The sequence below is a fragment of the Danio aesculapii genome, chromosome 1 (assembly GCF_903798145.1).
Source record: "Danio aesculapii chromosome 1, fDanAes4.1, whole genome shotgun sequence".
Taxonomy (NCBI): Eukaryota; Metazoa; Chordata; class Actinopteri; order Cypriniformes; family Danionidae; genus Danio; species Danio aesculapii.
Genome location: NC_079435.1, coordinates 21013684 through 21302041, shown reverse-complemented (window position 1 = coordinate 21302041; position 288358 = coordinate 21013684). Strand labels below are relative to the sequence as shown.

Genomic DNA, 288358 nt, shown 5'->3' with positions numbered 1-288358 from the left:
GAGTCGCCAATGATGGCAACATCGCGACCCGTCTCGCGGAGAGGGGCGAAGCGGTTCTCCGTGGGGATCTCGAACACCGGAGGAGGAGACGTTCTGCCCCGGGACCGGGTAAGCACCTTACGCGGCTGCAACCACGGGCCCTGGTAGCCGGGTGTCGGCGTGAACGACGCCTGGGCGAACCGCGTCCTCGGTGCGCTGGGCCTGGACAGAGAAGCACACGGGGTTGATGAAACTGGGAGATTGTCGTTGTATCGAGCACTTACCTCAGACGAGCGAGTACAGGTTAAGAGCAGAGCCCTGATGCCCTCTCGCTTCGTCTCCAGCGAGCGAATCTGGGACTCCACCGCTTCCAGCTCCAGCTCCAGCGCCTCCATCGATGCCTCTCCTGCACTCAAGGACAGACACGCAAGCGACATTGTACAAGGTGAAGAGCAAAGCCAGAAAGTGAGAAAATAAGTGAGTGAAAGAGGTTGGTAGCTTTAGCTGACCAGCGGTGCTAGCAGGCTAAAGCTACAAACACCAAGTGGATGCTCGAGAGACAGAACGTTTAAAAGTAGATTTGTTTGTAAGAGTGTGTTAGGGGATTGTTCACCCCAGGTAGGAGAGATAAATATTTAGCGAATGAGGAGGTATTTAAGATAAAAATGTAAATTACGAATCTAAACTCCAAACAAACGCAGCGAACTCCAAACAAACGCAGCGAGGCTACCGTCCGGTGACAGTGACGTCACTCGAGCATGCGCAAAGAGCCGAGACCAATTACTATTTTATTTGGCAAGTTAAACTTGTCTGGCGCCCGAAGTTTTATTCAAATACCTATAACTAAATGTTTTTTCCTTTGTTTAAGATCCGCTGGGAGTGGAATTGGGTGCCGTGGAAAAGCTGGTGCACACAGTATTCATGTGGACCAGCGGTTGAGCGATGGACTGCGGCGCTAGCGATCCGTGTTCGAATCCCGCCAGAAAAAAAAAAGTTTTTTTCTTCTTTCAAATTATATATAACACTTATTTAATACAACACAACCACCGTTACATAATTGGCGCCCGAGCAGCGACTGAAATGAACTTGAAACATACACTTTAAACATTAATTTGACACACACAGACTTTGCCACAAACACACAGTTGTGAACTTTGATATAACATTTGAAAGTGTGAACTACATCATATTACAAGTACAAAACTAATGTTATTTTTCATGTATATAATGTAATACTGATTGCTATATGTATGCTTTTCAGTTAAATGACCTTTGAGTGTAATATCTATTTTGACTAGTTCACCCTTTCAAAACTGAAATTGTTTTTTTGTACCAGTGTGCTATAATAACTTTTTTCTCTCTTTTGTCCTCTTTCATTCTGAACATACAAAACATACATCATTACATTGTACTGATATTTTGCATACATCTTTATTTAGAAATTACACTCATTGAGATACATATTACATACCTAAAGACCCAAACAAGATGTCCACTGCTTCACCCTCACATTCTATCTGTGTCGATATGGACATTCCAGATGTACAGACTCCTTTATGGCCAATAACAACCTCTGCCACCTCATATTCCAGTACCCACAGCATTGCTCAGCCTATACACACCAGGACCAATGTGCAGTTAAACTCCTCTATTCTTTGTGTTTGTGTGTGTGTATATTTATAGAATGTACCATGAATCATGTGTATGTATGGAGAACATCATGTGTGTATATTTATTATGTGTGCAAATGTATGGAGTATGTGTACATGTATCACGTGTGCAAATGTATGGAGTATGTGTATAGGTACGGAGGTGAGTTGTTTGTGTTCACCAGTGGCTTAGAGGTAATGTGACTCAACTTTCACGCCGGAGACCCGGGTTCTATCCCAGACCCTGACATCGACTGTATATCATGTATAGAATGTATCAGCAACTGTATGTCTGGAGTGTATCATGTATATATGTATAGAACACATCATGTATGTATAGAGTGTGTCATCAATTGTATGTTTCATGTGTGCTGTGTATATGTATGGAATGTATCATGTGTGGCTATGGATGTATGTATAGAATGTATCATCAACTGTGTGTGTGTGTGTGTATATGTATCATGTATGTAAAGAATGTATCATCAACTCTGTATGGGTATGTATAGAGTGTGTCATCAACTGTATGTTTCATGTGTGCATATGTAAAGAGTATATCATATGTATAGAACGGATCATGTGTGGCTATGTATGGATAGAGTGTATCATCAACTGTATGTATCATGAGTGCAATTGTAAAGAGTATATCATATGTATAGAACGGATCATGTGTGGCTATGTATGTATAGAGTGTGTCATCAACTGTATGTATCATGAGTGCAATTGTAAAGAGTATATCATATGTATAGAACGGATCATGTGTGGCTATGTATGTATAGAGTGTATCATCAACTGTATGTATCATGAGTGCAATTGTAAAGAGTATATCATATGTATAGAACGGATCATGTGTGGCTATGTATGTATAGAGTGTGTCATCAACTGTATGGGTATGTATAGACTGTGTGCAAATGTAAAGAGTGTATCATGTGTGTATATGTATGGAAGCAAGTTGTAACACCAGTGACTCATGTATAGGGTGTATATGTATGGAAGCAAGTTGTATGTGTTTACCAGTGGCTCAGAGGTAATGTGTATATTTATCATTTGTGTATATGTATGGAAGCAAGTTGTATGTGTTCACCAGTGGCTCAGAGGTAATGTGTCTCAACTTTTTTATTGTGTGTATGGTGGTAGAGTGCTTGCCGCGGCTATCCAGGTTTTACTATTTTATTTGGCAAGTTAAACTTGTCTAGAGTGTGTCATCAACTGTGTGTATATGTATAGAATGTATAGAGTGTGTCATCATGTGTGCATATGTAAAGAGTGTATCATGTGTGTATATTTATCATGTGTGTATATGTATGGAAGCAAGTTGTAACACCAGTGGCTCATGTATAGAGTGTAACATGTGTGTATATGTATGGAAGCAAGTTGTATGTGTTCACCAGTGGCTCAGAGGTAATGTGTATATTTATCATTTGTGTATATGTATGGAAGCAAGTTGTATCACCAATGGCTCATGTATAGAGTGTATATGTATGGAAGCAAGTTGTATGTGTTCACCAGTGGCTCAGAGGTAATGTGTCTCAACTTTTTTATTGTGTGTATGGTGGTTGAGTGCTTGCCGCGGCTATCCAGGTTTTACTATTTTATTTGGCAAGTTAAACTTGTCTGGCGCCCGAAGTTTTATTCAAATACCTATAACTAAATGTTTTTTTCCTTTGTTTAAGATCCGCTGGGAGTGGAATTGGGTGCCGTGGAAAAGCTGGTGCACACAGTATTCATGTGGACCAGCGGTTGAGCGATGGACTGCGGCGCTAGCGATCCGTGTTCGAATCCCGCCAGAAAAAAAAAAGTTTTTTTCTTCTTTCAAATTATATATAACACTTATTTAATACAACACAACCACCGTTACATAATTGGCGCCCGAGCAGCGACTGAAATGAACTTGAAACATACACTTTAAACATTAATTTGACACACACAGACTTTGCCACAAACACACAGTTGTGAACTTTGATATAACATTTGAAAGTGTGAACTACATCATATTACAAGTACAAAACTAATGTTATTTTTCATGTATATAATATAATACTGATTGCTATATGTATGCTTTTCAGTTAAATGACCTTTGAGTGTAATATCTATTTTGACTAGTTCACCCTTTCAAAACTGAAATAGTTTTTTTGTACCAGTGTGCTATAATAACTTTTTTCTCTCTTTTGTCCTCTTTCATTCTGAACATACAAAACATACATCATTACATTGTACTGATATTTTGCATACATCTTTATTTAGAAATTACACTCATTGAGATACATATTACATACCTAAAGACCCAAACAAGATGTCCACTGCTTCACCCTCACATTCTATCTGTGTCGATATGGACATTCCAGATGTACAGACTCCTTTATGGCCAATAACAACCTCTGCCACCTCATACTCCAGTACCCACAGCATTGCTCAGCCTATACACACCAGGACCAATGTGCAGTTAAACTCCTCTATTCTTTGTGTTTGTGTGTGTGTATATTTATAGAATGTACCATGAATCATGTGTATGTATGGAGAACATCATGTGTGTATATTTATTATGTGTGCAAATGTATGGAGTATGTGTACATGTATCACGTGTGCAAATGTATGGAGTATGTGTATAGGTACGGAGGTGAGTTGTATGTGTTCACCAGTGGCTCAGAGGTAATGTGTATATTTATCATTTGTGTATATGTATGGAAGCAAGTTGTATCACCAATGGCTCATGTATAGAGTGTATATGTATGGAAGCAAGTTGTATGTGTTCACCAGTGGTTTAGAGGTAATGTGTCTCAACTTTTTTATTGTGTGTATGGTGGTTGAGTGCTTGCCGCGGCTATCCAGGTTTTACTATTTTATTTGGCAAGTTAAACTTGTCTGGCGCCCGAAGTTTTATTCAAATACCTATAACTAAATGTTTTTTCCTTTGTTTAAGATCCGCTGGGAGTGGAATTGGGTGCCGTGGAAAAGCTGGTGCACACAGTATTCATGTGGACCAGCGGTTGAGCGATGGACTGCGGCGCTAGCGATCCGTGTTCGAATCCCGCCAGAAAAAAAAAAGTTTTTTTCTTCTTTCAAATTATATATAACACTTATTTAATACAACACAACCACCGTTACATAATTGGCGCCCGAGCAGCGACTGAAATGATCTTGAAACATACACTTTAAACATTAATTTGACACACACAGACTTTGCCACAAACAAACAGTTGTGAACTTTGATATTACATTTGAAAGTGTGAACTACATCATATTACAAGTACAAAACTAATGTTATTTCTCATGTATATAATGTAATACGGATTGCTATATGTATGCTTTTCAGTTAAATGACCTTTGCATATGTAAAGAGTGTATATGTATAGAACGGATCATGTGTGGCTATGTATGCATAGAGTGTGTCATCAACTGTGTGTATATGTATAGATTGTATAGAGTGTGTCATCATGTGTGCATATGTAAAGAGTGTATCATGTGTGTATATTTATCATGTGTGTATATGTATGGAAGCAAGTTGTAACACCAGTGGCTCATGTATAGAGTGTAACATGTGTGTATATGTATGGAAGCAAGTTGTATGTGTTCACCAGTGGCTCAGAGGTAATGTGTATATTTATCATTTGTGTATATGTATGGAAGCAAGTTGTATCACCAATGGCTCATGTATAGAGTGTATATGTATGGAAGCAAGTTGTATGTGTTCACCAGTGGCTCAGAGGTAATGTGTCTCAACTTTTTATTGTGTGTATGGTGGTTGAGTGCTTGCCGCGGCTATCCAGGTTTTACTATTTTATTTGGCAAGTTAAACTTGTCTGGCGCCCGAAGTTTTATTCAAATACCTATAACTAAATGTTTTGTCATTTGTTTAAGGTCCGCTGGGAGTGGGATTGGGAGTGGGATTGGGGGCCGTGGAAAAGCTGGTTCACACAGTACTCACGTGGACCAGCGGTTGAGCGATGGACTGCGGCGCTAGCGGCCCGTGTTCGAACCCCGCCAGGTTCGAACCCCACCCCGTGTTCTTTCAAATTATATATAACACTTATTTAATACAATACAACCACCGTTACATAAGTGGCGCCCGAGCAGCGACTGAAATGAACTTGAAACATACACTTTAAACATTAATTTGACACACACAGACTTTGCCACAAACACATAGTTGTGAACTTTGATATTACATTTCAAAGTGTGAACTACATCATATTACAAGTACAAAACTAATGTTATTTTTCATGTATATAATGTAATACTGATTGCTATATGTATGCTTTTCAGTTAAATGACCTTTGCATATGTAAAGAGTGTATATGTATAGAACGGATCATGTGTGGCTATGTATGCATAGAGTGTGTCATCAACTGTGTGTATATGTATAGAATGTATAGAGTGTGTCATCATGTGTGCATATGTAAAGAGTGTATCATGTGTGTATATTTATCATGTGTGTATATGTATGGAAGCAAGTTGTAACACCAGTGGCTCATGTATAGAGTGTAACATGTGTGTATATGTATAGAATGTATCATCAACTGTGTATGGATGTATGTATAAAATGTATCATCAACTGTGTGTATATGTATCATGTATGTATAAAATGTATCATCAACTGTGTGTATATGTATTGCTATATGTATATATGTACACTTTAAACATTAATTTGACACACACAGACTTTGCCACAAACAAACAGTTGTGAACTTTGATATTACATTTGAAAGTGTGAACTACATCATATTACAAGTACAAAACTAATGTTATTTCTCATGTATATAATGTAATACGGTTTGCTATATGTATGCTTTTGAGTTAAATGACATTTGCATATGTAAAGAGTGTATATGTATAGAACGGATCATGTGTGGCTATGTATGCATAGAGTGTGTCATCAACTGTGTGTATATGTATAGAATGTATAGAGTGTGTCATCATGTGTGCATATGTAAAGAGTGTATCATGTGTGTATATTTATCATGTGTGTATATGTATGGAAGCAAGTTGTAACACCAGTGGCTCATGTATAGAGTGTAACATGTGTGTATATGTATGGAAGCAAGTTGTATGTGTTCACCAGTGGCTCAGAGGTAATGTGTATATTTATCATTTGTGTATATGTATGGAAGCAAGTTGTATCACCAATGGCTCATGTATAGAGTGTATATGTATGGAAGCAAGTTGTATGTGTTCAACAGTGGCTCAGAGGTAATGTGTCTCAACTTTTTTATTGTGTGTATGGTGGTTGAGTGCTTGCCGCGGCTATCCAGGTTTTACTATTTTATTTGGCAAGTTAAACTTGTCTGGCGCCCGAAGTTTTATTCAAATACCTATAACTAAATGTTTTTTTCCTTTGTTTAAGATCCGCTGGGAGTGGAATTGGGTGCCGTGGAAAAGCTGGTGCACACAGTATTCATGTGGACCAGCGGTTGAGCGATGGACTGCGGCGCTAGCGATCCGTGTTCGAATCCCGCCAGAAAAAAAAAAGTTTTTTTCTTCTTTCAAATTATATATAACACTTATTTAATACAACACAACCACCGTTGCATAATTGGCGCCCGAGCAGCGACTGAAATGAACTTGAAACATACACTTTAAACATTAATTTGACACACACAGACTTTGCCACAAACACACAGTTGTGAACTTTGATATAACATTTGAAAGTGTGAACTACATCATATTACAAGTACAAAACTAATGTTATTTTTCATGTATATAATATAATACTGATTGCTATATGTATGCTTTTCAGTTAAATGACCTTTGAGTGTAATATCTATTTTGACTAGTTCACCCTTTCAAAACTGAAATTGTTTTTTTGTACCAGTGTGCTATAATAACTTTTTTCTCTCTTTTGTCCTCTTTCATTCTGAACATACAAAACATACATCATTACATTGTACTGATATTTTGCATACATCTTTATTTAGAAATTACACTCATTGAGATACATATTACATACCTAAAGACCCAAACAAGATGTCCACTGCTTCACCCTCACATTCTATCTGTGTCGATATGGACATTCCAGATGTACAGACTCCTTTATGGCCAATAACAACCTCTGCCACCTCATACTCCAGTACCCACAGCATTGCTCAGCCTATACACACCAGGACCAATGTGCAGTTAAACTCCTCTATTCTTTGTGTTTGTGTGTGTGTATATTTATAGAATGTACCATGAATCATGTGTATGTATGGAGAACATCATGTGTGTATATTTATTATGTGTGCAAATGTATGGAGTATGTGTACATGTATCACGTGTGCAAATATATGGAGTATGTGTATAGGTACGGAGGTGAGTTGTTTGTGTTCACCAGTGGCTTAGAGGTAATGTGACTCAACTTTCACGCCGGAGACCTGGGTTCTATCCCAGACCCTGACATCGACTGTATATCATGTATGCATATGTATAGAATGTATCAGCAACTGTATGTCTGGAGTGTATCATGTATATATGTATAGAACACATCATGTATGTATAGAGTGTGTCATCAATTGTATGTTTCATGTGTGCTGTGTATATGTATGGAATGTATCATGTGTGGTGATGTATGTATAGAATGTATCATCAACTGTGTGTGTATATGTATCATGTATGTAAAGAATGTATCATCAACTCTGTATGGGTATGTATAGAGTGTGTCATCAACTGTATGTTTCATGTGTGCATATGTAAATAGTGTATCATATGTATAGAACGTATCTTGTGTGGCTATGTATGTATAGAGTGTATCATCAACTGTATGTATCATGAGCGCAATTGTAAAGAGTATATCATATGTATAGAACGGATCATGTGTGGCTATGTATGTATAGAGTGTATCATCAACTGTATGTATCATGAGTGCAATTGTAAAGAGTATATCATATGTATAGAACGGATCATGTGTGGCTATGTATATATAGAGTGTGTCATCAACTGTATGTATCATGAGTGCAATTGTAAAGAGTATATCATATGTATAGAACGGATCATGTGTGGCTATGTATGTGTAGAGTGTATCATGAGTGCAATTGTAAAGAGTATATCATATGTATAGAACGGATCATGTGTGGCTATGTATGTATAGAGTGTGTCATCAACTGTATGGGTATGTATAGACTGTGTGCAAATGTAAAGAGTGTATCATGTATGGAAGCAAGTTGTAACACCAGTGACTCATGTATAGAGTGTATATGTATGGAAGCAAGTTGTATGTGTTTACCAGTGGCTCAGAGGTAATGTGTCTCAACTTTTTTATTGTGTGTATGGTGGTTGAGTGCTTTCCGCGGCTATCCAGGTTTTACTATTTTATTTGGCAAGTTAAACTTGTCTAGAGTGTGTCATCAACTGTGTGTATATGTATAGAATGTATAGAGTGTGTCATCATGTGTGCATATGTAAAGAGTGTATCATGTGTGTATATTTATCATGTGTGTATATGTATGGAAGCAAGTTGTAACACCAGTGGCTCATGTATAGAGTGTAACATGTGTGTATATGTATGGAAGCAAGTTGTATGTGTTCACCAGTGGCTCAGAGGTAATGTGTATATTTATCATTTGTGTATATGTATGGAAGCAAGTTGTATCACCAATGGCTCATGTATAGAGTGTATATGTATGGAAGCAAGTTGTATGTGTTCACCAGTGGTTTAGAGGTAATGTGTCTCAACTTTTTTATTGTGTGTATGGTGGTTGAGTGCTTGCCGCGGCTATCCAGGTTTTACTATTTTATTTGGCAAGTTAAACTTGTCTGGCGCCCGAAGTTTTATTCAAATACCTATAACTAAATGTTTTTTCCTTTGTTTAAGATCCGCTGGGAGTGGAATTGGGTGCCGTGGAAAAGCTGGTGCACACAGTATTCATGTGGACCAGCGGTTGAGCGATGGACTGCGGCGCTAGCGATCCGTGTTCGAATCCCGCCAGAAAAAAAAAAAGTTTTTTTCTTCTTTCAAATTATATATAACACTTATTTAATACAACACAACCACCGTTACATAATTGGCGCCCGAGCAGCGACTGAAATGATCTTGAAACATACATTTTAAACATTAATTTGACACACACAGACTTTGCCACAAACAAACAGTTGTGAACTTTGATATTACATTTGAAAGTGTGAACTACATCATATTACAAGTACAAAACTAATGTTATTTCTCATGTATATAATGTAATACGGATTGCTATATGTATGCTTTTCAGTTAAATGACCTTTGCATATGTAAAGAGTGTATATGTATAGAACGGATCATGTGTGGCTATGTATGCATAGAGTGTGTCATCAACTGTGTGTATATGTATAGATTGTATAGAGTGTGTCATCATGTGTGCATATGTAAAGAGTGTATCATGTGTGTATATTTATCATGTGTGTATATGTATGGAAGCAAGTTGTAACACCAGTGGCTCATGTATAGAGTGTAACATGTGTGTATATGTATGGAAGCAAGTTGTATGTGTTCACCAGTGGCTCAGAGGTAATGTGTATATTTATCATTTGTGTATATGTATGGAAGCAAGTTGTATCACCAATGGCTCATGTATAGAGTGTATATGTATGGAAGCAAGTTGTATGTGTTCACCAGTGGCTCAGAGGTAATGTGTCTCAACTTTTTTATTGTGTGTATGGTGGTTGAGTGCTTGCCGCGGCTATCCAGGTTTTACTATTTTATTTGGCAAGTTAAACTTGTCTGGCGCCCGAAGTTTTATTCAAATACCTATAACTAAATGTTTTTTTCCTTTGTTTAAGATCCGCTGGGAGTGGAATTGGGTGCCGTGGAAAAGCTGGTGCACACAGTATTCATGTGGACCAGCGGTTGAGCGATGGACTGCGGCGCTAGCGATCCGTGTTCGAATCCCGCCAGAAAAAAAAAAGTTTTTTTCTTCTTTCAAATTATATATAACACTTATTTAATACAACACAACCACCGTTACATAATTGGCGCCCGAGCAGCGACTGAAATGAACTTGAAACATACACTTTAAACATTAATTTGACACACACAGACTTTGCCACAAACACACAGTTGTGAACTTTGATATTACATTTGAAAGTGTGAACTACATCATATTACAAGTACAAAACTAATGTTATTTCTCATGTATATAATGTAATACGGATTGCTATATGTATGCTTTTCAGTTAAATGACCTTTGCATATGTAAAGAGTGTATATGTATAGAACGGATCATGTGTGGCTATGTATGCATAGAGTGTGTCATCAACTGTGTGTATATGTATAGATTGTATAGAGTGTGTCATCATGTGTGCATATGTAAAGAGTGTATCATGTGTGTATATTTATCATGTGTGTATATGTATGGAAGCAAGTTGTAACACCAGTGGCTCATGTATAGAGTGTAACATGTGTGTATATGTATGGAAGCAAGTTGTATGTGTTCACCAGTGGCTCAGAGGTAATGTGTATATTTATCATTTGTGTATATGTATGGAAGCAAGTTGTATCACCAATGGCTCATGTATAGAGTGTATATGTATGGAAGCAAGTTGTATGTGTTCACCAGTGGCTCAGAGGTAATGTGTCTCAACTTTTTTATTGTGTGTATGGTGGTTGAGTGCTTGCCGCGGCTATCCAGGTTTTACTATTTTATTTGGCAAGTTAAACTTGTCTGGCGCCCGAAGTTTTATTCAAATACCTATAACTAAATGTTTTTTTCCTTTGTTTAAGATCCGCTGGGAGTGGAATTGGGTGCCGTGGAAAAGCTGGTGCACACAGTATTCATGTGGACCAGCGGTTGAGCGATGGACTGCGGCGCTAGCGATCCGTGTTCGAATCCCGCCAGAAAAAAAAAAGTTTTTTTCTTCTTTCAAATTATATATAACACTTATTTAATACAACACAACCACCGTTACATAATTGGCGCCCGAGCAGCGACTGAAATGAACTTGAAACATACACTTTAAACATTAATTTGACACACACAGACTTTGCCACAAACACACAGTTGTGAACTTTGATATAACATTTGAAAGTGTGAACTACATCATATTACAAGTACAAAACTAATGTTATTTTTCATGTATATAATATAATACTGATTGCTATATGTATGCTTTTCAGTTAAATGACCTTTGAGTGTAATATCTATTTTGACTAGTTCACCCTTTCAAAACTGAAATAGTTTTTTTGTACCAGTGTGCTATAATAACTTTTTTCTCTCTTTTGTCCTCTTTCATTCTGAACATACAAAACATACATCATTACATTGTACTGATATTTTGCATACATCTTTATTTAGAAATTACACTCATTGAGATACATATTACATACCTAAAGACCCAAACAAGATGTCCACTGCTTCACCCTCACATTCTATCTGTGTCGATATGGACATTCCAGATGTACAGACTCCTTTATGGCCAATAACAACCTCTGCCACCTCATACTCCAGTACCCACAGCATTGCTCAGCCTATACACACCAGGACCAATGTGCAGTTAAACTCCTCTATTCTTTGTGTTTGTGTGTGTGTATATTTATAGAATGTACCATGAATCATGTGTATGTATGGAGAACATCATGTGTGTATATTTATTATGTGTGCAAATGTATGGAGTATGTGTACATGTATCACGTGTGCAAATGTATGGAGTATGTGTATAGGTACGGAGGTGAGTTGTATGTGTTCACCAGTGGCTCAGAGGTAATGTGTATATTTATCATTTGTGTATATGTATGGAAGCAAGTTGTATCACCAATGGCTCATGTATAGAGTGTATATGTATGGAAGCAAGTTGTATGTGTTCACCAGTGGTTTAGAGGTAATGTGTCTCAACTTTTTTATTGTGTGTATGGTGGTTGAGTGCTTGCCGCGGCTATCCAGGTTTTACTATTTTATTTGGCAAGTTAAACTTGTCTGGCGCCCGAAGTTTTATTCAAATACCTATAACTAAATGTTTTTTCCTTTGTTTAAGATCCGCTAGGAGTGGAATTGGGTGCCGTGGAAAAGCTGGTGCACACAGTATTCATGTGGACCAGCGGTTGAGCGATGGACTGCGGCGCTAGCGATCCGTGTTCGAATCCCGCCAGAAAAAAAAAAAGTTTTTTTCTTCTTTCAAATTATATATAACACTTATTTAATACAACACAACCACCGTTACATAATTGGCGCCCGAGCAGCGACTGAAATGATCTTGAAACATACATTTTAAACATTAATTTGACACACACAGACTTTGCCACAAACAAACAGTTGTGAACTTTGATATTACATTTGAAAGTGTGAACTACATCATATTACAAGTACAAAACTAATGTTATTTCTCATGTATATAATGTAATACGGATTGCTATATGTATGCTTTTCAGTTAAATGACCTTTGCATATGTAAAGAGTGTATATGTATAGAACGGATCATGTGTGGCTATGTATGCATAGAGTGTGTCATCAACTGTGTGTATATGTATAGATTGTATAGAGTGTGTCATCATGTGTGCATATGTAAAGAGTGTATCATGTGTGTATATTTATCATGTGTGTATATGTATGGAAGCAAGTTGTAACACCAGTGGCTCATGTATAGAGTGTAACATGTGTGTATATGTATGGAAGCAAGTTGTATGTGTTCACCAGTGGCTCAGAGGTAATGTGTATATTTATCATTTGTGTATATGTATGGAAGCAAGTTGTATCACCAATGGCTCATGTATAGAGTGTATATGTATGGAAGCAAGTTGTATGTGTTCACCAGTGGCTCAGAGGTAATGTGTCTCAACTTTTTTATTGTGTGTATGGTGGTTGAGTGCTTGCCGCGGCTATCCAGGTTTTACTATTTTATTTGGCAAGTTAAACTTGTCTGGCGCCCGAAGTTTTATTCAAATACCTATAACTAAATGTTTTGTCATTTGTTTAAGGTCCGCTGGGAGTGGGATTGGGGGCCGTGGAAAAGCTGGTTCACACAGTACTCACGTGGACCAGCGGTTGAGCGATGGACTGCGGCGCTAGCGGCCCGTGTTCGAACCCCGCCAGAAAAAAACAAGTTTTTTTTCTTCTTTCAAATTATATATAACACTTATTTAATACAATACAACCACCGTTACATAAGTGGCGCCCGAGCAGCGACTGAAATGAACTTGAAACATACACTTTAAACATTAATTTGACACACACAGACTTTGCCACAAACACATAGTTGTGAACTTTGATATTACATTTCAAAGTGTGAACTACATCATATTACAAGTACAAAACTAATGTTATTTTTCATGTATATAATGTAATACTGATTGCTATATGTATGCTTTTCAGTTAAATGACCTTTGCATATGTAAAGAGTGTATATGTATAGAACGGATCATGTGTGGCTATGTATGCATAGAGTGTGTCATCAACTGTGTGTATATGTATAGAATGTATAGAGTGTGTCATCATGTGTGCATATGTAAAGAGTGTATCATGTGTGTATATTTATCATGTGTGTATATGTATGGAAGCAAGTTGTAACACCAGTGGCTCATGTATAGAGTGTAACATGTGTGTATATGTATAGAATGTATCATCAACTGTGTATGGATGTATGTATAAAATGTATCATCAACTGTGTGTATATGTATCATGTATGTATAAAATGTATCATCAACTGTGTGTATATGTATTGCTATATGTATATATGTACACTTTAAACATTAATTTGACACACACAGACTTTGCCACAAACAAACAGTTGTGAACTTTGATATTACATTTGAAAGTGTGAACTACATCATATTACAAGTACAAAACTAATGTTATTTCTCATGTATATAATGTAATACGGTTTGCTATATGTATGCTTTTGAGTTAAATGACATTTGCATATGTAAAGAGTGTATATGTATAGAACGGATCATTTGTGGCTATGTATGCATAGAGTGTGTCATCAACTGTGTGTATATGTATAGAATGTATAGAGTGTGTCATCATGTGTGCATATGTAAAGAGTGTATCATGTGTGTATATTTATCATGTGTGTATATGTATGGAAGCAAGTTGTAACACCAGTGGCTCATGTATAGAGTGTAACATGTGTGTATATGTATGGAAGCAAGTTGTATGTGTTCACCAGTGGCTCAGAGGTAATGTGTATATTTATCATTTGTGTATATGTATGGAAGCAAGTTGTATCACCAATGGCTCATGTATAGAGTGTATATGTATGGAAGCAAGTTGTATGTGTTCACCAGAGGCTCAGAGGTAATGTGTCTCAACTTTTTTATTGTGTGTATGGTGGTTGAGTGCTTGCCGCGGCTATCCAGGTTTTACTATTTTATTTGGCAAGTTAAACTTGTCTGGCGCCCGAAGTTTTATTCAAATACCTATAACTAAATGTTTTTTTCCTTTGTTTAAGATCCGCTGGGAGTGGAATTGGGTGCCGTGGAAAAGCTGGTGCACACAGTATTCATGTGGACCAGCGGTTGAGCGATGGACTGCGGCGCTAGCGATCCGTGTTCGAATCCCGCCAGAAAAAAAAAAGTTTTTTTCTTCTTTCAAATTATATATAACACTTATTTAATACAACACAACCACCGTTACATAATTGGCGCCCGAGCAGCGACTGAAATGAACTTGAAACATACACTTTAAACATTAATTTGACACACACAGACTTTGCCACAAACACACAGTTGTGAACTTTGATATAACATTTGAAAGTGTGAACTACATCATATTACAAGTACAAAACTAATGTTATTTTTCATGTATATAATATAATACTGATTGCTATATGTATGCTTTTCAGTTAAATGACCTTTGAGTGTAATATCTATTTTGACTAGTTCACCCTTTCAAAACTGAAATTGTTTTTTTGTACCAGTGTGCTATAATAACTTTTTTCTCTCTTTTGTCCTCTTTCATTCTGAACATACAAAACATACATCATTACATTGTACTGATATTTTGCATACATCTTTATTTAGAAATTACACTCATTGAGATACATATTACATACCTAAAGACCCAAACAAGATGTCCACTGCTTCACCCTCACATTCTATCTGTGTCGATATGGACATTCCAGATGTACAGACTCCTTTATGGCCAATAACAACCTCTGCCACCTCATACTCCAGTACCCACAGCATTGCTCAGCCTATACACACCAGGACCAATGTGCAGTTAAACTCCTCTATTCTTTGTGTTTGTGTGTGTGTGTATATTTATAGAATGTACCATGAATCATGTGTATGTATGGAGAACATCATGTGTGTATATTTATTATGTGTGCAAATGTATGGAGTATGTGTACATGTATCACGTGTGCAAATGTATGGAGTATGTGTATAGGTACGGAAGTGAGTTGTTTGTGTTCACCAGTGGCTTAGAGGTAATGTGACTCAACTTTCACGCCGGAGACCCGGGTTCTATCCCAGACCCTGACATCGACTGTATATCATGTATGCATATGTATAGAACACATCATGTATGTATAGAGTGTGTCATCAACTGTATGTTTCATGTGTGCATATGTAAATAGTGTATCATATGTATAAAACGTATCTTGTGTGGCTATGTATGTATAGAGTGTATCATCAACTGTATGTATCATGAGCGCAATTGTAAAGAGTATATCATATGTATAGAACGGATCATGTGTGGCTATGTATGTATAGAGTGTGTCATCAACTGTATGTATCATGAGTGCAATTGTAAAGAGTATATCATATGTATAGAACGGATCATGTGTGGCTATGTATGTATAGAGTGTATCATCAACTGTATGTATCATGAGTGCAATTGTAAAGAGTATATCATATGTATAGAACGGATCATGTGTGGCTATGTATGTATAGAGTGTGTCATCAACTGTATGGGTATGTATAGACTGTGTGCAAATGTAAAGAGTGTATCATGTGTGTATATTTATGGAAGCAAGTTGTAACACCAGTGACTCATGTATAGAGTGTATATGTATGGAAGCAAGTTGTATGTGTTCACCAGTGGCTCAGAGGTAATGTGTCTCAACTTTTTTATTGTGTGTATGGTGGTTGAGTGCTTTCCGCGGCTATCCAGGTTTTACTATTTTATTTGGCAAGTTAAACTTGTCTAGAGTGTGTCATCAACTGTGTGTATATGTATAGAATGTATCGAGTGTGTCATCATGTGTGCATATGTAAAGAGTGTATCATGTGTGTATATTTATCATGTGTGTATATGTATGGAAGCAAGTTGTAACACCAGTGGCTCATGTATAGAGTGTAACATGTGTGTATATGTATGGAAGCAAGTTGTATGTGTTCACCAGTGGCTCAGAGGTAATGTGTATATTTATCATTTGTGTATATGTATGGAAGCAAGTTGTATCACCAATGGCTCATGTATAGAGTGTATATGTATGGAAGCAAGTTGTATGTGTTCACCAGTGGTTTAGAGGTAATGTGTCTCAACTTTTTTATTGTGTGTATGGTGGTTGAGTGCTTGCCACGGCTATCCAGGTTTTACTATTTTATTTGGCAAGTTAAACTTGTCTGGCGCCCGAAGTTTTATTCAAATACCTATAACTAAATGTTTTGTCATTTATTTAAGGTCCGCTGGGAGTGGGATTGGGGGCCGTGGAAAAGCTGGTTCACACAGTACTCACGTGGACCAGCGGTTGAGCGATGGACTGCGGCGCTAGCGGCCCGTGTTCGAACCCCGCCAGAAAAAAGCTTTTTTTTTTTCTTCTTTCAAATTATATATAACACTTATTTAATACAACACAACCACCGTTACATAATTGGCGCCCGAGCAGCGACTGAAATGATCTTGAAACATACATTTTAAACATTAATTTGACACACACAGACTTTGCCACAAACAAACAGTTGTGAACTTTGATATTACATTTGAAAGTGTGAACTACATCATATTACAAGTACAAAACTAATGTTATTTCTCATGTATATAATGTAATACGGATTGCTATATGTATGCTTTTGAGTTAAATGACCTTTGCATATGTAAAGAGTGTATATGTATAGAACGGATCATGTGTGGCTATGTATGCATAGAGTGTGTCATCAACTGTGTGTATATGTATAGATTGTATAGAGTGTGTCATCATGTGTGCATATGTAAAGAGTGTATCATGTGTGTATATTTATCATGTGTGTATATGTATGGAAGCAAGTTGTAACACCAGTGGCTCATGTATAGAGTGTAACATGTGTGTATATGTATAGAATGTATCATCAACTGTGTATGGATGTATGTATAAAATGTATCATCAACTGTGTGTATATGTATCATGTATGTATAAAATGTATCATCAACTGTGTGTATATGTATTGCTATATGTATATATGTACACTTTAAACATTAATTTGACACACACAGACTTTGCCACAAACAAACAGTTGTGAACTTTGATATTACATTTGAAAGTGTGAACTACATCATATTACAAGTACAAAACTAATGTTATTTCTCATGTATATAATGTAATACGGTTTGCTATATGTATGCTTTTGAGTTAAATGACATTTGCATATGTAAAGAGTGTATATGTATAGAACGGATCATGTGTGGCTATGTATGCATAGAGTGTGTCATCAACTGTGTGTATATGTATAGAATGTATAGAGTGTGTCATCATGTGTGCATATGTAAAGAGTGTATCATGTGTGTATATTTATCATGTGTGTATATGTATGGAAGCAAGTTGTAACACCAGTGGCTCATGTATAGAGTGTAACATGTGTGTATATGTATGGAAGCAAGTTGTATGTGTTCACCAGTGGCTCAGAGGTAATGTGTATATTTATCATTTGTGTATATGTATGGAAGCAAGTTGTATCACCAATGGCTCATGTATAGAGTGTATATGTATGGAAGCAAGTTGTATGTGTTCACCAGAGGCTCAGAGGTAATGTGTCTCAACTTTTTTATTGTGTGTATGGTGGTTGAGTGCTTGCCGCGGCTATCCAGGTTTTACTATTTTATTTGGCAAGTTAAACTTGTCTGGCGCCCGAAGTTTTATTCAAATACCTATAACTAAATGTTTTGTCATTTATTTAAGGTCCGCTGGGAGTGGGATTGGGGGCCGTGGAAAAGCTGGTTCACACAGTACTCACGTGGACCAGCGGTTGAGCGATGGACTGCGGCGCTAGCGATCCGTGTTCGAATCCCGCCAGAAAAAAAAAAGTTTTTTTCTTCTTTCAAATTATATATAACACTTATTTAATACAACACAACCACCGTTACATAATTGGCGCCCGAGCAGCGACTGAAATGAACTTGAAACATACACTTTAAACATTAATTTGACACACACAGACTTTGCCACAAACACACAGTTGTGAACTTTGATATAACATTTGAAAGTGTGAACTACATCATATTACAAGTACAAAACTAATGTTATTTTTCATGTATATAATATAATACTGATTGCTATATGTATGCTTTTCAGTTAAATGACCTTTGAGTGTAATATCTTTTTTGACTAGTTCACCCTTTCAAAACTGAAATTGTTTTTTTGTACCAGTGTGCTATAATAACTTTTTTCTCTCTTTTGTCCTCTTTCATTCTGAACATACAAAACATACATCATTACATTGTACTGATATTTTGCATACATCTTTATTTAGAAATTACACTCATTGAGATACATATTACATACCTAAAGACCCAAACAAGATGTCCACTGCTTCACCCTCACATTCTATCTGTGTCGATATGGACATTCCAGATGTACAGACTCCTTTATGGCCAATAACAACCTCTGCCACCTCATACTCCAGTACCCACAGCATTGCTCAGCCTATACACACCAGGACCAATGTGCAGTTAAACTCCTCTATTCTTTGTGTTTGTGTGTGTGTATATTTATAGAATGTACCATGAATCATGTGTATGTATGGAGAACATCATGTGTGTATATTTATTATGTGTGCAAATGTATGGAGTATGTGTACATGTATCACGTGTGCAAATATATGGAGTATGTGTATGGGTACGGAGGTGAGTTGTTTGTGTTCACCAGTGGCTTAGAGGTAATGTGACTCAACTTTCACGCCGGAGACCTGGGTTCTATCCCAGACCCTGACATCGACTGTATATCATGTATGCATATGTATAGAATGTATCAGCAACTGTATGTCTGGAGTGTATCATGTATATATGTATAGAACACATCATGTATGTATAGAGTGTGTCATCAATTGTATGTTTCATGTGTGCTGTGTATATGTATGGAATGTATCATGTGTGGCGATGTATGTATAGAATGTATCATCAACTGTGTGTGTATATGTATCATGTATGTAAAGAATGTATCATCAACTCTGTATGGGTATGTATAGAGTGTGTCATCAACTGTATGTTTCATGTGTGCATATGTAAATAGTGTATCATATGTATAGAACGTATCTTGTGTGGCTATGTATGTATAGAGTGTATCATCAACTGTATGTATCATGAGTGCAATTGTAAAGAGTATATCATATGTATAGAACGGATCATGTGTGGCTATGTATGTATAGAGTGTGTCATCAACTGTATGTATCATGAGTGCAATTGTAAAGAATATATCATATGTATAGAACGGATCATGTGTGGCTATGTATGTGTAGAGTGTATCATGAGTGCAATTGTAAAGAGTATATCATATGTATAGAACGGATCATGTGTGGCTATGTATGTATAGAGTGTGTCATCAACTGTATGGGTATGTATAGACTGTGTGCAAATGTAAAGAGTGTATCATGTGTGTATATGTATGGAAGCAAGTTGTAACACCAGTGACTCATGTATAGAGTGTATATGTATGGAAGCAAGTTGTATGTGTTTACCAGTGGCTCAGAGGTAATGTGTCTCAACTTTTTTATTGTGTGTATGGTGGTTGAGTGCTTTCCGCGGCTATCCAGGTTTTACTATTTTATTTGGCAAGTTAAACTTGTCTAGAGTGTGTCATCAACTGTGTGTATATGTATAGAATGTATAGAGTGTGTCATCATGTGTGCATATGTAAAGAGTGTATCATGTGTGTATATTTATCATGTGTGTATATGTATGGAAGCAAGTTGTAACACCAGTGGCTCATGTATAGAGTGTAACATGTGTGTATATGTATGGAAGCAAGTTGTATGTGTTCACCAGTGGCTCAGAGGTAATGTGTATATTTATCATTTGTGTATATGTATGGAAGCAAGTTGTATCACCAATGGCTCATGTATAGAGTGTATATGTATGGAAGCAAGTTGTATGTGTTCACCAGAGGCTCAGAGGTAATGTGTCTCAACTTTTTTATTGTGTGTATGGTGGTTGAGTGCTTGCCGCGGCTATCCAGGTTTTACTATTTTATTTGGCAAGTTAAACTTGTCTGGCGCCCGAAGTTTTATTCAAATACCTATAACTAAATGTTTTTTTCCTTTGTTTAAGATCCGCTGGGAGTGGAATTGGGTGCCGTGGAAAAGCTGGTGCACACAGTATTCATGTGGACCAGCGGTTGAGCGATGGACTGGGGCGCTAGCGATCCGTGTTCGAATCCCGCCAGAAAAAAAAAAGTTTTTTTCTTCTTTCAAATTATATATAACACTTATTTAATACAACACAACCACCGTTACATAATTGGCGCCCGAGCAGCGACTGAAATGAACTTGAAACATACACTTTAAACATTAATTTGACACACACAGACTTTGCCACAAACACACAGTTGTGAACTTTGATATAACATTTGAAAGTGTGAACTACATCATATTACAAGTACAAAACTAATGTTATTTTTCATGTATATAATATAATACTGATTGCTATATGTATGCTTTTCAGTTAAATGACCTTTGAGTGTAATATCTTTTTTGACTAGTTCACCCTTTCAAAACTGAAATTGTTTTTTTGTACCAGTGTGCTATAATAACTTTTTTCTCTCTTTTGTCCTCTTTCATTCTGAACATACAAAACATACATCATTACATTGTACTGATATTTTGCATACATCTTTATTTAGAAATTACACTCATTGAGATACATATTACATACCTAAAGACCCAAACAAGATGTCCACTGCTTCACCCTCACATTCTATCTGTGTCGATATGGACATTCCAGATGTACAGACTCCTTTATGGCCAATAACAACCTCTGCCACCTCATACTCCAGTACCCACAGCATTGCTCAGCCTATACACACCAGGACCAATGTGCAGTTAAACTCCTCTATTCTTTGTGTTTGTGTGTGTGTATATTTATAGAATGTACCATGAATCATGTGTATGTATGGAGAACATCATGTGTGTATATTTATTATGTGTGCAAATGTATGGAGTATGTGTACATGTATCACGTGTGCAAATGTATGGAGTATGTGTATAGGTACGGAGGTGAGTTGTTTGTGTTCACCAGTGGCTTAGAGGTAATGTGACTCAACTTTCATGCCGGAGACCCGGGTTCTATCCCAGACCCTGACATCGACTGTATATCATGTATGCATATGTATAGAATGTATCAGCAACTGTATGTCTGGGGTGTATCATGTATATATGTATAGAACACATCATGTATGTATAGAGTGTGTCATCAACTGTATGTTTCATGTGTGCATATGTAAATAGTGTATCATATGTATAGAACGTATCTTGTGTGGCTATGTATGTATAGAGTGTATCATCAACTGTATGTATCATGAGCGCAATTGTAAAGAGTATATCATATGTATAGAACGGATCATGTGTGGCTATGTATGTATAGAGTGTGTCATCAACAGTATGTATCATGAGTGCAATTGTAAAGAGTATATCATATGTATAGAACGGATCATGTGTGGCTATGTATGTATAGAGTGTATCATCAACTGTATGTATCATGAGTGCAATTGTAAAGAGTATATCATATGTATAGAACGGATCATGTGTGGCTATGTATGTATAGAGTGTGTCATCAACTGTATGGGTATGTATAGACTGTGTGCAAATGTAAAGAGTGTATCATGTGTGTATATGTATGGAAGCAAGTTGTAACACCAGTGACTCATGTATAGAGTGTATATGTATGGAAGCAAGTTGTATGTGTTCACCAGTGGCTCAGAGGTAATGTGTCTCAACTTTTTTATTGTGTGTATGGTGGTTGAGTGCTTTCCGCGGCTATCCAGGTTTTACTATTTTATTTGGCAAGTTAAACTTGTCTAGAGTGTGTCATCAACTGTGTGTATATGTATAGAATGTATCGAGTGTGTCATCATGTGTGCATATGTAAAGAGTGTATCATGTGTGTATATTTATCATGTGTGTATATGTATGGAAGCAAGTTGTAACACCAGTGGCTCATGTATAGAGTGTAACATGTGTGTATATGTATGGAAGCAAGTTGTATGTGTTCACCAGTGGCTCAGAGGTAATGTGTATATTTATCATTTGTGTATATGTATGGAAGCAAGTTGTATCACCAATGGCTCATGTATAGAGTGTATATGTATGGAAGCAAGTTGTATGTGTTCACCAGTGGTTTAGAGGTAATGTGTCTCAACTTTTTATTGTGTGTATGGTGGTTGAGTGCTTGCCGCGGCTATCCAGGTTTTACTATTTTATTTGGCAAGTTAAACTTGTCTGGCGCCCGAAGTTTTATTCAAATACCTATAACTAAATGTTTTGTCATTTATTTAAGGTCCGCTGGGAGTGGGATTGGGGGCCGTGGAAAAGCTGGTTCACACAGTACTCACGTGGACCAGCGGTTGAGCGATGGACTGCGGCGCTAGCGGCCCGTGTTCGAACCCCGCCAGAAAAAAACTTTTTTTTTTCTTCTTTCAAATTATATATAACACTTATTTAATACAACACAACCACCGTTACATAATTGGCGCCCGAGCAGCGACTGAAATGATCTTGAAACATACATTTTAAACATTAATTTGACACACACAGACTTTGCCACAAACAAACAGTTGTGAACTTTGATATTACATTTGAAAGTGTGAACTACATCATATTACAAGTACAAAACTAATGTTATTTCTCATGTATATAATGTAATACGGATTGCTATATGTATGCTTTTGAGTTAAATGACCTTTGCATATGTAAAGAGTGTATATGTATAGAACGGATCATGTGTGGCTATGTATGCATAGAGTGTGTCATCAACTGTGTGTATATGTATAGAATGTATCGAGTGTGTCATCATGTGTGCATATGTAAAGAGTGTATCATGTGTGTATATTTATCATGTGTGTATATGTATGGAAGCAAGTTGTAACACCAGTGGCTCATGTATAGAGTGTAACATGTGTGTATATGTATGGAAGCAAGTTGTATGTGTTCACCAGTGGCTCAGAGGTAATGTGTATATTTATCATTTGTGTATATGTATGGAAGCAAGTTGTATCACCAATGGCTCATGTATAGAGTGTATATGTATGGAAGCAAGTTGTATGTGTTCAACAGTGGCTCAGAGGTAATGTGTCTCAACTTTTTTATTGTGTGTATGGTGGTTGAGTGCTTGCCGCGGCTATCCAGGTTTTACTATTTTATTTGGCAAGTTAAACTTGTCTGGCGCCCGAAGTTTTATTCAAATACCTATAACTAAATGTTTTGTCATTTGTTTAAGGTCCGCTGGGAGTGGGATTGGGGGCCGTGGAAAAGCTGGTTCACACAGTACTCACGTGGACCAGCGGTTGAGCGATGGACTGCGGCGCTAGCGGCCCGTGTTCGAACCCCGCCAGAAAAAAACAAGTTTTTTTTCTTCTTTCAAATTATATATAACACTTATTTAATACAATACAACCACCGTTACATAAGTGGCGCCCGAGCAGCGACTGAAATGAACTTGAAACATACACTTTAAACATTAATTTGACACACACAGACTTTGCCACAAACACATAGTTGTGAACTTTGATATTACATTTCAAAGTGTGAACTACATCATATTACAAGTACAAAACTAATGTTATTTTTCATGTATATAATGTAATACTGATTGCTATATGTATGCTTTTCAGTTAAATGACCTTTGCATATGTAAAGAGTGTATATGTATAGAACGGATCATGTGTGGCTATGTATGCATAGAGTGTGTCATCAACTGTGTGTATATGTATAGAATGTATAGAGTGTGTCATCATGTGTGCATATGTAAAGAGTGTATCATGTGTGTTTATTTATCATGTGTGTATATGTATGGAAGCAAGTTGTAACACCAGTGGCTCATGTATAGAGTGTAACATGTGTGTATATGTATAGAATGTATCATCAACTGTGTATGGATGTATGTATAAAATGTATCATCAACTGTGTGTATATGTATCATGTATGTATAAAATGTATCATCAACTGTGTGTATATGTATTGCTATATGTATATATGTACACTTTAAACATTAATTTGACACACACAGACTTTGCCACAAACAAACAGTTGTGAACTTTGATATTACATTTGAAAGTGTGAACTACATCATATTACAAGTACAAAACTAATGTTATTGCTCATGTATATAATGTAATACGGTTTGCTATATGTATGCTTTTGAGTTAAATGACATTTGCATATGTAAAGAGTGTATATGTATAGAACGGATCATGTGTGGCTATGTATGCATAGAGTGTGTCATCAACTGTGTGTATATGTATAGAATGTATAGAGTGTGTCATCATGTGTGCATATGTAAAGAGTGTATCATGTGTGTATATTTATCATGTGTGTATATGTATGGAAGCAAGTTGTAACACCAGTGGCTCATGTATAGAGTGTAACATGTGTGTATATGTATGGAAGCAAGTTGTATGTGTTCACCAGTGGCTCAGAGGTAATGTGTATATTTATCATTTGTGTATATGTATGGAAGCAAGTTGTATCACCAATGGCTCATGTATAGAGTGTATATGTATGGAAGCAAGTTGTATGTGTTCACCAGTGGCTCAGAGGTAATGTGTATATTTATCATTTGTGTATATGTATGGAAGCAAGTTGTATCACCAATGGCTCATGTATAGAGTGTATATGTATGGAAGCAAGTTGTATGTGTTCACCAGAGGCTCAGAGGTAATGTGTCTCAACTTTTTATTGTGTGTATGGTGGTTGAGTGCTTGCCGCGGCTATTCAGGTTTTACTATTTTATTTGGCAAGTTAAACTTGTCTGGCGCCCGAAGTTTTATTCAAATACCTATAACTAAATGTTTTTTTCCTTTGTTTAAGATCCGCTGGGAGTGGAATTGGGTGCCGTGGAAAAGCTGGTGCACACAGTATTCATGTGGACCAGCGGTTGAGCGATGGACTGCGGCGCTAGCGATCCGTGTTCGAATCCCGCCAGAAAAAAAAAAGTTTTTTTCTTCTTTCAAATTATATATAACACTTATTTAATACAACACAACCACCGTTACATAATTGGCGCCCGAGCAGCGACTGAAATGAACTTGAAACATACACTTTAAACATTAATTTGACACACACAGACTTTGCCACAAACACACAGTTGTGAACTTTGATATAACATTTGAAAGTGTGAACTACATCATATTACAAGTACAAAACTAATGTTATTTTTCATGTATATAATATAATACTGATTGCTATATGTATGCTTTTCAGTTAAATGACCTTTGAGTGTAATATCTATTTTGACTAGTTCACCCTTTCAAAACTGAAATTGTTTTTTTGTACCAGTGTGCTATAATAACTTTTTTCTCTCTTTTGTCCTCTTTCATTCTGAACATACAAAACATACATCATTACATTGTACTGATATTTTGCATACATCTTTATTTAGAAATTACACTCATTGAGATACATATTACATACCTAAAGACCCAAACAAGATGTCCACTGCTTCACCCTCACATTCTATCTGTGTCGATATGGACATTCCAGATGTACAGACTCCTTTATGGCCAATAACAACCTCTGCCACCTCATACTCCAGTACCCACAGCATTGCTCAGCCTATACACACCAGGACCAATGTGCAGTTAAACTCCTCTATTCTTTGTGTTTGTGTGTGTGTATATTTATAGAATGTACCATGAATCATGTGTATGTATGGAGAACATCATGTGTGTATATTTATTATGTGTGCAAATGTATGGAGTATGTGTACATGTATCACGTGTGCAAATGTATGGAGTATGTGTATAGGTACGGAGGTGAGTTGTTTGTGTTCACCAGTGGCTTAGAGGTAATGTGACTCAACTTTCATGCCGGAGACCCGGGTTCTATCCCAGACCCTGACATCGACTGTATATCATGTATGCATATGTATAGAATGTATCAGCAACTGTATGTCTGGGGTGTATCATGTATATATGTATAGAACACATCATGTATGTATAGAGTGTGTCATCAACTGTATGTTTCATGTGTGCATATGTAAATAGTGTATCATATGTATAGAACGTATCTTGTGTGGCTATGTATGTATAGAGTGTATCATCAACTGTATGTATCATGAGCGCAATTGTAAAGAGTATATCATATGTATAGAATGGATCATGTGTGGCTATGTATGTATAGAGTGTGTCATCAACTGTATGTATCATGAGTGCAATTGTAAAGAGTATATCATATGTATAGAACGGATCATGTGTGGCTATGTATGTATAGAGTGTATCATCAACTGTATGTATCATGAGTGCAATTGTAAAGAGTATATCATATGTATAGAACGGATCATGTGTGGCTATGTATGTATAGAGTGTGTCATCAACTGTATGGGTATGTATAGACTGTGTGCAAATGTAAAGAGTGTATCATGTGTGTATATGTATGGAAGCAAGTTGTAACACCAGTGACTCATGTATAGAGTGTATATGTATGGAAGCAAATTGTATGTGTTCACCAGTGGCTCAGAGGTAATGTGTCTCAACTTTTTTATTGTGTGTATGGTGGTTGAGTGCTTTCCCGCGGCTATCCAGGTTTTACTATTTTATTTGGCAAGTTAAACTTGTCTAGAGTGTGTCATCAACTGTGTGTATATGTATAGAATGTATCGAGTGTGTCATCATGTGTGCATATGTAAAGAGTGTATCATGTGTGTATATTTATCATGTGTGTATATGTATGGAAGCAAGTTGTAACACCAGTGGCTCATGTATAGAGTGTAACATGTGTGTATATGTATGGAAGCAAGTTGTATGTGTTCACCAGTGGCTCAGAGGTAATGTGTATATTTATCATTTGTGTATATGTATGGAAGCAAGTTGTATCACCAATGGCTCATGTATAGAGTGTATATGTATGGAAGCAAGTTGTATGTGTTCACCAGTGGTTTAGAGGTAATGTGTCTCAACTTTTTTATTGTGTGTATGGTGGTTGAGTGCTTGCCGCGGCTATCCAGGTTTACTATTTTATTTGGCAAGTTAAACTTGTCTGGCGCCCGAAGTTTTATTCAAATACCTATAACTAAATGTTTTGTCATTTATTTAAGGTCCGCTGGGAGTGGGATTGGGGGCCGTGGAAAAGCTGGTTCACACAGTACTCACGTGGACCAGCGGTTGAGCGATGGACTGCGGCGCTAGCGGCCCGTGTTCGAACCCCGCCAGAAAAAAAACTTTTTTTTTTTTCTTCTTTCAAATTATATATAACACTTATTTAATACAACACAACCACCGTTACATAATTGGCGCCCGAGCAGCGACTGAAATGATCTTGAAACATACATTTTAAACATTAATTTGACACACACAGACTTTGCCACAAACAAACAGTTGTGAACTTTGATATTACATTTGAAAGTGTGAACTACATCATATTACAAGTACAAAACTAATGTTATTTTTCATGTATATAATTTAATACTGATTGCTATATGACTGCTTTTCAGTTAAATGACCTTTGAGTGTAATATCTATTTGACTAGTTCACCCTTTCAAAGCTGAAATTGTTTTTTTGTACCAGTGTGCTATAATAACTTTTTCTCTCTTTTGTCCTCTTTCATTCTGAACATACAAACATACATCATTACATTGTACTGATATTTTGCATACATCTTTATTTAGAAATTACACTCATTGAGATACATATTACATACCTAAAGACCCAAACAAGATGTCCACTGCTTCACCCTCACATTCTATCTGTGTCGATATGGACATTCCAGATGTACAGACTCCTTTATGGCCAATAACAACCTCTGCCACCTCATACTCCAGTACCCACAGCATTGCTCAGCCTATACACACCAGGACCAATGTGCAGTTAAACTCCTCCATTCTTTGTGTTTGTGTGTGTGTATATTTATAGAATGTACCATGAATGTATCATGTGTATGTATGGAGAACATCATGTGTGTATATTTATTATGTGTGCAAATGTATGGAGTATGTGTACATGTATCACGTGTGCAAATGTATGGAGTATGTGTATAGGTACGGAGGTCAGTTGTTTGTGTTCACCAGTGGCTTAGAGGTAATGTGACTCAACTTTCACGCCGGAAACCCGGGTTCTATCCCAGACCCTGACATCGAATGTATATCATGTATGCATAGTATAGAATGTATCAGCAACTGTATGTCTGGAGTGTATCATGTATATATGTATAGAACACATCATGTAGTATAGAATGTATCATGTATGTATAGAGTGTGTCATCAACTGTATGTTTCATGTGTGCTGTGTATATGTATAGAATGTATCATAACTGTGTATGGATGTATGCATAAAATGTATCATCAACTGTGTGTTATATGTATCATGTATGTATAAAATGTATCATCAACTGTGTGTATATGTATAGAATGTATCATGTATGGGTATGTATAGAGTGTGTCATCAACTGTATGTTTCATGTGTGCATATGTAAATAGTGTATCATATGTATAGAACGTATCTTGTGTGGCTATGTATGTATAGAGTGTGTCATCAACTGTATGTATCATGAGTGCAATTGTAAATAGTGTATCATATGTATAGAACAGATCATGTGTGGCTATGTATGTATAGAGTGTGTCATCAACTGTATGGGTATGTATAGACTGTGTAATCATGTGTGCGTATGTAAAGAGTGTATCATGTGTGTATATGTATGGAAGCAAGTTGTAACACCAGTGGCTCGTGTATATGTATGAAAGCAAGTTGTATGTGTTCACCAGTGGCTCAGAGGTAATGTGTATATTTATCATGTGTGTATATGTATGGAGCAAGTTGTATGTGTTCACCAGTGGCTCAGAGGTAATGTGTGGTTGAGTGGCTTGCCGCGGCTATCCAGGTTTTACTATTTTATTTGGCAAGTTAAACTAGTCTGGCGCCCGAAGTTTTATTCAAATACCTATAACTAAATGTTTTTTCATTGTTTAAGGTCCGCTGGGAGTGGGATTGGGGGCCGTGGAAAAGCTGGTTCACACAGTACTCACGTGGACCAGCGGTTGAGCGATGGACTGCGGCGCTAGCGGCCTCAGTGTTCGAATTCCGCCAAAAAAACAGTTTTTTTTCTTCTTTCAAATTATATATAACACTTATTTAATACAACACAACCCACCTTTACATAATTAGCACCCGAGCAGCGACTGAAAATGAACTTGAAACATACACTTTAAACATTAATTGACACACACAGACTTTGCCACAAACAAACAGTTGTGAACTTTGATATTACATTTGAAAGTGTGAACTACATCATATTACAAGTACAAAACTAATGTTATTTCTCATGTATATAATGTAATACGGATTGCTATATGTATGCTTTTGAGTTTAAATGACCTTTGCATATGTTAAGAGTGTATATGTATAGAACGGATCAGTGTGGCTATGTATGCATAGAGTGTGTCATCAACTGTGTGTATATGTATAGGAATGTATAGAGTTGTGTCATCACTGTGGCATATGTAGAGTGTATCATGTGTGAATATTTATCATGTGTGTATATGTATGGAAGCAAGTTGTAACACAGTGGCTCATGTATAGAGTGTAACATGTGTGTATATGTATGGAAGCAAGTTGTATGTGTTCACCAGTGGCTCAGAGGTAATGTGTATATTTATCATTTGGGTATATGTATGGAAGCAAGTTGTATCACCAATGGCTCATGTATAGAGTGTATATGTATGGAAGCAAGTTGTATGTGTTCACCAGTGGCTCAGAGGTAATGTGTCTCAACTTTTTTATTGTGTGTATGGTGGTTGAGTGCTTGCCGCGGCTATCCAGGTTTTACTATTTTATTTGGCAAGTTAAACTTGTCTGGCGCCCGAAGTTTTATTCAAATTCAAATTCAATGTGTTGGGAGAACCATGTGTTTGTAACCATGTGTCATGCTGAGCTGTTTAGCTCTGAAGCTAATAAATCTTGATCTTGAAATCTTCTTGACTCCTCATGCTTGAGCAACTATTACAAAATTGGCAACGATGATTTTACTAATGTGAAACTTTTTGACGCTGAAATGGCTGCAGTTGCTTTATTTTCTACATTGTTCCTGTCATGTCCTGATGAGCCTTCAATACCTTTTGAGTGTTTAGCTGAAGATGTTCAAGAATTACTTACTGGTTGTGAATGCATCTGGAGATGTATGGCCTGCTGAAGGAAGAGAGCTTTATTTCTGCACTGTTTGGGACAGAAGGTCAGAGATTATTTTAAACTTTACCAAATCTATGGAGACTATGGAAGAAGCTATTGAGGCTGTAGAAGTTTACTTTGTTCCTCGAAGGAATGTAATTGCAGAATGGCATACTTTCAGAAAACGAACTCAAACATCTGGTGAAACAGTTTTACAGTGTGTAACTTCACTTCGAGATTTAGCAACCACATGTGAGTTTGGATCTAATCTTGATGAAATGCTACGTGATCAATTAGTGGAAAATGTGGCCAGCAATCGAATTAGAGAGAGACTTTTGTTGGAGACTGAATTGACTCTCAGTAAAGCCATCACAATTTCTACTCAAATTGAAGCGGCTGGTGAGCAAGTTAAAACCATTTCAGACCAAAGTTTAGTGCCTGTCCAAGCAATTCAAGGGAAGTCTATAGCTGTTGGTCAGTATAAAACAAAATTCTCTGCATCCACTAAGCCTTTTAGGTCTTCAAAAACATTTACAACTTCTAAAACTGCTAAGATGTCTTCATTAGTTCGTGCATGTTATCGCTATGGATCTACAAAACATCTTGCAAATGATCCTAAATGCCCAGCTACTGCAGAAAAGTGCCATAGTTGTCAAAATATGGGACATTTTTCAAGAGTGTGCCGCTCTCAACAAACACATTCTGTTCATGAAATTGAGTTGCCTGTAGTTCAGATTTTGTACATGCAAAATGTGCTAACTGATAAGATAAAGTGTACTGCTACAATTAAAACTGCTTCTGCTTCGGTACTTGTGGAGTTGATAGTGGATTCTGGGTCTTCTGTTTCCATTCTGCCAAAGTCTGTGTATGAGACACATTTTAAAAAAGACTCTTTGCTGCCTCACTCTGTTAAATTGGTGACGTATTCCCGTGATCCAATACCAGTGCTTGGTTGTTTACCTGTTACTGTCACCAAGAATGATGTTAATTGCAAGACATCAATATTTATAGTTGAATTTCTTGTAATGGATTTAATTAATGGCCTGCATCTTCACTTTGGAGGTTCTTCTGTTTTGACAGAATCTGCTCAATCTTGAGCACCAGTGATGGACCTTTCTGCTTCAGCACCTGTGGATGAACTGGGATGTGCAAAAGGGTTCCTGCATAAGGTAAAGATTTCTCCTAATGTTGTCCCAGTACGCCAAAAACTCAGGCGGTTGCCTTTATCTGTCCAAAGTGCTGTTTCTGAAGAAATTCAATGTCTACTTCATTGGGAGTTATTGAGAAAGTTGATGCATCACCTTGGATTTCACCAATTGTAGTGGTGAAGAAGAAATAAACAGACATTTGCATGTGTGTAGATCTACGAGAAGCAAATAAAGCTGGGATAATTGACAATTATCCTCTTCCTCATATCGATGAGTTGTTGTCCAAGTTATGTGGAGCTACTGTCTTTACTAAAATTGACTTGGAGAATGCTTACTATCAACTTCCACTACATGAAGAGAGCCGTGATTTAACTGCCTTTATCACGCACGATGGCCTATTTAGGTTTTGCCGAGTACCCTTTGGCCTAGCTTCAGCACCTTCAGCATTCCAGAAAATGCTATCTACTGTACTGCAAGGATTGCCAAATGTAGCTCACTATCTAGATGATATCGTTGTTTGGGGTCATACACAGACTGAATATGATGACATGTTTAACTAAGTTGTCCAGGTCTTGCAGAGTGCAGGACTTCAATTTAACACTTTGAAATGCCAGTTCAGCAAGACAAGTTTAAGCTTCTTGGGCCAGACTGTGTCTGCACAAGGTGTTCATCCAAATGAAGATCATCTTAATGCCATGCTTTATGCACCAATTCCTACAGATGCACACCAGCTTCTGTGTTTTCTTGGACTAATTTCATGGTACAATAAGTTTATTACAAGTTTTGCCACTGTAGTAGAGCCATTGCGTGCTTGTATTAGAAAAGGAGTTGATTTTAGTTGGTCAGCAGAAGCACAGAAAAGTTTTGACACTGTGAAGGAGTTGCTGATCAAAAGTCCTGCATTGGACTTATTTGATCCTAATTTACAGATTGTGGTTTCAACTGATACATCATGCTATGGAGTAGGAGCTGTACTGGCTCAAATTCATGAAGATAAATCTGAACGCATTGTTGCCTTTGCTTCGAGAACACTATCTCTATTGGTAAGCCCGGTATGGATTCTTTGGTCAGTCAGATGATTAAAAACTGTCAAGTTTGTGCTTCCTCCGATAAGACGGCTGTGTTTTCTGCTGCACCTCTTCAACCTGTACCTTACCCCTCTGGGCCTTGGGAAAAAGTGGCTGTTGATATTGTAGGCCCATTTGAAACTGCTACTTGGGATTGTTGGTATATGATAACTATGATTGACTACCATAGTAAGTGGCCTGACGTTCCATTACTTCCTCGATCACAACTCAAAATGTGATAAAGTTCTTAACATCTGTTTTCAGTCGATTTGGAAATCCTCAGTACCTAGTATCTGACAGGATGGTCAATTCGGTCAATGGAGTTGTTACTTTTCTGAAAAGAGAGGTATTACATCAGTTATCATTCAGCTGCAAATGGTGCCCTGAGAGATTTCATCGTGTGCTCAAGAGCTGTATTCAGTATGCTATTGTGTCTAGGAAAGCATGGAATCACAGATTCTTCAAGTTTATCGTGTTACTTCACATTCTGTAACTAGACTCTCTGCATTTGACTTGCTGTGTGGCAGAAAGATGCAGGCTTGTTTGAACATTCTTCCTCCTCTGCAACTAGTGAAAGTGTTGTGAGTCAGAAAGTGTCATTGTCACAGAAGAAAATTAAATGTACACAGACTCTAGATTGAAAGCTCGTACCACTAACTTTAAATAGGGAGACTGGGTACATGTAAGACGTCCAGTTCATGTTCCAAAGGGACACCCAAAGTTCTCAAGACCTATGCAAATTACTCGTCAAATTGGTCCATGTACTTACCAGTTGTTTGATGGAAAAAAAAGTGGCATGCATCTCATCTGTCTTCTACTCTGGCACCTATAGAATATTCCACTAAAAATCAACTTGTGGCTTTGCCCATTCAGACTGCTTCCTCTTCTGCTGCTGGAGTGTCGCTTAAAAATGAACTGAAAATGAAATGAATTTGAACCTATTCAAATTTCTCCTCCTGATCCTCCATCTGCTTCATAAAGAGTTTTAGCACGTGTAAAACGACCTCCACGTTGGCTGCAAGATTACGTACTTAGTATTTAAGTAACTGGTATTAAAGTAATGCATGGTTTTGAGTATATTAATGATCAGTTATGCTGTATTGTTAAATTGATGATGATACACTTTAAATGTTTAATGTGACACCATTGTATTAACTTTTTTACAATTTTGGGATTAGAGACAAAGGTATGTTTTTAGTAAAGGGGTTTATGTTCTTGTATTGAGTCATTGAATCACATGGGTGGTTACTTCTGGGTTCTATAAAAGGGGTAGAAGAAGAATGTGTTGGGAGAACCATTGTGTTGTAACCATGTGGCATGCTGATCTGTTTAGCTATGAAGTTAATAAATCTTGATCTTGAAATCTGCTTGACTCCTCATGCTTAAGCAACCATTACACATATGTATGCAGTGTATCATGTGTGGGTGTGTATGGAGTATATCGTATATGTATAGAATGTATCATGTGTGCATATGTATAGAGTGTATCATGTGTGCGTGTGTATGGAGTATATCATGTGTCCATAGGTATGGAGTGTGATATGTATAGAGTGTATCATCAACTGTATATCTGGAGTGTGTCATGTGTATAAAGTGTGTATGTGTATAGAATGTATAGAGTGTATATATATAGAATGTATCAGTGCGCATATGTATGGAATATATCATGTTTACATCTGTATGGAGTGTATCGTGTGTAGAGAGTATCATGTGTGCACATGTATGAAGTATATTATGTGTGCAAAAGTATGGAGTGTGTATATGTATAGAATGTATCATGTTTGCATATGTATGGAGTGTTAATTCTGTATATGTATAGTGATATATCATCTGTGGGCATATGTATAAGAGTTGTATCATGTGTGCATATGTATGGAGTGTGTCATGTGTGCATATGTATGGAGTGTATAAGTATAGTGTATCATGTGTGCATATGTGTTAAGTATATCTTGTGTGCATATTATAGAGTGTATACATGAGTGTATCATGTGCAGATGTTGGAGTGTAACGTGTGCATATGTAGGGAGTATATCGTGTGCATACGTATGGAGTTTATATGTATAGAATGTATCTGGTGTGCATATGTATGGAGTGTGTCATGTGTGGCATATGTATGGAGTGTGTCATGTGTGTGCATATGTATGGAGTTTATATGTAAAGAGTGTATCATGTGTGTATATGTACAGTATAGAGTGTATCATGTGTGCAACAGTTGCCTTTCATTGTATGTTTTTATCAACTCCCAGTAGCTCACGTAACTCACCTCTTACGCCAGAGATCCGGGTTCTATCCCAGACCCCGACCCTGACTTGTGTGTACATGTATAGTGTATCATGTGTGCATATGTAATTAGTGTATATGTATATCATTTGAGCATGTGTATAGAGACTGTATATGTATATAGTGTATCGTGTGCATATGTACAAAGAGTTTACATGCATGTAGTGTATGGGTATTGGGTTGTATGGTTTCATCAACTTCCAGTAGCTCAACGATACGTCACTTACCTCTCACGCCAGAGAGCTGGGTTCTATCCCAAACCCCTGCATGTGTGTATATGTATGAAGTGTATCATGTGGGCATGTGTATATGTGTGCATGCAAGTTGCCTTATATCTTTATTGCCTTTTATTATATATACTCTATATGTATAATGTGTATCATCAACTTTATGTATGAAGTGTATCTTCTCTGCATTTTCTATAGAGTGTATCATGTGTGCATATGTATGGAGTGTATCATGTGTGCATCTGTATGGAGTGTATCATGTCTATATATATGGAGTGTATCATGTGTGCATATGTATAGAGTGTATCATGTTTATGGAGTGTATCATGTGTGCGAGCAAGTTGCCTTACGTTGTATGTTTTCATCAACTCCCAGTAACTCAGTGGTTACGTGACTCTCACGCCAGAGACCCGGGTTCTATCCCAGACCCTCACGTGTGTATATGTATAGTGTATCATGTGTATGGAGTGTATCATGTGTGCAAGTACATTACGCAAATAACATTTTGGTGCTTTAGCTGATGTCTACTGTATGCTTATGACAAGAGTTATTGCCTATTTCTGCTTTTTATGTACCATATATTGAGAGGTATAGTATCCTTGCTATCTGTAGTAAATCAGTCTGGCCTTTAACCATTTAATGGAATCTTCTAGAAATACTTATTTCTGCTTTGCGTTACTGTGCGTTCTGGTTCTGTAAGTGTAATTCGCAGATGATCCCTAAAACTCTGCGAGTGCGATTGTCCGGCGAATATAAAACCTAAAACCAACTTTAGGTGATTAGTTTTCTAAAGTATTTCTCAGTTCACGCTCGAGGGCGTGTGCAGCTTCATGAAGCAGCTGAAGAACCGACTTCATCATGTTTATGCTGCCAAATGTCCCAAATAGTCCTCGCTGCAGCCTTGATAACATAATCTAATACCCGTCTTGCAGCAATGACCGCCTTATGTGGGCGTGGCCAGCCCAGAATACATTTTCAATTTGACATCGGCTTTCATTCGTCGTGATGTATTAAATGAAAATGGATTCTCTTTTTTTCATTTTCATTTTGCAGCAAACATTGCACATGTCTTGGAAAATTCCTACTGAAATACAGAAACACATTGGCATTAACTTATTGCATATTGGTTTTGTGTATTACATTTCAAAATGAATTTTGCTACAAACACCCCACAGTGTTATGCTGAAAATGCAATCCTGCATTTCCTAGACGTGAGTGAAAAGGCATTTCGGACAAATAACATTTAAATGATCATTTTGCTACAGTTTCTGCTTGTACTTTATACACATCAAATTCAGTTTGTGTATTGCATTTTCAATGTAATTTTGCAACTTATAAAGCATTAAAATGTGGATCCAATTTACTTATTAAACCGTGTTTAAAATGAGAAATGCAAACGATGGGATTTAATTTTCATTTCATTTCTGCACCAAACATTGCACATATGTCTTGGAAAATGCAAATTGAAATACAGAAATACATTGCCATTTAACATATTGCATTGCCATTTTGCATATTACATTTCGAAACGAATTATGCTACTCATATGCTTCCATACTAACAGGCCCAAGGTGTGCCAAGAAAATACACCCCACACCATTACACCACCAACACCAGCCTAAACCAATGAGGATGGATCCCATCATGTTGCTGATGCCAAGTTCTGACACTACTATCTGAATGTCGCAGCAGAAATGGAGACTCATCAGACCAGGTGACGTTTTTCCAATCTTCTATTGTCCAATTTTGGTGAGCTTCACTTTTCTGTTCTTAGCTGACAGAAGTGGTACCCGGTGTGGTCTTCTGCTGCTGTAGCCCATCAGCCTCAAGGTTAGATGTGTTGTGTGTTCAGAGACGCTCTTCTGCATACCTCGGTTATAACAAGTGATTATTTGAGTTACTGTTGCCTTTCTATCTGCTCAAACCAGTCTGGCCATTCTACTCTGACCTCTGGCATGGACAAGGCATTCGTGCCCACAGAACTGCCGCTCACTGGATATTTTCTCTTTTTCTGACCATTCTCTGTAAACCCCAGAGATGGTTGTGCGTGAAAATCCCAGTAAATCAGCAGTTTCTGAAATGCTCTGACCAGCCCATCTGGCACCAACAACCATCCCACATTCAGTCACTTAAATCACCTTTCTTGCCCATTCTGATGATCGATTTGAACTGCAGCAGATCATCTTAACCAAGTATACATTCCTAAATGCATTAAGTTGTTGCCATGTGATTGGCTGATTAGAAATGTGCGTGCAGTTGGACAGGTGTACCTAATAAAGTCCAGTCAGTGTATTTATAATATTTTTGTTTTGATATAAAGTGGATTTATTGTTGTTTGTATTGTTGTTTGTTCCTAAAGCAGATCACTTTATTTAGCTAAATAAGGACCAGAGCATTGAAAGATGGAATCAAAAAATGACATTAACACAAAATGCACAATTACTTTGTCTTTTAACTGCCTCAGAAAGCTCACCAGAGTTTCATCAAGTATTTTTGGAATGACTTGAGTGGATCACAGGTCATCAACAATGTGACAGAGCTTTAAATATTCTTCAGTGTATGCAAAATGAGGTTAAAGTACCATTAAAAATAGATTTTTCATCAAGTATTTGGTTAGAGGTCATTTTTTAACTGTTACTTATTTTTTAAAGTCCTACTAAGTAAAAACTTTAAAGTTTTTAAGTTTTGTTGAAAGATACACCAACATGTTATGCTTATGTGTGGATATTTTATGATTTTTTTGTCAGCTCTCAGACTGCCACTGTCAAACAAAAGTCTAATAAAACAAAACAATGGACGGTGTTGGTGACTTTCAGAATGTACAGCCAGAGTTGCTGTGTCTTCTCACAGTTTGCACTGGAACAAAGTAAAAGTATCATATTGTGACCAGTTTGACGTGCCTTTTACCTGTTTGGTTTCCTGAGTATTTCACCTGTGAAGAGGGCCGCTGTGCTTTGGTCGGTGTTCTCTTAGACGCTGCTGTCTGTCTGGCTGGCTGTCAGTGCGCTGTGTTCCAGAGAATGACTGCACTTGGTTCTCAGACAGACTATGCTGCAGCACTCCATCAGCTACACCATCTGACACATGAACAGGTTTTCATCTGCTTGCTGTAAACTTTCTTTGAGGCATTTTATAACCTCTTTTGCTGCTCACACAGCATACTTTTCATTCCTGCAAAGGACCAACTGCAGAATTATTTTTAGCGGCACCTCCAGACCCATCACCCAGTCAAATCATCAAACAGAAAACAGTCATGCACATAAAATCCACCCAGAATAATAAGTCTGATCGCCTCCCTGCATTATGCGATTTGCATACATCAACCAGCTTGTCTCTTTTTTAAGGCTTTGGGGTATTTGTGAGCTTTACCATTATATTAGCAACATGCCGTTTAGATAAAAGAATGAAGAATAAAACATTTTCTCTTCATTCTTCGAAATTTAGCAATGATGAAACTTCCATCACTTGATGTGTAATGTTGCAATACATCATCAAACCCGAAGTTGTAAATATTACTACAACATCTACAGTACATGAAGGAAAAAATTTCGGAATAGCATCAAACTAATTGTCTGTGAGGTGACATGGTGGCTCAGTGGTTAGCACTGTCACCTCACAGCAAGAAGGTTGCTGGTTCGAGCTCCGGCTGGATCAGTTGGCATTTCTTTATATATATATATATATATATATATATATATATATATATATATATATATATATATATATATATTATATTTTAGGGTTTTTTTTACCTTTAACAACAGGACAGTGGAGATTAACAGACAGGAAAGTGGGGGGAGCAGAGAGAGGGTAAGGATCAGCAAGGACCTCAAGCTGGGAATCGAACTCAGGTCGCCACGAGCACCTGGGTGCTATATGTCAACACACTAACTACTAGGCTATTGGCGCAGACTAGTTGGCATTTCTGTGTGGAGTTTGCATGTAATCCCCAAGTTGGTGATTCTTTTCGCTATGGTGACCCCTGATGAATAAAGGGACTAAGCCGAAGGACAATCAATGGATCAATGAATTAATTAAAGAATGAATTAATAATTATCCACAAAATATGGTCTCAAAACCACACTGTAAAAATGGCAGTGATTTCAATGGTAATAAAAAACTGAAACATGCTACAGTAAAAATCTGCAATCTGTTTACCAGTACGCTTGCTTAATATATATGATCAATAACTGTAAATGGACTTTGCCAGAAATCAGTTGTGTACTTTAGTTTTGTTGCATCTTATGTTGAAAATATTTATTGCATCATTTTAATTTTATGTGTGTTACCATGATGGTGATTAGTAGTTATGTGAATGACACTTGTGAATGAGTGCCTTCTATATATTAGTGTGTTTTTTGCCTGTGTGAAAAGCTGTTTGTGTTGAGTATTAGTTCATCATGTAATTTTTTCATCAATACCTGCTTATGGTTGTTGCTGTTTTTTTTTTTTTTTTTTGTAATGTATAAGTACACCCCTTACAAATCTATCTTTTTTTAAAATTCATATTTTTAATAGGAAGCTATACAATATTATATTTGCGCATATACGTTAGATTAGTCCGTACTGAAGCCAAATCTGGAGCTTATCTAACAAAATAACTTACGATAATGGTCCAAAAACTAGTACACCCAAATTTATGTATTATAGAAAAATATTAAACACACATTTAAAAAAGAGGAAAAATCAAGAGAAGCAAAAATTAAAAGTTTTGTTGAAATTTTGTAGGTTTAATTGTTTTTGCAATATTTTGTTTGTATTTAATTGTATTATCTTTCAATTTCTTATATTTCTTATGTTTCTTATGTTTGGTGACTAAAATATTATTTTAATAAATATATCTCTTTAATAAATTTGTTTTGTTTAAATGCACCAAAATACATTGCCTATATTCACTGAGAAATGGATAAAAATATTCATTTTTAAAATGGGGTGTACTCAATTATCCTGAGCCCTGTATGATGTGCACATGTTAATATTTCAAAACATTGGTGTGTAATGCTATTTAATAACTTTACTGTAAACTTTCATTTTACAGTTTCTGCTGCATTTACAAAAATTCTAGCTTCTATTTTTTTACTGTAAATTGTATGGATTTTTTTAGGGAAAAACACGCAATATGTACAGACTTTGGTCACTGCAAAGAGTTAAAAAAAATGTTTGTGACCTGGACAACAAAACCAGGTCTTATGTTGCATGGGTATTTATTTGGCAGTACCCAAAAATGCATTGAATGGGTAAAAATGACAGATTTTTCTTTTATGCCAAAATCATTAGACTCTTAGGTAAAGGTAATATTTTTTGCAAATGTCCTTAAAATATATAAAACAAAATTTTTGATCAGTAATATGCAAAGAACTTATTTTGCACCACTTTAAAGATCACATATTTACCCATTTTTCAAGATTTAATACAAGTCTTTAGTGTTTCCAGAATGTTTTACAAACATGCACTGTTTTAAAAACATTTTAAACATATACATCTCCATTTTATTTGGCAAGTTAAACTTGTCTGGCGCCCGAAGTTTTATTCAAATACCTATAACTAAATGTTTTTTCCTTTGTTTAAGATCCGCTGGGAGTGGAATTGGGTGCCGTGGAAAAGCTGGTGCACACAGTATTCATGTGGACCAGCGGTTGAGCGATGGACTGCGGCGCTAGCGATCCGTGTTCGAATCCCGCCAGAAAAAAAAAAGTTTTTTTCTTCTTTCAAATTATATATAACACTTATTTAATACAACACAACCACCGTTACATAATTGGCGCCCGAGCAGCGACTGAAATGATCTTGAAACATACATTTTAAACATTAATTTGACACACACAGACTTTGCCACAAACAAACAGTTGTGAACTTTGATATTACATTTGAAAGTGTGAACTACATCATATTACAAGTACAAAACTAATGTTATTTCTCATGTATATAATGTAATACGGATTGCTATATGTATGCTTTTCAGTTAAATGACCTTTGCATATGTAAAGAGTGTATATGTATAGAACGGATCATGTGTGGCTATGTATGCATAGAGTGTGTCATCAACTGTGTGTATATGTATAGATTGTATAGAGTGTGTCATCATGTGTGCATATGTAAAGAGTGTATCATGTGTGTATATTTATCATGTGTGTATATGTATGGAAGCAAGTTGTAACACCAGTGGCTCATGTATAGAGTGTAACATGTGTGTATATGTATGGAAGCAAGTTGTATGTGTTCACCAGTGGCTCAGAGGTAATGTGTATATTTATCATTTGTGTATATGTATGGAAGCAAGTTGTATCACCAATGGCTCATGTATAGAGTGTATATGTATGGAAGCAAGTTGTATGTGTTCACCAGTGGCTCAGAGGTAATGTGTCTCAACTTTTTTTGTGTGTATGGTGGTTGAGTGCTTGCCGCGGCTATCCAGGTTTTACTATTTTATTTGGCAAGTTAAACTTGTCTGGCGCCCGAAGTTTTATTCAAATACCTATAACTAAATGTTTTTTTCCTTTGTTTAAGATCCGCTGGGAGTGGAATTGGGTGCCGTGGAAAAGCTGGTGCACACAGTATTCATGTGGACCAGCGGTTGAGCGATGGACTGCGGCGCTAGCGATCCGTGTTCGAATCCCGCCAGAAAAAAAAAAGTTTTTTTCTTCTTTCAAATTATATATAACACTTATTTAATACACACAACCACCGTTACATAATTGGCGCCCGAGCAGCGACTGAAATGAACTTGAAACATACACTTTAAACATTAATTTGACACACACAGACTTTGCCACAAACACACAGTTGTGAACTTTGATATTACATTTGAAAGTGTGAACTACATCATATTACAAGTACAAACTAATGTTATTTCTCATGTATATAATGTAATACGGATTGCTATATGTATGCTTTTCAGTTAAATGACCTTTGCATATGTAAAGAGTGTATATGTATAGAACGGATCATGTGTGGCTATGTATGCATAGAGTGTGTCATCAACTGTGTGTATATTATTTGTATAGAGTGTGTCATCATGTGTGCATATGTAAAGAGTGTATCATGTGTGTATATTTATCATGTGTGTATATGTATGGAAGCAAGTTGTAACACCAGTGGCTCATGTATAGAGTGTAACATGTGTGTATATGTATGGAAGCAAGTTGTATGTGTTCACCAGTGGCTCAGAGGTAATGTGTATATTTATCATTTGTGTATATGTATGGAAGCAAGTTGTATCACCAATGGCTCATGTATAGAGTGTATATGTATGGAAGCAAGTTGTATGTGTTCACCAGTGGCTCAGAGGTAATGTGTCTCAACTTTTTTATTGTGTGTATGGTGGTTGAGTGCTTGCCGCGGCTATCCAGGTTTTACTATTTTATTTGGCAAGTTAAACTTGTCTGGCGCCCGAAGTTTTATTCAAATACCTATAACTAAATGTTTTTTTCCTTGTTTAAGATCCGCTGGGAGTGGAATTGGGTGCCGTGGAAAAGCTGGTGCACACAGTATTCATGTGGACCAGCGGTTGAGCGATGGACTGCGGCGCTAGCGATCCGTGTTCGAATCCCGCCAGAAAAAAAAAGTTTTTTTCTTCTTTCAAATTATATATAACACTTATTTAATACAACACAACCACCGTTACATAATTGGCGCCCGAGCAGCGACTGAAATGAACTTGAAACATACACTTTAAACATTAATTTGACACACACAGACTTTGCCACAAACACACAGTTGTGAACTTTGATATAACATTTGAAAGTGTGAACTACATCATATTACAAGTACAAAACTAATGTTATTTTTCATGTATATAATATAATACTGATTGCTATATGTATGCTTTTCAGTTAAATGACCTTTGAGTGTAATATCTATTTTGACTAGTTCACCCTTTCAAAACTGAAATAGTTTTTTTGTACCAGTGTGCTATAACTTTTTTCTCTCTTTTGTCCTCTTTCATTCTGAACATACAAAACATACATCATTACATTGTACTGATATTTTGCATACATCTTTATTTAGAAATTACACTCATTGAGATACATATTACATACCTAAAGACCCAAACAAGATGTCCACTGCTTCACCCTCACATTCTATCTGTGTCGATATGGACATTCCAGATGTACAGACTCCTTTATGGCCAATAACAACCTCTGCCACCTCATACTCCAGTACCCACAGCATTGCTCAGCCTATACACACCAGGACCAATGTGCAGTTAAACTCCTCTATTCTTTGTGTTTGTGTGTGTGTATATTTATAGAATGTACCATGAATCATGTGTATGTATGGAGAACATCATGTGTGTATATTTATTATGTGTGCAAATGTATGGAGTATGTGTACATGTATCACGTGTGCAAATGTATGGAGTATGTGTATAGGTACGGAGGTGAGTTGTATGTGTTCACCAGTGGCTCAGAGGTAATGTGTATATTTATCATTTGTGTATATGTATGGAAGCAAGTTGTATCACCAATGGCTCATGTATAGAGTGTATATGTATGGAAGCAAGTTGTATGTGTTCACCAGTGGTTTAGAGGTAATGTGTCTCAACTTTTTATTGTGTGTATGGTGGTTGAGTGCTTGCCGCGGCTATCCAGGTTTTACTATTTTATTTGGCAAGTTAAACTTGTCTGGCGCCCGAAGTTTTATTCAAATACCTATAACTAAATGTTTTTTCCTTTGTTTAAGATCCGCTAGGAGTGGAATTGGGTGCCGTGGAAAAGCTGGTGCACACAGTATTCATGTGGACCAGCGGTTGAGCGATGGACTGCGGCGCTAGCGATCCGTGTTCGAATCCCGCCAGAAAAAAAAAAAGTTTTTTTCTTCTTTCAAATTATATTAACACTTATTTAATACAACACAACCACCGTTACATAATTGGCGCCCGAGCAGCGACTGAAATGATCTTGAAACATACATTTTAAACATTAATTTGACACACACAGACTTTGCCACAAACAAACAGTTGTGAACTTTGATATACATTTGAAAGTGTGAACTACATCATATTACAAGTACAAAACTAATGTTATTTCTCATGTATATAATGTAATACGGATTGCTATATGTATGCTTTTCAGTTAAATGACCTTTGCATATGTAAAGAGTGTATATGTATAGAACGGATCATGTGTGGCTATGTATGCATAGAGTGTGTCATCAACTGTGTATATGTATAGATTGTATAGAGTGTGTCATCATGTGTGCATATGTAAAGAGTGTATCATGTGTGTATTTATCATGTGTGTATGTATGGAAGCAAGTTGTAACACCAGTGGCTCATGTATAGAGTGTAACATGTGTGTATATGTATGGAAGCAAGTTGTATGTGTTCACCAGTGGCTCAGAGGTAATGTGTATATTTATCATTTGTGTATATGTATGGAAGCAAGTTGTATCACCAATGGCTCATGTATAGAGTGTATATGTATGGAAGCAAGTTGTATGTGTTCACCAGTGGCTCAGAGGTAATGTGTCTCAACTTTTTTATTGTGTGTATGGTGGTTGAGTGCTTGCCGCGGCTATCCAGGTTTTACTATTTTATTTGGCAAGTTAAACTTGTCTGGCGCCCGAAGTTTTATTCAAATACCTATAACTAAATGTTTTGTCATTTGTTTAAGGTCCGCTGGGAGTGGGATTGGGGGCCGTGGAAAAGCTGGTTCACACAGTACTCACGTGGACCAGCGGTTGAGCGATGGACTGCGGCGCTAGCGGCCCGTGTTCGAACCCCGCCAGAAAAAACAAGTTTTTTTTCTTCTTTCAAATTATATATAACACTTATTTAATACAATACAACCACCGTTACATAAGTGGCGCCCGAGCAGCGACTGAAATGAACTTGAAACATACACTTTAAACATTAATTTGACACACACAGACTTTGCCACAAACACATAGTTGTGAACTTTGATATTACATTTCAAAGTGTGAACTACATCATATTACAAGTACAAAACTAATGTTATTTTTCATGTATAATGTAATACTGATTGCTATATGTATGCTTTTCAGTTAAATGACCTTTGCATATGTAAGAGTGTATATGTATAGAACGGATCATGTGTGGCTATGTATGCATAGAGTGTGTCATCAACTGTGTGTATATGTATATGTATAGAGTGTGTCATCATGTTGCATATGTAAAGAGTGTATCATGTGTGTATATTTATCATGTGTGTATATGTATGGAAGCAGTTGTAACACCAGTGGCTCATGTATAGAGTGTAACATGTGTGTATATGTATAGAATGTATCATCAACTGTGTATGGATGTATGTATAAAATGTATCATCAACTGTGTGTATATGTATCATGTATGTATAAAATGTATCATCAACTGTGTGTATATGTATTGCTATATGTATATATGTACACTTTAAACATTAATTTGACACACACAGACTTTGCCACAAACAAACAGTTGTGAACTTTGATATTACATTTGAAAGTGTGAACTACATCATATTACAAGTACAAAACTAATGTTATTTCTCATGTATATGTAATACGGTTTGCTATAGTATGCTTTTGAGTTAAATGACATTTGCATATGTAAAGAGTGTATATGTATAGAACGGATCATTTGGCTATGTATGCATAGAGTGTGTCATCAACTGTGTGTATATGTATAGAATGTATAGAGTGTGTCATCATGTGTGCATATGTAAAGAGTGTATCATGTGTGATATTTATCATGTGTGTATATGTATGGAAGCAAGTTGTAACACCAGTGGCTCATGTATAGAGTGTAACATGTGTGTATATGTGGAAGCAAGTTGTATGTGTTCACCAGTGGCTCAGAGGTAATGTGTATATTTATCATTTGTGTATGTATGGAAGCAAGTTGTAGCACCAATGGCTCATGTATAGAGTGTATATGTATGGAAGCAAGTTGTATGTGTTCACCAGAGGCTCAGAGGTAATGTGTCTCAACTTTTTTATTGTGTGTATGGTGGTTGAGTGCTTGCCGCGGCTATCCAGGTTTTACTATTTTATTTGGCAAGTTAAACTTGTCTGGCGCCCGAAGTTTTATTCAAATACCTATAACTAAATGTTTTTTTCCTTTGTTTAAGATCCGCTGGGAGTGGAATTGGGTGCCGTGGAAAAGCTGGTGCACACAGTATTCATGTGGACCAGCGGTTGAGCGATGGACTGCGGCGCTAGCGATCCGTGTTCGAATCCCGCCAGAAAAAAAAAGTTTTTTTCTTCTTTCAAATTATATATAACACTTATTTAATACAACACAACCACCGTTACATAATTGGCGCCCGAGCAGCGACTGAAATGAACTTGAAACATACACTTTAAACATTAATTTGACACACACAGACTTTGCCACAAACACACAGTTGTGAACTTTGATATAACATTTGAAAGTGTGAACTACATCATATTACAAGTACAAAACTAATGTTATTTTTCATGTATATAATAAATACTGATTGCTATATGTATGCTTTTCAGTTAAATGACCTTTGAGTGTAATATCTATTTTGACTAGTTCACCCTTTCAAAACTGAAATTGTTTTTTGTACCAGTGTGCTATAATAACTTTTTTCTCTCTTTTGTCCTCTTTCATTCTGAACATACAAAACATACATCATTACATTGTACTGATATTTTGCATACATCTTTATTTAGAAATTACACTCATTGAGATAATATTACATACCTAAAGACCCAAACAAGATGTCCACTGCTTCACCCTCACATTCTATCTGTGTCGATATGGACATTCCAGATGTACAGACTCCTTATGGCCAATAACAACCTCTGCCACCTCATACTCCAGTACCCACAGCATTGCTCAGCCTATACACACCAGGACCAATGTGCAGTTAAACTCCTCTATTCTTTGTGTTTGTGTGTGTGTGTATATTTATAGAATGTACCATGAATCATGTGTATGTATGGAGAACATCATGTGTGTATATTTATTATGTGTGCAATGTATGGAGTATGTGTTACATGTATCACGTGTGCAAATGTATGGAGTATGTGTATAGGTACGGAAGTGAAGTTGTTTGTGTTCACCAGTGGCTTAGAGGTAAGTGACTCAACTTTCACGCGGAGACCCGGGTTCTATCCCAGACCCTGACATCGACTGTATATCATGTATGCATATGTATAGAACACATCATGTATGTATAGAGTGTGTCATCAACTGTATGTTTCATGTGTGCATATGTAAATAGTGTATCATATGTATAAACGTATCTTGTGTGGCCTATGTATGTATAGAGTGTATCATCAACTGTATGTATCATGAGCGCAATGTAAGAGTATATCATATGTATAGAACGGATCATGTTGTGGCTATGTATGTATAGAGTGTGTCATCAACTGTATGTATCATGAGTGCAATTGTAAAGAGTATATCATATGTATAGAACGGATCATGTGTGGCTATGTATGTATAGAGTGTATCATCAACTGTATGTATCATGAGTGCAATTGTAAAGAGTATATCATATGTATAGAACGGATCATGTGTGGCTATGTATGTATAGAGTGTGTCATCAACTGTATGGGTAGGTATAGACTGTGTGCAATGTAAAGAGTGTATCATGTGTGTATATTTATGGAAGCAAGTTGTAACACCCAGTGACTCATGTATAGAGTGTATATGTATGGAAGCAAGTTGTATGTGTTCACCAGGGCTCAGAGGTAATGTGTCTCAACTTTTTTATTGTGTGTATGGTGGTTGAGTGCTTTCCGCGGCTATCCAGGTTTTACTATTTTATTTGGCAAGTTAAACTTGTCTAGAGTGTGTCATCAACTGTGTGTATATGTATAGAATGTATCGAGTGTGTCATCATGTGTGCATATGTAAAGAGTGTATCATGTGTGTATATTTATCATGTGTGTATATGTATGGAAGCAAGTTGTAACACCAGTGGCTCATGTATAGAGTGTAACATGTGTGTATATGTATGGAAGCAAGTTGTATGTGTTCACCAGTGGCTCAGAGGTAATGTGTATATTTATCATTTGTGTATATGTATGGAAGCAAGTTGTATCACCAATGGCTCATGTATAGAGTGTATATGTATGGAAGCAAGTTGTATGTGTCACCAGTGGTTTAGAGGTAATGTGTCTCAACTTTTTTATGTGTGTATGGTGGTTGAGTGCTTGCCACGGCTATCCAGGTTTTACTATTTTATTTGGCAAGTTAAACTTGTCTGGCGCCCGAAGTTTTATTCAAATACCTATAACTAAATGTTTTGTCATTTATTTAAGGTCCGCTGGGAGTGGGATTGGGGGCCGTGGAAAAGCTGGTTCACACAGTACTCACGTGGACCAGCGGTTGAGCGATGGACTGCGGCGCTAGCGGCCCGTGTTCGAACCCCGCCAGAAAAAGCTTTTTTTTTTTCTTCTTTCAAATTATATATAACACTTATTTAATACAACACAACCACCGTTACATAATTGGCGCCCGAGCAGCGACTGAAATGATCTTGAAACATACATTTTAAACATTAATTTGACACACACAGACTTTGCCACAAACAAACAGTTGTGAACTTTGATATTACATTTGAAAGTGTGAACTACATCATATTACAAGTACAAAACTAATGTTATTTCTCATGTATATAATGTAATACGGATTGCTATATGTATGCTTTTGAGTTAAATGACCTTTGCATATGTAAAGAGTGTATATGTATAGAACGGATCATGTGTGGCTATGTATGCATAGAGTGTGTCATCAACTGTGTGTATATGTATAGATTGTATAGAGTGTGTCATCATGTGTGCATATGTAAAGAGTGTATCATGTGTGTATATTTATCATGTGTGTATATGTATGGAAGCAAGTTGTAACACCAGTGGCTCATGTATAGAGTGTAACATGTGTGTATATGTATAGAATGTATCATCAACTGTGTATGGATGTATGTATAAAATGTATCATCAACTGTGTGTATATGTATCATGTATGTATAAAATGTATCATCAACTGTGTGTATATGTATTGCTATATGTATATATGTACACTTTAAACATTAATTTGACACACACAGACTTTGCCACAAACAAACAGTTGTGAACTTTGATATTACATTTGAAAGTGTGAACTACATCATATTACAAGTACAAAACTAATGTTATTTCTCATGTATATAATGTAATACGGTTTGCTATATGTATGCTTTTGAGTTAAATGACATTTGCATATGTAAAGAGTGTATATGTATAGAACGGATCATGTGTGGCTATGTATGCATAGAGTGTGTCATCAACTGTGTGTATATGTATAGAATGTATAGAGTGTGTCATCATGTGTGCATATGTAAAGAGTGTATCATGTGTGTATATTTATCATGTGTGTATATGTATGGAAGCAAGTTGTAACACCAGTGGCTCATGTATAGAGTGTAACATGTGTGTATATGTATGGAAGCAAGTTGTATGTGTTCACCAGTGGCTCAGAGGTAATGTGTATATTTATCATTTGTGTATATGTATGGAAGCAAGTTGTATCACCAATGGCTCATGTATAGAGTGTATATGTATGGAAGCAAGTTGTATGTGTTCACCAGAGGCTCAGAGGTAATGTGTCCTCAACTTTTTATTGTGTGTATGGTGGTTGAGTGCTTGCCGCGGCTATCCAGGTTTTACTATTTTATTTGGCAAGTTAAACTTGTCTGGCGCCCGAAGTTTTATTCAAATACCTATAACTAAATGTTTTGTCATTTATTTAAGGTCCGCTGGGAGTGGGATTGGGGGCCGTGGAAAAGCTGGTTCACACAGTACTCACGTGGACCAGCGGTTGAGCGATGGACTGCGGCGCTAGCGATCCGTGTTCGAATCCCGCCAGAAAAAAAAAGTTTTTTTCTTCTTTCAAATTATATATAACACTTATTTAATACAACACAACCACCGTTACATAATTGGCGCCCGAGCAGCGACTGAAATGAACTTGAAACATACACTTTAAACATTAATTTGACACACACAGACTTTGCCACAAACACACAGTTGTGAACTTTGATATAACATTTGAAAGTGTGAACTACATCATATTACAAGTACAAAACTAATGTTATTTTCATGTATATAATATAATACTGATTGCTATATGTATGCTTTCAGTTAAATGACCTTTGAGTGTAATATCTTTTTTGACTAGTTCACCCTTTCAAAACTGAAATTGTTTTTTTGTACCAGTGTGCTATAATAACTTTTTTTCTCTCTTTTGTCCTCTTTCATTCTGAACATACAAAACATACATCATTACATTGTACTGATATTTTGCATACATCTTTATTTAGAAATTACACTCATTGAGATACATATTACATACCTAAAGACCCAAACAAGATGTCCACTGCTTCACCCTCACATTCTATCTGTGTCGATATGGACATTCCAGATGTACAGACTCCTTTATGGCCAATAACAACCTCTGCCACCTCATACTCCAGTACCCACAGCATTGCTCAGCCTATACACACCAGGACCAATGTGCAGTTAAACTCCTCTATTCTTTGTGTTTGTGTGTGTGTATATTTATAGAATGTACCATGAATCATGTGTATGTATGGAGAACATCATGTGTGTATATTTATTATGTGTGCAAATGTATGGAGTATGTGTACATGTATCACGTGTGCAAATATATGGAGTATGTGTATAGGTACGGAGGTGAGTTGTTTGTGTTCACCAGTGGCTTAGAGGTAATGTGACTCAACTTTCACGCCGGAGACCTGGGTTCTATCCCAGACCCTGACATCGACTGTATATCATGTATGCATATGTATAGAATGTATCAGCAACTGTATGTCTGGAGTGTATCATGTATATATGTATAGAACACATCATGTATGTATAGAGTGTGTCATCAATTGTATGTTTCATGTGTGCTGTGTATATGTATGGAATGTATCATGTGTGGCGATGTATGTATAGAATGTATCATCAACTGTGTGTGTATATGTATCATGTATGTAAAGAATGTATCATCAACTCTGTATGGGTATGTATAGAGTGTGTCATCAACTGTATGTTTCATGTGTGCATATGTAAATAGTGTATCATATGTATAGAACGTATCTTGTGTGGCTATGTATGTATAGAGTGTATCATCAACTGTATGTATCATGAGTGCAATTGTAAAGAGTATATCATATGTATAGAACGGATCATGTGTGGCTATGTATGTATAGAGTGTGTCATCAACTGTATGTATCATGAGTGCAATTGTAAAGAATATATCATATGTATAGAACGGATCATGTGTGGCTATGTATGTGTAGAGTGTATCATGAGTGCAATTGTAAAGAGTATATCATATGTATAGAACGGATCATGTGTGGCTATGTATGTATAGAGTGTGTCATCAACTGTATGGGTATGTATAGACTGTGTGCAAATGTAAAGAGTGTATCATGTGTGTATATGTATGGAAGCAAGTTGTAACACCAGTGACTCATGTATAGAGTGTATATGTATGGAAGCAAGTTGTATGTGTTTACCAGTGGCTCAGAGGTAATGTGTCTCAACTTTTTTATTGTGTGTATGGTGGTTGAGTGCTTTCCGCGGCTATCCAGGTTTTACTATTTTATTTGGCAAGTTAAACTTGTCTAGAGTGTGTCATCAACTGTGTGTATATGTATAGAATGTATAGAGTGTGTCATCATGTGTGCATATGTAAAGAGTGTATCATGTGTGTATATTTATCATGTGTGTATATGTATGGAAGCAAGTTGTAACACCAGTGGCTCATGTATAGAGTGTAACATGTGTGTATATGTATGGAAGCAAGTTGTATGTGTTCACCAGTGGCTCAGAGGTAATGTGTATATTTATCATTTGTGTATATGTATGGAAGCAAGTTGTATCACCAATGGCTCATGTATAGAGTGTATATGTATGGAAGCAAGTTGTATGTGTTCACCAGAGGCTCAGAGGTAATGTGTCTCAACTTTTTTATTGTGTGTATGGTGGTTGAGTGCTTGCCGCGGCTATCCAGGTTTTACTATTTTATTTGGCAAGTTAAACTTGTCTGGCGCCCGAAGTTTTATTCAAATACCTATAACTAAATGTTTTTTTCCTTTGTTTAAGATCCGCTGGGAGTGGAATTGGGTGCCGTGGAAAAGCTGGTGCACACAGTATTCATGTGGACCAGCGGTTGAGCGATGGACTGGGGCGCTAGCGATCCGTGTTCGAATCCCGCCAGAAAAAAAAAAGTTTTTTTCTTCTTTCAAATTATATATAACACTTATTTAATACAACACAACCACCGTTACATAATTGGCGCCCGAGCAGCGACTGAAATGAACTTGAAACATACACTTTAAACATTAATTTGACACACACAGACTTTGCCACAAACACACAGTTGTGAACTTTGATATAACATTTGAAAGTGTGAACTACATCATATTACAAGTACAAAACTAATGTTATTTTTCATGTATATAATATAATACTGATTGCTATATGTATGCTTTTCAGTTAAATGACCTTTGAGTGTAATATCTTTTTTGACTAGTTCACCCTTTCAAAACTGAAATTGTTTTTTTGTACCAGTGTGCTATAATAACTTTTTTCTCTCTTTTGTCCTCTTTCATTCTGAACATACAAAACATACATCATTACATTGTACTGATATTTTGCATACATCTTTATTTAGAAATTACACTCATTGAGATACATATTACATACCTAAAGACCCAAACAAGATGTCCACTGCTTCACCCTCACATTCTATCTGTGTCGATATGGACATTCCAGATGTACAGACTCCTTTATGGCCAATAACAACCTCTGCCACCTCATACTCCAGTACCCACAGCATTGCTCAGCCTATACACACCAGGACCAATGTGCAGTTAAACTCCTCTATTCTTTGTGTTTGTGTGTGTGTATATTTATAGAATGTACCATGAATCATGTGTATGTATGGAGAACATCATGTGTGTATATTTATTATGTGTGCAAATGTATGGAGTATGTGTACATGTATCACGTGTGCAAATGTATGGAGTATGTGTATAGGTACGGAGGTGAGTTGTTTGTGTTCACCAGTGGCTTAGAGGTAATGTGACTCAACTTTCATGCCGGAGACCCGGGTTCTATCCCAGACCCTGACATCGACTGTATATCATGTATGCATATGTATAGAATGTATCAGCAACTGTATGTCTGGGGTGTATCATGTATATATGTATAGAACACATCATGTATGTATAGAGTGTGTCATCAACTGTATGTTTCATGTGTGCATATGTAAATAGTGTATCATATGTATAGAACGTATCTTGTGTGGCTATGTATGTATAGAGTGTATCATCAACTGTATGTATCATGAGCGCAATTGTAAAGAGTATATCATATGTATAGAACGGATCATGTGTGGCTATGTATGTATAGAGTGTGTCATCAACAGTATGTATCATGAGTGCAATTGTAAAGAGTATATCATATGTATAGAACGGATCATGTGTGGCTATGTATGTATAGAGTGTATCATCAACTGTATGTATCATGAGTGCAATTGTAAAGAGTATATCATATGTATAGAACGGATCATGTGTGGCTATGTATGTATAGAGTGTGTCATCAACTGTATGGGTATGTATAGACTGTGTGCAAATGTAAAGAGTGTATCATGTGTGTATATGTATGGAAGCAAGTTGTAACACCAGTGACTCATGTATAGAGTGTATATGTATGGAAGCAAGTTGTATGTGTTCACCAGTGGCTCAGAGGTAATGTGTCTCAACTTTTTTATTGTGTGTATGGTGGTTGAGTGCTTTCCGCGGCTATCCAGGTTTTACTATTTTATTTGGCAAGTTAAACTTGTCTAGAGTGTGTCATCAACTGTGTGTATATGTATAGAATGTATCGAGTGTGTCATCATGTGTGCATATGTAAAGAGTGTATCATGTGTGTATATTTATCATGTGTGTATATGTATGGAAGCAAGTTGTAACACCAGTGGCTCATGTATAGAGTGTAACATGTGTGTATATGTATGGAAGCAAGTTGTATGTGTTCACCAGTGGCTCAGAGGTAATGTGTATATTTATCATTTGTGTATATGTATGGAAGCAAGTTGTATCACCAATGGCTCATGTATAGAGTGTATATGTATGGAAGCAAGTTGTATGTGTTCACCAGTGGTTTAGAGGTAATGTGTCTCAACTTTTTTATTGTGTGTATGGTGGTTGAGTGCTTGCCGCGGCTATCCAGGTTTTACTATTTTATTTGGCAAGTTAAACTTGTCTGGCGCCCGAAGTTTTATTCAAATACCTATAACTAAATGTTTTGTCATTTATTTAAGGTCCGCTGGGAGTGGGATTGGGGGCCGTGGAAAAGCTGGTTCACACAGTACTCACGTGGACCAGCGGTTGAGCGATGGACTGCGGCGCTAGCGGCCCGTGTTCGAACCCCGCCAGAAAAAAACTTTTTTTTTTCTTCTTTCAAATTATATATAACACTTATTTAATACAACACAACCACCGTTACATAATTGGCGCCCGAGCAGCGACTGAAATGATCTTGAAACATACATTTTAAACATTAATTTGACACACACAGACTTTGCCACAAACAAACAGTTGTGAACTTTGATATTACATTTGAAAGTGTGAACTACATCATATTACAAGTACAAAACTAATGTTATTTCTCATGTATATAATGTAATACGGATTGCTATATGTATGCTTTTGAGTTAAATGACCTTTGCATATGTAAAGAGTGTATATGTATAGAACGGATCATGTGTGGCTATGTATGCATAGAGTGTGTCATCAACTGTGTGTATATGTATAGAATGTATCGAGTGTGTCATCATGTGTGCATATGTAAAGAGTGTATCATGTGTGTATATTTATCATGTGTGTATATGTATGGAAGCAAGTTGTAACACCAGTGGCTCATGTATAGAGTGTAACATGTGTGTATATGTATGGAAGCAAGTTGTATGTGTTCACCAGTGGCTCAGAGGTAATGTGTATATTTATCATTTGTGTATATGTATGGAAGCAAGTTGTATCACCAATGGCTCATGTATAGAGTGTATATGTATGGAAGCAAGTTGTATGTGTTCAACAGTGGCTCAGAGGTAATGTGTCTCAACTTTTTATTGTGTGTATGGTGGTTGAGTGCTTGCCGCGGCTATCCAGGTTTTACTATTTTATTTGGCAAGTTAAACTTGTCTGGCGCCCGAAGTTTTATTCAAATACCTATAACTAAATGTTTTGTCATTTGTTTAAGGTCCGCTGGGAGTGGGATTGGGGGCCGTGGAAAAGCTGGTTCACACAGTACTCACGTGGACCAGCGGTTGAGCGATGGACTGCGGCGCTAGCGGCCCGTGTTCGAACCCCGCCAGAAAAAAACAAGTTTTTTTTCTTCTTTCAAATTATATATAACACTTATTTAATACAATACAACCACCGTTACATAAGTGGCGCCCGAGCAGCGACTGAAATGAACTTGAAACATACACTTTAAACATTAATTTGACACACACAGACTTTGCCACAAACACATAGTTGTGAACTTTGATATTACATTTCAAAGTGTGAACTACATCATATTACAAGTACAAAACTAATGTTATTTTTCATGTATATAATGTAATACTGATTGCTATATGTATGCTTTTCAGTTAAATGACCTTTGCATATGTAAAGAGTGTATATGTATAGAACGGATCATGTGTGGCTATGTATGCATAGAGTGTGTCATCAACTGTGTGTATATGTATAGAATGTATAGAGTGTGTCATCATGTGTGCATATGTAAAGAGTGTATCATGTGTGTTTATTTATCATGTGTGTATATGTATGGAAGCAAGTTGTAACACCAGTGGCTCATGTATAGAGTGTAACATGTGTGTATATGTATAGAATGTATCATCAACTGTGTATGGATGTATGTATAAAATGTATCATCAACTGTGTGTATATGTATCATGTATGTATAAAATGTATCATCAACTGTGTGTATATGTATTGCTATATGTATATATGTACACTTTAAACATTAATTTGACACACACAGACTTTGCCACAAACAAACAGTTGTGAACTTTGATATTACATTTGAAAGTGTGAACTACATCATATTACAAGTACAAAACTAATGTTATTGCTCATGTATATAATGTAATACGGTTTGCTATATGTATGCTTTTGAGTTAAATGACATTTGCATATGTAAAGAGTGTATATGTATAGAACGGATCATGTGTGGCTATGTATGCATAGAGTGTGTCATCAACTGTGTGTATATGTATAGAATGTATAGAGTGTGTCATCATGTGTGCATATGTAAAGAGTGTATCATGTGTGTATATTTATCATGTGTGTATATGTATGGAAGCAAGTTGTAACACCAGTGGCTCATGTATAGAGTGTAACATGTGTGTATATGTATGGAAGCAAGTTGTATGTGTTCACCAGTGGCTCAGAGGTAATGTGTATATTTATCATTTGTGTATATGTATGGAAGCAAGTTGTATCACCAATGGCTCATGTATAGAGTGTATATGTATGGAAGCAAGTTGTATGTGTTCACCAGTGGCTCAGAGGTAATGTGTATATTTATCATTTGTGTATATGTATGGAAGCAAGTTGTATCACCAATGGCTCATGTATAGAGTGTATATGTATGGAAGCAAGTTGTATGTGTTCACCAGAGGCTCAGAGGTAATGTGTCTCAACTTTTTTATTGTGTGTATGGTGGTTGAGTGCTTGCCGCGGCTATTCAGGTTTTACTATTTTATTTGGCAAGTTAAACTTGTCTGGCGCCCGAAGTTTTATTCAAATACCTATAACTAAATGTTTTTTTTCCTTTGTTTAAGATCCGCTGGGAGTGGAATTGGGTGCCGTGGAAAAGCTGGTGCACACAGTATTCATGTGGACCAGCGGTTGAGCGATGGACTGCGGCGCTAGCGATCCGTGTTCGAATCCCGCCAGAAAAAAAAAAGTTTTTTTCTTCTTTCAAATTATATATAACACTTATTTAATACAACACAACCACCGTTACATAATTGGCGCCCGAGCAGCGACTGAAATGAACTTGAAACATACACTTTAAACATTAATTTGACACACACAGACTTTGCCACAAACACACAGTTGTGAACTTTGATATAACATTTGAAAGTGTGAACTACATCATATTACAAGTACAAAACTAATGTTATTTTTCATGTATATAATATAATACTGATTGCTATATGTATGCTTTTCAGTTAAATGACCTTTGAGTGTAATATCTATTTTGACTAGTTCACCCTTTCAAAACTGAAATTGTTTTTTTGTACCAGTGTGCTATAATAACTTTTTTCTCTCTTTTGTCCTCTTTCATTCTGAACATACAAAACATACATCATTACATTGTACTGATATTTTGCATACATCTTTATTTAGAAATTACACTCATTGAGATACATATTACATACCTAAAGACCCAAACAAGATGTCCACTGCTTCACCCTCACATTCTATCTGTGTCGATATGGACATTCCAGATGTACAGACTCCTTTATGGCCAATAACAACCTCTGCCACCTCATACTCCAGTACCCACAGCATTGCTCAGCCTATACACACCAGGACCAATGTGCAGTTAAACTCCTCTATTCTTTGTGTTTGTGTGTGTGTATATTTATAGAATGTACCATGAATCATGTGTATGTATGGAGAACATCATGTGTGTATATTTATTATGTGTGCAAATGTATGGAGTATGTGTACATGTATCACGTGTGCAAATGTATGGAGTATGTGTATAGGTACGGAGGTGAGTTGTTTGTGTTCACCAGTGGCTTAGAGGTAATGTGACTCAACTTTCATGCCGGAGACCCGGGTTCTATCCCAGACCCTGACATCGACTGTATATCATGTATGCATATGTATAGAATGTATCAGCAACTGTATGTCTGGGGTGTATCATGTATATATGTATAGAACACATCATGTATGTATAGAGTGTGTCATCAACTGTATGTTTCATGTGTGCATATGTAAATAGTGTATCATATGTATAGAACGTATCTTGTGTGGCTATGTATGTATAGAGTGTATCATCAACTGTATGTATCATGAGCGCAATTGTAAAGAGTATATCATATGTATAGAATGGATCATGTGTGGCTATGTATGTATAGAGTGTGTCATCAACTGTATGTATCATGAGTGCAATTGTAAAGAGTATATCATATGTATAGAACGGATCATGTGTGGCTATGTATGTATAGAGTGTATCATCAACTGTATGTATCATGAGTGCAATTGTAAAGAGTATATCATATGTATAGAACGGATCATGTGTGGCTATGTATGTATAGAGTGTGTCATCAACTGTATGGGTATGTATAGACTGTGTGCAAATGTAAAGAGTGTATCATGTGTGTATATGTATGGAAGCAAGTTGTAACACCAGTGACTCATGTATAGAGTGTATATGTATGGAAGCAAATTGTATGTGTTCACCAGTGGCTCAGAGGTAATGTGTCTCAACTTTTTTATTGTGTGTATGGTGGTTGAGTGCTTTCCGCGGCTATCCAGGTTTTACTATTTTATTTGGCAAGTTAAACTTGTCTAGAGTGTGTCATCAACTGTGTGTATATGTATAGAATGTATCGAGTGTGTCATCATGTGTGCATATGTAAAGAGTGTATCATGTGTGTATATTTATCATGTGTGTATATGTATGGAAGCAAGTTGTAACACCAGTGGCTCATGTATAGAGTGTAACATGTGTGTATATGTATGGAAGCAAGTTGTATGTGTTCACCAGTGGCTCAGAGGTAATGTGTATATTTATCATTTGTGTATATGTATGGAAGCAAGTTGTATCACCAATGGCTCATGTATAGAGTGTATATGTATGGAAGCAAGTTGTATGTGTTCACCAGTGGTTTAGAGGTAATGTGTCTCAACTTTTTTATTGTGTGTATGGTGGTTGAGTGCTTGCCGCGGCTATCCAGGTTTTACTATTTTATTTGGCAAGTTAAACTTGTCTGGCGCCCGAAGTTTTATTCAAATACCTATAACTAAATGTTTGTCATTTATTTAAGGTCCGCTGGGAGTGGGATTGGGGGCCGTGGAAAAGCTGGTTCACACAGTACTCACGTGGACCAGCGGTTGAGCGATGGACTGCGGCGCTAGCGGCCCGTGTTCGAACCCCGCCAGAAAAAAACTTTTTTTTTTTCTTCTTTCAAATTATATATAACACTTATTTAATACAACACAACCACCGTTACATAATTGGCGCCCGAGCAGCGACTGAAATGATCTTGAAACATACATTTTAAACATTAATTTGACACACACAGACTTTGCCACAAACAAACAGTTGTGAACTTTGATATTACATTTGAAAGTGTGAACTACATCATATTACAAGTACAAAACTAATGTTATTTTTCATGTATATAATTTAATACTGATTGCTATATGACTGCTTTTCAGTTAAATGACCTTTGAGTGTAATATCTATTTTGACTAGTTCACCCTTTCAAAGCTGAAATTGTTTTTTTGTACCAGTGTGCTATAATAACTTTTTTCTCTCTTTTGTCCTCTTTCATTCTGAACATACAAAACATACATCATTACATTGTACTGATATTTTGCATACATCTTTATTTAGAAATTACACTCATTGAGATACATATTACATACCTAAAGACCCAAACAAGATGTCCACTGCTTCACCCTCACATTCTATCTGTGTCGATATGGACATTCCAGATGTACAGACTCCTTTATGGCCAATAACAACCTCTGCCACCTCATACTCCAGTACCCACAGCATTGCTCAGCCTATACACACCAGGACCAATGTGCAGTTAAACTCCTCCATTCTTTGTGTTTGTGTGTGTGTATATTTATAGAATGTACCATGAATGTATCATGTGTATGTATGGAGAACATCATGTGTGTATATTTATTATGTGTGCAAATGTATGGAGTATGTGTACATGTATCACGTGTGCAAATGTATGGAGTATGTGTATAGGTACGGAGGTCAGTTGTTTGTGTTCACCAGTGGCTTAGAGGTAATGTGACTCAACTTTCACGCCGGAAACCCGGGTTCTATCCCAGACCCTGACATCGAATGTATATCATGTATGCATATGTATAGAATGTATCAGCAACTGTATGTCTGGAGTGTATCATGTATATATGTATAGAACACATCATGTATGTATAGAATGTATCATGTATGTATAGAGTGTGTCATCAACTGTATGTTTCATGTGTGCTGTGTATATGTATAGAATGTATCATAAACTGTGTATGGATGTATGCATAAAATGTATCATCAACTGTGTGTATATGTATCATGTATGTATAAAATGTATCATCAACTGTGTGTATATGTATAGAATGTATCATGTATGGGTATGTATAGAGTGTGTCATCAACTGTATGTTTCATGTGTGCATATGTAAATAGTGTATCATATGTATAGAACGTATCTTGTGTGGCTATGTATGTATAGAGTGTGTCATCAACTGTATGTATCATGAGTGCAATTGTAAATAGTGTATCATATGTATAGAACAGATCATGTGTGGCTATGTATGTATAGAGTGTGTCATCAACTGTATGGGTATGTATAGACTGTGTAATCATGTGTGCGTATGTAAAGAGTGTATCATGTGTGTATATGTATGGAAGCAAGTTGTAACACCAGTGGCTCGTGTATATGTATGAAAGCAAGTTGTATGTGTTCACCAGTGGCTCAGAGGTAATGTGTATATTTATCATGTGTGTATATGTATGGAAGCAAGTTGTATGTGTTCACCAGTGGCTCAGAGGTAATGTGTGGTTGAGTGCTTGCCGCGGCTATCCAGGTTTTACTATTTTATTTGGCAAGTTAAACTAGTCTGGCGCCCGAAGTTTTATTCAAATACCTATAACTAAATGTTTTTTCATTTGTTTAAGGTCCGCTGGGAGTGGGATTGGGGGCCGTGGAAAAGCTGGTTCACACAGTACTCACGTGGACCAGCGGTTGAGCGATGGACTGCGGCGCTAGCGGCCTGTGTTCGAATTCCGCCAAAAAAAACAGTTTTTTTTCTTCTTTCAAATTATATATAACACTTATTTAATACAACACAACCACCGTTACATAATTAGCACCCGAGCAGCGACTGAAATGAACTTGAAACATACACTTTAAACATTAATTTGACACACACAGACTTTGCCACAAACAAACAGTTGTGAACTTTGATATTACATTTGAAAGTGTGAACTACATCATATTACAAGTACAAAACTAATGTTATTTCTCATGTATATAATGTAATACGGATTGCTATATGTATGCTTTTGAGTTAAATGACCTTTGCATATGTAAAGAGTGTATATGTATAGAACGGATCATGTGTGGCTATGTATGCATAGAGTGTGTCATCAACTGTGTGTATATGTATAGAATGTATAGAGTGTGTCATCATGTGTGCATATGTAGAGTGTATCATGTGTGTATATTTATCATGTGTGTATATGTATGGAAGCAAGTTGTAACACCAGTGGCTCATGTATAGAGTGTAACATGTGTGTATATGTATGGAAGCAAGTTGTATGTGTTCACCAGTGGCTCAGAGGTAATGTGTATATTTATCATTTGTGTATATGTATGGAAGCAAGTTGTATCACCAATGGCTCATGTATAGAGTGTATATGTATGGAAGCAAGTTGTATGTGTTCACCAGTGGCTCAGAGGTAATGTGTCTCAACTTTTTTATTGTGTGTATGGTGGTTGAGTGCTTGCCGCGGCTATCCAGGTTTTACTATTTTATTTGGCAAGTTAAACTTGTCTGGCGCCCGAAGTTTTATTCAAATTCAAATTCAATGTGTTGGGAGAACCATGTGTTTGTAACCATGTGTCATGCTGAGCTGTTTAGCTCTGAAGCTAATAAATCTTGATCTTGAAATCTTCTTGACTCCTCATGCTTGAGCAACTATTACAAAATTGGCAACGATGATTTTACTAAATGTGAACTTTTTTGAGCTGAAAATGGCTGCAGTTGCTTTATTTTCTACATTGTTCCTGTCATGTCCTGATGAGCCTTCAATACCTTTTGATGTTTAGCTGAAGATGTTCAAGAATTACTTACTGGTTGTGAATGCATCTGGAGATGTATGGCCTGCTGAAAGGAAGAGAGCTTTATTTCTGCACTGTTTGGGGACAGAAGGTCAGAGATTATTTTACACTTTACCAAATCTATGGAGACTATGGAAGAAGCTATTGAGGCTGTAGAAGTTTACTTTGTTCCTCGAAGGAATGTAATTGCAGAATGGCATACTTTCAGAAAACGAACTCAAACATCTGGTGAAACAGTTTTACAGTGTGTAACTTCACTTCGAGATTTAGCAACCACATGTGAGTTTGGATCTAATCTTGATGAAATGCTACGTGATCAATTAGTGGAAAATGTGGCCAGCAATCGAATTAGAGAGAGACTTTTGTTGGAGACTGAATTGACTCTCAGTAAAGCCATCACAATTTCTACTCAAATTGAAGCGGCTGGTGAGCAAGTTAAAACCATTTCAGACCAAAGTTTAGTGCCTGTCCAAGCAATTCAAGGGAAGTCTATAGCTGTTGGTCAGTATAAAACAAAATTCTCTGCATCCACTAAGCCTTTTAGGTCTTCAAAAACATTTACAACTTCTAAAACTGCTAAGATGTCTTCATTAGTTCGTGCATGTTATCGCTATGGATCTACAAAACATCTTGCAAATGATCCTAAATGCCCAGCTACTGCAGAAAAGTGCCATAGTTGTCAAAATATGGGACATTTTTCAAGAGTGTGCCGCTCTCAACAAACACATTCTGTTCATGAAATTGAGTTGCCTGTAGTTCAGATTTGTACATGCAAAATGTGCTAACTGATAAGATAAAGTGTACTGCTACAATTAAAACTGCTTCTGCTTCGGTACTTGTGGAGTTGATAGTGGATTCTGGGTCTTCTGTTTCCATTCTGCCAAAGTCTGTGTATGAGACACATTTTAAAAAAGACTCTTTGCTGCCTCACTCTGTTAAATTGGTGACGTATTCCCGTGATCCAATACCAGTGCTTGGTTGTTTACCTGTTACTGTCACCAAGAATGATGTTAATTGCAAGACATCAATATTTATAGTTGAATTTCTTGTAATGGATTTAATTAATGGCCTGCATCTTCACTTTGGAGGTTCTTCTGTTTTGACAGAATCTGCTCAATCTTGAGCACCAGTGATGGACCTTTCTGCTTCAGCACCTGTGGATGAACTGGGATGTGCAAAAGGGTTCCTGCATAAGGTAAAGATTTCTCCTAATGTTGTCCCAGTACGCCAAAAACTCAGGCGGTTGCCTTTATCTGTCCAAAGTGCTGTTTCTGAAGAAATTCAATGTCTACTTCATTGGGAGTTATTGAGAAAGTTGATGCATCACCTTGGATTTCACCAATTGTAGTGGTGAAGAAGAAATAAACAGACATTTGCATGTGTGTAGATCTACGAGAAGCAAATAAAGCTGGGATAATTGACAATTATCCTCTTCCTCATATCGATGAGTTGTTGTCCAAGTTATGTGGAGCTACTGTCTTTACTAAAATTGACTTGGAGAATGCTTACTATCAACTTCCACTACATGAAGAGAGCCGTGATTTAACTGCCTTTATCACGCACGATGGCCTATTTAGGTTTTGCCGAGTACCCTTTGGCCTAGCTTCAGCACCTTCAGCATTCCAGAAAATGCTATCTACTGTACTGCAAGGATTGCCAAATGTAGCTCACTATCTAGATGATATCGTTGTTTGGGGTCATACACAGACTGAATATGATGACATGTTTAACTAAGTTGTCCAGGTCTTGCAGAGTGCAGGACTTCAATTTAACACTTTGAAATGCCAGTTCAGCAAGACAAGTTTAAGCTTCTTGGGCCAGACTGTGTCTGCACAAGGTGTTCATCCAAATGAAGATCATCTTAATGCCATGCTTTATGCACCAATTCCTACAGATGCACACCAGCTTCTGTGTTTTCTTGGACTAATTTCATGGTACAATAAGTTTATTACAAGTTTTGCCACTGTAGTAGAGCCATTGCGTGCTTGTATTAGAAAAGGAGTTGATTTTAGTTGGTCAGCAGAAGCACAGAAAAGTTTTGACACTGTGAAGGAGTTGCTGATCAAAAGTCCTGCATTGGACTTATTTGATCCTAATTTACAGATTGTGGTTTCAACTGATACATCATGCTATGGAGTAGGAGCTGTACTGGCTCAAATTCATGAAGATAAATCTGAACGCATTGTTGCCTTTGCTTCGAGAACACTATCTCTATTGGTAAGCCCGGTATGGATTCTTTGGTCAGTCAGATGATTAAAAACTGTCAAGTTTGTGCTTCCTCCGATAAGACGGCTGTTGTTTCTGCTGCACCTCTTCAACCTGTACCTTACCCCTCTGGGCCTTGGGAAAAAGTGGCTGTTGATATTGTAGGCCCATTTGAAACTGCTACTTGGGATTGTTGGTATATGATAACTATGATTGACTACCATAGTAAGTGGCCTGAAGTTCCATTTACTTCCTCGATCACAACTCAAAATGTGATAAAGTTCTTAACATCTGTTTTCAGTCGATTTGGAAATCCTCAGTACCTAGTATCTGACAATGGATGTCAATTCCGGTCAATGGAGTTTGTTACTTTTCTGAAAAAGAGAGGTATTTACATCAGTTTATCATTCAGCTGCAAATGGTGCCCTTGAGAGATTTCATCGTGTGCTCAAGAGCTGTATTCAGTATGCTATTGTGTCTAGGAAAGCATGGAATCACAGATTCTTCAAGTTTATCGTGTTACTTCACATTCTGTAACTAGACTCTCTGCATTTGACTTGCTGTGTGGCAGAAAGATGCAGGCTTGTTTGAACATTCTTCCTCCTCCTGCAACTAGTGAAAGTGTTGTGAGTCAGAAAGTGTCATTGTCACAGAAGAAAATTAAAATGTACACAGACTCTAGATTGAAAGCTCGTACCACTAACTTTAAATAGGGAGACTGGGTACATGTAAGACGTCCAGTTCATGTTCCAAAGGGACACCCAAAGTTCTCAAGACCTATGCAAATTACTCGTCAAATTGGTCCATGTACTTACCAGTTGTTTGATGGAAAAAAAAGTGGCATGCATCTCATCTGTCTTCTACTCTGGCACCTATAGAATATTCCACTAAAAATCAACTTGTGGCTTTGCCCATTCAGACTGCTTCCTCTTCTGCTGCTGGAGTGTCGCTTAAAAATGAACTGAAAATGAAATGAATTTGAACCTATTCAAATTTCTCCTCCTGATCCTCCATCTGCTTCATAAAGAGTTTTAGCACGTGTAAAACGACCTCCACGTTGGCTGCAAGATTACGTTACTTAGTATTTAAGTAACTGGTATTAAAGTAATGCATGGTTTTGAGTATATTAATGATCAGTTATGCTGTATTGTTAAATTGATGATGATACACTTTAATGTTTAATGTGACACCATTGTATTAACTTTTTACAATTTTGGGATTAGAGACAAAGGTATGTTTTTAGTAAAGGGGTTTATGTTCTTGTATTGAGTCATTGAATCACATGGGTGGTTACTCTGGGTTCTATAAAAGGGTAGAAGAAGAATGTGTTGGGAGAACCATGTGTTTGTAACCATGTGGCATGCTGATCTGTTTAGCTATGAAGTTAATAAATCTTGATCTTGAAATCTTCTTGACTCCTCATGCTTAAGCAACCATTACACATATGTATGCAGTGTATCATGTGTGGGTGTGTATGGAGTATATCGTATATGTATAGAATGTATCATGTGTGCATATGTATAGAGTGTATCATGTGTGCGTGTGTATGGAGTATATCATGTGTCCATAGGTATGGAGTGTATATGTATAGAGTGTATCATCAACTGTATATCTGGAGTGTATCATGTGTATAAAGTGTGTATGTGTATAGAATGTATAGAGTGTATATATATAGAATGTATCATGTGCGCATATGTATGGAATATATCATGTTTACATCTGTATGGAGTGTATCGTGTGTAGAGAGTATCATGTGTGCACATGTATGAAGTATATTATGTGTGCAAAAGTATGGAGTGTGTATATGTATAGAATGTATCATGTTTGCATATGTATGGAGTGTATAATGTCTGTATATGTATTGAGTATATCATCTGTGCATATGTATAGAGTGTATCATGTGTGCATATGTATGGAGTGTGTCATGTGTGCATATGTATGGAGTGTATAAGTATAGTGTATCATGTGTGCATATGTGTTAAGTATATCTTGTGTGCATATGTATAGAGTGTATACATGAGTGTATCATGTGCATATGTATGGAGTGTAACGTGTGCATATGTATGGAGTATATCGTGTGCATACGTATGGAGTTTATATGTATAGAATGTATCTTGTGTGCATATGTATGGAGTGTGTCATGTGTGCATATGTATGGAGTGTGTCATGTGTGCATATGTATGGAGTTTATATGTAAAGAGTGTATCATGTGTGTATATGTACAGTATAGAGTGTATCATGTGTGCAACAAGTTGCCTTTCATTGTATGTTTTTATCAACTCCCAGTAGCTCACGTAACTCACCTCTTACGCCAGAGATCCGGGTTCTATCCCAGACCCCGACCCTGACTTGTGTGTACATGTATAGTGTATCATGTGTGCATATGTAATTAGTGTATATGTATATCATTTGAGCATGTGTATAGAGACTGTATATGTATATAGTGTATCGTGTGCATATGTACAAAGAGTTTACATGCATGTAGTGTATGGGTATGGGTTGTATGGTTTCATCAACTTCCAGTAGCTCAACGATACGTCACTTACCTCTCACGCCAGAGAGCTGGGTTCTATCCCAAACCCCTGCATGTGTGTATATGTATGAAGTGTATCATGTGGGCATGTGTATATGTGTGCATGCAAGTTGCCTTATATCTTTATTGCCTTTTATTATATATACTCTATATGTATAATGTGTATCATCAACTTTATGTATGAAGTGTATCTTCTCTGCATTTTCTATAGAGTGTATCATGTGTGCATATGTATGGAGTGTATCATGTGTGCATCTGTATGGAGTGTATCATGTCTATATATATATGGAGTGTATCATGTGTGCATATGTATAGAGTGTATCATGTTTATGGAGTGTATCATGTGTGCGAGCAAGTTGCCTTACGTTGTATGTTTTCATCAACTCCCAGTAACTCAGTGGTTACGTGACTCTCACGCCAGAGACCCGGGTTCTATCCCAGACCCTCACGTGTGTATATGTATAGTGTATCATGTGTATGGAGTGTATCATGTGTGCAAGTACATTACGCAAATAACATTTTGGTGCTTTAGCTGATGTCTACTGTATGCTTATGACAAGAGTTATTGCCTATTTCTGCTTTTTATGTACCATATATTGAGAGGTATAGTATCCTTGCTATCTGTAGTAAATCAGTCTGGCCTTTAACCATTTAATGGAATCTTCTAGAAATACTTATTTCTGCTTTGCGTTACTGTGCGTTCTGGTTCTGTAAGTGTAATTCGCAGATGATCCCTAAAACTGCGAGTGCGATTGTCCGGCGAATATAAAACCTAAAACCAACTTTAGGTGATTAGTTTTCTAAAGTATTTCTCAGTTCACGCTCGAGGGCGTGTGCAGCTTCATGAAGCAGCTGAAGAACCGACTTCATCATGTTTATGCTGCCAAATGTCCCAAATAGTCCTCGCTGCAGCCTTGATAACATAATCTAATACCCGTCTTGCAGCAATGACCGCCTTATGTGGGCGTGGCCAGCCCAGAATACATTTTCAATTTGACATCGGCTTTCATTCGTCGTGATGTATTAAATGAAAATGGATTCTCTTTTTTTCATTTTCATTTTGCAGCAAACATTGCACATGTCTTGGAAAATTCCTACTGAAATACAGAAACACATTGGCATTAACTTATTGCATATTGGTTTTGTGTATTACATTTCAAAATGAATTTTGCTACAAACACCCCACAGTGTTATGCTGAAAATGCAATCCTGCATTTCCTAGACGTGAGTGAAAAGGCATTTCGGACAAATAACATTTAAATGATCATTTTGCTACAGTTTCTGCTTGTACTTTATACACATCAAATTCAGTTTGTGTATTGCATTTTCAATGTAATTTTGCAACTTATAAAGCATTAAAATGTGGATCCAATTTACTTATTAAACCGTGTTTAAAATGAGAAATGCAAACGATGGGATTTAATTTTCATTTCATTTCTGCACCAAACATTGCACATATGTCTTGGAAAATGCAAATTGAAATACAGAAATACATTGCCATTTAACATATTGCATTGCCATTTTGCATATTACATTTCGAAACGAATTATGCTACTCATATGCTTCCATACTAACAGGCCCAAGGTGTGCCAAGAAAATACACCCCACACCATTACACCACCAACACCAGCCTAAACCAATGAGGATGGATCCCATCATGTTGCTGATGCCAAGTTCTGACACTACTATCTGAATGTCGCAGCAGAAATGGAGACTCATCAGACCAGGTGACGTTTTTCCAATCTTCTATTGTCCAATTTTGGTGAGCTTCACTTTTCTGTTCTTAGCTGACAGAAGTGGTACCCGGTGTGGTCTTCTGCTGCTGTAGCCCATCAGCCTCAAGGTTAGATGTGTTGTGTGTTCAGAGACGCTCTTCTGCATACCTCGGTTATAACAAGTGATTATTTGAGTTACTGTTGCCTTTCTATCTGCTCAAACCAGTCTGGCCATTCTACTCTGACCTCTGGCATGGACAAGGCATTCGTGCCCACAGAACTGCCGCTCACTGGATATTTTCTCTTTTTCTGACCATTCTCTGTAAACCCCAGAGATGGTTGTGCGTGAAAATCCCAGTAAATCAGCAGTTTCTGAAATGCTCTGACCAGCCCATCTGGCACCAACAACCATCCCACATTCAGTCACTTAAATCACCTTTCTTGCCCATTCTGATGATCGATTTGAACTGCAGCAGATCATCTTAACCAAGTATACATTCCTAAATGCATTAAGTTGTTGCCATGTGATTGGCTGATTAGAAATGTGCGTGCAGTTGGACAGGTGTACCTAATAAAATGTCCAGTCAGTGTATTTATAATATATTTTTGTTTTGATATAAAGTGGATTTATTGTTGTTTGTATTGTTGTTTGTTCCTAAAGCAGATCACTTTATTTAGCTAAATAAGGACCAGAGCATTGAAAGATGGAATCAAAAAAATGACATTAACACAAAATGCACAATTACTTTGTCTTTTAACTGCCTCAGAAAGCTCACCAGAGTTTCATCAAGTATTTTTGGAATGACTTGAGTGGATCACAGGTCATCAACAATGTGACAGAGCTTTAAATATTCTTCAGTGTATGCAAAATGAGGTTAAAGTACCATTAAAAATAGATTTTTCATCAAGTATTTGGTTAGAGGTCATTTTTTAACTGTTACTTATTTTTATTTAAGTCCTACTAAGTAAAAACTTTAAAGTTTTTAAGTTTTGTTGAAAGATACACCAACATGTTATGCTTATGTGTGGATATTTTATGATTTTTTTGTCAGCTCTCAGACTGCCACTGTCAAACAAAAGTCTAATAAAAACAAAACAATGGACGGTGTTGGTGACTTTCAGAATGTACAGCCAGAGTTGCTGTGTCTTCTCACAGTTTGCACTGGAACAAAGTAAAAGTATCATATTGTGACCAGTTTGACGTGCCTTTTACCTGTTTGGTTTCCTGAGTATTTCACCTGTGAAGAGGGCCGCTGTGCTTTGGTCGGTGTTCTCTTAGACGCTGCTGTCTGTCTGGCTGGCTGTCAGTGCGCTGTGTTCCAGAGAATGACTGCACTTGGTTCTCAGACAGACTATGCTGCAGCACTCCATCAGCTACACCATCTGACACATGAACAGGTTTTCATCTGCTTGCTGTAAACTTTCTTTGAGGCATTTTATAACCTCTTTTGCTGCTCACACAGCATACTTTTCATTCCTGCAAAGGACCAACTGCAGAATTATTTTTAGCGGCACCTCCAGACCCATCACCCAGTCAAATCATCAAACAGAAAACAGTCATGCACATAAAATCCACCCAGAATAATAAGTCTGATCGCCTCCCTGCATTATGCGATTTGCATACATCAACCAGCTTGTCTCTTTTTTAAGGCTTTGGGGTATTTGTGAGCTTTACCATTATATTAGCAACATGCCGTTTAGATAAAAGAATGAAGAATAAAACATTTTTCTCTTCATTTTCGAAATTTAGCAATGATGAAACTTCCATCACTTGATGTGTAATGTTGCAATACATCATCAAACCCGAAGTTGTAAATATTACTACAACATCTACAGTACATGAAGGAAAAAATTTCGGAATAGCATCAAACTAATTGTCTGTGGGGTGACATGGTGGCTCAGTGGTTAGCACTGTCACCTCACAGCAAGAAGGTTGCTGGTTCGAGCTCCGGCTGGATCAGTTGGCATTTCTTTATATATATATATATATATATATATATATATATATATATATATATATATATATATATATATATATATAATTATATTTTAGGGTTTTTTTTACCTTTAACAACAGGACAGTGGAGATTAACAGACAGGAAAGTGGGGGGAGCAGAGAGAGGGTAAGGATCAGCAAAGGACCTCAAGCTGGGAATCGAACTCAGGTCGCCACGAGCACCTGGGTGCTATATGTCAACACACTAACTACTAGGCTATTGGCGCAGACTAGTTGGCATTTCTGTGTGGAGTTTGCATGTAATCCCCAAGTTGGTGATTCTTTTCGCTATGGTGACCCCTGATGAATAAAGGGACTAAGCCGAAGGACAATCAATGGATCAATGAATTAATTAAAGAATGAATTAATAATTATCCACAAAATATGGTCTCAAAAACCACACTGTAAAAATGGCAGTGATTTCAATGGTAATAAAAAACTGAAAACATGCTACAGTAAAAATCTGCAATCTGTTTACCAGTACGCTTGCTTAATATATATGATCAATAACTGTAAATGGACTTTGCCAGAAATCAGTTGTGTACTTTAGTTTTGTTGCATCTTATGTTGAAAATATTTATTGCATCATTTTAATTTTATGTGTGTTACCATGATGGTGATTAGTAGTTATGTGAATGACACTTGTGAATGAGTGCCTTCTATATATTAGTGTGTTTCTTTGCCTGTGTGAAAAGCTGTTTGTGTTGAGTATTAGTTCATCATGTAATTTTTTCATCAATACCTGCTTATGGTTGTTGCTGTTTTTTTTTTTTTTTTTTTTTGTAATGTATAAGTACACCCCTTACAAATCTATCTTTTTTTAAAATTCATATTTTTAATAGGAAGCTATACAATATTATATTTGCGCATATACGTTAGATTAGTCCGTACTGAAGCCAAATCTGGAGCTTATCTAACAAAATAACTTACGATAATGGTCCAAAAACTAGTACACCCAAATTTATGTATTATAGAAAAATATTAAACACACATTTAAAAAAGAGGAAAAATCAAGAGAAGCAAAAAATTAAAAAGTTTTGTTGAAATTTTGTAGGTTTTAATTGTTTTTGCAATATTTTGTTTGTATTTAATTGTATTATCTTTCAATTTCTTATATTTCTTATGTTTCTTATGTTTGGTGACTAAAATATTATTTTAATAAATATATCTCTTTAATAAATTTGTTTTGTTTAAATGCACCAAAATACATTGCCTATATTCACTGAGAAATGGATAAAAATATTCATTTTTAAAATGGGGTGTACTCAATTATCCTGAGCCCTGTATGATGTGCACATGTTAATATTTCAAAACATTGGTGTGTAATGCTATTTAATAACTTTACTGTAAACTTTCATTTTACAGTTTCTGCTGCATTTACAAAAATTCTAGCTTCTATTTTTTTACTGTAAATTGTATGGATTTTTTTAGGGAAAAACACGCAATATGTACAGACTTTGGTCACTGCAAAGAGTTAAAAAAAATGTTTGTGACCTGGACAACAAAACCAGGTCTTATGTTGCATGGGTATTTATTTTGGCAGTACCCAAAAATGCATTGAATGGGTAAAAATGACAGATTTTTCTTTTATGCCAAAATCATTAGACTCTTAGGTAAAGGTAATATTTTTTGCAAATGTCCTTAAATAAATATATAAAAACAAAATTTTTGATCAGTAATATGCAAAGAACTTATTTTGCACCACTTTAAAGATCACATATTTTACCCATTTTTCAAGATTTAATACAAGTCTTTAGTGTTTCCAGAATGTTTTACAAACATGCACTGTTTTAAAAACATTTTAAACATATACATCTCCATCTTAAGGTGCAGATGATCACAGAGCGCTGAACAGATCTTTTAATACCAGTTGCTTTGCTCAAGTCCGGTCTTGCTGATATGATTATACGTTTTACTACGGAGACATGTTAATATGCGGCTGTCAATCAATTCAGTGGGTGGGGAAAACCACATTCCTATGTCGTGTTGCGGTCGGCCTCAAAATGGGAGGGATTTGGATTCTGTGTAACGTAAGAAATCTTTAAAAAAAAAAGATTTATTGTCTTTATATTACTCCAATATGACAGTGGACACACTATACCTACACAAAGTTTTGTCCAAACAGCTTCTAAAAGTTGACGTTCATAATAGGTGCCCTTTAAAGTTGATTTTCTCAATATCGATTTTTTCAACTCTCAGATTTTTCAATATTTGTATCTCTGCCTATCCTAAAAAAAAAAACATAAATTAATGTAAAGATTATTTATTCATAAAATTGACACGTTCCAATCAAGGGTCACTCTGCAGGTACCAAGTTGAAGCCGCTTCTGCTTTTAGATTTAACAGTGTGCTGGAAACATTCCTATATTCAAAGGATAGCATCGCACAGTTGCTGCAAATTTGTCTGATATGAATGACTTGGATCTCTTGTTCCTCCATATCCCAAAGGGGAATCTATCTAGTGAGTGGAGGCCATTTGAGTATAGCGAACTCATTCTAATTTTCAAGAAACCAGTCTAAGATGCTTTGAGCTTCTTGAGCTGGCATATAATCCTGCTGAATATGATGTACCTGTATGCACTGGTCTGAAAAGGTATGGACATAGTTAGCAACAATAGATTGTTTCTAAAATTTTTGAGATGATACAAAGATTGCCAAGGATCAGCAGGCTGAACTGTAGATACAAAGCAAGAGGGATTGGTGCTTTTTGTTTATGCTCTAACTTCTGACCCTACCACATTCAGACCAGCCTGTCTGGCACAGCAACCATGCCACTTTCAATGTCAGTTATATTAACTCCCTTCCCCACAATGCTCAGTTTAAAGTTCAGCATATTGTCTTGACCACATCTACATGTCTAAATGCACAGGGTAACACTTTATAATAACTACACACTATGAATCATTTATTAAGCATTAGCAAATGGTTAATTTATTAATTGTTAAGCATTTACTCTACATTAATAGACGTTAGTAAGCAGTTTATTGATGCTTATTGTGCTTATTGATTGTATTTTCATACTTTGTTAATGATTACTTTTTCATTACTTAAGCATTGCATTATTTACAAACCAGTTATTTAAGATAGCTGGTAGGTTTTTTTAAGATCATTCAGAATCTGTAAGTAAATGATTAATAAACTATTTAAATTAACATTCATATATCTTATTAATCAGGCATATAGTAATTGTATGTTAACAAATGCTGTAAGACAACTTCAGGTTTTGTGACATAAAGTGAGGACTATTTATGATTTATTAATCCCTTATAAATGACAATTAAAGGCTGTTATATTTCAAAGAGGAACATATTGTGCTTGTGCTTAAGCTTGTGCTTCATCCCACTCCATTTCAACCATGTTGAAATGTATTTTGTTTAAAGAATTGTTTTGTGTATGATTTTTATATTTAAAATAAAATAAATCAAATCAAATCAGAGGAAAATCTGAAAATAAATGACTTCAGTTGAAGATACACAAATGAAATGTATCAAACTCTATCAAATGAAAAATAAATCTGAAATGTTGTATTATAATGTTAAGTTTTTATATTGTTGTTGTTTTATCCAATTTTATTTAATTGTATTTATTTATAATGGTATTTTGACCCTCCTGCTATTCAGAAATGTTTAAAGTTTACAGTAATTTAATTTGTTTTTTATAAAATTGCAAAGATGTATTTTTTTTTAATAAAATTGCAAACAATACGTTCATTTGATACTAAGCCTTTGTCTTTATAAGGCATTTACAAAGCATAAACAGTCCTCACTTTAGATTAGGTCAAAAAACTGCATGAAGTTCATAAAGCATTATGAACATACATAGTAACCATTACTATATGCCTGAATAATAAAACATATAATGTTGATTTGAATAGTTTATTAATCCTTTACTAACTCATTCTGAAGGATCTTAAAAACCACCAACTACTCTTAAATACAAATGCTTTGTAAATAATGCAATACTGCATTTAGTAATGAACATTTAATAAATAACAAAGTATGAAAATACAATTATTTAGGACATTATACATGTTCTGTTAAGTCAAGAATACAGAATTTGTAGCTGTATTCATAAACTGCTTACTAACGTCTATTAACGTAGAGCTAATGCTTAACAAATAATTAACCATTTGCTATTGCTTAATAGATTATTTAATGTGTAGTTATTTTACATTGTTACTGTTTATGATTAGATTTGTACTAGTGATTAATGTGTTCTGACCATCTTATACATATATGTGTTGCACTTCAAAATTTGTAGCCTAAAATTAGCCTATTGTCATTTTGTTCGAATAAATTATGTAATTGCTAAAATTAATATCTAAAAAAATACATGATCAGTTTATAAAATAATACACATATTGATGCTAAACAAGTACTTATTAATAAAATAAATATTCAAAATACACAAAACCTGTAATAACTTTGAAGTGCTTTCTTATTTTGTCCTGAGTAAAATAAACAAAACAATTTTCATTGTGACTAAATATCCATGTTCTTTCAGAAAAGACTTTGATCAGAAATGGACCCTTCTGTTAAAAGAAAGGAATGCACTAAAAACAGTAGAAGAAACACAAAATTGTGTGCTTTTACTGAGTAGCTCTTAATGAATGACCTCCGCAACCTTTTGGACATGACATTTGTTCTTCTTTTCATAAAACAAGCACAACCAGCAAATGTAATGCCACTTCAGACAAGGACCACTTCAAGAGCTGCTTTGAAGAGAATGACTTCTTTATGGTCACTGAGAAAACAAATTAAGATCCAACATTTAATCCTCTAACATTTGACATTAAAATCATTTAAGGGTTTTCAAATCTCAACTGCCTGTGAACAATTTTTGTAATTTTGTCAAACCATTTACAGCTCAGTTTATGGTGCCGTTAGACAGACCTTCCTCAGTAATGGCAGTGACTTTCTACGCTACTCTAAGTGAATGTTTAAATCCTCCAGGCATTCTTATCTAATCTAATATGATCTAATCAGCTTAATGCCTATAATAAGTATGAAACTCATATTGCTGATTCAACCCTCTTCATTTTAAAGGAAATTTAAACCCGATATTCTGTCATTTCACTCTCTGCCTGTTTTCTTCCGGTACCACAAAACTATATGCCTACATAACAGAATTTCTTATTTTACAGTATACCTTAAATTTATCACTGCAACAGAGAGCTGATACCGTGATACTCTTATCTATTTTTTAAAAAGCTTAGTATTAATATTCAGCATCTCATGATAACATCCCAGTAGGAATAAGCAGTACTAACCAAATTATGATCAGAGAAAAGCTATTTTATAAGCAAATACATAAGCATATAAAACAAGGACATAACATTTACTTGAAGGGGTGGCCATAAAACAAAACCTTTATAAGGTTTTACTTGAAGGGGTGGTTATAACCTTTATAATCATGACTACATGTCATGAATGTGATTTTATGCATGCTTATGACAACTGTTATTAAGTGTCATTTTCAGTGCTCAGTTATGTCATTTTAATTTATAAAGACGGCATTGTTTACGACAACTTGACATAAATAAATAAATAAATAAATAAACCAATCCTGATCTTTGTTATCACAACTTGTCATAAATCTGTCATAAACATGATTGTCATAAGGCCATTATGAAATTTTAATGACATAATCAGTGTGTACCACTATAGTTGAGGCCCAAAAAATATTAATGATGTTGTTATAAACTTCACATCATATTTAAACTCACCAGCCACTTAACTAGGTGTACCTAACTAGTACAGGGTTGGACCCTCTTTTGCCTTCAGAACTGCTTCAATCCTTCATGTTATAGATTCAACAAGGTACTAGAAATATTCCTCAGAGATTTGAGTCCATATTGACATGATAGCATCACGCAGTTGCTGCAGATTTGTCGGATGCACATTTATGATGCAAATCTCCCGTTCCACCACATCCAAAAAGTGCTCAAATGGATTGAGATCTGGTGACTGGAGAGGCCATTTGAATACAGTGAACTCATTGTCATGTTCAAGAAATCAGTCTGAGATGATTCGCACTTTATGAAATTGAGCGTTATGCTGCTGGAAGGGGCCATGAGAAGATGGGTAACACTGTGGTCATAAAGGAATGAACATGGTGAGCAACAATACTCAGGTTGTGGCGTTGACAAGATGCTCTGTTAGTACTAATGGGCCCAAAGTGTGCCAAGAAAATATCCCCCACACTATTACACCATTATTACACCACCTGCAGCCTGAACCGTTGATACAAGGCAGTATGGATCCATGCTTTCATGTTGTTGATGCCAAATTCTGACCTTACCATCCGAATGTCACAGCAGAAATCGAGACTCATCAGACCAGGCAACGTTTTTCCAATCTTCTATTGTCCAATTTTGGTGAGCCTGTGCAAATTGTAGCCTCAGTTTCCTGTTCTTAGCTGACAGTAGTGGCACCCGGTGTGGTCTTCTGCTGCTGTAGCCCATCCGTCTCAAGGTTGGAGGTGCGTTCAGAGATGCTCTTCTGTATACCTCGGTTAAACCAGTTATTATTTGAGTTACTATTGCCTTTCTATCTGCTCAAACCAGTCTGGCCATTCTCCTCTCACCTCTGGCATCAACAAGGCATTTGCGCCCATAGAACTGCCGCTCACTGGATATTTTCTCTTTTATTCGAACCATTTTCTGTAAAACCTAGAGATGGTTGTGCGTGAAAATCCCAGTAAATGAGCAGTTTCTGAAATGCTCTGACCAGCCCATCTGGCACTAACAACCATGCCACGTTCAAAGCCACTTAAATCACCTTTCTTCCCCATTCTGATGCTCGGTTTGAACAGCAGCAGATCGTCTTGACCATGTCTACATGCCTAAATGCATTGAGTTGCTCTCATGTGATTGGCTGATTAGAAATTTGCATTAACGAGCAGTTAGACAGGTGTACCTAATAAAAAGGCAGTTGAGTGTATAATGGCTTCATGTCAATTAGCCTATATTTATGATGATTTATGCAAAGTTTTGTTGTCTTGGTATTGTCATGACAAAGACAAAAACAGAATGGGATGTATTTTTATGTCAAGTTGTCATAAAATGTCATCTCTGCACTTAAAATGTCAAAACTGAACAAATCACAGTAACAGTTGTTGTAAGCATGCATAAAATCTCATAGACACTTCAGGACATGCATCATGTTATGATTATAAAGGTTTCATGACAGTCTTATGAACACTCCTTCAAGTAAAGTGTTACCCAGATTTCCAACATTATATAGCTTATAACAGTAATGAGGCAACGCAGTGGCGCAGTAGGTAGTGCTGTCGCCTCACAGCAAGAAGGTTGCTGGTTCAAGCCTCGACTGCGTCAGTTGGCGTATCTGTGTGGAGTTTGCATGTTCTCCTTGCGTTTGTGTAGGTTTCCTCCGGGTGCTCCAGTTTCCCCAACAGGTCCAAAGACATGTGGTACAGGTGAATTGGGTAAGCTAAATTGTCCATAGGGTATGATTGTGAATGGATGTTTCCCTGTGATGGGTTGTGGCTGGAAGGGGATCCACCGCGTAAAAACGTGCTGGATAAGTTGACGGTTCACTCCGCTGTGGCGACTCCAGATTAATAAAGGGACTACGCCATAAAGAAAGCGAATGAATGAATGAATAACAGTAATGAATTTTGCAGAAAATGTCAGTTTGACATTTCTCCATCTTCATGTGGTTAGTCAGGTCTACAATTAACAGAAGCTTAAACTGGGAGAAACTGGAGCTTGTGTTGGGATACTTTAAATTCAATTTCATTAACAAAAACAAAACCAGCTATACAAATTAGCCGTTGAAAAGCCTAATCTTTAATACAGTTGTAGAAAACAAATTTATAGTATAAATAGCCAGTGTTTTCTGTGATGTTTATGAAAACCGTAGCCTTGTGACATTCAGCATAAACAAATTTACTAAAAAAAAAAAGCAGCACATTTCTGCCACAATATTGAGTTCATGTTGGTGTTACCACAGTAAAACAATGATCAATGCTGGACATTGTTACACAATGTTTCTGCTGTCTTCCAGATCAGTGCTCATGAGAATGACAGCTTGGATTCATTTGGCTTTAAAATGGTTTCAAATCCCTAAGACTTTTGTGGTTGTAGAAATAATGCCCTTCTCACAGATCTCACAGCACTGTTTAGTGCCTAATATGAGAAATAATAACTTGCAAAAGCACCAGAAGCGGGAATTAAATAGTGCTGCTCTTTTGAACTGTGCCACGCTAAGTGATCGCAACTGGTCAGTGTAGAAAGTGCTTTTCTTTCTTTTTTTAATGAACATAATGGTCAGTGCAGCACATTCCAATTGAGAAGTGCATTCTTTCCTCCATTCACACGTTCGCCATTTAAAACGTCTCACATGGAAAAGATTGGCAAGGTAAATTGGTAGCAGCATCATCGTGACCTCTAGTCGCACTGAAAGGATAATAGGTTGCAATATGTGGCCTTTTTGTTGCAGTCTGGAGCTCTGCTGTCCCACGTGTGCGTGGTGAGAAATGGTTTCTTGCTTTGTTCTTGCAAAAGTTGCTTTGAATATAAACCTGTCATCTAGATCTACTTTTAATCGGTAAAGCTATAAACAGCAATCATCTCTGACATCTGGGAAAATTGCCTGTTGTCAAAAGCAAGAAACTCTTACTTAGCAAAACCCGCAGACAAACAGAGAAAGCGTCAGAGCCCCTGAGAAAACGAGAGTAAATATCGATATGCCTTTTGATAGATGGCAGAGAGCTGAAGGGATTAAAGCCTGATGTAGAGATGTTTTTTTTTCTGTCCTAGCTGAACAGGTAGGATATTAAAGTGGCTCAATAGGTAGCCAGCTAACATTGCCAAACTTGTTTTCTTTATTTAAGTTTTCTTTGTTGTTGTTTTCTCATGTTTATGGCAAGTTAAATTGCACTTACTTCGTGCTATATCTATATGAGAACAGCAATTCCACTCTGTGATCTGATCTGACTGAGCAATTGATGAATCTACTTGCCAGTAATAAATTCTTTGAAAAACATTCATTTTCATTTGGTCTGAGCAAATGCGGAGGTTTTAAAAATAAGTTTTAAAAAAACTATATAAATTATATATTCGACAATGAAGGCCCCGTACTCTTGCCCACCGTAAGACTTTAAGGACAAAATTAAACCTAATACACTTCATCACTTGGGGCCTTCAGTCCCTGAACATCTTTTAAGTGTTGTGAAAAGCAATGGCAACATTACAGAGTGGTAAACTCTTCTTTTTTTTTTTTTAAATGTGCTGCAAGAAACAAAATTTCTTTTTTAATTGGTTTTTAATCAACTCAACTAATCAAAGTAAATTTAGAAATCAATACTTTCTTTTCATATTTGCATTTTCCATACTGTCCCAACATTTGTTGATGATTAATACTTAATGTAGTAGTTGGGTTTAGGTATTAAGGATTAAGGATTAGAGATCCTAAAGAGTTTTAGAGACATACTTAATTATAAATAAACAGGCAAGGCAATAAGCCACTATTTGATAGTGGCAATTGGTACTTAAACTAAAGCATAACAAGTTCTGCAACTCAAAGGAATTCTCAATGAACTTTTGACCTGTAACAAAAAAATGTGATGATAAAAAGTTCAGTAATGTATTCATGAAATACAACAGCAACTCTGCGGACAGCTTTGATTTATTTAGTCCTGTGTAATGAAAAAACATAATTCTGACTCTCACAGGATGCCTATGAACCAAAAAGAATGAGTCATTTTATTTTCTCTTTTTTTTATTGTTTTCTGAGTGTGATCATAGTATGATATGTAACAGTCACAAACAGTTCTTTCCAAACATAAGTCTCTTTTTTATTAAATCATGAAGTTGTGGGTTCTAACCTGCAGAGACTCAATATGCACAAAAACATTGTGGATTTGACAGAACATGAGGTTTATCTGCTACAGCACTTAAGAAAAAAACATGGACATGAGAAATGCAGTCATGAACATTTGATAGTTACAGTGAGAATACAAATAGATACAAAAAGGAAAAAGGTAAACCATTTTATTTAGTTAATGTTGGCATCCAACTTGATTTTGCCAGCTCACTTATCATAAATGAAACTCTAAAAGAATCAATTTTTAAAAACGCATCAAGAATCAGCCAAGGTCACTCAGCAGCTGCTGTTTTGCATGCAAATTGATAATGGTATTACAGCCAGAGTAGGGTAAAGTTTTTTTTTTTTTAAAGCAATAAATTACAATTTTATGCCTATCTTGATCTAAAAGAAATGCAAAAATAGCACATGTTTTCACATTACACCCCTTACAAAGTAACTTTTTTATAAAGTGACTCAGGATTGTAATATTCGTTCGAAAAATAACTTTACCCAACACATAACAGCACATACATAAACACATTCAAAAGGTCAACAATGGCTAATTTCAGCAACTTACAAGATCAGAAGAAACAGAGATTTGAAACAAAAAGTGCATAACAACCCCAAAAGCCAGATGGAAAAATAAAACAATGTTTTATTCATTCTGAGTGTCATAATCAAAGTTCTTCATTCTATGGTGACTGCACATTCGCAAAACCATTGGAGCTTTTCAAGTCAGAGTGGTTGATTGAATTAAAATCAATGACAATACGGCCTTGCTTTGGCTTGAATTGCCTGAAAGACAGAAAAAAAAACACATTACTGACTCATAAATAGATTGACACTCTAGTCAAACTAAGACCATGGGTTCTATTTTAATGATCTAGTCGCAAAGTCTAAGGCTCATGATGCAAAAGCATTAAGGGTGTGTCCGAATCCACTTTTGCTATTTTAAGGACAAAAAAAAATTTCCTTGTCCTTGTGCTTGTGCTTATTCTTTAATGAGTTATGGGTGTGTTTTGAGCATAGTGTGCATTAAACCAATTAGTGCATCATCTCCCATTCCCTTTGTGAAGTTTATTTATAAAGTAATTTTGAGAGGATCACATGCTTGTGATTGTTCTGAGCTGCTCCCGCATCAGCTCATGATTGATTCTCCAATCAGATGATTCCTAATTCACTATAAATAACCAGAGTTTTCTCATCTCATTATCTTTGTCTTGAAGAATTACCCACCCCTACTCCCCCTCCTTTCCAGATGGGCGGCACGGAGGCCCAGTGATTACCACTGTTGCCTCACAGCAAGAATGTCTCTGGTTAAAGTCCCTACTAAACCAGATGACATTTCTGTGCGTAGTTTGCTCATTCTCCCCGAGCTCGCGGGGGTTTTCACTGGGTTCTCCGGTTTCCTCACACAATCCAAAATACACACAACCTAAGTAAATTGAACATACCAAAATTGAAATCATAACCAAGCTCTTAGCAAAAACACCTTTCCTCAGCCATCCATATCTGTCATTAGCCAGAAATAAGCTGGGGGAGTTAATCGAGATCTACCTGAGCTCAAACTCCCCTCTCGCTCTGCAAACTGGAGGGAGCCCAGGGCTCGAGGATCTCATAAGCTCAGGGCTCTCTCCCAGGACAGCATGCCAAACAGGCTTTATTATCAATCATCAGCTAAGTGTTAACACTTAAAAAACGGTGAGTTGTGTCAAGCCAAGGCGCATTTGCTATTTACATGACGAACTTTGTAAGTGGAAAAACTGAACACTTCACTAGCGAGAAAAGTTAAACTGACCATCTGCAGCAGGCCTCTTTACTTTTACTCTTTACTTTCGTGGATAAGGAAACAGTGTTGTACGCACTCCACTAAAGACATCCATTAGCATACATTTTTCATTTTATTTGTTAAGTGCAAAGATTTGATTCACAACTATTTCTAAATTCAGCTCTAATTTCCAGCAAATGAATAAATGAACAATAATAACGAAGTGTGGACAAAAAAACTGAGTTATATCCAAACACACATCTCATTCTTATGTCTCATATAGTGACGCAAACATCTCCAAAACCCGACAGGTGGACAAATCTAAACTTGTTTTTATTAAAACAAATATAAACATGCATATAATAAATAATACTGCTAATAACAGTATAACATTATACAAATGCAAATTGTTATGAACAAACTGAAAAAAGCCCTTCTGAGATGAAGGCATGGAGGCATTGTTTTTTATTTTCATGTTGAAAATAATAATTTTTGTAACGTTTCAATCCTTCAATTGTTTTTACATGTAAAGATATTTGTGTATTTTTGTATATCCTGTGTGTAAGTGTTTGAACCCACATAAGCGCATAACTAGCATGCTCTGTGCCTGACTTCAGACCTGCTTTCAGATGGTCAATGTCGCAATCTATTTCAGTTCTTCAAAATAACAACGCACCAACAATGTGCCCTAACACACCTCTATTTTAGACTAGCACACCCATGAGTCCACAAAGTGATGCAAATGTATTTGCCATTTAAACAACGTGGTGCAAAACAGGAAAATTACAGTTGCACTGGTCTGACAATAGCAACAAATCGCACCCAACACAACTTGCACCTTATTGCGCCGAGTGTATGATAGGGCCCCTTATTTTATAAACCACCTTAATAAAATGGGAAAAAATTCACTTGTTCTCATTGTCACACCGGTTGAGGAAACCAATTACACACTAAAGCTCATGAGAAAACACAAGCGGAAACCTCTTCATAAGGCATTGCCAGCAGGGACCAAGCACCCCAACATCCCACAGGAAAATACCCTGCCAACATGAACTAAACCAGCAGGTGGTAAACTACTTATTTTTCCCACTTTTAGCCTCGCCTTCTGCGACTGCTTCACAAACCCTGCTTTCATTTCTTTTATTATGTTCAGTTCACCTTCTACCCAACTCTTTTTTTTTTTTTTTTACTCTTCATTGTTGCATTAACCCGTTCCTCTCAGCATGAGATGAGTTGTATGTGGCAAAAATCTATTCCTCATCATCAAACCGCTAAAGCAACAAAGGCCAGTACAGATAGAATATCTCTAGTCTATTGACAGCAGAAGTATTCAAAGACTAAGTCCATGAACGACCACAAAGCTTTGTCTCTTGCTATCCAATGTTCTTTAATGCTAAGCCACCCTCAGTTGATGCGAGTAAATAGATTCATCTTCTTATTCAGAATTCAGAATGCAGAATTCTGCAGCGCATTGGTGATGTTTTAATAACACCTTCGTGCATCCTTCATTCCGGTTCATCTGCTACTGGAAACATGGCCTATTAATGCAGTTCATTGGTAGTCAAAGTCAAGTCTAAACCTTTCATTGAATATGCAAGCAGAACATAGTCAAATGTAAAATAAAAGCTTCCTACATCAAGATTTGTGCTGTTTACCCAAGAAAGGTTTTTTTTTCAATACATTTTTAAACAATAGTAATAATATTTCACTTCTTTTGTCTCTGCCATGATTATAGTAGGGGAAAGTGGGGACGAAAGTACCAAATTCATAAAAACCTTAATAAAAGATAATGTTTCAGACAGAAATAAATTTTTGCTTTGGTTACGAACTTAAAAGTGTGGTCTACCAATACAGGGTGGTATTTAAAAAAAAAAAGTTGAACAACTTCAAAATAATTTCACTTTAAACGTAAATTGCAGTGTTACTTTTGGCCCCATTAGTAGGGAAAGTGGCACAAGGGTGGGTCAAAAGTAACAACAATATTTGCTAGATTTACTGGATTAATCTTGATTATTTTAAATGTATATCCCTATGACCCTGTTAAATGTTACCTGCAAACATATGTTGTCCTTTATTTTTTCAAAAAAATATTATAGGAGTGGTCCACTACGATATCATATATTTTAAACTTTAGTTGATGTGTAATGTAGCTGTGTGAACAAACAACATCTCTAAATGTAAGATGTTCAATGCAAAGGAAGCTAATGGTTTTAGGGTTAGCTTAGCAAAGCCTTCAGTAAATGAAGTTTGGGGACTACAAAAAATACATCCAATGTTACAGCAGAGAAAGCTAAAATTCCATCCAAACGCTATTTCCACAGAACTTCTTCTGTTTCTGTATTTGGGCTTCCAAAGGACACAACACAAAGAGAGAAGTGCCTACAGTTTAATTTTCATTATGTTTCAGTGAATTATAAAAAAAAAATAAAAAATAAAAAAAAGATATAGCTAGCATTTGACAAAGGAGAACTTCCAGAATCTCTTTCAGTTCAGTGCTGGATTCGGCTAAAAACTCCTCCAACCGACGAAGCTGTGGATTATGAGCCACAACCTGTAAGTATTTTATTAAAATTTCTCTATTACATGCAGTTTCTAGTGTTAATGGTATGTGGTAGCAAGAACGTAAACAGGAATGTAAACAATAGGAAATGCTGTTTGGCACCGCTAACAATTTAGCTACAAATTCATATTTATTAGTCAAAACATCCACAATCTTTAGCCTCGCTGCAGTGTCTCTCTATGCCGCCGCTTTCAGTGTCTCTCTTTGTAGCAGCTTTCCACATCTCAAATAACAAACTCGCAAAAGATATGAGAATGATTCATATTACTTACACATGCTTACATCACATGTATACAAAATGTTGAGTCTGTAATAGAATTGATCATTTAGCAGTGTTTTTTTTTAGGCCTGTGACTGTGTAAGAATTTTTAAAGCATTCTGGCCTAAGAAATTGTACCGTTTGTAACTTTGACAAATGAATAGCAACTGTTTATAAAACCAAGACTATGCAGTATTATTTTACATTTGATTATTTAATTATTGTATACCTGAATACAGTTCAACAATCAAACGTGGTTTATTTAGTTTGTATTTTTTTCTTTATTTAATTCGTCTATGCTTGTTGATTGCTTCTTATGTTTTATGCATATGCACTCTGCTACAGAATCATCCCAATCAATCTATAATCAAATTCTTTCCAAATAGTTATTAAGCACATCTAGATCAATTGTTTTCCTATCGCAATATATAATTGCATAATAAAAAAAAAATTGTAACGTTAAACTTTTTTCAATATCACGCAACCTTAATACACACACAAACATTATATGTGTTAATAATTATATTTGAACATTTTCTGCATTTGTTCTCAGATTTTTTTAACAATTAACCATACTAATGATGGTTAAAAATAAAATGGTTTTAGTTAATTGACCCTTCTCGAAGCTCCACCCTCCTTAGGTACTGTTGTTACGCCTGTCAAGCTTTCGCGCCCGGCATGTCTATTACAATATGTATGAGCCGGTGTCAGACATTGCCAGGGATATAATTAGTAATTTTTGGTGAACAGGTGAGATATCCGAGAAAGCCAGATAAAAAAGGACTGCAGTATGCATCACAGAGGTATATTCATGACATAATAGGCAACCAATTAGAAAATAACAATCAAAATTGAAGCTAGGTTAGCCTACCCGCCTCATACGCTGACCATTCAACAGCTTAGTTCATGCACAGCAGGAGAGGTGAAATGTAAAAATAATCTAATAAAAACAATTTTAACAATTTCTCTTTTTTTAGGCAAAAAGCCTGATAGATTAATTGTGAAATATAGCGTTACTAACCGACGAGGAAACACGCATGGACAGTACTCCTACATCATTCATTCATAGAAAGAACAGCCAGAAAGGGGAAATTGATGGATTTGTGCTAAATATTAGTATCACTGACCAATAACAATGTACAGTACCTATAACTGTCAGTATGTTTGTGTGCTTTTTATATCGTTTCTATTCCAATTTGCGGTTAAGTAAAAAAAAAAAAAAAAAAAAACTGAAATGCAAATCAAAGTATAAATAGCAGAAGTGAACAAATAGATTTTCCTTACCAGCAAATATTAATTCGACTCCAAAAAAAAAAAAGCAGACACTAACCCGCTATAACAGTCACCGATGACTAAATCTCCAAAAGACAGATGAAAACATCAGTGAATTGTAGCTCTGACATGGGAACGAGCGTTATAAATGACTGAAAAACAGCTGCATGTGAAGTATATTGATCGCAAGTGAAACAGATGGAAATATGATTGCTACTCTATGACTACTATGGCGAAGGCTTAAACGGAGCAGTGCTCATAATATAGAGCAAAAAAAAAAGACAGCTGGGAAACATAACCTGCTTTGTATTTTTTGTAGGAAACACAGTTTAGATCTTTTTATGGTAACGTAAGAGGTGTGTGTTGTAAAACCAACTTAACTCCGCTCCTTTAGCGCCCCTCACAGAGCTTGATCCACGCTGGCATTTCTCCCCTTGGGTTTTAGGTTTTGAAAAGGGAAAAATTCCACCACCCTGTCCAAACTTTAAGGATACCGGGTGTCAGATTTGCACAATCCATATGCAGAACGCTTTGGCTTGTTTACCCTCGCTTGACCGAGCCCCTGCGCGTAGCTACGGTTGCTAAGCCATGATTGGTGGGTGGTGGTTTTTGGGTGTGGCTTAGCGAAGGATCAATTAAAATCATAAAACTTAATCAATTTAACAAGTTTAAGATATCAAAATGCACATTTTTATATATTTTTACTACATTTTATTTCTGCTAAAAATGAAAATATTGAAGAACAATTGTGTAATAGTTTAAACAAATAATGAACTTAAAAAAAATTATTAAAATACATTACTACCTCTTGTTTTATTGCATTGAGAAGTAAAATCTACTGTAATATATCATTATACTTCTCTCACCATTTGTTCAAATTAAGACATTCTTTAATTCTGGTGGGTTGTCAAAGATATTTGAGTCTTTGTGTACGTAATATAACAAGAGACTCTTTGAAACAGCAAAAATACATATAGTAACTCTCAGAGCAGTCAGTAATTCTCACAAATAAAATAAACTGTCCTCAGAATTTTACAGCTGCTAATTCACATCTCATTTTGATTATGTGCACAGCTCTACGACCAAAATTCTGGGACATTCTGCATTATAAAGCTAATTCATTTTTATGACTGGATTCCACACCTTCTTCACCATGCAAATAATAGGCCTCTATCTGTTCCATAAATGCAAAGGCATGCCTGCATTTAAGAGCGGCTTAAGTGTCCAAACACTTTTTAGGGCCTCTGCATACATGAATATAATCAATACTCCACTGGTGAAAGTGTAGCAAAATACAGCAGGGAAAAGAAGTATTGAACACATCACCATTTTTCTCAGAAAACATATATCTAAAGGTGATGTTGACTTGAAATTTTCACCAGATGTTGATAGCGACAAAAGAAATCCATATATGTAAAGAAGAAACAAATCTAATTTGTTAACAAACGAAGTTATAAAAGAAAATTAATGAGCACATGAAAAAGGGAGGTGTAGAAATGCAGTGAAAGCCCAGAGAGCAGCTAAAATCTCTCATAACTTCTTCAGCAACCCTCTGCCCTTCATTGTAAATAAATATTAGCTGCTCCAGTCCAGTATCCACATTAGCAGTATGATGAAGATGACATATGGGTGGAGATTTCAAAAAGACAATGATCCAAAACACAGCCAAGGAAACTCTCAAATGCTTCCAGAGAAAGAAAATCAAGCTGTAAAATGGCCCAGCCAATAACCCTACTTAAATCCAATATAAAATACAAAAAAGAATTAGAGACCCACAGAACCATCAAGATTTTTACACTGTTGAAGTGTGTGGAAAAACTCAGACCTGAGCAATGCATGTGACTTCATTCACCATATGACAGGCATCTTTAAACTGCCATCATTAAAAAGCTTTTTATTAAAGTATTAAATACATTAAAATTTTGTTAAAGATGCAAAAAAATTCATTTGATAAAAATACTAGTTCATTTTACTAGTTATTAACTCCATTTAATAAAATGATTACAACTTTGAATGTGTTTTTTGGCATTAACAGACATTAGCATCACCTAGTTAACAGAATCTTACTGTACAGAGTTAAATAAAGAGTGTAGTTTTTCACAGAATTTCAACAGTCACAGAACTTTCAACATCGTAGGCCAGATTATTGTTAAAATGTTAATGTTTAAAAATGAACTGCCTATTAATTCTTCAAGCATTTTAGCCTTTGCTGCCAGGAAAAATATACTGATAAACTGGATCAGTGACAAACCTCCATCATTAAAAGAATGGCACAATACTATTAGGGAAATGATTCCCTAAGAATTCCTTAACTGTGTCATTCATATGTCCACTCAGGCTTCTCATTCAAATGTGAACTCCTAACTTGGATTTTATTGATGTTTTTTCAAGCTGTATTTTGAGTTATGATATGTCATAATAATTCAATTTATGCATTTTATTTTACTATTTCATCCTTATTTATTTTCATTTAGTTACACATTTTGTTTTTCAATCATTCATGTGTATGTGTATGTGTGTGTGTGTGTGTGTGTGTGTGTAAATTTATTTTATGTCTTTAGCATTGCATTGTTCAAATGGGCTTTGTTGGTTTAATTCATTGCATTTTGTGATTAATAGTTAAAATGTTAATAAAAAGATGCAATAAAAAAATATTCAAGCATTTGGTGCTGTGATAAACAACCCCTGCCAATACTACAATCTAAATGTTCTTAAAAGACACTCGAACACTAGGGATGACATTGGAAAAATCTGACATTGCGATATTTTGTTTTTCTGCGATATATATTGCGATATGAATACAATTTAACCTAATTTAATCTAAGATAGCTTGAATAGCTCTATTTGTGGGCGGGGAAATAATTCGTTAAGATTGGTTGGGTCAATTTTGTAAAATGTGAATCATGTTTTAAATAATCATGATAAAATTGCAAGAATAATTACAATAAAGCAAAGAAAGAAGTAAAATAAACAGCTGTTTATGGTTTTCTGGAAAGTCAAACATTTACAGAATTTAAATAATGTAAAGTAAAATAACACTGTACAGTCTTCATTGCATTAATAAATCAGTAAAATTTTCCACCATTAAGGTTACGTTGTCGTTTTACAACCCTGTGCCACTTTCTCGAAATGCCTTTAAAACACATGCAAATGACAAGGTTTCATTCTGTCATGGTTAAAAGGTGTAATGACTCCATAAATCTCATGTATTCTCAACTGTTGACCAATTATACTGCCAACTTAACGTTGTATATCCTGCGATGTGACTGCTGCGGACACACATTGCGAGATCAATGCTGAAACTATATATTGTGCAGCCCTAGCATGTTCGTTTTCACAATATATTGAATTACTGAATATCGGCATTAGTCTAGATAAAAACCAATGGTATAGATAAGAACACACATTAGGGATTAAAAAAATAAAACATGACGAGTGTTAAATGAATTTTAACATGTACTTAATTCTATGACCCTGCAATCAAAGAGCTAAAGGGATGAAAATGCAGAAATTGAGCAGGCCAAATTCATAGTAACAGTAGAAGTATCGGAGAACTGCCTTCAAAAATGGGCAGCGGGGGAATTAACCTTGCTACCCTCAAAGACGGGCAAGAGGCATGAAAGTATCTTAAAAGATTTCCTGATTTTCATCTTCAGGCGGATCTACTCCTTTTGTCTCCTCAGGCTCATGTCCCCCCAGTCCTATTTGATCTGACTCTGATGAAAGGCTTCAGAGTATATTTACTGTTCATCTATATATAGTGTGTACATACAACCGGGGAGATGAGATTTCAGTCCTGTCCGCTCTGGCTGTGGCTCCCGCTGGCTCTCTCCAACATAAAGAGGACTCTGTTAGGACTGCAAACCCCACGGAGAGTTCAGCCGAGTAGTCGGTTAATCCTGCATCTCATTAAAATAAAATGAAGGACTTCTTCCCTTACATTATGCGTTTAGGGGGGTTAAATGTTTGCATTTACATTTGCCTCTTTCAGCCTCAGTGTTCCTATTAAGTGCTTTGAACTACATGGTTGATTTAAACATTGTCGTCATGCTGCGCTTGAATAGTATGTTTGTAACATTACTTGGTATCTGAGATTTGTTCTTTACAAAAATTGTGTTTGTTTGGTGACTGTAGTGTTGTCACGATACTGAATTTCGATACTGCAATTTTTAAAACGTCCATTTCCCAATAACATTTGAGCGTGTACTTAAAAAAAAAGTCACAAAACACCAAAACGAATGAGATGTTGACAGTCGTGCCGCGCTGCTAAAAACACTATTAGGACACATATTTCACTAACAAGTGAAAATTGGTTGTTTTTGCGTTGTTCTTTGGTTGTTCTTCCGGTTTAAAATGAAAGTTTGAAACTACATCACGGCATTGTGTAAATTCCAGCATAGGGATTGGCTGTCTGTATGGCTGGTACAAAGTGGCCAAACCAAGCACGCTCTATTGTGAACAAGATGCATTTTCATTAATATGCATGATATAGCTTTGAAAACTCCTTTTAACTGTTACAGTGTTCAGAGAGATGCCACATTGTGTTGCCAACTGTAATTCAAACAAGTAGAAGAATTGCTCGGAGACATGGGTCGTCAGTGTTGCGTTTTTAAATGTGCCACAATGAAGGTTTTGTTTCCATTTCCATTTTAAGAAACATTTTTTACCTGAGAGCTTTTTCGCATCTGAAGATGGGGAAATCCAGATTTGCCACTTGTCGTCTTTTGAAAGAAAAGATGCGGTTCCAGTTCATGTTGATTATCCTGTCTCAACAGATTTCGTAAGTGTACGATAACTGTTCTTTGTTTATTTTTATACAGATGGAAAAGTTAGTTAGTCAGCAGTACTCTTTCTCTTACACATACCTAGGTCATTAGGTACATTAATATTACTACAATATTATGGACTGAAAATCCTACACTTCCACACAGTGGAAATAGTAACAATTTCTCAACAGAAATGATTGTGATTGGCTGTGAAGGTCATCAGTTCACCGCTCTTCATCAGTGTTTAAACAGATACAGGGACACTAGAGCAGTCGATTCTTCAGCAGATCACACATATGCCGGCAACTAGCTCTCTGCATTTCTCACATGGTAGCCCACTGAAGCCAAGCAGGGCTGTGCCCGGTCAGCATCTGGATGGGAGACCACATGGGAAACTAGGTTGCTGCCAGAAGTGGTGTTAGTGAGACCAGCAGGGAGCGCTCAACCTGTGGTCTGTGTGGGTCCTAATGCCCCAGTATAGTGACGGGGACTCCTTACTGCTCAGTGAGTGTTGTTTTTCCAATGAGACTTTAAACTAAGCTCCTGACTCTCTGTGATCATTAAAAATCCCAGGATGTCCTTCTAAAAAGAGCAGGGGTTTAACCCGTCCTGGCCAAATCTGCCCACTGACCTCTGCTCACCATGGCCTCCTAATCATCACCATATCATAATTGGCTTCATCAATCTGTCTCCTCTCCACCAATCAGCTGGTGTGTGGTCTGGCACAATATGGCTGCAGTAGCGTCATCTAGATGGATGCTGCACATTGATGGATGAGAAGATCCTCCCCAAAAAAATTAGTGAAAAGTGCTTTGAGTGTCCAAAAAAGCTCTATATAAATGTAAGCAAATTATTATTATTATTATTATTATTATTATTATTATTATTATTATTATTATTATGTCGGCTCATAGACAGGCCAGCTGATCTTCACAGCTTTACAATGCTCCAGTGTCCCTGTATCTTTGTAAACATGCAACAATGCGAATAAGCGGTGTTTAAGAATGTGCTCATCCGTGATCAAATGTTAGCGGGAAATGGACAAAACTCAGTATCATGACAACACTAGGTGCCTATTTTCAGTAAAAGTAATTGTAAATGCATCTCAATCAATACCTCAATCCATAAAAACATGCTAATCAGTTGATGTCAGTGCAGCAACCATCCTAAAACAACTTCAAAACACAGTTTTTTTTTATGCCCAGAAGCAGAGCTAGCCACCCTGCTCATAGCTGCATCTTTGAAAGATAAATATAACTCCTATACCTTTGGATCATGTCGATACGATGTCAAATGCGGTATTCTAGCTTTCATCAAAACTGAAAGACAAGGAGTGTCCCTGTCACAGCAAGTTTTTCCTGCTAAAAATTAAATTGTGAAATAATGGAAAATTAAAAACTGTATTTTCCACAAATAATAAGTTTCTACTTAACCAGACTGAACAAGTGGCTATGATGCATTTTAAACCACATCTTTTCTGCATGCATGGACTAATCAGCCTCACAGAGCAACAAATAACAAGAAAGTAGCATGAAGCGTGACTCATTTGTGTTGCCAGATCTTGATGCAAAAAAAAACAAGCAAAAACAAGTCCATTAAAACCAGAATAATTCCAATTAATTTATTTAAAAATATTTGTATTATTTTGCAAAATATATTATTATCAATAATAATATATTGGATATATTGCTATCCTTATTTGACCACTTTATTGACTGTAATAACACTGATGGATTTATGAGTAAAACTTAATCAATTATTTTCAGCATCTTTGTTCTTTATTTTTAAGGCAACACTGCAGGCATGGACATACACAATGCATCTGTCAGGTTTGATGTTGTAATATTAAATTGGCCAAAAATAGCCAACCATCCAGTTTCGTCATGTTTTTTAGACCATCTTGGGAATTTACTTTCCTATTTGTTTGCTATTTCTGATGCTTAGTGTTGCTTAAACTATCCAGTTGGCCGCTTAATTTGAATTCTCCAGTTTAAAAGTGCACAGATCAGGTGCAGCAACACCTTAAAAATAAGGATAAAAATGTGGAATCCAGTCATAGGAATGAAAGAAAAATGTCTAATTTTGGTACATTTTTCATGAATAATTCTAAAATAGTGCTGTACACCTAATGAAATTGGCATATGGACTATTAAACAATTTTTTTTTAATGTAGCAGTTTAGGTTTGCTTAAATACCTCTTTGCATTTAAATCTAGCTGCTAATTTGATTTAAATTTGGCCAAAAAATGTAAGTTGAAGGATATTTATTTATCACTTTATTTTATTATTTGTTATCTTTATATTATAATTTTTTATTCTTGTATTAAGAAATATGATCATTTTTGTACAAACTAGTATTAGGACTGCAATAATTAAAGAAGACTGTCATGAGTTCAATGGTTGCTGTCAGCTGAATTTGTATGTAACAATGTAAGTAAATATTTAAAAAAAACAGATTTTGGTAATTGTCTTTTAATGTGACAGAAAATGTCACAGAAAATTTCACATTGAAGAATGCGGAATAAAAATTTTTATCAAAGAATCATGACCCTGAGATGCAATCTAAACTCAAATAATAAGTTACCAAAACCCTAACCCTCCATTCACACGGGGTGTCAGTGCTGACACTTCTCATTTACTTTCAACGGAGTGACGTCAAGAATTGTCGAACTACATTATGGGTCCGCTGATTTGCATTGACTCCAATGCTCACTACAGAAGTTGAAAACAGTTCAACTTTAATTTTTGCAAATACAAGTGCAGACATCAGCCAATCACATTCATGCATCGTTAGCCGAGATGGCAAAATGGAGAAAGCACATTATCATGGCTGGCAATGACCCAGTGCTCTAATACTGCTGTGCTTTTGAGTCATGTTCCCAGCTGAAGGGGACTGGCTATTGTCACCAAGGTGATCGCATCAATGTGAAGATTCAGACAAGCCCTCCATCAAGCGCTAAGGTCGATGCCCCGTGTGACTGCACCAGAAGTAGGACATGCTTCATTTAAGGGTTGTTATAACATTAACTAACTATATGTACACACAAATAAGCATATTTTACAGTTACTAACTAGTATTACAATTAAAACAATATTACTACAAATATTCACTGAAGTTCCCGATTACGATTGTAATATTGCAGTTTGGGAAGCAAAAAGCTCAAGAGAAATGCGCTTGCAATTTTTTTAATATACTGCAAAGGCATCTAAACAATTGTAGTAGGTGGCAACTTAAAAGGATAGTTTACCCAAAATGAAAATACTGTCATCATTTACTGACCCTTGACTTCTTTTGTCAATAGCCAATGCCCAGCAGATCCACAACGTCATAAGATATTAATATTAGTTTAGATTTAGTTTGTGATGTCAGGTGACCAAAATTCAATGTCTAGCCAGCGTCTAAGGACAATGTTATTTTGACGTCCAATAACGATGTTGATATTTGGTTGATTTTAGGTTGTGTTGGAAAGTGACCAAAATCCAATGTCTGACAGACATAATAGTGGTAACGTCCACATAACGTGAAATTGTAACATTATTAGACGTTGATATTTGGTTGATTTTAGGTTGGACATTGGACCTTGACGTCAGCCTGACGTTGGGTTCTGACATCAACCTGATTTTCATTTCCAAACAATATGCAACGTCCCCTGAAGATGGGGTACAACGTCAATCTAACGTCATATTGACATCCTGTGCTTGCAGGCTGGTTACAGGTTTTCAACATTCCTCAATATTTTTACTTTTGTGTTCATGGTTGAGCATGGCCGAATTTTCATTTTTAGATGAACTATCACTGTTAATAGTATTATATTAAAATCAATTGACTAAAATCAATTATGACTATGTGATTGCTATTTATTGCAGTTGTTATAAAGGCGATACAGTTTGGTTTCTTATCCAATATCTTATATGTTGTTTGAAGCTTATCTAGACTTGTGCGCAGTGCTTACTCATTCTTCCCCAAGCGCATCTTTTTCGAAGCCTCACAGAGGCTTTTTGAGGCTTCAGGTCACACATACACCCACACATCTGAGGGTCGGCCTCCGTTACAGCCTTGATTGTACAATCGTTCGGGCCAGTCAGAACCGAGAAGAATGCAAATGAGGCCTCTTAATTTCCAAGCCACACAGCAAACCATCTACTAAGGTCAGACTCGAGAGACTCACTTGTACGTGACGCCCGCCAAGTTGAGCAGCCGTCTGGAGGCAGTCATTTCTGGACTGTCATGGTATTTGTCTGACAAATAGATCACATCCTTTATACCTGTAAGGCAAAGACAGCAGAAGAATAGTGTGGGTCAGACAAAGGTACACTTGCGCACACACACACAAACAGATGGAGAAATTCAAACAAACAGGTCCAACGAGAACAGAAACCCAAAATAGCCTGTTAGGAAAGAACAAGAGCTTGTGTTCGGGGAGAAGGAAGGTGAGTCGATAACTTGTCGCTGCAGGCTCAAGCCAATATAAACCAATCCCAATTGAGACCAAATCTGCCCTGCTGGCGTCTTTAAAACACGTGGTGCTTTTGGCAGCACCCCCTCTCGTCCTGCTGACTACTCACAAGCGGCCCACATGAGGCGATTCTATAAAGGGCCCCGTTAGCCAAGCTTTACAGAGAAATGAGAGGGATCTGGTGAAACCACTTAGACTCCCTCTTACCCTCAACGCTTTCAGAGGTGAAAAGAGAAGTCCAACATTGCCAACGGTTGTAGCAAATCGCAGATGAATATACCAGAGAGATACCAACACCCACCCCTTAAAACACACAGCGTCTCCATCATGTACTTTTATCTGCACAGGAGGAGAGAAGTGCTCTGATCGAAGGCAAAATGACTTGCACAGAGTGAATTCCACCTGTCATTAAAGGCTGTCATTACAAGCATGGGGCCTCTCCATGGTATTACTTGAACAATTTCTGACGGGGAACAGATAAAATTACCATGGAACAGCCCGGCTCTGCCATCTTAAAACCCATTTTGTTGGTGCAGTAGAGAAAAATGGCTTTGTACACACACACACGTTTCATCTGGCTATTTAAAATAAAAAGCAAGCGCTCAATAGTGTTCGGCAATAAAGTGGTTTCAAATAAAGTCTGACGTGATATGTAAAGGGAAAAATAAATTCCTCAAGTGCTTCCATGTTGTAAACATGTCTTTTCATGAAAAGAACATGAGAATAAGCGTCGGAGCCGCTCGAAACGCTTCCAAGACGACAAGCTGTCCAACAGAAGGGAAGTCTGTGATGGAAGGTGGAGCAGAACTCTGGAGATGCCACGTTTCCAGAACGCTCTCTGGAGATGAGGTGACAGTGCAGTCCCTCAGTCCCTCCAAAAACAGTCAGAGGAAGTGACAAGATGGCAGCTGCTTGGGAACTGAACACTTTAATTCCTCAGAGAAAGAAGAAGCTCTAAAGCCCAGCTTCAGAAACGCCGTCGTCAGCACCGAGGAGCAAAAGTGCAGGAGGGGGGAATCAACATGGGAGCCAGAAGAAGTGAGAATGATTTGGTGTCATTTCATATGGTGAGACTGAGAGATGGACACGTTTGAACTGCATTTGAAAAGAGAAGTAACACTTTCCCACTGGAGAAATAGCTACAGAATTAGATCCAAAAAATGGTGGGAAATGTCACTTTTTACTTTCTTGATGCACTTTATTGTAGACCAAGACAAAGATTGGGGGGAAAAAACAGTTATCAAATGACCAAAACGTAGACATCTACGCAGGGATAAGATTAAGGCAAAACAAAAACTGTCACAGACACAAAAATACCTATTAATGACACCAAACATCATTTTAATAAATCCCTCTGGTTATAATTAAATTACGTTAGAGTTTTCCATTCGACAACCACAAACCAGTAATATCAAAAGCTTTACCATGCACACAGCTCAGCCGCCTTTATGAGAGAATCAGGGTGGATTCGCATTCCAAGTCTACTAATATCGCCTTTATCCTCATGTTTTTTCCATGCAGAGGCTTTTCTGTTTCCTCATATCGTGAGGCTTTACAACTTGTAGTAAACAAACATGGGCATAACACCTTCAAAATGAACAAACAGCGACGACACCCCTGACTCAATTCTTTTAAACTCAGCATTCAAACATTAAACATCCGCTTTGTTCGGCTCCATCTGATTGGCATCATCAGAGGGTGATTTTAATGAGGTCGGACGATCATTTTTAGCCGCGTTTTGTTGCATCCTATAGAGCGCAAGGAGACGAAAGGGAAAGAAAGTGCTGTGTGTGTTCCTTAATGATGCCAGAGCATTGAGAGGAAGCTGACACCCCACTGAGAGATGGGCCGGGGCAAGGCCAAGCATCCTGAAGATCAGACGGCATCGAAGCGTGTGTCGTGCTATCTTCAGCACACAGCTTCAGTAGGCTTTGCCACAAGAGGACATGGAGGGGGATCAGCAAAAGCAAACCAAAGAGAGAGACAGAGAAGATGAGGACAAAAAGACTTGGAGGGGAGGAGAGAGAGAGAGACTGGGGAAGGGGGTGTTAAGAGAGTTCAACAGATAAGAAGAGATTGAAAATAACAACTGAGCTGGGTTTGGAGACAGAAAATAAGAGGAAGACAACCTGTCACCATGCAGCCTGCATCTAACCAGCCAAGAAGGCTCTTAAAGAAGCCGGCTGCTCAAAGTGACGCCCACTGCAGGTTTCTCCCAATGGCAGGGTGACCATAGAAAACCTCCGTTTCCACCTGTCTGTCTCCTCCCGTCGTTTCATCTGAACTGGGACAAAGAATCACATTTCTGAGAAGAAATGCTGAGCCTGATGTGTGTGAAGCACTAAGAAAGAATGGATAAGTGCATAATGCTTGCTGTGCAATACAATAGAGGTGAAAGGGTCGCCGTTTCAAAAAATATACATTTATTAGAGATGCCCAATTTAGGCCCATTGCCTGCCATTCCCATCTGAGAAGAGCGGTAGAATGATGGGGATGGTTTCAAGATTATCAATTGAAGTCTAATTTAACTCTTTGATTGTTTGTTTTATTTGTTTGTTAAAAGCTGAATGAAATTAAATGTTTTAATAAAATGGTTGATGGTCAATTAAATGGTTGTCTGGCGCCTAGACTGCAGCTCTGCACAAGACGTTTAGCCTTTGGAGAAATGGTCGTGCCTAACTGAGCCTGGTTTCTCTCAAGGTTTTTTTATCCTTCACTCTCGCTATTTGGTGAAAGTTTTTTCCTTGCTGCCGTCGCCACTGGCTTGCATGGTTCGGGATTTGCAGAGCTGCGCATCGATACATTTGCTCTTCAGTGCTTGGACTCTCAGCAGTGAATATTGAACCACACTGAACTGAACTTAAACTCTGAAAACTGATTTGATACCACATCAATTCACTATAATCTTCTTAGTGAAGCTGCTTTGACATAATCTACATTGTAAAAGTGCTATAGAAATAAAGATGAATTGAATTGGATTGGTGCGGCTTAAATGTACATACGGTCACCCGACAATGCAGAGACTTTGGTGAGCAAATCAAGTCAAGGCAGATTCTGCTTGAGCTGTGTATTCAGCACTGAATTCCACTGTGTTATAAATGTGATTGTTTGTTCTTATTGCAATAAGTTATCATTTAAAAAGTTATACTGCATTAGTTAATATGATTTAAAAGTAATAATTTCAATTTATTATGAAAACTATGAAATGAATTAGGAAATTACCCATGACAACTTTAATGTACTATAGTTTTGAATATTTACCTTCGACCCATGGCTCTCGATGATATTTGGATTTTGGCCCTTCATACGAAAAAGTTTGAGCAGCCCTGCTATCTATATATCTATATATATATATATATATATATATATATATATATATATATATATATATATATATATTATATATATATATATATATATATATATATATATATATATATATATATATATATATATATATATATATATATATATATATATATATATATATATATATATATATTCCAGCATATGTTATTCCAATTATTCCAGCATATGTTTTACGCAGCGGATGCCCTTCCAGCCACAACCCAGTGTTGAGAAACACCCATACACACATTCATACACAACGGACAATTTAGTTTATTCAGTGGTGCATGTTTTATGTACTGTGGGTGAAACCGGAGCAACCAGAGGAAACCCACAAGAACATAGGGAGAACAAGCAAACTCGCACAGAAACGCCAACTGGCCCATGCGGGCCTCGAACGAGTGACCTACTTGATAGGTTGTTTCTAGATCGGATATGGCTGCGGCCGGAAGTTAACGAGAATGATTTATATTATTTATTAAATTCCCCATTTATTGTATTTTTTTATCACCTACCCCCACCCTAACAGTCACAGTACTGTAAAAATATAAATTATTGTTATACAGGGTCATAAAAAAAAATGCAGCTATATTAATATCGCACTTTGAGCCGGCCTATACTATACCGCTGAAAACGCACTTCATGTGACCACACAGACACACACACAGTTATGTGCCCATCTGAGCTCCAGGCAGTTAGCGGGTGCTTAGAGCACAAAACCTCAGAGAGCAGTGCACATCGGACAGTTTATCAAGGATGTACCGCTGGATCGCGTCTCACTATAGTTGTTAAACGTGATATTTAATTCATCATGTTTCTATCTAATGACTCTTCTGTCTTTGAAACCATCACGTAACGTGTCACAGTGTCAGTCCACTGCTTCAATCTTTCACTTTCACACTTGTACTTAGTAATTTTAGCGAAAACCTCAGATACTGTTGGTTGTGCACCTTTTTTTACCAAGTTTGTTGACGCCATTATAAAGACACAGATCACTCTGCCTATTCATGCCAAAGTCCCGCAGAAAAAGTGATGACAGGTGGTAATTTGTGTGTAACTTATCTTTATTTATTTATGATTTGGTTATAGGTAAAAGAAAGACAATGTGGTTCAGGTAGTTGAAACTGTAGGCTACAAATAATTAATTTGTTTTGAATTAATTATTATTCATAAATAATTACTTAAATGTCAAATCCCTCAACTCAACAAAATGAAATATTTTTAGTGTTTTTTTATATCTTGAGAAACTCAGAAAAGTTAAATATCAAACGTTTTTAAAGTGACTGCAAAATTACAAGTAATATTTTAAAATGACATTACACGTAATCTTTAACCATCTACCAATATACATGAAAATAAATCTATACTTTTCTATAAGTGGCGGGTAAAAGTCATGTGAGAGAATCGAATAAACAGTACGACACATGTACATTCTCAGCCACAATTAGAGTCACACATCACAGCGTGAGACAAAGCAGTTTTAAAAGCTCAAATGATATTGCATTTAGTTCACTTTAAAAAAAAACAAATCTTTTATTCAAAACTTTTCACAGTGTTGACGCCATTCTCTGGTGTGGGTTGCAAGTGTGTCAAGACGCATTTACACAGTGACTGTTCATATGTGTTCCCAGTTGATTACATTTTACAGCATGGTGCCACATGGCATAATCTTTCTAAATGAGTGGTAAAAAGTGTTTTGAATTGGCATAAGCGAGAAATAAAATGTCAACATATCTAAAAAACAAATCCCTTAACCTGGGAATTCTTCATTGTGACTACCAAAAAGTAGTCAAACTGGCACCAGATAAAGAGTAAAAGAGTCAAATTATAATATTAATAACGCATCAGACCTATTATTTTTTTATATTTTGTAATATATATAATACAATTGAAGATTTGATTTGTTAATTCTCTTATTTAAATGACAAAATAAAAAAAGAAAGAATTCTTAATATTAGCACTGAACCAATAAATTGCATTTTATGAACAAATACTGACTTTGATGGCTGCTACACAATACAAACAATCAGGAGCATATTTAACAAGGTGCCACATAAAATTTTTGTTTATTACAATATTTAAATGTTTAGGAATGAAGGATATTACCGGTTTAAGTGTTACAAGGTAAATGTTTGCCTAATCTGACATAATACAAGACTACAGTTGCTCAGTAGTTTGTGGTTATTATATGGCTCTCATATTCTTGAGAGATCTTCTATTTTCAATAGGAGAGAGAGATCTGGACAGCAGGCCAGTCAAGCACACTCTCCACCAATCAGCTGGTGTGGGGTGTACGGTCTGGCGCAATATGGCTGCCGTTGCATCATCCAGGTGGATGGTGCACACTGGTGGTGGATGAGGATTTACCCAAAAATGTGTAAAGCACTTTGAGTGTCCAGAAAAGCGCTATATAAATGTAAGGAATTATTATTATTATTATTAATAATAATAATAATAATAATAATAATAATAATGCAAAAATAGATCCTACATTGTAAAAAGTAATCTAAAAATTGACAGTTTTTCCATATTTTGTGATTCATGTTTTTTCACTTATTTATGCTTTTGAATTGTATTATGGAATCTTGATCTTTTCTCCAAAAGCTTTTGATGTTGAAAAGTTTCTAAAAAAATTGACATTTATTGACATTTTTAATAGTTTGATGTTCTCTATGTATTATTTCTTAAACAATATCTTGTCTCAGACAACTAAAATATCAATCAAAGTCACTGTTAAAACTGCAGAGTTGAATTTACCAATAAAAGTGGACAGAGTAGAGATAAAACATCATAATGCAGTTCACAACCGTAAATAAACAAAAACCAGAGTCTGTTAATTAACAGATATTTTTTACAGTGTATATTTGTATTATTTCATGAACATAAATGTGTTTTTCATAGGTTATTCAAGCTACATTTGGAAAACTACTTCAGAGATTCACGTTCATGATGTTTTTTCATAATATTGCATAAAGCTGCTTTATAAAAGCTAAAAAGATTTGTGCAATTTGATGAATATCTAATGACCCTTTTTCTGACTGATACTGCGATTTGATTTGCGATTCAATTTTGCGAACTCAAGTTTCAGCTTCATATTCTTAATAGTGTGCAGGAGACACATTAAATGAATGGAATACAACATACTTTAGATTTAGATAGATACTCAACCACAGTTTTAATGATAATGAAAAATATAAACTGTAATAACCATCAGAAAAATTACAATGATTTACTGTGATAGCGGACAGACATTTGGTTTTCTTTCCATCACCTGTGAAATTTTGGATTGTCCCTTTTGACCATTTTGTCAATTTAATAAAGATTAAAGGTTTGTGATTTCATTGAATTTTACAAAATGCCCAGTCTTTTTACAATCTGGTGTAGCAGTATAAAATTATTATAATTGTGCACATACGGTTTAAAGCCCTATTATGGAACAAAAACATGAATCCAGAAGCAAAAGTCAATTTTCAGATTTACAGATGAATGAACCAAAAGTAGGACTTCACTTTACCAAATTATAATATGGACTAGTTTCTATGATCTGCATGAGTACATTCTGCTTGTCTCTATATGAACAAGTGGTTTCGTCTACTACACACACTCAAGCGTGCCAGTCACAAGATGTTTCTGCATCTGCCGTCTCACTGTATGAGGACACTCCACATGAACTTCTGAATCTTCAGGGCCGGTATGTGAATCCGGCAGCTAGCTCTCCGCAACTCTCAAGTATAGGGTTTAACCCCAGCATCCTGGACAAATTTGCCCACTGGCCTCTGCTCATCATGGCCTCCTAATCATCCCCATATCATAATCGGCTTCATCACTCCTCTCCTCTCCACCAATCTGCTGGTGTGTGGTGTGCGCCCTGGCGCAATATGGCTGCCGTTGGGTAATCCAGGTGAATGCTGCACACTGGTGGTGGATAAGGAGATTGCCACTCCAAAAATGTGTAAAGCGTAAAGTTTTTACTTTATAAAATGTAAGGAATTATAATAACAATAATTATTATTATTATTAATATTATCCTTATTATCATCATTATTATTATTATGATGAAGCATTTCACAATTTTGACAAATATATCGTCATAGATTTGCCAAGAAACATCTTCATGGCAACTCATCCAAAAAGTATAGTCTACTTTGAAAAATATTACTATTGTTCCATAGAATGTAGTTATCAAAATAATACCTAAATACTTTAAAATGTAACAGTAAATCACTATTGTACAACATTACTTTAATTTTATCCAAATAGTTCACATGATTTAATAAACTGTTAATTTTTTATTCCTTCATTTTATTACTACTGTTTGAAAATCAATCTGTAATAAAATTCCTGAGAAATTACAATTCCTGAGTTTGACACAATAAAAAAAATTACAAATAACGACAAACCTATAGAATCCATCAACATGAGGCTTTCATTTTTGTATGCATTACAAACATAAAGATTTGCTGTAGTTATTGTGAAAATACTGTAAAAGGCATTGCAGTCTGCCCCACCCACCCTCACAGAAAAACACATTACAGTAAGGCATACGCTGAACACGCTTGCTGCAATGTGCAACATTAATGCGATTACCAGAACACAAATACATACTTAGTGCTTGTGTCCACTGAATACATTTCAGGTTCAGGCTGGTGGTGGTGTGGAGGATATTTTCTTGGCACAATTTAGGCACATTAGTACCAATTGAGCATCATGTCAACGCCACAGCCTACCTGAGTATTGTTGCTGACCATGTCCATGCCTTCATGACCAGTCTACGCATCCTCTGATGGCTACTTCAAGCATGATAATGCGCCATGTCAAAGCACGAATCATCTCAGACTGGTTTCTTGAACATGACAATGAGTTCACTGTACTCAAATGGCCTCCACAGTCACCAGATTTCAATCCAATAGAGCACCTTTGGGATGCGTTGGAACGGGAGATTCACATCATGGATTTGCAGCCGACAAATCTGCAGCAACTGCATGATGCCATCATGTCAATATGAACCAAAACCTCTGAGGAATGTTCCCAGTACCTTGTTGAATCTATGTCACGAAGGATTAAGGCAGTTCTGAAGGCAAAAGGGGGTCCAACCGTGTACTAATACGGTGTACCTAATAAAGCGGCCGGTGAGTATGAAATCAATGTTAAATAAATAATCCATTTACTTCAGGTTTTCATCCGATTTTTCGAACCTGAAACAAACACAATCATCAACTCTCACACACACACTCACCTGCTTGAATAATGAGTTTTGCACACTCGTTGCATGGGAAGAGCGCTACATAAATGCTGCAACCTTTGACATCTGCAGAGTTCTTATTCATGATGGCGTTCAGCTCTGCATGGCACACTGCAACAAACACATGAAAGACCTGTTAGCAATATGCAGAGGTCATAAACGCTTACATACGCACGATGCGGTATTATAGCCGAGATTAACATTTCTGCTTCACAACAAAGATGCACTATGCTTTCTTGGCTAGTACCATTCTACCACAAAAAGGCTCTAGTCACCAGTTCACGGCTAAAAAAAGGGAAAGAAAAAAAAAAAGATTTGAAAGCATGAGTCTGAACAGATGTCAGCTCTCCACAACATCACCCAGAAAAAGCCCTGTCTAATCACTCACTCTGCTCGCCTTAATTACGGAGAATGAATTGGCCCATCAGCGGTGGCACATTACCACTGCACCACCAAACACCAGCCTGACACACGTTTATTTTGGCAGAGCTTCAGCACAAGGCAGAGGGAATGAGAGAGGGGGCATGTAGTTATGATGGAGGAGAGATGTCAATAATACACACACACACACACACACACACACACACACACACAGTACATTTTAACTGTAAGCTAACACACACACAAACACACATCTGAGAGAAAAGCATGATGAAGCTCATGATGGAGTATGATCAAGCGTGTGGATGTGAGAGGGACGGAGCTCAAAATCTATCAAAATAACATTCAATATATGTTTATTGCTATTAATCTGACTGCTCGGTCATTTATTTAAAAGGTAGCATGCAAGAAATTGTTATTAATGGACTGCAGTAAGACAAAACACAGCATCAACTGGCATTATTCTCTCTGGCTGAGAGATATAAACCTAATCTACTTTCAGAAAACAAGGTGAAAGTGGCATTATGTTCACTGGGAAATCAAGTTAAAACAATCCGACTGATATTTGGTATTTCAGCACTCTCTAGTGGCACAAAATCAAACAGACACTAAAAGACAGAAAGAACGTATTATTGTTCTTGCTTTGGATTAAATGCTACAGAGTCATCAATAACGGCAAAATAAGATAACAAGTGTGACATTCAGCTCTTCAAAGTGTCATGCTTTGTCAAAAATCTGCCAAAAATGTAAATATCTTGATTTATTATAATGCAAATTGCTATGAGTTGAAACACTTAAGGCTGCACAGTGGCGCAGTGGGTAGCGCTGTTCTGTTGCCTCACAGCAAGAAGGTCCGAGCCTTCAGCTGGGCAAGTTAGCATTATTAATATCTGCGTGGAGTTTGCATGTACTCCCTATGTTCGCGTGGGTTTCCTCCAGGTGCTCCGGTTTCCCCCACAAGTCCAAAGACATGCGCTATAGGTGAATTGGGTAAGCTAAATTGTCCGTAGTGTATGTGTGTGAATGAGAGTGTATGGGTATTTCCTAGTACTGGGTTGCAGCGGGAAGGGCATCCACTGTGTAAAACATATGCTAGATAAGTTGGCGGTTCATTTCGCTGTGGCGACCACTGATTAAAGGGACTAAACCGAAAAGAAAATGAATGAAACACTTAAAATAGTACTTCAGTTTTTGATTCAGTTATGCCATTATCAGTGTAATTACAGGGTGATCAGCTCACTGACAAACCAGAGGGGACTTATATCATAAGATGAGAATTTCAAGAGAGTCCCATTTTTAGTGCCCCCAAACGTAGCGGTTCTCTGAAATGTGCCCGTTTTAAAGCAAGCTCAAGGCAATGTGCAATTAAACAGCTTAAAAAGGCAGCACGGTGGCTCAGTGGTTAGCACTGTCGCCTCACGACAAGAAGGTGACCGGTTCGAGTCCTGGCTGGGTCGGTTGGCATCTATGTGGAGTTTGCATGTTCTCCCCTATTGGGATGGGTTTCCACCGGGTGCTCCAATTTCCTCCACAGTCCAATAACACATGGTTTAGGTGAACTGAATACACTAAATTGGCTGTAGTTTATGTGTGCGCGAATGTGAGAGTGTATGGGTGTTTCCCAGTACTGGGTTGCAGCTGGAAGGGCTTCCGCTGTGTAAAACATATGCTGGATAAGTTGGCAGTTCATTCCGCTGTGACGACCCCTGATGAATAAAGAGACTTATCTGAAGTAAATGAATAAAAGCTTAAAAGGAATAGTTCAGCCAAAAATAAATTCAGTTATCATTTACACACCTTTTACTGCTTTCAAGTTTTTTTATCTGTTTAACTAGACATTTTGAAGAATATTGTAAACCTGTAACCATTGACTTCCATAGTATTTTTTTCCTACTATGGAAGTCAATGGTTACAGGTTTTTCCAGCTTAAAAAAAAAATTATATATATATATATATATATATATATATATATATATATATATATTTTTTTTTTTTTTTTTTTTTTTTTTTTTTTTTTATATTATTCAGAGTATATGCAGGAATCCTAAAGCTAGTTTTAATAACTTTTTAAAGATCTTCTCAGAAGATTTTAAGACCTCACTGCCACTTCAAGTTCTAATCAGTCTCAAACCTTTAACTTAATAAACAGTTGTAGTTAAATAAATCAATGGAGCACATTGATGCAATAGAACTCAGATAAGCTCGAAAGAAACAAAGCTTGAAAGAATAAATTACTCGGTTGTTTTCATTGACAGGTTGGGGTGTCAAAATTAATTGTTTCTTCAGTGCACCGCAATGCAGATGCGGACGATTCGGTATCAGTTCATTAAAAATCATAACCGGTTATTATGTACTGACATCATTTATCTCATTTGTGCTATATTATATATTATAGCTTACTATGGTGAGGGAAGCAAACGCGAATAATTAAAACATAAAAGCTCATGTTGTTCTGTGCATGTACTTGAGTTTTTAAAGGTACGGTTCATATATCTGACTGTTTGTATTAAAAAGACAAAACTGTATTACAAATAGTATATAAATATATTTATACATTTTAATACAAGAATTGTTGTGCAGTAAAATATAAAATTGTTTATGGAAAGCATCGTCAATTTACCGTTATGCACAGAGATATCAAATTGAACCGCATCATTGCCATGGTGATCGTAACCAAAACAAACTGTGACACCAGTGAAGTTTCACACCTCTAGCGACAGGTTACAGTCACTGTTTAAACTCGTCTTTCTCCAACCAGGAGTATGCAAACTTACATTTTCCCATTTTATCATCTGTTTTGCTCTATAGTTTCGATATACGTGGAGAGCGTCACATCACCTTCCTGTGTTTGTCGCAAATTACATGACATCACTCGGACGGAGGAGCTTGGCTGGACGCGCCCTGGCCCGAACCAATAGGGTGGATAGAGCACGCCATTGTTAATATTAGGAGGAAAATAAATATATTTATGCTTTTTGGACTTAAACACTTTGGAAAACGCTTGAACAAAATTTAATTTTCTGATAATTGACTTATCAACTCTTAAGGTTTGGATCCACTTTTCATTTCAGGTTGAACTATCCCTTTAAACATCACATTTCTGTTGGTCAAAACAGTCATAAACTGACAGTATTCACCACCAGAGGGAGCTGCAAACAACATTGATTATTTGGTTATCACTGCATAAATTATGGACGTCCATACAAGGTAAGAAAGTGCAACAAAAAGTCAAAATTATGACAAATTATTTCAAAAGTCTTCTAGCAAAGCTTCTGTGCTGCTCACTAGGGCTGCACAATATATAATTTCAGCATCGATGTTGCAATGTGTCTATCTGCAATGGTCACATCGTAGGCTTTGCAATGTCAAGTTGGCATTATAGCTGATCAGCACCACAGTTCAAAACATGTGATTTGTGGAGTCATCGCAAAGTTTAACCCTAAAACAGAGTGAAAGATTTTCATTTGGATGTGTTTAAGACTTGCGACTGTGTACGATTTAAGCAAACTTAAACCAAGAGGTTATAAAGGTACATAAACCAAAATTAATTGTATTTAATTATTTATACAATGAAGACTCTACACTCCACAGAAAACCATCAAATTAATTAGTCCCACTTTATATTAAGTGGCCTTAACTAATATGTACTTACACCAAAATTAATACTTCGTTACAATGTACTTGCTGTGTAAATACATGTATTTACAGTGTACTTGATTAAATACCTGTATGTAATTACATCTATAATTAATTTTTGTAACTACATTTGTAAATACACTGTTGAACATTCTTTACACCTCAACTCATCTTTAAACCTACCCATACCACCAAACCTGTCCATAACCCTATCCCTATCCCAACCCAAGAGCACCACAAGTGTTCTCAATTACATTATGAACACAGTAAGTACATTGTATTTATTTTTTGATGCAAGTACATAGTAGTTAAGGACACTTAATATAAAGTGGGACCAATTAATTTGTATTTGTTCAGTTGTAATGTACTTATGCAGATACTCCTCTACAAAATAATCCCAATCAATGTAAAAATATAAATTCATTCTAAATACAGTTACAAGTCATCTTGTGAAATTACATTCATATCACGATATATAAATCACAGACAAACTAAATATCCCAATATCAGCTTTTGTCCAATATTGTGCAGCCCTACTGCTCACTAAAATAAATGTACATCCGGCTAGTTGTTATTATTCAATCTGGTCTCAGACGTGAAGTGGAAGAGTCTTGCACACCCTGACGAGGTTTACTTTGCTCTAAACATGTCTGTATGGAAAGTATGGTGCTTATTAAATGGCTACTTCCAACACACTGAAAAAAAAAAAACAAAGAAAAAAAAATATTGATTTAAAGCTAAATAATTTATTAGGTCATTGTATGCAAAGTTTCTGCAAAGAAAGCACTTTTTAAAACTGGATGAACAAGGGGCACAATATAGTCTTACCTTTTCACCACAAACATAATTATGGGGACAAAGATATTGATTTGAGAATAAACCGTTTTAAAATCTCACCTATTTGTTTTATTTTAATTCATTACAATGTACAAAACAATTGATAAACACAGCAACCTTACAATACAATTAAGGCTTAAGTTCTCCTTTCTTTTCAGTATAAATCTCATATATACACACATACATATATACATATATACACATATATACATACACATATATACATATATACATATACACACATACACACACACATATACGTACATAAATTAATATAAATATAACAGAAACAAAAGGGTAGCAGCTGCATTTGTTTGAAACAAGAACGCTAGCCAGTGATATCTGAAAGGCCAAGCTAAATAACTGCACACATGTATATTAAAGCTTTAATATTTACTTCAGCAAAAGTAAATCTCTTCCTAGCAAGTGTACAGTTGAAGTCAGAATTATTAAACCACCTGAATTATTAGCCCCTCTGTTAATATTCCCCCAATTTCTGTTTAACGGTAAGAAAAGATTTTTTAATAACTCATTTCTAATAACTGATTTAGTTTATCTTTGCCATGATGACAGTAAATAATATTTGACTAGATATTTTTCAACACACTTATATACAGCTTAGTTACACTTAATGGGTTAACTAGGTTAATTAGATTAACTAGGCAGATTAGGGTAATTAGGCAAGTTATTGTATAATGATGATTTGTTCTGTAGACTATCGAGGAAAACATATATAGCTTAAAGGGACTAATAATTTGACCTTAAATGGTTTTTAAAAAATTAAAAACTGCTTTTATTCTAGGCGAAGTAAAACAAATAAGACTCTCCATAACAAAAAATATTATCAGACATACTGTGACAATTTTCTTGCTCTGTTAAACATCATTTGCGAAATATTTAAAAAAGAAAAAAATTCAAAGGGGGTTTATTAAATCTGATTTCAACTGTATATCATTGAGATCAGTTGCCTGAAGGAGCCTAGTTTACAAGTTTCAACACTGGACAACTACAATCAAGTATTCCAGAGAGCTGTGAAATAAACACTTTTAATACACAGTATTTAAACAATTCCCTATGGTGTCTTGTGGCCTTCATATTTAAACCATTTATTCTCTTGTAAATGTGGCAATTTCACTGGAAAGACTCCAAACTAAACTATGATTTTTTTTAGGCTACAAGTAAATTTATAGTGACTCTACATGGTTTACATTTGTGCCATAAGAGAGTCTGAGATACGCCAAATGAATCATTTGAATAGAATTAATGTACCATCCCTTTGCATGAAATTGCACTTTATGTATGAATGAGCCACATCTCCAAACACAATTTTTTACAATGCTTGTATTTGTAAATCATGCCAGGTAGGTGTGACTTTACATTAAATGCAATGACTAAATGCATTCACTAATAACAGTGATGATAATACCAAAGATTTACAGGAAGTCTGTTGTCAGACAAATGAGTAGACTGTCACTTTTAAGATGTATAGCTCATCACATCCTTATCGAATAAACATGCAGCCATTTTAACAAAACACCAAGTAAAAAAGTATTAAACTGATCAAATTACAGTAAAACATTGTTGAAAAACAAAAACATGTCCATGAGAATTATCACAATTTCCAAAAAGTAAAAAGTAAATAAAATAATAATAATAATAATAATAATAATAATAATAATAATAATAATAAGCAGCTAAACTATTTGCAACTGTGAAAATAAGGGTCTTGTGCCACAGAGGACCGGAGTAACAATGCTGTAAATTTAATTTTACCATTACAGGTCATGAATAAATGGCCATTGTAAAAAAAAAATTTTTTTTAGCTAAATTGTGCTATACTGACTTATTTTATTGACACTGACTCTCTAGTCAGAGTATGATATATTGTGTCTTCAAACGTCGGTGTTATTTATAAAGACTGAATGATTGTCACTGGCATCAGCAGATCATTGTGACAAGAAATCAGTATTTAGTTTAGGCTGCAGAAATTCTGATTGGAGCATCACTGTTATTCAGTGCCTTACTGTTAGGAATCTTTGACTTTTTAATAAACATGCCATATCATGTTCTATTGTAGATTTTTATTTAACGCCATATCAGCATCTTGGACTATTTTCATGGCCATGTTTACTTAATAAAAGAGATTTCTTCAAACATTAAAAGCAGGGCAGTCCATATAAATATTTTTTTTACAGAAAGACGATCTTGTAAAACATCAATGTCTTCACCTTTAAAGTTTGTGTGCAATCTGAATTCACAATGTAGCAATACTTTTCTAGTGCACATTTTTAGTCTTAAAGGCTACCGGTCCAAACTGTTTGGACAGAACTGTGTCTATGTATAGTGTGTCCACAGTCATACTGGAGTGATAAACACAACAAGTTTATATTATCAAACATTTCCTGATGTTAAAATAGGATCCAAATCCCAGTGATTTTAAGCCAAGTTACTTTAAGGCAAGTCATTTCACTCGGCAGTCATCTTTGAAACGCTTCTTGAACAGAATGCTCGGGTATTCTGTCTGAATGGGGAAAACATCAGATTCTCCAAAACTGTTTGCCAAGTTTACGATTACATTTCATATTTGAAATAAACAATAAAATTAAACCGTCTCACAAGTTTCATTTTAAAACGTCCGAATCAAACAAAAATTTAAAAACTTCGTTTACACGTTTGTGGGCGTTTGAGTAGTTGCTGCTTTCCTGTGATGTACGTTTGACAGGACAGACTGTACCTCGCATTTGTTTCATACAGGTTACTAAACCAAAAAAACTTTTGTTTTTAAGTGCACTTGGTTCATTTAAAAAGTACAGATTTCAAGCTTTATGTGGATATATTTCCTATGTCTGTGGAGCAAGTATTTTTACTGAGATTCCAATGAGTTTGCTGACCACAAAAACTGTCATAAAAGTCTGTTCAGAGCTTCTCCCCCAGAGAAACGTCAGTCTATAACAATTGATGATTGGCTCCTGTACTAGTAAGCGGGGTTTCATTTGCCATAATGACCGTTACACTTTTCCCCATTCAAAACTAGAGAAGTGACACATCTTGTGTATTCTATAGTCTTTGTTTTGAGGCCCACCGTCATGTGACAGTGTGGTTTTTCTCCACCCAGTGAATTGACTGACATGCACGTATGCATCTCTATAGTAACATGTATAAACATATCCACAGAACAGGATTTGCTAAGAAACTGTGATTAAAAGATCTGTTCCACCTCTCTGTGATCAGCTGCACCTCAAGAATGAGTTTTACAAGTTTAAAACAATGAACGAGAGCAAAAACAGTCCAAGTTTAAATGTGTCAAACTTGATCTAACTTAAAAAAAAAAAAAAAAAAAAAAAAAAAAAAAAACGTGACCAAATCTACTTTCAAAAGACAAAAAAAATCTTGTAATTTCAAATATACGATTTATTACTCATCCATGCATCCCGTTCTTTTAGCCCCTTATTTAATATATAACGATTGGAAATCAGATCATAGCAGATCAGAAATTTATCATTGTCAATTAAACTTGACTGATTCACATAATTACAAAAATCACATGAAAACAGACAAATACCTCTGAAAACTGAATGAGCTCTGAAGAACCAAGCCAAAACACATTTTCTGTTTTCAATTAAACTTTTGGGACATTTTGTGGAATCCGCCTTAGCTGGCTTTGCTACAACAAAAACAAATACAAACTATACAAGCCTGTCCACTAACATGAACCAGAGTAAAAAATGTGACTCACGAACAGTTCAGAAGATCAGCCGAGCACCAGACTGATAAATCACACCTTCCCTTTGGCAGTACGACCCATTCAAAGTCCACAGTTGGCATGTGCCGCCTTCAGGAACGCCAGCTCCAGCTCATTTCCATTTTTCATGCTAATAGCTGCCACAAAGTGACCTTGGCCATTCCCTCACTCAGCAGCTCCACCTTTATCTCCTCTATCAGCCTCACGCAGGTGAAAACTAATGCCACCATGTGCTCAAAAGAGCATACACATCTCCGCACTGTGTTAACAGACACCATGTGCTGCGTCCACAGTCTGAAATCTAAAAAGCCTCTTCTGCAAGTGTTTAAAGTTGCTGTGCGCTGACCTTTCTGTGCGTTTTGTGTTTTTTGGCAGAGTGATTGATAATTATGGGTAATTGACTGAGCTAGTTCAAGCACAGAACTCACCATAGGGGTATTTGGTGTCCAGCTTGTTATCAGCACTGCGAGACCAGGGTAGCAGGTCATCGTCACAACCATTGGGCATGCCATTGTAGCCAATACCCACTATCTTGTTCTCTTGATTCACGATACAGGCGCCAACCTAAAATTAAAAAGAAGGAAATGTTATTTTCCAATAGCAGCTTTATACCAGCATAGGAGTTCAAAAAGTACATAGTGCAGACAATAAGAACATAAATAAATAATAACATAAATAAATAATAACAAAAATTAAAAAACAAAAAAGAAAAATTGAATTAACAGAGTGCAATAAGTAGAATTTAAAGGTGGTTCTAGTGGGATATGCTCTTGTGTCTGGTTATTTTGGTACACAGTGATTTTTAACACTGGCCAGAGGGCAACAGTTCAAAGAGAGCGTGGGCTGGGTGTGAGGGGTCCAGGGGGATTTTCTTAGTCCTTTTTGATGGCATTAAACATGGCGAACTACTGTGGCCAAAATATGAGGATTTAAAAATACTTTTTTTGATCCTGCTGTAAAATATTGCCAAAGCAGGAGCTAAAATTAGAATATTTTTGCATGGCTTAGTTTAAACGTCAAAAAACCTGGCTTAGTGTTAAAGATTTTTACTACTGGTCCAGTCAAGCCAGTTGCTTAGATGTTCACTTGTTCACAAAATCTTCAACTGATATGAATGAATTAACAAATGAATAAATAATATATATTGTTTAAATAAATAAACAAATAAATATTTTAGACACTTATGTAATTTACTCAAAGATTTAAATAAATTATGCCATGTAGCTCTTTAATAAATAATCACACTTCCTAATTTAATTTTTAGCATTAGAGAAGAAACTACTCACCTAACTTATAGAAAAGTCAACTGAACAGTCAATAAGCAGCAAAACACAATCAGTAACACAACTAAACGCAACAGAATAAATATGCAATTGGAAACAGTGCTTTACTTTCCTCAGGTAGGTCTAATATTGATGTTAATGACTGCTATTGCTTTAACTGTTTACTTTAATTTCAGACTTAGTTTTAAAGTCAAGTATTTTGTTTTAAAGAAGGGTATTTTATGTTATTTGACAAACATTTAGCCTATTCATTAAAGCACAAGAAAATGCATGTATAGATATAGCTAGGGATGCAATGATTATAGATTTTGCTAGTACGATTATAGTCTGCAGGACGCATTCACGGTTATCACGATTATTATGCATTCAATAATATCAAAACACTACTAGCTTAGTAAATCACATGAAAACAGTTTATATTGCTGCTCAGTAACCAATTAATACAGCATATAATAATAATAATAATAAAAAACAAACAATAGTCCATTTCTCTTTGGACTTAAAAATAAGTTTTTGGCATTAAAACAATAAGTAATAATTTTACACTTAAAATAAATGACAGAACAATAAATAAATGAAAGAATGTAAAAAATATATACATTTGACTAATGCAAATCAAAGCTACATATTAGCTAAGTATTTTGCTTTTAAGGGGCCATAAAACCCCCCCTCTTTCAGTTGAAGTCTTTCTCCGAATTGTTTAAAAAAATAATTTAAAATGTACGTGGATTGCTGCAACAATTTCATACATACAAAATTACAAGATAATCATTTAATCACTATAAATGAGGAGTACTTTTCCTCAATCCTCGGGTCTGAATGCAGACACAGTGGATAGCAGTGCAGCAGGTCTCTTTCCTTGTCTATTCCAACCATAAGCCCTGCCGGAAATCCGGAGAATTATAAAAATAGGCGAACACAGCAGCATGGATAGGGGATGTGTCTGAATGGTAACAAACTCAACCTAGTAAAAGACAAAGTCCACCATTCTCAAATTCTCATACAGCTCTCCCGACAAAAATGCTTGCTGCAAACTAACAGCTTTGCTTTATCGGCCCTGACAGCATCACGGGGAAAAACATGCAACAAACCCTATGAATCATGGAAATAAACACATAACGTTATGACCCTTCATAAACGGCTAAATTCTGCTTGCCATTCACGGACGCGGTCTCACCCAGTCATTTGGTCTCAGAGCTTGGCAGGTCTGCTTTGCCTTCGGAAAGCTCGTGCTCACATGAATAATTAAGAAGCAGGGTCTTCTCATAGGACAAGAAAACTCTGCTATGAATGATAATGAGAAACTGACACATTGTCACTCTCCTAGCAGATTTGCGCTACATCACCGATTTTGATCCTGCCCCAAAAATTATTTTAAACACGGAAGATGAAATTAGCAGACAAAAGCTCAAAATTATCCCGTTTTTAAAGTTGACAGGTGCTAACGTTGTCCTAAATGATGCTCAACACACAAATCTCTTATTTTATTTATTTATTTATTTTTTTTTTTTTTTAAGTACCCGAGGGTGTCTTGAACTTTAAAAGAGAACAAATGTAGGCTGCTGAACCTCTGTCTGAAAGGCACTTTTGATCAACAATATTACAAAATTGCCATTTTCGTTTTGTATTTTTTTCTCTTTGGATTAGAAGTGTGTAAATTCCATACAAAGTATGAAGCTCACCGGTCAGTTCTTTTCACGTGACTCGCGGTGCGCTCACACTATTCTTTCAACTACATGCGCCTGGAAACCGTAAGCATGTCGCATAGCAGCCAATATGTGCACGCAAGCCACGAGCCCCCATTGGAAATAGCTAACGTTCGCACAAAAAAGCGGTATATGTGAACAGCCTGTAGTTTATATCCTCAGCCATAGTTAATCTAGCGTGTGTGCGTATTCGTCTCGGTGTACAAGCTCGGAACTTTTGAACTAGTGCACAGTTGACACAACTTTGTTTAGTTGCAGAAGTTTTGTTCTGTGCAGAAATATGAAGTTGAGAAGCCTTTACGATTAATTAACTGTGACAAATTAAAGCGCAGTCACAGTGAAACCGGTTAATCACTTAGATACGTCTCATTTTAAATATGTCAGTATTGACAAATATAGAAATATTAATACTTTCGACCACACTAGTGGCTACATTTAGCATTTTGTTCTATTGACATTCATTCAAGCACATGCCCAACACGAGAAATGCCCAAGTTGAATCAACTCTGACTTACAACTTCACATCATTTGAAGATGTGTGACTAAATAAAAGACTAATAAGATATGCGACTGTCAAGTTATGACCTCTCAGTTGAAATTAAACCATTAAATTAATTATAAAATTGTAGAAAATCTTGCATACGCCTATTGTTACGACCCACTAATTTGAGGCACAATGTAAAGAGATCAAGCAACAAAATACAATGAATGCAAATTATTTATTATAAACAAAACTAATATTACAACCATCAATCAATCAAACTAACAAACATCTAGGGATAGTAACGAAAATGAAAAACTTTAAACAAAACTTTAACTACATAATAAAAATAACGCAAAACAAAACCAAAAGGTTAATGAGTCAATGAGATGGTAGGACATGAGGACACCTGAGTAACCACACCATCCTCTCCCAACTACCACAACAACTCTTATATACACATTTACACAACCTATTAATGATTAGTAACGCAGTCATCCAATCAGGATCTGCCACATTCTCCTCCAATAAGGTCTGGAGACTTGGGATCGTTACACTATTCTGTAACCAGATACACCAAGTTCTTGTCCAGAATTGCTAGAAAAACAAGAGACTCCTGACAGAACCGGAGTCAATCACCTGATGTATTACAGTATGTTCCATCCAGCAAGTGCCATCAAATTCATCTGATGCAATATGATGGATCGCTGTCAGCATGAGTGAGTGGGGAAGAGGCTGACAGCACCCATATCTTGGCTCACCAAATTCTTTTCTCATAGATATGCAATTCAACTTTGCGCCTTTAGGAGTAATAACAGATGCATGCATGAGCTGACCGAGGATCATGCCTGACTGAACTTCAATATTGCACTTAAATATTGTGAGTGTTTATATTGGCCAGCAGGTCGTTGCACAGCAGGAGAGCTCGGAAATCAGAATATGTTCTTAAAGTAAATGGAGCGGATAAGAGGCCTGTGTCCTTTGATCAAAAAAAGCTGTAGGGTGTTTGAAGATCTTTGAGGTATTGTAGCACTGGATTGTTCTGAGGTTTTTTCAGGGTAATAGTAATGAGGATAAAATGGTTTAATGGGAGGAAATTGAAAGAAAGATGTTGTAAAACCACTAAAGATATCCCATTTCATATTGGAAATTATGTCAACATTTCATATTAACATTTGGCAATTTATTTTGTGTACCTGAGAATTGGGGTCCTTGCTTCTTTGTGCTGATAAAAAGGCAACAGCCATGAAATACTCAGGCCACTCCAGGTAGTCCTGTCTCTTCTTTGTCAGGCATTCACTGTGATTTCTGGTGGGTTATAAAACAAATTGATAAAATACACTGAAAAAACACCTGCTGCCATGTGAACATAAAAATCCCAGGTGTTAAAAATATAACAAATTTATGGCAGAAATCATACATTTAAAAAAAAAAATCCAAAAAGTTTATTGCAACATTAGAACAATGCCGTGCAGCCATATTTAGAAGTTTCTAATTGAAAATATGCACTTTTTTTAAACCTCAATGGTAAGTTTAGCAGTTTAGATTTTGCATCAAATGGATTCATATGATCAAATAAATTTCTAAATATATTCATTTATGAAAGAAATAGTGCAAAAGGATACCGTTTACCTAAAATGGAAAGCTGTTGTAATGATTCAGCTCTATGATTCAAAGGTTTTCTGTCCATAAGATTTTTCCATTTGGAAAGAAATTGATAAAAAAATTAATAATTTTATTCTGGAAGAATGCATTAAAAGAACCCCAAAGTGACAATAAAGACATTAACAACATTACACTAGTTTTGTTTTGTTTTTGAATAAAGGATTTTTTGAACATTGTATTCAAAGAATAAGCAAAGTTGTTTTCAACATTAAAATTAAGAACAAATGTTTATTGAGAATCAAAACATATTCATAATTATCAAACATGTTTCTAATTATACTGAAACAGAAAATTAATACATTTAACTCATATTTTAAATTTAAATTTGCCTCATATTTTAAAATAATAAATGAGGCGATTTTTTTCCCAATGATTTATGGTTTGTTAAGATTTGACAGTATTTGGTCGATATACTTGTATTTTAATATTTGGAACCCAATTGTTAAAAATTTTAAAAATCATCTTTAAAGTTCTTAGCAACGCACGTTACCAATCAAAAAAATATTTTGATACATTTAAGGTATAGGAAATGTAAAAAATGTCTTCATGCAACACAATCTTTACTATGGCTGCATAGTAGATATTCTGCATAGTGATATTTGAAAGATTTGTCATTGCAATATATATTTTTTCTCTGCAATACATATAAGACTTAAAAAGCTATATTTGGAAAACCAACCATTTAGATTTACTGGGATGATTTTGTAGGAGTGATGCAATTTATTATATAGATAATAAACAAACTACAGGCATTAATAAACACAATGGAGCAGATATTAAAGTGAAATAAACACTGCTTTGTGGTTTTCTAGGAAGAGTCTAACAGTATTCGGGTACAGAAATTATCTTCAGAAAATTATTCAATAAAATGAATCTTTATTAAACTTCTTTATGCACTATTAATACGTTTTGAATGCTCATACAGACACAGGCCTTAAAAAGTGGAAACCTGTGGTTTCTGGTCAAATATAATCTCCACTCAATATTGCATATCTTGTGATGTGACTATTGCGGACGCACACGTTGCGATATCGATGCTTAAATTATATATTGTGCAGCCCTAATCTTTACTTAATATTCTAATAATATTGACTAAAAAATCAATATTATGATCAAATATGTGTGTGTGTGTGTGTGTATCTACATATAATTTATTTTTTTTTTGGTTTAAAAATGGGAATTATGTGCAAGAAAGCTACAGTTTTTAAAGACCAACATTTACAGTAATCCATGCAAAAAAAATGTTTACATAATAAATGCTGAAAATAATTGCATTAATCAACATCATTATTCATGAAATCATAAAGCATTCTTTTTCATGATTATATTATCAATGACAATTTAAAAGAACAAATCAACGTTTGTAAACTTATAAATGTCTTTACTGACACTTCTTATTGTATATTACCTGAATTCGTACGGATCACAACCCACGGTTTGGAACACACGTGACCCGTGGATTAATTTTTTATTTGTAGATTAATCCTAAATTTGTAATGATCGCAAAGAGATCGCCTCTTGCATCATTCAAATCACATGTACAGTATAAAAGCATTTAGGCTTTCCTGTAAAATATAAAGATTATGGAAAAAGTTTAGGTGGATTATTCGGCATGTGGTGGGTTTCTTAGGTTATTAAAGGTGTATTCTGTCAATATTGTTTAGCCTGCATTAATATATTCAGAGTAAGCTGCATGTTTAATCAACAAAGAAAAGAAATCAAGATCTCAACAACCACAAAACATAAATTATAAAATGATGGTGATTTGCATATGCTTAATTTTACAAATTGCTTCATTTAAATCTGGGTTGAAAAAACACATAAATTAAGAAAGAGATTCAGTTTTTAGTCTTTGAGGTAGTTATGAAGTTACAAACAGTCAAATAACACGGAAGTACTGGGATAACAGTTTTTAGATTAGATAAAACCCCTGAGGGTTATGGTAATGATTAAAATCAAGAAGTGTTGTTGTTGCAATTCCATTATTTAACCAGTAGGTGGCAACAACTAGCCATCTAAAAATATGCCATTGAATAATTCTTCAAATATGATCCATCTAGCAATAAAACATGAAGTTTTATGAGTGAATAACTGAATCATTTATTGAAAATGAGACTAAAAATAAACATGGGCTTTCCAAATTATAATGTTAGATTAGCGTGATCGGCAACAGTAGTAGTAACAGGGATTTATTTCTCAGTACTGAATATTTTACAATTTATTTTTATTCAGCAGATTATTTCTTCATTTTATTTTAAATAAACTACAGCTTTTAAGTTCTGTTTATTGAAACCAAAAGTGTCTTGCAGTACTGTTTTTGTAATAAATGGAAAGCAAATTACATTTGTTTCCTGCCCTTTTGGGCTGATCCGAGGCCAGTCATCCATATTTGAAAAATCAATGTTAGCTGATCACTTACCAAGTGTGACAAAGAGCTTCCCAATAGTATAGAACTTTCCTATTGTCTCGGCTCAATACTACATCTTCACTTATGCTAATCTTAACAATGGCATCCCTGACGCCCTAGCGATGATGGTCCCCATGTGTGAGAAGCGTACTGACAGACATTATCATCAGATGCTTTTCCTCCAGGGCTTTCCATTTCAGCTTAAAGTGATATTACACCTTTCGCAACACATCTCAGTGCCTGTCTTTGAAATGCATGGGGATTTATGTGTGAACATTTAATGGACCCATCTGATTTGACTCATACTTCTTCCTAATGTCTCTGGTGAATCTGCCTTTTTTGAGCAGCTGTCAGAGCAGGTGTGTGTGTCATAGAGAAAGAGTCTAATGGTTGAATACTGAAGGTTGATGATCTGAAGCTAATGGGCAGCGCAGTGAGACAAAGCTGAGAAAGTCATTATACAGTTGTAAAATGTGTAGTTATCTGAAATCCATTCGACAAATATAAATGAATGACATGGGGTTTTGAAAGTTCCTTTTAGATCTAATGTGATTTGATTATGATTAGAAGAAAATGTCACTGACTAAAGATTTTGTTCTGTGCCAATGGTGAAGATGCCACACAAGGCCACAAGAGGGCATTAATCATTCCTACAGCTCAGGAAAGACTCATTTAAAAGACTACTTCATTGTTATTATCAGTTCTTTGGGTTTACCATTTAAAAAGTGCATGTTTTTAGAATAATGGTCATTTGTGCTTTATTTTATACTGATATTTTGTCATCAAATTGTCAAATGGGATCCTTAATGGTTGTAGTTGAGATAAAGTATATAAATGTACATGCATGGCCGATACAGTGCTCAGCATAATTGAGTAAACCCTATTTTGAAAATGAATATTTGTATCAATTTCTCAGTGAATATAGGCAATGTATTTTGGTGCATTTAAACAAAAGAGATTTATTTATTAAATTAATATTTTAGTCACCAAACACATTTAGAAATAGAAAGATAATATGATTAAATTCAAGAAAAATATTGCAAAAAAAAAACTACAACCGTAAAAACTTTTCCTCTTTTTTTTAAATTTGTGTTTAATATTTTTCTATAACATATAAATTTGGGTGTACTAGTTTTTGGACTGTTATCGTAAGTTATTTTGTTAGATAAACTCCAGATTTGGCTTTAGCACTGACTAATCTAATGTATATGCACAAATATAATATTGTATAGCTTCTTATTAAAAATATGCATTTAAAAGATAGATTTGTGAGAGGTGTGCTTATACATGCTGAGCACTGTAGCATACCTGTCAACCCTACCGTTTTCCCGGGATTCTCCCGTATTTAACAGTTCTATCCCACTGTCATCCCGTAAAGGTACTTTCCCGTGTTTTTTATCTTTCTGTGAAGAGCCGATCCTCCCTATATGCAACCCATACCACCAAACGACCAGGGGTCGCCCCTTGCTCTTAAATGTGAATCTGTACGGAGCTTTCATTTCATTTAGGAATGAAAACACTTTGAATTAAACATAAAAACGCCACGATTGCTTTCCTTTTTATTACAGGCGCCGTTGCCCCTATGCAATCCTCAAAACAGTCAGTTCATGTAACTATGCATGACTGTCAGCTGATGCGCTCCATAGTGATAAATAAATCACTATCACTGTTTCCCAAGCAGATTCTCTACGCATGCGATTTGATGTGGAGCTCAAGTGGACACTGGGGTTTTTTTGGGTGCGTGTTTTAACAGACATATACACGTCATCAGCGGTTAATTCCACTGTGGCGACCCCAGATTAATAAAGGGACTAAGCTTAAAAGAAAATGAATGAATGAATAATAATAATAATAACAACATCTAGACATGTCGATCTCGTTGGGTTTTCTTTTAAACACAACAAATTTTGTCTTAAATGAGCATAAACAGTTAGGAAAGCAATCAAATGCTTGCATTATAGATCCGTGCATTTTTAAAGTGACACCGTTATTTAATGTATACAGAATGTTTAAATTATACAGTGAAGAAAAGATGAATGAGATTTGATAACTTTATTCAATTTCTTTATAATAGCTAATAATTTTAATGATCTGAACTCTTTGCTAAATAATAATTATATCCCTTGTAAATAATTTAAAAAAAAGCCTATTACTGACCGTTTCAGCAGTTTATTTACAATGAAACAGCTCCAGATGAACATATTTAGTGTTTTTTTTTATCCCTTATTTTCTCATCCTAATGTTGACAGGTATGTTGTAGATTTTCCTGACATTAAAATAGGATCCAAATTTTGAGGCTCACCACAATGTGGCGTAGAAGTGCGGTTTCCCACCCACCGAATTGAAATGACAGCTGCGTAACAACAGGTCCCAGTAGTAACGCGTATAATCATATCAACAAGACAGGACATGCGCAAAGCAACTGGGATTAAAAGATCTGTTTAGCTCTCTGTGATCATTAATCATCATCATCAAATGTGTTCAAGAATGAGTTTTACAAGTTTAAAACGTTTGTAAAACAGTGCATGTGTGTAACGAATTACAGCGATTTTACAATTTTTTTCACCACAGCCGCATGTCAGTACAATTATAAAAGAAGACACTTCAATCCTGGTTTGTGGATGTTAAATCAGGTTCATTATGTACATTAACATACGGATATCCATACAGCAGTGGATATTAACATGTATCTGGTTACATTTGCCGAGCAAAAACAGTGTAAAATTAAACGCACGCGCAGTCTGTCCACTGTGTGAGTGAACATTGTAACGACATTGTGTTTGACTCTTCGAAAGGCTTGAATTAACTCCACAACAAATATATCAAATAATCATTGGGAAAGTTCTGTTTTCTCTGTTCTGTTTTCCCCCAGAAACTATTGTAAGGCCCTCCTCCACATTTTATCACTAATATAAGTTTGCCGTAAGGATGACAAAAAATAGCTTTTAAACAAACAATATGTTTATTACGATATCTAGATAGGTTTATGCACAAATAATAGCCTACTGTAAAATATAAAAGCAGGACATCAGTAGGCCATTTGAAAAACATAAGCCTTTGCTCCTTGCGGTCAAAAAAAATGCTTGTCATGGTATTGGAGATGAGTCATCTGCAAATGTCTTCTTAATTAGGACGGCCTCATGCATTCGTCAGCAAGAACTTTGCTGTGGCTGGGTCAGGGACCCTTTATTTCGAGAAAATGGAATAAAACCATAGATCAGGTAACTATCTTGGTATTTCCTGCATTTCGTGTTTCCAGTATTGCTAGTGCTGTGAACCAAAACGTTTAAAGTTTCCGTACCTGGGTCCAGTATGCTTACTATTGGCTGCTGAAGGCGAATCAGTGAGACTCAGACTTTTTTCTGAAGGACAAATTGCAAATGTGTCCGTTTTTTGGTCAGCCAGTGGATGAAATAAACTAAGGCAACATGATCATTCTACCAATCGTCCACTGCCAAATTTTTTTTAAAAATATGACGTTACCCCCCACAGAGCTCACTGAGCCCCCCTTGTGGGCCGGGACCCCCCTGTAGGGAAACGCTGGTTTAGAGTTTTTAGAAAATGAGAATAGGTAAATATAAAATACTCAGCCCTTATATAGTTGAGTTAAAGTATATGAAATGGAAATGAATATTTGCAAAGACAGATAGATATATAACCAATATCTAAGGTCTGAATACATTGATTACTATTATTGGCCAATTGTCTTTTTTTAACCAAATGAATGATCAAAATTAGAGTGTTCTTCAAAAACAGATTATTGTCATAATAAAGACATTTAAAGCTGTAGTGTTTGAATTAGTATATTCAACAATAAGACACAAATGAACATTTTACTTCAAATCCAGTAAACCTATTATAACTTTAAAGTAGCATTTATTTCTTTACAGAGCTGGATTTTCATGGATGGAAGAATTAAAGGAGGGGTTCAAGCATCAAAATAATAGTGCTATTATGCAATTTCTTTTTCAACACATTTATAACAATTGAGAAGATAAATGGATGGATGGATAAATGGGTAGACAGATATTCCTTCATATACATATACACACACACATATATATATATATATATATATATATATATATATATATATATATATATATATATATATATATATAAATACACATACACATACACACACACACAGCTCAAGATAAGTATTTTTAAACCAACTAAAATAAATTATATTACATTAGATTATAATATATCAAATATATTTAATCTGTATTGGTAGAAACAGTATTTATAAATATTAATATGTCTGCTATGAAAAATGAAATTATTTCAGCCATATTTTCAGGTTTTATTTTATGATATGTTTTATGACATTTCAAATCACTTTGTTCGCATTCAATTTCTTCGTTAACTATGATTTTATGTAAAATCAGCTTCTTTTTTTTTCAATTTCATGTGATGCTGCCACGGTGTCACCAAAATCGTTCACCCTCGTGTCAATTCGTCTTTTTCAGTAGTTACATTTTGACTAAATCAGCATAAACAGTTAATACATCAGTTTATGAAATCTTACAGGAACAGTCAAACTGATCCTGCTACTGTCAGCCAGCGTGCAGTTCTTGTACACTCGATGCAACTCAAAATATTAAAAACATTTTTCATAAACACAAACCCAATGCTGGGTTACTACCAAGTGCTGACAATGACTTTCATCAGTATGTCAATAAATAAAACACGTTCTTACCCGTTGAGTTGCACTATTTCGTCCTTTCCTTTGACATCCATGGCTTATTCAGAAAATGTAGCTTCTGTGCTCACTTAAATTCCCTGATATGGCTTACAGCTATGCCCAGATGCGAGGCTAAACAGAGGAACTTCCCGCGAAAAAAAAGTTCAGCCCACCCCTGTTCCGGGTTTAGACGAGGTACATTGGCGCCATCTGTAGGTCATTGTGCACATTGCAGTGTGTTTTTATGTTTTCATATTACAGTCTTTTTACATTTTGATAGGCTACTATACATTACACGCTTGTTTTGCCTCAGGTGAAAAGCAAGAAAAGATCATTAAGATCATTTGGGTGAATTTGGGTAACCCGAGACATTAAGTAATCTGGGACACCTACGCTTATGTGTGTTTATTTCTGTTCTAACTAAATTTAGTCAACAGGACTTTTATTATAAATTTAGCAAGGACTTCATGTGAGTGAAATCACATGACTTCATTTGGGGGATTCCCAAGAGGGGCTGTGGGGGGTGGACAGGGCACTTGTCATTCAAGAAGCTCTCCTATGAATTGGATGACAAGGTCAGTGAAGCAGTACTGTGACTAGACTAATTTTAAGGACATAAACCTGTCATAAATTAGATAATGTTCTCTGTTGTCAAATTATGTTTGTGATCTATTCAAGTAACTAGATATGTATTAAAGTTTTGAAAATGTAGCATTTTTTGGTATCCCATTGTCAAATATGGTTGAGAATGTAGGACGGCATGATTTGGGTAATTCTGGGACATACTTCGATTGGGAGAGATATATATTTAGAGACTTTATAAGTTCAATGACAAGGGGTATTATATGCCATAATGAGAAATTGGTATTGATATGGACTACTGGAGGTAATAAATATTGCATAAGTTCATATTAGCTTGAAGCCAGGTAAACCAGCTACCTAGAGAGACGCTACAGAGATGGAATGTTGGATACAATGTTCTGTACACAAACTCTCACACAATCACACACATACACTCTTTCTCACATACACACACTCTCTCTTTTTCATACACAATCACATCAAAAATTGGTAAACCTGTGTTTGGCATGCATAAATATGGCAAATATTATGAAACGACCTGTCCCAGATCATCAAATTCAGGCAGATTTTTTTTTTTTTTTGCCATAAAAAACACTAATAGGTGTGGCATGGCTCCTCTCGGAATAATATGTAAATAATTTTTTCTTTCAGAAAAGTCTAATATACTGTTCTAAATAGTTAGCTAGACATTGAAATAGATAGCTGAAGTCAAAATTGCAAAAAGTGTCCCAGATTCACCCTATTCCTCCTTAACACTTAATGATTACATGCATAATGCTGGGAATGATTATGATGTCGGTAATGAAATCTATATACTTCTTTAGGAAATGTATTCTGACTGCAGCTGAATTACTTTCTTGACAAAATGCTTCTTTAAAATTTTGTTTTAGCTCATTCCCAGATTCAGAAACATGCTTGTAGATGAATTTACATGGACATTCAGTTGAGTAAATGTTATGACACACAGTAGAATTTTTATAAAAGAAACTGTAAATGATAAAAAAAAACAGGAATGAGGGAGAATAAATTAATTACAATAATTTTACCTATTTAAAAATAATCGTATGAGCATTTTAAAGCACAGTAGTAGCTTTTTGGAATTTTTCTCCAACTTTATCCAAATGACCTACAATCAAATTTAGCCTCCATTTAGAATAAAACATTAACAATAAAACAAAAAGCATAATTTGCACACATTTAAGTATGATTAACTGGAAAATATAAATGTACCTAAATATTTTTATGCAAGATACAAAGGCATGAACGGGTACTAATTCAAGTTGTATTAGGTTCAGCTATGTATTAGGTTTATTAATGACTTCTGTCAACATTACTTGTATGATGTACTAAAATGTTGCACATTTGCCTGTATTGTGTCTGAGTATGCTAAGTTAAGGACAGGTTAATTGCGGTGTTGGGTTCAGAATGATCAGTCAATTTTAATATGTAAATATTTAAATTAAGCGCATGACACACATTGACCAAATGAGGTATTACACTTTGGCACTAGACAGTCACCATTAGCAGTTGCTTGTGTGACTCTGTGAGAGGTTTGATGCCTTTATGCCTTTAATTATGTTGAAATAACCTAATTTATGTTGAAATAACCAGAATTCTTTTTTATTTGAGTGAATACATTAGTCAGTTTTCATCTAAGGAGGTATATATAAATAATATGAGACATCCTAAAATCATTTTAAATCATTTTTATTATTTAATTGTATATTGTGAATAGCCACTTTTATTATAGGCCAGTACTATTTGATGGAAATCTTAGAAACATCACTCACCCAAAAACCCTCCAAATTAATTAGGAAAAGGTTGAAATTGAACTAAAGAGACATTAAAATGGCAGGTGTATTCCTGGTATATTTTTGTTATCCAATTGACTAAAACACGTCTTGATACCAAGTGTAAACAGGGCCTTAAAAACCCTCATCATCTGGCAGTCATCCACTACAGCTTTTAAAGTTCCCTGGTTATGTGTGGTTTAAAACAGAAAGAATTAAATGAAAGGCATCACGGTGGCGCAGTGGGTAGCATGATCGCCTAACAGCAAGAAGGTAGCTGGTAGGAGTCCCGGCTGGGTCAGTTGGCTTTTTTGTGTGGAGTTTGCATGTTCTCTCCGTGTTCACGTGGGTTTTCTCCAGGTGCTCCGGTTTCCCCCACAAGTCCAAAGACATGCTGTGTAGGTAAATTGAATAAACTAAATTGGCCGTAGTGTATGTATGTGTGTGAATGTGAGAGTGTATGGGTGTTTCCCAGTACTGGGTTGCAGCTCGAAGGGTATCCGCTGCGTAAAACATATGCTGGATAAGTTAGAGGTTCATTTCACTGTGACGATCCCTGTATAAAGGGACTAAATTGAAGGAAAATGAATGAATTAAAAAAATTAATTAATATGTGACCACATGGCTGGAAAAAAAACATTCCTTTTTTAAAACATTCATGTTCAATAATATAGTAGTTAAAAAACCTAAAATGAAGTAGGTCCTGGTTTTAAACCAAAATAACAGGGGTTCATATTTGAACTCATATATATAACTTCAGTCATTTTGTCATTTTATCCAAAGCCACTTACAATGAGAAAGGGATTGAACGATTTATTGTAAAGAGATGGTTCTCACATCATCTACTAATGCACTTATTATTTTATTAGAATATTACAAACTAGATGGTTTGAGAAAAGCTTTACTTTTTTTTACAATATCACAATAACACAATTTTTGTTACAATTTTTAAGAACTGAGGAGTTGTAGACAAAATACTAGCCCTAACTTAAAACCACTTTCTTTCTTGATGACAACAGAAGATATTTCGAAGAATGCTGTTTTCTAAACAGTTTCTGTTCCCATTAACTTTCATTTTTTTGATAAAATTTGAAGTCAATGAGAATGTCATATTGAGTCACAAAATACATTTGTCCACATGTTCCACCTAAACCTGATGTTGTTCTGACTCCACCCAAAGACATTGCGCAATTCACACCCTGATCAAATCACTCAGTCCAAAACCATCTGGGTGGATCACCAACTGCCCAAACAAAAACCTGATGGTCCATGACAAGTTTCAAAGCACTACAGTGACTTTCAGGCAAGGGCTAATGGTTAAACCTTGAGGGTTACATACAGATCAGCACAAACACAACACAAAATAAAATAATACCCTATATGTCTCTTGGAAAAAGTAAATTGTTAAAAGTTACTCCTTACTTACTAACTAAATAGAAGTGAATATAACTGAATATTTACTCTTTATAGTGTTCCATTTTTATTTTTTTTTTTAACAAAGATAGGCCTATTTTTAATAGGCTAGCATAGCCATTGTCTATGCTTCATAACATCATATTCATATCTTCATATTCTTCATAACATCTTATGTTGTGTTTAACAGAAAAATAAACTTGAAACAAGTTTGGTACAGGTGGAAAATGGGTTTATGATGAATAAATCCTGTGTAAAATTAATATTCGTTTACAAAGTTTTTAATTTTGGAGCGAAGTCAACTAAATTTATGCACGCGATCAACCATTTAATCTGTTTGTAATGTAGCAGTGCTTCCAACATAGACTACAGTTAGCAACAGACTGTTTCGGTATTCACTTTCATGTTTTCCCGGTTTATAACGCACCAAAATGTTGGCATATACACTGCGATTTACTGACAGTAGCGTCAAGCTCCTGTAGGCGGTGGGTTTTAACGTGGAAGCGGAAGTGAAAGTGAAAGAATCCGCGGTTTCAAATCACCCCCGACCAATCAAAAGCACGGTTGATTCACTTCCGGGATTTTCTAAGCGAGTGTTTTTTCGTCATTGTATCAAAATCGGACGACACGTAACGAGCGATTCATACGTCAATTTAAAGAATTCACGACATTGCTCTTCGTGGAGTGGAGAAAAACCTAAATATTACAATAATGTTTACCGCGTAGTTCTATAACAGGATTGTAAATCAAATCTCATCGAGCTATTTGGGAGTGTAATCGGTTGCTTCTCATTCAGGTAAATAACCAAGCATGTGGCTCATATAACAGCGTTATGAATTCGTCAACATTGTTATGAAATGTACAAGATACTTTTCCAATGACACACTAAGAAATGTTTACGTTAGCAATGGTCACCTTGTGACAGTAAATGTACGGTTTAATTTGCGCGTTTGCACGGTCTTTTATCGCTAGTTCTATTACTTTTTTCGAAATGTATAGGTCATGTATTGTATTAATGTGAATTTATACGCCATAAGAAGGAAGAGTATGTTGTATTACGTTAAGTACTGAGTGAATCATGGTTAATATAGGTGATTGGTTTTATGGAGATACACACGCACACACACACACACACCATCCACCCTCTGCACTGATTCAGTTTTCCAGAAATGTTTCGTTGTCTATAGATCAGTACTGAGGCCTGTGAAAATAATGCTGAGGAATTCATGCAAATTTACTAACCCAAATGTTTTCAGTTCTGTGATGACAAAAATCATATATGTTTTCAACATGAATAGCTATTATTTGTTATAATTAGCATTGTCTAGTACATCTAAATCTTCATTTCACTGTGTTCTACTCAGCATCAAGATGCCAGTGGACAGAATGCGAATGCGCCCCTGGTTGGAGCAGCAGATCGAAAGTGGACAAATTAAAGGTCTTCACTGGGTGAATGAGGTGAGGAGATATCTGTACGACAACCTGTTTGCACTTCTAGATGAAGAAAATGGAAAAAAGTTATTTGTTTTTGTTATTAAGACTTTTTATTCTTGTATTTTCAAGTTTATAGCTCACATTCCTACTTTTTATTGTCATAACTGTGTGATATCAACTTACATTCACAAGTTACCTAGAGATGTTCAAAAGTGGCAATTTAAGAGTTAATAAAAATATTTAGAATTGGCATATATAAATTGAGATAAACTTGGTTTCATATTTGCACATTTGTTCAATGACAACTTGTGACATGCACCCTATATTTACCTTGGTATTTTGAATATTTAATCTGAATACACACAAGTATGACTTCAAAACAACGTCAACACTTTTTTATTTGACTGTGAACAATGCTGTACTTTCATAGTCATTGGCTGCTAATTGATTTCACTCTTTAGATTTTGCAAATAATACTTCACTGAAACCATTTTTTTCTTAGGGAAAGGGGTCAGAATGTGCAAATAGACGACCAACTTTACATCAGTCATGTATAAACCAACATTTCTGGCTGTTCTTATTCTTATAGAAGGGGGGCGGGGGCTACATTGTCTTATCATTATGAGTTTATCTGTCACAACTCTGACTTCATGGCTTACACCTGCAAAAAATTTAGTAGTAAATTCACAATTGCAAGAAAATGAGTCTTCTGATAGTCAAAATGACTTTTTTATTATTATTCAGAGGTGGAAACAAGCTTCCATAGATCTTCAATAGAAAATGATGTATCTGTAAAAAAATATTATTAATGTGTGACTCATGTGGCAGTTTGTGTCTTTCTGTGTTGTAAAAACTGCGATTTTGAACATGCTTGAAATGTCACTGGACTCGTTGTACATAGATTAGGTAATAGTTCACTATTCAAATGTTTCCCATAACAGGAAAAAAAGATATTTCAGATACCATGGATGCATGCAGCCAGGCATGGATGGGATTTGGAAAAGGATGCACCATTGTTTATGAAGTGGGCCATTCACACAGGTAACTTTCCCATTTTATGAAGAATAAGTCCAGCTGCTTATATGCGTTTATGCGTTTGCATGTGAGTGTCTTTCTGGGTTGATTATTGTGTTGGTTCTTTTTGTTGATTTGACATTGTGATTCACTTGTTACCCAATTATGTTTTGTCCAGGAAAGTATTGCCCAGGTATCGACAAACCAGATCCTAAGACATGGAAGGCCAATTTTCGTTGTGCTATGAATTCTCTACCAGACATTGAGGAAGTGAAAGATAAAAGCATGAAAAAAGGAAGCAATGCTTTCAGAATGTATAGGATGCTTTCGTCATCTGAAAAAGCTGTTAGGAAAGGTAAGTGCATTTATTGTAAAAGTTAATGAAAGGTTCAATTTTGGAAAATGCTGTAAACGTTGTGGTAAATCTACAGAATGGCACAGCAGTCTTTTAGATTCAGACAGTTTTATTGAATAAAAATGAATGTTATCTGATGTTTTTAACAGTTGATTTACCATTGTTATTCAATTTAAAGATAAGGTAGTTCAATTTAAAGTTAATAAGGTAGATTTTGATGGCTGTCTGCCTACATTTTGGCTTTTTTGTAATGATGATGTATGTGTCCTGGATAGGCATGGGCCAGTATGAGTTTCTGATTGTATGATAACCTTGTATAAATATATCACGGTTTTTGTGATTACTGCTCTGAAATATATTCTTTTTAAATGTCTGGGTAAAAAAACTAAAACTTTTTTCTCCTTTGAATGCAATAAATTTTATTTTGAGAAACATTTAAATATTTTGGAGCAGTACACATGTCAGACTAAATAATTACAATGAATCATTGACTTCTGCTGTCTTCATTTGTTTCAAAAACACTGATTACTTTACAATTTAAAATGGCCTTTTTAGATATAATTCCTGCTGAAGATACTGTTGTCCTTAAAAACCTCAAACAAAACATAAAAAATAAAAACCTTACACATACCGTATAGGAACGGTATAGCAGAAAATGTTGGCAGCTTTAAAACCTTGACTTTTCCAAACCGCAGTATGCCTTAAAAATGGTTATCATCCCATGCCTAATCCTTGATAATTCTTGTTTTGATTATGGTAATATTGCAGTATAGCCTATTAGTGGACATGATGTGTTATATTGATAACACGGAAACTGTCTAGTCTTTTAGTGAAAGTAATTTAATGAGCTCTAGTAAATTCTATTGGCTAAATTCAAATAATCTGTAGCGTCAACTCTGTAGTGCTTTTTACAATGTGTCATGTGTGATTGAGTCAAAGCAGCTTAACATATATGATGAAAAGTGTGTAAAATCCATAATATTTAGCAGTTCTAATGGATGATGACATCAATAAAATTAATGGTATTAAAAAGGAGTTTAGGGATTGAATTGCTTGACACCCTGTGGAATGCTTTGAGGAACATTTCTTTGTATTCTCCTAGTAAAAAAAAAACACGAAACAAAAAAATGATTTCATAAGTGTGGATCATCATTTTTATACTAAATTTACCACATCGCAGCTTGTAATGTCACTATGATAACATTTTTTAAACCTTCAACCGAAACACAAAACTAAAAACTGCCTGTTCAACACCTTTCACATGATACTATTTAGGAGACATCTTTGCTCATACACATTAACCCCCATTTTATTTTTGATGTACAAACTGTTCTTACTGCTATGTTCAAGATCTAAATGCTGTTTTTTAATAAATTTTTTTACCTTTTTATAGGGAGGAAAAAGATGGACCCGGAGCAAAAAGCAAAAGTAGGAACGCATGACCGTACATAAAAAGAACAGCCTCACTAAATATTACAAATGATCTCACAACTGTGCTCAATTCTTTAGAGGGTTTTTCAGAAACGAAAAGCTGGCACTCCGAGAAAATATAAAATGCTAAAAGAACTGAGTGAAGAGGAGTTAAGGGAGGACATTACACCAGACAGCACTGTGCTATTAGCTGGTAAATAAACATTTGTTTTTCCCTCACTTGTTCTACCCTCCAATATCACAGCAATAATGGAGACAGCATTGGATAGTACCCTTTTTTAATCTGCCAAAACGTATTTGAAGACAAAAGGTCGACAAAAAATGTGTATATTTCGTTGCATTAGTCTTGAACCACTTTATATTTACGGACGTGTCTCTAACTGCTATGTACTAAAATTTAAATTTATTGTGAATATATGTTTTAACTTTGTTTTATAATGTAGCTATATTTGACGTAGCTTAACGTTGTATTTCTCACGATATAACTCTGTAACTTTACCCTTAACAAACCTTTAAATGCATATCCAGACTTACAGACTCTAAATTTAACACCTTACTTTACATTTACCTTCATTCGTTGTACAATTTAGATTTTAGATGACGTTTGTACATTATAGTTAAAGACACCGAATATAAAGTGGGAGCGATCGTATCAAAAAAGTGTCTTCTGAATATTGCTAGAGATCAGAAGTAAATTTTATTAACGTTTTTGTTTTAACCTACTGGTCTCAATGTGTTTTTTGACAACCAAAATATGTCCACATGCTATTTGCCTTAAACAGTATTTCTGTTTTATTATGTAAATACAAACTTGTTTTTTTGTTAAATGCTTTGCTGAAACCACTTGTGCTCTTTGTTATTAAAGTGCCCCTATTATGCTCATTTTGTTTCGGAGGTCTCCTATATTAAATTTACATGCATACAAGGTCAAAACATTTTCATCACAATTCACACGTTAAATAATAATCAAATTTCTCAAAGTGTCTGAAAGGATTTGTTTGAAGATTCGCTTTTTCTGAACTCCTCCATTCCAAGAGCCTATTCTGCTCTCATTGGTTTTCTGTTCACCTTGCGTATTAGAAATGAAACCTTGATTACCATATCTGCTAAGGAGTTTTGTTATCCTCAAGCGTTGGTAAAAAACGAAAATGGTAAAAATATTTTAGGCCACTTTGAGCATGTGTCCGATGATTAATCATTGGAAGAACTAGTTGATCAACTCAAACCTGCATTGGAAGCATGACTTAAGCAGGACTTTTATACTGGTAAGTTTTTACTTTGTGTTTTTCATTACTTTTTCAAATCTTATAGCTGTATAATAGGTCTATATATGTATATGTGTTCCATAAATGCAAGCAAAGAGTTTGTATGTATACACAAGTAACATTAGCTGGATAATTCCATTTCATTTTTTGTAAGCTGTATGTTTGAGCTTAAAGTAGAATAAAAGTCTACTTAACATATATGCAAGTGTTTCATGTATTCCTGTTTGATTTAAGCTGCACACGATGCCTCGCACTCTCAAAGGCTATCATTATAAATGGCAGTGTAGATTAGATGCAAGCAGGTGATTGATTTTCATTCAGTCATTATAAGAGGAGTTTTTGTGAGTGCACAAGTTAGAAGGAATAGAATTACACTAGAATAAACATAAATTGACAATGAATGTTTGAGATTGAAATAAACAAGTTCCACTGTTTTAGGGTGGGTCACGTTTGATGGAGGTCAAAGGCAGCCACTGAATAAGAAAGCCATTTATTACACAAATGTATTACAGACCTAAAGTGGACTTTTGAGACTCATTTTAGCAGTTCAGAGCAATGGTTTCATATGAAAATACCAAATTTTATCTTAATTTTGATCTTTAAAACATTGCAAATCATTTATTTTCAGCTGGTAATGTTGTGATTAAGAGGAAAAAAGCATAATAGGGGCACTTTAAGGCAAATGCAACATGGTTTCTTATTTTGTGACATCTATTCTTAAATTAAGGGTAGTGTATTAAATCGTGGGTCATTCTAAGCCCCGGGTAAATGAAGGGTTTCCACATCCCATCAATGGTAACTTACAAGTAATGTCAACAAATCATTTTCAGTACTCATACACTGATTCACAGTGTACAATCGTCACTGGGTATATATTTTTCTGCATACACTAGTGTAGTCACAGGCACAGGCAAGGATAGTATACTTCATTTGCCTGGTATGTGTACATGTCTGCGCATGCACACTTTCAATACTACATTCTACGCTGAGTCTTACATATGTGTAAAAGTTCAAGTATACTTTAAGCTTTAACATCCTCAGTTGCATATTTGAAGTGATAGTTTCCTTTATTTACTCGTTTACTTGTAAAGTTAAACCATACTCTAAAGCAGGGGTGCTCAAACTTTTCCTTATGAGGGCCAAAAAACAAACTAGATTACGGGCTGTGTGCCAAAGGTGTAAACCCCAAACTCTTTGACATTCAATTTTCCATGAATAATTTCTTATTTTATTTCCCAATATTTAAAAATAACTACAAAACATTGCTTTAAATTGTATTAACTAATGCGAAATTGTGCAGTTTTATAATGAAATGTTTACAGTAAAAACATAATTACATTAACAACACAATGCAGTTCAATGCTGAATACACTAAGCTGCACATGCCTTTGATTTGATTTGCTTCCCGACATCTTGTGCATTGCCATCTATCCATCAAGTAAAATTATTCACATTATACAAAGTCAGATTCATTTACAAAATAAATTTACATTAAATTTGAAACGACGATCCATGTCAGAGATATTTGCCCCAACCAACCCTCTTCATCATTCTCCCCATCTTCTCAAATGGGATGATGGGCCCAATCAAAGGTTCTCATGGTCCAACTTTGGCCTATGGGCTCTAATTCGGGCATCTCTGCTCTAAAGGCATGGTCAGATCAGCTTAAAGACCCTTTTACACAGAGTGCAATTAAACAGCTTGAATGCTCTTGAATTAACTGAGTGATTAAACTGCACAAATGTGATGATGCTGTTGAATCAAAATAATGCATCCCTATGGAGCTGTTTATACCATGTGTGATCAATGACCGCATGACAAAGCATTGTCCAAATGGGCTGTCCAATTGAATTTGACCTTCAAGTGACATATCCCGGATATGCCATTTTTGCACGTAGATTGGTGGTTCCATAGCACTGAAAGCATCAACTAGTGTGCAGGCATAAAACGAGTTCAGTCAGCTAGAGTTGTTTCAATTCCGATACTTGTATTGAAAATGCCAACAATAAAGCAAAATTTTCTAGCATCGCTATTGGTGAGTATTTGAAACCTTAAACTGATCCGATACAAGATTTAGTTATGCCTGCTAGCTTTGCTTAACGCTACAAACCCAAAGTGCTACAAAAGCAAGCAATCACGGTGTAGAGCATTGAAGAAGAGTTGAAACTGAGCTAGCAGTATGTTGATGTTTGGGACTGGGATATTTCAGACTGGGCCAACCAGCCAGTAAAACAGAGGGTTAAACAAGTTTAACAACTTTAACACGAGTAATGAATCATTTGAAGACGTGTCACACTACTGAATACAGTGGTTTCACAAAGGCTAGTGCACAGAAGGCGATGATCAATGACAGAATCTACAAAGTGTGAAAGGGTTTTTCAAATGAAGCCAAACGTTTTCAAAAGACTGTTAAAGATGACTGAAAAAATATTGAGTGTTCTGAAAAACTAGTTGTCTCAAATGTCAATTTTGCCACTTTATTGAGCCCTGGTGTAGTTTGCTTGGATATATTTATACGTCTTTGCTTTATAAAATAACTGTTCAAAAGTAGTTTATAATTTAATACTTTATTCCAGTGATTTTAAAGATGATTTTTCAGCTTAGTTACTCCAGTTTTCAATCACATGATCCTTCAGAAATCACTCTAATATTAATTATTATTATTATTATTATTATTATTAATGGTAATAGTAATAAAAACAGTAATGACTGGAGTAATAATTTCATTTGAAACTACATACAATTAGAAAGAAGCTATTAAAAATGGCAATAAATATTTAACAAGTGAACATTTTTTTTTACATTTAATAAATGCCGCCTTGAAGAACAGAATAATTTCCTTAAAAAGAAAAATGGAAGAAAAAAAAAACGCTAAGTCTGAAGCGCATCATAAAGTAATTAATCAATTAATTGAAGGCTATAGCTGTATAAACAAATACACACCCAGGTATGGGATCGGTATTGGGAACAGAATAAGTGTATCAAAACATCTCTACAGTCAGCACTACCTGTTGTGAAAGTATGGATTTGCCAGGTGTGTAAAAGGGCCTTTTATAAACAGGAAACTCTCCCTCAAATTTACAACGTTTTGATCATTTCCCCTCAAATGAAAAATTATTTAGTTGACTTTATTTGTCCCCATAGTAAAATTTCAATTGCATCTACACTCACAAAGACATCAAACATTTCACATAGAGTTTAGTTATTAGCTCTCCTTTTAATATTTAATTTTTTCTATTAAGAATATTTCCCAAAATGTTTAACTGAGCAAGGAAATTTTCACAGTATGTCTGATAATATTTTTTTCTTCTGAATAAAGTCTTATTTGTTTTATTTTGGCTAGAATAAAAGCGGTTTTTAATTTTTTAAAAACAGTTTAAAAAGGTTGAAATTATTAGTCCCTTTAAGCTATATTTTTTCCATATCAACAGAACCAAGTCTACAGAACAAACCATCGTTATACAATAACTTGCCTAACTACCCTAACCTGCATAGTTACCCTAATTAACCTAGTTAAGCCTTTAAATGTCACTTTAAGCTGTATAGAAGTGTCTTGACAAAATATCTAGTAAAATATTATGTACTGTCATTATGGCAAAGATAAAATAAATCAGTTATTAGAGATTTATAAACTATTATGTTTAGAAATGTGTTGAAAAAAAATCTCTCCGTTACACAGAAATTGAGGGAAAAATTAACAGGGGGCTAATAATGCAGGTGGGCTAATAATTCTGACTTCAACAGTATATATAAATAAATCATTAATAAATATGGTACCCCTACTCTAAATAAATACCCAGTCTACTGACCATCAACTGCTACTGAGGGAGGAGCAATTTAAAAGCTTTCTCCACAACTGCACATGATCTGTTGATCGCTAAACATGTAACCCTAACAAACTAAAACCATATTGGTCCACAAGTTTGGCACCCCTAATGCTATGTATTGGAGTAAAACAACAAAAGTGTTGATTATCCCACTTTGAATTGACAAGTGTGAAACATTCCTTTACCCTGGGTCAACGGCATCCTTTAGAATAACAATAACCTGAGCTTAAGTTCAGTGTGAAAAATCCTTTTTGTACTACGATATGCATATGCACTGAATGACGTTAACGTTGCTACATGTAAAATACATGTAGCTCAAATGAGTCCAATGTATTTTAGTAGAAATATTATAAAAGATAAGGTCTCTTAAGATGTTCTTAATCATAACACAGAGCAGGAGAGCTGCCCTGAGAGAGAGGCGGCTGTAGGTGAACCGCCTGATTTTTGTGCTGTTGTTGAAGTGGCAACAGAGACAGAAGAACAGACCACTCGGCCTCTCCAGGATTCTCATGTTTCATCGTACAGTGGTAGGGTTCATTCTTGCATTCATCTCTAATGTCCTCAAATGCAACTGCACGTCTTTGAGTTTTATTCTATACTTTGCCTCAACAGAGAGTGACACAGAGAGCACATACAGTGAAGAAGACTTGGTGCAGGTATGAATGTACACTTGTTTTTAAATATATATTTCCTTTTCTTATTTTATACATTGTAAATAAGTTAAGTCTTTTAATTTGTTTAAAGCAAATACAAAAATTCACTACCGGTGGCTCAGTGGTTAGCACTGTCGCTTCACAGCAAGGTCACTGATTCAAGTCCTGGCTGGGCCAGTTGTCATTTCTGTGTAGTTTGCATGTTCTTCCCATGTTTGCGTGGGTTTTCTCCGGGTGCTCCGGTTTCCCCACAGTCCGAAGACGTGTGCTGTGGGTGAATTGGATGAACTAAATTGGCTGTAATGTATGAGTGCATGTGTGAATGCAAGAGTGTATGGGTGTTTCCCAGTACTTGGTTGTGGCTGGAAGGGCATAAAATATATGCTGGAAAACTTGGCGGTTCATTTTGCTGTGGTGACCTCTAAAAAAAATAAGGGACTAAGCCAAAGGAAAATGAAGGAATGAATGAATGAAATTTGCCACTGTTCTAAAGTTGATGAGTACTTTCAGAGTACTTTTTAAATTTCTCTTATTCTGAAAATATGTATTGTGCTTGACAGTAATAGTAAAAGCATTTTATAATTGTAATTTTACGAAAGAGATTTATTACAAGTAAATGCCTATTTTTAAAGCAAAAATTTGTAAAAAAAAAAAAAATTGTGGAAACAGATTTAAGATTTTTTTTTCAATAATGAAAACTATTTCTAAAACTCTAGTATTACTGTACTTTAAAATAGCATAATAAATGCATCTATGGTCAGAAAAAGACTTAAAGAGCACCTATGATGAAAAGAATCTTTTATAAGCTGATTGGACAGAACTGTGTGTAGGTATAGTGTGTCCACAGTCATATTGGGGTGATATAAACACAATAAGTCTCTCTTTTTTTTAAATTTCCTGATGTTAAAATAGGATCCAAATCCCTCTCATTTTGAGGTCCACCGCAACGTGACATAGGAGTGCGGTTTCCCCGCCCACCAAATTGATTGAAAGTCTTGTATGAACATGTCTGTAGTAATGCGTATAATCATATAAACTAGACATGGACATGAGCAAAGCAACCCAGACTAAAAGATCTGTTCAGCGCTCCGTGATCATCATCAAATGTGATCAAGAATGAGTTTTACAAAGTTTAAAATTTTTTTTTAAAACAGTGCATGTTAGTAATGAATTACAGAGATTTTCCCGTCTTAATCACCACAGCTGCATGTCAGTACAGCTATAAAAGAAGATGCCTCAATCCCGGTTTGTGGAATTTAAATCAGGTTTATTTTGTACATTAACATAACGGATATCCATACAGCAGTAGATAGTAATGTATATCCTGTCATGTTTGCTGTGTAAAAACAGTGCAAAGTTATGTGTGTGTGTGTGTGTGTGTGTGTGAAATTTGTAACAACATTTTGTGACTCATCGTTGCAACTCCACAACACATACATCAAATAATTATTGGGAAAGTTCTTACTGTAGTATTTCTCACAAATGTTACGTGAGATCTGCTTGCTTCTTGCCTGTCACTGTGCTGTTTATCTGAAGCAGCCAAGGAGGAGATTAAGGCACACTCTGACAGGCACACGTAGGAACGGTGGGCTGGGAGAACCAGCATTAAGGCACAGGCAACAAAAACAGCTACATTGTGTTCAGAGCAGAAAATCCAATATTCTGAAAGGTCTAATAAAAAATCTGATAGGTGTTTTGAGCTGGAACTTTACAGACACATTCTGGAGACACAAAATATCTTAAATCAAGAAAAAGGGGTAAAATGGCTGCCCTTTAAATCATTCAATAAAAAACAGGAGTATACATAGACGTGCAAAGTAGAAATTATTCGTGTTCTCATTAAACGCTTAACAACTTTTTTTCCCTCTCCCTTCAGCTTCCTCAGGACCTGTCTTTAAAATCTTCACAAAAATCATCATGCGGTTCTGTGTTAAGGATCCCGCCGTCAGCTCAATCCTCACCAAACACACTATTCACATCAGTAAAAACGAATTTTAAAATAACCAGCTCCAGAGAAGACTCGCCCATAGTTGCTTATAACACTCCTCCATGGTTTTCTTGCTTGTTTAATTTCCGTAATGTCACAGATGGAGAACCATCGAGCCCAGCCCTCACTCCAGATCTCACCAGCAGCACAACTTCTCAGGCAAGTGCGACATCTAAAGCTATGGACCTCTCTGTTGCAAAACATGACACGACACTACAGTGAAGACAGCTGAAACGTACAACTTGCTGCTGTTCACCTGATACACTTATGGCTAATAATTCAGCATTAACCAAGTGCTCCCAGGTGCTAAAACAATCTTGTTGATGGTTAGCTTTAAAACCAAACTAGCTACCTAAATCCGTTATACTGGGTAATTCTGTTTTAGAATTATATAGCAACACTCTACCTCATTTTCATAATTGTATCCAGTCTACCTCACAGATGTGACAGTTTATGACAGGGTTGTCAGTGTAAGCTAGGAATACTGCAGCATTGGGAGAACACGAGTTTGCATTAGTAACATTTACTTGTGGATATCTGATGTAACTAAATGATCAAAAAAATTAAATATAATAGGAGATTTCTTGGGATGCTTTTCTAAAGCACAAGGTTGAGATCAGAGTTTGAAGGAGATGCTTAAAGGGTTAGTTTAGGGCAGGGGTGCCCAAACCCTCCTGGAGGGCAGATGTCCTGCAAAGTTTAGTTCCAACCCCAATCAGATACACCTGGTCTAGTTAATCAAGCTCTTACTAGGCTTTCTAGAAACATCTTTGCAGGTGTGTTGAGGCTAGTTGGAGCTAAAATCTCCAGGACCAAGTTTGGTAACCCCTGGTTTAGGGTAATTATGTTATGAATTACTCACTCACATGTAGTTCCAATACTCTGAGACCTTCGGAACACAAATTAAGATATTTTATATTATAGGTCTTAAACTCAGTTCCTGGAGGGCCGCAGCTCTGCACAGTTTTGCTCCAACCCTGATCAAACACAGCTGATCCAACTAATGAAGATGTTATTGACCACTTCGATTATTTGGATCAGCTGTTTAATAGGGTTGGAGCAAGACTGTGCAGAGCTGCGGCCCTCCAGGAATTGAGTTTGAGACCTATGTTATAGATGTAACCTGAGAGCTCTCTGACCCTCCATGTCCAACAATGGTCCAGAGATGTTTAAAGTCTAGAAAAAGAACCAAAACGTTGTCAAATTTAATGTGACTTCAGTGGTTCATCTGTGACCATATGAAGCTCCAAGAACACTTTTGTGCACCAAAAACACTGTTAAAAAGACTTTGTTTGCCTGAGTCTTCCTGAGGGTGTGCGTTTACCACAGTCAATAGGATGCTTGCGTGATTCAATACGTTGTTTTGCCTGTAGTAAACATGCAACCCTGACATGTCGTTAGGAGAAGACCAAGGCAAACAAAGTAGTTCCAAATTGTTTGGCACACATAGTTTTTTTTGAAGCCTTATGATTACAACATAGGTCTCAAACTCGATTTCTGGAGGGCCACAGCTCTGCACAGTTTTGCTCCATCCCTATCAAACACAGCTGATTCAAATAATCGAGTTGCTCTTAAGAGTTACGAACACCTTCATTGGTTGGATCAGCTGTGATGGTAAGGGTTGGAGCAAAACTGTGCAGAGCTGCGGCCCTCCATGAATTGAGTTTGAGACCTATGTTATAGATGAAACCTGAGAGCTCTCTGACCCTCAATAGACAACAATGGTCCTGAGACGTTCAAAGTCTAGAAAAGGAACCAAAAACGTTTTCAAAAATTTGATGTGGCTTCCGTGGTTCATTTGTGACCATATGAAGCTCCAAGAAACTTTTGTGCACCAAAAACACTGTTAAAAAGACTTTGTTTGCTTGAGTCTTCAGGGTGCATATTTACTACAGTACCCTGACATGTCATAAGGAGAAGTCAAAGGCAAACAAATTAGTTTTTACAAATTGTTTGGCACACAAAAGAGTTTTTGGAGCTTTATGTGATTATGGCGTAGGTCTCAAACTCCGATTTCGGAAGGGCTGCAGTTCTGCACAGTTTTGCTCCAAACCCTGTCAAACACATCTGATCCAAATAATCAAGGTGTTCAAAAGAGATCTGATTAGTTGAATCAGCTGTTTTTGGTCAGGGTTGGTGCAAAACTGTGCAGAGCTGCAGCCCTCCAGGAATTGAGTTTGAGATCTATGAATTACAGTTCAACCACACTGAGGTCACATGGAATGTTTTATGTCCTTGAATGTCTATGGTTGATAAAGGAGCTCTCATGTTTAATCTAAAATAAAACAATTTGTGTTCTGAAGATGAACGAAGGTCTTAGGGAATTGGAACCGCATGATGGTGAGTAATTAATACGATTTTTTTTGGGGGGGGAACTAAATAACTAGGTCCTGGAGGGCCAATGTCCTGCTGAGTTTAGCTCCGACTTGCATCAACACCTGCCAGGAAGTTTCTAGTTCATAGTTCTCAAACTTAATTCCTCAAGAGCCGCAGCTCTGCACAACTTTACCCCAACCCTTATCAAGCAGAGCTGATCCAATTAATGAAGGTGTTCATGACTCTTTTGAGATCCTCGATTATTTGGATCAGCTGTGTTTGATAGGATTGGAGCAAAACTGTGCAGAGCTGTGGCTCTCCAGGAATTAAGGTTGAGACCCATGTGCTAGTATATCTAGTAAGAGCTTGATTAGCTGGTTCAGGTGTTTGATTAGGGTTGGAACTAAACTCTCCAAGACACCGGTCCTCCAGGACCGAGTTCGGACACCTCTGTTTTATGGGATTCTGTACATGTTCATATAAAATTGTCTTTCTTTTTGTTATTGTATTACAGAACTGTCTGCTTGGGGATGGTTTTACAGTTTTACTTGAAGTTGAGCTCTCTCGTGTCAGTGGGGCTAGACATACTTGAATAGAGATGCTTAACAAATTAGAGTTGTGTATTATCAAAGCGGCTTTTTTGTGTTTAAAATCTTGTTTTGACGCTTTTGAAATGTATTTTTACAGTCATAATGAATGAATACAGCACAGAGATTTAAAAGCAAATATAAAAACAGGTTTATTGTAGTGTCAAAGATTAAAAAAAAACAAATTACACAATACAAAATCTTTTCAACACATTTGTTTTAGGACTAAAACAGTGGTTTTAAAGTGTTAGTAGTGGTAATAGTTAAGAAAAATATTCAGTCCAAAAGCATATCACTTTGGTTGCTGCATCTTGAATGATTTTACAATAGGTGGAAGATGAAAGTCGAAGTTTTACAAGTTAGACTGCGTGTGTGTGTTTGTGTGTGTGGTGGCCTAAATGGTAATGTTGCTCTTTTTACTTCATGTCATTTGCTTTGTTTTCTATTATTTAATTTTCACTACAAGCGCTAGTGGTGAACAAATTCATGTTATTATTGGCGCACTACATAAGACAAAACTTTGTACATCTATAACCAGCTTATAATAATTGCTGAACTCGAAGTATGCTTCACTGAATTGAGAACATTTAAATACACAAAATCTCAATCATATGTGGCTTCTCAAATTCTGTGGACACAGATGAAGTAAGATTGTACGTTGTTGCACTTGATAGTAAATCACAGTTGAAGCTCTGCTGTTAGTTCTTTCTGTAGAGGTTAGAGACTGCATACAGACTGGCTTTTACAACAAAAAAATGGTGAAATTGTTTAAAAAAACCACAAGTAACTGAGGTTGTAGAAAGAAGTCATCCCCCTTACTTCATTTTTAGGGATTTGAAATGTTGGGTGATCCAGACTCCCGGTCTGGATGATGTAAAGAGAAACTGTTTTTACTTCTCAAAGTATGGCAAATAAAAGAACTTGAATCCTCTTCGTCCCCGAACTGCACAGCTTATATAGATCACATGATAAACTGGAAAAAATGAAGAGCACAGGGTTAAGTTTTAAGTTCTTTTGTTAATATTATTTTTATTATTATATAAAAGCATTTAAGAAATTAAAGGTGCAATATCTAGATATCTGTTGCACAGTTAAAAATGTGGGAAAAGAAAAATGAAACAAACAAATGCAAGTACGATTAATGCCCAGACATAAAAACTCAATCATAATACAAATCTACATGTAAAGATCAAACAAACAAGGATAGGAATGTTGAAATAAATATACAATACAGAATAAAAACCACAAAACATTTAATCTAGAATCGTCTTTTCTCAGTTTTATTCGAAATGCAAATTTTATCTTTTCAAATTTGGCTGAAAACCCACTGACAATAATCGGAAGTAGGGCTGCACGATATTGGAAAAATCTAACATTGCAATATTTTATTCTGCGATTTATATAGTTGAAGTCAGAATTATTAGCCCTCCTTTGAATTTTTTTTTTCTATTTTAAATATTTCCCCAATTATGTTTAACAGAGCAAGGAAATTTTCACAGTATGTCTGATAATATTTTTTCTTCTAGAGAAAGTCTTGTTTTATTTTGGTTAGAATAAAAGCAGTTTAAATTTTTTTTAAAGGTCATTTTGAGGTCAATATTATTAGCCCCTTCCGGCAATTTTTTTTTTCTACAGAACAAACCATCGTTATACAATAACTTGCCTAATTACCCTAACCTGCCTAGTTAACCTAATTAACCTAGTTAAGCCTTTAAATGTCACTTTAAGCTGTATAGAAGTGTCTTGAAAAATATCTAGTAAAATATTATGTACTGTCATCATGTCAATAATAAAATCAATCTATTAGAAATTAGTTATTAAAACTGTTATGTTTAGAAATGTGTTGAAGAAATCTTCTCTTTGTTAAACAGAAATTGGGGGGGGGAATAAACAAGGGGGGCTAATAAATCTGACTTTAACTGTATATATTGCGATAGGAATACGGTTTGACTTGATTTGTTGAATGTCTATTTGGAAAAAAATTACAATTTTATAATTACTGGGATGATTCTGTTGGAGAGCGCATCTGCATAAACAATCTACAAGCAGAAATTCAATAATGAAAAGAGTTAATTAAATTAACAGCATTTTATTGTTTTCAGAGAAGTTGATCTCTATTCAGGTATGTAGTAATTGAATAAGCAAATGTAAAATAATATTTTTTGTTGTGATAACTCAATAAAATGAATAGTTATTAATTTTTCAAAGTTACAAACGGTACAATTTTGTATGCCTAAATGTGTTTAAAATCCTCACAAAGTCACAGGCCTCAAAAAAAACGATTAAAAAAATAGTAAACTATAATCCAGATTCAACATTGTGTATAATTGCGATGACTATTGCGAATGATCAAGTTGCGATATCGATGCTGAAACGATATATTGTGTAGTCCTATTCGGCATCCACACTAACTAGCCGTCTACTGGTGGTGTAATGGTCACATGAGAGGAGCTTGATTAATCAGGGAACGATACGCAATAATCCAGAAGATCAGTCAGAGCACGACTGTGGCTAGCTACGCCTCAAAAGTTTGAATTTCAGTCAGTCTATAAGGTTTACAAACTAAAACAGGGTCAAAGATGCTGGTGTAGTGTAGATGTTAAATGTAGCAGTAACAAAACGTTTGCATTTTAAACTGGAAATGCATGAGTGTGAACGTGTTTGTTTAGAACACAAAATATGATATTTAGAAGAATGTTGGAAAACAGTCACCATTAACAACCATAGTAGGTAAATATACACTACCTGACAAAAGTCTTGTCGGCTATCCAAGTTTTAGGATCAACAAATACTAACTTGACTTCTAGTTGATCATTTGGTATCAGAAGTGGCTTATATGAAAGGCAAAGGCCTCTAGATTACGCTTATTTTATCAAAATAAAATATTATCATGCCTTGAATTTGAATTATTTAATTAGGACAAGAAGGTATGACTTTGCTTAGACAAAAGTCTTGTCACTTAACAGAAATAATGTACAGTATAGAATATAAAGTCATGGCGTAGTGGAAAAATAATTAATATTGTGTATGACTCCCATGAGCTTAGACGACTGCATCCATACATCTCTACAATGACTCAAATAACTTATTAATAAAGTCATCTGTGATGGCAAAGAAAGCGTGCTTGCAGGACTCCCAGAGTTCATCAAGATTCTTTGAATTCAAGTTCAGTCAAGTGCCTCCTCCATCTTACCCCAGACATGCTCCATAATGTTCATGTCTGGTGACTGGGCTGGCTAATCCTGGAGCACCTGACCTTCTTTGCTTTCATGAATGTTGATGTGGAGGCTGAAGTACGAGGAGTGTTATCCTGCTGAAAAATGTGCCCTCTCCTGTGCTTTGTAATGTAAAGGGCAGCACAAATGTCTTGACACCTCAGTCTGTTGATGTTGCCATCCACTCTGCAGATCTCTCGCACACCCCCCATACTGAATGTAACCTCAAACCATGATTTTTTTCCTTTCACCCAATTTGACTGATTTCTATGAGAATTTTGGGTCCATGCGGGTTCCAATAAGTCTTCTGCAGGATTTGTGATGCAGTTCAATAGATGATTCACCAGAAAAATCTACCTACTGCCACTTTTCCAAATGATCAACTAGAAAGCAAGTTAATATTTGTTGCTCTTAAAACTGAGATCAGACAAGACTTTTGACAGGTAGTGTATATTGGAGTCAATGGTTACAAGTGGCTAGAAATATCTTCTTTTGTGTTCGACAGAAAAAAAAATTCAAACGGGTATTGAACAAGTGAAAGATGAGTAAATGATGTCATGTTTGATTTTTAGGTGAACTATCCCTTTAAAAATGCTGTTTGTTTAAAGTCAGTTTCTCCTACTGCGGTCACATCTTTTACTGCATTATACAGAAATAGATTGTTTATAACACTACAATATGTTATCTAAGGTCCAAAATCCATTACTGATACACACTAAATCAAAGCTGACTATAAATTAAAAAAGCATTTAGATCTTACCACCAGGAATGAAGAGGAGAAATCCAGGAACAAAGAAAATTGCACTCGAAACACCTAAAAAAGGAGCATAAATAGAAACATTACTTTAATGGCATTACATTATTCTCTTCTAGATTTGACATGAAACTGGTTATTTAGGGTGTGTTCACACTTTGGGAGGTTTGGTTTGATTAAAATAAACTCTGGTATAATTACTGGTCTGGTTCATGTGAACAAGTATGAATCTGTCATCCAGACCTTGGTAAGTAACAAACATGTGGGCCAAGACCACTCAATAAGTGGGTTTCTGTCCACTTTCAAATGAGGTCTGGTGCCAGTCAAATGATATATGAACACAGTATGGACAAAATACATCTAAACAAACCAAAAACAGCACGTGATGTAAAAAGATGATCATAAAAAGCCAGGTCCATCGTCGGGTGCAGTAAAGAAATTTCTGCGGTTGTTTTGAGTCTTAAAGGGATAGTTCACCCAAAAATGAAAATTAACCTCAAATTGTTCCATACCTTTGAGTTTCCTTTTTCCGATATTTTGAGAACTGTAACCATTGACTATTATTGTTGGAAAAACAAAAACAAATACTATGGAAGTCAATGGTACAGGTTTCTTAAATTACTTTCTGTTCTACAACAACTCAAAGGTTTGGAACAAGCGAATGTTGAGTAAATGATGACAGAAGTTTCAGTTTTGGGTGCACAATCTCTTTTTTTATAAGGTCTTCATGATATGAAATTACTATGATACGTATTAAGTTATTATGATTAAGTTGTTTTAGATGTTCTGTTTCATTGCAAATAATTTGTCAGATATAAAATACATATTTTTTATCTTCAGTTTTGATCTTAACAATGTAAACATTATGCGAACCAGAACCAATTGTTTGTTTTCTTTTTTCCCAAAACAAGTGTAAACACACCCTAAAGATACTTTCACACAGAGTATGAAAGTATGAGGCAAAGACGCTCTTGAATCAAAACAATAGATTCCTATAAAGCCTTTCACACCAGCTGCAATCAATAATGGCAGAATTCAGGGAATTTTTAAATTATATGAGGCATCCTTCATCCTCATTCATGAACACATGAAGAAAAAGAGGTGTAGAAGGGCATGAAAAGCCCAGACAGAAGCTGAAATCTTTCAGTAGTTATTTGGCAGCCCTGCCCTTCATCATTTTGAGCTTTGGATCATGTGCCAAATCTGCTGCAGTTACACTTTTGGCAAGATTGGTGAGATTTTCCGTTAGAAAAAAAGGATGCCAAGCATTTGTTATTTTTGATCTCCAAAAGCAGAGCAATTTAATAAAAGTCACAGCGACAGTCATAAGCATGGTAAATTGTTTGTGTTTGGGGTTTAATGCCAAACTTTATTTTAATTGTTGTATATTGAGCAGTGTATGAGGTTAAAGGGAGTGTTCACGCAAAAAATTCAATTCTGTCAACATTTATTCACCGTTCACTTGTCACAAACCTGTTTGAGTTTTAAGATATTTTGAAAAATGTTGAAAACCAGTAGCCATTGACTGCCATAGAAATAGTTTTTGTTACCTGCAACATTCTTCAAAATATCTTCTTTTGCGTTCAACAGAAAAAAAGAAGCTCATAAGGGATTGAAAACAATAGACGAGTAAACAATGAGTAAAATTTCAACTTTGAGTGAACTATCCCTTTAATGTAAAATTAAAATAGGATACAAATGGAAGCTGGGAAAATGGCATTGTTGTGGTCAGTGGTCGTTTGCCATAGGCGAACAGTAGTTTCATATTCAGTGTGAAGCAGTTTTTCTGCAATTGTTTTGTGGGCCTTCATGTCTGTAGCTGGAGTCGGATTTTTTAAAGACATGCAGAGCACTGATTTATTAACTGCATAACATGTGCACATAGGTTTGTGTGCTAAAGTAATCCTGTTTATGTCTCATCTGTATTTAGAGCCATTATCTCTGACAGTGCTTACCTGCATGAGGGTTTAACTGTATGACAATGCCTGTAAAGATCAAAGCTGATAGGAAAGAAGAAAGAGGGGGGGGGGGAAGAAAGATAATACATTTACTAAGCAGCTGACAATCACATCTGAATTCACCATCTGTGCTTAAGATCACAGTTGACAGCAAGATAAATACAGACAGCACTTTACAAGTCAGACACAAACAACACCTTCCCCCTGAGATCTCGAGTACTTGTTATGATCAAGAGGGATAAAAGTCTCACCAACTCCAGTGATTAACAGGAGGAATGAGGCGAGAACCACTCGTCTGTTCTTCTTCACTAGTGGGTGAGACGTCCACCTGAGAACAATCCACATGCAATAAATAATGAGAAATGAAACAAATATCACATGATTTTAATTAACTTCGGCTTAAAAATCTCATGCTGAAGTTTATGAATAGAGGTTGTTACCCGCAGCAGTGAGCAGACAGCTGTGTGACTGAGCTGAGTGTGCTGAATGACCACTGAGAGCTGCAGTAGGACAAAGTAGCAGGATCGCTGCAAAACAGTTGAAGACGAAATAAATAGCCATATTGTAATATATTTGAATTCTTTTTCAAATACAGCAGGTATAATTAATATTGAACCAATTTTCGCCATCAGAAAATATATATTTGTTGACTTGAAAATGTTCAGTAATCCATACATACATACAAAAAAATCAAAACTTAAATTAGTTCAGAAATGAAGTTATGTTTAATAAAATGAAATGTCTCCGAGGGAAAGTACTGAACACATGAAGAAAGGGAGGTGTAGATAGGCATGGAAAGCCCAGTCAGCAGCTAAAATCTTTCAGTAGTTATATAGCACCCCTGGCTCTCATCAGTGTAAATGAATATTAGCTGCTTCAGTCTCAATACCTACATTACTAGATGATGAAGATGAATCCAGGGTGGATGTTTTAGCAAGATAGTCACCCCAAACACAGCCAAGGAAACTGTCAAATGGTTTCAGAAAAAATAACACTCCTAGAATGGCTCAGCTGATTTGAATCCAATAGAAAATAAGAAATAAAAAGATCAAAGTTTATAGACGAGACCCACAAAACTGTTCTCCATACCAGAGGCGTCTTGAAGCTGTCATTACCAAAAAAGCCTTATATACAAAGTATTAAATACATTTCAGTTCAGTACTTTCTCTTTGTGTCTTCATACTGACATTTTTTTGTATGTTTGGGTTGTTTGTGTTTTTACTAAATATGGGTCAATTTTATGTCAACAGCTCCTTTAGAAATATATATTACCAGGACAAATCATGACGCAATTACTACTAACAGACACTTTTCTTCTGGAGAAAGTCTTGTTTCTTTTAGTTTGATTGGAATAAAGAAAATACAAAAAAAAGTTAAAAATATTAAGATCAATGTGATTAGACCCCTTATTAGCCAATCTTTTTAGTTTTTTTGCTTGGCTACAGATTAAAACACTACTGCTCAATGATTTATCTAATTAATCTAACATGCCCAGTTAACCTAATTAACTTTAAGCTGAATACTAGTATCTTGTGAAATAACTAGAAAAATATTATACACTCATCAAGGCAGACAGAAAATATATCAGGTTTAAAAATCTCTCCGTTAAACAGCACTTTAGAAGTATTTGAAAATTATTTAAGTTGCACCCAAGGGCTAACAATTTGATCGTTATCTATAAAAAAAAAAATTATATATATATATATATATATATATATATATATATATATATATATATATATATATATATATATATATATATATATATATATATATATATATATATGAATGATCACACACACATAAGGAAAGAGTTTGTTTACCAAATCTGTCACTTGTTTTCTGAATGAAACAATTGTGGAAAATGAACATGCTGGAATAAAATGTATTTTAAAAAGTTGTTGATGTCACAGTGTTTTAATATTTGCATTTACAACCTTGCATTTCTAACAAGAAAAATTTGTAAAAAGTTAATTATGTATAGGAGCAGATATGAAGGCCAACATTTTGATCATGTATAACCTGGATAAACCTATAGTACAGTAACAGTAGATTTTAAGTCTATCAGCTTCATGGGTCATTTCATGGTACATACAAACTCAACATTTTTAAAATACAACAAATACAATTTAATAAAATTTCCAGAAATAATGAGAATACAAATTTTTGTATTAATTAATAACTAATAAAAAAGCTTTTTAAAATATATGGGTCCACTTGAAATATACTTGTTGTCATTTTAATCAGTGTATTTATTTGTGTAAATTTTATCTCTATTGCATAATTTAATTTAATAATGTTGTATTTGTTATTTTATTATAAGAGGATGATTTTCAAAATTTGTTTATTTCTATTTCTTGTTTTTTTTTTATAAAAAAGATCCAATAAATATTATAAAAATACTTATTCTAACTAAATAAAATAATAGTTTTTTCAACAGTACTGTATTTGTTTATCTTTTGTACTCATTTTAAGTTGTACTCCTTTAAAGTAAAAAAAAAAAGTTAAATATATTGTGATCAAAAATATGCCAGATCAAAAATATACACAAAGGATATATTCATTCTTTTTTTTTTTTGGCTTAGTCCCTTTATTAATCAGGGCCCTTCCAGCCACAACCCAACACCGGGAACAAAGGATATATATATTCATGTAATAATGTCGGTAACAATTATATTAAATATTGAACAACTTAGCTGGGTATTTAAGTATTACTCCATATATTGATATAGTATATATTTTCTTAGAATATATTTTATATTTTATATATTTAACATATTTTTGAGATGTATATGCAACCCAGTGGTGTAGTCCTAAAAAATAAAGGTGGTGTACTATTACCCAGCCAACCCACCCTTGCTGTTTTATATTTTACCTGAACGATACAGGAAGACATCATTCAGTTAACTTCGAAAAACCCACAAAATTTTCTCACAGCTGCTGTGGTCGTCCAAGGGCAGGGAATGGCGCGAAATATAAACAAAAATGCACCTATTGCAACTAATAAGAATAAGAGTTAAAAAAATTTGGTATACAGTTAGTCTAATCCGCAAAACAAGTAAGTATACCAAGGGTATACGCAATTATTGATCCTCAGAAGTCGTAATACCCAAACAGCTAGTGGAAAAAAGTAGGCATACTGAGTATACGTGCGTATAGCCCCGACTACACCACTGATGCAACCTGCTTCAACATTTACTTACTCTGCAAAACTTTTGAAGGACTGATCAAGCAATGTAGTGTTTAATAATGACAAGATAAATCCAGCATTACTGACAATTGCTAACAGTTTTACTGATTTGTTACACTGACTTAACTTTATTATTATTATTATTATTATAATTTTTTTTGTGCATCCCATCATTCATTTTGTACAATATTAAATCACAGAGTTAATTATTTCAAAGCTAAAACCTCCAAATAAATTGTGTGACTGGCCAAACCTGATTTTGAAGAAGTTATTGAAAGAGGAGTTCACAGTGCCACCCAAAGCATCTTCATTTTCCAGGTTCTGTGGGTGAAAACAAAATAAATCATCACACATTTTTCCCCACAAAAAATTCTCAAAGACAAAGCGACATATGTGAAAACACCCAACCTGATACTTCAGATTGCTGTGTTCAGGAGTGCCGGCAGATCCAGAAGGATGACTTTGTGTTTTGGTAAAAGAAAGAGGTCCAAATGTCATCTCTCCACCGCCGTCTTTCTCTCTGCCCTTCCATTCCCCCGCATCCTCCTCAGGCACCACACCTTCCTCTTCCCCCTCCAGGACAAATGCATCATCGATTGTGAACTGTGTCCCCATTGCTACTGGCCCTCAGACACTGACTAGATGTTAAGTGGAAAGCACTGTGAAAATCAGAGAAGATTTGGTTTTGGCATTTAGTTTTCTCATAATGCAGAATAGGGAACTGACTGCGCTTTACAATTGACAAAACTTCATTTCTCTCAGAATCTCTTCAAAGCATTCCCAAGTCTACACCATTTTATTCCTTAGAAAATATACATATGTTGACTTGAAATGTTCACCTGATGTCAGAAACAACCAAAGTAAGGAAAATATGAAGTTAGAAATGAAGTTATGTGTAATAAAATGAAATGACACAGAGGGAAAGTACTGAACACATGAAGAAAGGGAGGTGTAGAAAGGCATGGAAAGCCCAGACAGCAGCTGAAATCTTTCAGTAGTTATTCAGCAGCCCTGCCCCTCGTCAGTGTAAATGAATATGGGCTGCTTCAGTTTCAAACCTACATTACTAGATGATGAAGATGAAATCAGGGTGGAAGTAAAACAAGATAATCACCCAAAACATAGCCAAAGAATCTCTCAAATGGTTTCAGAAAAGAAAATAAAGCTGCTAGAATGGCTCAGCCTTCATTGCATTCCTGAGTCTAATGAAAAACTATTAGGAAAGAAGAGCAAGCTATTTTTCTGGCTTCAAATCAAAGATGCTCACTGTGGCTAATGGACAGACCTGTTCAAAGTCATTGGTCTACTAAATCATAGGAAAAAATATGTTTCAATGTTTTAAAATGTAAAATATCTTTAAGATTTTGTGTATAAAGATCAAATTTATAATATGAATACAAAATATTATGTATCAGTGCTGTATTTATGCATTTATATTTCATTAATTTTAATCAAAGGTGGATTTATTTGTGTTTTAATCACGTTCACCTCTAGCTCTCCATTGGATTAATTAAATTTAATTTAATTTAATTTAAAGATGTTGTGTTCATTATTTTATGATAAGAGGATGATTTTCATACTTTTTTTTCTTTTATATTTGTTTTGGTTTATTTTTTGTAGAAAGATCAAATATATATTTCGAAAATACATATTTTAATTAATTAAAGAGTAATTTTTCAACAGTAGTGTATTTGTTTATATTTTGTATTTATTTTAATCAATGTTGTATTTATTTGAGTTTTAATCCATTTTGGTAAAAATGTCAATTTTAATAATAATGAATTATTTTATGATAAATTGATGATTTTCATACTTTTTTTTTTGTTTATGTGGACAACTAGTACAACATTTGGTGAAAAAAAATCATATAACCATCATGCTTTGTTTTTAACAATTATTGAGCAATTACATGTGAATGTAAACTCCATGTAAACTTTTCACCAAAATACCGAAACCTTTTCAAGTTTTTTTGTGTAGACTTGTGTTTTACAGTACTGCAAAACATTTAAATTGTCTCTGGCAATGTTTTCAAACAGTTATATTTGATTCACCAAAGTCACACAAGTGGCAATTTCACATCTGTCACATCCATAAAGTAGAGATGTCACATCCATAAACAAGCTTCTCCCTCATAAATGCAAAAATGTAAAATAAAATAAGATCAATCATGTTTGTTTTATAGAGAGACAACTCTTATTCTTTCGATTAGCATTATTTATTTTGGGTTGTGCAGTTTAATTCACAGAATTTCTACAAAGTATGTTGTGTACTACAAACTTGCCAACTTTTTAGTTCACATCCATAACTCATGTTTATTTTCCTAATTTAAAATATAAAAAATATTTACAGATTAATATTTTTCTCATCCCATAACTAGGTCTATACATGATCTGCGCGTGTAGAAATCTGCAGATTTCAACAGATTTTTAGCCCATCACTTGAATCTATTTATTTACTTGTATAAATGTGTGTGCATTTACTTTTGAGTTTTTTAATTAATTTCAGTAATATTGTTGACTAATATGAAAATGTTCACATGATTTATTCACAATACACTTTGAAAAGTCATCTTTTCTGTCTTTTAGTAGATGTATTATATGAGAGACTTGCTCTGTTTACCAAATAAGTGGCTCTGATTTGATTTACATTGTCAACATTAAACAAAAAAGTTAAAAGGGTATTCCTTTTTTATTTCATATATTAAGTTTTTAGTTATGATACTCCCAAAATAAATCCACAGATTTTTAACAAAATTCTGCGCAGAAATAGCAAAAAAAGTCAGCAGATTCTCTCTGGCCTTACCCACACTCTGTGGTTACTCGTTCAGGAAAATATAAACAGATGTTTTAATATAATGTTAACATGTACTTTCTGCGAATTTATATTTTGAGATTTTACAGCAAATGTCACGGTTATAAAACTAAAATTGCTCTTTTTCAACCAGCATTCATTGCGTTGCTGAAAATTTGTCGACATAATTTTCGTGACAAACAAGTTTCTACCGACAAAAAATAAATAAAAATTAATTGATGATGTCTACAACTATAATAAAAATATACTGACATTTTCGTAGACTAATAAAAATGAGACGAGAATGTGATTGGGGACTTTTTTGGAAAATATCTAATCAGAATTAATCTTGGTGTGTGATGCATGAGGCGCACACACATTTGAAAAGTAACTTATCCACAGTAGATGCGAGATGCGAATACAACATTTTAAGAGTAGAGTTGATGTAGTCGACTAAAATCTTATGAAATTTAATCGACTAAAACGATTCAGAAGACTAAAATATGACTGAGACTAAATTTTCTGTCAAAATTAACACTGATTTCAACTGTTAGCATTTCAGCTCAAAACATAAAAGGATTGAATCCTTGGTTGATCCATCTCATTCAACAGATGTTAAATCCTTAATTGATAATAAAAAAAATTTATTTAGATCAAAATATTTGCTTTTATTTTTTTTATTTAACATTTTTTTTTAAATCTCAAATATTTCATGAGGGGCCCTGGTAAAAACAGAAAAACTTTTTGGATTTGCTGTAAGGACAACTGATGTTGTTTTCACATTCACATTTAACTGTGTGATCTCTGTTAGTATTTCAGCTCAATACAACATTTAATTGAACCTATCACATTTAACAGATGTTAAATTACAATCCGATGAGTATAATGTAGGCTCAGATGTAGAAGAAAAGCCCTAGTATGACATAACAGTTGCCCTGAGGAAGCATGTGACTGACACACTCTTCCGCTTGTACTTAACAACACAATGTTTGCATCCACCCTAAATATTTCTAGCGCAGAAGCGTGTATCATATCTGCAGTAACACAATAATAACTGTAAGTTTATGATCCCGTATTACATGAACAACAGCAGTTGTTTTCATTTGACGCAAATACTTTCTGCTTTGAATCTGAGTAGGTTTGTCTGAATATTTAAAGAGACTAACATCCCGTTATCAACAGCAACAATAGCGCAAAATTACAAAGGAAGAATCTTCTACTCACTGTCCATTACTCTTGATCCTCATCAGTTACACGTACATCTGTCTGCCATGGTCCGTAGGTCGCCTCTAAGGGATACAATATCAGTAAATCTGTTTAAATGTATTATTTACTCGCCGGCGAAAAACTTTAACCTAAACTTTGCTGGGAACAGCTGCTTCTTTTTTTTGTGGGTTGAGTCTAAACAGACAAAAGCAGCGGTGGCGTCTTCAGCGACGCCTGGAGGATTGGAGGAGTCAACGAGGTGGGTAAAACCGAGTGAAACAAAGTCTCTTTCTATAGTCTTTTGGGTAAAAGCAAGGTCAAAGCTGCATTTCTAAACAATCATTTTAATGAGAAAGGTATATTTATAGTTTTTAACTGATATTTGCGTTTGTTTATTATTATAAGTGTATGTTTATAAGTTATAATACACATTACGCTTAATAGTGAAATTCATTCATTCATTTTCTTTTCGGTTTAGTCCCTTCATTAATCTGGGGTTGCCACAGTGGAATGAACAGCCAACTTATCCAGCATATGTTTTACGCAGCGGATGCCCTTCCAGCTGCAACCCATCACTGGGAAGCATCCATACACTCATTCACACACATACACTACAGACAATTAAGCTTACCCAATTCACCTAAAGTGCATATCTTTGGACTGTGGGGGAAACCGGAGCACCCAGAAGAAACCCACGTCAACACGGGGAGAACATGCGAACTCCACACAGAAATGCCAATTGACCCAGCCGAGGCTCGAACCAGTGACCTTCTTGCTGTGAGGCAATCATGCTACCCACTGCGCCACCATGACGCTCAATAGCGAAATTATGACATTATAAAATGACATGTGGTGAAAGAATTTGCGGAAGTTCATGTGTGTGTTTCGGTGTTAACATGTATCTTGAACTGATGAGTGAACTTCATTTATTCATTTTCCTTCGGCTTAGTCCCTTTATTCATCAGTGGTCACCACAGCGGAATGAACTGCCAACTTATCCAGCATATGTTTTACACAGCTGATGCCCTTCCAGCTGCAACCCAGTACAGGGAAACATCCAAACACTCAAATTCACACTCATACATTACGGCCAATTTAGTTTATTCAGTTCACCTATAGCACAAGTCTTTGGACTGTGGGGGAAATCGGAGCACCCGGAGTAAACCCACACCAACAGGTAGAAAACATGCAGACTCCACACAGAAATGCCAACTGACCCACAGCGACCTTCTTGCTGTGAGGCAACAGCACTGAGCCACCGTGTTGCCCATGAGTGAACTTGTCAAATCCATATCTTTTATTCTTAATCTAACAAGCTTTAAAAAGAGCATAACAAAATGTTCTGGTAGATTTGCTGGTTTAAGCTGGTTTCTTGCTAGTCATGTGTTGGTCTGAAAATGGTAATGGCAAAGAACTAACTTAAACCAGCACCCATGGTTCAAAACTTACCCAGAATAGCCTATAAAAGAAAATCCACACAGAAATTCAGCCTACTTTTTACTTAAGCTACATACAATACCATAAGTAATTAACTTATTTCACTTTTGTATGATGATTTTACTGTACACTGTCACCATTTAGATACAATGTTGTCTGCCTTGGCTTTAAATCATAATGTTAAAAGAAGACATTTTGTTTTTATTTCATTTGAATTATTTTACAGTATAAAGAAAGCATCTGTCTTGGAGGGACTTAACAGCAACCAGAGGCCAGTCATTCATTCATTCATTTATTTTCCTTCGGCTTAGTCCCTTTATTCATCAGTGGTCACCACAGCGGAATGAACCACCAACTTATCCAGCATATTTTTTACACAGTGGATACGCTTCCAACTGTAACCCAGTGTTGGGAAACACCCATACACACTCATAAACACACATACGTTACAGCGAATTTAGTTTATTAATTTCATCTATAGTGCATGTCTTTGGACTGTGGGGGAAAGCCACGTGGACACGAGGACAACATGCTAACTCCACACAGAAATGACAACTGACCCAGCTGAGACTCGAATCAGCGACCTTCTTGATGATTTTATAAATAAACATTTGGAATGCTTTTATATATATTTACCATCTGTCCTCTATGCAAATGAAGGCATAATTCCATGCTAAATAAGTTTGTCATCTACATGTAATTTAGGCTTTTCAGCAAACACACAACCTTCACAAAACTTTTTTTGAGAAACAACGTTATGGGTCTCTTTTTTACACTTGATTAATTGCACACTTCAACAGTCACACTGTTTCAGTATGAATACCTGTTTCAATCGTAACACTTTTCTCTATATTGCAGACCTGTAATATATCCATTCGGTAAATTGTTGTGCGCTGTTTGTCCACTAGGTGGTGGCAAGATATAATCTAGACTAGAGAAACTCGAATGTTATACATGTTCCTGGCATTCGGTTAAACAGACATGCCTCTTGACAAGCAACCATGACGTTGATATGTGAAGCCCTACAATTCCTGGTAGGCTATGTTGAAGTAATCCTATTCAGTTATTTAAATTCTGAATTAAAGTATGTTCATATTTAACATAAGACAGTATTTGGACATCAAATGCTCATTGGATCAAGTGGTAGTTTACATTATATAGCAAGATTTTACAAATTCGTAATTAACATTAGGTAATACGTTTTCTATCAATTATGAGCTTCGTTTAGAGTATTTATTAATATTGGTTAACGTCTGTTAATAAAAATACAGCTGTTCATTGATCATGTCCGGTCAAACTATAGCATTATGCTAGCAAACTACATTAACTAGCATTTATTGTTAATTCATGTAAAACACAGGTGTCAAACTCTGTTTCTGGAGGGCCGCAGACCTGCACATTTTAGTTCCAACCCTAATTAAACACACTGGATTAAACTAGTTGAGTTCCTTAGGCTTATTTGAAACCTACACTGCAAAGCCCAAAAAGTTAAGGTAACTCAAACTGTTTAAGGAAAGCGATTGCAACAAACCATTTAATTTTAAAAACTAATCCTAATGAGTAATGTCAACTTAATCCATTTGAATAAACAAAGCGATTTGAGCACAGTAAAACCAAATAAATGAAGAGAACTCAAACCAACTGAGTACTGTAAAACCCAATAAGTTAAGGCAACTCAAACCGTTTGAGGAAAGCGATTGCTACAAACCATTTGAGTTAAAAAACTAATCTACGGTATATAAGTACTGTGAACTTACTTCACTTACACTTGTTTTACAGTGTACAGGTAAGTGTGTTGAAGCAGGGTTGGAACTAAAGTGTGCAGGACTGCGGCCCTCCAGGAACTTAGTTTGATGCCCCTGATGTAAACTGTTAAGCAATGGAAGCTTTTAGCATTCAGGCAAATGTGACTGAAATTCAATGACAGTGTACAGGCTTTGTCCAATATATAGTCCAGAAAAAACACAGTTTTGCATGTCAACTGTTGTAAAATGTGTAAACGATAACAGAGCAATGCTTTTCAGTTGATTCGGACCAAGTCAGCATCCAAATGTTCAAGTGCCAGCCAGATAGCCAACTTGAATGCCACCATCTTATGATATTCCAAAGTTTTGAAGACACAAGACATTTAAAACATATAACCAAACATGTTATTTTATTGTCTGAAAAAGTAACACAATCTCCCAACTGGGTTTATCACATACACTACCACAACGATGAAACACCATTACTACACAAATAGGGACTTCTTTTCAAATATTATAGACATTACAAAAAGATCCCTCATATCTTTCAGTATTCTTTTGAAGTTATACTAAGCATGGCAGATTGATTTCATTTACAGTATGATACTGTACACTGTCACCATTTAGAAACAATGTTGTCTGACGTGGTTCTAAAATCCATAATGTTAAGGGAAGACATTTCATGGTCATTTTTATTTCATATGAAATATTTTACAATATAAACAAAGCATCCGTCTTGGATGGACTTAACAGCAACCAGAGGCCAGGCATTTCAGTGCAAACGTTTTTTTGTTTTTGTTTTGTTTTTTTTACAAGGCAGTCTTGGCTGCATTACTCCCTTTAGTCTATCAAAAACTAATGTGATTAAAAAAATAAAAGTAAAGAAATGATTACCTGATGAAGGAGGGGCTTTAAATCAAAACTAAGGTGACAGACACCCAAAATGCATCCTCTTACAAAGCCTTGCCATGTAAAGGAAGTGATGTGTTTGTCAGTATTAAAGTTCTCCAGAGGTGTGTCGATAACTAAAGCGCAATGTACTTGTTTTGAGTAAAGCTCTGTTGAAATGATTGGAAAAGCATCTATTTATAGAGCAGTCTCTAATGTCTAGCAATGATATAAAATTATCATTTAATATACGAGGCTCGTCTTTCCTCAATCTTCGTCCCACCTCCAACTACAGGGTCTAAGAGGCTGTTTGGACCCTAACCGCTGACCTCTCACATATTAGGTGGGAATATAAAAACAATACTTCAGATATCAGTATTGCCACAAAGTGATGAAGTACTTTTGACTGGAGTTTGCCTGGAGTTTATAATATAAAGCATAGTCCCTTGATTGATCTCCAACTAGATGCATTTTTAACAAACTGGGCCTGAAATCATAAAGCATAAAAAGAAATACCCACGTGAAGGGGGACAGCAGACAACTCAAAATGGCGTCTTACACAAAACATAAAACTGGAAATGTTTCATTGATGTGGTGCCAGACAGATTTATACACAACTTGCAAATAAGTAAAAGACACTTCTGTCGAAAACTAAGAAGAAAAAAAAATAGAATTGAGTTGAAACTACAGCACTTAATACTGATTACTTTAGAATAAGTCCTCTTAGTTACAGTGTCCGCCGCTCCTTGTCAACATTCACAGAGAAGAGGCTGATAGCGCTGTGTTCCACAGGCAAAGAATCCAAATCTGTACACGTCCCTACCTTGTTGTTACACAGGTGGTGGAGGTAGCTAGTTATGTGCATGTATGTGGGGGTGTAGGGTAGTTTGCATGGCTGTGTATGTGTGTGTCTGTGGAAAAATAGTTGGGAGCGAGCTGAAAGTGGTTTAACGTCTTTGATTCAAACACAACCAGAAGTCCCATTGGAGGATCTCCACCTGAACACATCGCCAAGCAATGGATCTGTGAAGGTTATGGCCAATGAGACAAATTAAATGAAAGATAAAAAGGGAGAAGAAGAATCACCACATGATAAATTGCAGTAATGGATGTGACTTTTTCTCAGGGATACGACTGGTGCAGTCTTAAGATGCTACACCAAACAGTTAAAGCCATAGTCCAAATGTTCAAAGCAAGAATTTTAATGTTTAATTCAATCTGGGAAAAGGGGCTTTTGCTCATAGCGGTGGCCTTATTCCACCCGGCAGGTCAAAATCTGATTTTATCTCTGACATTTTGAACAGTGGAGAAAATTATTCGTACATAATTTCAGTGAATTCAGTTGTTCCAACCTAAAATAAGCATTTATTGATACGGTTGGGGAGGAATGTGAATATACATATATAATGTGTTGGTTTTTGAACCATTTTGTTCCATTTAGGTTTGAGCACTGACCAAAACCAGCTCAATTCCCAAGGAAAACAGTGATGCGAAAAGAAAATAATAAAAACACCTAGCGGTCTGGATTCAACTCAAGTAAGAAAATCTTTGAAAATAAAGGTTTCTCAAAGCAGCAAAAGGGCAGAGTCTCTGAATTCCACAGGCCCAAAGGAAGAGAACTGTATGAGCTTTCCTTGGAGTGTCGTGGATGTTTTAGACGCAACACCAGTCATTCCCACCATTGCAACTTCCATAACCTCCTCCTCCTTTTGTGACAACAAACAGAGCCATCAAGCTACACAGAAGACAAGCATGACATCCACAAGAGTCCTGGTTCATGAGACTAGGTTTCCGATTCACACTGGCGTCAAACACACACCTGTTTTTATTTCAAAAGGGAATAACGTCATTAAAACAATTCAGAATTGACCTTAATGTTTGTCCACAGAGAGCAGGAATTTATTCCCTTCAGAAACAAAGATTAGTGAAACGATCCACAGAAACATGATTACAGACTGACCAATGTTTTTACCTCTTCTTAGGAGAGTTAACTATTCATGACCTGAGATTAATTATGAACCTTAATGAAACGTGAAGGTGCAAAGTAATTGTATGCGACTTAAGTTTGGGTAAAAAAAAAAAGATAATCTTTTAATTTCAGAATGAGATCATATTTTCCCCTCTAATTTAGTATATGCGTTGTTTCAATAAGCATGTGAGCATGACTCTTATTTTACCAATGTATCTAACAGTGCCATGACAAATGGGTTTATTTTAGGAATATTATACAGCTTTATGAATCATGATCATTTGAACTTTGTACTGCATACAAATGTCACAAATCTTGAATACCTTTGACCTGCACATCAGCATCGATTTCTTAATGCGTACAAACGTAATCCATTGGCTGCATGATCTTATTGGCTCGTATTCTGTGACTGACAAAAACAATATACTTCTGAAAACAAAAGATTGTTAAATTAGCAGTTACTTCAAGCCTATTATGAAAATAACGGTTGATTCGACTGAAGAATTTCCTGATTAATTGTGTGTTAAGGTAAATCCTATGATGAGAAATTTCCTTTTCCATTTCTTCCCTCTTTTTTTATTTTCTTTTGTTTTAGTTTTTTTTGCAGTGACCTTTGATGCTGTAGGAACAGTCTCTGGAAGCCATGCCTGTGGGTTTAACAGTCCCCATGTAGTCGAGGTGCTTGATGGAGGGAGTTATCCAACCCTCCTGCACTTAGGCACCCCATCAATGCAGATCACCCTGACCCTACGTCAACCCAGACGGGCCCATGTCAGACGCTGGTGATGGAGGCAAGGCAGTTGGGGGATTTCTGCAGTTTCTCAGGTTGTGTTGTGGGGGGCTCTGGGATTGCACGGAAGCTGAATGGAGGGCCGATGCTGGTGGTGCCCATGTGGCCTGGACTTAGTGCCGGATTCTGTCTCCGGTTGCTCTCCACTATGCTTGAGGTGTTGGATGCCAGGCTCTCCCGTGTGCTGAGAAAACAAGGTAGGTGGGAAAATCACAATCAATGTATAATTTGAGTTAACATATATTAAAATATGAAAAATTATATACTTAATACAACTCAATATATAAAACAATACACAATTAATGCTTCTCTTTATATATTCAAGTATATTTTACAGCATGTACAGTGCTCATAATATATAAGTACACTCCTCATAAATCTGTCTTTTAAATTTATATTTTTAATAGAAAGCTATACAATATTATATTTGTGCATATACATTAGATTAGTCAGTACTGAAGCCAAATTTGGAGCTTATCTAACAAAATAACTTATGATAACGGTCCAAAAACTAGTACACCTAAATTTATGTGTTATAGAAAAATATTAAATACAGATTTAAAAAAAGGAAAAAAGTCAGGAGAAGCAAAAAATTAAATAATTTAGTTAAAAAAATTTTTTTTGTAATATTTTGCTTGAATTTAATTATTTAAATCTTTCAATTTCTAAATATGTTTGGTGACTAAAATAACAACAAGTACAGTAAGTGCAACATGTGTACAGTATTATAAAAAATATACAAATTGTTTGACATAGGTACAAATGTAATAATCTGGTAAATGTCATTTCAATCTGGATTGCAGGATTGTTTAGCTGTTTAAAAAAGCAGTTATGACCACATAACAATAACAAATGTGTTCAACAGTCACACTTCACTGTTGGGTTGCATGGTACTATGGTAGTATCGTGATACTGTGGCTCCAAAATACTGCCGGTGCCACTGTAGTTTGTAAACGGTAGTATTGTCATTAACGGTCTATCTACAATACATAATGTTGCATGTGGAAAAGTCACTAAAATGCTCACACGTTTGTGCAACAATAGACCATTTTATTTGAATAGTCTGTAAAAGCTCCTTAAGGTTATAAACTGTACAATTGATGCCGTTTATGGGAGCCTATTGCATGTTTTCTGACGCTTCAGTTTGAATCTGAATCAGTTCATTTCTGCTCCTGTCAATATAATTTAGTCGCTACAACAACCACAACAATCTCGATTCTTACCTGATAATACTGAAAAAAAAACAACAATAGATACAGAAAACATTGAAACTATTTTTGACTACTTCATAAAGCCTAATTTAGTTGGAAAAATGCTCTTTTTGTAACGAATTTCATTTGGTATAATTTGTATCTTTATTTAAATTTTTTTTGTTGGTCAGTCATCTACAAAATAAACAAAAAGAACGATTACATTTTAGGTGAAGTGATGTGAAAATACTTTTTTAATAATAAGGGAATCATTCATTCAATTCAGTTAGGCATATTATAACATATAAAACATATACTATAATACATATAGTATTTCTGACAATTTTATTTTTTAACAAATTTATTTCATGGATTTGAGCTATGAATTGTAATTAACAAGTAATTACCATGGCAATACTACTTGGTATCACGATACTTCAGCTGGTATAGTATCGTAACATGAATTAATGGTATCACGACAACCCTACTTTACTGTAAATATGATAAAATAAGTAAATTCCCACAGGTTTGGAATGACACAACATTTAGTAAATGATGACATTTTTGTTCCTTTTGTGAGCAACAGCCTGAGTCCCTAGTTCACTTATTTTGGCAAAGCAGTTATTCTAATTTGCTTTGGAAAGATGTTTCCCTTGTGGTAACTGAGAATGTTGATAAAAGACTTTTCCTTACTATAGGAAAATGTTTTGTTTGGTTTTGTCAATTACAAAACAAAACCTTTACATAAAAAGAAATTATATTTTCTTTATCTTCTTATCTTATTAACAAAATTTTATATACATAAATGTAAATTTACAAAACAAAAACTTTACTGAAATGCAGTATTACTTTGAAGCTATTTCTAACACTTTTACAAAAAAACAACTAAAACAACAACTGAAATTTGTAAATTATCTAATCTTTTTCTTTAATGCAGATGTGCACAAACGATTTCATATGAAGGACCAAAAACCATATATCATTATGAGCCGTGGGTAAAAATACCAAACTGTATTACATTAAAGTTGCCATGGGTAATTTCCTAATTTATCTTTTTAATATTTAAAAATATTATAATTATTATAACTTAAAAACATGACTTTAAATTGTATCAACTAATGAAGTGTAACATTTAAAATGATAACATATTACAATAAAAACATAACAGTGAACAGTGAAGTTCAATGCTGGACACACTAGTCAAGCAGAATCTGCCTTTTCCTTGATTTTCTCACCAAAGTCTCTGCATTATCAACAATCCATCAGGTGATAGTATGTACATTTACACTAAATCTGGTCGGTTTACAATTTTTAATTGAAGCATTTAATTTCAGCTAGCTTTTAACAGGTTACATTAGATTTAAATTCACAATCTCTAAAACCATCCCCATCATTCCTCCCCTCTTCTCAGATGGGATGGTGGGCAAAATCTATCAAGGTTACTATCTGGGTCCTAGTTTGGGCAACTCTGCTTTAATGTGTGATGTATATACCCCTTTTTTGTGGTTTTCTTTATTAAAAGTTTATTTTTCTTTTTTTCTTCAATTTCTTTATAATACACTGTGATTGTTTATTCTCACTTTTCGCATAATAATAAAAAAATGACTTTTTTTGCAGTAATAGTCACTTAAATAGACTGCTCAGAACCCTAAGAGGAACTTTTTCACTGCTGCATAGAGAAACGTGCAAGTTATTTTTTTTCTTGTCCCACTCCGTGTAATTGCATTACTACCTCACATCAATCACAAACTAAATGTGTCTATGCACTAGAGCCATGCTGGTGTTTTTCCAGGAGCCGTGGAATGACATCATCGTTAATGTGATGAGTCATCCAGAAAATAGTGAATGATTGGGCATGTGTGTGTGTGTGTGTGTGTGTGTGTGTGTGTGTGTGTGTGTGTGTGTGTGTGTGTGTGTGTGTGTGTGTTAAAGTAAGTGACGGGGCAGCCGGGGGTATTAAAATTGCAGATTTGTGGCACTTGTGTCTCGTAAGCTTTTTAGAGCTATTAATACAGAGTAAACTCTAAATGTACAGACTGATGTAATGGGGTGGACAGAGCCCAACTCTTAGATAAAAGTCTCCAAACTTGAGTGAGATTGGCAAAATGATCATTCTTTATGTGACGCTACTAAATATCCAAGGCTTTTCACTTTTTATGATCAATACATGGTACTGATCATATAAAGGGAAGTAGAGTACACTGAATTTATAGATTCACAGTCAGCTAATGCAGTTAAAAAACACATATATGCATCATATCAGTAGAAACATCACCTGCAGAAAAATTTACAGTAACCATTCTGTTAAGTTTATGGATATTTTCTACTACAATAATAAAACACAATGCATTGCGAAATTCCAAATACATATTCAAAATATTTTATGGATTTGTCTTGTGATGTAAATGTAGTGTATTGTAAAAAGTAAAGGCAGCACATGTGCAGAACATGTAGGCTCTCTCGGTTATTCTACCCCTGCCATATCTCTGAATGAGTCATACAGACACAAGGGTCTATTTTTAGCAGCTGAAAAAAGTCCTCACCCTCTCACTCATAAAGGGCTTCTGCTAACACATACATAGCCCTGGGAAACCCAGTTAAAGGCTGTCTGTGCTGGTTTGTTGTCTTGTCAAAGAAAAATGGGATAAATCGTGCTATACGCCACAGTTTAAGTTGGTATATGAGAATTGTGTTGAATGCTAATATTATGTCCTGAAATGAAACATGCATCATAGGTGAAGTTAAAACACTGTGAGATATATATTCATATATATCAGGGTATCCGCGGGGTCTTAAAAAGTCTTAAATTTCAAAAACAAAATTTTAGGCCTTAAAAAGTCTACCCAAAAAGCTACCCAGTTGGGCCGACATCCATCCAATAACCAACAATCCATTTTAATAAAACCAGGGAAACAAAACTAAAAACAATTACACAATTTCCTCATGATAATAACAGAGCAATATATCTCTTTACATTATCTTCCATTCATACAAAAACTATTTACAGAAATAAAGAGTGAGTAGACATATAAATAGGCATGAAACTTAAGGTTTTAAAACAGAAATGGATTAGGTTGAATAATAGTTATACTCAATCAATTTAGAACAAAATCCAACAAACATATATATTTGATTATTTATGTAAATGCCTCCACAATAAATATACTTTTAACAATGTTAAACTTGTCATTAAAAATTAAGTAATATTATGTTGACAACAATAGTTTTCTTGTTTTGACACATTAAGGTATGTCGCTAAGAAATAATTACGTTTGATTTTTTTGTAACAAGCAAAAAAATAAATAAAAAATCCATTGGCCCAACCGGGCCATTAGAAATAATCATTAGTGTTTAGCCCTGTATAAGTCTAAAATTTCTTAAAGGGGTCTTATGAAGTCTTAAATTTGACTTGATGAAACCTGCAGAAACCCTGATAGATTCAGGACTGGAGTTGAGAATCACTAATATATAAATATTATATATGTCCTATCTCTTATGTCCTAGACATAAATAATTATGTTGTATTAAATACAGTCATAGTTCATTTTGTGGGGACATTAGTAATTAAAGAAATAATTCAGTCAATAATTATGCTAAGTGACTTTAGTCGTAAGATTATGAAAAAAAGTGTGGCAATAAATAAATGCATTGTGCACATGCTTGCAGTGAACAAATGGCACCCAAATCTATTCAACTTGTAACATTTTCTGTCTATGGAGTGAGTACTTACCGAGGGGAGTTAAACCCACTGTCTACAGTCACACTACTGCTGTCCATGCTGTCCAGCCGTGCCGAGTGAGCTGACTTCTGGCTGTTATTATTCTCGCTCTCCTTAGGGCTAAGCAGAGTCAAGTTGTTCTCAAACTTCCGCTGTAAATCCCGCTCTTTCTCACGTTCTAGCAACCACTGCATGGTCCCGCCACCTCCACCACCCTCACCAGCCCCTGCCCGCCCTTTTGCCTCTGTCTGGGCGGCCTCTTTATGGGAGGTCTCCTCCACCTCCTCCTCATCGTCATCATCTGACACGTTGTAATAATCAAAAGCAGCTTCAGATGTGGAGGGAGCACCCTGTTCTGTGCCTGTAGGTGCTGGGGCAGAAGCAGACAAGGGGGTGGAGTTAGGTGGCTGTTGGGTCTCCAGAGTGTCAAGGACCTCAGATGATTTCATGTGCGGAGTCTTACGCAAAGTGCCTGACTTTGAGTAGCCACTGTCTACATAGCTCACAGTCAAAACATTGTGTGGCGGTTTGAACAAAGTGTCCTTACTGAAAATCTCTTTCCTCTTGTCCATCCCACCACCAGTGCTACCACCGCCTCCCCCACCCCCTGGGTCAGTGTTGTGTTGGTGCTGTATCAAACGTCCATTGGGCATAGGCTCAGGTGTCTGGCTTGGTGTGGGTTTGCCAGAACCATTGTGCCCTTTGGTGGAGGAGTCCTCTTTGTACTCCAAGGGGTGAGGAGAAGTGAGGTGTGGTGTCTGCCGGTCAGCTGGAGAGCCCTTGCGGATTCCATCAGATGGGGTTAAAGTGTCATGGTCAGATTTGCCCAGAGGCAGCGGGGCAGTTAGGATTGTTTCATTCGATGTATTGCACTGGAAGTAGTCATCAGCCAAAGGCTTTGGCGATAGGGCCTTCAGGTCACTGTACGCTGGGAGGCTGTCTCTACTCTTGTTCCGTTCTAGAGGGCTGCAGAGCCTTGATTCATCCAGACTCATTTTGCCCATATCAGTTACAGACATTTCAGAGCTGAACTTGGCAGCAGAAAACATGATGCATGAGTAGTGCGGTGCCTTTTGAGAGGAGGCCCTCAGTGTCCCATCATCAGTATAGTAGCGGCTTCTGTCATCTGGACTGCGGTCATAATCCTCAGCCGTGCCAAGCGTGGAGCTCCCACCTCCCAGGGGGCCCTTGGAGTTGTCCATAGAACGGGATCGTTCTTTAGCCTTGTCAGGCCGTTCGTTGCGTGACTTGCGGTCCTGAGTGTGGCTGTGACTCCGGTGCACTCTAGAATGTGACGTCCCACGTGAAGGCTCTGGAAAAGGCATCTCCGTCCGCCTCTTTGCAAGCTCCCCCGAAACATCCCACTCTGGGGTAACAGGAAAGTGTGACTCAGCAATGTTGGGATTGCTGTGGACAAGGTAAGCACCACCACCTCTGCGTTCCATCGTGTACATTCCCTCTCTAGGTGAGCGTACTAGAGAGTGACTAAAAAAACGGTAGTCCCTCTCAAGGCTGACTGCTGGCAGGTCCAAATTGGAGCCCTCAGAGGGGTCTCCCCGAGAAGCCCGTGTCTTGCTGTGCGAACGTGACTTCCCGTGTGGCACACGCCGGTGGCCTCGGCTGCGGCGGCTGCGGGCGCTGTGCTGTGCAGATGAGTTGGCCTTGCAGCGCTGAGCTCGCTCCTCTTCCAGCCGCTTCATGACAGCTGTATGACGAGCCACATTCTCCACCGTCAGGTCTGGGTTGATGCGGCGGATGATCTCCATCTCCACCTCACGAGGGATTGCTGCAGCTGATGGTGTGTCCTCATCCCTCAAGGGCCACTCCTCTGGAGGGAACTGTGCTGAAAAGGTGGCAAGCTGTTTGGTCTTGTCCTTTTTGAAGCTCAAGCGGAAAAGCTTCAGCCCGAACTTCTTAGACTGCCTCTCACTGCTGCCCCCACCACTGCCCTCCTTCTTCTTGGTCAGTGTGTCCGTTTTGTAAGAGAAGGTGGCGGTCATACTCTTGCTCTTGTCGGTGGGGTCAGGTGGGTGCTGAATGGCAGGTGGAGGGGGTGGGGGTTGTGGGTATGAAGGGGGATCTCCTTTGGGTTCTTTTGGGGATTTCCTTTGAATTGTGGAGGTATGAATGCTTGGCACCTCATCACGGTAGGCATTATAGGAGTCGCAGTGATTCTTAGGGTTAGGCCTTTCTCGAACACAGCCAGAGGTGGAGGGAGTGATGGTTCCAGATTGTGGTGATGTGCATTGCTGTTGAGGTGGTGGTGGCTGCTGCTGCTGTTGTTGAAGCTGCTGCTGTTGTTGCTGCTGCTGCTGTCGCTCTGGATGCCGCTCATCCAGGTGGTACCACTTGCTGTTGGTGCGGATGAGGGAGGGAGTGATGAAGTAGGTCTGTGGAGTAACAATGAAGTAACCTTCAGGCGTGGGGTAGATCTTCCTCTCCCGTACCAACATGTTCAGCGTGTGCCGCAGGATCTCTGGACTTGGAGTGGGTACACCTTAAGGAAATAAAACCACATGTAAGTTTCATGTTCATAGTGCTAATTAAAGTGCTGACATGACTAGCTATTTTGCTGATATTTGAGACAATTTAATAATAAATCTTAAATCAATCATCAATACTAGTAACATTCTCAAAGAGGAAGTTCAAAAGACAAACACTTAGATTAGGGAAAAAGCGCTTAAGGGGGAGTAGCAGTTTACTGTGTTCATGTCGATGTCAGCATTATCCAGAACAGCTCTGATGTGCCAAAAGTAGGATTAACCCTGAGTAGGTGTAATCACACAAATAACTACGGAGGACCAATCAAAAGAAGAGCATTGGTTGCTGATTTATGTCACCACCAATCATGACACACTAGCCATTACCTCATCTTTCATCATTAAGTCTGTAAGGCCTCAGTGTAATAACAAGGTAAAAACTGCCATCGTGTCACTTACCAAATGAGCCCTTTTTCATAAGATTTACTCAATATATAAAATAGATAAATATATATATATATATTTCAAATATTATTTACAGTTCCAATTACACATTTTAAGTAACAAACTTAACACTAATTTGACAGATCCAAATTAAGGTGGACATAATATTCACAAGTAATGACAGATAAACGAGATAATGGAAACAAATTAATGTTAACAATCAGTAAATTCACTGTAATGAATTAATTGTTATAAAACTATTCAGATGAATATGCCACTAAAATGCCACTTGAAGATAGACATTTCATTTGTGACACGTCTTTGTGTTTATTATCACATGCGCAAACTAAGTAAACATTCTCTGTAGCTCACAGACAAGGAGCAACAGCATTGTAGACTCCACTACAGGGTACATGGTGTCCTCGTTGCACTCAAGTCCTCACTTCACCCAAATCAGCTTTTCAACACTCTCAATCACAGAAACACACACACAACGGATAAAGGAACAGATAAGCTGTAACTAGTCAGGGTTAAGTGTTGCCTGCCATTACATCATACAGTGGTAGTTGCCATACCAACATGACGCAACCCAGAGCCTCTGTTCCTTTTTTCCCATTCCTTCTTTAAGGGAAAGCTGACTGACTTCATTCAGTTGAAGTTTGCACACCTTGCACTTTGATTGACTGATTTCTCTGAACAGAGCTGGACAATGTAGTGTTTCCAACAGGGCTATTCTACAGAAATGATTGAAAATAATGCTTATGATAAATAAAAAAAACATAGAATTATTGGACTATTGGAGAATTGGCGTTTTTTTTTATTGGTAAATTATGTCATCATAAAATGTATTTCTATAACTTACTTACTCCTAGGGCTTTTTTATTGAAGTTAATATTTAGCCGCACCATGTTGATGTTTCGTAACATCTAATTTTTACAAAGTGGGTTGTTCCCCAACGCTCAACCCCCAACCTGGAGGACCAGGACATACCCACATATACTGGGGACAATTTAGCTTACCCAATTTACCTACAGCGCATGTATTTGGACTTGTGAGGTAAGCCGAAGCACCAGGAGGAAACCCACGTGAACACAGAGAGTACATGCAAACTCCACACAGAAATGCCAACTGACCCAGGCGGGGCTTGAACCAGCCACCTTCTTTCTGTACCCACCTGCGCTGCTACCCACTGCGCCGCCGTGCTGCCCATTTATATAACTTAATGAATTAATATTTAGAATGGTAGAAAGTCCATTTTAATTATCCACTTCAAAATAGTCACAATAATCACAGCTATTAAGTGCAATGGTGTATCATTGTAGTTTTACTGTGTCAATCATAATTTTACTGTACATGTTTTGCCCAAAATACATATTAATTAAAAGAAAACAAAATTAATATAATCATTTACACTTATTTCAATGCCTGTTACTGTGTAAACATTCCAAACCAATTTAAAGTATTAATGCAGAGTTATTTTATATTAGATTATTCGATTTCTGAACCTGGATACTGTTAGACTCCACAGAAAAAAAACATAAATCTTGTAATTTTTTTTTATCCAAAACATCCAAATAATTCTATAATGATAAATTATATAAAAAAAAAAAAAAAGCTATTCAAATTATCTGGCGCAATTGTTTTGATATCACAATATGGGCTCTATTAACTAAACAGTTAAACAGACCATCTGCAGCGAGAGGATAAAGAATGAGCCTCCTCCATTCGGCCTCTTTACTTTCTCTTTACTTTTACTCCATTATCCATTAGCCTAAATATATAATTTCGTTTGTTAAGCGGAAAGATTTGTTTCAAAACTATTTCTAAATTCAGCTGTAATTTCCAGTAAATTAATAAATGAACAATAATAATGAAGTGTGGTCAAAAAACTATAAAGTTATTTCCAAACACACGTCCTATTCTTATGCCCCTATGGAGAGGCAAACATCTCCAAAACCTGACAGGTGGACAAATCTAAACTTGTTTTTATTAAAACAAATATAAATATACACATAATAAGAAATACTGCTAATAAAAATAACATTATACAAATGCAAATTGTCATGAATAAACTGAAAAAAGCCCCCCGAGATGAAGAAGGTATGGAGGTAGTGGTTTTAATATTTATATGTAACATTTTATCCTTACATTTTTTTCATATGTAAAGATATTTGTGTATTGCTCTACATTCTGTGTGTATTAAACAATGTGTAGAGGTTTTGGACCTGCATAGGCACATAACTAACGTGCTCTCCACTGGACTTCAGACCAGCTTTCAGTTGGTCAATGCCACGGTCTATTTCAGTTCCTTAAAATAGCAATGCGCCTTAACACACCTCCTTTATAGACGGGCACACCCATGAGTCCATAAAGTGGCGCAAAAGGATTTGCTATTTAAACAACGTAGCGCAAAATGTGAAAATTAGGGTTGCGCTGGTCTGAAAGTAGCAATAAATCACACTAAGCACGTCTTGCTCCTTATTGCGGCGGGTGTGTGATAGGGCTCAATATTTCACAGAAAAACTAAATATTCCAGTTACAGTCTTTCCCGGATTTGTGCAGCCCAAACCTAGTGTTATAATCTCAGCTAATATAACAAAGCCAAATAATTGTGGCTATTTCAAAAAAGTAGTTTATCAGGCATAAAATAAACTTTTTCCAAACATATTATTTGAAAGAGTGACACTTACATGTGATTATTATACAATACTATGTGTATTTACATCACTGAAGTGTATATTTGTGTTTATAAGTGTGTATGGAGGGCTACCTGGGAAGCAGGTGGCAAGGTGCTCCATCAGCGCATCTTGTGTAACAGGCTTGCGGGCAGAGTTCATGGCTGAGATGGCCAGACACAGAATCTCTCCCAGTGGGATGAACTGAGACTGACTGATGGGTGACATACTGATAGGAGATACATCGCCTAGACAGAGAGACAAACACACAATGCAATGTTCAGTCCTACATTCATAAAATTTGTTTGTTGCATTACAAAATGTGACAATGATTAAAAGCAAGCATACACAAGAATTTCTGAAATCAAGATGCCTCCAATAGTATTTATGTGGGACCTGTAAAGGAAAAAAGGAGATTGAGGCCAGGGTGCAATACGTTTACAACTTTACTATGAAGGTTATTCAGGGTGTGTGACTGCATGTTGCCAAATGTGACCTTATACTGACGACTCAGCAATAAGCCCCTCTGCCTGCGTAGGCAGAAAGACCCCAGGCCATGCGTCAATATTGATCCCAAAAAACACGTATGCATATTGGATTTAATAGAAGCACGACACAGCAAATCAAACATGTTATGTATACATAATTCACATAATACATCAGAGAGATTATACATTCACACTTTTACTAGGTAATTAAAAAGCACATACATTGACTTTTAGAGACTTTAATATAGTTAACATAAGTTGTGTTATTCACTATGTATAGAGAATTATCAAAACAATTAAGTAATTTCGATTTTCATATTAAACATCAAATGCTTTCATATTGTCGTATTGCTCATATTTCATTTGCACTTTTCTCTGAAAACTGCTACGACACAGAAAAGATCCCTTAGACCTACTTCCAGATGATAATTCAAAATAATTATCTATTAACATAGATAATTACATACATGACTAACATATCTATTGCACCATTCGCTGAATTTTAGACCATAATTTTGTTCATATTGCATTTGCACTTGTGTAAGAAATCTAAAACACACACAAATGTTAAGCCAGTTTGATATCATTAACATAATACTAATTAGTGCTTCACTACTTATCCAAATAAACATACAGTTGAAGTCAGAATTATTAGATTATTAATTTTTTCCCCCAATTTCTGTTTAATGGAGATATTTAATGTAATTTTTCAACACATTTCTAAACATAATAGTTTCAGTAACTCATTTCTAATAACTGATTTATTTTAGCTTTGCCATAATGACAGTATATATTTTACAAGATGCTGGTATTCAGCTTCAAGTGACATTTAAAGGCTTAACTAGGTTAATTAGGTTAACTAGGCAGGTTAGGGTAATTAGGCAAGTTATTGTATTACGATGATTTGTTCTGTAGACTATGGAAAACAAATATAGCTTAAAGGGACTAATAATTATGTCCTTAAAATGGTGTTTAAAAAATTTAAAACTGCTGTTATTCTAGCCGAAATAAAACAAATAAGACTTTCTCCAGAAGCAAAAAATATTATCAGACATACTGTGAAAATTTCCTTGCTCTGTAAGCATAATTTGGGAAAAAAAGAAAAAAAAAATCAAAGGGGGGCTAATAGTTCTGACTTCAACTGTATGCCCTGTTTGCAGAAAGGTAAACTTTCATATTAAACACTGAATGCTTTTCTTATTGCCATTTTGTTCATTTTTCTGTAACAAAAGTTAGAATAACATTACAGCAACTTTGATATAATGAACTTAATATCAAAATACACAACATTATTAGCAAAAATGCACATCAAATGTTGTCATATTTTGGTCGTGCTTTTTCATGAACACATATTGAAATGATGGAGTTTGCATGTTCTCCCTGTTTTCGTGTGGGTTTCCTCTGGGTGCTCCAGTTTCCCCCACAAGTTCAAAGACATGCGCTATAGGTGAATTGGATAAACTAAATTATCCATAGTGTATGTGTGTGAATGAGTGTGTATGAGCGTTTCCCATTAATGGGTTGCAGCTGGAATGGCCTCCGCTGTGTAAAACATATGCTGGATAAGTTGGCGGTTCATTCCGCTGTGGCGACCCCTGATAAATAAAGGGACTAAGCCAAAACAAAATGAATGAATGAATATCGAAATGATCCCCTAAAATCACTTTCACTGACATATCTAACATAATACCCACCCTTTACTGTCTTGCTAATTATTATGGTGGCTTGAAAAGCCAGCATACTGTTATCTATCTTAAACTTATTATTCTTCTTCTTCTTCTTCTTCTTCTTCTTCTTCTTCTTCTTCTTCTTCTTCTTCTTCTTCTTATTCTTCTGAGACTAATTTCTAAGTGTATCTCCTCCTAGGCCTTTCAAGCTACATACTTCAAACTTTCGTCAAACCTTCAAACTGGTCTGACTCGGGTTGCTATATCTTTTCTAACTGATCCGACCTTGGGTTTTCCGAAAAACGACCCAGAAAAAACCCAAAAGTCCCATTGACTTAACATTGGGTCAAACTTTGTGAGCTTATAACTCTGCATCAGACTGTCCTACAGACTTCTAACTGGACTCATTTAACTCAGTCTAGCCAGCAGCCAATAACTGATGACTTTTTAACTTACTAGCCACTCCCTAGCAACCACTTACTGCACCCTAGCAACTGTCCCATAGACTTCCATTGTAAAAGACTCCCATTTACTTAACATTGGATCAACCTTTGTGAGCTCATAACTCTGCATCAGACTGTCCTACAGACTAGAGTCTGGCCTCATTCAACTCAGTCTAGCCAGCAGCCAATCACTGATTACCTTTAAACTTACTAGCCACTCCCTAGCAACCAATTTCAGCACCCTAGTAACTATCCCAGAGACTGTGACTAGCTTTTCTAACACATGCTAACAGTTTAAACTTCCTACTGACATGCTAATCTTGTTAGAAAGGTGCTAGCAACACGATAGTGACATGCTAGTCATGCTAGTAACATGCTAATTCATGCTAGAATCATGCTAACAACATGCTAATTCATGCTAGAAACAAGCTGACTCATGCTAGAATCATGCTAGTAACATGCTAGTTACATGCTAATTAATGCTAGAATCATGCTAGTTACATGCTAATTCATGCTAGAAACATGCTAATTCATGCTAGAATCATGCTAACAACATGCTAATTCATGCTAGAAACATGCTAGTAACATGCTAATTCATGCTAGAAACATGCTAGTAACATGCTAGAATCATGCTAGTAACATGCTAATTCATGCTAGAATCATGCTAATAACATGCTAATTCATGCTAGAATCATGCTAGTAACATGCTAATTCATGCTAGAATCATGCTAGTAACATGCTAATTCATGCTAGAAACATGCTAGTAACATGCTAATTCATGCTAGAAACATGCTAGTAACATGCTAATTCATGCTAGAATCATGCTAGTAACATGCTAATTCATGCTAGAAACATGCTAGTAACATGCTAATCCATGCTAGAATCATGCTAGTAAAATGCTAATTCATGCTAGAATCATGCTAGTAACATGCTAATTCATGCTAGAATCATGCTAGTAACATGCTAATTCATGCTAGAAACATGCTAGTAACATGCTAATTCATGCTAGAATCATGCTAGTAACATGCTAATTCATGCTAGAATCATGCTAATAACATGCTAATTCATGCTAGAAACATGCTAATTCATGCTAGAATCATGCTAATAACATGCTAATTCATGCTAGAAACATGCTAGTAACATGCTAATTAATGCTAGAAACATGCTAGTAACATGCCAATTCATGCTAGAATCATGCTAGTAACATGCTAATTCATGCTAGAAACATGCTAGTAACATGCTAATTCATGCTAGAATCATGCTAGTAACATGCTAATTCATGCTAGAATCATGCTAATAACATGCTAATTCATGCTAGAAACATACTAGTAACATGCTAATTCATGCTAGAATCATGCTAGTAACATGCTAATTCATGCTAGAATCATGCTAGTAACATGTTAATTCATGCTAGAATCATGCTAATAACATGCTAATTCATGCTAGAATCATGCTAGTAATATGCTAATTCATGCTAGAATTATGCTAGTAACATGCTAATTCATGCTAGAAACATGTTAATTCATGCTAGAATCATGCTAATAACATGCTAATTCATGCTAGAAACATGCTAATTCATGCTAGAATCATGCTAATAACATGCTAAATCATGCTAGAAACATGCTAGTAACATGCTAATTCGTGCTAGAAACATGCTAGTAACATGCTAATTCATGCTAGAATCATGTTAGTAACATGCTAATTCATGCTAGAATCATGCTAGTAACATGCTAATTCATGCTAGAAACATGCTAATAACATGCTAATTCATGCTAGAAACATGCTAATTCATGCTAGAATCATGCTAATAACATGCTAGTAACATGCTAATTCATGCTAGAAACATGCTAGTAACATGCTAATTCATGCTAGAATCATACTAGTAACATGCTAATTCATGCTAGAAACATGCTAGTAACATGCTAACTCATGCTAGAAACATGCTAGTAACATGCTAATTCATGCTAGAATCATGCTAATTCATGCTAGAAACATGCTAGTAACATGCTAATTCATGCTAGAATCATGCTAGTTACATGCTAATTTATGTTAGAATCATGCTGGTTACTTGCTAATTCATGCTAGTAACATGCTAATTCAGACTCGGCTTTTCAAGCCACCATAAAGTTTGTCCTCAAACTTTAATATCTAGTTGCTAATTGCAACTGTATTTCTAAATAAGCATATCCGCTACATTATTTCCTTTCATATTGCTCATATTTCACATCATGAACAGCACATGCAGGATATATGCTGAATGTCTGACTGACATAAACCACAATTATTCCCAGTGTAAAAGATACAAACAGTATGAGGTGAGCACTGAGTCAGCATAATTCAAACCTCAGCTGGCTGAGCAAAATGAATATTATTATGGATCATTTATGGTTATTGATATACAAAATAAGTCCATTTTGGTTAAGGGTGTGAAATAAATCACAATCTATAATCAAAACCATAAAATTATACATGTTATCCATATTTATTTAAGGAGAAGTCTTAGCTGGTTAGCATTAGCAATACAACACGATAGGTACACTGTTTCGATAGGTACACTGAACACCACAACACATTTCAAGATAAATCACACGTTTTACACCGAGCTTACAATGTATAAGCCTGAACAGCTTTAGCATGTCAAGATGATGCTATTCTTCGCTACTTAGCTCACCATGCTAAAACAAACCATAAAACTGGTCCGAGTACAGCATAAAGGGCAACAAAGGGTCTGAAGCTGCGCTGCTAACACTGCAGGATGCAGATAGGATGACATCATCCACACAGAGCTGCTGCTCTCCCGGTGTGTGTGTGTGTGTGTGTGTGTGTGTGTGTGTGTGTGTGTGTGTACAGCAGGCAAAGGACCAGCACTTAAATCCCAGCCTGTGTCTTACTGTTCAAATAGAGTCTGTACAGACAAAAATGTCTAAATGACCTATGGAGTATTAACTATAAGGGAAGCTACTAGCCTAGCGCTGTTGTTGTGAGCTATCAGCATGCTGGAGTTAAATTCAGATGCTCTCTGTTCTGAATTTTATTGTCTTTACTTTAGTGGCGTGCATGAGGACATAGGAGAGAGAGAGAGAGAGAGAGAGAGAGAGAAAGAGAGAGCAGGACGGAGGGAGGTGCACAGAAACCCCTCCCTCAGCTCCTGTGCTGCAGCCATCAGAAAAGACGCCTCTGACGACGGACACTTACCCAACATGCTCCACTCTACACAAAGACACGAGAGGTGCGACCAATCACAGGCAAGCTTCATGCACACCTTTTTTTTTACTCTCCTCCAGCACTGCTCACTGGCACACACACACACACAAATCATCTTGCTTTACCCTCTTCTCTGTCTCACACACACACACACACACACACACACACACACTAGTAGGTGGCCTGCTGAATTGGTTGTTATGGCAACGCATCCCAGTTGCTCGCTCTTATTCCTCAGATGTGAGCTACTCCAGGATTTCTCTCTTTCTCCTGCTCCTTTCTGCTCTTCCTGTCTCCATTCCTGCTCTTGTGCTTCACACTCTCTGTCTTGTTAATGAAAAATTGAGGAGAGCACGCTGGCTGCAAGACTAAGCAAAATCTGCTCAACCACAAACACCCTTTAGGTAAATAACCTCTATTATATACAGTACAAACAGCTCTTACTATATGCAGAGTTTAAATACGGGGTAAATGATATATATATATATATTTTTTTTTTGGAGAGTAAACATGATTAAAATATTGGTGGTATTTTTTCCACAAAATAATTATCAGTAACACTTTAGTTTAAGTACCATATCCCACTATTTACTACTGACTTATTACCTGCTTATTATTAAGATATTGGCTGTTTATTAGTGCTTATAAAGTATGATATTATTGTGCATCCATAACCTAACCCTAACCTATCCAATCCCTTAACACAACTACTACATTAATAACTGTTAACGAGCATCAAATTAGTACTTTATTGAGTTAAAAGTTAAAGGGCACCTATGATGAAAATCATCTGTGTCTGGTATAGTGTGTCCACAATCATATTGGGGTGATAGAAACTCAATAAGTCTTTTTTAAATTTTCTGACGTCAAAATAGGATCCAAATCCTTCTCATTTTGAGACCCACCGCAACGTGACAGACTGTGGTTTCCCCGCCCACCAAATTGATTGACTGCGCACATCCTGTCTCGTTAATATGTGGCTAAGCGCCGAGATCAAAAGATCTGTTGAGCGCTCTGTGATCATCAATCATCATCAAATGTAATCAAGAATGAGTTTTACAAATTCAAAACGTTATTAAAACAATGTATGTTTGTAATGAATTACATCGATTTTACTGTCCCTTACTTTATCACCACAGCCGCATGTCTGTACAATTATAAAAGAAGACATTTCAGTACCGGTTTGTGGACGTTAAATCGGGTTCATATTGTACATTAAGTTAACGGATATCCATACAGCAACGGATAGTACAGTTTTTCTCAGTGGCTTTGGTGCATTTCTCACAACACTATTTACATTTGCACAACAGTTAATGCATTTTTCAAAACAGTTAATCATTTGTGCATCATAGTAGCAGTTTCTCATTCCTTCCAATAAATTGCAAATGCTTTTGGACACGCATCAATTGCTTTCATACAACTCTCTGCTGTTTTATAACATTATCATCTGCTTATGTCATGTTAGTCAAAATTAACTAAACTTGTAAATGCTGAATAGTCATTCCATATAAAACTAATAGTCCTCTTTTCATTACTTGAGTCATTACATACAAAAATGTTGAACTAGTTGTCAAAATCTGTCAAGCTAATATTATAAAAAAAAAAAAAAAATTTTGATTTCCTGAAAATGTCTTTTAAACTGAACAATTTCATGAATGATTTATAGATTTATGTATGTTGTAGGTTCAGTTCCACTATGTACTGCAATATTGTTTACAGTTGAGCACAGCTTTACCCAGAGGGAGTTTATGTTTGTTGTAAATAAGGGTGTATTTATTCTTTTGCACAATGCTGTGAATAAATTAGACTTGCAAAGAGCAAATGCAGTAAAAATGTGAAACATACATGTTCAACGTCTTGTACTCTGACACCTCACTAAATGCAGTGATGTCTAACTTTACTGTAGTTTTCAAATGGCTGTGCAAATAGTATATAGTGCTGTCTTGAGCCTTTTCAGCAAGAAGTCACCATTTGTAATATTACAAAAGTTTTGGTCCAGATGCATAAATTCTTAAACTAGACAGACAGACAGACAGACAGACAGACAGACAGACAGATAGACAGATAGACAGATAGACAGATAGATAGATAGATAGATAGATAGATAGATAGATAGATAGATAGATAGATAGATAGATAGATAGCAGGATATTGAAAAAATCACTTTCAGAATTTGAATAATGTAATTAAACGCAAAATAGCATTGCACAGTTTTCATTGTATAAATATTTCAATAAAATAAGTTTTATTTATTTGATTTTTTTTTATTTTTAAGTTGTAAAATTGTACAATTTCTTGTGCTGGAACGCTTTAAAGTCTCTTGAAATGCACATACAGTCACAGGCCTTAAAAACATGTAAATGTTTAACTTTTGCTCCATTATGGTAAAAATCTTCAATGCCTGTGACTCCTGGTCAACTATAATCCCAATTCAACATAGCAGATCCTGCAATATGACTATTGTGGATGCACATATTGCAATATAACGATATATTGTGCTGCCCTACTGTTTATACTTTTTGTCTATACTTATTCAGTCATTTTCCAAATACTGATTATCTTTAAAAGATTTCTGAAAAGAGAGTGTTTAACATCAAACAATGAAATACTCCAATCTCCACAATGTGGTCCTGCTGCTTTAAAGGGATAGTTTACACAAAAATCCATTCATTCATTCATTTTCTTTTCGGATTAGTCCCTTTATTAATCTGGGATCGCCACAGCGGATTGAACCATCAACTTTTCCAGCATATGTTTTAAGCAGCGGATGCTACCCAGCACTGGGAAACATCCATACACACTCATACACTATGGCCAATTTTAGCTTACCCAATTTACCTATACCACATGTTTTTGAACTTGTAGGGGAAACCGGAGCACCCGGAGATAACCCGTGCGAACACAGGGAGAACATGCAAACTCCACACAGAAATGCCAACTGACCCAGCCGGGGCTCGAACTAGCAACCTTATTGCTGTGAGGCGATTGTGCCATTAACTGCGCCACCATGCTGCCACCCAAAACTTTAATTTATCGTTTCATCATACCCATCATTTACACCACTCAAGTGTTTCCAAACCTTTATGGGTTTCTATATTCTGTTGAACACAAAAGAAAATATTTTGAAGACAGCTGAAAACCTGTAACCATTGACTAGAAGGAAAATATTCATTCATTCATTTTCTTTTCGGCTTAGTCCCTTTATTAAACTGGGGTTGCCACACCGAAATGAACCGCCAACTTATCCAGCACATGTTTTACGCAGCGGATGTCCTTCCAGCTGCAACCCATCTCTGGGAAATATCCATACACACTCACACACTACGGACAGATTAGCCTTCAAAATTCACCTGTACCGCATGTCTTTGGACTTCTGGGGGAAACCTGAGCACCCGGAGGAAACCCATGCGAACGTATGGAGAACATGCAAACTCCACACAGTAATGGCAATTGACCCAGCCGAGGCTTGAACCAGCAACCTTCTTGCTGTGAGGCGACAGCACTACCTACTGCGCCACTGCGTCGCCCAGAAGGAAAATATTATAAAAGCAAATGGTAACAGATTTTCAGCTTTCTTTAGAATATCTTCTGTTGTGTTTACCAGAATAAAGAAATTTATAAAGGATCAGAACAATTAAAGGAATAATAAATGATGACAGAATTTATTTTTTTGGGCGAACCACCCCTTTAAATGCACAAGCCCTTTTGAATTCCTTTTTGCACTCTCGTTGTCATTCATTTTATTATTTATCAGCTGATAAAGGTGATTCCAACAATATTGTTACTCTATATTCTTACAGTTACAGCTGTGCTCTTAACTCTGTTTTTGTTTTATAATAAGAAATTATAATGAGAAATCATTTATTCTTAATCTTACCTATTATCCTAGGTGTAAACAAACCTTAAAGGGATAGTGCATCCAAAAATGAAATATCTGTCATCGTTTACTCATCATTCACCTGTCACAAACTTGTTTCTTTCTTCTATTGAACACAAAATGAGTTATTTTGAAACATGTCAACCATTGACATCCATAGTATTTATTTTTCCTGCTTTGAAAGCCAGTGGGTACGTTTCGAACATTTTTCAAAATATCTTGTCTTGTGTTCAATAGAAAAAAATAAAATCATAAAGTTTGGGTAAGCAAATAGTGAGAAAGTGTGCATGTGTGGGTGAAATATCCTTTTAAGACTATTCTATCTCTAAATATGATTGTAACTTTTAACGTATTTTGCTATATGTTAAAGTTACAATTTAATTGATATTAAATTATTCACAGTATTTCTCTTTAAATAGCAGAGCATTCAATGCAAAAAAAGTCAGCTTACACATACAGCTTTGACATCAACAATCACAAACAGGACTATGAATAGCACAAACAATGTTTCCTGCAAATAAACTTGAGCTTCCTATAAAAACAGCATTAATCCTCATGCTCAGTTTGGGGTCTGAGAGAGGGACTTTAAAAACTCCAAAGCATTAACTTTACATTTTAGCATAATGATGAAACTTTATCATTTATTCTAGGCGGCTCAGTGGTTAGCACTGTTGTCTCATAGCAAGAAGGTCATTGGTTTGACCCCCAGTTGGGTCAGTTGGTATTTCTGTGTGGAGTTTGCATGTTCTCCCTGTGTTCACGTGGGTTTCCTCTGGGTGCTCCGGTTTCCCCCCACAGTCCAAAGACATGCACTATAGGTGAAGTGGATAAGCTAAACTGGCTTTGTATGTGTGTGAACAAGTGTGTATGGGTGTTTCCCGGTACTGGGTTACAGCTGGAAGGGTATCCGCTGCGTATGCTGGATAGGTTGGTGGTTCATTCTGCTGTGGTGACCCCTGATAAATAAAGTGACTAAGCCGAAGGAAAACGAATGAATGAATGAATTTATTTATTCTAATCTCATGCAAACAATGTAAACCTGATTCAATCCGAGAGAGAGGGAGAGACACTTGAAATAAACACAAACCATTTCTAGGGATTAATATAATATAATATAATATAATATAATATAATATAATATAATATAATATAATATAATATAATATAATATAATATAATATAATATAATATAATATAATATAATATAATAAATAATATAATATAATATAATTAATAATTTTCCCAGAGATGGGTTGCAGCTGGAAGGGCATCCGCTGCATTAAAACGTGCTGGATAAGTTGGCGGTTAATTTTGCTGTGGTGACCCTGATTAATAAAGGGACTAAGCCGACAAGAAAATTAATAAATGAATAATTAATAGTATAATATAATATAATATAATATAATATAATATAATATAATATAATATAATATAATATAATATAATATAATATAATATAATATAATATAATATTATTAATAATATAATATAATATAATTAATAATATAATATAATATAATATAATATAATATAATATAATATAATTTAATAATATAATATAATTAATAATATAATATAATATAATTAATAATATAATATAATATAATATAATATAATATAATATAATATAATTAATAATATAATATAATATAATACAATATAATATAATATAATATAATATAATATAATATAATGTAATATAATATAATATAATTAATAATATAATATAATATAATATAATATAATATAATATAATATAATATAATATAATATAATATAATATAATATAATATAATATAATATAATATAATATAAGGAGAGGGCTGTTAGTGTTTACTGTTCCATTTATGATTATTTCAGATACATTTTTAACGTAGCCCCTTTGCTCTAAAAACAATAACAATATTAACAATAATTATTCTGCATTTTTGTTCAACCGGTCAGTTTCTTATTGTGGCTTGCATTTGAAATGATAAAATGAAGGAAATTTAGGTTTTAAAGTTCCAATCCAAAAGCAATACACTACTACAGTTATTTAATAGATAATTATTAATTTTCCTTCAGCTTAATCTTTTTATTAATCAGCGGAATGAATCGCCAACTTATCCAGCATGTCTTTGGCCTGTGGGGGAAACCGGAGCACCCAGAGGAAACCCACAGTAACACTGAGAGAACATGCAAACTCCACACAGAAACACCAACTGACCCACCCGGGGCTCGAACCATCCACCTTCTCGCTATGAGGCGACAGTGCTATCCACTGAGCCACCGTGCTATTTAATAGATAATTATTAATAATTATTTTACAATATGCCAGCGTGTTTACTAATAAAAAAGTGAGGAGCAGTCCTCAACACACACTTGTGTTCTGTATACCAGACTTTGAGAGATGTCACAATCATAACCTTCACAAACAGAAGTTTGACTGAGGCAACACTAGATGGAGGCAGGAATCCAAAATGTCCAAAAACAAACAGGAAAAGGGAGAGCAGCAAAACAATTACAACTTTCGCTCCTCTAAAGCTGTGTCACTCTGTCTTGAATATTCAGCACATTTTGAATATCAAGCAGATGCTCTTTCAAACAGCAGTATTCCATCTGCAGCCTGATTTGCTCACATGATTAAATCCAGTGTGAGATAATACGGCAAATTTTTTTATCCTAATTGTCATTTATAAATTGAGAGGTCCTGCCACACCACTGTCAGAAGATGGAGGTCTGGTCACCTGACTGTTCTTCTTTGCGATCTATAATCTAAGCACCTCACATTAAGCTGGTGCCAGAGAATAGGGTTAAGTGGGGGACATATTTGTAACCCATTTGATATGTAAAATTCATGCACGTGGCCTTGTGGGTATATTTTGAGGCTTGATTCTTTTATGATCATTTTGAGAACAAACATCTTAAATTAGTAATCACACACCATAGATATATACATTAGATACTGCATACAGACCCAGAGTATGCGTCAATAGCGCTGCCACATTTGTACTGGACTCCCAGGACAAAAGTCATTCAACCGCACTAGTCAAGACTAAAGCCAATGTGAAGATGCTGGACTTTAGCGCTGTGTACAGGTGTAGTAACAAGCAAACAAAGCACAAAGGTATAACATTTCATAGGTAAGATTTTGTTTTTTTACAGTTTTATATGTCACAAACTTATGTGCTAAACAAGTAATGTTACTAATGATAATACAGTCAGTGCACTGATCATAAGGAAACTAGCATCAACTCGCACTAAACACTACGCTTATGCTAGTTTGGTTGAATAAAATCAGCAAACAATGTAAATGAAATATGACAACAAGATGCTGCGGTGCCAAAAGCTTCATTCACAAACGAACCGCTCCCTCCGTTAGAATTAGAAGTGAAAGCGGGAGAAGAGGTGTGTTTCAGGACACAGATTAGATTTAAGAGGGAGGGAGGATAATATATTTCCATGAACACAAACACACACTCTTTGTCTGCAATGCCCGTGCGATCACTCATCCATCAATCTAGAAAAGAGATGTAAAATTATAATTTTCGTAATTTAAAAAAATATTTGCATACTGACCACCGGGAAAACTCCCGATCATAGATATATGTGTATATGTGTATATATCTCTGGCTCTGGATGGCCAGTCCTCCACTGCATCTTTGTCCCACATTCATTTCAAAGGAGCGCTACCCTGTACTAAAATGGCGGCTCTGTTGATGCATTCCTTCCAATAGACACCGATAGTGTAGGCGACATCTAATGTAAATATCTATGGTCACACACAGGCAAGAACATAGACTCATTAAAAGTACGTATCTTCTTCTTTTCCTAAATCGTTGACCTTCTTATGAAACTTCATGTGAAGGAGTGGATGGAGTGTGTCTACAAACGTGATGCAACTTTCAATGACTGACACAACTTGGAAATAGGGCTGGGGTGATAAACGATATTATATCGAGTTGCAATAAAATTTATTTCAATAACAATGATCTCCCCATGTGCGCATGAGTTTCCTCTGGGTGCTTCAGTTTCCCCCACAAGTCCAAACACATGCAGTATGGGTGAATTGGGTAAGCTTAATTGTCTGTAGTGTATGTGTGTGAATGAGGGTAGATAAGTTGGCGGTTCATTCCGCTGTGGCGACCCCTGATTAAATAAGCGACTAAGCCAAAAAAAAAAAAATGAATGAATGAATGAATAACAATGATAAGCTCTGAACTTTTTCACTCTATATTGATTCAAGAGCCAATCACACAGCAGAAATGTGCAACAATGGGAATCTAGAAGTGGGTTGATAATAGAGATGCACTGAATTTTCGGCCACCAAATATTATCACCCACTGAAGATAGGTTATGTTATTTAATGGACCCTCTAATTTTTGTGGCTTCAGTTATTGTTGGGATACTCCTTGAAACATGGAAGCATTGACAACTTTTATTGAAATATATATTGTCATTGTTCAATATGGAGAATAGTTAATGCCATTTTTGCTGTATCACCCAGCCATACTTGGAAATATAATCAGTTGTGTTTATCTAAACAATGCAATAATTCACCGCAATTCTGTGATCATGACAGTGTTGCTCGTCTCTGGTACGTCTTGTACTTTGTTAGCTCTACCTCTAAAAAAAAGTACAAAGGAACACAGTAAGAAAGAGAGAGAGATAGATAGAGCCTTTACCTAAATCCTCCCAGCTGCCCACTGAACGAGAGGTGACCTCATTTTTTTGTGGGAGAGGACACAAAAGATTTGTCTCCATGACAACAAACCAGAAAAAAAAAATGTTTGCTTGTACATACCAAATGTGGCCAGTGCTACCCTTGGAGCCCTATTGTATGGGCCAAGTTTTCCACTTGTGCGGTGGTGCTGTCCACTCTGGGAAGAGCTGCAATAGTTGAGATATGGATCAAGAGCCAAGTGCAAAATCTAAATCTGACAGCCAAATGGCCGAAACTGAGAATCACTTTAAACAGAGCCTCAAACAAACAGTGTGCGTGTTTAAAAACTGGTAAACTAACTTGGGCTTGTCGTGACATCTATAGATTGCTGCTCTCTGGTGATTTTGAAGTGCTTCTTCCGAAACCACGTTTCACAAGAGTTTACATGCATTCTACATACTACACGGGTGATTTCAACATGTGATTGCAGGTAAGCTCCGTGCGCCTTTTCTGTTAGGCTTTCTAGTAAGAGGAATAATTTCAGTGGACAACTTTTGTATATTTTTAAGTCTGTATTTGAACAGAAGTTAAAAGCAGGTAGAAATTTAATTAAATGTTGCCAAATAAAAAAAGATGAGGAGCCACATGTTATTTTTATGTAATATTGCAGTGTTTATAATTTATTTGTGCAGGTCAATATAGATCCATATATTTGCACTTTATTATTCAAAATAACTTCCCCTCAGATATGCAATTTTTTTTCTCTTTTCTGATGTGTTGTACTGGCACAAAGATGGCAAAACAACTCACAGGCACCCTGATTTAAAAAAAATAGTGGACGTGGTGGCTCAGTGGTTAGCACTGTCGCCTCACACCAAGAAGGTCACTGGTTCTAGTCCTGGCTGGGCCAGTTGGCATTTCTGTGTGGAGTTGCATGTTCTCCCCATGTCCGCGTGGGTTTCCTCTGGGTGCTCCGGTTTCTTCCACAGTCCAATAACATGTGCCATAGGTGAATTGGATAAACTAAATTGCCCATAGTGTGTTTGTGTGTGTGTGTGAATAAGAATGTATGGGTTTCCCAGTACTGGGTTGCATCTGGAAGGGCATCCGCTGTGTAAAACATTTGCTGGATAAGTTGGCGGTTCATTCCGCTGTGGTGACTCCTGATGAATAAACAGACTAAACTGAAGGAAAATGAATAAATTAATAATTATATTCAAAATTATAACATATATATTACTTTGAAATGGCTGCGGAATGCACTGCAAGGTAACATCAAAATGTAAAGTCCAGTTTAAAAAGTTTAGAAGACACCAAAAAATGTGTTCAAAAATTAAGTGGCTTAGCGTTTAATTACCTTGGTTTAAGTGCATATTACAGCAGTTCAGAAATCACATTGCAGATGATCTTTACATTAAAAGAACATGACACCTCTACTAAACCTAACACAAACGCATAGGCTGCGTCCGAAATCGCATACTTCTATACTATATAGTACGCTAAAAACAGTATGCGAGCCTAGTAGTATGTTTGAATTCATAAAATTCAAAAAACAGTATGCAAGATGTTCCTGGATGACCTAATACTTCCGGAGAGAGTCTGAAGTGCGCATCCGATGCACACTGTGCTATCCCATGATGCACCACAAGCGAATTCATGAATAGGAGTGAAGCGATGTAACTGACACGGGTAGGTCACATGATCATGACAGAATGAGTCTACTCACATTCATACTGTATAGAACGTACTTTTCTAACGATCGAGTAGTATATTTAAATTCAAATGCAGTACCTACTGAGTGGTATGCGATTTCGGAGGCAGCCATTCTTAAAATCTCTACTTTGATAAGTGCGGTGGTGGTAAAGCACTCTGACTAAAAGTGCTAGATCATCAAATGATTTTAGCCTAACTTTGTATTATATAAGTTAGTGCACAATTTGGGTAATTTGACCTCTCCACTTTCTGTGAAATGATTTACAAATTTGAATATATTTCCTACGCATAAACAAAAACTGCAATTAAAATGCATTTGCTGAAGCAACAATGCCATTTTACTTTGGTTTTGTTTAGTGCAAGGCTGTACCAGCTCCAGAGAAGTTTAAGACATTGAGAAAGTCATTCAAATGGAGACAGGCTATTTGCAAACATTAAAACATACAGTCAATTAAATACTTCATTACTTCAACTTAAATGGAGTAAGTTCACAGTACTCATATAGATTGGTTTTTTAACTCAAATGGTCTGTAGCAATCAGTTTCCTCAAACAGTTTGAGTACTCTTCATTTATTGGGTTTTACTGTGCTCAAATTGCTTGGTTTACTCAAATGGATTAAGTTGACAGTACTCATTAGGATTAGTTTTTTAACTTAAATGGTTTGTTGCACTCGGTTTTCTCAACAGTTTGAGTTACCTTAACTTTTTGGGTTTTACAGTGCAGCATTGCACAAGAAACCTTTGTTTATACCCAGCAGGCACACAATGTCATAAGATGTTAAGATAAGGTTAGATTTAGGTCGCAACATCAGGTGACCAAAATTCAATGTCTAGCCAGTGTCTAAGGACAATGTTATTTTGACATCCAATAACAATGTCAAGGACTTTGATATTTGGTTGATTTTAGGTTGATATTAGGTTGTGTTGGAAAGTTACCAAAATCCAATGTTGAGCCAATATCCTAAACCAATGTCATATTGACGTCAAATACTGACATTTATTTATTAGGTACGGCAACCAAAATCCAACATCTGATAGACATCATAGTGGTAACCTCCACACAAAGTCAAGCTGTAGCATCATTAGACATTGATATTTGGTTGGTTTTAGGTTGGACATTGGGCATTGACGTTTGCCTGACATTGGGTTCTGACATCAACATGATTTTCATTTCCAAACAAAATTCAACGTCCCCATGACGTTGGGGTAGATCATCAATCTCACGTCATATTGATGTCCTGTGCCTGCTGGGTATATAACTGAACTGAAAGTTCTTTGTGATTTACTGTTTATAAATGTGTATATTTTGTAGTTTTGCAACTCTTCTCATTTAAGGAGGCAATTTCCCTCTCATAACATATTTCCAAATACGATTGCAACTATACTGACTTTAAAATGGGGTAACTTACGAAAACAAACTGACCATACATGACATCTCTATTCATCTGTAAGTATAGCATTGCAGTCACCCTCTCCCACACATTCAGCACACCCACAAATTACATCATGTCCCATATGGCAGCCCAGCAGCTTTAAACTAGTTCAACGCCACCCATACAGTACATAAGACACACATTCATATACTCTCTTTCTGATGGGTAGGTAATGGATTAGGGTCACCAGACTGACTGGCAGGACTAAAACAGGTTGTTGGACAGACTTAAGCCTTGTTTACGTGTAGCCATAACAGAGTGCACTGCAAATGCCTGTTGTTAAAAAGGAAAGAAACAAAACTGGTTACATCAGCTGTAAATTCACAGTTTGGGTGAAGAGAACTGCAAGTACACATCCTTCACATACTTTTGTAAGTGGGGAAGGAACAGCCAGCACATGTTTTACTTTATGTAGGTCTGTTTAATTAGCAGTGTTGAGCACGTTCCTTTAAAGGAGTAATTAGTTATAGTTACATCTCACAAATAGTAACTAAGTTACATAATTATAAAAGTAACTAAATACCAGGGAAAGTAACTATTGCGTTACTTAAAAAAAATAGAATTTGTCAAACGACTATAAAATAAAACATTAAAACATTGTACACTAATCTACACTATTTTAATGTTGTTGTGGGAAAATGAGAGAGACAATCATCAAATTCAACATATCATTACTTTGATATGAATATTAACATAAACATTCTTTCTTTTTACCTCTACTTGGGAAAAGTAGAGTTTATATTTCTAGTTTGCAAAAGCTGAACTTGGTGGATTTGCCACCGTTCTGACTCCTGGTCATTGATGTGTGTGACTGACTGTGCGTGTGCTTGTGTGTGAACACCTGCACTACTCTGCCTCTGGTTGGCAAATGATGGAAATGTAGTCTATCTAAGCCAATCATCACGTTCTCAGTTACACCACGTTCACAGACACATCAATCATCACTGGTTTGTTATGTGTCCCGCTCCAGCCCCAAACACACACGCCCACCCCAAAGAAAGAGAGGTCGTGTCGGCTGAGAGAGACGCTGCTCGCATGAAAACTGCTTCAGTGATCTCAATTATAGTAACACACATTTTATTGTCAGTAACAGCAACTGTTTTGTAATGGAATTTCGACGTTAGTAACAATGTTAATTTATAGCGCCGTTATTTCCATCTCTGTAAATTAGACAAAAGCATAATATTCAATATATGATGTTTTTACCTATTTTTAAAATGCTGAATTTACTTTAGCCTTTTGCCTTTAGTTGACAGTTCTTTGCAAAGTAAGTTTCAAATAAGTTTCAGTTCTATACACTGTAAGTAATATCCTGATAAATGTATGCTTATTTGTTGTTAATGTACATTATTTCACTGTAAATATATACAATAATTGTCACAGTTTTTTTTACCAAGGAACATACAATAAGAGTGTTTATCGTGGATTTATATATGATGGCTTATTCAACCAATTACAGTGTTTTAGCATTCATAGTTCGGTAGCTTATAGGAAACTATTTAAAAAGGTTTTACTCTTTTACTTTTACTAGCATCATTAAATTATGTTCTGAGAAATGTAAGTTTTAATTACTTTGTATACTAAATAGGTATGGGCCGGTGTGAGATTCTGACGGTATGATAACCTTGGATTAATATATGTTCTTTTTAAATGTCTGAGTAAAAAACTAAAACTTTTTTCCAATTTGAACACAATTTATCTTATTTTGAGAAACATTTATAATATTTTGGAGCAGTAAACATGTCAGGATAAATAATTCAAATAAATCATTGATCATTACAACTTGAAAAAAGGCATCTTTGGAGATCTTTTCTGCTGGAAATACTGTTGTCATTAAAAAAACACACATAAAAAAAATCTTACACATACCTTAGGAACAGTATAACAGAAAAACCTTGACTTTTTAAAACTGCAGTACACCTTAAAACCGGTTGTCGTCCCATGCCTAGTACTAAACAGAGCATCACACCCACTTTATACACACCCAGTTTATAACCATGCTACAAATTAAAGACAATTAGCATGTAGCATATGTGCAATGGTTTATTTTATGGTTATCATTACAATCAATGAGACTCAAAGTTTTTCTGCTTCAGAACAAAACTTTTCCACTAAGGTTTGTAGTATAGTACCGTTCAGACTGAAGCAATATTTCTAATACAACCCCTCTACATGTAGCTTCTTCTTATGCTTTCTAAACTCCAGCGCAGGGTCTGAGTTTTATATATAAACTAGGTGGAATGCTTTTTATTCATCATTACACAGATGGATACAGTTGGATGATGAGAAACTGCTCTATATTGTGCTCATTAGGCCAGCAGGGCTAATGTGTAGCTGCAGCTAGCCTAGCCTAGCACTCCTTCATATAAGAGTATACAGATTGTAGGCCACTACACTCCACTACATTGACACACTTTCATCCTGAAAATCTGCGTCATATGCCACAAGCACTGTATGAAATTTATATAAGAAGACTTTTATCCTCAGTACACTGCATTTAAACATGCCATTTCATTTCACTTTAATTAAACATGCAAGGCCAACATATCATTTCTGGGCCAGGTCTGGGCCAACATATCATTTTTTAAAAATGCATTTCTTTTTTTTTTCTTTCTTTCTTTTTTGTTGTTTTTTTAACAGCCAAGGTCACCATTAGCTAAAATCATTAATGGTCTACTGCTCTGTCTAGCGGGCCACTACTAGTGATGTCTGACAGAGACTAGTAATACTCTGTGAGAGGTGAGGAAAGGAAACGAGAAGAGGAAACATGAATGTACAAGTAAGAATCGAGAAGAAACATAGTGATGTCTGTGAGAGACTAGTAATGTCCAGTTAGAGACAAGTGATGGCCTATTAGAGACAAGTGACGGCCTATTAGAGACAAGTGATGGCCTATTAGAGACAAGTGATGTCTGTGAGAGCCCAGCAAGCCTTTTTTGTTTTTAAAAATATGTCTAATAGACGTCACAGTTGTCTTGGCTAAAACAAGACTAAACTTGTATAGAAGTACTATACAAGCACTGCACTAACTATATAGTATATAAGTATGCGATTTCGGATGCAGCCTGCTGTCAGACATCTAGTAATAGGCCCAAACTAGTCTAGTCATCAAATAAATAAAAATGAATGACTACACATATAAAGTCTGTCTATTTGATAACTAGTTTAGTTTTGGGCTATTCTTAGATGTCTATTAAATTTTCACTGACAGCCCAAGTTTAAGCTGTCTATGTCTAGATGTCTGTTAGACGTCTAATAAATACAAAATTGTTTGCTGGGAGAGTAATGTCAATGAGAGACTAGTCATGTCAGTGAGAGACTAGTCATGTCTATGAGGGACTAGTGATGTCAGTGGGAGACTAGTCATGCTTTAAGAGACTACTGATGTCTTATGAGACACCAGTGATGTCAGTGAGAGACTAGTTAAAGCAGGGATGGGCAAACTCAGTCCTGGTGGGCCGGAGTCCTGCAGAGTTTAACTCCAACACTAATCAAACACACCTGCTTGTAGCTTTGTAGTAATTCTGAAGACGCTAATTAGCTTGTTCAGGTTGATTAGTGTTTGAGCAAAACACTGCAGGACAGCGGCCCTCCATGAGTGAATTTGCCCATCCCTGCGTTAGAGCCTAGTAATGTCCTGTTAGAGACTATGATGTCTTCAGTGTTGGGTAAGTTACTTTAAAAAAAATCAAATGACTGATTACTACTGGAAAATTGTAATCTGATTACATTACTAATTACTTAATGTACAAAAGTAATCAGATTACTAATTACTTTACTTTGAAGTTACTTTTAAAAACTATAAAGTATACAAAATAAACTGCAGCTTTTTTAAGTAATTTTATATTTACTGAAAAACATTGGTGGATCACAGCAGCTTGACATATTCAAAAGACTTAAAGAGTTTGTCCAATACCTAAAATTCTCTCATCATCTACTTGTTCCAAACCTGTTTGTCTTTTTAAAGACATGAAGAAAACTGAATACCTGTGTTCCGTGTTTTATTAGGGTTTACTCACACTATGCTATCCAAACCGTGCCCAGGCCCAATTCCCGGATCGTTTGAAAAGTGTGAGTGCACTGAATCGGGCTCAGGAACGGTTTACTTGGCTGGCCCTGGCCCGGTTGGAGGAGGTGTGCCAGAGCACGGTTCACTTGAGATTTGGGGCGGTATGTTTGTAGTGTGAGTACAAAACATGGCTGAACCCGAAAATGAAGATGAGACGTGACTTTTAAGGGACTGTTTCATATGGATTTATTAATCATTCTTACTGTTCAATGTACACAAACCATCGTAGATTATCAAAGACACAAACCCCTCACTGCACGACAGCTGCACCTTCAGCAAACCTCATGATTCCTGCAGCACGGGGACTTTATGATTGTTTATGAGCGTCAAAAGTGGCTGACCACATCCCAAACGACTAAAACAATATAAAAGAAATCTCCACTGTGCGGAGCGAAAGCGCTTACTGAACAGCGCATCATCTATGACGTAAGCATGTCCAAGCCCAAATGTAATGTGAGTGCGGGCCATCGGGGGAGACGGGAGACGGGAGACGGGAAAAGCATGCGTCGGCCTGTTCAAGGCAACTGTACATAGTGTGAGTACGCCCTTAGTCTACCTAAATGTGTATATTCCAAAGTATGAAGATGATAGATCAGTTCTTGCAACGTTATTTGTTGTTTTCAACTGGGACTGCCTGGGAAAGACGCGATATGTGAACGGCCCCATAAGCAGCTACCTTCTCTTCACATTCAGAAGATACCGTCACTCCTGATCCTGCACAAAAATTTTTAATTTAGCCTGTTTAGGCTGAGTTGGGCCACTTTGTTTTTGGGCACCGGTGTCCTCCTTGGTGACGAGTATTGTCGTGGAATGCTTTCTGTTCTAGTGCTGAACAAGTTGCTGGTCGAGTTAAAAGCTGTCGAAAGTTCTTTAGAGACTGGACATAGACTGCATTTCACAGCAATATTTTTGTTTTTATGCTCAATGAAATCAAAGTAATGTCTGTATTTCCACTTGAAGAAGCTATTTAAAAGCGCATGCTTATTATCTGACGTTGCAGCAAAAAAACGTGATTTAAAAGAAGCATTATTTTCTTCTAAAAACTATATTTGTAACGTAAGTAACACAACTACATTGACTTTAATAACTGCAATCAAATTACACAAATTTAAAATGTAATTTGTTACATTACTGCCTTCCTCAAAAATGAATTAGAATACAGTAACACATTACTGAGGAACGCGTTACACCAACTCTGGATGTCCTGTCACAGATGTGCTGAAGTCATTTAGAGCAAGGGCCTCTGTACTTCATACTCACTGCTGTTCTCTAATTTTGATGACTGTTTCCACAAAAAGGGTTGAATTTTTGTAAAACATGTTCTACTTGAATGAAAATGACACATTATTTATAGAAAAATGAAGTGTTTCAAAATTGTTTTCTAATTTTGATCTTCACTAAATATACAGAAGAAACATTGTCATTACTGTTAAAAAAAAAAACCTATGGAAAAAGTCTAGCACCTTCTGTAGAAAATCCCCCATCATACAGCCACATCTACCATCTAAAAAAAGAGACGTATAATCCTATGATCCTGATATTCAGAGAAATCTGTCTCTGAGGCAGATGCTGTGCCACTGGTTTCCAAATTTAGCCAGGGCAAGAGTAGCCCTTGCCAAAAGCAGGCCATCCTCTGAAGAGAGTCTGGGGATGGAGATGCAGAAATCGTAAAGTATCTGATCATGAAAAGACCAAGTGCTCTATAAGAATTCAGGTCAGGAAACAAATGGAAACTTCCCCCTTTCCGAACATAACCCCATACGGGTAAGGATATAAGGATAATGATACTGCAAAACTTAAATACCCATGGCCATATGAGGCAAAGGAAGGATTCAACAGAAAATGTGATGCCCAACATTCACACATCACAGAACAATATTAATCTGCATAAGGCACAAGAAGAGAAGGCTCAGAAAGTCCTCAGTAAGACAGCAATTCCATTGATAATTAAAAAGTGACAATGTACACAGCAAATATGTTAATAAATAATTCCAATGGCTTTCACAAATAATCTTTATCAATAAGCCAAACACTTTTCTAGAACCTGCTTTAAATGAGTGAAGAGAAAAGTGAAAAAATTAATGAACAGGTGGAACAGAAAAAAGAGGAGTTCAAGCTATTTGGTACAGTTAAGTAATAATTAATTGTGCGATATTTTCTAATAATTAAATGTCCATTTTTTTAACTTCCTAATATAATTTTTTGATTACATTTAATTGCCCAATCAGATGGTATGGTATTTTGCTGATGTCCTAAAGTTTAGTGTATTATAAACAAACAGTTTAATGTTATTCTATAAAACTGACCCACAACCTAATCCAGGGCTGCCCAAACTTTTTCGTATGAAGGACCAAAAACCAAATATCATTGAGAGCCATGGGCCAAAGGTGAATATAAGAAACTATATTACACGAAAGTTACCATGGGTAATTTCCTAATATTTCAAAATAAATAGAAAAAATACTTTGAATTATATTAACTAATGCAGTATAACTTTTTAAATGAGAACTGTATGCAATAAAAACATAAACAATCACATTATTAACACAGTGGAGTTCAATGCTGAATACACAGGTCAAGCAGAATCTACCTTTGACTTGATTTCCTCACCAAAGTCTCTGCAATGTCAGGTGACAGTATGTACATTTAAACATAATCTGATTAATTTGCGTCATTAAATTGAAATATTTAATTTAAGTCAGCTTTTAACAATAAAACATCAAAACATCTGCATCATTCTCCCTCCCTTCTTAGATGGGATAGCCCTAGTTTGGGCATCACTGACCTAATCAGTGTATACATACAGAAATGAATTAACTGAGCGACTTAACACAAAAACACAACACTTAACGCAATATACAACATCTTACAGCTGCTTCCTAAAGGTATAAACCACAAGTACCCCAACTAAGCCATCTAAAAATGCCTCGTCTGTTTGCAGTGGTTCATGCACAGTCAACAGGACCAATCAAAACATTAAACAAGGTTTCATTCTATAATAATACTAAAAATATTCTAATTTAAAGCGCTAGTTCACCCAAAATTTGAATTATGAAACTAATTACACACCTTTATGTCATTCCAAACCCTTGAGACCTTTGTTCATCATTGGAACACAAATTAATATTTATTTTAGAGGAAATCCTCCTTAGACAGTAACGGTTCTGAGACATGTCCAGAAAAGGAACCAAAGACATATTCCATGTCCCTTCATTGGTTCAACTGTAATCATAGAAAGCTCCAAAAACACTTTTGTGTGCCAAAAAAAGTGTAAATACAACTGCATATATCTTTTCTCCCCCATCAGGTCAGGGTGTGTGTTTACTCCGGGTAGTAGAACTGCACAATATTGGAAAAATCTAATACTGCAATATGATTACAATTCCACCAGCTGACTCGATGATGTCTATTTGGAAAGAAGTTATCATTTTAGATTGATTGGGATGAGCGAATCTGCATAAAATCTAATAAACAATATACAGTAGTGCAGTAATTGAATAATGGGTGGCACGGAGGCTCACAGCAAGAAGGTCACTGGTTTGAGTGCCGGATGGGTCAGTTGGCATTTCTGTGTGAAGTTTGTATGTTCTCCACGTGTTGGCGTGGGTTTCTTCTGGGTGCTCCGGTTTCCCCCAAAGCGATATTGATACATGCGATAAAGGTAAACTAAATTGGCCGTAGTGTATGAGTATGTGTAAATATGAGAGTGTGTATGGGTGTTTCCCAGTACTGGGTTACGGCTGGAAGGGCATCCGCTGCATAAAACAAATGCCGGAATAGTTGGCGGTTCAATTCAATAAAACGTTATTAAACGTTGTATATTGCATATTCTTGCGATGTGACTATTGCGAATGATCACATCGCGTTATTGATGCTGAATTTGTGCAGCCCTAACAGGTAGTACAACATACTGCCATTAGAGTTGGCCTATTTTTTTTTTCGGGCACTGCACATAAAACTAATCACTGATATGCAGTGCTTTCACCATGTAATAAATGTTAATGTTAATCAATCGGATGTTTATTAGCCTACAACTTTCATTTCAAATAAGTTCACCAATGCAGTGTGATCTTTATGGAAAATGTAACTCAAATTGCGCTTTAAAAACACGAAACTACATCACTACTTAAGACATCACTACTAGATCAGTACTAAGACATCACTATGTGACATTGAGTACGTTTACATGGCCACCAATAATCTGATTTTAAGATAGTAGAGAAGATAATATAAGATAAGAGTCTACCATGTAAACAGCGATTTTTGATTACCTTAATCCGACATAATCATAAGTCATAATCGAACTAAACAGAAATTGAATTAAGATTTGGAGTATGTCGATTTTAGTCTCATAATCGAAGTGATGTACAGACATGTAAACACTAATTAAACTATAACCATTATAACTAATCAATGATTTGATCACCATTTACAAGATCAAGCATGGTTGTCACAATCGAGTATGTACATTTAAACAAAATCTGATTAATTTATGGCATTAAATTGAAACATTAAATTTCAGTCAGCTTTTAACAATAAAACATTGAAACATCCGCATCATTCTTCTTCTTTTCTCTCTCTCATCTTTTAATCAAACTTTTATCGTTGTGTAGGTGGTTCGTATTTTGCGACAGGATAGTCTACCTACACATGGCTGTTTGACACTATTCTCTGCACCTACCGAGTCAGTGAAGGACCACAGACACATGCATCGCGAAATACTGAGGGTTTTATCTCCCATTCAGCGTGCGGTATCAAATTCCATTAATACAACTCTTTTCCAGCAGTTCATACTCGCATCCAGTATCTCGTTTGTCATGGGACATGCAGGAAATGTTCCTGAATGAAAGTGAAAGTTTAAACTTCAGTTAAAGCTGACAAATTAAAAACGAATCTCCCTAAATTACAGGAAACTCTGGAGGAAATGTGGATAGCGTGGTGACGCAATGACGTTAATCAATTTATGTGTTGTAACATGTAAAACAAGAACATTCAAAAAGCAACTCATGTAAACTCCTTAATCATTTTATTGTCTTATTCAGATTAAGGCAAATAATTTGATTACTGATGTCCATGTAAACGTAGTCATTGAGGTCATGAATCTCTCTCTTCAACGTATTTTGATGCATCCTGTGGCAAGATAACCAATAAGAGGGAAGGGTGCCGCTGTAAGTGCTGTTATAACCAATCAGTGATTCAATCGCCATTAACATGATCAATCATGGTTGTCACGATCAAGTAATCGATTAACTGTTGCACATCCCTAGAAGACATCTGCGAAGAAAGGTGAAGAAAAGTGTTCTTGGAGCTTCATATGATTAAGATTAAACCACTGAAATCACATTGAACCTTTAATAGACTTTGAATGTATCAGGATCATTGCTGTCTGTGATTTCATCTATAATATCTTAATTTGGGTCACACTTTATTTTGAGGGTCCGTTTGGTGAATTTAAGTTACATTTCTTTTACATGCCAACTAATTCGCAGTAGATTATAAATAAACTGTTAGTTTGGGGTTAGGGTTGGGATTAGGGTTAGCGTAAATTGACATGTACTTGCTAAGTTACTTATAGTCAATTAAATGTCTGTTGAAGGAGCATATCAACAGATATTAAGCAGACAGTCTACTAATACTCAAATGGACCATCAAAATAAAGAGTTACCTTAATTTGTGTTCCAAACATGAACAAAGTTTTCAGAGGATTGGACCAACATGAGGGTAATTAATAACACAATTAAAATTTTGTGTGAACAAACCCTTTAAATCAACTATAGGCTTCGACTCTCACCAACACAGTGATCCAGGCTGTAACCAAAAACAGAAAGAGGGGGTAGAGCTGATTGCTCAGGGTGGTCCCTTCAGACTAGGCCTAGACTCTCTGCTGACCCACTTCCATCTAAAGAAAAGAAGCGCAGTCGTGCTCCATAGCCAACACGACTACGCGCACATTAACCGAACACACAGGTGATGAAGATTCAGTCATGCTACATGCAAAACCCTCCATGTTAGTAACCTCCACGCCTGGAGCAAAATGGAGACCAAATGGAGACATAAAGGTCAAATTTGGCTATATAGGACAGACTATAAAGGAACGCTTCTTTAAATAGGGGTCAATGCAGAATCTTCACTTTGTGCAGTATGTTAGCTTGCAGTCCTATTTCGGTGGCCTGATCGTCGTTCGCCATCCCTCCCTCCCTCCCTCGTGCTCTCATTCTCTTCTCAATCATCCCATGCAAATCCTGCATGCAGTCCCACTAGTGATGTCAGCATCTGGGATGTCCAGAACTGGGGTGGATATTTTTAGCCTGGTGCAACGAGTGATAGTATGAGTCGAAAAGAGAGAGAGAGACAGAGAGTGAGAGAGCGAATCTGCATTGTGAGGACATATTGAGATGGTCTATAATAAAATAGACGTACGTGTTTGTCAGAACAGGGAAATGCACTGATCGAGGGTTAATGCACGCATACGCATTTGCAAAAAATAAATTCCCAAAGGCTTCAGTGAGTTCCTCATAGTGGCTGGATGATTTCTACAAACGTGTCAGCTGACTGGAGGCGGAGACTAGCGATTTATTCAGGCACAGCCTCTTCTATCTCTCTCTTTCTCCTCTACGCGCATTACTACAGAGGCCAGGCTATTACTGCACCAGCATGGCCTCGTTTCTCTCCCACGCCTAAATCAGGGACTCTGTCACAGCTGGGCCGGTGTGTGTGTGTGTGTGTGTGCATGTGTACGTGCAGGCGCGTGTACATACTTTGTGCCACTAAATCCAAGTCAAAAGCAGTTGAGTGGGAAACAAAGATGTAAGATTTAGAGTTAAGTTTACATCAGAAATAACTGTGCCTCACTTTTTGGATGCATATTGCAGGTATTAGTTATTGGTGCAAGCTATGTGAATTAACAAACCTCTGATTGGCTGTCAGTTTTTAATGTGTCAAGGTGCAGTCACTCAAATGACTTCCACTAACATCACTTAGCTATTCTTTTTATGCTGAAAACACTTCAACAGTATGTGTTTAATTTATAGACCATTTCAATGTGGTCATGTCGTTGGCCCATGAACATTTCCTGCTTGTTATCAAACTATTTCATAATTGTAACAAGGCAATTCAATCATAACCTAATGTTAAAACAGCTATCATAACATTATTTATCAATATGTGGCTCTTTTTGGATTCTCAGAAGCTATAGAAATTAAAAATGGGAAATGGGAAATACGCTGGGACCATTGTTTTTGTTTACATCCCTCAAAGTGTTTATAGTTAAACACTTCAATTATCAGAGTGCTGCACTTTAAATGACATATTTGTATAATTATATATTTACAGTCTTTGTGTTCTATATCGTGTTCTCAGGCCATTGGTGACTTAATATACGTTTATCTGGCATGTGACGAGTGTTAATTTTAGGCCTTGAACAAAATCCCTAACTATTTCTCATTACAAATACTGCCTTGTGGACACACACACACACACAAGTAAAATTGTTTAAGAATTGAAATTTACACAGAACTTTCCCACTGGGAGCATCTTTTCACTTTTTATTTTGTACTTAATGAATACATTTCATCATTATTGGATGGCTTTGGGTTTTATGGAGGATTCAGCAAAATGTTTCACAGATATATGACAACAAAACATATAATATAATATAATATAATATAATATAATATAATATAATATAATATAATATAATATAATATAATATAATATAATATAATATAATATAATAGTCCCTTTATTGATCAGGGTTCGCCACAGCGGACTGAACCGCCAACTTGTCCAGCATATGTTTTACGCAGCAGATGCCCTTCCAGCTGCAACCCATCACTGTGAAACACCCATACACACTCATACACTATGGACAATTTCGCTTACCCAGTTCACCTATACCACATGTCTTTGGAGTTGTGGGGGAAACCGGAGCACCCGAAGAAAACCCACACGAACACGAGGAGAACATGCAAACTCCACACAGAAACACCAACTGACCCAGCCGAGGCTCAAACCAACGACCTTCTTGCTGTGAGGCAACTGCGCTACCCACTGCGCCACCGTGACACTCCTAATATAATATAATATAATATAATATAATATAATATAATATAATATAATATAATATAATATAATATAATATAATATAATATAATATAATTGATAATATAATATAATATAATTAATAATATAATATAATTAATAATCTAATATAATATAGCATAATTAATAATACAATATAATTAATAATATAATATAGCATAATTAATAATACAATATAATTAATAATATAATATAATATAATATAATATAATATAATATATTATAATATAATATAATATAATATAATATAATATAATATAATATAATATAATATAATATAATATAACTACTGGAACTATTTTCTTAGATTACTTCTACTTTTAGATTATTAGACTTTTAATATAAAATGATGTATTTGATTATTCAAGTCACATTAAAGACTTTTACATTGTTACACATAAATGTATTTATTCAATCAATTTAGAACTAATAGTGGTCTTTACTTATCATAACAGCAGTAAGGCTTGTGAGGTTAGTCAAGGATAGGCATACAATAACCGCTTTCAAGGTATACTGCGGTTTGGAAAAGTCAAGGTTTTAAAACCGCAAATTGTCTGCTATACCATCACTAAGGTATATATACAATTTTTGTATTCACATTTTTTTAGGACAACAGTATCTCCAGCAGAAAAGATATGCAACGACGCCATTTTAAATTGCGATATAAAGATATCTGAGTTTTTAAACCTAATGAAGACAGCTAATTTCATTATTCAGCCTGACATGTTTGCTGTCCCAAAATCTTTTAAATGTTTCTCAAAATTAAATATATTGTGTTCAAAAGGGAAAATATTTTTTAGTTTTTTTCCCCAGGCATTTAAAAAGAATATATTTTAAAAAGTAATCGCAATACCGTAAAAAAATGTGATATTTTTATCCAAGGTTATCATACTGTCAGAATCTTATACCGGCCCATGCCTAGTCAAGGATATGTCTGTATTGCACAGTTAGTCTGCACGGACAAGTAAAAGTAACACAATCTTAAGGACAATCTTGACACCTAAAACTACACAGTAAAACGCCCTCCTGAAATGGAAACAAGGAAACAAAGGAGTTTTTACTGCGCTGATCCATGTAGGGTGCAGTAATGTGTGTTTTCTCTATAATATACAGTGCTCAGCATATATGAGTACACCCCTCACAAATCTCTCTTTTAAATACATATTTTAATAGACAGCTTTACAATATTATATTTGTGCATATACATAGTCAGTACTGAAGCCTAATCTGGAGCTTATCTAACAAAATAACTCACGATAACAGTCTAAAAACTAGTACACCCAAATTGATATGTTATAGAAAAATATTAAATTCAAATTTAAAAAAGAGGAAGAATCAACAAAAGCAAAAAACTGAAAAATTTACTTGAAATTTAGTAGGTTGTATTTATTTATTTATTTTGCAATGTTTAGCTTGAATTTAATTGTATTATCTTTCTTTTTCTAAATATGTTTGGTGACTAAAATATTATTTTAATAAATTCATTCATTCATTCATTTTCTTTTCGGCTTAGTCCCTTTATTAATCTGGGGTCGCCACAGTGGAATGAACCGCCAACTTATCCACCGCATGTTTTACGCAGCGGATACCCTTCCAGCCGCAACTCATCCCTAGGAAACATCCACACACACTCATTCACACTCATACACTACGGACAATTTAGCCTACCCAATTCACCTGTACTGCATGTCTTTGGACTGTGGGGGAAACAGGAGCACCTGGAGGAAACCCACGCGAACGCAGGGAGAACATGCAAACTCCACACAGAAACGCCAACTGACCCAGCTGAGGCTCAAACCAGCAACCTTCTTGCTGTGAGGCAGTCATTGTATGTCAGAGCGACCTTACTTACTACCTACTGTGCCACTGCGTCGCCTATTTTAATAAATATATCTGTTTATTAAATCTGTTTTGTTTAAATGCACCAAAATACATTGCTTATATTCACTGTGAAATGGATAAAAATAATCATTTTCAAAACGGGGTGTACTCAATTATGCTGAGCACTGTATATATATATATATATATATATATATATATATATATATATATATATATATTTATTAAATTTTTTTAAGTGAATTATGCCTTAAAATAACTGAAGGACAGATGGCAATACACCAATACATTTTAAAGAAAGAGAAACCTCTACGTGTAGCCACATGTACATGCTACTGAGTAGACAATTGTCAGATTACAGACAAACTTCTGTTTTTGCACTTTCCATGCTTTCATTAATCTTCATGTTGACTGTCAGCCTCAGAATGTCAAACTAAGTTTATTTCACAAGAAATTTCATTTTCTTTTCTAAATTGTGGACAGTTTAAACTCCTGATTTGTTTTCAGTAATAAATATTAAATCATCAAATAATTTATTAAATCATGCAATATTTTAAATCATGCAATATTTTAAATTAAATCATGCAATATTTTATTAAAATGCAGTCCCACTTTATATTAAGTGGCCTTAACTAATATGTACTTACATTTGAAATGAATAAGTCGTTACAATGTACTTATTGTCTAAATACATGTTTTTACATTGTATTTATGATTGTTTAAATACATGCATGTAACTAATTCTGTAATTATTTCTGTAATTACATGTATAATTACACTGATGACCATTCCTTACACCTTAACCCACCCTTAAACCTACCCATACCACCAAACCTGTCCCTAACCCGACCTGTATCCCACCTGAAGAGGACCAGAAGTGTTCTGCAATACATTATAAACACAGCAAGTACATTGCATTTATATTTGATTCAAGTACACAGTAGTTAAGGACACTTAATATAAAGTGAGACATAATTTCTAAAGCACAATGTGTAGTAAGTGTGCAGATTTCATTTATTAAATGCTTTAACTGGTTTATCTTAAAACTGATTTAAGATTTAATTCTATTAGTTTGGTTGTCACAATCGTTTTCGTAACAGGGATGAATGCTTCATGCAATGAAAGATGTACTTGTTTTTATTTCATGCTATAGAAAGTTGTAATTGCTTGTTTGTTTGTTTGTTTCAGCAGATTATGTCAAATCCCAACAGATTTTTATAAATGACAACATGATTTTAATTGTTACATGCAGTCAAGTAGGTCATCACCTTTGTAGGGGGGCAGGCTTTGTTCATTTAATAGAAGTCATATATTATTTTATCAAAGGTCTCCAACACAACATCACATTTGTGCATTAAATGTTTTACAATAATGTAACAATCCTAATGATGAGTGCTGTGTGAAAGACAAGAACTCCACACACCTCATAAACACTCACACACACACATGACCACAAGCACAAATACTGGTTTTGAGATAACTGCATCAGCACAAAATGAACTGGAAACTTTATCGCTAACAGAAATCAAAAAACAATTCGTCCTTGTGTTGTGTGTCACCTTGCCATTTCACTACCGAACTCCTCTACAGGTCTGACAATAACAGAAGACTCACAACCAAATGGAGAAAAGCAGCCATGAATTCTGAGGCCATCTCACAATCTCTCTCATTATGCTCGTACAACAGGGAAACCAGCTGCCAGATTTGTGATTCATAATGCTATAAACTTAATGCAATAAAACCATTAATGGACCAAAATGGTGGATGCATTCGACACTATGTCAATCAGCACATCAAAAACAGAAACCTCACATAACCACTGATGGTGGAGAATGATGGGTTATTAATGCGCCATACTGACAAACATTTGCAATGGAGTTCCTCAAACCAACCCTAATCCAGACACCTGAGCCAGGTGTTGAATCTAAATTACAGGTCAGCTTCCAGCCAAACTCAACAGAACCATATTTGAGGAACCCTGATTTAGCCTCTGGTCCAAGGTGAATCAGAGGTCCTGGGGGACCCACCTGGTGTCATGTAGCCCCGTGGAGAAGGGGAGATGTGGGACGGAGGAGGGGGCGGTGGAAAGTGCTTATGGTGGTGGTAGTCCTTCTCACTGCGAGAGCGGATGCGCTCCAAGGCCCGCTCCGATAGATCCGAGCTGGGCCAGGCCCGCCTGAGGTTGGTGCTGCGGGTCTTCTTCATGTTGGCAGGTTACCCCGTGGATGGGGGGAAGAGGGGAAAGAGGGAAGGGGGTAAGGGGAGGGAGGGGGTGGGGAGTAACCTGAGGTTCAGTCCCTCCCCCACATTGGCAGGGGACACCCCAGTCCAGGTATCAGGCTAGAGTCATGGTAAGGGCGCTCTCGCACACACACACGTGTGTACGCATATACACACATACGCGCACGTACGCACGCTAACCAGGGGTGACACGTGGCGGCGCAGGCAAGCGTGCTCAGTGGTTGGAGGTGGGCGTGGGAGCGCTGGGCTGGGCTGTCCTCTGAGGCATCACCCTTGGCTGGAACAAATCCCACCGACCCCCTACCAAACATCCGGATTCATGTGCCACGAAGGGCACATTACGTCGCCAGGCACTGCGGGGATGGGAGAACAGGGGGGGTGAGAATGGAGGACAAGAAGCAGTGCAAAGATGATTCCGGACAGTACGTGCGCACCGACAAACACATATGAGTTTAAGCAAGGTGCATGGGGATGAAAGGATGGAGCGGTGGAAGATGATAGAGGAGGGAGGGAGGGAGGATAACGTATTGTGGAGGAAGAGAGAGAGAGAGAGAGAGAGAGAGAGAGAGAGAGAGGCCTGCCTGTCCAACAATAGCCCAATTCAGCACGGCGACGGCAGCCCCTCAGACAAGTCCGCTGAAAAACAAAAGGCCTGCCTGGGAAAGAGAAAACGCAAAAGGGGGGGGGAGAAGAAAGCAGAGAACGGCCTCTGAGGTGACCTCGATGCTTTGGTGATCTCAGTCCGCAGACAAGCCCGTGTCAGCCTCCCTCCTCTCCAGCTCTGCCACTAGCCTCCGTCGAAAACGACGCCACGCGCAAGGGGAGGGCAGAAAAACCGCGACAAGAGGGAAGGTGGAAAAATGGAAACCGCAGATGCGGAAGAAAGGTCCTCCTCTTTTGTTCCGTAATTCCACAGTGAAGGAGGACGGCGGCTGCAAGGATACACGCACATTCACGCGACTACATCTTGTCTCGGAGGCTCCCTCCTCTTCCAATGCTGCTGCTGCTGCTGCTGCTGCTGCTAACACCGCTGCTGCCAGCACCTTATGAAAGGGGTGTGTGTGAGAGAGAGCGAGTGTGTGTGTGTGAGTGAGGGGGGAGGCAGGAGAGCAGCAGAGCAAGCGATGGAGTGTGTGAGCGCGCGGATGAGGCTGTACGTGAGCGTGCCTGTTTCACAGTGGAATTGAGAGCGAGTTAGCGTGGATGGAAAAGAAAGATGGGGGAAAGGAAATAACAGCCAGGTTTATAAAGGGGAAAACACACATGACCACAGCAGGTGCCCGTAGAATAACACATCATGTAAAAATTTGACAAAAACACAAATGTGAATCTTTTATGCATGACCCGATTTAGTGCTATACTAATAATACAAGACTGTTCAACACATCGTTTATCTTTTAGCATGTGTAAGTCAATTTAGGGCACAGGTATATTAAAAGGATAGGTCCCCAAACTGAACCATTGAGTCACTCTCAAATATTTTATCATAAATATATTATAATTTTTTTCTGTTAAACACAAAATAAGATATTTTGAAGAAAATTGGAAAACGGTAGCTAAAACAACACAATGGAAGTCAATGGCTACTGTTTTCCAACATTCTTCAAAATATCTGCTTTTGTGTTCAACACTCAATCATGTAAACAACAAAATTGAGATTTTTGTGCAAAGTTTACAGAAATCTGATTTGTATTTTTCATTTGTTCATCAAAATAATTGTACTAACAGCATTTTATTAATGCAGATATTGTAAAGGCAAATAATAAATGTAAGTTTTGATGCATCATATTTAAAATAAGTCACGAAGACTGCCATGAATACTAATTCACATTTACATAAGTAGTCCAATAACAAGGTAACATTTTAATATACATCTATATACATGATATTATATGATATACAGTTGAAGTCAGAGTTATTAGCCCCCCTTTGAATTCTTTTTTCTTTTTTACATATTTCACAAATTATATTTAACAGAGCAAGGATATTTTCACAGTATGTCTGATAATGTTTTTTCTTCTGTAGAAAGTCTTATTTGTTTTATTTCGGCTAGAATAAAAGTAGTTTTAAATTTTTTAAAAGCCGTTTTAAGGTCAAAATTATTAGTCTACAGAACAAACCATCATTATACAATAACTTGCCTAATTACCCTAACCTGCTTAGGTAACCTTATTAACCTAGTTAAGCCTTTAAATATCACTTTAAGCTGTATAGAAGTGTCTTGAAAAATATCTAGTCAAATATTATTTACTGTCATCATGATAAAGATAAAATAAATCAGTTATTAGAAATGAGTTATTAAAACTATTATGTTTAGAAATGTGTTGAAAAAAATCTTCAGTTAAACAGAAATTGGGGGAAAAAATTAACAGGGGGGCTAATAATTATGACTTCTGTATATACTGTATATAGTCATACAATAACATGTATTCACAATACCCATCAAGCATTTTTTTTTGTTTTTAAAAGATGTCTAATAGATGTCTAAACATAGTTGTCTTTACTAAAACAAGACTAAATTAGGGCTGTCAGCCAAAATCTACTTGACGTCTAAGATCAAATAGACAGAAATGAATGACATATAAAGTCTGTCTAATCTGTCTATTTGACAACTAGTTTTGGGCTATTCTAAGATGTCTATTAGATTTTCTCTAACAGCCCAAGTTTAGCCCTGTTTTAGCCAAGCTGTCTACGTTTAGATGTCTATTAGACATCGATTAAACACAAAATTGTTTGCTGGGTAGTGTTAACTATAAGATAATTATGTATGATTACAAGCAAATAACCCTAAACCAAAAATTTACCTCATCATTATTTTGAGTACTGGGACTTCAAACCAAAAAATAAAATAAAGAAAAATACTGCCCTGGCAACTAGTGATTGCGTTTTACAATATGTGTATTTATTGTGTACCTACAGACGCAGAATACTAGTTCCAGTTCATATAAGGTAATTATACATGAGATAAGATTGGGTTCAAGCGCAGCTTTAAGAATTGAACTGGTTACTACACAATTTATGTAAGGATTATAAAAAATACACAGTATGTACATGCCAAACATGCTTATAAAATAAGCTGAAATCATTTTTTCTGCATGTTTCAAGTAAATATGTAATGATTTTTTATCATTTTAATTGTGGTTAATGATAATAACGTAAAACACAATTTCTGTAAATTCATCATAACAACACTGTAAAAAATGCAGTGTTCCACGCAGTTCAATCATGTTGTCCCAACACGAATCAATTATTTTACTTAACACTTTTAACAAATTTATGTGGATTGAACTTAAAAAATTAAGTTGTCCCAGTGAAATCTCAAGAATTGTGTTGTTTCAGCTCATGTTAAATAAGTAATCTGAACAAGCAAAACAAATATTTTTTTGAGTGAAGGGCAAACAAGAAAAAACATTTTACATTTAGTGAATCATCTTATGTAGGCTGACATGCTGGATCGCATGACCTGAATTATTCACATTTTAAATATATTATTAGCCACTTCCATGACTGACTGTGAATGGTGCATTGCTGCAATAGTACAAGCATCAAAAAGCATACCACAATTATATACAAAACATTTTGGTCAAACCTAAATAGTCAATATAGAAATATTCAATATCCAAAAAAATCGAATCCTAATTGAACTTGAACGCAAGGGACTTTTCATAGCAGCAGGGGCCATGTATGGGAGATATTGTTTTGTGTGGATTTAAATGAAGAGGAGGAGGAGGTCAGAGGCCGACTAAGCATGACAAAACTCCAATGCGTTGTTCCCTTCGAGCTGCTCACACCCCCTCTGCTATTAAAATAATGGAGAACGTGAGCACAGCACAAACTCCCTGCAAGAAGGCGTTTACGGAGGCTAAAGGCTAACAATAAGCACGGGGGGTGTGACACAACATGCTGTGAACATGACCTCTGTGAGTCAGCATTAAAAGTTGGAGAGTTGCGGTTTTGTCCAAATTTGAACAGTACATAATATAAGGCTTTTTATGTAATAGGAGATCTGAAATTGTGCCTTGTGGGTTTTAAAATGTTAACTGTGTTTGTTTAAAAATATGTTATTGGGGGCTGGCTTCAAAAACTTTTTGAAAAATGTTAGTCGTCATTTTTTCTTTCTACAAAAAATGTACATAACTTTTCAAAGTTGTTTAAAAAAGATTGATCACTCTAATCTCAAGTACTTTTTTGGTACTTTTTAGCTACCATTTGGTCAAAGCAGTTTTACAAGTGATAGTTCACCCAAACATTGTAGATCTGTCATCATTTACTCACCATGTGCTAGCTCATTAATCCCTTAAAGAGTTTCTTGATTCTGTAGAACACAAAAGAAGATATTTTGAAAAATGATGAAAGCCTGTAACCATTGACTATTTTTTTTACAATAAATGTCAATGGTTACAGGTTTTCAGCTATCTTCAAAATATCTTTTTTTGTGTTTAACAGAATAAAGAAACTTAAATAAAGGTTTGGAATCACTTGATGATGGGTAAATTGTAAGTACATTTTCATTTTTGGGTGAACTATCCCTTTAAGACAGAGTCTATGGAGCCAGATCAGTCTCAAAAATAATACATTTGCAAATTATTATTCATACATCCACAATACAAGTCACATTGACAAAATCCAATTTGTAATTTCAAAAAACAATCCGTAAATTCACAAAACCAATTCATAAATTCAAATCATGATTCGTAAATACACAAATTCAATTCATTCGCAAAAATATCAATGATTTTCAGAAATTGTGTGTTTTATTTATGAATTGTGTTTTGAATTTACCAATTGGCTTTTGTGGAATTGTGCTGTGCATGTATGAATTTTATATTGGAAATGTATTATTTTTGAAACTGATCTGGCTCCATAGAGTCCCGACGTGATGACTATGTTTATAAGACAAAGTCCTATTGTGATGATTATAAAGTGGATCTCAGAATCCACAGATATAGATCTCATACATTAAAACACTGTAAAAAAAATCTGTTAATTAAAAGTTGGCTGTATTTTGCAATTCATGGGTGTTTTACATTGCAAATTGTATTATAAACCTTAATCTCTGCTCCCACAAATTTTGATGTTGAAAGGTATAAGAAGCTATGTTGAAACAATATAGTCTTGTAAAGCACATATATTCTTCAGATAGACACAAGATATTGTTTTGAACTACTAACAATGTTAACAAGAGTCATTCTGTTAAACTGCAGAGAACATTAAAACCAGAGCAGAGGTTGATCACCAATGTCAATCCGAACACTTCTTTGGTACTCAGCTATTTGGTCAAACTAGTTCTTAAAGGGATAGTTTGCCCAAACATTTTAACTCTGTCTTCATTTACGCATCATTCACTTGTTTCAATCCTTGTTTCTTCTGAACACAAAAGAAGATGTTTTGAAAGAAGCTGGAAACCTTGAACCTTTGACTTCCATAGTATTTTTTTCCTACAATGAATGTCAATGGTTACAGGTTTTCAGCTGTCTTCAAAATATCTTCTTTTGTGTTTAACAGAATAAAGAAACTTAAATAAAGGTTTGAAATCACTTGATGATGAGTAACTAGTGAGTACATTTTCATTTTTGGGTGAACTATTCCTTTAAGACCAAGTCCTAACGTGATGACTATGTTGATAAGACAAAGTCCTATTGTGATGATAAATGGATCTCAGAATTTATATATATAGATCCCATACAACAACAAAAAAAATCTGTTAATTAAAAGTTGGCTCTAGTTTGCGATTGATGGATGTTCTACATTTTTACACGGCAAATTGCATTATATACCCTAATCTTTGATCACTTTAATTTCAATCCAAACATTACCTCTTTGGTACTCAGCTACTATTTGGTCAAACTAGTTCTCAAAGGGACCCAAACATTTTAGTTCTGTCATCATTTACTCACCCTTCACTTGTTTTAATCATTAATGATTTTCTTTATTCTGTGGGACACAAAAGAAGATATTTTGAAGAATGCTGAAAGCCTGTAACCATTGACTTCCATGGTATTTTTTTTACTATGAATGTCAAAGGTTACAGGTTTTCAGCATTCTTCAAAATATTTTCTTTTGTGTTTAACAGAATAAAGAAACTTAAATAAAGCATTGGAATCACTTCATGAGTAAATAGTGTGTAAATATATCGTTTTGAACTACTAAACATGTCAATAGAAGTCATTCTGTTAAACTGCAGAGAACATCAAACGTTTCCAGAGCAGAGATTAAGGTCCCATAATGGAATTTAAAAGCTTAAATAAACAGAAAACACCCACAAATCATGAACTATGACCAACCGTAATTCATTATATATCCTATAGATGCAATTGAATAGTTTAGATGCAAAAACCTCTAAATGCCGTCTGAAATGTTCTCCTAAAGTGAGCATTTTTTTCAGGCTTCTCTGTGTATGTTTCACTTTTATGGCAAAGAATAAGTCCTTTTTGCTGGTCTTTAAGGTGAAATATCTCAACATAAATAAAAAGAAGGCAGAGAAAAATGTTCATTTTCGATGGAAATTTCAGATGGCACTCTTCAAGTAGTTCATGGCTTAGTTCTATTCATTTAGTCATACTTTCCAAGATGACTCAAACAACAACATCAACAATATAAAATGCAGAACCAGTGTATAAAATGTAAAACCCCAAGATATAGACAAACACTGTAAAAGCTACAGGTGCCAAATGTGTCACCATAAAATATCTTATAGCTGCTGCTACATATATTCTGATACAATGACGAAAATAATTCTGGAGTTTATGAATTGTGCCTTAAACAACATGTTATAAACACAAACCTATAAACAATATATACTTTAAGTACATACTGTGTTTTGATCTTCCTGTAATGAGTATAATCCTAACATACCCTCTAGTGGTACATAAGTGCTACTATAAATCTTAGTTACAATAGATGGAAAAAGACAGAATATAAATGTTGTTGTTGTTGTTTTTGTTGTTGTTGTTGTTGTTTTGCATCACTTCATTACTAATCAGATTGCTTTTGTGTTCATCTAAACTGGAAAAAGGTTTTGTTTTTGAAATAAGCATCTTATACTCTCAATAATGAATGTTCTTTAATTGACATTGATGCTGCGATTCTTTAATCAAAATGCAGAAAAAAATATATAATTATAGGTAAATATCACATTCAGGGCAGCACGGTGGCTCAGTGGTTAGCACTATCACCTCACAGCAAGAAGGTCACTGGTTCGAGCCCCGTTTGGGTCAGTTGGCATTTCTGTGTGGAGTTTGATGTTCTCCCCATGTTCGTGTGCGTTTCCTCCGGGTGCTTTGATTTCCCCCACAGCCCAAAGACATGCACTATAGGTGTACTGAATAAACTAAATTGGCCGTAGTGTGTGTGAGTATGAATGAGAGTGTATGGTTGTTTCCTAGTACTTGGTTGCAGCTTGAAGAACATCAGCTGTGTAAAACATATGTTGGATAAGTTGGTGGTTCATTCCGCTGTGATGAATAAAGGGACTAGCCCGAAGGAAAATGAATGAATGAATGTCACATTTGCACATTCATATAGTATGATTTGCTCATCACCCAATCACGATTAAGCTTAGGGGTGGAGTTTAAAATCATGCCTGCTTTTTTGGACAAATGAAATCGTATGAATTGATACACATTAGCAACTTTTCTGACAATATGTAAAATAGCTACATTACATTTTAATGAGATTGAGCGGGAAATTTTTTTTTAAAAGAGTTATACTAGAACACATCTTGAACATTTTCAGCATCATTACACTATTTTTCAATGTCCTTGAGAAACCATTCTAATGTGCTGCTCAAGAAACATTTTTTCTGATTGACAATTCTCATTTTTTACATAATTTAATATTTAGTAGATAACTTGATCCAAGGGTGCCCAAACTCGGTCTTGGAGGGCTGGTGTCCTGCTAAGTTTAGTTCCAACCCCAGTTAGACACACCTGAACCAGCTAATCAAGCTCTTTCTAGGTATACCAAAAACTTCCAGCAGGTGTGTCAAAGAAAGTTGGAACTAAACTATGCAGAACATCGGCCCTCCAGGAACAAGTTTTGGCATCCCTGGCATAATGTATCTTCTTCTTGTTCCAAACAGTATGAAACAATCATAATTTGTTTGTAATAAACATATTTTCTTTGACTGTCACTATTTATCAGATTTTTTTAATTAACCAAATTTCTAGTACTACTAAAACTCAAAACAAAATTAAAAGTAACCCTGAATACTGGATACTTAAACTGCTGAAGTAATGCTGTTTAAATTAACCATAAATGCAATTTTCTTTCTTTTATTTTTCATTCATTCATTCATTTTCCTTCAGCTTAGTCCCTTTATTCATCTGGGGTCACCACAGTGGAATGAACCACCAACTTATCCAGCATATGTTTTACACAGTGGATGCCATTCCAGCTGCAATCCATACACACTCATTCACACACATACACTACGGCCAATTAATTTTATTCAATTAATCTATAACGTATGTCTTTGGACTGTGGGGGAAACCGGAGCACCTGGAGGAAACCCACGCGAACACGAGGAGAACATGCAAACTCCACACAAGAGCTGTGTAATTAATAAAAATTGAATTGTTGAAACGTTGCGATTAGTTAATCGCAAGAGTGTGCAACTTAAAATATATATGTATATGTGTAAACAAAAATAACGAATAACATCTTCAAAACCAGTCCGCTATGCTTCAGAAAATTAAACATGCTAGACATGCTAGACGATGGTGTCGTGATGCATTGCAGACATGGTAACGGCTGTCATGAACTATGCCACATTACACGAAAAGAAACAATTAAATCATGTGTCCCGATGTCCTTTTGTCGTATATGACTCCCCACAACACCCTACATCAAGGAAATCAAGCCGAACTCATGGGATCTGACCGAGGCTTTATTACTAGCCAATTGAGTGAGCACACTTCCATTCAGAATTGCGCAAATAAACTACTCCCACAATTAAAAAACTAAGAAAACAAATAGGAAAGCACTGACAGTGGGATTATGGCATCTGCTGCTTCAGAAGTATTAATAGTTGAATTAATATCAAAGATTCCCAGTGATGGGTTGCAGCATATGCTGGATAATTTGGCGGTTCATTCCGCTGTCACGACCCCAGATTAATAAAGGGACTAAGCCGAAAAGAAAATGAATGAATGAATTATTATCAAAGAAAAACAGCATTTGTAATATGGGAATATTTTGTCTTCAGAGTCATAGACACCAAACAAAAACAGTTAAATTTAAGAGCTGTCGCAGAATTGTTGCCACAGATTATTGATCTGAGGCTTGAATTAAATTGAATTCAGCTTGAAGCTTGAATTAAATTGTAAATCAAATCACAAACACAATATCTGTCCAAGCAAATTGCAATTAGATATTTTCCCCAAACCGCACTCCACACAGAAATGCCAACTGGCCCAGCCAGGACTCAAACCAGCGACCTTCTTGCTGTGAGGGGACAGTGCTAACCACTGAGCCACCGTGTCGCCCATGGGTTTAACAAAAAATAACAACTCATCTATCAAAACACACATACAATGACAGTTAAAACTAGTCAGAACATATAAAAACATTATTAGAATATGTGTGGGGAATGAATCCTCAATAGCGTTGTGTAAAAACAAAACACTGCACTAAATACTGCATTAAAAAAACGCAACGCAAGCTCAAACTTCTAGTATTACTAAAATGTCAAATTTCTAGTCAGAGTTTATTGAGGAACAGGTTGAGTTCTATCAGAGTCCTCCTGTTAACCTCGTCCCCAAACCATCTTCCTATCCCCGTCCTCCTGCTCATCAGCTCAGATCACTAACTGTCCTGCCTGCCTTCCGATTGGAGGACAGGAGATTGGATTAAAGAGACTGGGTGTAGAAGAAAAAGAGTCAAGTAGGATGGGAGGGGGAAAGGGGAAGCTGGCCTGGTTCATTCATACAAAAAGGAAGAGGGAGGAAAAAAAAACACACACACACACACTCACACACACCAGCCATCTTATTTCTGAGCCGCAACAGCAGCTGTAACCATGGCGACGTTGCTTGATGAGCTCATAGGCTCTGCAGTAGGACATCAAGAAAAGGTGAACGGCGGAGACCAGATGCACAGGGGTAAAAGAGGAGCTCCATGCTTTTTTGGGAGGCTTTGATGTTATGGGGAGAATCGAATATGATGAAAGTATTGTTATTATTATTATTTGTTTCAATTATCTTGAAATAAAATGTCAAAATATTTGTGAAAATGTTCTGTTGTCATCAAATATATTTATATGAAAATAAATAAGATACTTATTTTGACCTGCGCAGATTAACATTTATAAAAGGAACAAGTTATACTACTATATTTTGCATATATATTTTACTATTTTCTACTAAACATGCTTGTAAATATACACTCACCAGCCAGTTTATTAGGTACACCTTACTAGTACCGGGTTGGACCACCTTTTGCCTTAATCCTTCGTGGCATAGATTTAACAAGGTACTGGAAATATTCCTCAGAGATTTCCGTCCATTTTGACATGATAGCATCACGCATTTGCTGCAGATTTGTCAGCTTCAAATCCATGATGCAAATCTCCCATTCCGCCACATCCCAAAGGTGCTCTATTGGATTGAGGTCTTGTGACTGTGGAGGCCATTTGACTACAGTGAACTCATTGTCATGTTCAAGAAACCAGTCTGAGATGTGGCGTTGCGTTGACATGATGCTTAATTGAGCCAGAAGTGTGCCAACAAAACATCCCGCACACCATTACTCTACCACTAACCCGAACTGTTGATACAAGGCAGGATGGATCCATGCTTTCATGTTGTTGATGCCCAATTCTGACCCTACCATCCGAATGTTGCAGCAGAAATCGAGATTCATCAGACCAGGCAATGTTTTTCCTATCTTCTATTGTGCAATTTTGTTAAGCCTGTGTGAATTGTAGCCTCAGTTTCCTGTTCTTAGCTGACAGGAGTGGCACCCGGTGTGGTCTTCTGCTGCTGTAGCCCATCCGGCTTAAGGTTGGTCTTGTTGTGCGTTCAGAGATGCTCTTCTGCATACCTCGGTTGTAACAAGCAGTTATTTGAGTTACTGTTGACCTTAAACCAGTCTGGATATTTTCTCTTTTTTCGGACCATTCTCTGTAGAGATGGGTTGTGCGTGAAAATCCCAATTGATGAGCAGTTTCTGAAATACTCAGACCAGCCAGTCTGGCACCAACAACCATGCCAAGTTCATTCATTTATTCATTCATTTTCTTTTCGGCTTAGTCCCTTTCATGCCACGTTCAGAGTCACTTAAATCCCCTTTCTTCCTCATTCTGATGCTCAGTTTGAACTGCAGCAGATCGTCTTGAACATGTCGACACGCCTAAATGCATTGAATTGCTGCCATGTGATTGGCTGATTAGAAATTTGCATTAACAAACAGTTGGATAGGTGTACCTAATAAAGTAAGTGTATACTTATATATACCTATATATACTGAATGACATTTTAGTGGGTATCTTTAGTAAATAATTTTAATCGTGTATGACAGTCGTAATATTTATATAAATATGATGTTGTTTCACTTTTTCACAGTTTTCATTTCATTAACTGGGTTACTTGTTCAGTCTAAACTTGAAATATGAAAATAGCTTAGATCTAGGATACGCCACTAGAAAAAAATAACTCCACTAGTGCATCATTACATGAGCTGTATTATATTGCATTATAGAAATGCAAAACCATTAACCAGCACTGTAAAAAATGCAGGGTTCCACACAATTCATTTATGTTGTCCCAACACATATTGATTAAGTTAACTTAACTCTTTTAACAAATTTATGTGGATTGAGCATAAAAAAATTAAGTTGTCCCAATGAAATCTCAAGAGTTGTGTTGTTTCAGCTCATTTTAAATAAGTAGTTTGAACAAGCAAAAATATGTTTTTTTTTTTTTTGAGTGACGGATAGTTCACACAAATATTTCCTTACACTAAAGTGCTTCCTAAATTGTATACATTTCTTTCTTTCGTTAAACACACAAATAAAAAATAAATAAAAAAATACAAGGAAAGTCAGTGGCTGTGATTTCAAGTATTCTTCAGAATATATACCCTTGTATTCCGCAGAAAAACACTCAGCAGCTTTTCATTCTCCTTCGGCCTATTCTCTTTATTCATCAGGGGTCGCCACAGTGAAATGAACCATATATTTTAGATATTTTGATAAAACATATCCAGCATATGTTTTACAAAGCAGATTCCCTTCCATCTGCAACCCAGTACTGGGGCACAGCCACCACAGTCAATTTAGTTTATTTAATTCACCTTTGGACAGTGGGGGAAACTGGTGCAGCTGCTGGAAACCCATGCGAAGATGGGGAGAACATGCAAACTCCACACAAAAATTCCAACCAGCGACCTTGTTGCTGTGAGGCAATAGTGCTACCCACTGCACCACCATGTTGCCCCGATGAGTAAATCATGACAGAATTTTCATTTTTGAGGGAACGTTCTCTTTAAATCAATCACCAATTAATCATTAAAATGTTACTTCTACTTTTTTATAATACACATTTACTTACTATATTAAAACCTGAAGCTCACAAAACAAAATGCCTATGATTTACATTAAATCACTACCAGAAGGCTGCATGCTGATGAAAGTTATACTCCACACCTCTAGATGGCAGCAATTCCTCAGCCCACATAAGGATAGTCATTCCATCACATTTTTCTTAGCCAAGCTGGGTTTGTTTTTTGTTTTGTTTTTTTGTTTTATGTTGGGTTTTTTATCAAATTTAAAAGTTTTTTTTTATTATTATAAGGTTTTTGACAGATGTTTGTGAACATACTACACAGTGACAGAGTTTTTATGTAAATTACCGCACAAAAGTAAAAAAAAAAATCCACATACACTTAACTAAACTTTACCCAGACAGGACTGGCGCTATAATTCAGAGCACACAGAGGTCCACTAAACCTCTCTAATCCAAGTTAAAATTCTCTTAATAGCCAGACCTCAAATAAAGTTTTAAAAAGGCAAAAAAGCAAACTGCTCACAAATGTCTTGCTTTCAATTTTAAAAGGGAATGAGATGAGCCTTGATTACCACTAGCCAAAAAGTGTAGAATACAAGAAGGAATCCAGAAAATGTTGGTGAACCACTGTGATGTCCAACTGTTTTTAAGCCCCAAAAGAATGTAGGTTTGCTGAAAGATCATTTACAGTTCTTCAATAAATGCTTTGTGAATAGACTGACTGAGTACTGTTAAAGATATGTTCAAATATAAATAGATTTAAAAAGTATTTAATCATTTTAAAGAAGAAACCTAAAGATGCAGAAAACATTAGAATGTAAATTTTGTGACAGAACACACTGGACATTGAAAACTGATGTGAGCTTGGCTTAATGCACTTTTCATGAACGCATATGTTATTTCATCAGTTGAGAACTTTTAAAGAGATGGTTCGCCCAAAAAAATAAAATGTTTTCACTATTTACTGACCCTAAAGTGCGCTTTCAAAAACTGTAACCATTGATTTCAACACAGGCTCATTCTGAAAATGTGGTCTCATGGACGTTTCTGGAGACTGCGAATTATGTAGCTGGGGGTACGTATGGCTGCATTTCATTTTTTAAACGAACGTTACGGGACGGTATGATGGCGTTCCTTTTCGCGCTTACCAGTTGACCACTTACCTCAGTGTTGAGGGCTTTCCCGCTGCAACCAATTTGTCCAGTTAGCTCGTCGTGTACGTCGGTGGACATGAGACGCAGAGAGGAGTTGACCACGATGACGGGGTTCAAGTCCGGGGAAGAGCGGTTCGATAAATGAGGTAAGACAAGAACAAAAGCCAAAAAAAATTAAATGAACAAGTGAATAACAGGGTGAGAATGTGGTAAAATCTGAAAACGTGTTAAAAATCAGACGAGGGCTTTTCTTTTTCTGGACGGCTTTTGTAAATCATAGGTTGGGTTTAGGGAAGTAAGTGGGTGGGCAGGTCAATCAATAAAATTGGTTGGGTTTAGGGAAGAAGCAGGGTGGGGTCAGTCGATTGGTCGGTCGGCCAGTCAGTCATCCAGTCATTCAGCCAGTCAGACAGACGGTCAGTCGACAGCGACCTCTGGTGGGTTTACGCAAGAACAGCGGCACGAATGGCACTCGCGAGAGAAATTTGAGATATGAAAAAGCGCACACAGTGGCCTCACGTGGATTCGCGAAAACAAAAACTGCAAAAATACCTACCTCCCGGGACGTATTTCGCAGTCTATAGAAACGTCCATAGGACTACGTTTTCAGAATGAGCCTGGGTTGATTGATCTTCATGGTTTTTGTTTTCCTACTTTGAATGTCAATGGTTTTCAGCTTTCTTCAAAGCATCTTTTGTGTTTAACAGAATTAAGAAACTCATAAAGGTTTGGAACCACTTGAGAGTCATTTGATAGTGAGTACATTTTTTATTTTCACTGTTATCCCTTTAAAAGTAAAGGCTCACAAGTTTGTACAAGAGAAGGATGAGTAAATGATGACAGAATTTTCGGTTTTGGGGGACCTATCCCTTTAAGTGTGTTTGTATATGTCAAGAAAATAATGATATGCTTGTCCATTGTTATATCCGTAAAGACGACTCGTAACATACTTTAACTTTTTATACTTTATTTATTTATATTTACTTATATATATCAATATACTGGGGCGTTAGGACCCACACAGATCGCAGGTTGAGCGCCCATTGGAGGTCTCACTAACACCACTTCTACCAGCAACCTAGCTTTCCCATGTGGCCTCCCATCCAGGTACTGACCGGGTGCTGCCCTGCTTAGTTTCAGTAGGCGACCATGTGAGAGTTGCAGAGATCTAGAATTAAACTCCAAATAATAAACCTGTTTCATATTTCTGGGTTTCTCAGTGGCAGAAGGCGTAACAGTTGGGAAAACTTAGAGTGCAGTGAATGGGAGAATACTACAAATATTTTTGTACAAATTTGCAAAAATAATAAAAGAAAAACTCCATGATGACGTTATAAAGAGTTTCAGAAAAAGGAAAAAATTGTGTGAGACTGATGACGGCAGCCAGAGGAGGGAATGACGTCAAATTTACTGCCTTGTCCCATAGTCGCTGCATTAGAAATGCCCCGCACAAGCTGTAATTTGTTTTTTGTCATTTGAAGCAAAGATGATATAATGCGTACATAAATGTCCAAACGTTTTTTTTTTTTTTTTTTTTCTAAATATTAAAAACTTTTAAGGATTTAAGATGCTGATGAACGTTAAACGCATCAAAAAGTTCTTGTGAAAAGGGTCCATGATTAACTAAACATGCAACAACCATTATGTCATTTATATGGTCACATCATGTCCTATTGTTGATTATTTAGTTTAGAAGCTTTCAGTCATCTTTCAGTCCACTTGTTTGGTGTGCACCAAAGTTCAGTTGTCAGCGTTTACACTTACTCAAGTAAAAAACACTAACAATCACACAAAGAGCCGCCACACCTTAGTTAGTTTTAACCCAACCAAACCTGCCAAGTGTGAACACACCCTAAGATAAGGCTAATGTAAAGCTTAAACCAGATTCTGAACAGGTAAAACACAAACCAGAAATCTACCCCTGTAGTGAGTGTAAAAATAGCAAAAAATATTACAAATAAAGGCATATAATAAACGTAATGAGATTTTAATATATATTATCTCAAATGTGCAGGAGGTTAAACTACTTTATTTTGTTTTAAGTAAATACCATGAAAGACACTGGTTACAGGTTTCCGTTGTTTTCAAAATATCATCTTTTTGTTTAAAAGAAGAAAAAAACTCATGGAGGTTTGAAATTGGTGAGTAAATGATGACAGAATTTTTTATTTTAGAGTGAACTATCCCTTTAAAGCAGGGGTGTCTAAACTCGATCCTGGAGGGCCTGTATCCTAGAGAGTTTGGCTGTTTCTCAATATGCTTTCTTCAGTGTTTTTGCGTCCTTGTGTTCTTGTGTAAAGTCATTATAAACTGGCAAAGTTCAGTTCCAAAACTCAAGGCCGCAAGAATGGAGGACACGTGAAAGTTCCCGGATGTGTTCTTGGTATCGAGGACGCATCGATGCAGACTTGAGCGCAAAACTCACTTTAGAAGTCCCATATATAGATTTATTATTAAAGTTTAGAGATATAACTTATTCGTCTCAGGAGTTTCCCTGAATGAGATTGTAAAAGGAAACATTAATATGAAAATCTTAATAGAGGCATAAACTCATTAAGGGTGTTTATTTGCTGAAATTCATATTAAAATCAGTTTTATTTGTATTGTGCTACGTATATATTTTTAAAAGGGGGAAAACAATAAATCATTGTATAAACATTGTAATGTGCGTTAAAAATGAATGACGGTCATGTGACCATCAGGAGGAACGCAGCATCTCATTTCGCAGAAGACATGTTCTCTGTTCTCGCGGTCACGTGAGTTCGTTCATTCGAGGTAACTTGGCAAGACCGGTCTTCACAAGAACGTGCCCTGTGAGAAATGAGATGCTGCGTTCTTCTATGGTTCTTCCTGATGGTCACATGACCTTCACGTGTTTTTAATGGTAAATTATTTAAACATTACAGCATTCATACAACGATTTATTGTTTTCCACCTTTACACAATATATACTATCCATAAAGACCTTACAAAAATACGTTTCACAATACAAATAAAACTGATTTTAATACGAATTTCAGCAAATGAACACTCTTAATGTGTTTATGCCTTTATTAAGATTTTCATAATAATGTTTACTTCACCATCTCATTTAGGGAAACTCCTGAGGTAAATAAGTGATCTCTCTGAACTTTAATAATAAATGTATGTAAAATGCTGCACTTCCCACCTCGCAATGACTTCTGGGCCTTCTATAGCGAGTTCGGTGCTCAAGTCTGCATAGGTGCGTGCTCGATATCAAAAACACAACCGGGAACTTTCACGCGTCCTTCGTTCTTGCAGTCTTGAGTTTTAAAACTGAACTTTGGCAGTTGATGATGACGTTACACGAGGACGCAAGATCGCTGAAGAACGCATATTGAGAAACAGCCTTTAGCTCCAACCCTAATCAAACACACCTGAACCAGCTAATCAAGCTCTTACTAGACATACTAGAAACAAGTTGAAGCTAAACTCAGCAGGACACCGGCCCTCCAGGACAGAGTTTGGACTCCCCTGATTTAAAGGTTCTTCATGGAATCATCAATGCCAGTACAGAAACTGTATTTTATTTCTATCAGTGTAAGATTAACTTTTCATAATTTTCATTTATTTATATATTTATTTTACTGAGGCTTTTGTATTCAATATAGTTGAATCAGTATGTTGTTTTACCCTGACATTTAAAAAGATAAATAATCTAATCTGACAAGCTATCTACTCGAAATACAGGCAGCGTGATCTAATCTTGGTAAAGTATGACACAAAAATACATATATGATGTACAGCGCTCCATTAAAGTCTTAAGACTTTCCAATAATCAAAGAACCAAACTGACAGAAGAGTTGCTGACGGTTGTCTTTATCACAGTAATTTCCCCCTTTAAAAGCACTCTATAAATGTCAGAAAAACACTTCAAGTGGGAACTTGCCAGGTTGTAGAATTTCCACAGGCAGTCTTTCATTTAAGAGTACAGGTCTGACTGAATGGCATGGCTATAAATGCTCTTTCTTTTTACTAGAGTAGAGAACACAAATTTAAGAAAGCAAGAAGTGTTCAAAACAATGACGTTTAAATCATGAATGAGCAACAGGGGAGAATCTATCAAAGACATTAGCACGTTTATAATGTGTTGACTGGAACTTTAGAGAAAGACTGAGGTCCAAAAGCCAGACCAAGCAAACAACTGTGCAATGAACTGAGATGGATTTGTGCAGAAACTTCTCAGAGTCTCTTGTGAATCTCCACGCACACCCCCACAATGAAGATTGATAAGACTGTGCAAGAATGGCAGATAGTGAAACGACACTCGGCAAAGTTCTGCACACGAGTGAAGTGGGAGAAGGTGAAGAGTGCAGGTTAAGCTTCAGGCTAAAGGAGCAACAGATCACACAGATCACTCTCAGATCTCCTTACAGACCAAAGATCAAAGCCACCGCTGCGCTTTCCACCGCAAAATTAACCAAAAGTCTATTTGCCCAAAGTGGAAGCTCAGATATGGACTGACAGACTAGCATGAATAGTTAATGAGCGCAGGCAGAACTTCAAGTCATATAACGTAATATTGTTTGGCTGTTTTAAGACCATGCGTCAAGTTTATGTTATTAAGTATAATCAACATCAAACAATCAATTCAGGAGCTGAACGGAAAAAAAGTAATTGGATATTTCGCTGGAATGTGTGACCTGTGTGACTTGAATTTTAACGTGATACTGAAATAATAAAATGACATCTTAATGTAGGACTCAAAACTAAGCAGCACAAGGGCTTTGTTCATGAATCCTATACTCTTTCTTACTTTATGACCTTTCTATATACTATGAATTGACATGATTTTAGTTTAATTTTTCTTGTCATGGTTACTCAATGTTTATACTCATGTGATTGTGCTCACCTGTTCCTTATTTAGTTCATTGGTTACTCTGTACAATGGCAGATTTAGGCACGGTGACATCTTGCAGGGGATTTAAGTGACTTTAAACATGGCATGGTTGTTGGTGCCAGACGGGCTGGTCTGAGTATTTCAGAAACTGCTGATCTACTGGGATTTTCAAGCACAACCATCTCTAGGGTTTACAGAGAATGGTCTGAAAAAGAGAAAATATTAAGTGAGCAGCAGTTCTGTGGGCGCAAATGCCTTGTTGATGGCAAAGCTCAGGAGAATGGCCAGACTGGTTCAGCTGATAGAAAGGCAACAGTAACTCAAAAAAAAAACACTCGTTATAACCGAGGTATGCAGAAGAGCATCTCTGAACACACAACACGTCAAACCTTGAGGCAGATGGGCTACAGCAGCAGAAGACCACTCCAAGTGCCACTCCTGTCAGCTAAGAACAGGAAACTGAGGCTACAATTCACACAGGCTGAACAAAACTGAACAATAGAAGATTGGAAAAACGTTGCCTGGTTTGATGAGTCTCGATTTTTGCTGCGACATTCAGATGGTAGGGTCAGAATTTGACATCAACAACATAAAAGCATGGATCCATCCTGCCTTGTATCCACGGTTCAGGCTGGTGGTGGTGTAATGGTGTGGGGGATATTTTCTTGGCACACTTTAGGCCCATTAGTACCAATTGAGCATCATGCCAATGCCCCAGCCTGCCTGAGTATTGTTGCTGACCATGTCCATCCCTTTATGACCACAGTGTTACCCACCTTCTGATGGCTACTTCCAGCAGGATAATGCGCCATGTCATAAAGCGTGAATTATCTCAGTCTGGTTTCTTGAACATAACAATGAGTTCACTGTACTCAAATGGCCTTCACAGTCACCAGATCTCAATCCAATAAAGCACCTTTGGGATGTCGCTGAATAGAAGACTCTGGTGGATTTACGTGAGAACAACAGGCACGAATGGCACTCATGTAAAAATTTGAGATCTGAAAAAGTGTACACAGCGGCCTCTGGTAGATTGCCAAAAAACTGCAAAAAAAACATAGCTCCTTGGATGTATTTGGCGCTCTCTAGAAATGTATATAGTGGTATGTTTTCAGAATGAGCCTGGATTGGTTTTCTTTTAAGACAAGTGACATGACAGTGCTGATTATTTTTCTGGCTGATAAAATTTCTCATGTCACCGACAATTGGCAAGTTAGTTTTAGGTCCTGGCTTGGTTTGGGTATTTTTGCAGCAGGAGTTTCTGAACATGCCGCATGAAATTGAACAGGCATGACAACTTATATGCATCTGAACTTGACTCTTCTGTGAGATTTTTAAAGGCCAGATTTACAGTGGTTGATTTACAACAAGGTGTTGAAAGTGAACCTGCACAGGCATCACCGTCCCAAACACCACATCAGCCAAATATGCAGCGAGACACCACAAAGAGAGCACAACTCAACATGACTTACTGCTGACCTCTCTGACAGACACACACTCAATGATTTACTCTCTGTGGATGATCAGGTGTTATAAACACACCTGATGACACATTGAAAAAAATGTCAACCCTTCAGGCCAATGGGGGAACAAGGAGCAAGTGGAGGCACACGCAAGTTCAGTAAAACACAACTTCATTCTTCTTAAATTCTTCTAATATAACAATGAGTATTTCTTGAGTACAGAAAATGACCCAAACACAACTATTTATTTGTACTTACCCTTGTACTGCAAACAAGGAGAGATGGTGGAAACTGTGTTTGGTGCTTTATTCAAAATGGAGGCAAGGCTGATATAAGGTTTAACATTTTTAGAATTAAATTATATCTTTTTAAAATTTATTGTAATTAGTTACATATTTTTTTACCCAGACAAACATCTATATTAAGTAAAAGCACAGATTTTTAAAAACAAAAACACAAAGAAGCAAAAACATGGCTATAATTAGATAATAACTCTATAATAACATGTATTTTATTAATAAAGAAGGGATTCAATATATATTTGTTCCTAGTATTTTATTTTGCCTAGTATCTTGTTAGTGAATTAACAGTAAATTATTGAGTATTTTGGTTATTTTCGTTGCTTGTGTTTGCTTTCTTTGTTTTCTGCTGTGCCATCAAATGCCCTTTTTCCATATGACATAACATGCAGTGCTTATAAGACAGAAGCAATACATGTCTCCTATTGTTAACTGATCTATGCTACTTCCATAAATCTTACTGTTTATATGTTAGTATTTCTATGTACATTTTATAGGTTTTGGAACTGATTGGACAGATGCTGCTGGTATGTCAATATTTCAGTGTCCGAATGTAAGCAGTATTATACATTTACAGTCACAGAAATTGTATATATTCATGTACTTGTAAATATATACTGTAGATCATAAACCCAAATCACTTTTAACAACAGCCAGACACAGAACAAGCAGAATTGTGACCTTAACCTAACAATATGACAATGCTTTTGCTTATAATAAACTACTATATAGGTATTTTGAGTGGATGATCCTAGTATTCTATTCTTAATCATTAAAGTCAAATGTAGCATGAACAAGAGTAATCATTAAAAATGCAAATAAAGAGTTTAAACAAAGTTGTGGAGGTTACAGTCATCCACATTTTTATTATGCCCCAATTGTGCCCCCTTTTATAAGATGTAAAATAAGTCTCTGATGTTCCTATAGTGTGTATGTGAAGCCTCAGCTCAAAATAGCCCACACATAATGTTTTATAATTCTTTGAAATCTCCCCTTTTAGGCTTTGATCCAAATGGTGCCATTTTGGTGACTGTCACTTTAAATTCAAATGAGATTGTGCTCCCAGTCCTCTTTTCAATAGGGGGTGGAGCTGCAAACACCTATGTGTCACCATAGCAGAAGATTAAAAACGTTAAAGACCGATGGCTGCTTCTCACTCAGGGCTCTTTTTACTAATTGGGGAGAGACGGGCGGTGTCACGTAAGCATCTGGGATAACAGATATGAACAAGAAAGGTCAGGCAGGCAAACAGGAGCATACAGGAGATCTAGAATTGTAGTCGAAAACAGGCAAATAGTCAGTACAGGTGGCAAAGAATCAAAATAGATGGTAAAACGAGGCAAAGGTCAAAACATGGAAGGCAAGACAAGGATAATGCTTACGTGATGCTCTAAACAGAAACAAGACTCAGCAAAGAGTGTGTGTGTATGAAGTGTCTATGTAGTCCTGGAAATCAGTCCTAACAAGAATCAGCTGTGTCTGTGTAATCAGGGAGAGAACAGGAACTGGTGTTAGTTTTAGGAGGTGCATGATGGGAGTTGTAGTTTATTAAAATGGTATGCCAGTGGTCTGCATTATGCTCAATCGCTAGTGATCGTGACAGGCGGGGTGTCACTAATGGGCAGTGTTTTTCCCCCTCCAATGACATGTACAAAGGAAAAAATTCAATCAAAGTGTTTTAAAGCAGCCTGTTTTTATGGAATGTAATTATAAAAATAGAATTAACGAATTTCTAATCTCTCTTTAATCTCTTCTGGAATATTGAGCATTGTTTCCTGCTTCGTCAAAACAATTATCATTCCACAAGCTATATTGGCACAAACCATTTAGTATATGAATTCACACACTTGTGTACATTCACACTTTCAAGTGGACTAATTTAAAGAATGGTGAACATGGGTATGAGGCCATTTTAAACACAAATACTGAGCAACCAGTGAACTAAATAAGAAGCAGGTGAGCACAATCAATGAAAAAAATTTGTAAACATAACAAGAAAATAGAAACTAAACCAAGTTTCACTCAAAATCAAATCAAAATCAAGTATAGTATAGGATTTGCAAACAAAGCCATTTTGCTCTCAAGTTTGAGTTCAAAAAAGGTTATTCAATAAACTATTTAATTGGTGTTGCTGTCAAACAAAAACACAAAAAACAGGCTATCAACACATGCTGCTGATTTGCTGATCCATTGGCTATTTCCCCTCATTCTCTTCTGCACTCCTCCCTTTCCTCCAATTGAAGAAAGTTCTTGTATAGGGCTTGCCACAGAGTTCCCTTTCCTGTCCCTTAGCCTTCCTTCCTACACGCACCAAATGCAGACATGCCACCACAACCTGTGTGTATACAAGACCTTCAGGGACATTGTACTGTCGTGGTCCTTGTACGTTTCCGGCCTGTGACAAGATGATCTATGGACTATCATCCTCATTCCATTACTGGCTTAACAGTGGACACTGAGGGATTCTCACTTTTCAGCAAATGATTACTATTCTGCAGACGCCACCAGGAATCTGCTTAAGAGTGTGGTTACCAATAAGACTAAGTGGTTAGTGAGATTGTGAAATGTAAAACTTCACGGTCTCTGGGCGACCTCCAAGTTATACACAAACCTCTGAGGTAGCCATCCTAATCTGCCCAGAGTATAAATCTTCAGACCGCTTTATCCTGACGTCTAAGAGAAAATATGGGGCTTTGAGTTGCACATCTCAGATTTAGAATAATTTAGAACTAATAATTGTAGGTTCTGTTTCTCACCCTTTGTAAAAAATTCTTCATAATGAAAACGTCTCCACAGATAGATTCTCAAAGTGAATATATATATATATATATATATATATATATATATATATATATATATATATATATATATATATATATATATATATATATATATATATATATATATATATATATGTTTGAAAGATAAAGCAGAACAACAGAATTAAAGAATAATGTTATTATTTAGCTGCTACTATCATTAGTTTTCTGTCTCATTTATCTTAAAACTTCATATGATTAGTTCACTGAAAAAAATGTAAACAGCTGTTAGTTAACTCACCCTAAGGTCACCAAACTTAAATTTTTCTTCAGTCGAACATTAACAAAGATTTAACCTGAAAATGTGATCCTTGTCAGTTAATAGAATGCAAATCAATGGCCAAAAACATATATAGACAAAACAATATTAATACCGTGGCTCCTGACAATATGCTAAGGTCTAAATAAAATACATTGACATTCTTGGGACTGTTTGTAGAGGCTGTGAATTTAAGGTTATAATGTTGTATATAATGTACAGTTTCTTGCACAGACTGGTCTTTCCTAAAGCATTAATGAAGATCATTTTGTTGTTGTTTTTTAACTCTATTAAAATCTATGTAAAAAGTAAGGCGTATAATCATATCAAGAAGATATGAAGTGTTCAAAGCAACTGGGATTAAAAGATCTGTTCAGTGTTCTGTGATTATCTGCACTTCAAGAATGATGTTTACAAGTTTAAAACGGTTTTAAATCAGTGCATGTTTGTAATAAATACAGTAAAATTGCTACGTAATTCAAACAGGAGTGGGCGGGGAGAATCAGCTCAGTTGCATTAAAGGCACAGGCAACAAAAACAGCTACTGTGTCCTAACAGCTAATATTTCTTATATTCAGAAAGGTATAATAAATAATCTGATGGGTGTTTTGAGCTGAAACTTTACAGACGCATTCTGGAGACACGAAAGACTTACATAAAATCTTGAAAAAGGGGTAAAATAGGTGCCCTTTAAAGCTAATATAATTTATGGGTGAACTGTCAGTTTAAGCTCAATATATACTGTTTTTGCACTACTGAGTTTGTCCTACAATGTGTAAAAAAAAAGGAGTGTGTCACAAATGCATGTGTGAAAAAATTAAAACATACCTGCCACTCTGTTCTGAAAAAGCACTAAAATATCTTGCATAACTTTTGCAGAGAAAAAGTGCAGATACTGGATGAAGATGAACCTTTCTAATGTGCATGTTTCACATTTCCACAAGAAATATGCCCACGGTGATGCATGTAAATACAAAATAAAAGTAACATTTATTAATTCATTCATTTCCCTTCGGCTTAGTCTCTGATTTATCAAAGGTCACCACAGCGGAATGAACTGGCAACTATTCCAACATATTTTTTACGCAGTGGATGAACTTCCAGCATACAACCCTGTATTGGGAAATACCCATGCACTCTCACAATCACACACATCGGGGCCAATTTATTTATTCAATTCACCAATAGCAGGTGGGAAGCCAGAGCACCTGGAAGAAACCCTGTTGTGAGGCGACAGTGCAAACCACTGTGCCGCTATGTTTAGCATTACATTTTAAATAGGTGGTAATCAAACTACGACACAGAAATGCATTCGTGACATGCAACCCCTCTCGTGGAAAAGAAAAGAGCATTTTACTTAATAAATCTAAAAAAAACACAACTTGCAACAAAACTTTTAACAGCATCAAGGATTCAACATTCAATCTGAAAAACTATCTTGTGGTAGTTATTATTGCACTGCTGGTTAGACCTAAACTGCATTTCGTTGCCTTGTACTTGTACATGTGTAATGACAATAAAGTTGAATCTAATCTAAATCTAATCTAATCAAAAAGTTTATGCAGTAACTCTTGTTTCAAGAGTTCACACTTAGCTCACGATTTATACATAGCTTGTTTGGCGTGCTGTCCCGGGAGAGAGCCCTGAGCTGAAGGTATCCTCGAGCCCAGGGCTCCCTCCTTTCACAGGGCGAGGGGAGACTGAGCTCAGGTCGATCTGAAACTCCCCCACTGCTGAGGCCAAGGTGAACTTCCTGAGAGTAAGACATTAGAAAAAAGATTTAGGCTTATTTTATCTATAATATAGAGCACATTTTTATGGTGGGAGGAAACCAGGGAACCCGGGGGAAACCCACACGGAGAACATGCAAACTCCGCACAGGAACACCAGATGGCCCAGTGAAGACCCAACGCCATTAGTATTCTTGCTGTGAGGCAAACATGCTAGTCACTGGGCCACTGTGCCACCCATTCTGGATAAAGGTGGAAGAAGGGGAGGAGGGGGTTTTTTCCAGACGAAGATATTTGTAGAGAGGAAATGAGGATATATATAGTGACTTGGGATCCTTTGATTGGAGGATCATGATTAGTTAATGTGGACCAGCTGGGTCAATCATGAGCACATCCTCCTCTCAAAATTAGTTTAAAATTTAAACTTCACTTTTTAATTTTCTCAAATTTTGAATGTTGAATGATTATCATTTAATATTTCTAAGAATTGCATTGAAAAAACGACACCAGTCGGCGCCAATAGCCTAATGTTAATGCATCGACACATAGCACAGAGATGCTCGCAGCGACCTGAGTTCATTTCCCGGCTCAAGGTCCTTTACCGATTCCTCTGCTCCCCACACTTTCTTGTCCCTAATCTCCACTGTCCTATCACTAAAGGTAAAAACCCCTAAAAAATTATTAGAAAAAGAAAAACGACACCAAATTCTCCTACAATTCACTTTGCATTCAGTTTACAAATCCATACGAATCATACACGAAATATAAGTTAGGTATGTGTGCTTTACAGATAAACTCAAAGTCCTCAAAGTCAATCGAAATGTTGCCAATTCGTCATGAACACATGATTCTTCTGAGTCAATCTGAAATTAATGATTTTTATTTTTTTAACTAAACCAGTATGAAATATTCACAAATTGGACAGGTGTGTTTTCCTTATGCATCATTTGCAAACTGTGCTTGTTAAATTGCATTCAACAGACATGACAGTACTTGCAACTGTAGTTGCTTTGGACGTCAATTTTGACTCATAGATTCTTTTGTCCCGATCACTTCCTAGTCAGTTTTGACTCAGCGATTCTTTTGTGCCATTCACTTCTTCATAGAGAGGATTATTATTGAAGTAATCTCTTAAAGTTTGCACCATTCATTAAACAAATCTATTGTGGAACTTGAAAACTCTACCAGGCTGCTTTTATGATATGTTTGTTGTGTTTGGATTAGTTTTGAAGCTTGGAATGCAGCTTGAAACAGCACTGAATACAATTCATTTGTGTTTCAACGTACAACCCCAAATACGAAAAAATTGTGACAGTGTGGAAAACACAAATAAAAAAAGAAAGTATCGATTTTATCTTTCTTTGAGGAATATTGTTTTTAAACAATTCAATAATTTTCTCATGTATTTGTTGGCAAACTGGCGATCCTCAGCCCAATCTTTGCTCCTAAAGGACTAGACCTTTCTTGGACGTTGTATCAAATCCTAATTACAATCACCTGTTGATATCACCTGTTTCAAATCAGTTTTTACCAGTTTACCTGATTACTAGCCCTTAATGGCTCCTGTCAAAACTTTTTTTGGAATGTGTTGAAGGTCTGAATGACAGGAAAGGATGTATATTTACAAATGAAATGAAGCTGACAAGACAAAAACATTAAATATTTTGTGTTCATATTGTCTGCAATGAAATACAAGTCAAGGTAAATCTGAAAGTCACTACTTTCCTTTTTATTTGCATTTTCCATACTGTCCCAACTGTTTCTGATTTGGCGTTATATTTTAATCATAAAGTATTTAGATTGTGTTACAAAGCCTGAGAAATCTATCAAAATACACTACTACTAACTTTCTAAAGCACGTATTTTGTAATCTGTAGTGAAATACTTTTTTAAAGTAACCTTCCCCAACTGATCTGTCTAAACATCTTTCATCTTGAATGTAAAAAAATCTCAGCTTTGATATAAGCTTTAGTTAAACTCCATCCCTGCAATTAAGTTTTACCAGACATGCTTCAAAGATTTAAGAACAGACTCTTTACTTAAGGCAAGTTAATGTCACATCTCCCCAGATACATCGCTGAACACAAATAACTGCCCAACCACACACACACACACAGACACACACACACACACACACAGGTATGAACTCTACTTGACACTACTTGTTTGTCATGCTTATGATAATCTCACACCTGAGGGGGCCTGTGCTGTGTCAAGACAGTTTTAGAACTAATAGAATCTTTTATAACTGTCTAGATAGCAGGGGTGAAGTCTGGGTTATACATCTGCGGAAATACATTTGTAACTTTTGAGTCTTCACTTTTGTCGGTGCTGCATGGGAGGAAACAACTAGAATAGAAGGAAATTAGAATAGCTATAACCCTGCCATCAACCCTGGCTTTCTTTTATTTTTAATAACAGCACGTAGGGATTTTTGATTGAAGTTACATTGAATTGCGAAAACTAAAGATGCTGTATATAAAAAGCATCTTTAAATTAAGTTTTTATATCTGAACTAAAGCAACCACGTTTTAAACTGTTTTTAGCTCGTGTGACATGTAAAACCGGTATATAAGGTACCATCATGGTACCATCATGTTGAACAGGCTTTGAACAAGATGCTTTGTTTATATTCCATGATTAATTTGCCTTTTTTATTCTTTTAGGAAAGATTTTGGAAAAACAAACAGACCAAAAAATAGACCAAGTTGTTTTTGGTTCTCTGGATTTGCCATTAATATATATATGAAGAGTTTGGATGCAAAAACCTTTAAAAGCCATTTGATATTTTCTTCTTAAATTAGCTTTTTTCTCCTACCCCTGTGTGTAGGGTCGGTAATTTTACTTTTATAGTAATAAATAAGATCTTTTGATTGCCTTTAAAATGAATTAACTGAACATAAACATAGGAGGCTGAGACAAATGTACATTTTAGGTGAACATTACAGACAGCATTTAAAGGTTTTTGCATCTGAACTCATCATATATATATATATATATATATATATATATATATATATATATATATATATATATATATATATATATATATATATATATATATATATATATATATATATATGTATATATATATAGTTGACGTCAGAATAATTAGCCCCCCTGTTTATTTTTCATTAACTGAGAGAAAAAAAAATTCTGATTTATTTTATCTTGCCATGATGACAGTAAATAATATTTTACTAGATATTTTTCAAGACACTTCTATACAGCTTAAAGTGACATTTAAAAGCTTTAAAGGTTAACTAGGCAGGTTATATATACATATTTTTATTTTATACATATACATAATTTTTTTCTTTTTTAAATATTTCCCAAATTATGTTTAACAGAGCAAGGAAATTTTCACATTATGTCTGATAATATTTTTTTCTTCTGAAGATAGTCTGATTCATTTTCAGTTTTTAATTTTTTTAAAAACCATTTTAAGGTCAAAATTATTAGCCCCTTTAAGCAATTTTTTTTCGATAGACTACAGAACAAACCATAGTTATACAATAACTTGCCTAATTACCCTAACCTGCCTTGTTAACCTAATTAACCTAGTTAAACCTTTAAATGTCACTTTAAGCTGTATAGAAGTGTCTTGAAAAATATCTAGTACAATATTATGTACTGTCATCATGATAAAGATAATCAGTTATTAGAAATGAGTTATTAAAATTATTATGTTTATTATATTTGAAAAAAAATCTCTCAGTTTAACAGAAATTGGGGAAAAAAATAAACAGGGGGTTAATAATTCTTACTTCAACTGTATTTGTTGGGGTGGGGGGTATTTTATAAAGTACTGAAAACATAAAAAAAAATTAAACCAAGATCATTATATTTATTTATTTATTAATATTTAGGTTACAGCTAAAGACAAAATTACTGGCCCTCCTGTGATATTTTAATTCTTTTTCAAATATTTGCTGTTATATTATTCTTCTGGAGAAAGTCTTATTTACTATTTGTCATAATGGCAAAAGAAGAAAAACAACATTAGTTCATTTGAATTAGTTATTAAAACTATCATTTTAATGTGTTGTGTAAAATGTTACATTTTAGTAAGTAATTTCCATTTAAAAGATTAATTTATTAATAATTTTGAATAAAAGTCTTGTCGCCTATCCAAGTTTTAGGATAAAAAAATAGTAACTTGACTTCTAGTTGATCATTTGGTATCAGAATTGGCTTATATGAAAGGCAAAGGCCTCTAGATTACGTATATTTTATCAAAATAAAATATGATCATGCCTTGATTTTTAATTATTTAATTAGGTCAAAAAGGTCTGACTTTGCTTAGACAAAAGTCTTTTCACTTAACATAAATAATGTACAGTATAGAATATAAAGTCATGGTGCAGTGGAAAAAGAATTAATATTGTGTATGACAATGATCTGCACCATACATCTCTGCAATGACTCCAATAACTTCTTAATAAAGTCATCTGGAATGACAAAGAAAGCGTTTGAAAGGGTTCATCAAGATTCTTTGGATTCCTCCTTCATCTTACGCCATACATGCTCAATAATGTTCATATCTGGTGACTGGGCTGACCAATCCTGGAGCACCTTAACAGCACCTTGACCTTAGCAACTTCTTTGCTTTCAGGAGCTTTGATGTGGAGGCTGAAGTATGAGAAGGAGCGCTATCCTGCTGATGAATTTGCCCTCTCCTGTCGTTTGTAATATAATGGGCAGCACAAATGTCTTGACACCTCAGGCTGTTGATTTTGCCATCCACTCTGCAGATCTCTTGCACACCCCCATACTAAATGTAATCTCAAACCTTGATTTTTCCTTCACCAAACTTGACTGATTTCTATGATAATCTTGGGTCCATACAGGTTCCAATAGGTCTTCTTCAGTACTTGTGATGATTGGGATACAGTTCAACAGATGATTTACCTTCTGACACTTTTCCAAATGATCAACTAGAAGTCAAGTTATTATTTGTTGCTCTTACTACTGGGATCGACAACAATACTTTTGTCAGGTAGTGTATGTATTGTCACAATATTAATGGCGAATTTTACAATTACAATTATGATTTAAACTAATTTTTATAGAGCTGAATATCAAGAAATAATAGAGTCAATTATATATGGATCAATAAAATTTTTACAAAATTAACATGAACTGAGATGAAATGTTCACAAGATGATTGCTGTGTTAAAGTTAACAAAATAATACACAAACTCAGAAAATTACATTTGCTACTTGTTCAGTCTACTTGTTTTAAATAAGCTGAAACACAACTCTTATGTTTTTTTGACAACTTAACTGTTTTATGTTTAATCCACTTAAACAATTAAGTTCAGCATTTTTACAGCATATATAAAAACCAATAAACAGTATGTAATGAAGGAAATGTGTTCTGTAGACACAAACTGAAAAATCATGAACACTAAACATTGCAAACATTCAACATGATGAATCAACCATTTTATCAGCTACAATGATAATGAAGATCTGCCAATTCAAGTCAAAAAAAAGCCTCAATTCAAATCTGCGAATACTAGACATATCAGGATGTTCCAAAACAAGCCATCGTGTACCAGGTGCTGGAATGAGAAGAATTTCCCTTTGAGCCCAAAGTGCAGTAATACGTACAGGTATGTTTTATATTTGCATTCTGTGTAACTGAAGGCCTATTTCTCCACAGTCTCACCCTTAAAAATGTTTTTGTTTGCACAGCCTTGAACATGTACAAGCAGTCAACACAACCGCAGGTGGAATATAGAATGTGTCTCACATGCAAACTCCCGAAAACAAACAGTTTTATTCTCATTTTCCTGCTATTGGTCTATTTCAGGACAGTTTTAATGTGTTACTTGAGAAACTGGAGAATAGGAGGTGTCCGCAGAGAAGCTCAACTTCTCATACTTTGTCTCTGAACTATAACAAATCTAGTGGAATGTTTCAACTTTAAACCTGTTTCTCCTTCAAGAAGAATTTACGATTTATGAGGGCATTAAAGCAAAGAATGGGTGAAGCCTTCATGGTCTGAACGCACATAGACAACAGTGGCCTTATTCATGTTCTTTATGCTACAAGATAATGTTTTTTTTTGTGTGTGTGTGTGTGTGTGTGTGTGTGTGTGTGTGTGTGTGTGTAAAACTATGTTTAAAACGCTGGATTAAAGCATCCTTTATGGAACCTCTTCATATAAATCTCACTGCAAATTCCTGTTGTCACATTCATTTAGTCCAAGGTTGCCAGATAAAAAAGGAGTATTTTTGAAAATGATTAAAGGGATTAAAGTTTCCTCACCGTTTACTCACATTGATGTGGATCTTTTATCAGTTTCTTTCTTCTGTTGAACACAAAAGGAGATATTGGAAAGAATGTTGGAAACCAGCTGCCTTCAAAATAAAGTCTATTAAAATAACTCCTAAAAACTACTGGCTTCAATGGTTTCTTGAAGTTTTTTTAACATCAATTGAAACTTTTTTTGAGCTACAAAGGGCTCTTTACAATGAAAAAAGATTCTTAGTAAACTGTTCTATGCGCTATAAAAAATAACTTCATTAAAAGGTTCTTTGGGAAAGCAAAAATCTCGTTTTGGGTTGTTCTTTACATCTTTTTTTCATCAACCAATTTCAGCTATTAAACTTTTCATTTAATATACACTAAAAAAAATATTCAAAGATGATCTCTTGGATTTACTAAAAAAAATTTATGTTAAGTGGTTGTAAACAATTTATTTGGGTTGAATTCAAACAAACAAATTAAGTTGAAATGTCTTAAATTTAATTTGTTTGTTTAAATTCAACACAAATAAACTGTTTGCAACAGTTTTGTAGACATCATTTTTTTCAGTGCACTTAAAGACTAAATACCAGCAGGCCACTGAAATAGTTTGATATAAAGCTAACTAAATTAAGTGCAAAACAAAACAAAAAAATGTTCTTAATAGATTAAGTGTTTTTTAGATTAGATTTGATTCAACTTTATTGTCATTACACATGCACAAGTATACAAGTCAACAAAATGCAGTTTAGGCCTAACCAGGAGTGCAATAACAGCAGGTGCAGGATATCCCTTTAACTCCCCCACCAAGAAAAAATATTTTTGGATTGCATTTCTTAACTCCTAATGTTGCTAGTTAACACACTCAATGCAGTTTTTTCTAAAATATCAACCTCTACCAAATGGTAGATATGTTGGTTTATGGTAAAATTACCGGAATTAATAGAAATACAATGAAAAATCTGAAAATATGAAGTGTCAGACCAATTTATTTAAAAGCATAATCAAAATAAAACATTTTTGAATACTAAATCGTCTTGATTTTTTAAAGTATGACATAAAATATTTCAGATTCTCATTTAACATTTTTTCTTGTTTTTTTTTTTTTTTAGAATAAAACCAAAATCAAGTGTAGTGCAACAGGATTGAGTTTGTTTGATTTTTTTTGTAAACCAACAGTGCTGTGTGTAAACCATTATTTAAAACAGGTCAAAATGTGGTCAACCATTTGGTGGAGCAGGCAGGTAAAGAGTTAAAGGTATAAGTTATAAACTGCAATTATAGAAAAACTATGGTGATATTTACAGATGGATGTACTATAAACATGGTCTACAGGTTGTATTATGAACAGAGGTTTACACTAGATGAATATATCTACAGGTTGCTATAATAGGAAATTTTCCCAGTGTGTCTGATAATATTTTTTCTTCTGGAGAAAGTCTTAATTGTTTTATTTCAGCATGTATAAAAGCAGTTTTTAATTTTTTAAAAAACATTTTAAGGTCAAAATTATTAGCCCCTTCAAGCTATATATTTTTCGATAGTCTACAGAACAAATCATCGTTATACAATAGCTTGCCTAATTATCCTAACCTGCCTAATTAACCTAATTAACCTAGTTAAGCCTTTAAATGACACTATAAGCTGTTTAGAAGTTTCTTGAAAAATATCTAGTCAAATATTATTTACTGTCATCATGGCAAGGATAAAATAAATCATTTATTAAAAATGAGTTCATTCATTCATTTTCTTTTTGGCTTAGTCCCTTCAATAATCCGGGGTCACCACAGCGGAATGAACCACCAACTTATCCAACACATATTTAACGCAGCGGCTGCCCTTCCAGCTGCAACCTATCTCTGGAAAACATACACACTAATTCACATTCATACACTACGGACAATTTAGCCTATAATTCACCTGTACCACATGTCTTTGGACTGTGGGGGAAACCGGAGCACCCAGAGAAAACCCACATGAACGCGGGGAGAACATGCAGACTCCACACTGAAACGCCAACTGCCCCAGCCGATGCTCGAACCAGCGACCTTCTTGCTGTGAGGCGACAGCACTACCTACTGCGCCACCGCATCGCCCTGTTTAGAAATGTGTTGAACAAATCTTCTCTCCAATAAAAAAAATGGTGGAAAAAATAAACAGGGGGGTAATAATTTAGGGGGTTTAATAATTCTGACTTCAACTGTATGTACAATTGGTATGTACAATTCAAGATGAATTAGTGCAATGTAGTGCGATGAATATGTGCAATTTTAATTGTGCAAATATTAAGTAATAAATAATAATAAACTTAATTTTTTTCATACTTTTCTTACTTCTAAAACTTTTTTAAAGTAAAATATATTGTCTTTTAAATTTTTATCATAATATTATTATACACTCATAAATAGTTATTATACACTTAAATATAACATTTTAAAAAGAGGTTTTCCAAGTGAATTAACCAAAAGAACCTTTCAATAAACACTTCTTACAACTATTTTTAGTGTTAAGACATTAAAAATGTTTAAACTATCCTGGGTTCCACACAATACATGTTGTCCCATCACAAATCGATTAAGTTAACTTAGTTGTATTTACAAAACTTTATGTGGATTGAACATTAAACAGTAAAGTTGTCACCATTCACCCTCAGAAAAAAAAAACCTCAGGACTAGTGTTGATTCAGCTTAGTTTAAATAGGATTGAACCATTTTTAAGTGTAATCCGAAAACCAAAAATCACAATAAAGAACCTGTAAAATCTAAGGTGAGTTTTTGTAGTATTTTCACGTGCTTACTAAAATGTAGATCATTTACTTCAGCAGATAAACAACCTCACACAACTGGAGAGCCACAATACATCACAATTCTGCATTTCACACCACAAGGTTTGCATATTCTCTCAAGCCTCAACACCAACACACCAGAGTGTGTTAAAACCACAACACCGGTATACCACCTTCACCCAAATCACATTATTCCTCAAAACCAACTGTTTTCTTTCCCACAGCTGTGGGCGCATGCAGTGGCTCGGCTTTACCTATGCACTTGATCTCGAAGCCCCGCGGTGGTTTGAGGGCCCTCCGCGTCCAGCCTTCCCTCAGGACCTCCAGGTGATCCTCCTTGCCTTGAATGAGCAGGACGTGTTCGTCTATCCAGCCCAAGAAGAAGGTCTCCGATATGGCGTCCGTGACTTTCTTGTTCCAGAAGTGCTGCATGTTCTCCGCTTTGAAGTCGGCGAATATCTCGTAGCCGGTGTGGTGGTGCTGAAGCTTCTCGGTGACCGCGACGGCCGCCTCCTCCCCGCTGACCCGCGACAGCACGATGGCCAGGGAATGAGGCGCGATCTGCAGGAACTTCTCCATTCTCCGGCGCGTTTCACACACAGGCCACAGCGGGGATCGCGACCCTGTCCGACGCTCCGCGGCACTCACACGGCGTTTTATTGCGCACCTTATTGAACTGCCAAAACGAACACATTGCAACGTATTTCAGTTTGTTTCCAGGAGCCGAAGCGCAGCGCGTGACGGCGGAGGGTCCACCAGCATGATACGCGAGACAGAGGGAGAGACGCCAATGTCATTTATTCATCAAAAACACGCGTTCCGTGCGGTGAGCCCATAGCCCGATGCCAGCGCTCCGGTGGGCAATGTTAACCAGGCGCTGCGCTGATGGGCAGAGCGGCTGAGCTGAATGACCAATGCCTCTACTCTGCTCTGTCTGTCTGTATTAATAGACCTCAACCTGCCGCTTTACACACCTCTCCCGCGACATTCTGCGCACACGGCCGAAAGCGAGCGACACCGATTCCTCCAGCACCGGGGCCTCTTGATCGATCACTGCATTCATCGGTGATGATCGCTGGACGTAACGCGCATAAAACGACTTCATCCCTTCTTATTCATGTCTTCGCTTTTTGGTGCACTCCGAGGTTGCCTCCCAGTCAGTCTCGTACACTGCATGTACGCCGTCCGTGCGCTCTTTGCTGTCCCGCTCGCCGCGCTCTTTAAACTCGTCTCCGGAGGTGTCGGGCTCTCGTCTCTGACGCCGTGCGCCTTGTGTCCGGTGCGGCGGATTATAGACTGGACGTGTCGACGGAGAGCGCGCGGATCACCAGATGTTTTCCTGACTCCACCTACAGGCGGCCTTCAAAACATCGCGAGTACAGTCAGTACACGAGCTTCTCGCAACAGGTGAACATGGGAGAGTGGGGGAAAGCAGAGAGAGCTGGTGGTCACAGAGCAGCTTTAACACTTTTCAGGGAAGGAGAATTATTGGGTGGACCAGAAAAAGGCCATGAGAGGTCAGGCTTTGTCTGTGTTTTCTTTAACCGGTTCATTCCCTGACTGCACAAGCACAGTGTAATCTGTTACTTATAAATTGCTTGATAAAAATTGTTAGTACACTGTAAAACCCCAAAAGTTAAGGTAACTCAAACCATTTGAGCAAACTGACTGCAACAAACCATTTAAGTGCAAAAATTATTCCTAATGAGTACTGTGAACTTACTCCAGTTGAGTAAATGACGCAGTTTGAGCAAAGTAAAACCCAATAAATGAAGAGAACTCAAACCAACTGAGTACTGCAAAACCCAATAAGTTAAGCTAACTCAAACCATTTGAGGAAACTGATTGCTACAAACCATTTGAGCTAATACACTAATCTATATGAGTACAGTGAACTTACTCCATTTAAGTAAAAGTAATAAGCTGTTTAATTATCTCATTACCGTCAACACTGAGTTCAAATGAGTAGAATTTACTTTCAGTCAATTTCGAGTTAACTAGACACTAAAGTTGACTGTTGGGTTTTACAGTGTAATGGGTGAGTCTGTTTTCAGTCACTCCAGTCATTCCTGTATTACAAAAACAAAATTAAAACGTTTTTTAATGATTAATAGATAATAAACGCGCAAAGTCAGAAGCATGTACAGTTGAAGTCAGAATTATTAGCTCTCCTTTGAATTTTTTTTTCTTTTTCAAATGTTTCCCAAATAATGTTTAACAGAGCAAGGATATTTTCACAGTATGTCTGATAATATTTTTTCTTGGAGAAAATCTTAATTGTTTTATTCTGGCTAGAATAAAAGCAGTTTTTAATTTTTTTAAAAACAATTTTAAGGTCAAAATTATTAGTCCCTTTAAGCTATTTTTTTCGATAGTCTACAGAACAAACCATCGCTATACAATAACTTGCCTAATTACCCTAACCTGCCTAGTTAACCTAATTAACCAAGTTAAGCCTTTAAATTGTCACTTCAAGCTGTATAGAAGTGTCTTGAAAAATATCTAGTCAAATATTATTTACTGTCATCATGATAAAGATAAAATAAATCAGTTATTAGAGATGAGGTATGAAAACTATTATGTTTAGAAATGTGGTGAAAGAATCTCTCCGTTTAACAGAAATTAGGGAAAAAATAAACAGGGGGGCTAATAATTTAGAGAGTTTAATAATTCTGATTTCAACTGTACCTCAGATTAATAGACAGCATTTGCATGCCATTCTGTATTGTGAAAACAAAACATGAAACACAATAAGAAATATAAATAGGAAAAAATAAGGAAAATCAATTATTTGCTGCTATTTTGTGAAAATGTAATCATGTAATTCACAAAAAGTTACTATTCAATTGTGAACATTTTAAAAGTGTATTAAAATGAAACATTCCCAGGGTTAGGTGCCTTAATAATGTTTAATAAAAGCTGGGATAATGCCACATTACAACTGATTTGAAATTAGCTGATTGTGGGCTGATTCAAATTACCAAGGGTGTCACGGTGGCGCAGCGGATAGCACAATCACCTCACAGCAAGAAGGTTGCTGGTTCAAGCCCCAGCTGGGTCAGTTGGCATTTCTGTGTGGAGTTTGCATGTTCTCCTCGTGCTCATGTGCGGTGGCTTTCCTCTGGGTGCTCCGGTTTCCCCCACAGTCCAAAGACATGCAGTTCAGGTGAATTAAATAAGCTAAATTGGCCGTAGTATGTGTATGAGTGCAAGATTCTATGGGTGTTTCCCAGTGTTGGGTTGTGGCTGAAAGGGCATCCGCTGTGTAAAACATATGCTGGGTTAGTTGGCGGTTCATTCCGCTGTGGCGACCCCTGATTAATAAAGGCACTAAGCTGAAAAGAAAATGAATAAATAAAATTAGCAACTGTTTATCATTATTATTATTAGGGCTGAACAACAACATTTGGTAAATTTGTATATACATTTTGTGTATTTTGTTTATGTTGTAGTCGGTGGCTTATAGCTATCTGGGTTAAAGTTAAATGTGTAATATTGACAAAAAAAAAAAGTTAAACTATTACCCACCTGGGGTTCAGGGTAGGGCCACTGTTACACAATGGAGCATCGATTTTGCAATGTGTGTATCCGCAATAGTCACATGACAGGATTAGATTGTTTATTAAAGATTAAATGGAATAAAGATATTCATTCATCCATTTTTTTTCAGCTTAGACCCTTTATTAATCTGGGGTCGCCACAGCGGAATGAACAGCCTACTTATCCAGCATAACATGTTTTACGCAGCAGATGCCCTTACAGCCGCAACCCATCACTGGGAAACATTCATGCACACTCATACACTACGGACAATTCTAGCTAACCCAATTCACCTACCAAAAACCAGCGACCTTCTCTTTAGACTTGTGGGGGAAACCGGAGCACTCAGAGTAAACCCACGCCAACACGGGGAGAACATGCAAACTCCACACAGAAACGCCAACTGACCCAGCCGAGGCTTGAACCAGCGACCTTCTTGCTGTGAGGCAAACGTGCTACCCACTGCGCCATCATTGTGTAAGCATTATTTACACAATGATGGCCACGTTATTTTACATTTGATTGTTCAATTCCTGTACTTGAGTACTGTTAGACGCCTATAAGCAAACCATAAAGCAGGGCTTGTTTATTTTTATTTCTGCTCTGTTGTATTTATATATGAAGAGTTCAGATGCAAAAACGGCTAAGTCCCATCAGGAATTTTCTTTTGGAATAAGCATTGTTCTTAGCCTCTTGTGTTTATGTTCAGTTATTCCATTCTAAAAACGATGAAAATAACCTATTATTTGCCATAAAAGTGAAATTTCTGAATCAAAACATAGGAGCAAATGCTAATTTTAGAAGAACATTTCAGATGGCACTTAGACGTTTTTCCATCTGAACTCTTCATATGCTGGTATTTTATCGTAGATGCACTTGATCATCCCAGACATGATCTAAATGACCTCTTCCCCAAAATAGCTTATCAAATCATTTGGTGGAATTATAGTCATATAGCAATATATATCATAGCAAAATAAAAAATTGCAATGTCAGATTTTTCCAATATCATGCAGCCCTAATTATTACTGTCCATTTAAGCTATTAAGTTTAAGAACGCAATGATTAAATGTATAGGAAGTATACTTGTATCTCAAAAAGCAAAGAAGAAATTAAAAGAAAGTAATCATAATCATTTCCTTTGTGTAAATAAATACAAATGTGTTCATGATAGTCTTTTAAGCTAAGTGTGTTTTTCTGCAAATATGCTAATATTCAGTTAGTCAATTGTCGATGGATTATCCTGGTCAAACATTGCAGACATCCTTTAACTAAAAAATCATGTTTGTAGCTGATAGCTGTAGCTTTTGTATAACTTCTACATCATAACAAGTTTCTAATTTTTGGACAAAAAGGGCTCATGGGTTTGTTGATTGTTATCTGAAAAGAATTTGGCCTTGTTTGGATTTTTGTGAGGTTCTTTTCTCTCAGGCCTTGATCAAATAACTTCTACATAGTCCAAGGGCACCCAAGCATCGGTGTCAGCTTTCGGTTCCCAAGTTCCCAGGATGTTTCCTCTTGTTTAGCGATTTGAGTATGCAAAGAACAAGATAGGATTGTTTTTAAAATCCTGACCCAGGGTTGCAATTGTTTGGATAAAAAGGCATTTCTTCACACGGAACACAAGGATGATGGAAACAAATTGTTTCACACTAGAAGGTTCAATACTTGAGTAGAGACTTATTAACTGAGAGATGAATTCATAGATAATTTAAATGCTAACTAAACATATGCTGGGTTATAGAGTAATCCTGATTACTGTGTAACCCAGAATAAATATACATTGACAACTAATGATCACCATTTATAATGCCTGAGTGAGCTGGTGACCGAAAAAACCTATGTTGGGTTATAGGCTGTACACTGAAAAAAATAATATTCAAAGATGATTCCATGGATTTACAAAAGACTTTTAAGATAAGTGGTTGTAAACAATTTAGTTGGGCTGAATTTACACAGATTAAATTAAACATTACTAAAATTTTTAGACACATATAAATTGTTTGCAACAATTTTGCAGACATCATTTCTTTCCGTGCACTTTAAAGCCTCTCTTCCAGTAGGCATTACAGTAAACTGAGCTCTTAATTAAAAGTACTTTCTTTTTGAACTTCAGAAAAGTTCAATCTGGGCTCTGAAGCCAAAGCTGAACCGCTGATGCCTTTATGGTGACATCTGGTGGCAGGACATTTAGTTAGATGTAATAATAATACTACATGATTTGATGTGGTCAGCGATTTGCTTCAACATTTGAGCAGTGTAAATGCTTCATAATTTACAGAATGTGATGTATACCCTACTATAGATGTAGCTGTAATGCTTTTGGAAATTTCCGAAGAGATTTTCATAGTTTGTTGCCTATCTCAACCATTCAGAGGGATAGTTCACCCAAAATCAAAATTGTCATGATTTACTGATCCTTCACGTGTTTTAAAACTCACTCTTCTATTAAACAAAAAAGAAGATATTTTGAAGAATGCTGGGGGGAAGGCTATTCACTTTTATAGTATGTTTCCCTATTACATTCTTCAAAACATGTTTTGTGTTCAACAGAAGAAATTCATAGAAGTTTAGATCAGGGGTGCCCAAACTTTTTCTAACAGGGCCAAAAAACCAAACTTGCTAGTGGACCAAGGGTAACGATAGTTGCCAGGGGTGATTTTCTAATTTATTTAATAATATTTACAAAAAATTACTAGAAAACATTGCTTTAGATTACCTAATACAGTATATATATATATATATATATATATATATATATATATATATATATATATATATATATATTTACATTGTATAAAGAACATATAACAGTAAAAACAAAAACAATCTAATTTATAAAAGAATTACACTAGTTTTTACTTTGATTTGCTTGCCGATGTCTTCTGCGTAGTTCTCTCTCCATAGAGTGACGGTATTTACATTTTTACAAATCAGATTGATTTACAATATTTAATTGAAACATTTCATTTCAGTTTGCTCTTTTTGTAGCTCAGCAATAAAACAAACAAACAAAAAATTATGTTAAATTAGAAATCTCTGTGTTCAAGGCATTCGCCCTCATCATTCTCACTCTCTTCTCAGATGGGATGGTGGGCCAAATCAACGGTTGCAATGGGGCAACTTTGGCCCATGGGCCCTACTTTAGGCATCTCTTTAGAACTACTTGACTATAAATAAAGCGTGAGGAAATGTTCATTTTTGGATGAACAATCTCTTTAATCCATTTCCTCATGATCAACATATTAAAATAAAACTTAATATATTAACCTTCCTCATTATGGTAAAACGCCCCAGATTTTCACAGGAAAAACTTCCACAGCATAAATGATAACTCTTAGATAAAAGTAAATCCTCCTTTGATTTGCAATTTTCTAGATTTTTAAAGAATAATAAAAAACACAAATAGAATAAACCTTACAAATAAAAAAAAAAGTTTTACTTATTGACTATTTTAGCTCTTATAAAACGAATTCAACAACGGGACAATAACCAGTTTCAAGGTTTACCGCGGCTTGGAAAGTTACAATTTTGAAACCGCAAGCATTTTCTTTTATACCATTCCTAAGGTATATGTACATTTTTTATGCGTCTTTTACAAATATTTCATTAGGTTTTTTAGGGCAGCATCATCTACAGCAAAAGGACCCTCCAAATGAAAACTATGGCTCAGCCCACAATTCAAGTCACTTATACACAGTGCAGTGGCTTCATTTTTTACCCAAAGAAAGGAAAGCTATCCAAAGATGCCTTTTCGAGTTATGAAATCTGTGTTTTTGAAACTAAAGATAGTCAGTGATTTATTTCAATTGTTTAGCGTGACATGTTAAAAATAAAAAAGCCAAAATATTTAAAACATTTCTTTAAATAAAATATAAAAAATATAAAAAAGTACTTTTTTTACCCAGATATTTTAAAAGAATTAATCAATACCATGAAACCGTGATATTTTAATCCAAGGTTATCCTACCATCAGAATCTTATGCCGGCCAATGCCTAATGAACAGGATCGTATATCAAAATATTTGTACAATCTCAATCTAATTGTCCCTAAGCTTCTGTATAGTAGCGCATGTGAATTGTTAGTGTTTTTATATCTAACTATATATTCATATTTACATCCACGTGACACAATAACAACACGAATGTATAGACATAACAAGCACTGATTTATTTAAATAGTTGAAACTTAAAAAAGGGATTTTTTTAACAAAAACATCACTCCAAAACATTTACAAAGAAAATGAATTTGTTCTCTCACTGGAAGACATTTCAGAGGTGTGTTTTGATATATATTTTCTAAAATGTGGAACGAAAGAACAAGAAATGCAAAAGAAAGATGCTGACATACTGTTCATCAAACCCTGTGCACTTGAATCACTTTCCTCTTTATTTTTGACAGCATTACCCTGACCTGGGTGCTGACCTATCATATATATCCTCTTGAGTCTTACTGGAAAAAAAAAAGAAAATAACTCTTCATTGTTTTATGGACATTAGTGGCAGTATCTTAAAACATCTGTGTTTCCGGGGTTAATTACGTCTGTTTTCCATCCTAACGCAAAAGCAACAACAGCACCTGTTCAGAAACTTTTCAGCTAAGTGCATGAGGAGAACCTTTTAACATAAGTTAAACACGAACACCGTCGATCCCCACACAGGCATATTTTTCACAAAAGGCACTACCTGGACCGCCTATCCTTCTTGGCTCTATCAGCACTTTTTTCCATTGTCTTTTCATTGTCACCCCTGCATTTGGGGCAATACCATTTACCCTTGGGCTTGTAGGTGAGTCCAACACAGGAAAAATGGAACCACTCGATAGGACATTGCTCATTGTCGCAACCGATCATCTCACCATAGGACACCTGTTCACAGAGGCAGTAGGTGGGCTCATTGGGGTCAATGGTGAATTCCACTGGTGAGGCTTCACGCTCCTGCTTAGCCTTGGAGCGTTTCTTCTTCTTGGCCGACTTGGATTTTTTCTCACGAGGCTGTGGTGGAGGCTCTTCACCGAGATCCTCCAGAGCTCCATTGGCACAAGTGTCTCGGCTCTCACTGTTGCGCTGACGTCTGGGCCGCCTCGCCGAAGAGCGCTCGGGCATCACGTTGGTGGAGGTGCTCGCAGGGTCATGCCTTACCTTCTCCGCTGGTCTCTCGACATCTCCAGGCTCCAAGAAGCAAGGTGAGTGGGCCTCGATCTGACGAGAGCGGTTTTCCACCACCTCCATCATCTGGGTGACCACATGGATCTTCTCATCCCCCAGCTCCTGGCTGCTGATGAGTGCCCGCTGCAACTGTAGCTGCAGCCGCTTGCGCTGCCCACTGTCACTCTCCTTTTTGTACTTTTCATAGATCTCATCCACCTCCTTGAGGACCTCTGAGTGAGAAAACCGAGAAAAATAGGAACCAGCATGTTAGGAAATTGATGGTACAAGCTCAATGTATTTTACAAAGCAGCACTTTAACATAGTACAGTCGCCTGTTTGTGGTGTTGCTCTACTGCTACCCCTGCCGCCCTGGAACAAAAAAAACCGTACAGTCAGCCTACCTGCTCAGCCGTACGTGCTTTTACAAACATGAGGAACTAAACGGTGCTTTGCAGCACTGAATGAATCGGTTCCCGTTTCGTATAAACAATTAATGTACGTTAACCTTCATGTACGAGCTGTAAACGTCAACTCGGCGGCATTACAATGCGTCGAGCTGTTGTAGATGTTTCGGCTACACGCGAACAAAACACACACGGCGACTGAAAGCACCATTACGTCGATACTATGGCAACTAAAGCGATGCGTTAAGAAAGAGCACAGCCAAACAACAGTACAGAGTATGCACTAGTCAAAATGGCTGATCACTGGTGGTGGGATATTGTTGCTGGAACAAACATAGCTGAATATGCTGAAGACAAACTACTAGTTTAACAAAACGGGCGTGGGCAGCGTCGGAAGTACTGCTGAATGCTTAATAAAAACGCGTTTTGTGAGGAAATGAAACGAAACCGGTCTGCAGTGTGAACTGCACACGATGGAAATGTGCATAAACATACAGCATACCGTACTGGCACCGCTCACAAATGTTTCGCTTACCTTGATACTTGGTGTCGATTTCTCGTAACAATGAAACATTCCTCTGTATGTCCAAAGGCAGCGATTCGACACATTCCAAATAATCCTCCACGTAGTTGACAAGCTGCGATTTTTCCACATTCGGATAATGCCCTAACATGGTGATAGTGATGCATCAAGCAGCTATGCGGCTTTTCGTGGAGAACTGCGGGTTGAAATTTGGTGCGTTTCACTCATAGGTTCCTTTAAATTATGCTGTTAGTTGGCAACCTTGTGGAGAGCCACTCTTTCCAAATTCAGTCTTCTCTGGCTACGAGAACTCCTTCAAACAAAACTATCGAGACTGCGCATGCGCAGGATCAACCCATAAAATGCCGCGTTTTGCATTTTCAGGCAGTTTAGCGAATGGGGGGCGGTGTTGTTGGGATGTGGGCGGAGCGCGGGATCAGCTGGGCGCGTCCACGGATCATATGGAAGCGGAGGTTCGATTCATTAAAAGCGAGACGGAACCTTACGAGCACAGCATGTTATGGCAACGTTGTCGGGTTAGCGAAGGTATCGTTGATAATGAGATGATGTAATGGCGAAAAACATCACTTTAATGCAGTAAGAAAATGCAGGACCGGAAATGCCACAAATGGTGTCAAAGATACCCCGATTTGTGTGTATAGTGGAGACTGGGTTTAAGATTTCATGAACACTGTTTTGTTTACATGTATCCCCCGAGTTCTTCCAAAACGTATTTATTAGATTTTTTTCAATAAGTTATATTTGTAACTGAACATGAACATACGTGACCTGGGACAAGACATGTCAGCTACTTGCACTGAAATCCGAGTAAATATTTTTAATGTAATTTAATTTTGAACACTTATGATTGTGTCCTATTGTGGAAATGGGATAATCCTCTCAGACAAGCTCTCAGATATTTTTACTGTACCGTATAATGCCTTGGGGACACAAATAGCACCGAATAGTAGGAATGACCCAGCCCACATAGAACGACAATATAAAAACTCAATATAACACATGAATGTAAAATGTAGGCTACATTATTAGTCAAAATGTAAATATAAATGCTTTGGAACAAATCTGATCTGCTTGCCAATTGCCCTACTACTATTTTAAAACTCTATTATGAATATTTAATTTATTCCTGTGAGAAAATAAATGAATTAACAGCATCATTACTTCAGTCATCATCATTCAGAAATCTTTCTAATATACTGATATCAGCTTTCTCGCTTACACCGTAAAATATTATATGATTAATTAGTCATGAAAACATGTTTTTAGTTCTTAGTAACTTGTTTTATCATGTTCTAACCTAATTTTATAAGTTATACAAGCTGTTTTAAGTCAGTTTAACATAATATATGTTCAATGGACTTATAAGTTTAATTTGATTCAGCTTAAAAATTTAAGGCAACCAGAATTTTTTTTACAGTGTATAATTATTATCAGGGGCGTAGCAACCGGGGGGAGGGGAGATCCGTCCCCCTCACTTTAGAGACAGACCATTTAGAAACAGGTGATTAATAATTATATGAACATATGATCTCATGCAGCCCCCCCCCCCCCCCCCCCCCCCCCACACACTTTTAAAATGTCCGCTACGCCCCTGATTATTATTATTTTACTTATGAACAAACATTATCTGTGCTTTATGTTTTATGGAAACCGTGATACATTTTTCTTTTCATGATTATTTGATGAAAATAAAGTTCTAAGATTTATTTCTAAATAAAATCTTGCATATAACAACATTTGTCATTGCTGGTTAACATAAAAAGCTGCATCTTTAATGACACAAATGCTCTTTGTAAGATAGTTTTTATCATTGATAAAAATTAAGTAACAAAACATTAACATTTATCACATTTTCATTTACCAGTAACATCTCACAATACTATATTGTGAATTTTAACTGGTATTAATACTGGTTTTATTAATGGTATTAATGTATTAACCATTTATTAATGGTATTAACTGGTATTAACGTGTATTAATTTAGTGTATTTTTATCAAATACATGTAGACTTAATGTGCACAAAACTACTTTAAAACATGACAGTCTAATATAAAATAGCAGTTAAAGAAATGTTAACTAGGGACTAAACTAAGCTTGTTAGTAATTCTTCTTGATATTGTACATTGGATCATATACATAGGCGTATTCAGCATATCCAGTATCATTATTTACGTACAAAACAATGCGTATGCTGAGAATGAGCCCCGTTCTGTAGAAGTACGAGTGTACGACACTTGCGTAACTATGTTATTGACAAACATGGCTTGCGAAGCGCCCTGCTCAGTCACATGGACGTCTTAGCATGGATACGCAATGCTAGCCACTGATCTGCGCTGTATGCAGGACATCTCTGCCCAGTGTCCGGGGACTTTCCCCTAAGCAGTGATGGCGAAACGAGGTTCCCCGTGCGTAGCTTAGGATGCAAGTTTTCAGGCATGCGCATTGAAGTATTTGGCGGCACAGGATATATAGACAGCGAAAGTGAGCCATGCGTTTGTATGACGGTGACACGGTCAATTATCGCTTTATATTGTTCCACAGTATTACTTTCTAGAATAATGTAACATATAATCACGAAGAGATATACAATATATTTAGAAGCACTATAGTGCGATATATACTGACTTACCAGATCCTGAAGTGAAAACTTCAGATATGCAAATGAAGCTCTGACGTCACGACCAAACAACAAACGAGATAACGGAACGAGCTTAAACAAGAAAAAAACAACAACAAACAGACCTAGCACGTAATATTTTAAGTGCTTAATAATATTTTGATCATATAGTCTACACTTTAAAAATAATCCTATTTAAAATAACTTTTGTTGTTAGGTTTAGACACATGTTTCAGGCCAGTAGCCAAGGGGTGTTCAGGTGTTTCGGAAGACCCACTCCTCACTGACAAAAGTCTAGAATTTGTCCCATACATGAGCTCATTTGTCCTATTTTGACTGCTATGCCATAATACACTCGCCGGCCACTTTATTAGGTACACCTGTCCAGCTGTTTGTTAACACAAATTTCTAATCAGCCAATCACTTGACAGCAACTCAATGCATTTAGGCATGTAGACATGGTCGAGACGATTGGCTGCAGTTCAAACTTAGCATCAGAATGGGGAAGAAAGGTGATTTAAGTGACTTTGAACGTGGCGTGGTTGTTGGTGCCAGACGGGCTGGTCTAGGTATTTCAAAAACTGCTGATCTACTGGGATTTTCACGTACAACCATCTCTAGGGCTTACAGAGAATGGTCCAAAAAGAGAAAATATCCAGTGAGCAGCAGTTCTGTGGGCACAAATGCCTTGTTAATGCCAGATGTCAGAGGACAATGGCCATACTGGTTCCAGTTGATAGAAAGGCAACAGTAAGTCAAATAACCACTCGTTGCAACCGAGGTATGCAGAAGAGGATCTCTGAATGCACAACATGTCAAACCTTGAGGCAGATGAGCTACAGCAGCAGAAGATTACACTGGGTGCCACTCCTGTCAGCTGAGAACAGGAAACAATTCGAACTGGCTCACCAAAATTGGACAATAGAAGATTGGAAAAACGCCGCCTGGTCAAATGAGTCTTGATTTCTGCTGCGACATTCACATGGTAGGGTCAGAATTTGGCATAAACAACATGATGGGATCCATCCTGATCCTGCCTTGTATCAACAGTCCAGGCTGGTGGTGGTGGTGTAATGGTGTGGGGGATATTTTCTTGCTACACTTTGGGCCCATTAGTACCAATTGAGCATCGTGTCAACGCCACAGCCTACCTGAGTATTGTTGCTATTTGTCATATTTCTTTATTGTAAATATTTATGAAATATTTTTGGTTGTGATAACCACCGACAAGCTAATTCAGCTAAAAATAGTGCTTAAAATGTCACCTAAATTCAGTATTTAAATCTCATAATTAAATAGCAAATGAGGTGAATAATTGCAAAAAGGACCACTTTTTAAGAAAAAAGAACCACCCCTTTCACCAGGCTGGCTACAGGCCTGCGTTTAAAATTTTCACACACATTTTTGTGTAAACCTATTTTCACTGCTTATATATTTTTGGAGGACAAAAGATAAAAAGCTGCTGTATTAAATTCATGACTTTCATATGAAGAGTTCAGATGCAAAAACCGTCTGAAATTTCCATCGAAAGTGAACATTTTTCTCAGCGTCCTTTGTTTATGTTGAGATATTTTACTATAAAGACCAGGAAAAGGACTTATTCTTTGCTATAAAAGTGATATTACTGAACATACGCAAGAGCCTGATAGAAATGCTAATGATAGAAAAAGAAAATTTCACACAGCATTTAGAGGTTTTTGCATCTAAACTCTTCATATGTTTACACAGCTGTAATTTCAGAACACACACGAATTGTGGGCAGGCATGAAACTTGATCTCTTTAACTTGTTCAGGCACTGTAATTTACTAAATATGCAATGTTTACGCCCCTGCGTTATGCAAGTGTAAATCAGCAACCTTAAGCTTTTCATACGCGAAGGACCAACAACAGAGCAACACGTTTGGTATTAAAAATAATAGTTTTCAGTGACGTAACACAAAAGGTAAGTGCTGTATTTAATCTTTTAAACAAATATATGAATTCCCTGTAGACTACATCATCATAAAATGTCACTTAACAAATGTTTGTTTAATAGCAATGGTGATGATTGTGGCATTTTATTGAATTTTTTATTAAATAAACCATTAAATTTAATGTTTTGTGTCTTCATGAAAGTAGTAGACCATGTTCAACATTGCAAAGAGTTTAATGAGATGATGATGGCGTTGAATGCTTCATGTCATTTGACCTGGTTTTATTATTTTCTGATTAAGGTGAAGAGATGATACACTTCAACATTTTACCCCTTCTTGCATTCCTGCTCAGTTGCCATGTGCTCTTCTGTGGATCAGGCTCAGGTCTGGCATATGCTTCAAACAGTGATTCCCTTCAGGCCGTATGCAGAATGCAGCCTAACACTCGACTAGCGCCTGGAATGCCTCGTGTGTACGGTCACATTTTATTCAGACAGTCTGGCCCAAAGGAAAAGCTGAGCGTGACTTTCAGGCTGTATGGTCTCCCTGTGGACAGTCAGCAGCCCAGAGCCATGCACATTCATGAGTATGGAGACTTAAGCAGAGGCTGCGACTCTACAGGTGGGCATTACAATCCCCTCAATGTCAACCATCCACAACATCCAGGGGACTTTGGCAACTTTGTGCCCGTTAATAAGAAGATTCGCCAGTCACTGGACTCCCCTGCAACCCTCTTTGGGAAACTTTCAATACTCGGCCGGTCTGTTGTCATTCATGAGGGAAAGGATGATTTGGGCAGAGGTGGGAATGTGGGAAGCTTGCTGAATGGCAACGCTGGAGGGCGACTGGCATGCTGTGTTATTGGGCTGGGCAACCCCCAAAATTAATAGATATTTTTTTAGCATAGACTATACAGTTAATTTTTGCAGCACACAGTGCTCAACATATATAAGTACACCCCTCACATATCTATCTTTTAAACTGAAGCCATACAATATGATATTTGTGCATATAGACCATTTTAATGTGCTGATGTCATTGGCCTATGAACATTTCCTGCTTGATGCTAAACTATTTCCTATCTGTAACAAGAGGCAATTCAATCATAACTTAATATGTGGACCTTTTTGGATTCTTGAAAGCTATAGAAATTAAAAATGTGGAACAGGAAATACGCTGGGATCATTGTTTTTGTTTACATCCCTCAAAATGGTCTATACATTAGATTAGTCAGCACTGAAGCCAAATCTGGAGCTTATCTAACAAAATAACTCATGATAATGATCCAAAAACTAGTACACCCAAATGTATATGTTATAGAAAAATATTAAAATAAAATTTAAAAAGGGGAAAAATCAAGAAAAGCAAAAAAATAAAATAAAAATGTTGTTGAAATTTTGTAGGTTGAATTTCATTTGCAATATTTTGCTCGAATTTAATTGTATTATCTTTCAATTTCTAAATATGTTTGGTGACTAAAAATATTTTAATAAATATATCTGTTTAATAAACCTGTTTTGTTTGAATTCACCAAAATACATTGCTTATATTCACTGAGAAATTGATACAAATATTCATTTTCAAAATGGGGTGTATGCTGAGCACTGTATATCAGCAAAATAACTGATTTAAATGTATGGTTATTGTGTTAGAAATACTACATAACAATAAAGAATGAACAGGCTTTTTGAAAACATGACTCGATTGTGTTTTATGAACTGTTTGTGCCTCCTTATGAATGAGATATAAACATGATGAAGCCATTCTACATTCTAATAGTAATGATAAATCTTACATTGGGATTGTTTGCACAATAAACTCTTAATAACATTGTTTTTGTTTTATAACTGGCTATGCGTTGTTATTAACTATTGATGAATATGTTTTTTTTCCAGCTGGGTCAGTTGGCATTTCTGTGTGGAGCTTGCATGTTCTTCCAGTGTTCGTATGGATTTCCTCCAAGTGCTCCGGTTTCCCCCACACTCCAAAGACATGCGCTATAGGTGAATTGAATAAGCTAAACTGCCCGTAGTGTATGTGTGTGGATGAGTGTGTATGGGTGTTTCCCAGTACTGTCGCCGCTGTGGCAACCCCAGATGAATAAAGGGACTAAGCTTAAGGGAAAAAAAAGTATGTTTTGGAGCAATCTATTGGTTTAGATATCCTTAAGTTTAACTAGCCCCTTAAATTTGTATAAATAACAAAACTGTATTGCTATTAAGGAGCAATACAGAATAAAAAAGGCATCAAGATTATTATAATGTACTAAAAATGAACTAAATTAAAGCGGGTGCCAAAGATCACCACAATGAAAGGCCCTCCATAACACATTACTTAAAAAAATTAAGCAATAATATTTGAGTTCTTTTTTTAATGTAATGCCAGTTACTTTTTAGTATAGTTTTTTTCCAATATGTTTATTGATTTTTTCTTTTACAATAACTATGCAGCCTACAAAACAGCATACATCCACACCCTTTTTATATATGTATATACAAATATGCATATACACGTTCAAATAACATAACTAAAAATAAATGAATGAATAAATAAATAAAGTAAATAAAAATAATAAATAAGTAAATAAAAATAATAAATAAGTAAATAAAAATAATTGAAACATTGAAGAACAGATACTTTTTATTCATTCATTTTCTTTTCGGCTTAATCCCTTTATTAATCTGGGGTCGCCACAGCGGAATGAACCGCCAACGTATCCAGTATATTTCTTACGCAGCGGATGCCCTTCCAGCTGCAACCCATCACTGGGAAACACACATACATTCTCATTCACACACATACATATGGCCTATTTAGCTTACCTAATTCACCTATAGCGCATGTCTTTGGACTTGTAGGGGAAACTGGAGCACCCGGAGGAAACCCACGCGGGGAGAACATGCAAACTCCGCACAGAAATGCCAACTGACCCAGCCGAGGCTCTAACCAGCGACCTTCTTGCTGTGAGACGAGAGCGCTGCCGCGTCGTTCAAAATACTTTTTAGTACAATTAATTAGCTTTTAACAAATAAATTGCTGAATTAAAATGAACGTAGTCATGATGAATCTCACTCAATGAGAGAATGCAGGAACAGACAGAAAGGAAGATGGCAGAGCCTTACATTTCTGCGATCTATATATATGGTCAGGAGGTTCTCAGAAAATAACATTATGCTGAATGTTCATTTTCTAATGTGTTTTTTAAAGGTAAATGAAGGTTATACATTGTGTTGTTAATTGAAGAGCTCCTGTATTTAAAAAAGAAGAAGAAAAAATATGCAAGTTCTGAAAGAGATCAAGCCTCAGCCATGTCAGAAAAAGTAACGCAAAAGTAACTCAAAAGTAACCTCTAACATATAACTTACCATAAAAAGTAACTAAGTTACACAACTAGTTAATTTTTTGGGGAGTAACTCAATATTGTAATGCAATACTTTCTAAATTAACTTCCCTAACATTGTCCATAACAAGTCAAATATAGAGAGACAATGTTAAAGTGTCTTATTTACAATAGGGTTGCATTGCCTTTTCACTTGTGCATTTCTGTAAACCATTACAACACATCTTGAAAGAACTTTATACTGAGGAAAATTTGGTTTCAGACTGTTTCACTTGATAAACATGGAACTTGCACACTTAACGTAGTAGTATAGGATATGTTTTATCTCAGAGTTATCAAAGTACAGAAATATATAAAATCCATTCTGTTGTATAGAAGGGTTTTAAAGAAAAGTCCAACTAAACAACCAGAACATGCAAACTGGGACTCGATCCAGCGACCTTCTTGCTGTGAGGTGACAGTGTAACCACTGAGCCACCGTAAGAAAGAACAATTACAAAGACACAAGAGACTAAAAGAGTTACTTAATAACAGCAAATTATACAAGTTTAAAGTATTTACACCAAGAAAGAGTTTTAAATGCAATATAATTACTAATCTTTTAAGGAGTTCACATCAAAATCCTTTCTGAAATTAAAACAGTAAGGGTGTTTCTTTGAAAATTTACATTTAAGGATGTAAAATTTAGCCAGAAAAAAGCTATAACTTAATGGCTGATGGCTTGTTTTTACGAAGCAGAGTACTGACGTGTGTATGACGTAAACCCGTGGTTGTGAGTCGCCGCAGCAGCAGCGCTCTCTACCCTCCACAGGGCTACACTGCATCTACATCTTCGACAAGAATGGAGGAACTTGCTATCAAGCTCAGAGCGGAGGGAATCCAGAAAAAAGTCATTTCTCCGGGAAAAGGGGAGCTTTCAACTTTCCCTAACGGAACAAAGGTAACATCACGTTCAGGGCACATTTTACTGCAATATAATATCGAAAGGGCGAACAAAAGTAACTGTAATCAATCTCTAAAGTGTCAAAATGTAGATGAGCTAACGTAGCTGGATTCGCGAGTTTGAAGGGTAAAACGGGCTTGGGTTCCCCGAAAATAACACACAGGTCGCGTAGTCTGGGATGTTAAGTATATGTCGCTAAAATCCTGTCAGATTATAAATTGTTTGAGGTGCTGTTTCTATAAGGAAGCGCCAGGTAGTGAGATTTAGCCGTTAGCTAAACATCGGGATGGATACCTGATGCTATATCATAACGCGGTCTTGAAAACAGACTTTCTTCCTTCACTATGACAGCTCAGAGTATGTATTAGTATACATTTTATAGACGTCGGTATTATTAACTTTATAAAGCCCTATATATGAAATAATTACCTTTGTTATTTTTTAGAACTGTTTATTTAACCAACTACACGAAAATGCTTAAAAAAAGATTAAATAACATGAAAGGAATATTATTTAAACACAACGTATGCATATGTGGGCATCTCTGGTTGTGTTGTTTGTGTATTTGTTGTATTTATCAATCATTGTCCAGTATCTATCATTATTCTGCTAGTGTCAATATTGGGTAGGGGCTGGGGGTTTTATTTTTTCGTCTTTACCTCGTGACGTCTTTAATTAACAGGAGGGGCGTGGCTAAGTATATTTCGCCCAAGCAGTCAAACTGACGTCATTATAGAGGTACTGCCGTTCGAAAGTGTAAACTATTCTGGAGAAACGCATTCTCTGTGGGAGGAAAGCTGATGGTGGTTTTGACATGATTCATTTAATTTTTACATCAATAAATCAACTTTCAAAGTAAATTGGATTAAAAACTGTGTCATTTCCACAGATTCGATTTGGTCATTTATCCCACATAATATTTATAAAAAGATTGGAGGTCTGAAATTTTGTTAAACTTGTAGTTTTGCTCCATCCAAACTCCCTTTAAAACTCTCTAAATTATTGTAAATAATCTAAAATCTAAATCATAAATTATGTTTCGTTCACAATTTCTCCCCGCACAAAGTGAAGCTATGGAACAACAAAAGCATCTTAGTGAAGAATAAATGGATTTTTTAAAATAAGAATTGGCATGAAAAATATATTAATTATCTTTGTGATTTACTTGATTCACAAGGGAACTTCTATTCATATGGTGATTTTATGGTTAAATATAATTTCTCTGTTATTCATAAAGAATTTCATACTATGATTAAGACCATACCTAGGCCCACACGGAATCTGCGCGCGCAGAATTCGGCAGATTTTTTGCAGATTTTTAGCCCATCATTAATTCTGTTTATTTACTTGAGTAAACGTGTGTAAATCTATATTTATTCAGTTTTTTAAATTAAATACAGTAATATTATTGACTAATATGAAAATGTTCATCTGATTTATGTACATTGCAGTTTGTACAGTAATATTTTCTCTCTTTTAGTAGATATATTATATGAGAGACTTGCTTTGTTTACCAAATAAAGTGAATCTAATTGGAGTTGCATTTTAAACATTAAATAAACATTAAAAAGTTATTATTTTTTATTTCATATATTAAGGTTTTAGTTATAATACTCCCAAAATAATTCCACAGAAATCCGCAGGTTTTTACCAAAATTCTCCGCAGAAATGGCAAAAAACATCTGCAGATTCTGTCTGGCCCTAGCCATACCTAATGGCCTTGCTCATTTAATGAATTGCCACTTGTCTTTGAAGTGATTGTTAAAAAAGATCCAAAGTTTTTAGATGAAGACAAATGCAATCATGACCTAAAGTGTGGTTTTATTACTACACTTTAGATTGTAAATATTAGGTCGTTAATATAATAATTGTGTTTCAGTCAAAGAAAAGAATCACTCAGGGGAAGTTTTCTTTGGAATTCTCTAATAGATAAAATTAATTGGGGAAAAAAAGCGTAGCTCTTACCTTACATTCTATGTTCCCAACAAAGTTAAAGAATTACATTTAAAAGTGTTACACAATATCTACACCACAAACGAGATTGTATCTAAATTTGGTAATCCTAAATCAAATAGTGTCTTGTGTAACTCGATTGATCTTCTTTTTGTCAAATGTGAAAGTGTTTGGTCAGATTTATGCATCTTTTTTATCTCACAATGTAAGTTTAACATTGATTTTTCCATGTGTGATATAATTTGTTACTTTTCTCATGACAAACCACACGGATGTATAGGCAATTTATTTATTGGGTAAATATTATATTCACAAATGTAAATTTTCTTCATCATTACCAAATTTGCAGAATTTCCTTTGAGACTTATATTGTTTAATTACTACTTTACAAAATGTTTACAGCAAAAAAGTGTTAAAACTCTAAAATTTTATCATTTTTTCAAATTTGATAGTTTGCCTCTGTACCCTTTTTTTATTATATTATTTTATAATTTTTTTTATTATTATTAAATGTCCTTGTTCATTGTTGTACTTAATATCATCCATTGTTATGGTTAATATGATTGTATTGTTCAAACACAATAAATAAATAATTAAGAAGCTACAATTTTTGGGGGGGTTATTATGAATGTGCCTTTACTAAAATAAATGCTTGTATTTATTTCTGTGTAAATTCCATATCCACAAATGCAAATTTACTAATACCAAATATTTTCCTGTTTTTGTAAGAATGTGGTCATTATTTAAATATAATTTATTACATAAAAAAAAGAAAGCAAACAGAACTATTTAATTTTGTTATGACTTCAATTTCTAAACTGTAATTAATTCTTAAAACGTCTTACCCTCAAGTTTATTTGATGTGTTTTATTATTTTTCTTTCTTTCTTTCTTTCTTTCTTTCTCTTTCTCTCTCTTGTATTTTTTTACATTGACAATGTAATTTGTATTCTGTATTGTATACAAATATTTATAAAAACATGTCAACTGTTAAAAGTAAACAATTGGTCAGATTATATTTGTGGATTAATTTACACTGAGTAATTGTTCACCTTAAGACTAAAAATGTGCACTAGAAAAATAAACATGGTTGAATTCTGAAAATTTTGCAGATTTTAATAAGAGAAACAGATCAGAGGTGCAGTGTAGTAGTAGTATTTCTTTGGGAGGGCCGATCTGAAAATTGATTTGCCTTTTAATGCTGAAATGCTAAGATCTTGGATCATATTTACACAAAGTCTGCCAAAAGGAATGTTTTAATAACTGATTAAATAGTATTCCTTTTTCTCCTGAAAGGTGAAGTTTCATTACCGCACTAGCCTGTGTGATGGCACCTTGTTGGATGACTCCAGGATGATGGGAGGTCACAGTAAACCCATGGAGCTCATACTGGGGAAGAAGTTCAAGCTTCCTGTATGGGAGCAAGTGGTTACCACTATGAAAGAGGGGGAAATTGCTGAATTCACTTGTGATGTCAAGGTCAGTAATGTGTCTGGCTGTATTTATTTTTTAGCTTTTTAATATTTTAAAATCATTTTTTTGGGTCTGTTTGGAGCAGATTAATTAATTTAGAAAACTTTGGTAGCCTAACATTTTTAACTACAATCATATTTCTATTTTATCAGACCTGGGATCCTTTCATTGATTATCTAGAAACTTCTAAGGGCGTACTTACATTATGTACAGTTGCCTTGAATCGTGCCGAAGCACGCTTGTCCCCTCGCCCTTGACGACCGGTACTCACATTACATCCGAGCTGAAGCACGCTTATGTCATCGATGATGTGCTGGTCAGTAACAGAAGAGAAGCGCTCTCGCTCAGCACAGTGGAGATTTCTTTAGTTATATCATATTAGTGGTTTGATATGCAGTGACACGCAGTCAAATATTTCGCCAAACAGATCAGCCACTTTTGACGCTGTCTTTGGGAATTTTTGGCCATTCCTCTTTGCAGCACCGCTCAAGCTCTATCAGGTTGGATAAAAAGCCACAGTGTACAGCCATTTTCATATTTCTCCAGAAATGTTCAATAGGATTAAGGTCTGGGCTCTGCCTGGGCCACTCAAGGACATTCACAGAGTTGTTGTGAAGCTACTCCATGGTTTCCGCTACATTCATTCTTCAGTGGCGGGGGGCCACACCAAAATTCATCCCGCCACAGCTACATTACAGTTTTTCATTCAAATCATTCAGTCGTTGTTTTTTTATAGCGGGTTATAATCACACCAAAACGTATTAAAAGGTAAGTAAATTATTATGAGCGCAAACTTTTCTGTAATTGTAGTAGTGCTGTGCGCTGTTTGTTTAACCCTTTAAAGTGACATGCTGACTGACTGACTGACAGGTGCGTGATGCATGAGGCTAGCAAACACGACGTAGCTTTCAGTTAAGATGAACACAGTTTATATAATTATACTTTATTTATAGATAAAAGGTTTGTGGTTTTGCTTGTAATGATTTTATCTTGCTGGAGTTTATAGCCGTTTCACATTACTTTAGGACGCATTAATGCCACTCTGTAGGTCTATTAGAGACATTCATAAATATTCCTAGCAAAACTAATAAATGTCGGAGACATACCCGTTACATAACGGCACTAAATCGCACTTCAGCAGCATTTATTTGAGAGCACACATGAAAACGTGCAAGACGTTTTGTGCATAAACAGAGGAAATCGGTGCATAAGCAGAGATCCGCATGCTCGTATTACATAAATGCGATCTCGACTTGTAATACTGCGCACACGACATTTGTCATTGAAATAACGCCATTGGTAGTTGATGGATCTGTGTAAAAGGCTGCCACCACAGCTGGAAAAAATCCTAGAGGAAACACTGCACTCCATTGATATTTTGGCAATGTGCTTTGGGACATTGTCCTGCTGGAAGAGGTCAAGAGCACTCCGAATCAGGTTTTCATTCAGGATGTCTCTGCACATTGCTGCATTCATCTTTCCCTCTATCCTGACTAGTCTGAAAAACATCCCTACAGCATGATGCTGCCACCACCGTGCTTCACTGTAGGGATGGTATTAACCTGGTGATGAGCGGTGCCTGGTTTTCTCCAAACGTAATGCCTGGCATTCACTCCAAAGTGTTAAATTTTAGTCTCATCAGACCAGAGAATTTTGTTTCTTATGGTCTGAGAGTCCTTCAGATGTCTTTTGGCAAATTACAGGAGTAGAATGGCTTCCTTCTGGCCACTCTACTATACAGGCATGATTGGTGGATTGCTGCACAGATGGTTGTCCTTCTGTAAGGTTCTCCTCTCTCCACAGACGAGCGCTGGAGCTCAGACAGAGTGACCATCGGGTTATTAATCACCTCTCTGTCTAAGCCCTTCTCCCCGATCACTCAGCTTAGATGGCCGGCCAGCTCTAGGAAGAGTCCTGGTGGTTCCAAACATTTTCCACTTACGGATGATGGAGGCCACTGTGCTCATTGGAACTTTCAGAGTAGCAGAAATTTTTCTGTAACCTTCCCCTGCCTTGTGCCTCAAGACAATCCTGTTTCAGAGGTATACAGACAATTCCTTTGTCTTTATGCTTGGTTTGTGCTTTTACATGCACCGTCAACCCTGGGACCTTTATACAGACAGATGTATGCCTTTTCAAATCATGCCCAATAATGAATTTACCACAAGTGAACTCCAAATAAGCCGCTGAAACATCTCAAGAATGATTAGTGGAAACAGAATGTACTCGAGCTCAATTTAGAGCTTCACAAAAAAGGCTGTGAATGCTTATGTACATGTGATTTTTTTCAGGTTTTTATTTTTAATAAATTTGCAATAATTTCAAAAAAATATTTTTTCACATTGTCATCATGGGGTATTGTGTGTAGAATTTTGAGGAAATAAATGAATTCATTTTGCAATAAGGCTGTAACATAAATGTGGAAAAAGTGAAGTGTTATGAATACTTTCCGGATACACTGTATCTTTTTCTAATGAAATTAGAATTATTATGTTTAAAATAGAAGGAAGTGCCTGTGAATAATTGTATTTGTTTTATCTGAAAAGTTATATTCTTTGGTTTTTAATTAAATATCACTTTAATTATGTAATTTATAATAAACATTATAAATGTATATTTCCACAGCATGTATTTATTTATTGTGTCAGTACTGATTTGTTTGTGTTTGTACTGTAACAGCACACAGCTCTCTACCCTCTAGTTTCTCTGTCACTACGAAACATCAGCCAAGGAAAAGACCCGCTGGAAGGACAGAGACACTGCTGCGGGATCGCTCAGGTTCACTCGCATCACTCGTTAGGTCACCATGATCTGGATAAGCTGCAGACCAATCCTCAGCCTCTAGTCTTCACCCTGGAATTGTTACAAGTGAGTGTTTTTTGGGGTTTGTTTTTATCATGAGTGAGATGACAAACATACTTTAATTACAAAGTATCTTTTGGTGATTCTTTGAAGGTGTTTTAATGATGTCTTTTTGTGCTTTCTTCATTCAGGTCTTGTCTCCTGGCTCCTACCAGCAGGAAATATGGGCAATGACAGATGATGAGAAACTGGGGGCCATACCTCAGATCCATGAGGAGGGAAACGCGCTCTTCAAGAGTGGAGATATTTCAGGAGCTGCTGAGAAATACTACAACGCCATCGCCTGCCTGAAGAGCTTACAGATGAAGGTAAGCTGAGAGAGATGTTCATGTGAATATATGAATATGTGCAGCATAACTTTCTCAATCAACAAGAGCAGTTAAAACTTGATCATCTAAAGCTGACAAACATTTAGGCTGGAGTCTGTTCAAATGAATGTCAGCTTGTATGTGTTCCTTCACAAGGCAGCTCCTGCTGTTTGTTCCTAGTAAATCTGCAGGCATCCTTCTCTGTGACAATATGAAAACATGTTTGAAACTGTGGTTGCTGAAGAATGCATTCACAACAAATTGTTTTGGCTTTTAAGAGAACTGTTTAGAGGGATGGGTCATCTAAAGCTAACAATTTCTGTTCATTTACTGTTGTTATCCACTAAGATGTTATGGATGTTTTCTACAGTACAGGATAAAAGGAGATAATTAGCTAAACCATGGTTCTTGGTGAGTTGTAAAATAAGTGAAGGGCTTTTCACGCAACACACCAAGCTGACGGATAGCCACTGGGCAGCGTCAGGCTGTTGGTAAGAATCTGTTGGGCTTGTTTGTTTGGTGTTGCCTCTCGTCGGAGGGAGTTCACCTGTTTCAGCATCCACCATTGGCGCATGGGCACTCTGATTGGCTGTTGGACTATGAGTCAGCCCAAGAGAACAAAAAATGCCAGAACACAAATGGTGCATTCCTAATGGGATATGTCAGCCTACGAAGGGCACTTCAGTGTAAAAACAATCATAACCGCAATATTGGTTGATCCAAACTGGCCACTTAAAAAGGACCCTTTAGAACAGGGGTGTCCAAACTTTTTGGGCCGAGGGCCAGATACAAAAAAATAAACTTTGTCCCGGGCCAGATTTTGCATACATCACACAGACACGCATATATGTATGTATATGTATGTATGTGTATTATTATGAAATTATTTTATTTCGTCATCCAACTGTGTTTCTAGAAAGACTTCTGAATCTTCTCTGACCAAATTACAGTTGCAACACTCATCAGACACTCCTATATAAATTCTCCTTCAGTGAAGGGTTTCCTGTGCTGTGCGATTAGCTGAGCTACCTCATTGTTAGCCAGTGTAGAATTTTCTTGCACTTTCTTGAGCTGATAGGGCAGCTGTTAATTGTTTTACTATTTGCTGTAGGCCTGATGTTTTGTTTCATGTCTTTAATATTATATTCCTTTATTACTGCAATTGATTCCTGGCAAATTAAACAGACACATAATCCGCTGACCTCTGTGAAGAAATATTCTTTGCCCCAACGTGACTGAAATATCCTACACTCACTGTTGATTTTCCTTTTTCTTGGTTGCGTCATGGCTCGCCAAAACGTGATTATCAATTATGTTTCCTTCAGTTTGTTCGGTTCGTTTTACTTCATAACAGGAACTGCTGCCCAATTGAAGGCATGTCATAGCGACACCCGGTGGTTATTTATTGAATTACGTTCCTTTTTGTATAGCGGCCAGATTATATTGATATTTATAAAAAGCCTCGCGGGCCGCCACAAACGGATTGCGGGCCGCAGATGGCCCACGGGCCGTAGTTTGGACATCCCTGCTTTAGAATGAACTAATTCAAAGAGTCAAACCGATGGACATTTCGGGTCTCCATCATGCGATGTCGAACAACACATTCAACTGACCCCAGAGCTGTCACTCTGGAGTGTAAACCCTTCAAAGGGATTAGGGCATAGGGATGGTGAATGGAGTCCAGTAAAATAAGTCAGCTATCATTCTGTGGTCTTTCTGAAATATCTGCACACTATTAATATTCAGACATATTTCTTGAGGGAATCCCTTGGTGGTGAAAGAGAGTACTGTAGAGATGGTATGTAAACGCTGCTTTGAATGTGTGCAGCACTAGTTCTGGTTTCCTTTGTGGGATGACAATTCAGACTACTGCCACCTGCAGGCATGGAAAGATGCATCCTCTCACACAGACCGTATATTCTCATTTTAATCAAGTCATCCGTTTGGTCAGCTTTTTGGTCCCAATGTGTCGCCTTGTATCCTGGGCCTTAAGAGTCTAATAGACACATACAGGCAAATGTTTGCTTCTCAAATGAGAATATCAAAATTCTCATTTTTGAGCACAATAATCATGGTTGAACATTTAAGCATCTCCCCTGTTTATAGGAACGTCCAGGTGATGAGCACTGGATCAAACTAGATCTGATGATCACTCCTCTCCTCCTCAACTATTGCCAGTGTAAGCTTCTTCTGGGCCAGTACTATGAGGTTTTAGACCATTGCTCTTCTATCATCAACAAGTATGAAGGCAAGTATCAAAGCAAATCTTTAAATATCAATGATGATTCCTGCTGTGCAACTCCTCAACTTTTATGCCTGACTTTAGGTTTGTAAACACTTTTGTATTAAAGCCTACACTGTTATCATCTTTACGAACACTCTAAAGTTAATGAACATACTAAATAGTGATGTAAATAAGACAGCATGAACATGTTCAGACCATCAGTAAAAAGACTCTTTTACACTGCACAGAACTTTGCATTTCCTCTGTAGTGTAGTAACTTTTAAAGTGGGTGGGACTATCACTATAGTTGCATTGCTTCTACTTCTGTGACATCATCAAATATGTGAGACAAACCAACCCACAACACAGCCAAAACTGGCTACTAGTGGAATGGTGTCCTCGAGCAGTGGCTTTTTTCTGACTATTTGACGTACAGTGCATTTGGTGGTTCGTGCCCCCAATAACACTAGTAGTGACAATTCTCTTGGACCAATCAGTGATCAGCAATGTGTGTTTATTATGTTTTGGCTTGCTTGAAACTTCATCTGAGGTGGTACTAAAAAAGTTACCAGGTATAAGGTAAGGAACCCAGTGGAACTGCCCACAAAAATGATCTGTACCTAACAGAACTGTGCCTAAATTAAATCCTTACATTCACACATCCATATTTTCTGCTTATTACAGTAATGAGCAGGACGCTTTCAGTTTCTACAACTGTGCCACTTGTCCTATGTGTACCTGAGATTAGATTATATGTTTAATAATTTATTGGGTCAACATAAAGAAAATTGAGTTTTAATTGGCTATGAGGATTCTTTCCTGTCATATATTATGCATGCACGTTTACAAGCCGGCCAGTTCATGCTCTTATGCGTGTCCAAACTCTGTCCTGGAGGGTCGGTGTCCTGAATATTTTAGTTCCAACCCCAACTAAACACACCTGAACCAGCACATCAAGCTCTTTCTAGGTATACTAGAAACTTCCAGGGAGATGTGTTGAAGGAAGTTGGAGCTAAACTGTGCAGGACACCGGCCCTCCAGGACAGAGTTTGAACCCTTGTAGTCCTTATGGAAGAACGGTTGCCTCTTTTACATTACCACATGCATTGTCAGCTCAAGCATATCTAGCTGAAGAATGTGGATGTAAATGCACTTCATTGTTATTTGCATTTCTAACAGCCATACTCATTCATGTCTGTCAGATAATGTGAAGGCATACTTCAAACGAGGGAAGGCCCATGCAGCGGTGTGGAATGAAGCAGAGGCCAGAGCTGACTTTGCCAAAGTGCTCGCATTCGACCCATCGCTTGAAGCTTCTGTTGCAAAGGAGTTGAGAGCGATGGAGGAACGCATTCGGGAAAAAGAGAAAGAGGAGAAGGGGCGCTACAAAAACCTTTTCAGTTACAGTGGGAAAGCCTCTGCTGCAGCTACCACGGTGAGTTTCATTAGGTGGAATAATAATAATAACATATAATTGATAGTAAAAAAAAAAATCATTTAAGTAACCTGTGACATTTTGTGCCTGTCTCTCTTTTTAGGGCTGAAACAAAGGTGAACTTCCAATTTTCCATGTTTAAGGAGAGAAGCACATGCACTCTGATAAATTCATCCCTCACATTCATGTAAAGCGTCACCCGCTTATTGTTCCATATGTTTTGTTGAAATATAGTTTTGAGTGGCCTGGCCCTCCATTTATTCCTGAACTATCATTATAATTGAGTTACCAATGGGATCCGAGACACCTATGAATCAGGAAAAGAGGTGAATACCAGCTTACTGCCTTCTTTCTTTGTATATTTGAATACAGCTGATGAAAGAATTTCTCAAACCTGTGCATTAAATGTGCTGTTGACCAAGAGCAGTCTGAATGAATCAACCATGAAAGACAATCCGAAGATGCTAGACTGCTTAAAAAGAATTTCTACAACTATATAGCCCTCAGTTTTCATGTTATTCTTTTATATTTATCATGTTTATTCATTTTAGTGATAATATCCTCATTGTATATGTATACTTCATTTTTAAGGTTGAGAGATCAAAGAAGACACGTTGTTAGCACGTCAAAAAAATCCACTTGCCTCGTTTTTGTGTTGTTAACCGTCAATGTCATACCTATATACACACACACACACACGTCACTACAAATAAACTTTTTCATAATGCTTTTTAACTATATTTTGCATGTATGTTGTGACTGAAGCCAAATAAAATGAAAAAAATCTAAATAAATAATCGCTTCTCCCTTTCTACCACAAACACTTGTTCTCTGGAATTAAAAATCCGACAAAATGCTTGATTTTGTTTTTTATTTAAATACAGAATTGCAAAAATTGGGCTTAAAAAATGTCTATGCTAATCGCAGTAACACTACATGAGGTGTACGTCGGGGAGATGGCTATGCATAATGGAACAAAGGTCAATAAGAAAGACAGAAAGAGATGGTGTTGTAAATAGATGGGCAGAGAGAGACAGAACAATGGGGAGATGAGTACCGGAGGGAGGATGTGTGTGTGTGTTGATGTTATGTGCGAGCACTTCGCTCTGTCTCCGCTAGACACTCCCTGACGAGAGCACGTGCGTGGATGATACCTGATGAAAAACAAACACACATTAAGCCACATTGAATAAAACCACATGCTAACAAAAATACTCTAAACTGACTCATGTTTTGAGCAATGTCAGGCCATTTGTTTATAAATTTTCATTTTAAAAAGTCCTAAATATAGAAAAATTAACGCCATTAGATGGCAACTTATATGCAATTAATATTTCATAATTAATCTATTAGGTATACCAACAGTAACATTCAATATATAGCCTACAGCCTATTACAGTATTATACATGAATGATAAACACCACACTTCATTAATCTGCAGTACAATAGCTTAAAGTCTAGGGCTTTTCACACACTAAGGAAATATTGAACACACTTCACAATTTACCCAGGGTTAACAATTAATCCTGGGTATTAATTTACTCTTGACATTAAAACTGGTGTTCATGTACTTATTTGAATATTTGCTGCCAATATTGTAGGAAAAATGCAACTTGCTTAAATGTTGTAGCATTGTGCATCCTCATTCTATATTGCTGACTGCTATATTTTTTCCAGAATGTAGTTTTCAGACTACAAATGTTCCAGGACAAATTGCAGGAGCTAGGCCGATGAATCGGTGTCTCTTGATTCATAGATCAATTATGAGATATTTGTAATGTGTCGTGATTCTGTCTAGAAGCAATTCTGAGCTTAGTTTTTAACAGCAGATGGTGCTCAAGACCTATAGCCCTTATAAATCGACCCATTTGCATCACTGTTAAACACCAAGCATGTATATACACTACCTAACAAAAGTCTTGTCGCCTATCCAAGGTTTAGAAACAACAAATAATAACTTGACTTCTAGTTGATCACTTGGTATCAGAAGTGGCTTTTATGAAAGGCAAGTACAGAATACAAAGTCATGGTGGATGAGTTATTATTGTGTATGACTTTCATGAGCTTGGAGGACTGCATCCATACATCTCTGCAATGACTCAAATAACTTTTAATAGTCATCTGGAATGGCAAAAAAAAAAAAAAGTGTTCTTGTTGGACTCCCAGAGTTCATCAAGATTCTTTGGATTCATCTTCAATGCCACCTCCATCTTACTCTAGACATGCTCAATAATGTTTAAATCTGGTGACTGAGCTGGCCAATTCGGGAGCACCTTGACCTTCTTTGCTTTCAGGAACTTTGGGTGGAGGTTGTAGCATGAGAAGGAGCGCTATGCTGCTGAAGAATTTGCTCTCTCCTGTGGTTTGTAATGTAATGGGCAGCACAAATGTCTTGACACCTCAGGCTGTTGATGTTGCCATCCACTCTGCAGATCTCTCGCACGCCCCCATACTGAATGTAACCCCAAACCACGATTTTTCCTTCATCAAACTTGACTGATTTCTGTAAGAATCTTGGATCCATGCAGATTCCAGTAGTTCTTCTGCAGGATTTGTGATGATTGTAATGCAGTTCAACAGATGATTCATCAGAAAAAAAAAATCTACCTTCTGCCATTTTGCAAATGATCAACTAGAGGTCAAGTTATTATTTTTGCTCTTACAACTGGGATCGACGACAAAATTGTCAGGTAGTGTATAAGGCTTGGTAAATGCAGCATTTAGAACATGATAAGTCAGAGTAAAATGCTAAATCCTTTCTTAGAGCAGAAGCAAAACTGCACAAAACTGAGAACAACTCTCTTGACTGCCCTTAGGCTCACATTACTCCAGGGGGCTAAACGTCACTGACTGTTACAAATGTGCTGCATGCTGTACTGTGCTCAGAAGGCTTTGGAGTACCTCTCTTCAGTCTCTCCATGGCACTTTTGCTGCCAGCGTAGGTAGGCCGAATTTCACGGCTCATCTCCTCAATGACGGAGAGCAGCTCACTATAGGTAGATCCCTGGGACACTTTGACTGGCTACAAAAAAAAAACAAGACAGCCGTTGAGGAAGTCTGTGTGACACCCCATTTACAAAAAAGTGTAATACACACTACCAATCAAATGTTTGTAATTATTCAAAAAGATTTATGGTTCATGGCCAAATACCTTGAATTTTAGGCACATTTTATTGTATTCTATCTATCTTTTCCCAAATGTTTGTTAAAAAAAAATAAATTATGGGTTGCACTTTTCAGTTTAGGAAAGTTGCATTCAAACAATAAAACATTTCAAATAATTATGTTGCTTTATAAATAATCAATATCAGGTTACACTGATGACTCAAATAACGATGCTGAAAATTCTGCTTTGCCTCTAAAGAAATAAAAGACATTTTGGAATTAGGACCTCCAAGCAATCAAGCAACTGCTGATGAGAGAGGAGTGCGACATGGCACAAAAACAGTGGAGCTTTTATTACGCCACAGTCGACTGCTTCCTAAAAATATGCGACATATTAAAGCACCTTGTTGTTTTCAGTTTTTCATAAAAGCAAACCGTGAATCAAGGGTCCAAGTACAGTGGCCGAGAGAGCTTAACATGCTGCAATAAAAATAAACACTTGCAATTACAAAAAACGCCAGCAAATAAAGTAAAATTCTTCATCCATATGACAGCCATGCTGCAAATCCTCACAACGCAAACACATTAAAAAAAAAAATGCACTGCATTTTTACACAATAAAACGTGCTGCATTCTCACAACACAAACTATTTACGAAAACGTGCTGCATTTTCTCACAATGCAAACAAATAAGGTGCTGCATTTTCTCAAAATGCAAACTATTTACGAAAACGTGCTGCATTTTCTCACAATGCAAACAAATAAGGTGCTGCATTTTCTCAAAATGCAAACTATTTACGAAAACACGCTGCATTCTCACAACACAAACAAATTAGTAAAACATGCTGCATTCTTACAGCTCAAAATTTACGAAAACGCACTGCATTTTCTCAAAACAAATAAAAAAAACGTGCTGCATTTTCTCACAACGCAAACAAATTAGTAAAATGTGCTGCATTCTCACACAACACAAACAAATTAATAAAACATGCTGCATTCTCACAATGCAAACAATTATTAAAACGTGCTGCATTTTCTCAGCGCAAACAAGCTACGAAAAGGCGCTGCATTTTCTCACAACAAACAATTTACGAAAGCGTGAAGCATTTTCTAACAACAAACAATTTACGAAAACGTGAAGCATTTTCTCCCAAACGCAAATACATTAGTAAAACGCACTGCATTCTCTTACAACACAAGCAAATGAATAAAACATGCTGCATTCTCACAATGCAAACAATTAATAAAACATGCTGTATTCTAAAAACGAAAATACATTAGTAAAACGCGCTGCATTCTTTCACAACACAAACAAATTAATAAAACGCACTGCATTCTCACAACACAAACAATTTAGTAAAACGCGCCGCATTCTTTCACAACACAAACAAATTACTAAAACGCACTGCATTCTCTCACAACACAAACTAATAAAACGCGCTGCATTTTCTCATAAAGCAAACAAGTTATGAAAACATGCTGTATTTTCTCACAACACAAAAAGAACGGAAGACAACAGAAATGTTTCAAGCGGACCCAAAAACGTGACAGACGCCACTGTATTTTGACTATTGCTCAGTGAAGTTGTGGGTGATCTTTGAAAGGTAAGTTTATTTTAACATCTCGATTTCCTTGTCTTTAATATTTATTAGCCTTAATAACCAAACCTAAATAGCTGGTTCAGTCACAATTTGGGATCTTTTTGAAACATTTCCGTTGTGTTGTGAGAAAATGCAGCACGTTTTCGTAAAATGTGTGCGTTGTGTGAAGATCCAGCGCATTTTTTAAAAATGTATTTGCGTTGTAAGGTCAAACTGATGAAAATCTTCTTAATTTACTGGCGTTTTTTGTAATTGCAATCTCAATTGTAATATCAAATTGCAGCACGTTAAGCTCTCTCAGCCAACGCATGTATGAGATGAGAGGTTTGCTCTGACTGTGGGCTATATTTCGTGTTGTTTTATTAACCCAAAAAAGGACAATGTATGCTGTGTGTAGTTTTTCTGTAATTGGTAACGCATGCATGACTGCTGTGTCACAAGTAAAAACTGCTTACTTCTCTCAATTTCTTCTAAACATTTGAGATAACGCAAGTACATAAGTTAGCAAAAAGTAACACTTTTTTTTTTACTGGTTTTCAGATTTTAACAGTAAATACACTTACATTCTGTATGTTTAATCTTACAAAATATGAAACCAAAATGTACACTGCCTCATTTATGTGCCAATGTCTACATTAAATGTGTTACTTTAATTAATGGTTTATAAAATTGTTAAATAAAAATGTCAAACACAGTAATATACAATATTACTGCCACTATATTATATTTCATTCAATAATGCAGCCACAGTGAGCTGAGGAGACTTTTCCAAAAACATCTGAAAAACGTACTATTCAAACCTTAGACTGGTCGTTGCAAAAAGATCAGAAAAATGCACATTTGGTATTGATCACTATTTCAATACAGCAAATTGCAGGAACCCCCAATGTCATCAAAACATGCCTGTACAAAGCCCATCGACGGCGGACCGAAGTCACTAAACGCTGGTCTAAAATTTGAAGAGGAGGCCAGTGATGGAGAAGAGCCACAAGATCCTGAAACCAGAAAACAAGAAAGACCAATCACAAATCAAGGAAATGTCAAAAGGCCAAATTCGACCAATGAAACGTTGCCACCCAGTGTGTTCGTGTGTGTAAGGAAGTAAGGAGAAACAGAGGCCAGAATGGGACACACAGATGTGATGGCACAACACTAACACAGGGAAAACAGTTATGGTTTTAAAAATAAACGCTGCAGGGCGCGGTTAGCAGCACTTAAACCACATTTATGTAATGAGCAAGACAGATGGTGGCTATGGCTCCTTTAACTCCTCCCCCTTTTATCCGTGCCTCTGACCTCTTTTACTGTAGGTTCACTGACCCCTTTCCTCAGGATTAAAACGGTGCGTTTAAAAAGATGGTAGACGTAAAATACACCAAAATGAAATAAGCACGTAAAAATGAATGAGCAGAGCACAGTGAAACTCACCTGGGGGAGTGTGGTTGGAGCCGGTGGGTGCGGGTGCGATCGGCTTGTAACTCATATTTACACCGCCGTCGACTGAAGCCTCGCGTGATGAAAACTTTCTGCTTATCTTCTGAATGTAATCTCGTTGGGCTTTGGCGTCCGAAGCAGGAACGACGTTGACCTAATGCGAACACAAAGAGCAGATGTATAGATATGCAGAGTGAGGTGAGAGACAAGATAAAGGCTAGCGGACAGCAAAGACGGTCCCCTCTCAACTTAACCGGCTCGAAATCCGCGACTTGTCCATTTAAATCGCCCGCATTTGACAGACTTTTCACTATTTTCTGAAAATGTACAACACGTGTAGCTTTCATATAGTTGTAAACATATAGTTTGTGGATTAAAGACAGCAGGATGCCTGTGGTGGTTTATGAAAGGTAAATTTAACAACCCACCTCTTCCGCGAACTCGCTCGACAGCGACACGCGCTAAATATCCAACAAGCCGACAAATGAAACCGACAACAACAACCGGGAACACTTCGCGACTCGCTGAACGGTTAAATGTGGTTTCTGGTCGCCGGTTTGTAGTTGTTCGAGGAGGTAAATGTGAATATTAACGCACGGGAATAGTTTCTGTGCGCGGAGGTGTCGGTTCTTCTCCTCTCTTCCTGCGCGTGCTAGCCTGCTATGTTATTTTCTTCTTCTTCTTCTTCTTCTTCGTTTTTTGGCGAATTGCATTCTTTGTGCATATCGCCACCTACTGTGCTAGTTGTGCAACCAGATTCTGTGATTGCTCTGCCCCAATCCCACAGACCTCAGAGTCCAGGCGCCGGTTGACGCTGCGTGTTCAGCTCCTCCCCCCTGCACACTGAACTCCTTAATCTCTAGACTTGTAACAGAGCACTTATTTTATTTACTTACATGAGTTATATTTTAGTTATATTATTATTAGTTATATATTATTTTATTATATCCTTTTATCTAATCCTGTATTATATAAAAAATTTATTAGAGTCCTATATCCTATACGATCATAATTAAACTCATACCCCAATAGGTATCCTATATCTTTATCTTCCTTTCCTTTCTCCTTAAGATATTCAATTAGTTCCTTTCTTTCTTCTCTATATTTTAAACATTCATATATTACATGCTCAATTGTTTCTTTAACGTCACAAGAGTCACATAATCCATTCTCATGTATACCAATTAAAAACAATGAATCATTCAATCCGGTGTGCCCCAGTCTCAGTCTGGTAATTATGCCCTCCTCCTTCCTATTCCTTCCATGAATAATCATTTTAGTGTCTACATTCTTTTTGATTTTATATAGACCTCTTCCCTTCAAATCTGTATTCCATACTTCTTGCCAATGTATTGTCACATTTTTCTTAATAATACTTTTAATTTCTCCTTTACTTAATGGAACATTTATATCGATTTCTTTTCTTTTAGTCGCATTTTTAGCTAATTCATCACTTATTTCATTTCCCACCACCCCTATATGTGCTGGAATCCAACAAAACCCAACTAGAATTCCTTTCCTTTGGATTCTCCATATTAATGTAAAGACTTCATTCATTAAATCTTCTCTAGATGACTGATGACTGGCTAATGATTTTAATACTGAAGCAGAGTCTGAGCAAATCACAACTCTGTCTGGTGTCACTTCTTCTACCCACATAAGTCCCACAATGATAGCAACCATTTCAACAGAATATATTGACAGTTCTGATGTTGTTCTTTTTTTTATAAATACCTCCAAATCAGGAACACACACTCCTATTCCTGTAACACCCTTGTCTGGGTCTTTAGATCCATCAGTATACATTTGTGTACTCCCATAAAATTTTTCAACTATATGCTTATATACATTTTGTTTGAGTGTACCTGATTCCTCCCACTCATTTCTTTTATCCAAGATCTCAAGATTAATTTCAACTTCAGGTATTATCCATAGGGGGACTTCACTCCATACTGGGCTTTTATTACCCACTATATCAAATACTTGGTGTTTTTTTGCTATATTATGTATATCCCATCCAAATCCTCTTCCTCTATTATTTGTATACTCCCAACAATCCATTAAAGTTTCTTTTACAATGTTCTCTCCAGCATAGCTTTTAATAGATGACCAATACGCCAGCGCCAATTTCTCCCTACGCAGATATAATGGTAATTCATTTGTTTCAACAATTAAAGCATTAACCGGTGTTGATTTTACTGCTCCTATACACATTCGAAGTGCTCTATATTGAATTCTATCAAGTCTTTTTAAAATAGTCTTTGATGCTGCCGCATATATCATACACCCATAATCAAGTACCGATCTTATTAAAGCCTGATACACTGTGAGCATTAATGATCTCTCTGCTCCCCATTCTTTGCCTGCTATTGCCCTCATTGCATTTAAAGTTTTCCTACACTTCTTTTCCACTTCCTCAATATGCTTTTTCCATGTGTACTTGCTATCCAGCCAAATCCCTAGATATTTAAATTCTTTAACCTCCTCTAATGATTTTCCATATATTGATAATTTAATGTCACTTGATATCTTATTTTTCCTACTAAAGATCATATAACATGACTTACTGATCGATATTTTGAATCTCCAAAAATTACTCCACTTTTCTACCTTATCTATCGCAGCTTGTATGTTTTTAAGTACCTGCTTTAGGTTTCTTCCTCGCTTCCATATAGCTCCATCGTCAGCGTAAAGAGCACTTCCTATCCCAGGTCCTAAGTCTTTGAAAATATCATTAATCATTATGTTAAAAAGCAATGGACTAATAGTACTGCCTTGAGGAATACCGTTTTCTGCATTAAAAGATGAAGAATGAGCATTTCCCACTTGAACCATAAATGTTCTATCATTCAGAAATTGTTTTATCCAGTTATATAATTTTCCTTCTATGTTCATTTTATCAACTTTAGCTAACAATCCTTCTCGCCAAACTGTATCATATGCTTTTTCAATATCAAAGTACACGACTACCATAAACTCTTTCATGTTAATTGCTTTTTCTATTTCATTAGTGACTTTACTTAATGCATCTATAGTTGATCTTCCTCTTCTAAAACCACACTGATATTTGCTATATTTTTCCTTTTTCTCCACATCATAATTAATTCTATTCATTATCATTTTTTCCATTAATTTACCTAAATTTGATGTTAATGCTATTGGTCTGTAATTTTCCGGTTTTGTAGGATCTTTCATTGGTTTTTGAATCGGTATTACTATTGCTTGTTTCCACATTTTTGGGATAACTCCTTCTTTCCATATTCTGTTGTATAGTTTAAGAATCAATAAAATAACTTTTTCTGAAAGATGTTTAATCATTATGTAGCTTATCCTGTCTCCACCTGGGGCAGTATTTGCACATTTCCCCAGTGCTCTTTTCAATTCTGAAGCTGTAAAATCTACATCCATACAACTATTTCCATTTATTTTATTATGCATAATATTTGGATTTATTTCCATAAACTCCCTTCTACTTTCTTCATACTCGTCCCCCAATTCTATACTATATAATCTTTGTAGAACATTTCCTAGCATATTAGCCTTTTCAATTTCTGATATAGCAGTTACATCCTTCTCAATCAACACTGGTATTTGTTTTCTCTTTTTCCCTTTTCCACTCATATTTTGTAACATTTTCCATACTTGATCTATGGTGGTATCTTTCCCCATCGTCGAGCAAAATTTTCTCCATCCCTCCCTCTTAGCGATTTTTATCAGTCTCCTTACGTTAGCTCTTGCTCTCTTGTAAATCAGCATGTTATCAAAGTTCATGTTTTTCCTAAGCTGTTTGAATGCCTTATTCCTTTCTTTAATTGCCTTGCTACACTCTTCTGTCCACCATGGAATGTTCCTCTTTTTTTCACCTGCAGTTCTTATAGGGATGTATAAATTAGCTGATTGTATTATTAAATCTGTCAATGACTTGCATAATATTTCAACTGTTTCCTCTTTTACTTTTACTAAATTTTCTTCACAGTATTTCCCAAATGCTACCCAATCTGCTTTCTCATATTTCCAGCAATTCTGTAGATATTGACCACTATTAAAATTCCTTACATTTAATTGACATATTATTGGAAAGTGATCACTTCCAATTGTGCTCTCACTTAATACTTTCCATTCACAGATATTAGCTATTTCATTTGAAATAAATGTTAGGTCTAAACATGATACTGTATTGTCAATTATATTATACCTAGTGCCTTCTCCAGTGTTCAGGCAAACTAAAGATCTTTCTTCCATATATTGTTCTATTATTTCCCCATTATCATCTATTTTTTTACTCCCCCATAACCAATTGTGAGCATTAAAATCTCCACACCAAAGTTCTTTCTTTCCTCTTTCAACCTTTTCAAGTGAATTGATTGAAATGTTTTTACACGGATTATAAAAGTTATATATTACCAGTGAATTTCCACAATAATAAACCTCAACCATCACACACTCTAATCCCTCCACCTCTCCCAAGACTCTGTACGTCATTTCATCACTTATAAATGTAGCTACCCCTCCTCCTTGACTCCCTTCCCTGTCTTTCCGTATCAATTTATAACCTTTTAAAACAAACTGAATATTTGGTTTAAGCCATGTTTCCTGCACACATATTACATTTGGTTTATATTCTAACTCTAAAACAAATTTTTTAAACTCTTGCCCATTCGCAATCAAACTTCTTGCATTCCATTGTAGAATACTTATAACCATTAAGCTAATCAGAAACTTGAGAAGCATCATTTATTGTTGATCGAGTGAGAATGTCATGAATCATATGGGCAGAAATTCCTGTAATTCCTAAAAACTCTGCTGCAGCATCTAGAATTGTTTTAATTTTAGCTGACCTGCTTGTCATTACAGCTGTTACATTAATCACTTTGACAATGAATACCAGAAAGTTCTCTTTTGTCATTATTAAGTCATTTTCCTTTATACATTTGTGATTACAATTATTTTCCCTTCTGTTCCCAGTCTCAGTATTCATTTCCAGTTGTTTTTCATTTGTCATTACTTCCTCTGTTCTTATCTCCCTTTTCTGGCAGCTCTTGACTGCTTCTGCATATGAAACTTTGTGTTCTATCTTGAATTTCTGTACCTCTTTTGTTTTTATCTGAAATTCACATCCTCCATATGCCGCACTGTGTGGACCCCCACAATTGCAACATTTTAGATCATTTGTACATTTGTCATATTCATGATCTTCCCCACACTTCACACATCTCATTTTTCCTCTACATACTGCTGCTACATGACCAATACGCTGACATTTGTAACATCTCAAGGGCTTTGGAATGTATTCTCTAACTGTGTAGCTGATGTATCCCATCTTCACCTTTTCAGGCATTTTACCTTCAAATGTCAGCAAAATGCTCATACTTTCTTGTCTATCCCCATTTACATTTTTAAGCAATCTTCTCACATTGATTACTTTGCCTCCTATTATATTTTCCTCAATCTCTTTGTTGGAAATATGTATTGGAACACCTGCAATTACCCCCTTCTCATTTTTGGCTACTCCAATTTCTCTAGAACTTACTTTTTCTCCGTTCATCTCTTTAATTCCAAGTAATTTATTTCTTTGTGCAATGTCCTTAACTATTATTAGCACTCTTCCTTGTCCCAGACATCTTGCCAAACTAACTGTTCCGATTAGCTTATCTATAGCCTTAGACAGCCCAATTGGATGTAGATGTTTCCCTGTACCTTTGTCAAACGTCATCATTACTTTATATCCTGATATTTCATTTTGCGTTTGATCTTTCTTATTATCTTTCTCACTCGTTTTAGTCTTTTTTTTATTTCCATTTACCACATTATGCGTATCCTCATAGTCTTCATGTTCTTTATACATGGCTTTCTTACGTTTAGAGTTTTTCTTTTTGGAAAATACTTCTGTAAAGCCCATACTTTCATTTATCATTGACTCATCCGAGTCATCATCCATGATTGCACAACAAGCACAGATCAGATCAAGCGATGACTGTTTATTCACTTAAAGTTGTTATTTTTAAGAAATGTTACAGATACCGCGAACTCCAGCTTGTTGTTGTCTCAATCCGTGACGTAGCTTCCGCTTCGCTTCCAACCTCGATCGACCTATGTTATTTTCCCATGATACTCGGCAAAAAGAGTGACTGCGTCATCAGGCACGCGCCTCTGCCGCCTCTCTCTCTCTCTCTCCCTCTCTTTTCCACAATGAAGATTTTATTCTGGAATTTTCTTATTTGTCGAAAGTGGAAAACAGTGAGTTGGGAATATAAGCGTGTGGAATATGGATAATCGAAGGCGTTTATTATTATTATAATTGTTATTATTTTATAATTGAATAAATGAATGGCATAAAGTATATGAGAATTACAGAATAGAACCGACTAGAGCAAACCAATGCATTATTGTATGCGTGTTTGGAAGCGTTCAATGCCAAAGACATGCATTAAACACACACATTTTGCAGTCTAAATAGTATTTTAAATTACTTATTTTGTAAATGTAATGTGTATTTTTATATAGCGCATTTTGTCATGCATGCATACAACCAAAGTGCTTCACAATCATGAGTGGGGTCTCTCCATACCACCACCACACTAGGGTTGTTGTTAGATCGGATACGGTTGTAGCCTGAAGTTAACCAGAATTATTTATATTATTTATTACATTTCCCAATAAATAGTACTTTTAACACCAACCCCCACCCAACCCTAAACCCAATCATCACAGTACTGTAAAAAATATCTGTTATTTAATTATTGTTATAGATCTCACAAATCCGCATATCCAATCTTTACCCCACACCAGCCACAGGACAACGGCATCAGTGCGCTCACCACACACCAGCTATTAGTGGAGTGGCAAGACAGTGATAGAACCAATTTGGTGGATAGGGATGATTAGGAGGCCATGATGGGTAAGGGCTGATTGTGGGAATTTTGGCCAGTACACCGGGGTTACACCCCTACTCTTTACAAGAAGTACCATAGGATTTTAATGACCACAGAGAATAAGGACCTCGATTTAACATCCAAAAGACAGCGCTCACTGACAGTATAATTTCCACTTGACTTTACTGGGGCGTAGCAGACAGGAGGGGGGGGGTGATATATAATGATTAATAATTATATGAACGTATGATCTCATACAGCCCCCCCACACACTTTTAAAATATCTGCTATACCCCTGACTGGGGCATTAGGACTCACTCAGACCACAGGCTGAGCGCCCTCTGCTTGCCTCACTAACAACACTTCCAACAGCAACCTAGCTTTCCCATGTGGTCTCCGATGCAGGTACTGACCAGGCTCAGCCCTGCTTAGCTTCAGTGAGAAACCAGTCTTGGGCTGCAGATTGATATTGCAGTGTCATAACGTGTCCATTATTTTGAAACAATACTGATGTCTACTGGCCAGTCTGACATCTGACTGAAAGAAAATGTCAGTTAATCAGGATGTATTAGCTGGATCTCTGGCTAGTTATGTGCAGAGTGAGATGGATAATCTGCTTAAGAATGTTGGTGTGTTAGATCTGCTATAATGAGATAAGTAATTTGGTCAAAAACCAACCATTCAATCAATTATTCATTCATTCATTCATTCGTTCATTCATTCATTAACCCTTGTGCACTGGTCAAATTTGAAACCCTTTTGTTGTTTGGGATGAAAATATCCACTGAATTAAACTTCTGTAAAAATGCATCAGATAAATATATAATTTATTTATTTATTTATTTATTTTTTTTTTTGCATAAATCTGTTAATAAACCTCAGTCCTGATTAAAACTACTAAATTGTTTGGAAAATTAAAGGATTTTAACTCTTTAATTGGCACATTCACAATGATGTTTCACTGATTTGGTGAAAAAAAACACAAAATGATGTATATTTAAATACTAATTAATTGTGGACTGGATTTTTAAAATCTTTTATCACATTCTTGAACATGTGAAAGATTAGTAACAACACTGGCTTTGATGCATTGTTAGATTTGTATTTTTTCTCCCTAATTTACTGTTGGTGGCTGTTTTTGCCCCATTGACTTACATTATAACCACATTTGATGGTGCATTAGTACAGTCTTTGTTTTTATTTACTCCATGTAGTTCTGAGAGCTGAGATGCATAATTTGATTTTCTCAGACACATCAAGCTAAGTGCACAAAGTTCACTCTCGAACTCTCAGACATACACACACTTTAATTTACTGTTATACTCCATATAAAATCCAGAAAGCTTTTTTTTTTTTTTTTTTTTGCACAGGCCTATCTAAAGGGTTAATGATGACAACTGATGATCAACAATAAAAGTTCCAAATTTGACCTCTTCCCAACAGGAAAAACCACCAACAATCAAAAATGCACGATTATATGGTGTCATGGTTTTGCAATCAAAAAAAGTGGTTATAATGGAAGTCAATGGCGCAAAAACAGCCACCAACAGTACCTTTGGGAGAGAAAAATTAAAATTAATAAAAAACAATGCATCAAAGGCAATGTTGTTTCACATGTCCAAGACTTCGATAAAAGGTAAAAAAGAAATGCAGTCCTGAATTACTTTTTATATTAAAAACACACCATTTTGTGTGTGTGTTTTTAACCAAATCAGTGACATCTTTTAATTTACCAAATAAAAAGTTAAAATCCTGTAATTTTCTAAACAATTTTGATCAATTTTTGATCAAAAAGGTTGATTAACAAATTTATGCAAAAAATTGAAAAAATATGTTTATCTGATGCATTTTACAGCAGTTTAATTCAGTGGATGTTTTCATATCTAACATAAAAAGGCTAGTAAATCTGCCCAGAGTGTGTTGTGTTTTTTTAAAAAAATCTCTCAAAATATTTGTCAATGTAAGATTTGTCACCAAAAATCATTCTGCTAGCTGAAACACAGAAAAAGTTATGGCCAAATAAAAACTCAAAACCACCCCAGAGTGGATGGAAAACCACCTTAACAGTAAATAAGGGTGAAATAGTCTGATATGTATAAATGTATTATATTCCTTTAGTTTTCACATCAAAATTTGTCAATGTGTGATTTTTTTTTTCCAAAGTCTATCACACAATTTTACCATGATTTGCAGGATACCCAGTAAAATGTACCCAGTAAAATGTAATTCAGCAATTCAGTGTAATAATAGTTCATAAATAAAAACTTGTCAGGTATATTTAGAACACAATTACTTAATATTTGATTGAAAAGAGCAGTCTCAATATATTAATTGTCATTTTAAATATCGAACATTCAAACCAAGTTTTTAACCCAATTCACCTCATTTTAATAGTGTAATAAAATATAATTCCTATTCAATATAATTTTATATTATTTTCTATATTTTAATATGTCTGAATAAGTATGTTTTCTTGTTTTTATATTTTTATGTTATACGACTGAATGACTTCACCATGCTGAATGACATTTTGGCAATAAGGGAGAGAACATTGCTAATGTTGATATTCTTAATATTCCTGAATGAATTATAGCTGAAGCAGATGTTGAAAATAATTTCTTACTTGTCACCTTGTGTCTGATGTTTGTCCCAAAAATGGCTGCTTGCTGCCAGGGGCCGATATATTGATTTGGGGACCAAAAGCAGTTCCAGCCAAGGGGCCCAACAATCCTAAAATGCACTCTGTCCTTTTCTTTATTTTCTATTTATTTATACTGGTGATTTTATCACTCTTCTTTTTTCATGTTTTATCTTAATACTATCTCTAATTTTTAAATGATTTGTTTGCTTAAAATAAATTCACAATCAACAATAATAAACTATTTATTTATTTTTAAAACTAAATCTTTACCTGTTTTGACTGCTGGACCGCTTCATTATTAGGAGTGGGGGACAAATTTGCGTAGATGTAATAATTAAAGTTTCAATTTTATTTGTTAGACCCTCATCGTACAAAATATGATAGAAAATGATGATATGTATTTAATTTATAGGTATAATTTATACTTCTAGGCATTTATTGGGGGCCCCCAGATTTCCCGGGGCCCTAAGCGGCCGCTTACTTCGCTTATTAGTTAAATCCGCCCCTGCTTGCTGCTGTATTAATAATTACAATGGATGGCAATTGGGCGTTACGGTCGCGCAGTGGGTAGCAAGATCACCTCACAGCAAGAAGGTCGCTGGTTCGATCCCAAGCTGGGTCAGTTGGCATTTTTGTGTGGAGTTTGCATGTTTTCCCCGTGTTCGTGTGGGTTTCCTCTGGGTGCTCCGGTTTTCCCCACAGTCCAAAGACATGCTATAGGTGAACTGAATAAACTAAATTGTCCATAGTGTATGTGTGTGAATGAGAGTGTATGGGTGTTTCCTAGTGATGGGTTGCGTCTTGAAGGACATCCGCTGTGTAAAACATATGCTGGATAAGTTGGCGGTTCATTCTGATGTGGCGACCCCTGATTAATAAAGGGACTAAGCTGAAAAGAAAATTAATGGATGATCATTTAGTTGGTACTTCACCTTTATTTTGATATTTTATTTTCACAAAAGTTTTTTGTAACACACTTTACTTGCATTAAATATATTTTCTTTTTGCAAAATCACTTTTGTACATTATATTTGACACAGAAACCACAATTGGAAGCCTTGTCTTTGACTAAAATATAATCTTTAAAGCTTTACTATGTGTTTTAAGCATGTGTTGTAAGTTGTAAAGCTTTACAAAATATTTCCCAAATACTCATGTATGATTTCAGCTTAAAGACTGAAATACGGTGCGATTTTCTCAGCCTTCATTTTTGGGCAAAGTAGAGTTTTCGATTAGTCTTTCTGATGAGGTTGTCTGTATTAATTCGCCTGCAGGTTTACCCAGGAATTTGCAGTCTAAATTGGTCATTTGCCACCCATTGAGGCACTATAAGTTCTTTTTGCATCAAAAAAAGTTGAGACCCTCTGATATATACTGCGTAGTAAAAGTGTCTAAATGATGCAGCGTAGACCAATCCAAGCACCTCCCTGCACACATATAGACAAAGCACTTACATGCTGAAATCAGATCTGCTTTTAA

At 36.1% G+C, this 288358-nt stretch overlaps 8 protein-coding genes across 9 annotated transcripts; 3 read left to right on the top strand and 5 right to left on the bottom strand.

Moving 5' to 3' along the window:
- Positions 1 to 81712: 81712 nt before the first annotated feature.
- dctd (dCMP deaminase) lies at positions 81713 to 125734 on the bottom strand. Its single transcript, XM_056472108.1, has 6 exons — positions 125587 to 125734; positions 118009 to 118120; positions 113771 to 113906; positions 104741 to 104857; positions 95869 to 95965; positions 81713 to 81870 (listed from the first exon to the last, which is right to left on the bottom strand). Exons 1-6 carry the CDS (start codon positions 125625 to 125627, stop codon positions 81768 to 81770), a joined length of 606 nt encoding a protein of 201 aa, XP_056328083.1. The 5' UTR covers positions 125628 to 125734; the 3' UTR covers positions 81713 to 81767.
- Positions 125735 to 129941: 4207 nt separating this feature from the next.
- Positions 129942 to 144396, top strand: irf2a (interferon regulatory factor 2a). The gene is made up of 9 exons (XM_056457365.1): positions 129942 to 130152; positions 130721 to 130814; positions 131732 to 131831; positions 131983 to 132159; positions 133553 to 133587; positions 133669 to 133783; positions 139075 to 139209; positions 139295 to 139338; positions 141212 to 144396. The coding sequence occupies exons 2-9, from the start codon at positions 130728 to 130730 to the stop codon at positions 141542 to 141544; spliced, it is 1026 nt and encodes a 341-aa protein (XP_056313340.1). The 5' UTR covers positions 129942 to 130152; positions 130721 to 130727; the 3' UTR covers positions 141545 to 144396.
- Positions 144353 to 157539, bottom strand: tmem134 (transmembrane protein 134). The gene is made up of 8 exons (XM_056457376.1): positions 157357 to 157539; positions 153751 to 154001; positions 153596 to 153663; positions 150593 to 150679; positions 150404 to 150480; positions 150150 to 150194; positions 148201 to 148254; positions 144353 to 145198 (listed from the first exon to the last, which is right to left on the bottom strand). The coding sequence occupies exons 2-8, from the start codon at positions 153955 to 153957 to the stop codon at positions 145116 to 145118; spliced, it is 621 nt and encodes a 206-aa protein (XP_056313351.1). The 5' UTR covers positions 153958 to 154001; positions 157357 to 157539; the 3' UTR covers positions 144353 to 145115.
- A 6055-nt stretch (positions 157540 to 163594) lies between these two features.
- stox2a (storkhead box 2a) lies at positions 163595 to 243893 on the bottom strand. 2 transcript variants are annotated; one of them, XM_056457347.1, is made up of 4 exons: positions 242773 to 243893; positions 174770 to 174922; positions 169088 to 171572; positions 163595 to 164351 (listed from the first exon to the last, which is right to left on the bottom strand). In XM_056457347.1, the coding sequence occupies exons 1-4, from the start codon at positions 243095 to 243097 to the stop codon at positions 164150 to 164152; spliced, it is 3165 nt and encodes a 1054-aa protein (XP_056313322.1). In that variant the 5' UTR covers positions 243098 to 243893; the 3' UTR covers positions 163595 to 164149. The 2 variants fall into 2 exon arrangements, with proteins under 2 accessions (XP_056313322.1, XP_056313330.1); XM_056457355.1 differs by lacking the exon at positions 242773 to 243893 and adding an exon at positions 208177 to 209414.
- Positions 243894 to 250208: 6315 nt separating this feature from the next.
- Positions 250209 to 252460, bottom strand: ing2 (inhibitor of growth family, member 2). Its single transcript, XM_056471987.1, has 2 exons — positions 252148 to 252460; positions 250209 to 251438 (listed from the first exon to the last, which is right to left on the bottom strand). The coding sequence occupies exons 1-2, from the start codon at positions 252284 to 252286 to the stop codon at positions 250741 to 250743; spliced, it is 837 nt and encodes a 278-aa protein (XP_056327962.1). The 5' UTR covers positions 252287 to 252460; the 3' UTR covers positions 250209 to 250740.
- Positions 252461 to 256611: 4151 nt separating this feature from the next.
- Positions 256612 to 258382, top strand: sod3b (superoxide dismutase 3, extracellular b). Its single transcript, XM_056471869.1, has 2 exons — positions 256612 to 256717; positions 256989 to 258382. Exon 2 carries the CDS (start codon positions 256997 to 256999, stop codon positions 257573 to 257575), a length of 579 nt encoding a protein of 192 aa, XP_056327844.1. The 5' UTR covers positions 256612 to 256717; positions 256989 to 256996; the 3' UTR covers positions 257576 to 258382.
- Positions 258383 to 260842: 2460 nt separating this feature from the next.
- Positions 260843 to 272046, top strand: aip (aryl hydrocarbon receptor interacting protein). The gene is made up of 7 exons (XM_056457325.1): positions 260843 to 260968; positions 264220 to 264402; positions 267076 to 267264; positions 267390 to 267566; positions 269673 to 269814; positions 270993 to 271225; positions 271329 to 272046. Exons 1-7 carry the CDS (start codon positions 260870 to 260872, stop codon positions 271332 to 271334), a joined length of 1029 nt encoding a protein of 342 aa, XP_056313300.1. The 5' UTR covers positions 260843 to 260869; the 3' UTR covers positions 271335 to 272046.
- A 36-nt stretch (positions 272047 to 272082) lies between these two features.
- Positions 272083 to 278026, bottom strand: cdk2ap2 (cyclin dependent kinase 2 associated protein 2). Its single transcript, XM_056457336.1, has 5 exons — positions 277795 to 278026; positions 277361 to 277520; positions 276836 to 276927; positions 274128 to 274248; positions 272083 to 272379 (listed from the first exon to the last, which is right to left on the bottom strand). The coding sequence occupies exons 2-5, from the start codon at positions 277413 to 277415 to the stop codon at positions 272312 to 272314; spliced, it is 336 nt and encodes a 111-aa protein (XP_056313311.1). The 5' UTR covers positions 277416 to 277520; positions 277795 to 278026; the 3' UTR covers positions 272083 to 272311.
- Between the last annotated feature and the right edge of the window lie 10332 nt (positions 278027 to 288358).

Excerpts from the sequence above, each read along its gene's own strand:
- aip (XM_056457325.1), top strand. The coding sequence starts at position 260,870 with ATGGAGGAACTTGCTATCAAGCTCAGAGCGGAGGGAATCCAGAAAAAA. Across the intron at positions 260,969-264,219 it reads CTTTCCCTAACGGAACAAAG|GTGAAGTTTCATTACCGCAC; the intron begins GTAACATCACGT and ends TTCTCCTGAAAG. Across the intron at positions 264,403-267,075 it reads AATTCACTTGTGATGTCAAG|CACACAGCTCTCTACCCTCT; the intron begins GTCAGTAATGTG and ends GTACTGTAACAG.
- tmem134 (XM_056457376.1), bottom strand. The coding sequence starts at position 153,957 with ATGGGGACACAGTTCACAATCGATGATGCATTTGTCCTGGAGGGGGAA. Across the intron at positions 153,664-153,750 it reads ACAGCAATCTGAAGTATCAG|AACCTGGAAAATGAAGATGC; the intron begins GTTGGGTGTTTT and ends TTTCACCCACAG. Across the intron at positions 150,481-150,592 it reads CTGTCTGCTCACTGCTGCGG|GTGGACGTCTCACCCACTAG; the intron begins GTAACAACCTCT and ends GATTGTTCTCAG.
- stox2a (XM_056457347.1), bottom strand. The coding sequence starts at position 243,097 with ATGGAGAAGTTCCTGCAGATCGCGCCTCATTCCCTGGCCATCGTGCTG. Across the intron at positions 174,923-242,772 it reads CTTCGAGATCAAGTGCATAG|GCGATGTATCTCCTATCAGT; the intron begins GTAAAGCCGAGC and ends CTCTCTGTCTAG. Across the intron at positions 164,352-169,087 it reads AGTGGGTTTAACTCCCCTCG|CACACGGGAGAGCCTGGCAT; the intron begins GTAAGTACTCAC and ends TTGTTTTCTCAG.
- sod3b (XM_056471869.1), top strand. The coding sequence starts at position 256,997 with ATGATACACTTCAACATTTTACCCCTTCTTGCATTCCTGCTCAGTTGC.
- irf2a (XM_056457365.1), top strand. The coding sequence starts at position 130,728 with ATGCCAGTGGACAGAATGCGAATGCGCCCCTGGTTGGAGCAGCAGATC. Across the intron at positions 132,160-133,552 it reads TGAAAAAGCTGTTAGGAAAG|GGAGGAAAAAGATGGACCCG; the intron begins GTAAGTGCATTT and ends ACCTTTTTATAG. Across the intron at positions 133,588-133,668 it reads ACCCGGAGCAAAAAGCAAAA|AGGGTTTTTCAGAAACGAAA; the intron begins GTAGGAACGCAT and ends TCAATTCTTTAG.
- cdk2ap2 (XM_056457336.1), bottom strand. The coding sequence starts at position 277,415 with ATGAGTTACAAGCCGATCGCACCCGCACCCACCGGCTCCAACCACACT. Across the intron at positions 276,928-277,360 it reads CTCCAACCACACTCCCCCAG|GATCTTGTGGCTCTTCTCCA; the intron begins GTGAGTTTCACT and ends TTCTGGTTTCAG. Across the intron at positions 272,380-274,127 it reads CATGGAGAGACTGAAGAGAG|GTATCATCCACGCACGTGCT; the intron begins GTACTCCAAAGC and ends GTTTTTCATCAG.
- ing2 (XM_056471987.1), bottom strand. The coding sequence starts at position 252,286 with ATGTTAGGGCATTATCCGAATGTGGAAAAATCGCAGCTTGTCAACTAC. Across the intron at positions 251,439-252,147 it reads AATCGACACCAAGTATCAAG|AGGTCCTCAAGGAGGTGGAT; the intron begins GTAAGCGAAACA and ends TTTCTCACTCAG.
- dctd (XM_056472108.1), bottom strand. The coding sequence starts at position 125,627 with ATGGATGTCAAAGGAAAGGACGAAATAGTGCAACTCAACGG. Across the intron at positions 113,907-118,008 it reads GCAAGGACCCCAATTCTCAG|GTTGGCGCCTGTATCGTGAA; the intron begins GTACACAAAATA and ends TTTTAATTTTAG. Across the intron at positions 95,966-104,740 it reads AAAACTCATTATTCAAGCAG|GTATAAAGGATGTGATCTAT; the intron begins GTGAGTGTGTGT and ends TTTGCCTTACAG.